Raw genomic sequence first — 286,438 nt, forward strand, 5'->3', positions numbered from 1 at the left:
AGTTTTTGTTCATAGCGATGTTTGTAATAAATTGATGTTGAACCAAGGTTTGGCATCGTTGTGGTGACAACTTGAGGTGGCATAGTTCAGGGTAAGTGCGCCTTTAAAATCCAGCGATACTGGTTACAGTGCATCTATAGTGCCCACCACAGACTTGCAGAATAAAAACAGAATCTGGCCCCAAATGACTCAATCACCAAGCTTAGAGATTTCTCAATGACTAGATTGAAGACTGCAGCTTTTACACTGCACTTGCAGCTCTGAGGTCTGCAGCTCGCTGGTGTTCACGCCACACTGACCTGGCGTGTTGTCCGGACGTCGTAAAACCCGACCCAGAAGCTGGAAAATAAAAAAAGACCCTGAAAATTGCTCACATAGAAACATAGAAGATAGGAGCAGGAGTAGGCCATTCGGCCCCTCGAGCCTGCTCTGCCATTTAATGAGATTATGGCTGATCATCCAAACTCAGTACCCTCGCCCTGCTTTCTCCCCATATCCCTTGATCCCTTTAGCCTTAAGAAATATATCTAACTCCTTCTTGAATATATTTAATGAATTGCCCTCAACTGCCTTGTGTGGTAGAGAATTCCACAGGTTCACCACTCTCAGGGTGAAGAAACTCCTCCTCATCTCAGTCCTAAATGGCTTACCCCTTATCCTTAGATTGTGACCCCTGGTTCTGGACTCTCCCGCCATCGGGAACATCCTTCCTGCATCTAGTCTGTCCAGGCCTGACAAAATTTTATAAGTTTCAATGAGATCCCCTCTCATTCTTCTAAACTCCAGCGAGTATAATTGACCCAATCTCTCCTCATACGTCATTCCTGCAATCCCAGGTATCAGTCTGGTGAATCTTCGCAGCACTCCCTCCATGGCAAGAACATCCTTCACAAGTACCTGTTAATAGACAGTTAATTGCCTTTAATCTGTTTCCCGCCGCTAGGTGTCGGGTCCATTCGCAAATCGGGGACTCGACACTTGGGAAGGTTATGTGGAGGTGGGATGACAGCGGATTCGGAACCCGCTGTCAATCAAAATGACTTTAACCTCTGGCCTGCCTCCAAACCCGCACTCTGAGCACCGGCAAAATCGCGGCCTAAGTGTTTGGAGTAAACTCTCTATCCACTGTCACCTCCTTGGAGCAAGCTCTCTCACCATTGACAGATTGCTTCTTTCTTCTCAACTTCAGCTGCCATCTATTCCAACAACATTGGTGCCCTTGAAAAAATCTCACCTTGGTCCTCTGAATCTCTCTATGATCAGTCCCAGCACCAACATCACCAGGCACACTAACATCACCAACAACAATACCAACCTTCGCTGCAATCACCTGATGCTGCACAGGACACAGGGCATCAGCACCTGACAACATTGCTGCCCGAGAGGCCAGCGATGGCATCACCATGGCCAGATTTACTTCACTTGATGCTGTACACCCTGGCTGCCATTTGATGCGCCAGGTCAACACCACCCCACACCATCACCATAAAGCATTCCTACAATGACCAAGCCATTCCTTTCACACTCATCACCATTGCGGGGATACCGTTATGACTCACCAGTCACTGCAACTCACTAAGACACTTCCAAAAGTGAGCACAGATCTGTACAATAAGGCAAATTGTTCAAAATAAAGATTTCAATGTTTGACAACACATTAACAGAAAATATACATGAACATTGCTTAAAACACCCAAGTGCCTACCCTTGTGTGTTGTTAGTTGGTATGATTGCACGAGGATGAGGATGAGTGTGAGGGGTGGCTAGTGAGATGGGGAAGTGATAATGGCCCAGATATTCCGATCCCTATGGGTGGGTACGTGCCGTGTACCCACCCGTAGGGACATCGGAAATGCCCGTTTCAGGCATGCACAGCGCATGTGCCGGAAACCGGCATTTCTGATCTGTCAAGAATGGTCTTGACAGATCCTCCGGCTGCCCTGGAGAAGGGCCTCTGCGGGCGGATAGTTCCGCTTTCTGGAGACCCTCTGCCCGCAGAAAACCCATACAATTCTTATGCCTGGTAAAAGCAGGCGTAAGGCCTGCTTTTACCAGGATAAGAGTTGAAAAAAGTTTTTAAAAAATTTTTTTCATTGATTTTTCTTTAAAAATACTTTAAAAAAAGGTACGTTTATTTTAAGCCCCGTAAAAAACTTTAATTATTCTTTCAAAAAATTAAACTTTTGTTTGAAATACTTAATTTATTGTAATTTCAAGTCATTTTAAAAATGTGACTTTAAAAAAAAATTTATTTAAAGTTTTACTATGTTTTTTCATTGATCTCCCTTCATATATTTGACAGGCGTTCCTGTCAAATGTATGAAAGGAGATTCCCTTCTGTGATTGGCTCCCTATGGCCCCGTGATCCCAGGGACGCTGCGAACTACATGCGCCCCTGGGATATGTGGGCCCTGCGCATTTGCAGTTTGGAGAGGCCCAGGAGCGGAGGTGTGTGCGTCCCGGGAGCCCTCAGGTAAGGGCACAGATTTTTCCAGATCGCAGGCCTCCGCCCGCGGAAGGCCTGCGATCGGAAAATACAGGCTAATGTAGATAGAGAAGGATGGGTGGAGGTGCAAGGTAAGTTGGTGTAAGGATGTGCAGGAGTAGGGTAGGGAAGGCAGAGTGATGGGGATATGATGAGTGGCACAGCAGGATGAAGTTGAGTGTGGCTTTGCAGTAACGTTTCATGGTCTGCTGAGATCATTGAAAGGTTTGCGCCACTGCAGCCTGGTCCTCCTGACGACATCCCTGCTTTTGCCCTCCTGTACAATGTGCAACCAGGCTGCGTTGGTGTCCTGGGGAGATCTCTTCCGCCCTTGGAAGGGAAGAGAACCTCCCTGCATGCTGTGACTCTCTCCATAAGCATATGGAGGGAGCCATGCGAGAGCCTGGGTGCAGCCGTGCACCTCTATGCAGTGCTTGTCAGTGTTTGCAGCACCTCAATGCTGTAGAACACTGACAGCACTGATGTGCCTCAATGAATCCGAGACTTGACGTTAACGGAGCAAAGCAAGGCTTTTATTAACTAAGAAAGTAATACACAGTGGAGAAGTGTCTCCCATCCAAAGATCTGCTGCACTGTCTGTGAGACAGTGCAGCCTGCTTAAGTAGTGGCCAGGTATGGGCGGAGCCCTACACACAATACAGTACCGGAGGGGAAATGAAACTGAAACTAAACTAAACACAGAGAATACAGTGCCTGAGAACACAGAGAATACAGTGCCTGATGAACGGCATATTTCATCACATTCACCCCTTCTATAGATTTAGTCTGTTCGGGGGTTTGATAGTCCTCTGTGACCGACGTGGTGCCGTGGGTGTCGGCTGGGTGTCCCCGGTGGCCTCCTGGGTCTCTGCCGGGGGCGCCGCCAGGGTTGTTGAAGGGGTAGTTGGTGGGGGCACCGTTGGTCGATGTTCTTCCGGGGGTGATGAAAGAGTAGTGGGTGGGTAAGAGTTGCTGTGATCGCTGTTGCTGCTGTTGTCATGGTTGTTGTCGTTACCGGCTGGGGCGACGTCTTTTATGGACACGGTGTCCTCCCTTCCGTCGGCGTGCCGGACATACGCGTATTGGGGGTTGGCGTGGAGTAGGTGCACTGACTCCACAAGAGGGTCCGTCTTGTGGCCCCTCACATGCCTTCGTACAAATACCGGACCTGGGGTGGAGAGCCATGACAGCATGGATACGCCTGAGGTGGATTTCCGGGGAAAGACAAACATTCGTTCATGAGGCGTGGCATTAGTGGCAGTACACAATAGCGACCGTATCAAATGGAGCACATCTGGGAGGACTTCCTGCCAGCGGGAGATAGGGAGGCCCTTGGTCCTTAGAGCTAGAGTGACTGCTTTCCATACTGTCCCGTTCTCTCGCTCCACCTGGCCGTTACCCTGGGGGTTGTAGCTGGTGGTACGGCTCGTGGCGATCCCCCTGGACAGCATGTACTGGCGTAGCTCTTCACTCATGAAGGACGCCCCCCTATCCGTGTGGATGTAGCTTGGCATACCGAGCAGGCAGAACAGGCTGTTGAGGCATTTAATGACCGTGGCGCTGGTCATGTCTGGGCAGGGGAAGGCGAATGGGAAACGGGAGTATTCGTCCACAATGTTCAGGAAGTAAACATTGCGGTCGACTGACGGGAGGGGGCCCTTGAAATCTAAGCTGAGCCGCTCAAAGGGCCGTGTAGCTTTGATTAAGTGGGCTCTATCTGGGCGGTAGAACCGAGGCTTGCACTCAGCGCAAGTGCGGCAGTTCCTGGTCAGAGACCGAACTTCCTCAATCGAGTAGGGTAAGTTGCGAGACTTTATGAAGTGGAACAGCCGTGTGACCCCTGGGTGGCAGAGGTCGTTGTGGAGGGTCTGTAGCCGATCCCCGGTGGCGCTGGCACACATCCCTCGTGAGAGGGCGTCGGGGGATTCGTTAAGGGCCCCTGGCCGGTAAATGATGTCATACTCGAAGGTGGAGAGCTTGATCAGCCACCTGAGAATCTTATCATTTTTAATCTTCCCCTTCTGTTTATTATTAAACATAAACGCTACCGACCGCTGGTCGGTAAGTAGGGTGAAGCGTTTGCCGGCTAGGTAGTGGCGCCAGTGGCGCACTGCCTCCACGATGGCTTGGGCCTCCTTTTCCACGGAGGAGTGTCTGATCTCGGGCCCTTGGAGGGTCCTCGAGAAGAAAGCTACGGGCCGCCCTGCCTGGTTGAGGGTGGCCGCCAAGGCAAAGTCAGACGCATCACTTTCCACTTGAAATGGAGTGTTCTCGTCCACTGCCTGTAGCGTGGCCCGCTCAATATCCTGCTTAATGCTTTTGAAGGCGGCGTGGGCCTCAGCAGAGAGCGGAAAAGAGGATGCTTTCAAGAGGGGGCGGGCTTTGTCGGAGTAGTTGGGGACCCATTGGGAATAATAAGAAAATAACCCCAGGCACCTTTTCAGGGCTTTGGGAGTGTTGGGCAGGGGCAGCTCCCGTAGGGGGCGCAATCGGTCGGGGTCTGGTCCGATTTCCCCATTCTCCACCACGCTGCCTAGTATGCAGAGGCGCGTGGTGTTGAAAACGCACTTGTCCTCGTTGTAAGTGAGGTTGAGTTTTTGTGCGGTTTTCAGGAACCTCTCGAGGTTCGAGTCGTGATCCTGCTGGTTGTGACCGCAGATGGTGACGTTGTCGAGGTAGGGGAAGGTTGCCTGCAAGTGGTGGTCATCGACCATGCGGTCCATCTCCCTCTGGAAGACCGAGACCCCATTCGTCACCCCAAAGGGGACTCTGAGGAATTGGTAGAGGCGTCCGTTCGCCTCGAAGGCGGTGTACGGGCGGTCATCTGGTCTGATAGGGAGCTGGTGGTACGCTGACTTGAGGTCGATGGTGGAGAACACCCGGTATTGGGCGATTTGGTTCACCATCTCGGATATGCGGGGTAGCGGGTAGGCGTCTAGCTGGGTGTATAGATTAACCGTCTGGCTATAATCTATCACCATACGCTTCTTCTCGCTACCCCTCACCACCACCACTTGGGCGCGCCACGGGCTGTTGCTGCGTTCGATAATGCGCTCCTTCAGGAGTCTGTCTACCTCGGTCGCGATAAACCGCCTGTCCTCCCAGCTGTACCTCCTGCTTTTGGTCGCTATTGGCCGGCAGTTGGGAGTAAGGTTCGCGAATAGCGAAGGCGGCTTTACCTTCAGGGTAGCCAGACCGCACACTGTGAGGGGCGGCTGGGACCCACCGTAATTGAGCGTGATGCTTTGGTGGTGGCACTGGAAATCCAGGCCCAAGATCACGCTCGCACATAGATTCTTCATGATTAACAATTTAAAATTATCGTATACAGTTCCGTTAACGGACAATTGTACCGCGCAGTAACCCATAACGGTCGATGTCTGGGTTTTATCAGCCATAGAGATGGTGCCCCGAGCAGGGACCACCGTTAGAGAGAGTTGTTGTGCTAGTTCAGGGTGGATAAAACTCTCCGTGCTTCCACTGTCAATTAAACATTTAACCCCGCACCCGTTTACCTCGATGTCCACCATTGATTTGGATAGCGGGTGCGGTCTGGTCTGGTCCACTGTGACCGATGCCACTGTAGGGCCCTGATCGAGACAAGATGGCGTCCACGCTGTCTGCTCACAAGATGGCGGACCCCACGAGGTCGGGCAAGATGGCGTCCAAGATGGCCGCTCCCACGGCGCACACGCGGCGGTGGCGGGTTTTCCAGCGGGGTTCCCTCTGCACACCTTCCCAAAGTGCCCCTTCTTACCGCACTTAAAGCAGGTGGTGCCTTTCGCCGGGCACAGGTTTCTGGTGTGCTTCGGCTGCCCGCAGAAGTAGCAGTTGGGGCCCCGACGCGTCGCGGCTGTCGTAGGGCTTCTGGGGGGAGAGTGGGGCCCCGACGGTGTCGGGCTGCCGGGCGGGGAAGATGCCTTCCAAGATGGCGGCACCCTTGGTGCACACGTGGCGGCGTGGGCGGCGCGGGCTGAAGAGTAGGCGTCCGAGTTTCTCTGGGCCACATCCAGAGATCGCGCTGTGTCCACAGCCTGTTTCAGGTCCAATCCCGTTTTTTCCAGTAGTCTCTGCCGGATGTAAGTGGAGCTGAGGCCTGTGATAAAGGCATCACGAACAAGCTCGTCAGTGTACACTGCGGCTTTTACATCTTGGCACTTGCAGTCTTTGCCAAGCGTTTTCAGGGTGACTAGGAACTCATCCAGCGATTCCCCAGGTCGCTGTGCGCGAGTAGCGAGCAGATGCCTAGCGTACACCTCATTCGTAGGCTGCTGGTAATGCGCCTTTAGGATGTCGCAGGCGGCCGGGTACGTGTCGGCGTCTTGGATGAGGGGGTAAACTCGGTGGCTTACCCAATTCCGCAGGATTCCGAGTTTCATACTTTCGGCGTCCGTAGCGCCTGTGACGGCTACGGAATTGTCCAGGAAGAATTCCATACACTTAAACCAGTGTCCGAAGCGTGCCGATGTGTCCGAAGCATGCTGGTCCAAATCCAAACGTTCGGGTTTCAAGAGTTGATCCACTGTGTTGAAAATTTAGTTAATAAAATTGATGTGCCTCAATGAATCCGAGACTCGACGTTAACGGAGCAAAGCAAGGCTTTTATTAACTAAGAAAGTAATACACAGTGGAGAAGTGTCTCCCATCCAAAGATCTGCTGCACTGTCTGTGAGACAGTGCAGCCTGCTTAAGTAGTGGCCAGGTATGGGCGGAGCCCTACACACAATACAGTACCGGAGGGGAAATGAAACTGAAACTAAACTAAACACAGAGAATACAGTGCCTGAGAACACAGAGAATACAGTGCCTGATGAACGGCATATTTCATCACAAGCACAACTGTCAAAATGAATGCGGCCATGGTTCCTTTAAGGAAACTGGCTGATGACGCGTCATCAAATGACGTCATCAGACCCACTTCCTTTTAATTGGCCGGGGACCCTGCAGGGCGGGCTTAACAAGCCCTATTAACGGAAAATCCTTTTTACAGAGCAGCTGCAGCCGGGAACGGGACCGGAATCCGCCAACCACCTTTCCTGCCGCGATCCCGCCTCTGCTGGCGAAATCGCAGCCAAAGCCAAGGTCTACCCCACTGACTTTTATTAACAGACTGCATGAAAACTTTCAGAAAACCAGAAGATGGCGATATTTACACATAACACGGGGATGGGCTTCACTGTATTTGAGGCACTTGACTGCAAATGTCTGAGATAATGTTTGCATATTATAATATATTAAAACGTGGAATTAAAGAAATGAATCCCAGTACTTCGCCTGGGGATAGTGGGGGAAAATAATAAGATCATTCACCTAAGAACATAACAAATTCCAGAGTCACTCAGCCCATATGCCTCTTCCACTCAGAGTCCATGTGTTATAGCGACAGGCGGGATGTCAGTATTGTGAGGAATGTATAGTGCAGGTTGTGGAGCATGGAAATTCAGGGGATACTCACACATGCACCGATTTCCACAGGGCTTTCTCCTTCTGCAAAGCTGTAAGATGTGGAACAATGTGGCCAAATCCTAGACTATGTCAACAACAACTTGCATTTATATAGCGCCTTTAATGTAGTAAAACATTTCGAGGCACTTCCCGCGGGTGTAAGCCCCCGACCTGCACTTACCTAGCGCGCCGGCCGTTGAGCTGTGGGCCCCCGTGGAATTCTGATCCTGGGCCTGCTCCAACTGTCGGCGCGCAGTGCTTGCGTATCCCAGGGGTGGTTAGTTTGAAGCGTCCCCTGGGATCATGTGGGCCATGAGGAGCCAATCGGAGCAGGGAAATGTCCATTCATAAGTTTGACAGGAAGAGCTGTCAAAACTTATAAATACTACGGGCCCAAAAACATCACTAAATCTTCAAATAAATTTTTTAAAAACATCACATTTTTAAATAAACTATAAATTACATGAAATAACTATTTTAAACAATAATTTAAATTTTTGAAATTTTTTTTTTTATTTTCTAACGGGGCTGAAAATAAACTTACCTTTCTTTAAAGTATTTAAAAATAATAAACCTGTGGAAAAAAGTTTTAATTTTAATTAATTCACCACTTACCCTGTAAAAAGCAGGCCTTACGCCTGCTTTTTAAATGTCTAACTCCTGCAGACTTAACCTCCCGGGAAAACTTGCAAAAAAAATGTAGGTTCGATGCGCACGCGCAGCCTCTCCTGCGCACGCGTTCCACCTCTTAACCCCTGCTTTCAGGGGAACGGAAGTGCCGGTTTCCCACGCATGCGCAGTGCATGCAGGAAACCGGCACTTCCATTGGGCCTACGGGTGAGTACCCCGTGCGTACTCACCCGTGGAGACCCGAAGTTCTGGGCCAATTTGACACCAAGATACATAAGGAGATATTAGGACAGATGACCAAAGCTTGATTAATGAGGTAGGTTTTAAGGGGCTTCTTAAAGGCGAGAGAGGTAGAGAAGCGGAGATGTTTAGGGAGGGAATTCCAGAGGTTAGGGCCCAGGCAGCTGAAGGCACGGCCACCAAGGGTGGAGAAATTAAAATCAGGGATGAGCAAGAGGCCAGATTTGGAGCAGCGCAGAGATCTTGGAGGGTTGTAGGGCTACAGGAGGTTACAGAGATAGGGAGGGGTGAGGTCATGGGCGGATTTTAAAACAAGGATGATAAATTTAAAATCGAGGCATTATCGGACAGGGAGCCAATGTAGGTCAGCGCACACAGGGGTGAACGGGACTTGGTTCGAGTTAGGATGCGGGCAGCAGAGTTTTGGATGAGCTCAAGTTTATGGAGGGTGGAAGATGGGAGGCCGGCCAGGAGAGTGTTGGAATAGTCAAGTCTAGAGGTAACAAAGGCATGGGTGAGGATTTCATCAGCGATGAGCTGAGGCAGGGGTGGATATGGGCAATGTTGCGGAGGTTGAAGTAGGCGGTCTTGGTGATGGAGCAGATACGGGGTCGGATGCTCCTCTCAGGGTTAAATATGACACCAAGGTTACAAACAGTTTGGTTGAGTCTTAGCCTGTGGCCAGGGGCCTGGAGGAGCGGATGCGGGCGGAAGGAATAACTGGGCGCTGCGGACGCGGGCGGGAGGAGTGACTGGGCGCTGCGGACGCGGGTGGGAGGAGTGACTGGGCGCTGCGGACGCGGGCGGAAGGAGTGACTGGGCGCTGCGGACGTGGGCGGGCGGGAAGAGTGACTGGGCGCTGCGGACATGGGCGGGCGGGAGAAGTGAATGGGCGCTGCGGACGCGGGTGGGAGGAGTGACTGGGTGCTGCGGACGTGGGCGGGCGGGAGGAGTGACTGGGCGCTGCGGACGTGGGCGGGCGGGAGGAGTGACTGGGCGCTGCGGATGCGGGTGGGAGGAGTGACAGGGCACTGTGGACGTGGGCGGGTGGGAGAAGTGACTGGGTGCTGCAGACGTGGGCGGGCGGGAGGAGTGACTGGGCGCTGCGGATGCGGGTGGGAGGAGTGACAGGACACTGTGGACGTGGGCGGGTGGGAGAAGTGACTGGGTGCTGCAGACGTGGGCGGGCGGGAGGAGTGACTGAGCACTGTGGACGTGGGTGGGAGGAGTGACTGGGCGCTGCAGGCGTGGGCGGGCGGGAGGAGTGACTGGGCACTGCAGACGTGGGCGGGCGGGAGGAGTGACTGAGCACTGCGGACGTGGGTGGGAGGAGTGACTGGGCGCTGCAGACGTGGGCGGGCGGGAGGAGTGACTGGGCGCTGCGGACGCGAGGAGTGACTGGACTCTGCGGACGTGGGCGGGAGGAGTGACTGGGCGCTGCTGACGCGAGGAGTGACTGGGTGCTGCGGACGTGGGTGGGCGGGAGGAGTGACTGGGTGCTGCGGACGTGGGCGAGAGGAGTGACTGGGCAGTGCGGACGCGGGCGGGAGGAGTGACTGGGCGCTGCGGACGCGAGGAGTGACTGGGCGGTGCGGCGCGGGCGGGAGGAGTGACTGGGTGGTGCGGACGCGAGCGGGAGGAGTGACTGGGCGGTGCAGATGCGGGCGAGAGGAGTGACTGGGCGGTGCGGACGTGGGTGGGCGGGAGGAGTGACTGGGCGGTGCGGACGCGAGGAGTGACTGGGTTCTGCGGACGCGGGTGGGCGGGAGGAGTGGCTGGGCGCTGCGGACGCGGGTGAGAGGAGTGACTGGGCGGTGTGGACACGGATGGGAGGAGTGACTGGGCGGTGCGGACACGGGCGGGAGGAGTGACTGGGCAGTGCGGACACGGGCGGGAGGAGTGACTGGGTGGTGCAGATGCGGGCGAGAGGAGTGACTGGGCGGTGCGGACGTGGGTGGGCGGGAGGAGTGACTGGGCGGTGCGGACGCGGGCGAGAGGAGTGACTGGGTGCTGCGGACGCGAGGAGTGACTGGGTTCTGCGGACGCGGGTGGGCGGGAGGAGTGGCTGGGCGCTGCGGACGCGGGCGAGAGGAGTGACTGGGCGGTGTGGACACGGATGGGAGGAGTGACTGGGCGGTGCGGACACGGGCGGGAGGAGTGACTGGGCAGTGCGGACACGGGCGGGAGGAGTGACTGGGTGGTGCAGATGCGGGCGAGAGGAGTGACTGGGCGGTGCGGACGTGGGTGGGCGGGAGGAGTGACTGGGCGGTGCGGACGCGGGCGAGAGGAGTGACTGGGTGCTGCGGACGCGAGGAGTGACTGGGTTCTGCGGACGCGGGTGGGCGGGAGGAGTGGCTGGGCGCTGCGGACGCGGGCGAGAGGAGTGACTGGGCGGTGTGGACACGGATGGGAGGAGTGACTGGGCGGTGCGGACACGGGCGGGAGGAGTGGCTGGGCGGTGCGGACGCGGGCGGGAGGAGTGACTGGGCGGTGCGGACGCGGATAGGCGGGAGGAGTGACTGGGCGGTGCTGACGCGGGTGGGCGGGAGGAGTGGCTGGGCGCTGCGGACGCGGGCGAGAGGAGTGACTGGGCGGTGTGGACACGGATGGGAGGAGTGACTGGGCGGTGCGGACACGGGCGGGAGGAGTGGCTGGGCGGTGCGGACGCGGGCGGGAGGAGTGACTGGGCGGTGCGGACGCGGATAGGCGGGAGGAGTGACTGGGCGGTGCTGACGCGGATGGGCGGGAGGAGTGACTGGGCGGTGCGGACGCGGATGGGCGGGAGGAGCCGGGCCTGTCCACTAGGCCGCGCTGTCGAGTTTGACATCTCTCGGTTTTCCCACATCCATGAGCCGGTGAGAGAGACGGAAGGCGGGTGGTAGCGGGTTTGCCGCCGGGTTTCTGACCCCCGATGGCGGAGACGAAGATAATTTACCACATGGATGAGGAGGAGACGCCGTACTTGGTGAAAGTGGCGGTGCCGCCGGACCGGGTCACTCTTGGCCACTTCAAGCAGGTTCTCAACAACAGGCCGAGCAGTAGCTTCAAATTCTTCTTCAAGTCCATGGACCTTGACTTCGGGTGAGTTCCGAGCCCGGGCCCGGCAAACCCTGCCCCCCGGGTCACGGTCGGCCGCTTGCCTCAGGCGGATTCGGAGTCCGGTGGGGGCCGCTTGTGTTGCCAGGGGGACGCGGACGGGCCGCGGCTTCCGCCCGGCTCCCTGCACCGCGCCCGGGGCTCCCAAGGATTGTAGCCCGGGGACTGGAGGGTGAAATGGGGGCGATTTGTTCAAAGCCAGGGCCGTGTGTGTGAATGCAACCGGTCTGTGTTCGGGGCGGTGCTCACTATTTGTTGTGAGGTGCTCACTATGATTACTCATTATTAGCTGTGAAGTGCTCACTACGGGTGTTCACTATTTATTTTGAAGTGCTCACTACGGTTGCTCACTTCGTTGTGAGGTGCTCAATATTTGTTGTAAGGTGCTCACTATGGGTGTTCACTATTTGTTGTGAGGCACTCACTATTTGTTGTGGGGTGCTCACTATTTGTTGTTCCCGATGGTGGGGGAGTCCAGAACCAGGGGTCACAGTCTAAGGATCAGGGGTAAACCATTTAGGACAGAGATGAGGAGAAATTTCTTCACCCAGAGAGTGGTGAACCTGTGGAATTCTCTACCACAGAAGGCAGTTGAGGCCAATTCATTCATTAAATATATTCAACAAGGAGTTAGATATATTTCTTAAGGCTAAAGGGATCAAGGGATATGGGGAGAAAGCAGGGACAGGGTACTGAGTTTGGATGATCAGCCATGATCTCATTGAATGGCGGAGCAGGCTCGAGGGGCCGAATGGCCTACTCCTATCTTCGATGTTTCTATTGGTCAGGACACCAAGGAGACTCCCCTGCTCTTCTTTGAAATAGTGCCACGGGATCTTTTACATCCACCTGAGAGAGCAGACAGGGCTTCGGTTTAACGTCTCATCCGAAATACGGCACCTCCAACAGTGCAGCACTCCTTCCATACTGCACTGGGAATGTCAGCCTGAATTATGGGGCTCGCGTCTATGGAATGGGACTTGAACCATCACTTCTGACTCAAAGGTGAGTGTGGTACCCACTGAGCCACAACCTTCTTTGTACGCTATCTATGGCATTAATGTCCTTTATATTATGGGGCCTCAAAACTGCACACACAGTCTCTAACTGTGGCCTAAGCAATGCTTCGTACAAATTTATAATTTCTTCTTTACTCTTATACACTCTGCCCCATTTTTAAAACCCATTTATAATACCTGCACACACACTTTCTGGGATTCTGTATTTAAACCCCAGGTCTCTCTGTTCGTCCACACCCTTCAGTGTCTTTCCATTGAGTGTTTACTTTCCTTCCTTGTTTTTCCTCCCAAAATGCTCTTTTCTGCATTAAATTACATCCTCCTCCTCCTGCCTGCCTAGTCCAATAAACTTCCTTTGTCCTTGCTGTTGGCCAATCTTGCTACTTTTGTCAGCAAACTTCAAAGTAATTCATTGTAGATGAGCTTTGTGAGGTTACTGAGAGGCAGGATTGCATCTTGACAGGTTTGGTAACCAACGCTATAGACTCTTAAATCACCTGGCTAGATACAAAATGATACCAGAATTGAGAGGTTATACCTATCGGGAAAGATTTAACAGGCTTGGGGCTCTTTTCTCTAGAAAAGAGTAGACTGAGGGATGACCTGATAGAGGTTTTCAAGATTATGAAAGGGTTTGAAAGGGTAGATGTAGAGAAAATGTTTCCACTTGTGGGTGAGACCAGAACTAGGGGTCATAAATATAAGATGGTCACTAATAAATCCAATAGGGAATTCAAGAGAAACTTCTTTGCCCAAAGAGTGGTGAGAATGTGGAACACTCTACCACGTGGAGTGGGTGAGGTGAATAGCATCGATGCATTCAAGGGGAAGCTAGATAAACACATGAGGGAGAAAGGAATAGAAGGATATGTTGCCAGCGCATTTCACACCTAATCTAGAGCCGTCTTTTGTCTCCACTAGTCCTATCACCATCTCGTCTCGTTTTGAATACCTCTTAATGTCTCTTCACTTCTCTTTTGTTCTCTCCCAGCCCCCATACTGGCCTTTTAATCTATTTCATTTCCTGTGCTTCTTCAGTCTTGATAAAGGGTTTACCCGAAACGTTGACTCTATTTTCTCTCCATGGATGTTGCCTGGCCTGCTGAGTTTTTCCAGCATTTTCTGTTGTTATTTCGGATTTCCAGCATCTGCAGTATTTTGCTATCATAGAAGGATATGTTGATCGGGTTAGATGAAGAGGGGTGGGAGGAGGGTCGTCTGGAGCATAAACACTGACATGGACCTGTTGGGCTGTAAATACTTTGTAACCATGTAATTTGCTAATATAATCAAGCAAACTTGGGAATAAGTAGCGACAGAGAGAGAGAAAATAGAAGATAGAAATAAGGAAATAATATGCAGGGTGTCTGGGATCAGGGTCTAGATTCGCTCGACCCCAATCCTTTTAAACAGTGCTGCTCTACATACAGCTGGTCTCAGGATGAGGTGTGGAATCAGATCAGGTGAAGAGACACTTTGTTCACTAGGAGTGATCATTATTGGATAATAATGGGAAATGCTCATCCAATCATAATCAAATGTAATATATTTACTGCTCCAACATGTTACACAAAGAAAATTCCGACTACAGTCAGAGTAGGTGTACTTAAATTGGGATCAAGTTAATCACTTGTTTGAATAACAGTACACTGTATGTTACTATAAATCAGAATTTACAGCACAGTAGAGGCCATTTGGCCCATCATGTCTGTGCTAATGCTTGATCTTCAACTATCTAATCCCATTTCATAGAATCATAGAATAGTACAGCAGAGAAGGAAGCCATTCGGCCATCGAGTCTGCTGGCTCTTTCGAAGAGCAATCCAGTTAGTCCCACTCCCCCACTCGTTCCTCATATCCCTGCAATTTTTTCTCCTTCAAGTATTTACTGCCCTTTCCTTGTATCCTTTTTATATTCTGCTTTCTCAAATACTTATCCAATTCCCTTTTTAAATGATGTTCGAGAATCTTCTATGACAGCCACTTGGAACCCTGCCTTTGACACGCCCTTTACTTCTAGCAGAAGTATTTAACCTTCACATTATTCATAGAGTCATAACGGCACAGAAGGAGGCTGTTCGGCCCATCGAGTCCATGCCGGCTCTCTGTAGAGCAACCCAATCAGTCCCATTACCCCGCTCTATCCCCGTGGCCCTGCAAGTTTATTTCCCTCAAGTGCCTATCCAGTCTCCCCTTGAAAATACTGAGTGTGTTCACTTCCACCACTTCCGTTGGCAGCGAATTCCAGGTCCTCATCACTCGCTGCGTAAATTTTTTTTTCTCACATCCCCCCTGTATCTCTTGCCCAAAACCTTAAATCTGTGTCCCCTAGTCCTCATACCATCAACTAGTGGGAACAGCCTTTCCCCGTCTAGCCTATCCAAACCCGTTATAGTCTTGTACACCTCTATCAAATCACCCCTCAACCTCCTTTGCTCTAATGAAAACAAATCCAGCTTCTCCAACCTGTCCTTGTAGCGAAGATCCCCCATCCCCGGAACCATTCTGGTAACCTATGCACATTAACTCCCAGGTCCCTCTGTCTCTGCACGCTCTTTAAAACTGTGCCATTAAGTGTATATTGCCTCTCCCTGTTCCTTCTGCCAAAATGCATCATCTCACACTTCTCTATTAAATTCCATCTGCCACTTGTCTGCCCATTTTGCTAGCCTTTCTATGTCTTGTTGCAGTCGATTGATATCATCATCACTGTTACCACACCCCCAAGTTTTGGTGTCATCGACAAATTTAGAAATTCTACTCTGTATTCCAATATCCAGGTAATTTTTATATATATAATCAAAAAAAGCAGTGGCCCCAGCACTGACCCTTGGGGAACACCACTGTCTATCATCCTCCAGTCTGAAAAACAACCATTTACCACAACTCATATAATAGCAAAATACTGCGGATGCTGGAAATCTGAAATAACAACAGAAAATGCTGGAAATACTCAGCAGGCCAGGCAGCATCCGTGGAGAGAGAAACAGAGTTAACGTTTCAGGTCTGGGACCCTTCATCAGAACTGGAAAAAGCTGGAGATGTAACCGATATTAAGCAGGTGCAGAGACAGGGGGGGTGGGTTTAGGAGGGGAGGAAGGAATAGAAAGAACACCCTGTACTTTTGTAAGAGGCAGGAAAGATAAAATGTTGCAAATGGGAATGGCAAAAATCATACTGCATGAAAAATGGGGGCAGGGATAATTACCTGAAATTGTTGAACTCTATGTTGAGTCCGGAAGGCTGTAAAGTGCCTAATCGAAAGATGAGGTGCTGTTCCTCGAGCTTACGTTGAGCTTCATTGGAACAATGCAAGTGGCCGAGGACAGAGAGATCAGAGTGGGAGTGAAGCAGTGAATTAAAGTGACAGGCGACCGGAAGCTCAGGGTCACCCTTACGGACTGAACGGAGGTGTTCCGCAAAGCGGTCGCCCAATCTGCGTTTGGTCTCCCCAATGTAGAGGAGACCACGTCGCGAGCAGCGAATACAGTATACTAGATTGCAAGAAGTACAAGTAAATCGCTGTTTCACCTGGAAGGGGTGTTTGGGGCCCTGGACAGTGGGAAAGGAGGAGGTAAAAGGGCATGTGTTGCATCTCCTGCGCTTGCACGGGAAGGTGCCAGGTGAAGGAGAAGGACTGTTGGGGGTGATTGAGGAGTATGATTTTTGGCCATTCCCATTTGCAACATTTTATCTTTCCTGCCTCTTACAAAAGTACAGGGTGTTCTTTCTATTCCTTCCTCCCCTCCTAAACCCACCCCCCCTGTCTCTGCACCTGCTTAATATCGGTTACATCTCCAGCTTTTTCCAGTTCTGATGAAGGGTCCCAGACCTGAAACGTTAACTCTGTTTCTCTCTCCACGGATGCTGCCTGGCCTGCTGAGTATTTCCAGCGTTTTCTGTTATTTACCACCACTCGCTGTTTTCTGTCCTTAAGCCAATTCCTTATCGAAGCTGCCACTGACCCACCTATTCCATGAGCCTCAATTTTGTTAACCAGCCTTCTATGTGGTACTTTGTCAAATGCTTTCTGAAAATCCATGTAGACAACATCCATTGCACTCCCTTCATCAATCCTCTGTTACTTCATCAAAAAATTCAATTAGATTAGTCAAACACGATTGGCCTTTTACAAACCCGTGTTGGCTCTCCTTAATTAGCCTAAACCTCCCAAAATGCCTGTTAATTTTTTCCTTGATTATTGTTTCTAAAACTTTACCCACCACTGATGTTAAACTGACATCTCATATTTAAATAGCTCATGCTGCTGGTCTGCTGTCTGATCTACCTTTCTTTTCCACATTATTGATCTGGACCAGGTCCCATTGGAATTGGCTGTTTTCCAGTCCCAACACCTTTTATCTGGGACTCCTCATCCTCTATCTGTTCTCAGTGTAACCCTTGTTGGAATATGGTCAATATTTCCCAAGTTCCTGCACCTTCAGGTCACTCACTGGTCCTGCTTCATTAACCAGAATTCACATTATGACCACAAATGTTGCCGTATCCCAGTCTACCCTAGGATTGTTCATACCCCGCCTTATTACACTTTTTTCAAACCTGCCAACAAATCGCATCCTCAATTTCTTTCCCATTGTTGGTCAGTCTACAATGTACTTTCAATCAATGTTTCCTATAAGCTGCGCTTTGTTCTGCACGGCCTGTTTCTTTTAATGCACGGTCCTTTAAATTTCTGCGCATGCGCAGTATTCACAATGTGAAAGCTGGAGTGTGGCCTGCGGGGGACCTTTCCCGTCACTGCGCGGCCTGCGGGGGACCTTTCCCGTCACTGCGCGGCCTGCGGGGGACCTTTCCCGTCACTGCGCGGCCTGCGGGGGACCTTTCCCGTCACTGCGCGGCCTGCGGGGGACCTTTCCCGTCACTGCGCGGCCTGCGGGGACCTTTCCCGTCACTGCGCGGCCTGCGGGGGACCTTTCCCGTCACTGCGCGGCCTGCGGGGGACCTTTCCCGTCACTGCGCGGCCTGCGGGGGACCTTTCCCGTCACTGCGCGGCCTGCGGGGGACCTTTCCCGTCACTGCGCGGCCGCGCAGCTCGGAGGGAACATTGCTCTCAATACAGTAACAGATCCAGCCAGACAGACTCTGTGTGACCACCACTATTAACAAACCCTTCCCTTCAAGGCTGTAATTAATGAATAAGACAACCCCTTCTCCAGTTTTCCTTCTCTGTCTCGCTTCGAGACGTTATAGCCAGGAATATTTCATTGCCAATCTTGTCCTGGCTGAAGCCAAGTTTCCTTCAAGACCCTACCATCATGTCCCTTCATTCTAATTAGTGCCTGTATTCACCAACGCAGCAACCCTGACCCATTCATACTCCTCCAATATCTTTTTACTTATTTATTTTTTTCCTTATACTGACTCCTTTTTCTTTTTCTGACTATCCATTTTCTTAATCTCATTCCTAATCACCCTACAGTATGTCTCTCCACAACCTTTTCTTTAGATGAATTTGCCCTTCCACTGTATTTATTCTTCTGAGTCCGATCCCAGCTGATCTGTTGTGCACATTGCAGTGGAGCAGGAGTGCTGGCTGATGTTTGCTCTTGGTATGATGAGGGGGAGCTGAGCCCAGACCGTCTTTAAACCTGGGACCTTTCCGTCTGTAGGGCTCAGTCACATTCTGTCTTTACCCCACTGAGGCATGGGTGGAAACGATATTCAGTGCTGTTAATGGAGAGCGCACACTCGCAGAAGGGCTGGGAACAGAGCCAGATTGCGTGAAGGCCGTTTCACACCATCAGCCACTCTTTGCTGGGTCTTAAATCTTTCAGTACGTAAGTCGTGGTCACTGACGCGATGGTGGCCAGGGCACCAGTAGAAGTTGGAGAAACTCACATGTCCTTACATGTCAGCAAGGATTGGGGGAAAAGATCAGCAGCAAGATTTGAGAAATCGGATGAAGTGTGAGCACCTGTCCTTTACACAGCTCGCCGGTGTTATTTAAGTTTCATTTCTCAAAGGTATTGGCTTTTAAAATTGTCCAATATTCTCATTGATATTTATAATAATATTTATTAATGTCCTAGTTGGTTTATTGAATAAAAGGAGTTTCCATTTGAAGATTGTTTCCAAATTTGAGAATCTTTTCTTTAACGGTATGTGGAAAGGTCTGCTGGGTTCTGTCCCTCTGAGCAGCCTTCAGAGTACATTGCATGGGACAAGTCTTCAACAACAGCACCTTGCATTTATATAGCGCCTTTAACATAGTAAAATGTCCCCAGGTACTTCACAAGAGCGTTATCGGACAACATTTTACACCGAGCCGCATGAGATATTAAGACAGATGACCGAAAGCTTGGTCAAAGCGATAGGCTTTACGGAGCATCTTAAAGGAGGGGAGAGAGACGTAGAGCGGCGGAGAGGTTTAAGGAGGGAATTCCCGAGCTTAGGGCCTAGGCAGCTGAAGGCTGCCAATGGTGGAACGATTCAAATCAGGGATGGACATGAGTCCAGAATTGGAGGACCACAGAGATGTTGGAGTGTTGTAGAGCTGGGGGAGGTTAGAGATGGGGAAGGGTGAGGCCATGTTGGGATTTGAACACAAGGATGAGAATTTAAAATTCGAGGTGTTGCTAGACCAGGAGCCAATGTAGGTCGGTGAGCACAGGGGTGATGGGGGAATGGGACTTGGTTCAAATCATAATTTGTCGAACTTTTGACACATACCTACAGCAACGATGGATTAAAAGGTGCCGTAATTTGGGGAAACAGCCCCCTGATACAAATGAAGCCATCCTGCCTCCTCTACCTCCCTCCCCACGATGAAGATCAGCCGTACAGTTGCTGACTTGTGCTGTCTGTTGCACAGTATGGGGCTGGCACCAGTGCTTGTGATTTATAATTTATAAGTTGAGAGTTTGCAGCGGCAGTGAGGGAGGCATCTGCAAGTTGTAAATAATATATAATTATATTCTTAGTTTGTCAGATAAAACATGGAGAGTAAGGTGGTGCCACAAATAGTGGCCGTTCCCATCGGGCTGCACGGGAAGCTCTAATTTGGTGCTTATTATCTGATGTCTTTGTCTCCAATCGGCAGTGCCATGTACCACATACCTCGCACTGCTCATTGGTTGCTTCAGTAACCATTCTTCATATGTGAGCCTAGTCAGTGTGTGTTGACAGGCTGGTGACTGTGGCGGGATCACGCCTGTGGGCAACACTCTGTGTGTTCTGTAGGAAACACTCTGTTGCCTGTGCATTATATTGTGATAAAGCTTTGGTCTGTGCATTGTTATCCTGTAGGCAACACCCTGTGTGCGGCCTGTGCATTATCTTAAGTATTGGCCTGTGTGTGCCCTGTATGTTATCTTGTGAGTAACACTCTGACCTATGTGATGTTATCCTGTGCGGTAACACCCTGTGTTTGGCCTGTGCGGTAACACCCTGGGCCAGAAATTCGGGTCCCCACGGGTGAGTACGCGCTGGGTACTCACGCGCAGGGCCAACGAAAGTGCCGGTTTATTGCATGCACTGCGCATGCGCTGGAAACCGGAACTTCCGTTCCCTTGAAGGAAGGGGTTCACAGGTCGAACGCGTGCACCGGAGAGGCAGCGTGTACGCCTGGAACTTCCTTTTTTTTTACAGGTTTCTCCGGGAGGGTAAGTCTCCAGCAGCTGCGCGTTTAAAAAGCAGTCGCAAGGCCTGCTTTTAACAAGGTAAGTGGTGAATTAAGTAAAATTAAAACATTTTTCCCACAGGTTTATTATTTTTAAATACTTTAAAGAAAGGTAAGTTTATTTTTAGCTCCATTAAAAACTGTAATTTTTTCAAAAATTTAAATTATTGTTTAAAATAGTTATTTTATGTAATTTATAGTTATTTTAAAAATGTGATGTTTTAAAAAAAAATTATTTGAAGTTTTAGTTTGGTTTTGGGGCCAATCTATTCATAGATTTGACAGGTCGTCCTGTCAAATCTATGAATAGAGATTCCCTGCTCTGATTGGCTCTCCATGGCCCACGTGATCCCAGGGGACGCTTCGAACTAACTGCGCCCCTGGGATACGCAAGCACTGCGCGCCGGCAGCTGGAGCAGGCCCAGGATCGGAATCCCACGCGGGCCCACAGCTCAACGGCAGGTGCGCAAGGTAAGTGCAGGTCGGGGGCTTGCACCCGCGGGAAGCCTCCGACCCGAATTTCTGGCCCCCTGTGTTTGGCCTGTGCAGTAACAACAACTTGTATTTATATACCGCCTTTAATGTAGTAAAATGTCCCAAGGCGCTGCACAGGAGTATTTTAAGACACAAAATTTGACACCGATCCACATAAGGATAAATTAGGGCAGGTGACCAAAAGCTTGGTCAAAGAGGTAGGTTTTAAGGAGCGTCTTAAAGGAGGATAGAGAGGCGGAGAGGTTTAGGCAGGGAATTCCAGAGCTTAGGGCCCTGGCAACAGAAGGCACGACCACCAAAGGTTGAGCGATTATAATCCGGGATGCTCAAGAGGGCAGAATTAGAGGAGCGCAGATATCTCGGGGTGGGGGGGTGGGGGGCAGAAGGAGATTACAGAGATAGGGAGGGGCGAGGCCATGGAAGGATTTGAAAACAAGGATGAGAATTTTGAAATCAAGGCGCTGCTTAACCGGGAGCCAATGTAGGTCAGCGAGCACAGGGGTGATGGGTGAACGGGACTTGGTGTGAGTTAGGACACGGGCAGCCAAGTTTTGGATCACCTCAAGTTTACTTAGGGTGGAATGTGGGGGGTCAGCCAGGAGTGCATTGGAATAGTCAAGTCTAGAGGTAACAAAGGCATGGATGAGGGTTTCAGCAGCGGAAGAGCTGAGGCAAGGACGGAGACGGGCGATGTTACGGGGGTGGAAGTAGGCGGTCTTTGTTATGCTGCGGATATGTGGTCGGAAGCTCATTTCAGGGTCAAATTTGACACCAAGGGTGCGATCAGTGTCGTTCGGCCTCAGACAGATGTTAGGGAGAGGGATGGAGTCCGTGGCTAGGGAACGGAGTTTGTGGCGGGGACTGAAAACAGTAGCTTCGATTTTCCCAATATTTAATTGGAGAAAATTTTTGCTCAACCAGAACTGTATGTCGGACAAGCAGTCTGACAATTTAGACACCGTGGAGGAGTCAAGAGAAGTGGTAGTGAGGAAGAGCTGGGCGTTGTCAGTGTACACGTGGAAGCTGAAGCTGTTTTTTCGGATGATGTCACCAAGGGGCAACATGTAGATGAGCAATAGAAGGGGGCCAAGGATAGATCCTTGGGGGACACCAGAGGTAACAGTGCGGGAGCGGGAAGAGAAGACATTGCAGGTGATTCTCTGGTTATGATTAGATAGATAAGAATGGAACCAGGCGAGTGCAGTCTCACTCAGCTGTGTTTGGCCTGTGTGGTAACTTGTGCAGATAAACATTTTCAAAAGAAGGTCACAGCGGGTACTGTAGACCTGGGCTGGTAATTGCACTCACTGACCCACCTCCAAACTAAAACCCCTCTTCAGCTCATGAGTAACATCAGATCCAGGGGCTTGTCTTTTCCTTGTCCTGTTGCAGTTTTCCCCAACTTTTCGCTCCAGGCTGGTACCTAGCTCTGTCTGGTTACTGGTGTTCAGTTGAAGAACTGTCCTATGGAGAATCCTCTCACTCCCTCAACGACAGCTTGCGTTTGTACAGCACCGTCCTGTAGGGCAACAGTTGGGGAGGACAACTGCAAGCATGGGTGAATGGGATGGTGGGGTACAGGACACCCGATCAAAGAGAGGGTTTTTAAAAGGCTTTGGAATGAAATGCAAAAGTTTCAGAGGTGGGGATTGGCCACTGATGGGGGGGGCACGGGGATTGGCTACTGATAGGGAGGGGGGGGGGGCGGGGATTGGCCACTGATGGGGTGGGGAGGGGATTGGCCACTGATTTGCCGGGGGGGGGGGGGTGGGGGGATTGGCCTCTGCCTCTGGTTGGTACCATGGATTAGTCACTGGTGGGAAAGGAGGGCATGAGCAGCAACAAATCGTCCGATTGGCTAGTGCAGTTGGAGCCAATTGGTCAGGTTGGAAGGTACAAGGCTGCCGTGTGACTTGAAATTGACTGCATGGGATAATGGGGGCAGTGAAGCTGCTCCATGGCGCTCTGGTGAGGGTATTGGGAGTGCCCAGAGGGCATCGGCTCCAAATTTTCGAGTAACTGAAGGGTGTGCAGGGTGTAGAGGGCAGGTCAGTGATGACAGCAATTGAGAAGTCTCAGTTGGTGAAGGCAGCATCTAACTGTCATACAGCCCAGGGTTGGTCATTGCTCCTTACTGTTTTCATGTTGTTTAAAACTGGAGGTGAAGAGGGCATGAATAGTTTCACAATGAAGCTGTGTTCTAATTGTTTCAGATTCATTTCCTCCAGTTAAAATTCAAGAACCAGCTTCCTGTGAATGAAAATCTAATTGATGGATCACACTGGGAAGGGCCGAGTGCTGGTGCAGGGGATGCGGAGTGGCCAGGGAGCCATTACATCAGCACACAAATGCATTCTGGTCACTGAAAATGGAGCATTTACAGCAGCTGTTGGGGGGGAAGTGGTGTTTCAGTGAGTGTAAGCACCAGAATCTATTCTAAATTAATGTATGCAGCAAAATGATATATGTGCACAAGAAAATAAGTCCTTTGTAACCATAACGATGGAGAAAAGCTTCCTGAAGAAAGATCTTGGCAGGGATCAGAATACTATGGCCACAGAATCAATTATAGATGATATTTAATGTAAAAAGAGTGCTGGCAGCAGCTGCCCAGACTGGAGGTTGGAGGGACAGCACTGTATTGATCTCTGCCTTCAATTTGCTATTCCACCTGGTCTTCTGCCTCCCCCTGGTCTTGCTTGTTTGTGTTGGGGTGTGTTTCATGATCCTGTCCTGGGTGAGGTTTGGGCGCACGGAATGTCGTGCTGGGCTTGGGGTTAGGTGGATGAATTTTCTCTCCTCTTCTGGCACTTGGCCCTAGTGGCCCTTCTTCACGTGTGAATCTAGATAGTGCGTCATCGGGCTATTCAACTGGGTAGGGCATCATACCCTGACTGGATTCAGCATTTTAAATACCCTCCTTAGCTCACAGGGAACCTTTAATTAGATTCCAGCCTCCTATTTTCCTATCAGATGATAGCCTGCTTGCCTTGACCTTCTCTCCACCTTTTCATTATTCTAAGGACCCACATAATGTGTTCTCCCTGCCTTCTGTTCTCCAACTCGCAATTGTCTGCCACTAACATTCTTACACATACCTTTGCAGCTCAGGTTATAAAAATACTCCCAATTAACAACAGAAAATGCTGGAAAAACTCAGCAGGTCAGGCAACATCCGTGGAGAGAAATTTGAGTTGACGTTTCGGGTCGAACCCTTCTTCAAAACTCCCAATGTTTGTTTTTAAAGATGCAAACCACACTTTCACTGACCACTCCTGTCCAATTGTACTCTCTGGTGCTCAGAAACAGCTCGTAAAGCTTACAGCGAAAGGAGTTGCAACCGCAGTTCAGATGGCTGAAACTTCATCCAACTTTTAAAAAAATGTTAGAGTAAACTCCCCCTCTTCCTTTTCTCCTTCGATCTCGTAGGACTGTGTAACTGAGAGAGCAACAACAACAATTTGCATTTACATAGCGCCTTCGATGGAGTAAAATGTTCCAAGGCGCTTCAAAGGAGCAATTATCATACACAATTTGACACCAAGCCACTTAGAGATATTAGGACAGGAAGCTTGGGCAAAGAAGTAGGTTTTAAGACGCGTCTTAAAGGAGGAAAGGCAGAAAGGTGTAGAGAGGGAATTCCAGAGCTTGGGGCCTCGGCAGCTGAAGGCACGGCCTCCAATGGTGGAGTGATGAAAATCGGAGATGCGCTGAGCTCTCGGTGGGTTGTAGAGCTGGAGGAGGTTACAGAGATAGGGAGGGGCGAGGCCATGGAGCGATTTGAAAACTAGGATGAGAATTTTAAATTCGAGGTGCTGCCGGACCGGGAGCCAACGTAGATCACCGAGCTCAGGGCAGGTGTCTGCCAGTCCCACTCGGAGACGTCCATCTGAAGGAGCATGAGTGGGGTGTGGAGACAACATGCAGAATTTCGAAGAATGAGAGGGGATCTCATTGAAACTTATAAAATTCTAACAGGACTGGACAGACTAGATGCAGGAAGGATGTTCCTGATGGTCGGGGAGTCCAGAATCAGGGGTCACAGTCTAAGGATAAGGGGCAAGCCATTTAGGACAGAGATGAGGAGGAATTTCTTCACCCAGAGAGTGGTGAACCTGTGGAATTCTCTACCACAGAAGGCAGTAGAGGCCAGTTCATTAAATATATTCAAGAAGGAGTTAGATATATTTCTTAAGACTAAAGGGATCAAGAGATATGGAGAGAAGGCAGGGACAGGGTACTGAATTTGGATGATCAGCCATGATCTCATTAAATGGCAGAACAGGCTCGAGGGGCCGAATGGCCTACTCCTGCTCCTATCTTCTATGTTTCTCCCTCGATGTGGCTGTCACTGGCCAACCTCGCACAGCAACATACATACTGAAAGTGAATGTACAGGTGCAGCAAGCCATTAGGAAGGCAAATGGTATGCTGGCCTTCATTACAAGAGGATTTGAGTACAGGAGTAAAGAAGTCTTACTCCAATTATATAAGGCCTTGGTGAGACCACACCTGAAGTATTGTGCACAATTTTGGTCTCCTTACCTAAGGAAGGATATACTTGCCATAGAGGGAGTGCAACGAAGGTTCACGAGATTGATTCCTAGGATGGCAGGACTGTCGTATGAGAAGAGGTTGAGTAAACTAGGCCTGTATTCTCTTGAATTCAGAAGAATGAGAGGGGATCTCATTGAAGCATACAGAATTATTACAGGGCTTGATAGGGTGGATGCTGGGAGAATGTTTCCCTTAGCTGGGGAGTCTAGAACCAGGGGCCTCAGGATAAGGGGTAGGCCATTCAGGACTGAGATGGGAAGAAATTTCTTCACACAGAGGGTGGTGAATCTTTGGAATTCTCTACCACAGAGGGCTGTGGAGGCTGAGTTATTGGGTATATTCAAAACAGAAGTCGATAGATTTCCGACTAGTAAAGGCATCAAGGGATATGGCGATAGGGCCGGTGAATGGAGTTGAGGCAGAAGATCAGCCATGATCTCATTGAATGGCGGAGCAGGCTCGAAGGGCCGAATGGCCTACTCCTGCTCCTATTTCTTATGTTCCTATGTAACACAATGGATCAGGTCCCCCTCAGAGCAGGGATCGATCCCACATTCCCAAACAGCAGGGCAGAATGCAAGTAAAGATGCAGAAACCCGAAATAAAAACAGCAAATTCTAGCAATACACAGCAGCTCTATCAGCATGTGGAAAGAGAAAAGGCCGGTTAATGTTTCAGGCCTGGCCTCTTCGGGCGGCTCGAGGAGAAGGCCCACCACCATCTGCTCGAGCAACTAGAGATGGCCAATAAATGCTGCCTTGTCCGCGACATCCAAATAAATAAATCCATTTTAAAACTGCGGCACAAAACTGAATTCCAGCGAGCCTCACACTGTTCTTTTAACAACAGTGTTTCGGCAAAGTGTAAATTGGTGATCTTCATGTGAAAGATTTAAAATGTGGAGACGGCAGAGATTGAGGAAAAAACTGCAGATTGGCCCGGATGATGTCAGCCGAGCTGGATCTGCATATTTGAAGAGGACCCTGCTGGCTTGGGGGCACATATCGTGCTGCCTGCAATGAAATTTGCAGTCTGTCAGATCAGATGGGGAAAGAAGTGGTCAGGTACAACTCCAACCATGGGAGGGTTTCCTTTCCATCTCCTTTAACTTCAGTTTTCCTAGGGTTCCTTGATGCCATACTTTGTCAAACACTCTCTTGATCGAGGGCAGCTACTCTCGCCTCTCCTCTGGCATTTAGCTCTTGCGCCCATGTGTGGATGAGGATACTTCTGCCACGTGGTACTGTCGTGAACGGCAAGGTCAGCTTGAGCTCAGTAACTTGGCCCCAGCTACCTCTCCGCATGCACTCAGCCCTCTGCCCGTCTAACTGTCCACATGCTGCCGGTTTGTACAGTGCACCTCCACCCTGTGCTGTGTTAAGACTGCATATATTGCCTTGTGTTGTATTACGTGCTGTGGGAGATTTGCAAGCTGGAAATGCCTAGAAGCTGTGGAGGGGCAGAACTGAATGGATCAGATGAAAATAGTGGTGTGTGACGGGAGCAGGTTGTGTGTCTCTTGTGTGTTGGTCCTTTACACAGAGCTGTTGTGACATACTGCCTATGTTGATGGTGATTGATTAAAGCTATAAAGGGAGTTCGCTGCAGATACTCCATAACACAATCTCTTTAAACCCATTACCAAGAATGAGTGATTGTGGTCTGTGTGCTCGCATTGATTTATCTTTTAAATGTTCTGTATGCATAACCTTGGCAATGGAGCCCATGTATTACCAGCAGCCTAACATGGGGAGGACGATGGAGTGCGGAAAAGGGGCTCCTGCAAAATGCGGCAGTAAATTTACCCAATCTATGGAGCCTGTCAGTATCTCACAAGCTCGTAACCAGCTCAATTTATGTGCTGTGTTGATGGATGGAGTGAGCAAGGGTGGAGGGGCTTGGAGACAAGCTCATGGAGCAGGAGGGGGAGATAGGTGGGGGTGGAAGGAGTGGCCAGCTAGATCCGGCCAGTTAGATCCCACCAGTGCATCAAGCAATCCATGCATCTACCATCACTATTCAATTGTCTGGAGCACAAGGGTCCCCAGCTTGCCTCACACCCTGCTTTAGAGGATATGAAAGATGCGACTTGCACCCCCCCCCCCCTCCCCCAACCGTTGCCCAGTGGCTGAAGTAAGAATTAAAAGGTGACCATCTGTGGAAGGCCAGGATGTCTTGCTTCCATCTACTGAGCTCTGCACTCAATACAGAGTGGGGGTGGAAAGGGAGCTCGCAGTGTCATTCTCGAGGGCTTTCACTTTCTTTTAAACTGGGTGTGTTCCCTGCGTGGTTACAGATTCACTGCAGTGCACAGCAGAGCCCATACACACACGCGCACAACCCTTCACACCATCTGTTGTGGCACTGAGCCACACACCAGGACAGTCCCACCTTGCATTCCTAGTCTGTGCTGAGTTAACTGATCTCAGCTGGGATTGTAATAAGGGCTACAATTGACCTCTGCCCTAGGTTAGGGAGGGGAATTAACCAGCCAGGGTTACTGCTCTTGATCACTGACCCTTGCCGGAAAGTGTGAGCATGTGATTGTCAAGTGCACGCAGACTGACCGCTCCAGGGGCAAACAGCCCACTATCCCTTACTGTCTAGACTCAGACCAAGAATGGCCATGTGGGTTAGTAATGGAGGCCGGCTGTACCCCAACAAGAATCAGCACCTTCAGGGGAGGAGGGGACCTGAACCCCAGTGAGAGTCAGCACTTTTAGGGGGGGAAGAGGAGGAAATAGTGTTTTCTTTTCTGATGGTGGTGCACTGGAACCCTCCGAGTGAGCACAACATTCCCTTTACACAGTCATTCCTGTTAAACAACTTGCAGCTAACCCTGGCATTGGAGCATGTGGGCAATGAGTCAGTGCCTGAGCAAACATTCCCTGTTAATACAAGCTTTTCCATGTACTGCCATGCACTAATGAGCAGAGTGGATTGGGCAGGGTCCAACCCTCTTGCTGCCTCAGACTGTTTGGTGGCCGATCCTTTCTTACTCTATAAATACAGCTCGGTGTATCTAAATGGATTTACACTTCTATCTCACACTTCCTGATCACAAACCTCATTCCTCACACATCCCCAATGTTGGCCGATCTGTGTTAACCTGTTTCTCCTCTTTACCACACTTATATACGTAGTTGAGGCGGACAGTGGCTTGAAGGACGCGTGTTATATCCAGGGAGATGGACAGTTTGCAGCATTAAGGGAGCGAGCTCTCCAGCTCCAAAGCTGCTGTGCTGTCACAGTATCCAGCACACTGTCTAACTAAAGCTCCACATTAACACTGACCCTGACCTGCTGTAACACATCACTCGCAAGCCAGTTATTTATGTTGCAGACTGAGGCGCATTCGCACACCATCACCTGCAAGTTCCCCTCCCAGTTACACATCATCTTGACTTGGAAATATATTGCCATTCCTTCATCGTCGCTGGGTCAAAATCCTGGAACTCGCTCCCTAACAGCACTATGGTAGTACCTTCGCCACACGGACTGCAGCAATTCAAGAAGGCGGCTCACCACCACCACCTTCTCGAGGGCAATTAGGGATGGGCAATAAATGCTGGCATTGCCAGCGACGCCCACGTCCCAGGAACGAACAGAGAGTGGGGATCCGAGGAGCGTCTTAAAGGAGGATAGAGAGGCGAGAGGTTTAGGGAGAGAATTCCAGAGCTTGGGGCCTTGACAACAGAAGGCATGGTCACCAATGGTTAAGTGATTATAATCAGGGATGCTTAAGCAGGCAGAATTAGAGGAGCGCCGATATCTTGGGGGTGGGGCTGGAGGAGATTACAGAGATAGGGAGCGGCGAGGCCTTGGAGGGATTTGAAAACAAGGATGAGAATTTTGAAATCGAGGCGTTGCTTAATTGGGAGCCAATGTAGGTCAGCGAGCACAGGAGATGGGCGAACGGGACTTGGTGCGAGTTAGGACACGGGCAGCTGAGTTTTGGATGACCCCAAGTTTACGAATGTGGGAGGCCAGCCAGGAGTGCGTTGGAATAGTTATGTCTAGAGGTAACAAAGGCATGGATGAGGGTTTCAGCAGTGGATGATCTGAGGTAGGGGCGGAGACGGCGATGTTACGGAGATGGAAATAGGTGATCTTAGTTATACCGCGGATATGTGGTTGGTAGCTCATTTCAGGGTCAAATATGACACCAAGGTTGCGAACAGTGTGGTTCAGCCTCAGACAGATGTTAGGGAGAGGGATGGAGTCCGTGGCTAGGGAACGGAGTTTGTGGTGGGGACCGAAAACAGTCTTCCCAATATTTAAATGGTCTAATTGTCAGAATTTGCAGATAATGGTAGGTTAACACTTTGGGCCCATTTGCTGAATAAAGTCCTTCCCCTCCAAACTAAGGATGATTTGTGCTGTGGGCCCGTCGCTAGACATTGCAGCAGATTTAATTCATGTAGGAACCCTGCCCAACAGAGAGACGACCGTGTCATGTATGTGGGTTGAATCGCACGGATTGAGAGGATAGTGCTATAACCCTCAGCTCCTGTGACTCGGTGTTTAACTGACTACCCTGCCTGAGCATTTTATGGGGTTGCATGTGTTTGACTTATTGTGATTATCAGCAGTCACCCCATTACAGTGGAGCTCATCTCCATACAACCCGGCCCAAGATCCTGCTGTGTTTCACGGGACTGCTGATAATTAGCAGCCGCAAACCTGAAGGGATTAGGAGAGCTGAACAAGGGCGAGGCGAAGAATGAGAGTTTATAGAAGCTGCTGGAAGTTCTGATTTTCCTGGGCTGACCTTTAGAGTTTGAATCAGTTCCCATTCGGAGGAAAGGTCAGTATTCTGACTGCAGACTTTTGTGAAGCAAACCATTTTTATAAAAAAAAATAGTTGCTTGGCTAATTATATCAACATGAAGCTACATCTTATTAGATTACTGTGTGTGCTTAACATGCATTCTCCCAGATTATGTGCACCCCGGGTTTCAGTTGAAAGCACAGACAGACCCCTACTGTCAGACAGGCAGCTTCAAAACAATTTCCCCTCCAGTTTTCTGTCCTCCTCCCATGGGTGGGGTTCGTAGCCGAAGCCTGGTTCTGTCCTCACCCAGGTTGCACTTTCCAGTGAGATCAGGAGCGACAACCATGCCTGAATTAATATTTAGCCCCTCCCGAGCCCAGGAGTACTGGGGCTGTCTATATTGCCCCCTTCTACTGCCCCACCTGCGATCTAAAAACTCAGCGCTCACTGCAAATCAAATCTGGGACTTTGTGGCCTGTCTAGCCCACTGCCTTGAGCTACTGAATCGGTGCAGTGTTCGCACTGTCTCATCTCTGCTGTAAAAGCAGTCATTCTGGGTTTCAGTGGAAGGTGTCCAGATACAGTAAACAAATCGCTACAAAGTTATCAAAAAGTTATTATGTTGGCCTTTATCGCAAAGGGGCTGGAATACAAAGGGGAGGAAGTGATGCTTCATGTACAGAGCCTTGGTCAGACCCCATCTGGAGCACTGCGTTCAGTTTTGGGCACCAAACCCCAATCACCAGAGATCCTTGAGGGTAACGGTGAGCAACAACAGTTCCCAAGCACGGTAAGTATTTTTACGTGCAGGAGTTAGGTGTTCCCTGTGGGTTTCAGTGAGCTGCTCAGTGGGTAACGCTGCCTTTAACTTGCTTAAGGAGGAAAACAAAAGACTGTTGTATTCTGGTCACAAAAGCTCAGCATGAAGCGCCCACATGCAAATTGTTTAAATTGTCAGTGTTCTGGACCGAGAGGAGAGTGTCAGAGCCCGTCCAACCCCGGCCCTGGGCAAATCTGCTGGACTGTAGAGAAAGGAATTAACGTGATGTTTGCAATGTGAATAGATCTGCCACAACTAAAACAAACTGCCCATTAAAATGCTGGACGGCAGGGGTGTGGCAGTATTTTTGGGAGGGGAGAGGGGGTGGAGGGGGAGAGAAGGGTGCATATGGCTTTCCAGCAAAAAAATGAGAGTTTAAAATTGTGCGGCTCTCAGTTGGCAGTTGGCTTCCTGTGCCGACGCTCTGGGTTCCTTTCAGAAGGGAGTGTGGTACATCTGTCTGCACCCTACCCCTCCGCACTGCCATGTCAGCCCGATAACTACAGAGATTTCAGCACAATTTTAATAAGCCCGATAAGTGACTTCCTGTTCTCAAGATGAAGCCTGCACCAGTGGGTGAGTCTATGAACACCGTACTGTCAAGTCACTGGGGTACCAGTGGAACCTAATGGGTGAGACTGTGAGCTCTGTACTGTCAGTCACTGGGGTACTGGGGAACCTAATGGGTGAGACGGAGAGCTCCGTACTGTCAGTCACTGGGGCACCAGAACATAAGAAATAGGAGTAGGCCATACGGCCCCTCGAGCCTGCTCCACCATTCAATAAGATCATGGCTGATCATCGACCTCCACTCCACTTTCCCGCCCGATTTCCATATCCCTTGATTCCCTTAGAGTCCAAAAATCTATCGATCTCAGCCTTAAATATACTCAATGACTGAGCATCCACAACCCTGAGAATTCCAAAGATTCATAACCCACTGAGTGAAGAAATTTCTCCTCATCTCAGTCCTAAATGGCCGACCCCTTATCCTGAGACTATGCTCCTAGTTCTAGACACTTCAGCCAAGGGAAACAGCCTCTCACCATCTATCCTGTCAAGCCTTCTCAGAATCTTATATGTTTCAATGAGATCACCTCTCATTCTTCTAAACTCGAGGGATAGGCTCATTTTACTCAATCTCTCCTCGTAGGACAACCCTCTCATCCCAGGAATCAATATAGTGAACCTTTGTTGCACCCTCTCTACGGCAAGTATATTCTTCCGTAGGTACGGAGACCAAAACTGTACACAGTACTCCAGATGGGGTCTCGCCAAGGCCCTGTACAATTGCAGCAAGACTCCCTTACTCTTACTCCAACCCCCTTGTAATAAAGGCCAACATGCCATTTGCCTTCCTAATTGCTTGCTGTACCTGAATGTTAACTTTCTGTGTTTCGTGTACAAGGACTCCCAAATCCCTCTGAACACCAACAATTAATAGTTTCTCACCATTTAAAAAATATTCTGTTTTTCTATTCCTCCTACCAAAGTGAATAACCACACATTTCCCCACATTACACTCCACCTGCCACCTTCTTGCCCACTCACTTAATCTGTCACTCTGCACAATGCTCCCAGCAGCCTTGCAGTTGAGGGTGTGAAATGTGCAGAGAGATGCGGGTTCTTGTGCCCAGAGCTGTGCGACACACACAGTACAGTACGGGCAGCTGCTTGCTGACAAATGACATGTGGAGCTAATTAGTACTGTTGCAGGCAAGGTATCTGGGCCCTTGTTGGAGTCCATCTCCAATCATCACCAGGAAGACACTGTTAATTGAATTAAGGAGTGGAATTGTAACACCCAACATTGATGCAACTGGGATCTACTTTTCAGCTGCCATCCCCTGGCCTCTGGCCTGCGTTATAAATGTAAGCGGTGCCCTGGTTAATGCTGCCATTACTTTCCATTGCAGGGTTGTGAAGGAAGAGATTTCAGATGACAATGCCAAGTTACCGTGCTTCAATGGGAGAGTGGTCTCATGGGTAAGTGATATCGATGAGGACACAGACCGTGGGATGGGGAGGGAGCGACGCATCCCTGGGTTTGAACTGTTACCCCAACGGAGGGTCCAAGTCACGTCCTGGACTCCTAATGTGCCTGAAGACGGTTTTATTAAAGTCAGAAACAAAAGAAGATGCTAGAAACACTCAGCAAGTCAGACAGCACCAGTGCTGAACAGAGCAGCTAATGTCTCGGGTGTGGGCCCTTAGTTTGAGAGGAGCAACAATGAAAAGACACTGATGGGTGTGGGCGAACAGAGAGATCTGGGGTTCGAATACAGAACCCGCGGAAAGTGTGCGTGCAGTTGGATAAAGCTACGAAAAGGACAGCACTTCTTTTGGGTTTTATGAATGGGGCATAGAGTACAAGAGTAAATAAGTAATAATTAGAGACTGTGCAGTTTTGGGCTCCCCATTATAGAAAGGACATTAAAGCTACAGAGCGTAGATTCTCCAGGATGATGCCCGGAATGGGAAACTATGGGGTCATTTTAACCTAACCGCCTGGCGGGAAACTGACCAGTTTGACTCCCCGCCTGGTTTTACTATGCTTGGAAAGTAAGATTGGGTGTAAAACAGGCGGCTGAATTGATTCTGCCAGTATCCCACTGGGTGGATTAGGTTCAAATTCCCCCACAAGTCATGAGGAGAGACTTCAGATACTGTAACTATTTCCACTGGAACAGAGAAGGGTAAGAAGAGATTTTAAATTGTGAAGGATTGCGATAGAATGATAACGGACAGACTGGTTGGGGTATCAGTGACAAAGGATCATCAATTTAGGGAGTGAGGAGAGACAGGTTTGGAGAAATTTCATGTTGTTGAGCATAGAATACTTTGCCCCAGGGTGAGGTTGAGGTAGAGACCATTGAGTCTTTTAAAGGAAAATAAAGCTTTGAGCGGAGGAAGATACAGAGCTATGGGGAGAGAGCAGGACTTCGTTTTGGATTGATGCAGTGCTATGGGACAAGAGTGAGGCAGTGGGATTAGTTTTGGATTGATGCTCGGTTATAGGGAGAGGGTGAGGCAGTGAGATTCATTTTGGATTGATACAGCACAGTAGGGAGAGAGTGGGGCAGTGGGATTTGTTTTGGTTGACGTGGGGCATCCCAGATATTTAGTGTAAGATACACTGTTGGGGAGGGTTTGCAGTATAAGATTTTTCTTAATAACAGAAAATGCTGGAAAAACTCAGCAGGTCAGGCAACATCCGTGGAGAGAAATTTGAGTTGACGTTTCGGGTCGAACCCTTCTTCAAAACTGGAAAGATTTTTCTTACGAGTTCCTGTATTTCTTGTTCTGTTTGAAGGAGGATGAGAGACTGTGTGCTAGGTAATAAGAGAGTTGGACAAGAAGGGGAGAAAATTGGGAAGGATCATTAGCGATGAGACATCTGTTTCACTGAAAGCACTCAATGCAGGTAGTGCCAATCATTAGTCTGTACGCACTAGAGGTTGACTTATGAGGAAAGGTTGAGTAGGTTGGGCCTCTACTCATTGGAATTCAGAAGAATGAGAGGCGATCTTATTGAAACATATAAGATTGTGAGGGGGCTTGATCGGGTGGATGTGGGGAGGATGTTTCCACTGATCGGTGAGACTAGAACTAGGGGGCATAATCTTAGAATAAGGGGCTGCCGTTTCAAAACTGAGATGAGGAGAAACTTCTTTACTCAGAGGGTAGTGAATCTATGGAATTTGCTACCTCAGAGAGCTGCGACATTAAATAAATTTAAAACGGAGATAGACAGTTTCCTAGCTGATAAGGGAATTAGGGGTTATGGGGAGCGGGCAGGGAAGTGGACATGAGTCTAGGTTCGGATCAGCCATGATTCTATTGAATGGCAGAGCAGGCCCGAGGGGCCGTGTGGCCTACTCCTGCTCCTCCTACTTATGTTCTTATGTAGAGCTGTTGAGCTCTTCAGTCCTCCTATCCTCTCCCTCCCACCACCCCAATCCAAAGAGACTGCCCTCATATATTAGCACTGGTTGGGGATTGAGCAGGGGTGGGGGTACTTCAATTGTATTGCTCTGACTGTATGTTAGAAAGCAGTAAAACTGACAGGATCTGTAACCAGTGTATTAATTTACTGTGTGTTAACTGCGTTAGCAGATTGGATGTGAGCTTTGCTGCTCCCCCGAGGCATCAGGATTGTTGCAGTAACGATCCCCACAGGAGTGGAGTGATATTGAGTGGGATTGGGCGCAGGCTCGTGTGGAGCATAAACGCTGGTTTAGAACACTTGGGCCGAATGGCCTATTTCTGTGCTGTAGACTCGATGTAATGTAATTACTCACACAGACTAACTGTGATAGAGGGCACTGAAGATCTTTGTGTGGTGAGCTTTGTGGAACATCAAACAAGGAAGTCTGTGTCTCCATTTACTATCACATCAAGAAGCATAGAATGGGAGGTAATGAGAGATGAGCTGTTTGCTCAAGACTTTGAGTAGTTTCAGAAACATAGAAGATAGGAGTAGGCCATTCGGCCCCTCGAGCCTATTCCACCATTTAATGAGATCATGGCTGATCATCCAAATTCAGTACCCTGTCCTTGCTTTCTCCCCATATTCCTTGATCCCTTTAGCCATAAGAAATATATCTAACTACTTCTTGAATATGTTTAATGAATTGGCCTCAACTGCCTTCTGTGGTAGATAATTCCACAGGTTCACCACTCTCTGGGTGAAGAAATTCCTCCTCATCTCTGTCCTAAATGGCTTACCCCTTATCCTTAGACTGTGACCCCTGGTTCTGGACTCCCCCGCCATCGGGAACAGCCTTCCTGCATCTAGTCTGTCTAGTCCTGTTAGAATTTTATAAATTTCAATGAGATCCCCTCTCATTCTTCTAAACTCTAGCAAATATAAGCCTAATCGACTCAATCTCTCTTCATACGTCATTCCTGCCATCCCAGGTATCAGAAGAAACCTGGCCTGAGAGAAATCCAGAGCAAAACCTCTGGTTTGCCTCAGAGCACTGCAACGGGGCAAAGCTAAGGGTCCAGACATTGATGCCTTGCAGAGTGGCTGATTTCTTTAGTTACTGCTTCACTAATGGCTCCTGGATAACTAGTTACTGCTTCATTAGTTGAACTAGTTTACCAGTGAAACAGTAGGTAATCATCCCAGTTCAGCTAGTGAAACGGTAACTAGTTGCACTGTGTGGTAAACCACTGTTGTTAGTATTGTTGTTCACCACTGTTGTTAGTACTGTTGTTCACTGTTATTCACTCTTGCATATTGTTGTACTTGTCTGTGCATGCCTCAGCTGACTCCGCCCCTGGCTCCACCCTCATGGCTGGGTATAAAGGTCGCTGCTCGGCAGCCCCCGGCCCTTTTGGATACCAGGCAACCACAAGAGGCATGCTCTGTTCTTTGGTAATAAAAGCCTGTTTATTACTTTCTCAACTTCCAGTCTTTTGTAGCAATTGATAGTGCATCAATTTTATTACCAAAGTTAAATGTTGGCTGCGAATGCTGATCAACCGATGGCGCAAAACGCTGAGCAGCAGGCGCTGCTGCGAGCCCTCAGACCAATATGCCTGGACCTAGACCCCCAAGAAGCGGGTTCGTCGACTAAATTCGCACAATGGCTGCGTTGCTTTGAGGCGTATCTGGAAGCCTCGACCGTGACTCTTGATGAAAATAAACTGAAAATCCTGGCCTCGAAGGTGAGCCACCAAGTCTATACTTTAATCCAAGATGCGACGACCTACACGGCGGCTATCGACCTACTGAAAGGGCAGTATGCACGCCCGGTTAACACGGTCTATGCCAGGCACCTTTTAAGATCTCGCAGACAGCAGCCCGGGGAATCGGTGGAGGCCTTCCTACGGGCACTGCGGGTACTCGGACGCGGCTGCGACTGCAAGGAAGTATCGGCCGCGGCACATGCGGAGGGACTGATACGAGACGCTTTCGTTGCGGGTCTAAGGTCCGACTACTCCCGGCAGAGGCTGCTGGAGAAGGGTGAAATAGACCTGACAAAGGCAGTGTCCCTCGCGCTCTCGCTCGACGCGGCCCACAGAAATATGGACGCTTTCTCCCCTAATCGCCCCGCGCCGTGGACGCCGCAATCTTGGGCCATGGGACCGCCACCTCCGACTGCTGCAGCGATGTCCAAGGCACAAAAATGCTATTTTTGTGGCCAAGCTAAACACCCTAGAGCACGCTGCCCCGCGAAGAATGCTACCTGCTCTGGCTGCGGGAAGAAAGGTCACTACGTTAGCGCCTGCAAAGGGAAGACCGCTAACGCCAGCAGCGCCGCGTGCGAACCGTGGGCGCAGCCATCTTGCCCGCCATCTTGGGCTCCCCCAGCCGCGTGGGGATCGGGACCGTGGGCGCCGCCATTTTGTCCGCCATCTTGGACGCCTCCGACTTCGGTTACGGGGGACCCGGACTCCACCACCGCCTCATCGGACGACCGCATCGATGCGCTTGAACATACGCTGGCTTCCGTGACGCTGGATCAATCTCTCCCGCATCAACTGTCCAGGTCCATGAGGGACATTACGGTAAACGGCCGCGCCACTACCTGCCTTTTTGACAGCGGGAGCACGGAGAGTTTTATACACCCCGACACGGTGCGCAGTTACTCTCTCCCGGTCCTGCCGACGCGTCATCGCATCTCTATGGCTTCCAAAGCCCAGTCAGCGGAAGTCGGTGGCTACTGTATGGTGACTCTTTCAGTGCGGGGTACTGAATACAAAAATTTTAAACTTCTGGTCCTGCCCGATCTCTGCGCTGCCGTCCTACTGGGGTTGGATTTTCAGTGCCACCTTAAGAGTGTCACTTTAGCGTACGGTGGACCCCGGACCCCTCCCCCCTCTCACGGTCTGCAGCCAGCAGTTTTTAAATCGCCCGCCGCGCGCCATTTGCAGCCTCTCCACCCTTAAAGTCTCCCCCCCCCCCCCCCCTTGTTCGCTAACCTCACCCGCGACTGTAAGCCCATCGCTACCAAAAGTAGGCGTTACAGTGCCGGGGATAGGGGTTTCATTAAATCCGAGGTAGCGAGACTCCTGAAGGAAGGGATTATCGAGAGCAGCAATAGCCCATGGCGAGCACAAGTGGTGGTGGTGAAGACTGGTGGAAAACAGCGCCTAGTTATTGACTACAGCCAGACGATCAATCGCTACACCCAGTTGGATGCATACCCACTCCCCCGCATATCTGACATGGTCAATCAGATAGCACAATACCAGGTGTTCTCGACGATTGATCTGAAGTCAGCATACCACCAGCTCCCCATCAGGGCTGAGGACCGCCAGTACACAGCTTTTGAAGCTGACGGTCGGCTCTATCACTTTCTCAGAGTTCCCTTCGGCATCACCAACGGAGTTTCTGTCTTCCAACGGGAGATGGACCGGATGGTTGACCAGAACGCGCTCCAGGCCACTTTCCCATATCTAGACAACGTCACCATCTGCGGCAACGACCAGCAGGACCACGACGTTAATCTAGGGAAATTCCTCCGGACGGCCCAGCGGCTGAATCTCACATACAACAAAGACAAATGTATGTTTCGTACTAAGCGCCTTGCTATTCTTGGCTGCGTAGTGGAGAACAGAGTCATCGGCCCAGACCCCGATAGAATGCGCCCTCTTATGGAGCTCCCCCTCCCCCACTGCCAGAAAGCACTGAAGAGATGCCTGGGGTTTTTCTCTTACTATGCTCAGTGGGTGCCCAACTATGCGGATAAAGCCCGACCCCTCATCAAGTCCGCCTCCTTCCCCCTGACAGCAGAGGCCTGTGCAGCCTTCACTCATAAAAAGCGATATTGCGAAGGCCACAATGCACGCTGTGGATGAGTCCCTCCCTTTTCAAGTGGAGAGCGACGCATCCGACTTTGCCCTAGCTGCAACCCTTAACCAGGCGGGGAGACCCGTGGCCTTTTTCTCAAGGACCCTCCAGGGCCCCGAGATTCGACACTCCTCTGTCGAAAAGGAGGCCCAGGCCATTGTGGAAGCCGTGCGACATTGGCGGCATTACCTGGCCGGAAAACGATTTACCCTGCTCACTGACCAGCGTTCAGTAGCTTTTATGTTTCATAATAAGCAGCGGGGCAAAATCAAGAATGACAAGATATTAAGGTGGAGAATCGAACTCTCCACCTACAATTACGATATCTTGTACCGGCCCGGGAAACTCAATGAGCCCCCAGATGCCCTATCACGTGGTACGTGCGCCAACGCGCAGGTTGATAGATTACAGACCCTCCACAATGACCTCTGCCACCCGGGGGTCACCAGGTTCTTCCATTTTATCAAATCCCGTAACCTGCCCTACTCCATCGAGGAGGTCAGGACCATGACCAGGAACTGCCAGATCTGTGCCGAGTGCAAGCCGCATTTTTATAGGCCAGACAGAGCGAGCCTGATCAAAGCCACGCGCCCCTTCGAGCGGCTGAGCATCGATTTTAAAGGGCCCCTCCCCTCCTCTGACCACAATGTGTACTTCCTCAATATAATTGATGAGTACTCCCGTTTCCCGTTTGCCATCCCTTGCTCGGACATGACCAGTACCACGGTCATTAAATGTCTGAATGACCTCTTCGCATTGTTCGGTTTCCCTAGCTATATCCATAGCGACAGGGGCTCATCTTTTATGAGCGACGAACTTCGGCAGTACCTGCTCGCGAGAGGCATTGCTACAAGCAGGACCACCAGCTACAACCCCCGGGGTAACGGCCAGGTGGAAAGGGAGAATGCGACAGTCTGGAAGGCAGTCCTTTTAAACTTAAAATCTAAGGGCCTTCCGACCTCCCGCTGGCAGGAGGTCCTCCCCGCGGCGCTCCATTCCATTCGGTTGCTGCTCTGTACACCCACCAATGCCACTCCTCACGAGAGAATGTTCTCCTTCCCCAGGAAGTCCACGTCGGGGATTTCGCTACCAACATGGCTGACTTCTCCAGGTCCCGTCCTACTGCGGAAGCACGTGAGGACCCATAAGGCGGACCCCCTGGTCGAGAGGGTGAGCCTCCTCCACGCCAACCCGCAGTATGCTTACGTGGTGTACCCGGACGGGCGGGAGGACACAGTCTCCATTCGAGACCTCGCACCTGCGGGTGCTCCTGAAACACCCTTTTCGCCACCCACCGCTACTCCTGCCTACCCCCAGGACACAGTCCCCGCACGAGACCTCGCACCTTCGGGTGCCTCTGAGAGACCACCATCGCTACCTCCCATTACCCATGCTCTGACCCCTGTAGACGGCATGCAGCAGCCCCAGGGTCCGCCACCTGCTACACCTCCTCTGAACGAGACACCGGGTTCAACGTTGGATGCTGCACCATCACCGCCGCTGCTGCGACGCTCAGGACGGCTTACAAGGCCTCCTGATAGACTTCAGTACATGAATTTTTAGTGCACTTCACCCTGCCGGACTCAATTCTAAACAAGGGGTGAATGTGGTAAACCACTGTTGTTAGTATTGTTGTTCACCACTGTTGTTAGTACTGTTGTTCACTGTTAGTACTGTTGTTCACTCTTGCATATTGTTGTACTTGTCTGTGCATGCCTCAGCTGACTCCGCCCCTGGCTCCACCCTCATGGCTGGGTATAAAGGTCGCTGCTCGGCAGCCCCCGGCCCTTTTGGATACCAGGCAACCACAAGAGGCATGCTCTGTTCTTTGGTAATAAAAGCCTGTTTATTACTTTCTCAACTTCCAGTCTTTTGTAGCAATTGATAGTGCATCACACTGTGCTGGAGCAATAGCTTCCTTCCCACCATCTCCAAATAGCGTGCGGCAAAAATGTACCTCCGATTACCTGAGGGCCCAGGAATGTGCATATCTGGCAGGGAATCACCAACTCTCCCATCACTTGTGGGCCTTTTCTGATGCTGCTATTGATCCCCTCTGGCTCTCCCTCCCCCCCTCTGGCTCTCCCTCCCCCCCTCTGGCTCTCCCTCCCCCCCCTCCCGCAAAGAGATGAGTGACTATTAAAGAGCAGTGGTCTTGCAATGACTGAAGTGCTTAAATAGCAGTGTCATTGGAGCAGCTTGCTCCAATCACCACTGCAAGCAGCCATTAGCTCATTCTGGGATTCAAACTCCAGGCTTCTGCCAATTGAAAATGGATCTTTCACTAGGTGCCTGGGTCAGTTGTTGCTCTGTGCTGAATTACCTGATCAGAGCAGGGCAGCTCCCCTGGGTTAGAGGGGGTGAAAATCAAATTGCTGCTCCAGATCACTGACTTCTTGCCGGAACTCTCATGGTTTCAGGTTGGGTAGGCAGTGTATAGAGTGATGCGCAAGGTATCACACTTTGCGTGGGAGAGGCTGGATGGATCTTTTTCTGGCCGTCATTATTTGTATGTAAATTGGGGCGTTGTGTCAGGACAGGACAAGATTGGGCTCAGCTGTGACCATCCCCACAGTTGAATAACCTGTTGAATCCCTGGACTGACACATGATGAATGGTCACTTGGGCAAGAACCTAGAGAGTGCCAACCTCAATAAGGAGTAGGATAGCAGTGAGAGGGAATATCCGGCATCACTCTGTGTCCCTCTGGTGTCCGAGAATATTTCAGATCATTCTCAATGAATCTCCACTCCTTGCTCTCCTCCACTGTGTTAACACAACTGGGACCTTATCTCAAGTGTGTTATTGTTTGGCCACTTCACTGGGAACCAGCGAGGCACTAACCAGGACCTCTATCTGAGCCCCTGCTACTCTTACAACTGCACATATCAAGCCAGTGATCAGATTGATATAAAGTCAGATGGGTGAATTAATATCAGATGTGCAGTATAAAATCACTTGGGAGATATAAAATCATACTCTCAAAAGAAAATCAGATGGGTGATATAAAATCATACTTTCAAATTAAATCCGACAGGTGATGTAAAATCATTCTTTCAATATAAAATCAGATGGGAGATATAAAATCCTATGGACAGTATAAAACAAGATGGAGATTCTGGTGCCAATAGAACCACAATGACGTCACCGGTTAAAACATTAAATTTTCTGAAAATAAAACTCCTTTCTGTAGTGGTTGTGGCTGCATTGTTGTGGTCACCTTATTTCTTCAGTAAGGCACCCAGCTCCAGCTCTTACTTCAAGCTCAGGGGCCTTAACTAAAGAGCAGAGCTCAGTCAATGTTCACAAACCTCCTTCATTGCACAATGAGTTTTTACCTAAACACCTGCCACAAGCTCTGAGCTCTCAAGTTGAGTTTCACAAGGAGTTGTCAGAGTTTGACTAGTTTGCATTGGGTTTCTGAATCCAAGTCATTGATGTAAATTGGGAACAGTAGAGGTCCCAATACTGAGCTGTGGGACACGTTACTCTACTTCCCCCACCCTATCGGTACCCCTCTAACCAGTGCCTGTTGCTTCCGACCCTTCAGCCAACTTCCTAGCCGTAGTTTTGCCCTGAATCCCCATAGCTTTGAGCTTAATTAGTGACCTTACGTGTGGAACTTTATCAAATGCCTTTTAGAAATCTAAATACACAACGTCCCCGCCACCAAATCCATCCCTCTCCCTGGCAACTGTCTGGGGCTGAACCAGACTGTTCGCAACCTTGGTGTTGTATTTGACCCTGAGATGAGCTTCTGACCACATAGCCGCTCTATCACCAAGACCTACTTCCACCTCTCTAACCCCGCATGACTTCGCCCCTGCCTCAGCTCATCTGCTGCTGAATCCCTTATCCGTGTCTTTGTTACCTCTGGACTTGACTATTCCAACTCACTCACGGCCGGCCTCCCACCTTCCACCCTATGTAAACTTGAGGTCATCCAAAACTCGCACCAAGTCTTGTTCACCCATCACCCCTGTGCACGCTGCCCTACATTGACTCCTGGTTAAGCAACGCCTCGATTTTAAAATTCTCATCTTATTTTCAAATTTCTCCATGGTCTCGCCTCTCCCTATCTCTGTAACCTTTTCTCCAGCCCTACAACCCTCCGAGATACCGGCGCTCCTCCAACTCTGGCCTCTTGCGCATCCCCAATTTTAATCGCTCCATCCTTGGCGGCCGTGCCATCAGTTGTCAAGTAAGCTCTGGAATTCTCTCCCTAAACCTCTCCACCTCTCTATCTCTTTCCTCCTTTAAGATGCTCCTTAAAACCTACCTCTTTGACTAAACCTTTGGTCATTTGCCCTAATATCTCCTTATGTGGTTCAGGATCAAATTTTGTTTGATAATCGCCCTCGTGAAGCACCTTGGGGTGTTTTACTACTTTAAAGGTGCTATATAAATACAAGTTGCTGCTGTTGTCATTGGGTGTAACGTAGGCACGCACACAGTTTGAGTGCGTTGTGTGTGTGACCTCGCAGTGTTGTAATTGCATTGCTGTAAAATTAGGTGCTGCAGTTCAGATATTGAAGTAGTAGATACTGTTGAAGGATTACTGAACAACAGACAGGTCAAGAGGAGCTGTTTGTATCGATCACCAAATGCTCTTAAAATTCAGTCGAGCAACGGTTATTGCTGAGTAGAAATACAAAAAACCCATGAATACTGGAACTCTGAAATACAAGCAGAACATGCTCCAAGCACACAGCTCAGCGAGCAGCCGAGTCAGGTTAATGTTTGGAATCTGCCCCTTTCGTGGGAACGGAAAGTCCTAATGTTCTTGAATTGACATGCAGTGATTCTGAAACACAGCCAGTGAGTGAGAGTGAAGTGTCTGACTGAATGTGCTGCTGTTCTAGGTTAGTGGGCCTCCTCTCTCTGTTTGCTTGGGCCTGTTACTGATTAACAGTGAGGTGACGCTTGCCTTAATCAGGAACCGGAGATTATAAAACTATACTGTACCAGGCAGGCATGCTTATGAACATTTAATACAGGGCAGTATTGTAGCCCAGTAGCTCACGACAAATTAATTGTCATTGTGCATCCTACATTGTACGTACAGCCAGTGTGTCTGGAGCACAGATTCTCATCGGTAACCCAAATTAGTGAAAAACCAAATCCAAACTGTACCGAGATTCCAAATATATATTGTGCAGACAGGCTGTGATATAGTTGGACAGGAGTGGGGTATGAGGTACAGTACCCTGAAACCAGTGAAGCTCTTGAGAGAAGCTGAATGCAATTGAAAGCAAGTCAGGAGCAGGCAATTTACTAAAAGAATTAAAAAGACTCCTGCAGCTTCCAGAGTTAGAAGTGGTGAGTGGTTCGGTGGGGATTAACCTGCTGTGTCTAGCATGTGTTGTGTGGATGCCACGTGCCAGTAGGGCTGGCCTGCTGGAGAAGCCGCAGTAAGCTGGCACTATCACTCCATCACTCTGCTGTAACATCACCCGTATCCACCCCTGCCTCAGCCCATCTGCTGCTGAAACCCTCGCCCATACCTTTGTTACCTCTAGGCTCGACTATCCCAACACACTCCTGGCTGGCCTCCCATCATCCACCCTCTGTAAACTTGAACTCATCCAGACTATGCTGCCCGTATCTGAATTTGCACCAAATCCGGTTCACCCGTCGTCCCTGTGCCCACTGACTTAAATTGGCTCCCAGTCCAGCAACGCCTCGATTTTAAAAATCGCATCTTTGTTTTCAAATCCCTCTGGCCTCGCCCCTCCCTATCTCTGTATCTTCCTCCAGCCCTACAACCCTCTGTGCTCCTCCAAGTCTGGCCTCTTGTGCATCCCTGATTTTAATTGCTCCACCATTGGCGTCCTTCAGCTGCCTAAGCCCTAAGCACTGGAATTCCCTCCCTAAACCTCTCTGTCTCTCCACCTCTCTCTCTTTTAAGACACTCCTTAAAACTTACCTCTTTGACCAAGCTTCTGGTCACCTGTTCTAATATCTCCTTATGTGGCTCGGTGTCGGATTTTGTCTGATAATCGCTCCTGTGAAGTGCCTTGGGACATTTTACTGTTAAAGGTGCGATATAAATGTAAGTTATTGTAAGTTATTATGTATAAAGCTAATTATATTTCATATACTATTATTCAACAATAACAATTTGCATTTATAAAGCGCTTTTAAAGTAGTAAAATGTCCCATGTCAACAGGATCGTTATTCAACAAAAATTGACACTGAGCCAAATGATCAGGACAGATGAAGCTTGGTAAATTCCACCTAAGGAGGGACTAGTGGGGGACTGTTGCACAAATGTTCAGGGATTCTATATCTCACCTGACCGGCCCCCATCCAGCCTGCCGGCTCGCGTGAGCAGTGAGGCTGATAACTGTGAACTGTGTCGTCGTCTCAACCATCCAGGCAGAAGAATCCCAAAAGGGGGAGATACTTTTTGTTGCACCAGTCACTGTTGTACAGTGTTAGTGGGATTATTTGGATTGCTTTATCAATGAGCTGGCACAGACATGATGGGCTGAATGGCTTCTTACTTTGTTCTAAACCTGTGTAGTAACAGTGACTTGGTGAATCATTAAACTCTGTAGAAAGTTATTTCCCTCAGTGTGTGAGAGACTCTGGACTGACCCCTATTGCTGCCCCCTAGTGTTACTGTATCTTCCCTACGGGCTGAGCGAAAGCTGCTTCTAGTTTTATACAGCAAGGTTCCTCAAACAGCATGGAGGTGACTGATTATTAATTTGTTTTTGGTGAGTTCATTAATGGATAAATATTGGCCAGGATGCCGGACAACTCTTCTGTTCTTCTTCAATCTTTTACATTAGCCTGAGAGGGCAAACATGGCCTCAGTTTAACATCTCATCTGAGAGATGGCCACACAAAGCAGGAGAGCACAGCCCGGTGTGGGACTGAGCCCCACGCAGACCAGGAGAGCGCAGCCCGGTGTGGGACTGAGCCCCACGCGGACCAGGAGACACTGCCCGGTGTGAGACTGAGCCCCACACGGACCAGGAGACACCACCCGGTGTGGTACTGAGCCCCACGCGGACCAGGAGAGCGCAGCCCGGTGTGGGACTGAGCCCCACACGGACCAGGAGAGCGCAGCCCGGTGTGGGACTGAGCCCCACGCGGACCAGGCGACACCGCCCGGTGTGGGACTGAGCCCCACGCGGACCAGGAGACACTGCCCGGTGTGGGACTGAGCCCCACGCGGACCAGGAGACACTGCCTGGTGTGGGACTGAGCCCCACGCGGACCAGGAGACACCACCCGGTGTGGTACTGAGCCCCACGCGGACCAGGAGACACCGCCCGGTGTGGGACTGAGCCCCACGCGGACCAGGAGACACTGCCCGGTGTGGGACTGAGCCCCACGCGGACCAGGAGACACTGCCCGGTGTGGGACTGAGCCCCACGCAGACCAGGAGACACCACCCGGTGTGGGACTGAGCCCCACGCAGACCAGGCGACACCGCCCGGTGTGGGACTGAGCCCCACACGGACCAGGAGACACCGCCCGGTGTGGGACTGAGCCCCACGCGGACCAGGAGACACTGCCTGGTGTGGGACTGAGCCCCACACGGACCAGGAGACACCACCCGGTGTGGGACTGAGCCCCACACGGACCAGGAGACACTGCCCGGTGTGGGACTGAGCCCCACACGGACCAGGAGACACCGCCCGGTGTGGGACTGAGCCCCACGCGGACCAGGAGACACCACCCGGTGTGGGACTGAGCCCCACGCAGACCAGGCGACACCGCCCGGTGTGGGACTGAGCCCCACACGGACCAGGAGACACCGCCCGGTGTGGGACTGAGCCCCACGCGGACCAGGAGACACTGCCTGGTGTGGGACTGAGCCCCACACGGACCAGGAGACACCACCCGGTGTGGGACTGAGCCCCACACGGACCAGGAGACACTGCCCGGTGTGGGACTGAGCCCCACACGGACCAGGAGACACCGCCCGGTGTGGGACTGAGCCCCACGCGGACCAGGAGACACCACCCGGTGTGGGACTGAGCCCCACGCAGACCAGGCGACACCGCCCGGTGTGGGACTGAGCCCCACACGGACCAGGAGACACCGCCCGGTGTGGGACTGAGCCCCACGCGGACCAGGAGACACTGCCTGGTGTGGGACTGAGCCCCACACGGACCAGGAGACACCACCCGGTGTGGGACTGAGCCCCACACGGACCAGGAGACACTGCCCGGTGTGGTACTGAGCCCCACACGGACCAGGAGACACCACCCGGTGTGGTACTGAGCCCCACGCAGACCAGGAGAGCGCAGCCCGGTGTGGGACTGAGCCCCACACGGACCAGGAGACACCACCCGGTGTGGTACTGAGCCCCACACGGACCAGGAGACACCACCCGGTGTGGTACTGAGCCCCACGCAGACCAGGAGAGCGCAGCCCGGTGTGGTACTGAGCCCCACGCGGACCAGGAGACACTGCCCGGTGTGGGACTGAGCCCCACGCAGACCAGGCGACACCGCCCGGTGTGGGACTGAGCCCCACGCGGACCAGGAGAGCGCAGCCCGGTGTGGTACTGAGCCCCACGCGGACCAGGAGACACTGCCCGGTGTGGGACTGAGGCCCACACGGACCAGGAGACACCACCCGGTGTGGGACTGAGCCCCACGCGGACCAGGAGAGCGCAGCCCGGTGTGGGACTGAGCCCCACGCGGACCAGGAGTCACTGCCCGGTGTGGGACTGAGCCCCACGCGGACCAGGAGTCACCGCCCGGTGTGGGAGTGAGCCCCATGCGGACCAGGAGTCACCGCCCGGTGTGGGACTGAGCCCCGCGCGGAGCAGGAGTCACTGCCCGGCGTGGGACTGAGCCCCGCGCGGAGCAGGAGTCACCGCCCGGCGTGGGACTGAGCCCCGCGCGGACCAGGAGAGCGCAGCCCGGTGTGGGACTGAGCCCCGCGCGGACCAGGAGTCACTGCCCGGTGTGGGACTGAGCCCCACGCGGACCAGGAGTCACCGCCCGGTGTGGGACTGAGCCCCACACGGACCAGGAGTCACCGCCCGGTGTGGGACTGAGCCCCGCGCGGAGCTGGAGTCACCGCCTGGTGTGGGACTGAGCCCCACACGGACCAGGAGTCACCGCCCGGTGTGGGACTGAGCCCCACGCGGACCAGGAGTCACCGCCCGGTGTGGGACTGAGCCCCATGCGGACCAGGAGTCACCGCCCGGTGTGGGACTGAGCCCCGCGCGGAGCAGGAGTCACCGCCCGGCGTGGGACTGAGCCCCGCGCGGAGCAGGAGTCACCGCCCGGCGTGGGACTGAGCCCCGCGCGGAGCAGGAGTCACCGCCCGGCGTGGGACTGAGCCCCGCGCGGAGCAGGAGTCACCGCCCGGCGTGGGACTGAGCCCCGCGCGGAGCAGGAGTCACCGCCCGGCGTGGGACTGAGCCCCACGCGGAGCAGGAGTGACCGCCCGGCGTGGGACTGAGCCCCGCGCGGAGCAGGAGTGACCGCCCGGCGTGGGACTGAGCCCCACACGGACCAGGAGAGCACCGCCCGGTGGTTTAGGGAGAGGGAAAATCAGCCAGGGTTCCTGCCCCTGATCACTGCCCAGTGACCCATCGGTTTTCAGGAGGGGGGAATCAGCCAGGGTTCCTGCTCCAATGTACCATGACCCCTGCTAGATCTGTGTGAACATGGGGTGTGGTCAGGATTGGGCCTAGGGCGACATCTACCCACTGACCACTGGGGCAGCTGGGAGTCTCTTGATTTCTTGCCCCTGATGTCGCATCAAATCCCGAAATTTCAGCAGGAAGCCGGAGAAAGCAAAATCAAATCAGCACGTTCCTCAGAGGCAGTTTATCATCTGGTCATGCTGTAAATCAGGGTGTGGCTGTGGGCCGGCAGCAATTAGCACTTTTACAGCAGAAAGATGGAATGAAAGATTTCAAAGTTCACGTTACATTACTCAAATATTCGAGACACGGCCTGGTTCCGCAGCTGTTACTGTATCTCCTCCCTACCCTGCCTCCCATTTCCTGTGGGGTAGTCTCGCTCTACCCCTCTATTTCCTATCAACCCCCACCCGCTGTGAGGTATCTCGCTGAGTCTTCAATTCACACGGTGTGCTTCTGCCATCCACCCTCTGTGCACCCCCCCCTCGCGGAGTGCCCCTCTTCTCTTCCCCGCCCCCTCACGGAGTGCCCCTCTTCTCTTCCCCCCCCCCCCGCCCCCTCGCGGAGTGCCCCCCTCCCCCCCACTCGCGGTGTGCCCCCCCCCTCTCGCGGAGTGCCCCCTCTGCCCCCTCGCTCGCGGAGTGCCCCTCCCCCGCCCCCCCCCCTCTTGTGGAGTGCCTCTCTTCTCCTTTCCCCCCCCTCGCGGAGTGCCCCCTCTCTTTCCCCCCTACCTCTCGCGGAGTGTCCCCCCTCTCTTTCCCCCCCCCCCCTCGCGGAGTGCCCCCTCTCTCTCTCCCCTCCCCCCCCCTCGCGGAGTGCCCCCTCTCTCTCTTTCCCCCCCCCCCTCTCGTGGAGTCCCCCCCCATCTCGCGGAGTGCCCCCACTCTCCCCCCCCATCTCACGGAGTGCCCCCTCCCCCCATCTCGCGGAGTGCCCCCTCTCTTCCCCCCCCCCCCCCCCAATCTCGCGGAGTGCCTCCTCTCTTTCCCCCCCCCCCAATCTCGCGGAGTGCCCCCTCTCTTCCCCCCCCATCTCGCGGAGTGCCCCCTCTCTTTCCCCCCCCCCCCCAAGCTCGCGGAGTGCCCCCTCTCTCCCCCCCCCAGCTCGCGGAGTGTCCCCTCTCTTTCCCCCCCCCCCCCAATCTCGCGGAGTGCCCCCTCTCTTTCCCCCCCCCCCCATCTCGCGGAGTGCCCCCTCTCTCCACCCCCCCCCCAATCTCGCGGAGTGCCCCCTCTCTCTCTCCCCCCCCCCCCCCCCCCCACTCTGGCGGAGTGCCCCCTCTCTTCTTTCCCCCCCCCCACTCTCGCGGAGTGCCCCCTCTCTCTCTCCTCCGTCCCCCCTCTCTCTCCCTCCGTCCCCCCTCTCGCCTCTCCTCTCCCTCCGCCCCTCTCTCTCCCTCCGTCCCCCCTCTCTCTCCCTCCGTCCCCCCTCTCTCTCCCTCCGTCCCCCCTCTCTCTCTTCCCCTCCGTCCCCCCTCTCTCTCTCCCTCCGTCCCCCCTCTCCCTCCCTCCGTCCCCCCTCTCCCTCCCTCCGTCCCCCCTCTCCCTCCCTCCGTCCCCCCTCTCCCTCCCTCCGTCCCCCCTCTCCCTCCCTCCGTCCCCCCTCTCCCTCCCTCCGTCCCCCCTCTCCCTCCCTCCGTCCCCCCTCTCCCTCCCTCCGTCCCCCCTCTCCCTCCCTCCGTCCCCCCTCTCCCTCCCTCCGTCCCCCCTCTCCCTCCCTCCGTCCCCCCTCTCCCTCCCTCCGTCCCCCCTCTCCCTCCCTCCGTCCCCCCTCTCCCTCCCTCCGTCCCCCCTCTCCCTCCCTCCGTCCCCCCTCTCCCTCCCTCCGTCCCCCCTCTCCCTCCCTCCGTCCCCCCTCTCCCTCCCTCCGTCCCCCCTCTCCCTCCCTCCGTCCCCCCTCTCCCTCCCTCCGTCCCCCCTCTCCCTCCCTCCGTCCCCCCTCTCCCTCCCTCCGTCCCCCCTCTCCCTCCCTCCGTCCCCCCTCTCCCTCCCTCCGTCCCCCCTCTCCCTCCTCCGTCCCCCCTCTCCCTCCCTCCGTCCCCCCTCTCCCTCCCTCCGTCCCCCCTCTCCCTCCCTCCGTCCCCACTCTCCCTCCCTCCGTCCCCACTCTCCCTCCCTCCGTCCCCACTCTCCCTCCCTCCGTCCCCACTCTCCCTCCCTCCGTCCCCACTCTCCCTCCCTCCGTCCCCACTCTCCCTCCCTCCGTCCCCACTCTCCCTCCCTCCGTCCCCACTCTCCCTCCCTCCGTCCCCACTCTCCCTCCCTCCGTCCCCACTCTCCCTCCCTCCGTCCCCACTCTCCCTCCCTCCGTCCCCACTCTCCCTCCCTCCGTCCCCACTCTCCCTCCCTCCGTCCCCACTCTCCCTCCCTCCGTCCCCACTCTCCCTCCCTCCGTCCCCACTCTCTCTCCCTCCGTCCCCACTCTCTCTCCCTCCGTCCCCACTCTCTCTCCCTCCGTCCCCACTCTCTCTCCCTCCGTCCCCACTCTCTCTCCCTCCGTCCCCACTCTCTCTCCCTCCGTCCCCACTCTCTCTCCCTCCGTCCCCACTCTCTCTCCCTCCGTCCCCACTCTCTCTCCCTCCGTCCCCACTCTCTCTCCCTCCGTCCCCACTCTCTCTCCCTCCGTCCCCACTCTCTCTCCCTCCGTCCCCACTCTCTCTCCCTCCGTCCCCCCTCTCTCTCCCTCCGTCCCCCCTCTCTCTCCCTCCGTCCCCCCTCTCTCTCCCTCCGTCCCCCCTCTCTCTCCCTCCGTCCCCCCTCTCTCTCCCTCCGTCCCCCCTCTCCCTCCCTCCGTCCCCCCTCTCCCTCCCTCCGTCCCCCCTCTCCCTCCCTCCGTCCCCCCTCTCCCTCCCTCCGTCCCCCCTCTCCCTCCCTCCGTCCCCCCTCTCCCTCCCTCCGTCCCCCCTCTCCCTCCCTCCGTCCCCCCCTCTCCCTCCCTCCGTCCCCCCTCTCCCTCCCTCCGTCCCCCCTCTCCCTCCCTCCGTCCCCCCCCTCTCTCTCCCTCCGTCCCTCCCCCCCAGGTCTGTTTGTATAATGGATGGTGAAGGATTTGGCCTCGCTGTTGCAAGGACTGTCGCAGACACAGCCCACTATCATTTTGGGTTTTGCCGTTTTGAGCCAGCCTGGAGGTGACCGGCTGCCCGTGTTCGTGGATATGGAATTCATCCCTGGTCCGAAACTCTGCTCGGATGCTTCTGCTTGCAATTTCTCACTCTGGGATCAATCTCACATTGGTTGCAGTAATGAGAGAATCTGAGAAGTTCAGGGGTGTGGCTAAACTGGGTCTCCAATTCCCCCCACCTGCTCCTGTGTACCTCATTGTGAGTGTCGGCAGGTATTCGACATTATGAAGCATCGTAACCAATCTTGTCCTCACCTGATGGGCCGCACTCATTTTCCCTCCTTAACCCATGGGCGCTGAAGTCAGTTGTACTCGTTCCTGCTGCCCTGGCTGTGATCAGCTGACCTGACCCGGAACAGTTTGGTCTGTGTGGCTCAGTACCGCACTGTGCAGCCCATTTACCCTTTGAGCCATGTGGGGAGCTGTGAGAGAGCCTTGCACCTCCTCCTGGTGATGCAGTGGGATGGTGGGAAGTCTAACTCCTGCCTTTATCTTTTCCCCCCCTTTATCTTTCCCCCCCCTTTATCTTCCCCCCCCTTTAATCTTCCCCCCCTTTAATCTTCCCCCCCCCCTTTATTCTTTCCCCCCCCTTTATTCTTTCCCCCCCTTTATTCTTTCCCCCCTTGGCTCAGTGATAACACTCGCTGCAGCGTCAGCTTGTGTTCGAGTCCCACTCCAGAGACTTGAGCCCATAATCATGGTTGACACTTCCAGTGCAGTACTGGCGGAGGTGCTGTCTTTCAGATGAGACGTTAAACTGAGGCCCTGTCTGCCCTCTCAGTTGGATGTAAAGGATCCCATGGCACTATTTGAAGAAGAGTAAGGCAGTTCTGCTGCTCATTTGATGATCTAGTCATTTATCTCATTGCTGTTTGTGGGAGCTTGCTGTGTGCAAATTAACTGCCATGTTTCCTACATTACAACAGTGCTTTGGGATGTACTGAGGACATGAAAGGCACAAATGAAATTTCTTTCTTTCTATCTTTTTTGTCTCTTTCTTTCTCTCTCACTTGCTCTCTTTCTCTCCCTCTCCCTCTCTTTTTCTTTCTCCTCCACTGTGTTTTTAACGGAGACTCACCTCCATCCCACCACAGAGCATGGCTGATTTTATACATGGAGCCTTTTCACTACTTGCAAAGAAAACAGTGAAAAAGAATAAACAGGATATGTTATAAAAATATCTGGGGACACTGGGGCAGAGGAGGAAATGTGTGATGTGCCCTCAGTACCACAAGGCAGTAATCTAATAACACAGAGCGGAAAGTGATACTGATCAGCTTGACACCCTTCATAAGGCGGTACAGGCAGGGCTTATTAATAAATGGAATTTAAAGTGCCCTATTCACGGAAATATCATGGTGACAGAGCAAGAGAGGAATACTCAGTGAGCTTGCAAGCACCAGCTTGTCATCAGTTTAGCAGTTTTTTATTGTTAACATAATGTTTGTGCAAATTCTTGGTCGATGGCATTACTAAAGGTTATGATGCAGGATGCAGAGTGTCAACCTGGCTTGTTTGGCAACGCTTTTATCCTCAAGTCAGATTATTGTAGGTTCAAGCCCTACTTCAGAACAAGAGCCTATAATCTGGGTGAGCACCCCAGTGCAGAACTGAGGGCGTGCTGCACTGTCGGAGGGGCAGTACTGAGGGAGTGCTGCACTGTCGGAGGGGCAGTACTGAGGGAGTGCTGTACTGTCGGAGGGGCAGTACTGAGGGAGTGCTGCACTGTCGGAGGGGCAGTACTGAGGCGGAGCGCTGCACTGTCAGAGGGTTAATACTGAGGGAGTGCTGCACTGCCGGAAGATCAGAACTGCGGAGGGTCAATACTGAGGGAGCACTGCACTATGAGGGGCCATCAGATGAGACGTTAAACATTGTCAGTCTGTCCTGGTGGGGCTGGTGGATGTTAATGATCCCACACCACTAGAATCTACTCTTAATTTGAATTATCTGATCATTTATATTTTTCTTAGCAATAAATTGTCACATTTGTATTATTTATGTTGCTTAATTCAAATGATTGGATAATTGTTAGTCCAAAAAATACCTTTGAATTATCAGTCGACTGTATTTGAAGAGAGCAGAGCGCTCCCCCGATGTGCACCAGGCAACATTCCTCCCTCAATCATGCACATTCCCGTGCTCAAACCCCAGCCTGAACCCCCAGTTCCCCTGACCACTTCCTCTTCTGCAGACCCTCTCTCTTCACCCCACCACTGGCGGCTCGGCCTTCACAGTCGAGCCTGTGCCCTTCCTCACCCGCCTTCATACCCGACCCGACAGGCTGCTTTCACCCCGCCCTCACTCGGGGTCGCAGGGCCCAATTGTCAGAGGGTTCGGGTTCAGTTAATTCAGCACGGACTGGGGAAAAGAGGCTGGGAGCTTCCCGGTGTGCGTGGCTCAGCAGCTCGCCAGACAGCCCATTCCCCTAGAGTAAAACGTGAGGAATTTGGTCTTGTAAAAGAAAGTTTGGTTGCCCCTATTTTCAGAGAGATGGAGGTGAACGGGTGCAGCATTGAGTGGATGTGTGAGCAGGGGTTTTTATGGGTGCCCTCGGTCCCCCTACTTGGTGCCTCTCCCTTCAGTCCACCACCCCCACCCTCAGGCTCATTCCCCCCCACCCCCTTCGGTCTCTCTTTTCCCCCCCCCCCCCCAGTCTCTTCCCCTCCTCCCCGTCCACCGGCCTCTCCCCTCCTCCCCCTCCCCCTTCCCCAGTTCCTCCCCCGGTCTCTCCCCTCCTCCCCCGGTCTCCCCTCCCCCCCGGTCTCTCCCCTCCTCTCCCTCCCCTGGTCTCTCCCCTCCCTTGGTCTCTCCCCCTCCTCAGTCTGTGTCTGTCTCTTTCCACAGCTGGTCCTGGCCGAAGGCTCGATGTCTGACGGGGGCTCACAGTGTGCGGACAGTCAGTCAGAGTTACCGCCCCCCATCGAGAGGACCGGAGGCATCGGCGACTCCAGGCCACCATCCTTCCAGTAAGAACTACTTTTCTTGTTCGAGTTCTAGAGTGGAGCTTCACTGAGTGGAGAGAAATATCAGATGATGTATGTCCTGACTCTGCTTTAATACATGTGAGTTCATCCAAGGGAGCGACGGTCATGGGGTCTGATACAGGTGAGAAGCGGCGGACTGAGTGACAGAATCTTCTGTTCTGCACTTTAGTCCTTTCCTCCATAGTTCCTGGTCTTCCCGGTTTCCCAATGGGTAAGTGTCTTGCAGTCAGAGCTCTGCCCATCTTACCATCCTCCTCACTCCTCTCCTGAAGGCACTGACTCTCACTGGGGTTCAGGTCCCCTCCTCCCCTGAAGGTGCTGACTCTCACTGGGGTTCAGGTCCCCTCCTCTCCTGAAGGTGCTGACTCTCACTGGGGTTCAGGTTCCCTCCTCTCCTGAAGGTGCTGACTCTCACTGGGGTTCAGGTCCCCTCCTCTCCTGAAGGTGCTGACTCTCACTGGGGTTCAGGTCCCCTCCTCCCCTGAAGGTGCTGACTCTCACTGGGGTTCAGGTCCCCTCCTCCCCTGAAGGTGCTGACTCTCACTGGGGTTCAGGTCCCCTCCTCTCCTGAAGGTGCTGACTCTCACTGGGGTTCAGGTCCCCTCCTCTCCTGAAGGTGCTGACTCTCACTGGGGTTCAGGTCCCCTCCTCTCCTGAAGGTGCTGACTCTCACTGGGGTTCAGGTCCCCTCCTCTCCTGAAGGTGCTGACTCTCACTGGGGTTCAGGTTCCCTCCTCTCCTGAAGGTGCTGACTCTCACTGGGGTTCAGGTCCCCTCCTCCCCTGAAGGTGCTGACTCTCACTGGGGTTCAGGTCCCCTCCTCCCCTGAAGGTGCTGACTCTCACTGGGGTTCAGGTCCCCTCCTCCCCTGAAGGTGCTGACTCTCACTGGGGTTCAGGTCCCCTCCTCCCCTGAAGGTGCTGACTCTCACTGGGGTTCAGGTCCCCTCCTCTCCTGAAGGTGCTGACTCTCACTGGGGTTCAGGTCCCCTCCTCTCCTGAAGGTGCTGACTCTCACTGGGGTTCAGGGTCCCTGCTCCCCTGAAGGTGCTGACTCTCACTGGGGTTCAGCTCCCCTCCTCTCCTGAAGGTGCTGACTCTCACTGGGGTTCAGGTCCCCTCCTCTCCTGAAGGTGCTGACTCTCACTGGGGTTCAGCTCCCCTCCTCTCCTGAAGGCACTGATGGGTACAGGTCTGTCATTGGATGGGAAGAATTCTGAGCTCACAGCAGCGCTACCTCAATATCATAGGGTATTAGTTTAATTGTGAGTTTTACCCTACAGTGGATAGGGATCAATTCTTTAACTAAACCACGTCACAATGAAGCACCATTACGCTTCTGCAGTGAAAGGATCAATAACTGGGTTAACAGCCGCTTCCTTACATCATCAGCTGTCGGGCTCCAGTCTTTTAACAATAATACTTTGAGCTAATTCATGTTGTTGCATGGGTGTGAGCAGGATACACATGGAACAGCAGGACTGAGTGTAGCCCACCCCTGATTAAGACCTTTAGAAGGGATGGGCTGGAGGTCTTGTGTCTCTGTGTAGTAAACTCTGTATCCTGTTGATCGTCGCTGTGTCAGCATTGTGCAGAATACCTGCTGCTTCTCTCTGTTTACTGTCTAAGAAAGGAAGACTTACATTTATACAGTGCCTTTCACGACCTCAGGGCATCCCAAATTGCTTTACAGTCAATGAAGTAATTTTGATGTGTCGGGGTTGTAATGTAGGGGGCCTAGGAGGAGCAGGACTCCATGTTCATACTGTCTCCCTAGGCTGTTACAGTACTGCCTGAATATCCACTCGCAGGACCATGCCCATTTAGTAACTGTACCGTGGGGAGAGGGAGGGCTGTCGGGGCCACTTGTCTGACTCTGGAATGAGATGTTCATACTTTTGGTGTGTTAGGAAACTTTAAAGCTAGTGGCTGCGGGGAAGAGAGGGGTGGATGGTGGGAGATCAGCCAGGGAGGATTCAGGGGACAGTATGTTTTTTATTGAAAGACCCAGGTGAAGGGCTGAGACCCAAAGCGTAGGTAGTGCCATGGTTACACAGAGGAGAGGTGCAGACGAAGTAAGGCAGGGAGCAGTGATTAGGTCGCCCCAAGCTTGGGTTGTAAGGTGACCCCAAGCTTGGGATTTCATAGCCTGTAGGTTGTAAGAGGAAGGAAAGGCTGAGGGAAGTGAGGAGCCCACAGCTTTGAAGTCCCTGGGAAAGAATATAAGAGTTGGAGACACTGATGGACAGGACTGGGAGTGCGCTCGTGGGGAGGAGCTGAGCATGAATCAGTCTGCAGGTCACTGGGACCAGCTGTTCTGTTCTTTGACCCTTGACCCACACAACAACTCCTCCCAGTGTTGCGCAATGACGGAGGAGGAGGAGAATTAACAGCCCTGCATACATGAACTGACCAATAGGTGTCGCGCGGGGACACGATTGGGTTCGGCTGTGATTTCCCCCCCCCCCCACCCCCGGTTGATTTCCCTGCTGGCACAGCTATCTGAGGTCACGTGAAGGGCATCTGGCACCTGTGGAATCGAGTATCAGGGTCAGTCGGTGGCTTTGGGGGTGGGAGGTGAGGTGTAAACTGGACCAAGACAAAAGCAGATGTCCCCTGTTCGTTTGACTAATTCCAGCCTGCGCCCCCCGGCACTGAAGGGGTTACAGACGGCGTGGGTCTGGAGGAAGCGCGGCCGTTCCCATTCCTTCCCCTGTGTGTAAAGCTTTGTGCTGGATTCAGACTGGGCAGCTGGCTCCCCCTGCTGTGTATCTGCAGGAACTGCAGCAAATTGTGTGTTCAGGATCCCGAGGGCACATGTTGTACCTGTGCAATGTTACCTCTGAGGGAGGATGGGAAACTAATCAATTTTAACAGACGCAGTATTACTGACCTGCTGACTTGCACCCAGTCCTGTTCACCCATCACCCCTGTGCTCGCTGACCTGTCCTCGATTTTTAAACACTCATCCTTGTGTTCAAATCCCTCCATGGCATCGCTCCTCCCTATCTCTGTAACCTCCTCCAGCTCTACAACCCTCCATAATCTCTGCACTCCTCCAATTCTGGCCTCTTGTGCATCCCCGATTTTTAATCGCTCCCTAAATCTCTCTGTCTCTCCGCTTTTAAGACGCTCCTTACAACCTACCTCTTTGACCAAGCTTTTGGTCACCTGTCCTAATATCTCCTTATGTGGCTCGGTGTCAAAGTTTGTTTGATAATCGCTCCTGTGAAGCACCTTGAGACATTTTACTACGTTAAAGGCGCTATATAAATGCAAGCTGTTGTTGTTTTGATCGCTGCCCTGTACAGCCTTTCACTTGTTTTTATATTTTTTATTTTGATTAAATTCGGGACTGGGTGCACATAATTTTTGTGGAGCGAAATCCTTCAGCTGTGCAGCAACTTTTTTTTAATGGTTTTCAAAGTTTGTAGCCACGACTTTTGCACGACATGCCCATTCTTGGCATTAAGTGCCCTTAAACTATCTTGATTCTCACTTCTTGTTAGATTTAATTTTGGTTGTCCTTTTTAAAGTGTGTAGTGAGCAATACAGCAACACTGCAGCTTATGGGTATGTTACAATATCTGAACACCTGAAGAATAATGCACAGTTTGCATAATCAGTTGCTGGCAAGTAATCCATGGTTTGTACCGTGTCACTGCTAGTCTGCTCTGTCGTATGTCACAGTAACTGCCACACCATTTACACAAAAACAAGAAATTTGGCCCAACAGGTCCATGCTCCACATGAGTCTCCTCTCACCCTATCAACATATTGTTCTATTCCTGTCTCCCTCATGTACTTATCTAGCTTCTCCTTAAATGCCCCTATTACTTTCCCTGTGGTGCTCATAACATAAGAACATAAGAAATAGGAGCTGGAGTCGGCCATTCGGCCCCTCGAGCCTGCTCCGCCGCTCAATAAGATCATGGCTGATCTTCTACCTCAATTACACTTTCCTGCACTATTTCCATATCCCTTGATTCTATTAATATCCAAAAATCTATCAATCTCTGTCTTGAATATACTCAATGATGGAGCCTCCACAGCCCTCTGGGGTAGAGAATTCCAAAGATTCACCACCCTCTGAGTGAAGAAATTTCTCCTCACCTCAGTCCTAAATGACCGACCCCTTATTCTGAGACTGTGACCCCTGGTTCTAGACTCCCCAGCCAGGGGAAACATCCTCCCTGCATCTACCCTGTCAAGCCCTGTAAGAATTTTGTATGTTTCAATGAGATCACCTCTCATTCTTCTAAACTCTAGAGAATATAGGCCTAGTCTACTCAATCTCTCCTCATAGGACAATCCCCCCATCCCAGGAATCAGTCTGGTGAGCCTTCGTTGCACTCCCTCTATGGCAGGTATATCCATACGGGAAAGATTAGGACAGGTGACTGAGAGTTCAGTCAAAGAGGTGGGACTTGAGGGGCTTTTTAAAGATGGAGAGAGAGGCGGTGTGACGGAGAGTTTAGGGAGGGAGTACCAGCAAGTGAGAGTGAAAGGAGCTGAAGAGTCGCCCACCAATGGTGGCGTGAAGCACAGAGGCTTGGGAAAGCTGGAGTTTATGGAGGGTGGAGAATGGGAGGCTGGTAAAAGCCTGGCGGAGGAGCCGAGCTATTTGCAGAACAAAAGAGAGGGATAGGCTGTGCGTTTCAGGAACGACCCTGTGTTGAAACCGTGTGCCTGTGTGACGCTAGCTGGTCTGGATCGCCGCTGATGGATTCCGCGCTCTCTCTTAGTTCTGTGTTTGCCACCCTGGAAGCTTCACAGTGAGTTTTTAGCTGTGTTTTCCAGCAGAGACGGGACACGGCATTCTGAGCAGAGGAGCTCTAAACGTCTGACAAATTATACACAATACCCTGAGCCCCAGGCTTTCTGCTGGTGGAGATCAGCTGCACTGAGAGCTGCTTCAGTCATTGCCTTCTAAATCCTCACCATTGCACTCTCGCTTTCTCTTCCCTTTTTTTGTGGGTTGCTACAGCAACCAGTGGGAGAATTGATTAGTGTTTTGAAAGCCTGGCTCTGAAATTCATCAGAGATTGCACTGAACACAGGCTGTTACACCCACTCAACCCCATCTCATTTACATCAGTAAAGGCACCTTTGCACCACGCTCACCTGCAGCACAGCCCAAAGCCTGGAACCCTGCAGACTGGAGCAGCCATGTTTCCAGTTTGGTCCCCTCTGATTCTCCCTGGGATTCCAGCAATGGTCAGTCCCCATCAGTTACCTCACCCCCAGTGACCATTCGAGACTCCGAGTGTTGGATACCGTGTCAAGCTTCTTTTTAAAGCAGTGCCCCGTGACTTCCCTGTCCAGGGAGTGAAAGTATCTGCCCTGTGAATGATGTGGAGTGTAAAGTAATTGATTGCCGTGTGCAGTAAGTGTTAGGGTCTCCATCTCGGGAGATCAGCTTCACTATTTCTGCTGGTTTAGGGTACCTCACTTCCAACGGGTCACTTCGACCTGCAGTGCTTGGCTCTTTTTCCAGGGAGCTGCTGGTCTCTGCTTCCTCCTGAGTTGCTGTGTCAGTTATTGCACACACTGATCTTCAGCAGTGCACCACTCATTGACGAGAAGCTTTCTCCACAGACAGACTGAAGTCCGTCTACTCGTCGTTTCGCCCGAGCTTTGTACTAACTCGGCTGCTGTTTTCCTATCTGATCAATTTCTTGTAAAATGCAGCGTGGTGCATCGGTTAAAGGGGCACTGACCCCATTGCTTGCCATGGGGAGGAGCAGAACCAGCTATGTACAGTTCGCACAATAACCATACCCACAACCCAGTGACACAGTGATGATTGAACACAATCTGTGGCTCAGTTTCAAACTGAAGTCCCCAGACTGTGGTAGTCTGTGACAGGATTTCCAAGGCTTTATCTTTCAGTATGTGGTTGACTTGCTCAACTCTGTTGCTGTGCACTCATTTAAAAAAAAAGATTCCATGGGTAGGTGATGTTGCCTTTCAGAAGTTAAGATAGGAGATTGCCCAGGTGTGTGTCAGTATTTACAGGGGATCCTTGGGGAGTGTGCCAGTATTTACAGGTGGTCCCTTGGACTGTGTCAACGTAGTGTTAACTGTGGTTCATTTGGTAAGTTTCTCACCTCTGGGTCAGAAGGTTGTGGGTTCAAGTCCCACTCCAGAGACTTGAGCACATAAAGCTAGGCTGACTCTCCAGTGCAGTGCTGAGGGAGTGCTGCACTGTCAGAGGTGCCGTCTTTCGGATGAGGCGTTAAACCGAGGCCCCGTGTGCTCTCTCAGGTGCACGTAAAAGATCCCATGGCACTATTTCGAAGAAGAGCAGGGGAGTTAACCCCAGTGTCCTGGCCAATATTTGCCCCTCAATCAACATAACAGAAACAGATTATCTGGTCATTATCACATTGCTGTTTGTGGGAGCTTGCTGTGGGCAATTGGCTGCCACGTTTCCTTCATTACAATGGTGACTACACTTCAAAAAGTACTGTAAAGAGTTTTGGGATGTCCTGAGGTCATGAAAGGCGCAATATAAATTCAAGTCTATTTTTCACTGTCGGAGGTGGCATCTTACGGATGGGACATTAAACTGAGGCCCCGTTTGCCCCCTCAGGTGGACATAAAAGATCCCATGGCACTATTTTGAAGAAGGGCAGGGATGTTCTCCCTGGTGTCCTGGCCAATATGTATCCCTCAATCAACATACCTCAAAACCACACAGCTGATGATTATTTCGTTGCTGTTTGTGGGATCTTGCTGAGTGCAGAGTGGCTTCCTACATTAAAACAGTGACTACACTTCCAAAGTATGTCATTGGCTGTAAAGCACTGTGGAATGCCCTGAAGTTGTGAAAGGCGCTATATGAATGCAAGTCTTTCTAGTTCAGTGTTAAAGACTGGGCGACATTGTTGTAAGGGGACAGTATCCCTTCGTGTAACATTGCGGAGTTTGGTTTATGTACGGGGAGGGTAGTAACTCAGTGTCGTATTGTGCAGCTACCGACAGTCAGCGGTTTGACTTGTACCCACAGGCATCTCTTTGCAGGATGTGAGAGAAAATCCCTTTAATTTTTGCCGCAATCTTTCACTGTACAAGTGATAACCTTAGGTACAACTGCAGCTTAAGTTGGAACAAGCCCCTGCCTCTGGCCCCAGCTGTTTCTGAGCTGTCAGTCAAATGTTGCTGTCATTCTCAGTTACCGTTGTGTGGTTAATCCTGTACCCGATGTAAAACTGTGGATAAAGGGAATTTCAGGTGAGACCATAGGAGGGCGATGTGGTACAACTCACCCCACAATAAAGAGCTTGAGACCGAGCTTCAGACACTGCGACACATCAGGGAGGGGGAGAAGTTCCTGGACTCTATGTTTCAGGAGGTGGTCACACCTATGAAATTAATTACTGCAGATGTAGTCCGTGGTCAGGGACAGGACGGTGTGACTACGAGTGAGGAAGGTACAGGGATCCAGGATGTAGTGTTGAAGGAGCCGCAGCCCTTGCTCTTGTCAAGCACGATTGAGGTTCTTACTCCCTGTGAGGGCAGGAGCGGGGACTGCAGGGAGGATGAGCAACCTGGCCACAGCACTGTGATGCAGGGGGCCATTCAAGTGGAGGGAGTAAAAAGAAATGTTGTAGTGGTAGGGGATAGTATCATTAGGGGGATAGATAGGGTTCTCTGCAGTCAAGAGCGGGAGTCCCGAAGGCTGTGTTGCCTGCCCGGTGCCAGGGTTAAGGACATCTCTTCTGGGCTAGAAAGAAACTTGGAGTGGGAGGGGGAGGATCCAGTTGTCGTGGTCCATGTTGGTACAAACGACGTAGATAGGACAAGGAAGAAGGTTCTGTTAAAGGAGTATGAGCAGCTAGGGGTCAAATTAAAAAACAGAACCTCAAGGGTAATAATCTCTGGGTTCTTACCTGAGCCACGAGCGAATTTGGCTAGGATAAATAAAATTAAAGAGTTAAATGCGTGGCTCAAAGATTGGTGTGGGAGAAATGGGTTTTGCTTCTTGGGACACTGGCACCAGTACTGGGACAGGAGGGAGCTGTTCCGTTGGGACGGACTCCACTTGGCCAGTGCTGGGACTAGAGTCCTGGCGAATCATATAACTAGGGCTGTAGAGAGGGCTTTAAACTAATTAGTGGGGGGGAGGTTTCTAGAGAGCAAATAACAGAAATGACAACGGAGAAGGTCATAGACTTAGGTAGCAGTGGGGAAATTAAAAAACAGAACGTGTCAGGAAGGGACAGAAGGTATGGAGTAAAGGGTAAAGTAGTAAAAGGGGAAAAAACAGGAACTATGTCACAAAACATATTTGAAAGTTCTTTATCTGAATGCACGTAGCATTCATAACAAAATGAATGCGTTAACGGCACAAATAACTACATATGGGTATGATCTTGTGGCCATTACAGAAACATGGCTGCAGGGTGACCATGACTGGGAATTAAACATACCAGGTTATTTAACAATCAGGAAGGACAGGCAGGAGGGGAGGTGGGGTGGCTATGTTAATAAAGGAAGGAATCACTATAATACAGAGAAATGATATTGGGTCAAAGGAGCAGGATAGTGAAACAGTTTGGGTAGAGATGAGGAATAATAAGGGGAAAAAAAACACTAGTGGGCGTAGACTATAGGCCTCCGAACAGTTGCAACTCTGTTGGACGGAGTATTAATCAGGAAACAGTTGAGGCTTGTAATAAGGGAACAGCTATAATTATGGGGGATTTTAACTATCATATTAACTGGACAAATCAAACTGGGCAGAGCAGCCTTGAGGATGAGTTCATTGAGTGTATTAGGGATGGGTTTCTTGAGCAGTATGTAACTGAACCAACCAGGGGGCAAGCAACCTTAGATTTGGTCCTGTGTAATGAGACAGGATTAATTAAAAATGTCCTAGTAAAGGATCCCCTTGGAATGAGTGACCATAACATGGTTGAATTCCAAATTCAAGTAGAGGGTGAGAAGTTGGATCTCAAACAAGCGTGCTGAGCTTGAATAAAGGAGACTATGAAGGTATGAGAGCGGAATTGAGTAGAGTGGATTGGGAAAATAGATTAAAGGGTAAGACGGTACATGATCAGTGGTGTACATTTAAGGAGTTATTTTACAACTTCCAAAAAAAATATATTCCACTGAGGAAAAAAGGGTGTAAAAGAAAAGAATAGCCATCCGTGGCTAAGTAAAGTAATTAAGGATAGTATCCGACTAAAAACAAGGGCATATAAGGTAGCCAAATCTAGTGGGAAGATAGAAGATTGGGAAGTCTTTAAAAGACAGCAAAAAATAACTCAAAGATTGATTAAGAAAGGGAAGATAGATTATGAAAGTAAATTAGCAAAAAATATAAAAACGGATAGCAAAAGTTTCTATAGTTATATAAAAAGAAAAAGGGTGGCTAAAGTAAATGTTGGTCCCTTAGAGGATGAGACTGGGAAATTAATGGTGGGAAACATGGAGATGGCAATAACGCTGAACAAATATTTTGTATCAGCCTTTACGGTAGAGGGCACTAAGAATATCCCAACACTGGACAAACAGGGGGCTCTAGGGGGAGAGGAGCTAAATACGATTAAAATCACTAAGGAAGTGGTACTTGGTAAAATAATGGGACTTAAGCCGGATAAATCCCCTGGACCTGATGGCTTACATCCTAGGGTCTTGAGGGAAGTGGCGGTAGGGATTGTGGATGCATTGGTAATAATTTTCCAAAACTCCCTGGACTCAGTAAAGGTCCCGGCAGATTGGTAAACTGCTAATGTAACACCCTTATTTAAAAAGGGTAGTAGGCAGAAGGCTGGAAACTATAGACCTGTTAGCCTAACATCTGTGGTTGGTAAAATGTTAGAGTCCATTATTAAGGAGACAGTAACGGGACATTTGGATAAACATAATTTAATAGGACAAACTCAGCATGGTTTCATGAAGGGGAAGTCATGTTTGACAAATTTGCTTGAGTTCTTTGAGGAAGTAACATACAGGGTGGATAAAGGAGAACCAGTGGACGTAGTGTATTTAGACTTCCAAAAGGCATTTGACAAGGTGCCACACAAAAGATTTATTGCTCAAGATAAAAAATCACGGGATTGGGGGTAATATTCTGGCGTGGGTGGAGAATTGGCTATCTAACAGAAAGCAGAGAGTTGGGATAAATGGTTCATTCTCAGACTGGCAATCAGTAACTAGTGGTGTTCCGCAGGGGTCAGTGCTGGATCCCCAACTCTTTACAATCTATATTAACGATTTGGAGGAGGGGACCGAGTGTAACATATCAAAGTTTGCAGATGATACAAAGATGGGAGGGAAAGTAGTGAGTGAGGAGGACATAAAAAACCTGCAAAGTGACATAGACAGGCTAAGTAAGTGGGCAGGGATTTGGCAGATGGAATACAATACTGGAAAGTGTGAGGCTATGCACTTTGGCAGGAAAAATCGTAGAGCAAGTTATTATCTTAATGGCAAGAAACTGGAAAGTACTGAAGTACAAGGGGATCTGGGGGTCCTGGTGCACGAAACTCAAAAAGTTAGTATGCAGGTGCAGCAAGTGATCAAGAAGGCCAATGGAATGTTGGCTTTTATTGCTAGGGGGATAGAATATAAATACAGGAAGGTATTGCTGCAGTTATACAAGGTATTGGTGAGACCGCACCTGGAATACTGCATACAGTTTTGGTGTCCATACTTAAGAAAAGACATACAGGAAACTTTGTGCTATCCGGCACCCATGGGACCGAGCTACTACCGTTTTTTAAAAAGCTCCGGATAGACCAGCGTCAATGTTATCAGATAGGAGCTTTTCATCGCAGTATCTGACCACAAACACTCTTGCTCAGCAACAGCTTGTAAACACTCGGCCCAGTAGCTTGGAAGCGTATCTGAAGCTGTTGCTAAGCGACAAAGACGCTTTCCAGAGCCTGCCTGTGAAAAGAATGCTAGGAGAGAAAAAAAACACCTAACCAAAACGGCTGCTGATTTCTGCCGTTAGATCAAAGTTGCCGGACATTCAACTTCCGGATAGCACAAAGTTTCCTGTACTTGCTCTCGAGTCAGTACAAAGAGGGTTCACTCGGTTAATCCCGGGAATGAGGGAGTGGTCATATGAGGAGAGGTTGAGTAGATTGGGACTCTACTCATTGGAGTTCAGAAGAATGAGAGGCGATCTTCTTGAAACATAAAAGATTGTGAAGGGGCTTGATCGGGTGGATGCGGTGAGGATGTTCCCAATGATGGGTGAAACTAGAACTAGGGGGCATAGTCTTAAAATAAGGGCTGCTCTTTCAAAACTGAGATGAGGAGAAACTTCTTCACTCAGAGGGTGGTAAGTTTGTGGAATTTGCTGCCCCAGAAAGCTGTGGAAGCTACATCATTAAATAAATTTAAAACAGAAATAGATAGTTTCCTAGAAGTAAAGGGAATTAAGGGTTATGGGGAGCGGGCAGGAAATTGGACATGAGTCTAGGTTCGGAATGGTCATGGCCCTGTCGGTAGTGGAGCGGGCCCAGGGGCCGTGTAGCCTGGTTCTGTTCCTACTTCTTGTGTTCTAATTCTATGTTAGATTTCAGGAGATGGTTTTATTCCTGTTCCTGGCTGGGGTGGAGATCGCCTTTACAGAAGGTAAGTACTGTAGAAAATATAGGGACAGAGTGGTGATCTGGAAGAGTTTCGATCGCCGAGATGGGTCGGAGAGGAATTTCCCAGATTTTTTTCTCCCAAATTGGCCATTGGGTTTTTTATCTTTTTTTGCCTCTCCTGGGAGATCACATGGGTTCGGGTGGGATAGAGAGTGATAGAAGATTTGAGGTTAGGATCAGATCAGCCATGATCTTATTGAATGGTGGAGCAGGCTCGAGGGGCCGATTGGCCTACTCCTGCTCCTATTTCTTATGTTCTTATGCACACTGCCTGACCTCCTGAGTGTTTCCAGCATTTACTGTTTTTATTAAAAAGGGGCACGTTCGAGTTTGAGTTTGTTTTATTTGAAACGTGTCAGCACTGTGCTCCTCACAGTTCAGTGCACTCGTTATAAAAGCCATGCAGGTGGGAAACCTGTGTTTCTGGGCAGTGAGAAAAGAAGACTCGCTTTTATAACACCTTATCACCTCTCTCCGACATATCTTAAGTGTGTCACACTCAATTAATTATTTAGGTGTATTGACTCAAATACAACTGTACACTGCAGATACATACTTGCTGTACACACACTAACATAGACAGATGCACAGACACACACCTGTCAATCACCAGCACCAGTATCCGCGGGCAGGAGAATCAGTCTGCGAACTCAGTGCCCTAGAAAGTCCACCCTGTGATTCCTCACGAGCAAGGAGTGTGAGCTTCAGCACTCATTACTCACATTACCCTACTCTCTTCACTTTTGTTTGTTTTAGAATTATTATTCATACTACATTTTCCACCCAAGCCCTCCATCTCCCCACCCCCGGCCACCATTTACTAATTTAAAGTCCTTGTAAAGATTATAAAGATCTCTTATCGCAGTGTAAATGTTAATCAATACTTCCAGGAGTGACTACCCAGCTGTCGAGTCCTGCGGGATTTCCTGTCACAGCTTCCGTGACAACTTTCAACCATGTTGGAGTACAGTTCAGGGAGGCAACTCTCTGTACATCCAGCACAACACCCCTGGGTTAGGCAGGAAGGTTCGCACTGATCACATCTTGGAAAGTACGTGCATGTGGACATCGGGCGAAGGCTGGCTAGGGCTCGACTGTGACTTCCACACCATAGTCGAATAACCTTCTAACACTGACTGTCTAGGTTCACACAGGAAGATTTGCCATGTGGATGAGACACCAGCTGCCGCCTGAACCTGGCTCCGCTTCATATCCACACGCTCACATTCCAGCAGGGATCACAGGGTAGTTGTACAATGGATGGCAATCATGGCTGATTTACCCCCGGTGTTGGGGTACTGAGGCCTGTTTAAGGACATCTACCACCCCCAGCTGTGACCCGCTAACTCGGCACAGACCAGCAGTCGAACCTGGGACCCTCCCAGTCTGTGAGGTTTAATACCATGCTGGATGGTGCATTTGCCACAGAGCCACGGAGTCTGTACTACCATGTGACAGTGCAGTGCTAGTTTACAGCACAAACAATAATAGCCTCTATGACACTGGACAGATATTGAGGCTTGCAACCCCGGCGTGAGCATAGTCCCACGCGGCCTGTTTGCTGCTGAGTTACTCATACAGTCTAGCTGTGATGTGCTGGTTGTCACATGGATAGGTTTTCTGGTGCTGTTCTCCTATCGCCATGGCTTAGATCATGCGGAGAGGGTCGGGTTGATGCATGCCAGCGTTGCCACGGTTACATGCTTGCTGTGCCTTGACTATAAATACATCGGAACAGACATTGTTCAATTTTTCAAAGCTCTGCATCAGCAACGAGAAGCCTGCTGACAGATTTTGGAGAATTTTAAATAAATCAAACCATTTTTCCATAAAGGAACATATCTGACTTCATGCAGGTACTTAAAGAGCACAGAGTGCCGGCAACAAATCTGGAGCAGTGTATATTGGTGCTGCAGCGCATTGTGCAGTAGGAAGCGTTGGAATCCGCTCTACATCCCCCATTCCCCCATCTGTCCAGCTCTCAGTGGTGTGGTGGAAAACGGGGAAAGGCACCAAGAGGGGCGGGGGACCACAGGGAAACTCGCATTGAGTCAACCCTGATTAAAAACAATAACTTATTATATAGCGCCTTAACGTAATAAAACATCCCAAGGTGCTTCACAGGAGTGTTATCAAAAAAACAAAATCTGACACTGAGCCATATAAGGAGATGTTAGGGCAGATGACCAAAAGCTTGGTTGAAGGGGTAGGTTTTAAGGAGTGTCTTAAAGGAGGAAAGAGAATTGGAGAGGCGGAGAGATTTAGGGAGGGAATTTCAGAGCTTAGGACCTAGGCAGCTGAAGGCACGACCGCCAATGGTGGCACAATTAAAATTGGGGATGTTCAAAAGGCCAGAATACGCGGGGGGGGGGGGTGGGGTGATTCTAGAACTGGAGGAGATTATAGAGATAAGGAGGGGCGAGGCCATGGAGGGATTTGAAAACAAGGATGAGAGATTTAAAATTGAGGCGTTGCTTAACTGGGAGCCAATGTAGGTCAGCAAGCACAGGGGAGATAAGTAAGTGGGACCTGGAGCGAGTTAGCACATGGACGGCAGAGTTTTGGATGACCTCCAGTTTATGGAGGGTAGAACTAGGGAAGCCAGCCACGAGTGCATTGGAATAGTCAAGTCTATAGGTGATCAAGGCATGGATGAGGGTTTTGTTGGCAGATAAGTTGAGGTAAGGGCGGATACAGGCGATATTACAAAGGTGGAAATGGGTGGTCTTAGTAATAGAACAGATACGAGGTAGGAAGCTCAATTCGTGATCAAATATGACACCAAGGTTGCGAACAGACTTGGTCAGCCTTAGACAGTTGCCAGGGAGAGAGATTGAATCAGTTGAAAGGGGACGGAGCTTGTGGCGTGAACCGAAGACTATGGCTTCGGTCTTCCCGATATTTCTACTCATCCAGTGCTGGATGTCGGACAAGCAGTCTGATAGTATAGAGACGGTGCTCTGGGACATGTCGAGCAGTGCAACTGTCTATCGGTCAGTCTGTCTGTCTGTCCACTCGGCTCAGCTGGGGAGATCAGAGAGAGCGCAATGAATTTCAAAATGTCTCACATGGTCTGGTGACGATGTAATTCGGAGTGATGCCATTTGAGCTGGCGATGTCACTGAGACTGGGATGATGGTGTCACTAAGGCTGGCAATGATGTCATGGGGTGATGATGTCACGTCCAACGTCTCTATATATCTGAAACCTATAAACAAATATTACGAAAGTCACAATTCTGTGGCTTAAAAAGTTCTGCATGAAGACGGGTGCAGGTTGCTGGTCGAATGGAGCCTGGTTTCCAGGAGCCAAGGTGCAGTGTTTTGGTGCCAACTGTTCTGGAAATTTATGCTCCTTAAAACACAGGCGGTCTCCTGATGCAGGGTGGAGCCTGAACTTACGTGGTCACTGCAGAGTTAGGAGGCACTTTTAACCCCCCCACCCCCTGCCCCCACAAATTACTTTCACTGCTACTGGTACAGTACTTTTCCTATAACTGGTGGAGGGACACTGACTGGAACCCTATTGGCAGGCATCAGCTCCCAATCTCTTGTGGTAAAACTTGTCATACTGATTTACCTGTACCTGCAGGTAGCAGGAGTCATTAGTGGAGCTTCAGCTTTTGATGTGTGTCAGTTTATACCCAGTAAATGCTCCTAACAGCTGCTATGGGAGTAATTTAATCCCATGGGATGTGCTGACAATGGATAGCTGGCTATTAATGCATCATTCAGTGCACATTGTTCAATCAACCATGGATCAGTGGTAGCACTCTCGCCTCTGAGGCAGAAGATCGTGGTTCAAGTCACGCTATAGAGATTAGAGCACAAAATCTAGGCTGACCCTCCAGCGCAGGATTGAGAGATTACTGCACAGTCGGAGGTACCATCTTTTGGATGAGACATTAAGCCGAGGCCCCGTCTGCCCTTTCACGTGGACGTAGAAGATCCCAGGGCATGATCTCAAAGAAGAGCAGGGGAGTTCTCTCCAGTGTACTGGGCAATATTTATCCCTCAACCAACATCTGGTCATTGTCACATTGATGTTTGTGGGATCTAGCTGTGTGCAAATTTGTAGCCACGTTTCCTACAGTACAACAGTGACTAACGCTTCAAAAGTTCTTCATTGGCTGTAAAGTGCTTTGGGACGCCCTGAGATCGTGAAAGGTGCTATATAAATGCAATTTCTTTCTTTTTTCTTTTCAAGAGAGTCTGTCGAACCAGTGCTCACTTCTGTCCCCTGCCCCTTGCCCTCCCCTCCCTTACACTCTCCATCCCTCCTGTAGGTGATGACACGTTGGTATACTTCTGGTCAGCAAGTGCCTGCCACCATCTGGTATCTTGCCAAGGTGCCCATACCTTACATGTGCGCTTAGTCAGCAGATATTATCAAGCAAAACACTTGTTCCTGGGAGGGAGCTGCAATTTAACTGAGGGATTAAATTATGGAGATGAATGTTTCATGATGATGAAGTCCCTGATTAGATTCCAGCCTGTAACTCACTCCTGGGTATCTGTTACTCTATTTTTAACCTCCCCCAACCCGACAATTCGATTCTAGCCTGTACCTCACTCCCAGGTATCTATTACTCTATGTAAACTCCCCAAACCCCTCAATTAGATTACAGCCTATAACTCCCCTCCGAGTATCTGTTTATTCTATATATAATGCTCCCAAACTGCTTGCTATGATTTGTGTATGTGCAACTGTGTTTCTTTGCTCCTCGGTGCACCCAGTCTGGTGTCTGTGCCTTCCCTGTGCTTGCTGTTGATATTTGGTATTTTGTGTTTATTACAGCGCGAACACTGCCGGCAGCCGGGACGGACTGGACAATGAAACGGGGACTGAATCGATCCTGAGCATCAGGCGGGAGCGGGACCGACATCGGCGAAGGAACAGAGAGCGAGAGGCACATGACGATGGTAAGTTAAACCCAACGGTTCAACCAGACACACTGGAGCAATAGAAACTTTACAGCAGGTAATGGTCTCCAGAGGATCGTCCTGGAATTAGGGACAGAGAAAGGCTGTCCTTGTCTGTGAGCCCTTGGTGCTGTGCTGACGGTGCAGCTTGTGCCCCTGATGATGAAGTCGTGTGATGTTTAGTGTAGAAATGAGATGTGGCACTGGTGCAGTCACTGTAGTAAAGGGCAGTTGCTCGTTGATGGATGGTGATGTCTTGTGACCTGACGGTATTTTAGCGTTGCAGAATTTGTCTGTCAGGAAGCTGCGCTCTCTCTCGGTGGATCGTGTCTGTGGCGTTCTCTCTCTCACTTGAATTAGGCTTGTAGAAAACTCTGGGAAATTGCAATCTGCTTTCCAATCAGACAGCTGCAGCTCAATGCGCCATTCAACCTTGTGAAAGGACAGTGCTGGGAGGTGGGATGGAGGTTCACACGTTGAGAGCACACAGATCAGCGATCCCTGTACTCACCCAGGACAGAGATCCAACTGGGGACCTTCCTGTCCTGTCCAGCTCATTATTACATTGGGTCGGCACTTGCTCACTGAGCCAGAGTAAGAGCCCGGAATTCTCGCATCATCGATACAGCAGTAAATTCATCTCGTTCCCGACGTCCCGAGGATGACTCATTGGAGAAAGTGCTGCAGCCACCGCCAACCTGTCACTTTCACTCGGTGCTGTTTGAGAAGCTCAGTTGCCACACCATAACCTGAGAGAGCTCGGAGCCCTGAATGAATTCGTGTTTTTTCTAGTCTGGTTAAAAGTAATTAATCGTGGCTGTGTGAGAATCCTGACAGCACTAATCAGTGAACAGAGAGCGAGAGAGAGAGAGAGCTGTCAACAACTGCAGCAGCCTGTTAGCTGTGTTATTACTGCTTGCGATGTTTACTTAGTGTATTCTCAGCCTGACACCCAGTGTACCTGATGGAAGACATGTGCTATTTACTTACTGTATTAACTCCTTGAAGACTGCCATTAGACATATTTCCCTATATAATCACAGAAATTTCAGCCTAGATGGAGGCTGGTGCCAGTGCTAGCTAGTCTATAATATTTAGCTGTTTAGTTATAAGTCTTGTGTCTAGCACACATCTGCCGTTTCACACCTCCAAAGCATCACGTATCCAAAGGCCATAACATTGTGATTGGTTCGAATAGCCACATAATGATTGACTGAACCTGAATGAGTTAATAGTATTAGATAGTATCTGTTAGTAACAAATGACTAGCAAATACGCAGCAATCCAATCTTTTTCTCTGAGCTCACATCCATATATACCAGTGAATGCTACACAACTGGCCCAACAAACTGCTGTAATAAGCTCTTCATACTGGTTTTCACTATCATTGTTCCTCTCTCAGGTCAGTTAGAAACTGTAACTGTCTAAGCTCACATGTGGAACTTGGGCACTTGGGTGAGGTACCCAAAAACTCTCAGCCTGTGGAACGGCACCTCAGAAACAGGTGAGCCCCTCGGGGTATTTCCCTGGTGTGTGACCCCCTTCGCTCTAGTTAGAAGATGTAAAAACAAGCAAAGTAAAAGATGGTGCATGACAGGACAGCAAGTAGAAGCTCGGACTAACACTGTTGCTGTAAAGCACCAGTTTCTGGTGTGATGCATTTTTCCAACACCCATGGGTGTCGCCTGTTCTTGGGGATGCAGAGGCCAGTGATTGAACACACAGAAAGGGTAAGTTACCCCACCAGGCCACCCACACTCACCCTAGCCCCCAAACGGTGTAGCCTCGAGGGCCACTGCTAATGCTAACTCCTGGAAGAGAGAAAACAAGAATTCAAATCTGCAGCTAGTTTCAGGCAAAATTCTGTAACTTTCCTCCCGAATCCGCAAGGCGATCGAGCACCTCCCAGGAGTTAGTGGTTACCCATTCATTACCTGATGAAATGATCGAAGCCCTGCTGACAAGCGGCATTGTACTTGGGGCTTCCTGCTCTAAACAATTCAGCCCTGATTGGGTGTTGCTTTTACCCACCAACCCATCGAGGGAGCTTTTAGTTGATGTTTGCCTGAGTTGGTAAAGAAAGACTTGTATTTATATAGCGCCTTTCGCAACCTCAGGACGTCCCATAGCGCTTTACAGCCAATGGAAGCACTTTTGAAGTGTAGTCACTGTTGTAATGTAAGAAATGCGGCAGCCATTTTGCGCACAGCAAGATCCCACAAACAGCAATGTGATGATGACCAGATATTCTGTTTTAGTGATGTTGGTTGATGGATTAATATTGGCCAGGACACCAGGGAGAACTCCCCTGCTCTTCTTCGAAATAGTGCCGTGGGATCTTTTACGTCCACCTAAGAGGACAGATAGGGCTTTGGTTTAACGTCTCATCCGAAAGATGACACCTCCGACTGTGCAGCACTCCCTCAGTGCTGCACTGGGAGTGTCAGCCTGGATTATGGGGCTCAAGTCTCTGATGTGAGACTTGGGCCCACGGCCATCTGACTCAGAGGCAAGAGTGCTACCCACTGAGCCATGGCTTACTTTGTACGCTATCTATGGCTTTAATATCCTATATATTGTGGGGTTCCAAAACTGTACAAATTCTCTGACTGTGGCCTGAGCAATGCTTTGTACAAATTTATCATTTCTTCTTTACTCTTATACACTCTGCCCCATTTTTAAAACCCATTTATAATATCTGCACTCTCACTTTCCAGGGTTCTGTATTTAAACCCCAGGTCTCTCTCTTCGTCCACTGTTCTTCACTGTCTCTCCTTTGAGTGTTTCCTTCCTTGTTTTTCCTCCCAAAATGCACTTTTCTGCATTAAATTGTATCCTCCTCCTGCCTGCCCAGTCCAATAAACGACCTTTATCCTGGCTTCTTTTACAGTCCTTGCTGTTGGCCAATCGTGCTACTTTTGTCACCAAACTTCGAAGTAATTCATTGTAGATGAGCTTTGAGAGTTTATTGAGATGCAGGATTGCATCTTGACAGGTTTGGTAACCGACGCTAGACTCTTAAATCACTTGGCTAGATACTAGAATTATACCAGAATTGAGAGGTGACCTCAGTTTGATGTCTCATCTGACAGTTCAGCACTCCCTCAGTACTGCACTAGAGTATCTGCTTAGATTTTGCACTCGAGCCTCTAGAGTGAGACTTGATCCTTCTGACTCAGGCGAGAGTGCTATCACTGATCCATGGCTGACATCCCCTTCATCACTAAGAGTGTAATACACAAACAAGGAGTGGAGTCCTTCCCTCTCCAGAAGCTGGTAAAGAAATGTTTCTGGTGTAGTATGCGGGTACACACCACTGGTGTACACCAGATACACGCTCGATAAATATAACCAGAGACCCTCGAATTTTGTGGCATCTCCAGCCCAGTTTCTGTAGCATAAGATTTTAGATTGTGTGGCAAGTCTGTCCAGGGTTTGGAAACACAGGATGAAACTGGGGATCACACTGGACGATGTGTTACACGAGGGGGAGGATCACATGGGACGGTGTTGCATAAGGAGGAGGGGATCACATGGGATGGTGCGTTACACAAGGGGGAGGGGATCACGTAGACTTGTCTCCATTCTTGTGATTACTTTTATTGAGCTGTTTATTAGTGGCTGGGAGGGATGTGGCTTTGAGTCTGAACCTTGATTGCTGATCATTAAATCTCATTGCTGATAACTCTGATAAACTAGATTCAGTCAGTTTGAGACGTAGAGCCTTACAACACAGCAGGAGGCCATTCACCCCATTAGGTCTGTGCCAGTTCTCTGAAAGAGCTACTTTTCAATCTGGAGTGAGGAGGAGTCATTTATTTACACTGCTAACCATTACTGCTAAGGTGGCATTTTGAAATGGTGTAGGCGTTTACCGAATGCAGCTTTTGTGAGGGAATCTACACACAGTATCTGACCTGCTCCCACTCACTGGCTGTTTAACAGGATAGAACATCAGACCAAAGGAAGAATAACAGTAGCTTGCATCAGTAAAGGGCTGCAGCCAAGTGGGGTACACCCCACTCTCCCCACCCCTACCCATGTACGCTCTCCCCCGCCTGGCGTCTCCGCTCCGCGCTCCCCCGCCTGGCGTCTCCGCTCCGCGCTCCCCCGCCTGGCGTCTCCGCTCCGCGCTCCCCCGCCTGGCGTCTCCGCTCCGCGCTCCCCCGCCTGGCGTCTCCGCTCCGCGCTCCCCCGCCTGGCGTCTCCGCTCCGCGCTCCCCCGCCTGGCGTCTCCGCTCCGCGCTCCCCCGCCTGGCGTCTCCGCTCCGCGCTCCCCCGCCTGGCGTCTCCGCTCCGCGCTCCCCCGCCTGGCGTCTCCGCTCCGCGCTCCCCCGCCTGGCGTCTCCGCTCCGCGCTCCCCCGCCTGGCGTCTCCGCTCCGCGCTCCCCCGCCTGGCGTCTCCGCTCCGCGCTCCCCCGCCTGGCGTCTCCGCTCCGCGCTCCCCCGCCTGGCGTCTCCGCTCCGCGCTCCCCCGCCTGGCGTCTCCGCTCCGCGCTCCCCCGCCTGGCGTCTCCGCTCCGCGCTCCCCCGCCTGGCGTCTGCGCTCCGCGCTCCCCCGCCTGGCGTCTCCGCTCCGCGCTCCCCCGCCTGGCGTCTCCGCTCCGCGCTCCCCCGCCTGGCGTCTGCGCTCCGCGCTCCCCCGCCTGGCGTCTCCGCTCCGCGCTCCCCCGCCTGGCGTCTCCGCTCCGCGCTCCCCCGCCTGGCGTCTCCGCTCCGCGCTCCCCCCGCCTGGCGTCTCCGCTCCGCGCTCCCCCCGCCTGGCGTCTCCGCTCCGCGCTCCCCCGCCTGGCGTCTCCGCTCCGCGCTCCCCCCGCCTGGCGTCTCCGCTCCGCGCTCCCCCGCCTGGCGTCTCCGCTCCGCGCTCCCCCGCCTGGCGTCTCCGCTCCGCGCTCCCCCGCCTGGCGTCTCCGCTCCGCGCTCCCCCGCCTGGCGTCTGCGCTCCGCGCTCCCCCGCCTGGCGTCTGCGCTCCGCGCTCCCCCGCCTGGCGTCTGCGCTCCGCGCTCCCCCGCCTGGCGTCTGCGCTCCGCGCTCCCCCGCCTGGCGTCTCCGCTCCGCGCTCCCCCGCCTGGCGTCTCCGCTCCGCGCTCCCCCGCCTGGCGTCTCCGCTCCGCGCTCCCCCGCCTGGCGTCTCCGCTCCGCGCTCCCCCGCCTGGCGTCTCCGCTCCGCGCTCCCCCGCCTGGCGTCTCCGCTCCGCGCTCCCCCGCCTGGCGTCTCCGCTCCGCGCTCCCCCGCCTGGCGTCTCCGCTCCGCGCTCCCCCGCCTGGCGTCTCCGCTCCGCGCTCCCCCGCCTGGCGTCTCCGCTCCGCGCTCCCCCGCCTGGCGTCTCCGCTCCGCGCTCCCCCGCCTGGCGTCTCCGCTCCGCGCTCCCCCGCCTGGCGTCTCCGCTCCGCGCTCCCCCGCCTGGCGTCTCCGCTCCGCGCTCCCCCGCCTGGCGTCTCCGCTCCGCGCTCCCCCGCCTGGCGTCTCCGCTCCGCGCTCCCCCGCCTGGCGTCTCCGCTCCGCGCTCCCCCGCCTGGCGTCTCCGCTCCGCGCTCCCCCGCCTGGCGTCTCCGCTCCGCGCTCCCCCGCCTGGCGTCTCCGCTCCGCGCTCCCCCGCCTGGCGTCTCCGCTCCGCGCTCCCCCGCCTGGCGTCTCCGCTCCGCGCTCCCCCGCCTGGCGTCTCCGCTCCGCGCTCCCCCGCCTGGCGTCTCCGCTCCGCGCTCCCCCGCCTGGCGTCTCCGCTCCGCGCTCCCCCGCCTGGCGTCTCCGCTCCGCGCTCCCCCGCCTGGCGTCTCCGCTCCGCGCTCCCCCGCCTGGCGTCTCCGCTCCGCGCTCCCCCGCCTGGCGTCTCCGCTCCGCGCTCCCCCGCCTGGCGTCTCCGCTCCGCGCTCCCCCGCCTGGCGTCTCCGCTCCGCGCTCCCCCGCCTGGCGTCTCCGCTCCGCGCTCCCCCGCCTGGCGTCTCCGCTCCGCGCTCCCCCGCCTGGCGTCTCCGCTCCGCGCTCCCCCGCCTGGCGTCTCCGCTCCGCGCTCCCCCGCCTGGCGTCTCCGCTCCGCGCTCCCCCGCCTGGCGTCTCCGCTCCGCGCTCCCCCGCCTGGCGTCTCCGCTCCGCGCTCCCCCGCCTGGCGTCTCCGCTCCGCGCTCCCCCGCCTGGCGTCTCCGCTCCGCGCTCCCCCGCCTGGCGTCTCCGCTCCGCGCTCCCCCGCCTGGCGTCTCCGCTCCGCGCTCCCCCGCCTGGCGTCTCCGCTCCGCGCTCCCCCGCCTGGCGACTCCGCTCCGCGCTCCCCCGCCTGGCGTCTCCGCTCCGCGCTCCCCCGCCTGGCGTCTCCGCTCCGCGCTCCCCCGCCTGGCGTCTGCGCTCCGCGCTCCCCCGCCTGGCGTCTGCGCTCCGCGCTCCCCCGCCTGGCGTCTCCGCTCCGCGCTCCCCCGCCTGGCGTCTCCGCTCCGCGCTCCCCCGCCTGGCGTCTCCGCTCCGCGCTCCCCCGCCTGGCGTCTCCGCTCCGCGCTCCCCCGCCTGGCGTCTCCGCTCCGCGCTCCCCCGCCTGCCAGTCTACAGTCCCTTGCTCTGTGCCTTTGACAGCCTCTGGATCCAAATGTTCGCGGATTCTGAGAGCTGGGGGAGCATGGTGCTAGGCGGTGGTGCAATCCAACTCTCACACCTCCTTACTACCAATATAAAAATACCTTCAGAGACGGCTGTAAGTGTGCTGGCATCTCCCTTTGCACCGTTGAGGTTTATCTGGCAGCGTAGATGAACAGATGGTGGCTGTCAAACCCATCCTGTTACACTCCCAGCACATGCTGTGCGCAGCTCACAAACACAGTGTAATGATCCAGAGCCCAGGGTCCTTGTCCAAACACAGTGTAATGATCCAGAGCCCAGGGTCCTTGTCCAAACACAGTGTAATGATCCAGAGCCCAGGGTCCTTGTCCAAACACAGGATAATGATCCAGAGCCCAGGGTCCCTGTCCAAACACAGTGTAATGATCCAGAGCCCAGGGTCCCCGTCCAAACACAGTGTAATGATCCAGAGCCCAGGGTCCTTGTCCAAACACAGTGTAATGATCCAGAGCCCAGGGTCCCTGTCCAAACACAGTGTAATGATCCAGAGCCCAGGGTCCCTGTCCAAACACAGTGTAATGATCCAGAGCCCAGGGTCCTTGTCCAAACACAGTGTAATGATCCAGAGCCCAGGGTCCCCGTCCAAACACAGTGTAATGATCCAGAGCCCAGGGTCCCTGTCCAAACACAGTGTAATGATCCAGAGCCCAGGGTCCCTGTCCAAACACAGTGTAATGATCCAGAGCCCAGGGTCCCTGTCCAAACACAGTGTAATGATCCAGAGCCCAGGGTCCCTGTCCAAACACAGTGTAATGATCCAGAGCCCAGGGTCCTTGTCCAAACACAGTGTAATGATCCAGAGCCCAGGGTTCTTGTCCAAACACAGTGTAATGATCCAGAGCCCAGGGTCCCTGTCCAAACACAGTGTAATGATCCAGAGCCCAGGGTCCCTGTCCAAACACAGTGTAATGATCCAGAGCCCAGGGTCCCCGTCCAAACACAGTGTAATGATCCAGAGCCCAGGGTCCCTGTCCAAACACAGGATAATGATCCAGAGCCCAGGGTTCTTGTCCAAACACAGTGTAATGATCCAGAGCCCAGGGTCCCTGTCCAAACACAGTGTAATGATCCAGAGCCCAGGGTCCCTGTCCAAACACAGTGTAATGATCCAGAGCCCAGGGTCCTTGTCCAAACACAGTGTAATGATCCAGAGCCCAGGGTCCCTGTCCAAACACAGTGTAATGATCCAGAGCCCAGGGTCCTTGTCCAAACACAGTGTAATGATCCAGAGCCCAGGGTCCCTGTCCAAACACAGTGTAATGATCCAGAGCCCAGGGTCCTTGTCCAAACACAGTGTAATGATCCAGAGCCCAGGGTCCTTGTCCAAACACAGTGTAATGATCCAGAGCCCAGGGTTCTTGTCCAAACACAGTGTAATGGTCCAGAGCCCAGGGTCCCTGTCCAAACACAGTGTAATGATCCAGAGCCCAGGGTCCCTGTCCAAACACAGTGTAATGATCCAGAGCCCAGGGTCCCTGTCCAAACACAGTGTAATGATCCAGAGCCCAGGGTCCCTGTCCAAACACAGTGTAATGATCCAGAGCCCAGGGTCCCTGTCCAAACACAGTGTAATGGTCCAGAGCCCAGGGTCCCTGTCCAAACACAGTGTAATGGTCCAGAGCCCAGGGTCCCTGTCCAAACACAGTGTAATGATCCAGAGCCCAGGGTCCCTGTCCAAACACAGTGTAATGATCCAGAGCCCAGGGTCCCTGTCCAAACACAGTGTAATGATCCAGAGCCCAGGGTCCCTGTCCAAACACAGTGTAATGGTCCAGAGCCCAGGGTCCTTGTCCAAACACAGTGTAATGATCCAGAGCCCAGGGTCCCTGTCCAAACACAGTGTAATGATCCAGAGCCCAGGGTCCCTGTCCAAACACAGTGTAATGATCCAGAGCCCAGGGTCCTTGTCCAAACACAGTGTAATGATCCAGAGCCCAGGGTCCTTGTCCAAACACAGTGTAATGATCCAGAGCCCAGGGTCCTTGTCCAAACACAGTGTAATGATCCAGAGCCCAGGGTCCCTGTCCAAACACAGTGTAATGATCCAGAGCCCAGGGTCCCTGTCCAAACACAGTGTAATGATCCAGAGCCCAGGGTCCCTGTCCAAACACAGGATAATGATCCAGAGCCCAGGGTCCCTGTCCAAACACAGTGTAATGATCCAGAGCCCAGGGTCCTTGTCCAAACACAGTGTAATGATCCAGAGCCCAGGGTCCCTGTCCAAACACAGTGTAATGATCCAGAGCCCAGGGTCCCTGTCCAAACACAGTGTAATGATCCAGAGCCCAGGGTCCCTGTCCAAACACAGTGTAATGATCCAGAGCCCAGGGTCCCTGTCCAAACACAGTGTAATGATCCAGAGCCCAGGGTCCCTGTCCAAACACAGTGTAATGATCCAGAGCCCAGGGTCCCTGTCCAAACACAGGATAATGATCCAGAGCCCAGGGTCCCTGTCCAAACACAGTGTAATGATCCAGAGCCCAGGGTCCTTGTCCAAACACAGTGTAATGATCCAGAGCCCAGGGTTCTTGTCCAAACACAGTGTAATGATCCAGAGCCCAGGGTCCTTGTCCAAACACAGTGTAATGATCCAGAGCCCAGGGTCCCTGTCCAAACACAGTGTAATGATCCAGAGCCCAGGGTCCCTGTCCAAACACAGTGTAATGATCCAGAGCCCAGGGTCCCTGTCCAAACACAGGATAATGATCCAGAGCCCAGGGTCCCCGTCCAAACACAGTGTAATGATCCAGAGCCCAGGGTCCCTGTCCAAACACAGTGTAATGGTCCAGAGCCCAGGGTCCTTGTCCAAACACAGTGTAATGATCCAGAGCCCAGGGTCCCTGTCCAAATACAATGTAATGATCCAGAGCCCAGGGTCCCCGTCCAAACAAAGTTTGGATCGTAACTCAGAAACAAATTAAAGGTGATGTATACAGTCAACAGCTGGCACTGGGTTACAGAACTATAGTTTAACCCCCCAGTTGCAGGCTGCAGTTTAACCCCCCCAGTTGCAGGCTGCAGTTTAACCCCCCAGTTGCAGGCTGCAGTTTAACCCCCCCAGTTGCAGGCTGCAGTTTAACCCCCCCAGTTGCAGGCTGCAGTTTAACCCCCCAGTTGCAGGCTGCAGTTTAACCCCCCCAGTTGCAGGCTGCAGTTTAACCCCCCCAGTTGCAGGCTGCAGTTTAACCCCCCAGTTGCAGGCTGCAGTTTAACCCCCCCAGTTGCAGGCTGCAGTTTAACCCCCCAGTTGCAGGCTGCAGTTTAACCCCCCCAGTTGCAGGCTGCAGTTTAACCCCCCCAGTTGCAGGCTGCAGTTTAACCCCCCAGTTGCAGGCTGCAGTTTAACCCCCTGTCACAGGGCTGACAAAACACTTGTGACTCACCTGTCGAAGGTGCAGATACTGACCATACATTGCTTATCCACCTGTGAAGTTGCTTCCTTCTTGTACCTCTCAGTGTTGTACTATGGTCAAACAGTACTCCTCTGGACTTTCCTTTATCATTCCCCTTTCCGCCTAAGCTCCCAATATCTGGTCCTACACACCCCTCTTCCTCCCTGCATCGGCACTGTGTTGAAATGAAGCTTTGTTGCTCCATCTCCTACTTAACATATTCTGTGCCAGGATCTCAAAACTGTGGAGCTTCTCCACTCCCTCTGTCTTCCCTTCCTCCAACATTTCGCGGGATTTTAACACCCAAGCTTGGCATCACGAAGTCATTACTTCCTGATTGATTGTTGTCTCCTCTGCCTTTTTAAACCCTGGTGGTGTTCTGTACTCTGGGTCATGGTTTCTCAAAGAAGACAAAATAATTGGTGACATTCCAAAAATGAAAAAGCAACATTTCCATATTGGCTTATCACATCTCTTAGAAACATCACTCAAACATCACACAGATTATCTTTGAAGTGCAGTCACTGTTGTTATGTAGGCAGACTCCCCTTCCTGTTCGAGTAAATGAAGATTCTTGGAATGGAACAGAAGCGTATTGTGGAGCGGGAAGTACTGAACAGCAAGTTTCTTTATTAAAAAGTGTGCCGGTGGGATTGGCTGTGTAGGAAAAACAGACCCGAGGAGCCTCATCACTGAGCAGAGAGGAGCACCTGCCAGGTTGGACTGAACCTGCGACGAGGCCCTTGTGTGGGATTGAAGAAAGCACAAAGAGCAACTGTATTCATACTGACTTCAAACTGAAACACCCAGGGAAAATTAATGTAGAGTAATGCTTGAAAGCAGCATTGTGTGTGCGTGTTTGAGAGGTGCGTGGGCGTGTTGGGGGGTGCGCGGGCGTGTTGGGGGGGCGCGGGCGTGTTGTGTGTGTCTGCACGGGTGTGTTGGTGTGTTCACCTGTGCTATCTACCTGCAGTACCAAATGTGAAGTGTCTTTCGAACTGAAGACAGCTGCAAACGTCAGTTTTTATGTGCATTTTGTAAAATATTAGCAAGAATCAAAAGTATCCTTCTGGGCTCCTCCCGTTCAGTTGAACAGATGCCTGGTGTGGACCGAGTTAGCTGATATTAGCCTCCGTGCTCCAGGGCTAGAGAAGTAGAAAAAAATCAACTCCGGTTCCCATTCCCGATCTGTGTCCAGTGACTCCTGTTGGACAGCGAGTGTGTGGACAGGATCAGGTTCGGCTGTGATGCCCACTCTGGTCAAGTAGTCTGCCGACATTCAATATGTAAGTTCCTGCATGAAGAATGATCACTTGAGTGAGGTACCAGAGAGTGTCGGGCACCCGTATCCCAGCCAGACTTGGACCTTTGGCAGGGAGCAGTTAGGATGGAAATGCATCCACCTACCCTGGCTCAGCGACATTCGGAACCTAGCTGCTATCGACTGACTCGTGCCCGAATGTTAATTCAGCCACCATAAGTACATATTGCTACTGAGCCATTTGTTGCCAAGGAGACTGAAAGTGTGGGTGAGATAGCTGACTGTTTAATGAATTAATTCATTAAGTGAAGATACCAGTTGGCAGAAATAATTGCCTGGTGAAGTACTGAGTCTTCCAATAATAAGACACATACCTGGGCCACTGACAGAGTGGGTGGGCACAGGTACACATGGTCACAGTCAGCACCGTTTGAGGGCGGTGCTGACCAGAGGCCGTGGTTGCCTTTAGGGGTGTGAGTGGGGGGTGAAAGGCAGTGGGGCGAATCTTGAGGCGCCTGTCTATTCTCTGGCAGTTGGTTCGAGCTAGTAATTGCAAGTACCCTTTTAACGATGTGATAACTGTTAATGACTGCCAATCAATGTCTCTGGCACTGAAAATTAACTATTATAAGTTGGAGTCTCATTTCCTCAGGTTGTGAATTGTTTTAGGAGAATTTAAAAATGTTAAATTTTACCTTTTTTTCTTACTTTTCCTTTGTGTCTTTTTTTTCTCTCTCTCTTAATGCAATCTCTCTCTCTTAATGCAATCTTTCTTTCCCTCTCTTTATTTCTCTTCCTGTACCGGATTTGATACTGAATTCACCCCCCTCCTCGGTCCTTCTGCTGTTTATTTCCAAGTCCTTAAATCACACTGGTTAAGGAGATACCCTGTTGGTTGCCTGGTTCACACTGGTCCCAGATGCCCTGTTTTTGTCACTGATGGCCTGCTGCAGCAAAATCTGGCCCAGTATTCTGCAAATACACAAGTTCCAACGTCTCTCTCAGCCTGTTCAATACCTTACCACCTTCCATTTAACTCGTATTGTGTTGCTTCTCTCTGTCTGTCTCTTTCTCACTGATAAATGCTACATACAATCACTGTGATGGTAGGTTAGAATATTTTGTGTGTGTCTCTCTCTCTTTAATTCTCTCTCTGTCTCTCCCCCTCTGCGTGTCTCTCTTTCTCACCTATGGACATCATATAAAATATTTTAACATCCACTCACGCTGTAACTCAGATTGCTTATTGCTCTTTCCTTATCCATCACCCGCTCTGTGGCCTTAAAACAGTTTTTTCTATTTAGATTCTAATCCTGATTTACAGACTATGCTTGTCCCTGGAACCACCCACTTCCTGCAGTCTGTGTGGGGCAGCAGAGCTCACCTCAACTATCTTACACAATGGATTCAGGCTAACTGTTCAAATCCCAGGGACACAAGTTAAACACAAAGAAGTTGGGGGGCAAGGAGGGAGGTCGGGGGGCAACGAGGAAGTCCGCGGCAACGAGGGAAGTTGGGGGGACCTTTAGAATCCAAAGGGGAACCAAGTTGTGGAATAAGTTACCAGGGAAGGACCTTGAAGTGGAGGTTTAAATGAGGTCAAACAGAATGAGGAGTGTTTCCAGAGAGAGAGAGAGAGAGACGGGATCGAGGGTCACGGTGAGACGGGATCGAGGGACACGGTGAGACGGGATCGAGGGACACGGTGAGACGGGATCGAGGGACACGGTGAGCCGGGATCGAGGGCCACGGTGAGCCGGGATCGAGGGCCACGGTGAGCCGGGATCGAGGGACACGGTGAGTTCCTACTGTCTGTTGCCATCTGATTATTGGCAGAGTTCCTGGTTTTTCCCCCCTTCATCTCGACGAAGCATGTTTTTATTTATATTATTTTGCTGTAGATGACTGAATGTTCTCGGTATTATCAGATGAGAGGCTGACACTGCAGCAGCTTGCCCTTCAAGTCTGATGAATACTGTGGTGAAGTACAGGGCGAGGATCTGAGGAATGTGAGAGGAGCCAGGTGAGACGATACAATCGGAGCTGCTATTCTTCTCTCTCAATGCGCTGTAGAAACCAGCAATTCCACTCTCACCCCTCTCAGTACTCCTATGAGAAGCGAATGCTTAAAATTAGTGAGGTCCTTAACCCTTTACTGGATGTCTTCCAGCTGTTCACTGCTGACTGCTCTGATAGCGCTTGATATTAATTCACCTGGTACTCAGTTTGTCTGCTTTATACTGCGGAGCAGATGCAGCCACGAGGGTGGCAGTTTGGCTCAGTTCGTAGCACTCTTGCCTCTGTGTCACCAGGTTATGGGTTCACACTCCACAGCGGTGCGGTGCGAAGAGAGTGCTGTATTATCAACACAGTAAATAACACCCGAGGACCAACGGAAGCTGCATGGAGACTGTGATAAGATGGTGGAATTGGGCAAAAAGATGGCAGATGGAATTCAATGCCTGTAAATGTGAGGTGGAACATGTTGGTTTAAAAAAATAAAAAATAAAAGTAATAATTATAGTTTGAATTGAGAAAGCTGGGTGATCTGAAAGAGCAGAAGGATTTGGAGGTTCCGGTTCACAAGACATTAAAAGCAGTACCTCAAGTGGATAAGGCCATTTAAAAAAAAAAAAAGCTAATGGAATACTGGGTTTTATGACGAGGTGCAGGATATAAAAGTCGAGTTGTAATGCTGAATCTATATAAAACCTTAGACCACAGCTGGAGACTGCAGTTTTGGGCTCCATCATATAGGACGGATGTTGAGGCTACAGAGAGGGGACAGCACAGATTCACTGGGATGCTGCCTGGTATGAGGAAATATAAATACAAAGAATGACATGGGAAATGGGGCAGTTTCATTAGAACGGAACAGATTAAGGTGTGATTTGATAGAGGTGTTTAAAATGAAGGGATAGCTGTCTTGACTGAGGCTTGAAGCGTGGGTTGTTGGGTGAGGTAAGTTTGGACACACAGCACCAGTGGAATTCCACCTTCAGGAGAATAGTGGTTTTTAAACAATCATTCAAGAACTGAGTCTAAAGAAAACCAGTAGGGAATGCAGAGCTAAAGCCAGAGGTGGGGAGAGCTAAAATCTGCTTCTGGCTGGGGGTGATATTCTTCAGGGAGCATTAATAAAACAACTGGGAACATTTTGTCTTTGGGATGAGGATTTTTGTCGGAATGTTATGCTTGGATCAGGGATTCTGTTTAATGAGGGTGACTGGGATGTGGTTTGGTCACTGGAAGTCTGCTGGGATCGGGTGCGTTAAGATTGCGAGCAGACTGAGCCTATTCATGAAGCCTGTTTTTTTTAGCATGTCTGTTTGGCGTTCTGTGTCCTCATGGAGCAAAGGTGAGGGTATGTGAGCAGCTCGTTCTCTGCTGAGGGTCTGTAATGGTGGGGTTTGAGGGGGTGGGGGTTCCTGCTGGTTAATTCTGCTCCTCCCCTCTCGACCATATCGCAGACTGAGGCATCAGAACTGAGCACAAATTGGAAATATTCCGTGTCACCTCGTCTTAATTAACAGCTTGCAAAAAAAAATTAAGCAAGTCACTTTTCCAGCAAGTGTTTAATTAAATAAAGTGAACTGAGTGCAGCAAGACAGCACTGAACATCCTGCTTCATTATCAGTTGAACAACCCTTCACAAAAGGCAGTGAAACTCTATTAGCGAGAAAACACAGCACAGGCTCCTAATTAAACGGCACAGAGAGCTGTGAGAGTCCACAGTCCGTCCTCCCTCCCCCGCAGACCCCACACTGCTGGGGTGGGGTGGGAGTCGGAAGCACTGAGTCATTCGCGAGGAGAAAGAAAGGAAACAGTGATGGGATAATTAGCGAGCACTCGATGGAGCTGTGTTTTCCCCACACCAGTGGGAATATTTGGTGCCTGAAGTCAGTCTGGCATCAACATAGAAATATAAAACATAGAAACATAGAAAAGTGAAACATAGAAAAGTAGGAGCAGGAGTAGGCCATTCGGCCCTTCGAGCCTGCTCCGCCATTCAATATGAACATGGCTGATCCTCTATCTCAATACCATATTCCCGCTCTCTCCCCATACCCCTTGATGCCTTTTGTGTGTAGAAATCTATCTCCTTCTTAAATATATTCAGTGACTTGGCCTCCGCAGCTGTCTGGTAGAGAATTCCACAGGTTCACCACCCTCTGAGTGAAGAAATTTCTCCTCATCTCAGTCCTAAATGTCCTACCCCGTATCCTGAGATTGTGACCCCTCGTTCTAGACCCCCCCAGCCAGGGGAAGCATCCTCCCTGCATCCATTCTGTCTAGCCCTGTCAGAATTTTATACGTTTCCACGAGATCCCCTCTCATTCTTCTAAACTTTAGTGAATATAGGCCTCGTCGACCCAATCTCTCCTCACACGACAGTCCTGCCATCCCAGGAATCAGTCTGGTGAACCTTTGCTGCACTCCCTCTAAGGCAAGTATATCCTTTCTTAGGTAAGGAGACAAAAACTGCGCACACTACTCCAGTTGTGGTCTCACTAAGGCCCTGTATAACACTAGTAAGACATCCTTGCTCCTGTACTCAAATCCTCTTGCAATGAAGGCCAACATACCATTTGCCTTCCTAACTGCTTGCTGCACCTGCATGTTTGCTTTCAGTGACTGGTGTACAAGGACACCCAGGTCCCTTTGTAACCAACATTTCCCAATCCCTCACCATTTAAATAATACTCTGCTTTTCCTACCGGTGGATAACTTCACATTTATCCACGTTGTACTGCATCTGTCATGTATTTGCCCACTCACTTAACTTATCTAAATCGCCTTGAAGCCTCTTTGCATCCTCCTCACAACTCACAATCCCACCTCGTTTCGTGTCGTCGGCAAACTTGGAAGTACTACATTTGGTTCCCTCATCCAAATCATTGATACATATATTGTGAATAGCTGGGGCCCAAGCACTGATCCCTGCGGCACCCCACTCGTCACCGCCTGCCACCCTGAAAAAGACCCATTTATTCCTACTCTGTCTCCTGTCTGTTAACCAATTTTCAATTCATGCCAGTATATTACCCCCAATCCCATGTGCTTTAATTTTGCACACTAATCTCTTATGTGGGACTTTATCAAAGGCCTTCTGAAAATCCAAATACACCACATCCACTGGTTCTCCCTTATCTGTTCTACCAGTTACATCCTCAAAAAAAACTCCAGTAGGTTTGTCAAACACGATTTCCCTTTCATAAATCCATGTTGACTTCGTCTAATCCTGTTGATATTTTCTAAGTGTCCTGTTATCACATCCTTTATTCTCTAGCATTTTCCCTACTACTGATGTTAGGCTAACCGGTCTGTAGTTCCCTGTTTTCTCTCTCCCTCCTTTTTTAAATAGTGGGGTTACATTTGCCACCCTCCAATCTGCAGGAACTGTTCCATAATCTATAGAATTTTGGAAGATGACAACCAGTGCATCCACTATTTCCATGGCTACCTCTTTTAGTACTCTGGGATGCAGATTATCAGGCCCTGGGGATTTATTGGCTTTCAGTCCCATTAATTTCTCCAGCACTTTTTTTACTAATACTAATTTCCTTTAATTCCCCCTTCTCACTAGACCGTTGGTTCCCTAGCATTTCTGGGAAGTTATTTGCGTCCTCTTCCGTGAAGACAGAACCAAAGTATTTGTTTAATCGCTATGCCATTTCCTTGTTCCCCATTATAAATTCTCACATTTCTGACTGTAAGGGACCTACATTTGTCTTCACTAATCTTTTTCTTTTTACATACTTGTAGAAGCTTTTACAATCTGCTTTTATGTTCCCTGCAAGTTTACTCTCATACTCTATTTTTCCCCTCTTAATCAATCTCTTGGTCCTTTTTTGCTGAACTCTGAACTGCTCCCAATCCTCAGGCTTGCCACTTTTTTTTGGCAACTTTATATGACTCCTCTTTGGATCTAATACTATCCTTAATTTCTTTTGTTAGCCATGGTTGGGCCGCTTTTCCTTTTGTGCTTTTTGCACCAGAAAAGAATGTTTAACAGTTGCAATTTATGCATTCATCCCTTAAATGTTAGCCATTGCCTATCCACCGTCATGCCTTTTAATGAAGCTCCCCAATCTATCATAGCCAACTCACTCCTCATACCTTCATAGTTTCCTTTGTTTAGATTTAGGACCCTAGTTTCAGATTGGACTTCGTCACTTTCCATCTTAATGAAGAATTCTATCATGTGATGGTCACTCTTCCCTACAAGATGAACGCTGGCTCCCACACCGATGTCACATGTTGCATGCTCTTGGTCAGACCTGCTGCTGACTGAAGGGAAACATTGAATGCTTCTCGCCGCCATCAAGCCGTGTGATTCATGTAGCTGATTCAGGCAGTGATCACAGTAGGCACACTGTCAGTGATCACAGTGGGCACAGTCAGTGATATAGCTGATTCACCCGTGATCACAGTGGGCACAGTCCGTGATATAGCTGATTCACCCGTGATCACAGTGGGCACAGTCAGTGATATAGCTGATTCACCCGTGATCACAGTGGGCACAGTCAGTGATATAGCTGATTCACCCGTGATCACAGTGGGCACAGTCAGTGATATACAGGAAACTTTCGATTTACCGGCACCTAAATAACCAGAAATCTCGGTTAACCAGCAAAATTCAGGAGTAGGTTCAGGTAAGTTTTACTTCATATTGTACTTGCCTTCCTCGATCTGTTGCTGTGCAAGGGTGTGGCTGCAGCTGTTGCTAAGCTACAGAGACGCTTGGAACTTATGGCCATTGTTCTGCACCTAAGCAACAGGGTTTGTTGCTTTATACGGAGCTCTCAGCTCTCCGTATCTTTTACTATAGCTCTCGGTTATCCGGAATTTTTGATGAACCGGCACCACGTCGGTCCCGTCGGTGCCGGATAAAAAAAAGTTTCCTGTAGCTGATTCACCAGTGATCACAGTCAGTGATATAGATGATTCACCAGTGATCACAGTGGGCACACTGTCACTGGAGGTGTGAATGCACAAACTTGTGAATATGTGTCTGCCACAAGGGGTCAGTCGATTACCCTGCACAATGTAGAACAAGTTTCTGACTGCCCTAAGGCTGAGGTTTTAATCGGTATATCATGTATTTGCATGGGGGGGGGGAACCCCCGTGGGGTGGGGGACCCCCGTGGGGTGGGGTGGGGGTCCCCGTGGGGTGGGGTGGGGGTCCCCGTGGAGTGGGGATCCCCGTGGGTTGGGGTTCCCTGTGCCTCAGTGCTCATGAAGTGCACAGGTTGGTGTGTGTTGATTAATATGTAATTAAAGCCACTGCTGTTAGCATGTGATGTAATGTGATGAGCAGTCACAGCTATATATTAAGTTGTGAAGTGTAATTAAGTGACCTGAGCAGGAAATGGTATTGTTTGTGATGAGTGAGTGAGGTTGGCTCTGCCCCTGTGGGCTGATGGTTCCCCACCATTTCAAACAAAACTCATTTGATCCCAATCTCTGAAGTGTTCCGGCCCCTTTGGCCGGTGACCTTGACCAGTGTTGGTGAAAGTGGGAGCATTGGAGGATCTCTGTGCGTTCTGAGAACATCCTTTCCCCGACGCTCAGAACAGCTTGAGGGTCTCTTTGTGAAGTGAGTGCAAAGGACCTGTGGGAGTTGACCTCTCCACTGACCCTGCACAAAGATTCGGGGGCTTGTGGTCAACAATTGGTCCTGAGCAGCTGCTGGAATGGGGCTGACATGGGGAGCGACTGTTAATGGGTTTTAAATGCTTATGAACAAAAATGATCTGGTTGCAAACATAGTGAATGAGAAGTGCTGGTGCAGTTAGATGGCACCAGGCTACAGCATTCTGTTTCTGTGACACTTCTGTACAGCAGTCCCTGTCTCAGCTTCTGAACAGAGCTAGTCCCTGCTAACCATTGGATGTCCATTTTATTCAAATCATTGTCTTATTTGGCCCCTTGGTTGGGGTGTCAGGCTCCCAGTACCTCATCGAAGTCAGACACTTGTACCTTTCTTTTTCTGGCTGGATAGGCTCTGGCAGCCCCAGTACACCAGCTGCCTCCAACTTGCAAGTTGCTAAAAGTGTCGACCAGTGTGCTGCTGACCGCAGTGTGCCCCGCAGGAGTCACCTCTTAGGGCCAGGCTGTGTGTCCTTCTCTTGCTCTGTAATTAGTGGCTCACTGTTGATATAGTGCTGCTGTCAGGGTCCCTGAGATAAAAAGGAAAGCTCGCTCAGAGGCTATTTATCTGTGAGGATAGCCAAGGTCAGCTTTTATCACGGGCATTAGTCTGAGGAGAACCTGAGTGGTGTTGTGTACAAACTAATGCAGTGTGATGGGTGGGGGGGCGGAGATGAGGCCTCTCCCAGCTCTCCGATCACTGATTGCCCTTCATGTGTCTCTAACTGGTTGGTTCCATGAAGAAACCTGCCCGTATCAGGAGCAGTGCTTCCCACTGTCACTGACTGATCTGTTGGGATAACTTGCTTTGAGAGCAACCAGATTTAAGATGGAAAACGTTTTTAAAGAAGAAGCAGAATGCAGTAACTTTATTCGCATACACAGAATCTATTAAAGGGCTATTGTATCCAACCTGTGAATGCTTTGCCCTCCTCCTACAATCCACAGGCTTTTAACAACAACATCTTGGATTTATATGGCGCCTTTAACATAGTAAAACATTTCAAACTGCTTCACCTGAGCTAATCAGACAAAATTTGACACCGAATCACATAAGATACTAGGACAAGTAACGAAAAGCTTGGTCAAAGAATTGGGTTTTAAGGAGCACCTTAACGGAGGAGAGAACATTGGGCTGAGCTCAGCTAACAGTATAGAGCAGGGATCGATCCCAGTCATTATAATACACTGGGTAGGGCATTTACCCACTGGACCATTGGGGAAAGCTTTTTTCATCTAAGACAGCAAGCAATGCACAGCTCTGCTTGTAGGTCGGAAGGAAAGTCCTGCAGTGGAGGGCAGTATACAGTGGAACTGAGAAGGAGTCATCAGGAATTCCGTGCAACATTTAATTAAGAATTCATTGAAAGAAGAAATGCATGTACCTGGGACGGTGGCAGAACCAGAGTACAAAGCCTGTTCAGCCTGATGACTGATCCCACAAGATCCACAGGGACAAGGAAACAGGTCTTCAGAATGTGACTCGCAATATTCCTGACAGTGTGTTGAAAACATTAGGGCAGGGAGCAAGTGTGCATGCTCAACCTAATCACCTACTGTCTAATGGTTATAAAATATGGATTTGATGTTGATTAAAGTGACAGCAACAGAGCCAGGACCGAGTTCATCGGCCGCACCACATTCATTTGCACAGTCCCTATGGTTCTGACCCTGGTATCAGCCGTGTTAACTCTGCAGCAGTTAGAGGGAGAGGAGAATCACCGGCACTTACAGTCCAGCTAATCGGTTCCTGCATCAGCCGTAAACAACGATCCTGACATTTTCAGTCATGGCCGCCGTGTCCCGAGTGAGACTCAGCACCACATCTTTCTAGTTCCTGGTATTCTTCTTCCTAATGTTCTCGCTTCCCCTCTTCGTTAGGATGTAGTTTCACGAGCACATGCTGCCTTCAGATACCTTGCCCACCATTCTTCACGTGAGCCCCCGATGTGGCGTGTCAGCTGCCTATTCAATTGTGACAGCATCACAGCTTCGACCTGATCCTGTCCTCACCCGATGTTCACAAGCACACTCTCCATCAGGAGTCACATTAGAAACAGGAGCAGGAGTCGGCCAATCGCCCCCTCGAGCCTGCTCCGCCATTCAATAAGATCATGGCTGATCCAACCTTGGCCTCAACACCACTTTCCCGCTCTCTCCCCAAACCCCTTGACTCCCCGTAGTTCAAATGTCTGTCAATCTCCGCCTTGAATATATTCAATGACTCCGCCTCCACAGCTCTCTGGGGTAGAGGATTCCAAAGATTCACGACCCTCTGAGAGAAGAAATTCCTCCTCATCTCCGTCTTAAATGGGTGCCCCCTTATTCTGAAACTATGCCCCCTAGCTCTAGATACCCCCACTAGGGGAAACATCCTCAGCATCCATCCTGTCAATCCCCCTCAGAATCTTATATGTTTCAATAAGATCACCTCTCATTCTTCTAAACTCCAATGAGTATAGGCCCAACTTGTTCAACCTTTCGTCATACGTCAACCCCTTCATCCCAGGAATCAACCTAGTGAACCTTCTCTGCACTGCCTCCAATGCAAGTATATCCCTCCTTAAATATGGAGACCACAACTGAACGCAGTACTCCAGGTGCAGCCTCACCAGCGCCCTGTAAAGTTGCATCAAAACTTCCCTACTTTTATACTTTATCCCCCTTGCAATAAAGGCCAACATTCCATTAGCCTTGCTAATTACTTGCTGTACCTGCATGCTAACTTTTTGTGTTTCATGTACTCGGACCCCCAGATCCCTTTGTACCGCAGCATTTTGTAGTCTCACTCCGTTTAAATAATAATTTGCTTTTTCATTCTTCATTCCAAAGTGGATAACCTCACATTTTCCCACATTATACTCCATCTGCCAGCTTCTTGCCCACTCACTTAGCCTGACTATATCCCTTTGCAGGCTCTTTGTGTCGGCCTCACAACTTGCTAACCCACCTATCTTTGTATCATCAGCAAATTTGGCTGCAGTACACTGGGTCCCTTCATCCAAGTCATTAATATAGATTGTAAATAGTTGAGGCCCCAGGACTGAGCCCTGTGGCACCCCACTAGTTACAGTTTGCCAACCGGAAAATGACCCATTTATCCCGACTCTCTGTTTTCTGTTAGTTAGCCAAGCCCCTATCCATGCCAATATATTACCCCCAACCCCATGCGCTCTTCTCTTGTGCAGTAACCTTTTATGTGGCACCTTATCGAATGCCTTGTGGAAATCCAAATACACTACATCTACTGGTTCCTCTTTATCCACCCTGTTTGTTACATCCTCAAAGAACTCTAGCAAATTTGTCAAACACAATTTCCCTTTCATAAAACCATGTTGACTTTGCTTGATTGTCTCATAATTTTCTAAATGTCCTGCTATTACCTCCTTTATAATGGATTCCAGCATTTACCCAATGACACATGTTAGGCTAACTGGCCTATAGTTTCCTGCTTTCTGTCTCCCTCCTTTCTTGAATAGTGGCGTTACATTTGCGGTTTTACAATCCGCTGGGACCTCTCCAGAATCCAGGGCATTTTGGTAGATTACAACCAACACATCCACTATCTCTGCAGCCACGTCTTTTAAGACCCTAGGATGCAGACCATCAGGTTCAGGGGACTTGTCGGCCTTTAGCCCCATTAGTTTGCCTAGTAATTTTTCCTCTAGTGATAGAGATTTTTTTAAGTTCCTCCCTCCCTATAGCCCCTTGATTATCTGTTATTATTGGGATGTTTTTAGTGTCTTCTACCGTGAAGACCAATCCAAAATAATTGTTTAGAGTCTCTGTCATTTCTCTATTTCCCATTATTAATTCCCCAGTGTCATCCTCTAAGGGACCAACATTTACTTTAGCTACTCTCTTCCTTTTTATATACCTGTAGAAGCTTTTGCTGTTTGTTTTTATATTATTTGCTAGTTTACTCTCATACTCTATCTTCTCCCTCTTTATAATTTTTTTGCCATCCTTTGCTGGTTTCTAAAAATTTCCCAATCCTCTGGCGTACCACTAATCTTTGCAACATTGTATGCCTTTTCTTTCAATTTGATACCATCCTTAACTTCAGTAGTTAGCCACGGATGGTGCATCCTTCTCGTAGAGCCTTTCTCACTGGAATATACCTTTGCTGAGATTTATGAAATATCTCCTTAAATGTCTGCCACTGCTGATCTACCGTCTTACCCTTTAATCTATTTTCCCAGTCCACTTTAGCCAACTCTGTCCTCATACCCTTGCAATTGTCTTTATTTAAGTTTAGGACACTAGTTTCAGACCCAAATTTCTCACCCTCAAACTGAATTTGAAATTCTACCATGCCATGATCACTCGTTCCAAGGGGATCCTTTACTATGAGATCATTAATTAATCCGGTCTCATTACACATTACCAGATCTAAAATAGCCTGCTCCCTGGTTGGTTCCTCAACGTATTGCTCTAAGAAACCATCCCGAATACACTCTATGAACTCGTCCTCAAGGCTACCTTTGCCAATTTGATTTGTCCAATCTATATGATGATTAAAATCGCCCATGATTATTGCAGTACCTTTCTTACAAGCCCCCATTATTTCTTGATTTATATGCTATCCTACAGTATAGCTAGTTAGGGGGCCTATATACTACTCCCACCAGTGACTTCTTATCCTTACTATTTCTTATCTCCACCCAAACTGATTCTACATCTTGAGCTTCTGCGCCAATATCATTCCTCACCTCCTTCTTCTTCTTCTTAGGCAGTCCCTCGGGAACCGAGGATGACTTGCTTCCACATTAAAAATGAGTTCGCAGGTGACTGATGAGTCCAATGCGGGACCTACAGTCTCTATCACAGGTGGGGCAGACGGTGGTTGAAGGGGTGGGTGGGTGGGATGCTTGGGTTGACGTGCACTTCATATGCTGCCTGCGCCTGCACTTGGCTTCCGCTTGCTCCCGGCGAAGAGACTCTGTGTTCGGCGCCTTCCCAGATGCTTCTCCTTCACTTTGTGCGGCCTTGGGCCAGGGATTCCCAGGTGTCGGTGGGGATGTTACACTTTTTCAAGGAGGCTTTGAGGGTGTCCTTGAAGTGTTTCCTCTGCCCACCTGGGGCTCTCTTGCCGTGTCGGAGCTCTGAGTAAAGCGCTTGTTTTGGGAGTCTCGTATCGGGCATGCGGACGATGTGACCCGTCCATCGGAGCTGATCGAGCATGGTCAAAGCTTCGATGCTGGGGATGTTGGCCTGAGCGAGAACACTGACGTTGGTGCGCCTATCCTGCCAATGGATTTGCAGGATCTTGCGGAGGCAGCATTGGTGGTACCTCTCCAGTGCTTTGAGGTGCCTGCTGTACATGGTCCATGTCTCTGAGGCATACAGCAGGGCGGGTATCACTGCTGCTCTGTGGACCATGAGCTTAGTGCCGGGTTTGAGGTCCTGGTCTTCAAACACTCTCTTCCTCAGGCGACCGAAGGCTGCACTGGCACACTGAAGGCGGCGTTGGACTTCGCCATCGACGTCTGCCCTTGTTGACAGTAGGCTCCCGAGGTATGGAAAATGGTCCACGTTGACCAAGGCCTTATCATGGATTTTGATAATCGGGGGGCAGTACTGTGTGGCGGGGGCAGATTGGTAGAGGACCTTTATCTTACAGATGTTTAGTGTAAGGCCCATGCTCTCGTACGCTTCGGTGAAGGTGTTGACGATGGTTTGGAGTTCGACCTCCGAGTGAGCGCAGACGCAAGCGTCGTCTGCATACTGTAATTCGACGACAGAGGATGGGATCACCTTGGATCACTGCAGTGATCTCATCCTTTATTCACAGAGCTACCCCACCTCCTTTTCCTTTCTGTCTATCCTTCCGAAATGTCACATTCCCCTGAATATTCAGTTCCCAGCCTTGGTCACCTTGCAACCATGTCTCTGTAATGGCTATCGGATCATACCCATTTATTTCTATTTGTGCCGTCAACTCATCTATCTTGTTATGAATGCTGCGTGCATTCGGACAAAGAGCCTTTAATTTTATCTTATCATTTTTCCTTACTCTGACTCTATTTTCTGGTGCACTCTTATGCTTGTACGCTCTGCCCCTTCCTGATAAATTCTGGTTATCGTTACCCCTGTCGTTGCCCTGTACTATTGCCTTCTCCTTTCTCATTGTCTTCCTAAAAATCCCTTCACCTGAACCCCAATCTTCTATTTCCAGCTTAACTTTTCTCCCTTCTGATTCTACCCTCAGGTTCCCATCCCCCTGCCAAGCTAGTTTAAACCCTCCCCAACAGCACGAGCAAAACCCCCCGCGAGGATATTGGTCCCAATCCCGTTGAGGTGCAACCCGTCTGGCTTGTAGAGGTCCCACCTCCCCCAGAAACGGTTCCAATTCCTCAGGAATCTAAAGCCCCCCCTCCTACACCATCTCTCCAGCCACGCATTCATCTGCTCTATCTTCCTATTTCTGAACTCACTAGCACATGGCACTGGTGAGGTCCTGCTTTTTAACCTCTTTCCTAACTCCCTAAACTCTGCCTGCAGGACCTCATCTCTCTTTCTACCTATGTCATTGGTACCGATATGAACCACGACCTCTGACTGTTCACCCTCCCCTCTCAGAATGCCCTGCAGACGTTCAGTGACATCCTTGACCCTGGAACCAGGGAGGCAACATACCATCCTGGAGTCACGTCTGTGGCTGCAGAAATGCCTGTCTGCTCCCCTAACTATTGAATCCCCGATCACTATTGCCCCCCCCCCCCCGCCCCCCCCGGCCATGCAGCTGAGCTTTCCATGGTGCTGTGGACTTGGCTCTGGCTGCACTCCCCAGAGGAACCATCGTCCTCACCAGTACTCGGCACCGAATACTGGTTGGTGAGCAAGATGGGCTCAGGGGACTCCTGTACTACCTGCCTGGTCCTCCTGTCTGGTCGTCACCCATTCACTCTCCGCCTGCACATTCTTAAGCTGCGGGGTGACCACCTCCCAAAACGTGCTATCCACGTATCTCTCAGCCTCACGGATGCACAGCAGTGACTGCAGCCGCTGTTCAAGCTCCGTAACCCGGTGCTCGAGCTGCCGTAGCTGATGACACTTCCTGCACATGTGGTCGTCCAGACCATGAGAGGTGGCCAGGACTTCCCACATGGCACAGGGTGTGCATTCCATGGGTGTGAGCTGCCCTGCCATACCTCTACTTTACTAACCTAGTTGGAATAAACGTAAAACTTTAAGAAAGTCAAGTAGAAGCACTTACCAGCTACTCGCCAATCAGCTCCCTCCCCTTGTGCCGACGTCACTCTTTGGCTTCTGACGTCACTGCTTCAAAATTCTGCTGGTGCTGATTTGGTACCGCCGCCGCCACCTTGCCACTCCTCCTAGGTCCGCTCTGCTGCTGCCGCTGCCTCGGGCTCCCTTTATATGCTGCCGCCGCCTCGCCACTCCTAGGTCCGCTCTGCCGCTGCTGGACTTGGCTCTGGCTGTACTCCCCAGAGAAACCACTGGGTAGTGTTCAGGAGCGCGGATGATATTTTTTGCTCTGAGGCCTATTATAGGCTGAGGTCAGGACTGTGACACCACGTAACGCACAGTGTATTATTCTGCTGTTAAAGTGGACGAGTTAATGTGGCTTGTCCATTTCAGGCTACAAAATAACAGCTGTGGATAGGCACATCCTGAGGTCAGAAGAAAATTACTTAAGACAATATTTGTTCATTGGTGGGTTCTGCACATGTTCACTTGTGATTTAATGCTGTTTTATGAATGATATTGAGCCAATCGGGTGCAAGTGTGACGCACGGTGGCTAGTTGACTTTAGTTGAAATTTCACATGGTTGCCATGACATCATTGCACAACAACTGCAGCTGGTGCAAAGCGTACTGCGCTAGTTATTATCGAGTTAAATGTTGCCCGTTTAGCGCTAGTTATTATTGAGTTAAATGTTGATCTGTTTAATGCTAGTTATCACCAAGTTGAATCATGCAGTTTAGCATTAGTTATTATTGAGTTAATGCTTCATAGTTTAATGCTAGTTATTATCAAGTTAAATCGTATGCAATTTAGCACTAGTTATTATCCAGTTAGATGCTGCCCAGTTTTGTGGTTATTTGAACCTTGTGATACTTTGAATGATTGCACTTTCAGAAATGTCCTGTCACAGTTCTCAGATGTTGAATATATATATTGTGGGAGAGATCAAAGTTCACACACACAAGGATCAGTCTGTGCCAGTCTGCGCTGATCAAACACCAGTGATCCATTGGCGTCTGTGCCACCCCCCCAAGGGGTGTGTTATTTATGAGCGCAGATCACAGTGGAAATGCTCTCACACGCACACACAGCTCGAGGGCACACTCACCGCTCCTAATGGCAGACACTTGCTTCTAAACTTCTCTTTTTGTTAGATGGGGGGTGGGGGCGGGGAGAGGTCATGGGGAGATGGTTGATCTGTCCACTGCAAGAACTCTTGTTTGTGGCAAACATGCTGAGAGGTGCGGAGCCCTGTAATAAACCAGTGCTTTAAGTATCGGCAGAAATCTGACGTTGGGATGAGGAATCTGGGTGAAATTGGATGGGGGTTGGGGAATCGGGGGGGGCAGAGGATGGGGAATCGGGGGATGGGGAATCGGGGGCGAGGGGGGATGGGGAATCGGGGGGGGGGCGGGGGGTGGGGAATCGGGGGGATGGGGAATCGGGCACGGGGGGGGGATGGGGAATCGGGGGCGGGGGGGATGGGGAATCGGGGGGGGCGGGGGGGATGGGGAATCGGGGGGATGGGGAATCGGGCGCGGGGGGGATGGGGAATCGGGGGGGGGCGGGATGGGGAATCGGGGGCGGGGGGGATGGGGAATCGGGGCGGGGGGGATGGGGAATCGGGGGCGGGGGGGATGGGGAAGCGGGGGGGATGGGGAAGCGGGGGGGGATGGGGAATCGGGGGGGATGGGGAATCGGGGCGGGGGGGATGGGGAATCGGGGGGGGGCGGGGGGTGGGGAATCGGGGGGATGGGGAATCGGGCGCGGGGGGGGATGGGGAATCGGGGGCGGGGGGGATGGGGAATCGGGCGCGGGGGGGATGGGGAATCGGGGGGGATGGGGAATCGGGGCGGGGGGGATGGGGAAGCGGGGGCGGGGGGGATGGGGAAGCGGGGGGGGATGGGGAAGCGGGGGGGGATGGGGAATCGGGGGGGATGGGGAAGCGGGGGCGGGGGGGGATGGGGAAGCGGGGGGGGATGGGGAATCGGGGGGGATGGGGAATCGGGGGCGGGGGGGATGGGGAATCGGGGGGGGAGGCGGGGGGCGAATCGGGGGGATGGGGAATCGGGGGCAGGGGGGATGGGGAATCGGGGGGATCGGGGGCGGGAGGCAGGGGTGGGGAATCGGGGGCGGGCGGTGGGGGAGCGGGGGATGGGGAATCGGGGGATGGGGAATCGGGGGGGCGGGGGGCGGGGAATCGGGGGCGGGGGTGGGGAATCGGGGGATGGGGGAGCGGGGGATGGGGGAGTGGGGGATGGGGAGCGGGGGATGGGGAATCGGGGGATGGGGAATCGGGGGCGGGCGGTGGGGAATCGGGGGATGGGGGAGCGGGGGATGGGGAATCGGGGGCGGGCGGTGGGGAATCGGGGGATGGGGGAGCGGGGGGGGGGCGGGGGGCGGGGAATCGGGGGCGGGGGTGGGGAATCGGGGGCGGGGGGTGGGGAATCGGGGGTGGGGAATCGGGGCGGGGGTGGGGAATCGGGGCGGGGGGGTGGGGAATGGGGGGGAGGGATGGGGAATCGGGGGCGAGGGATGGGGAATCGGGGGTGGGGAATCGGGGGGAGGGATGGGGAATCGGCGAGGGGTGGGGAATCGGGGGCGGGGGGTGGGGAATCGGGGGTGGGGAATCGGGGGCGAGGGGTGGGGAATCGGGGGCGAGGGGTGGGGAATCGGGGCGGGGGGTGGGGAATCGGGGCGAGGGGTGGGGAATCGGGGCGGGGGGTGGGGAATCGGGGCGGGGGGTGGGGAATCGGGGGTGGGGAATCGGGGCGGGGGATGGGGAATCGGGGGCGAGGGGTGGGGAATCGGGGCGGGGGGTGGGGAATCGGGGCGGGGGGTGGGGAATCGGGGGCGAGGGGTGGGGAATCGGGGCGGGGGGTGGGGAATCGGGGCGGGGGGTGGGGAATCGGGGGCGAGGGGTGGGGAATCGGGGCGGGGGGTGGGGAATCGGGGCGGGGGGTGGGGAATCGGGGGTGGGGAATCGGGGGGAGGGATGGGGAATCGGCGAGGGGTGGGGAATCGGGGGCGAGGGATGGGGAATCGGGGCGAGGGATGGGGAATCGGGGGCGAGGGGTGGGGAATCGGGGGCGAGGGGTGGGGAATCGGGGGCGAGGGGTGGGGAATCGGGGCGGGGGGTGGGGAATCGGGAGTGGGGAATCGGGGGGAGGGATGGGGAATCGGCGAGGGGTGGGGAATCGGGGCGAGGGATGGGGAATCGGGGGCGGGGAATCGGGGGCGAGGGGTGGGGAATCGGGGGCGGGGGGTGGGGAATCGGGGGGTGGGGAATCGGGGGGTGGGGAATCGGGGGGTGGGGGGGCGGGGGGTGGGGGATCGGGGCGGGGGATCGGGCGCGGGGGATCGGGGGCGGGGGGGGTTGGGGAATCGGGGGCGGGGGGGTTGGGGAATCGGGGGCGGGGAATCGGGGGCGGGGGGCGGGGAAGCAGCTGCCTGTTTTACACCCTCCGTTGATGTTGTTGCCCAAAACCAATTCCAGCCCCCAAGTGTCCAGTGAGTCAACGAGACCAAATGAGAATTGATGTGTATATTAAACTTGGAATCTAAGGGAGCTATTAATGTAAATCAGCTTTGTGAGCTGACACGGTGTAAAATGCAATGTTTATCCATTTGGATTTGGAGGGAGATGTTTTTGCTCTCCTGTGAACGGCCCAGGTGATTCTGCTGTCGTATGAGGAATGTGACGGGAGGTGTTCCGGTGTGAAATGTTTTAAAATGCAGAAAGAAAATCTGAGACCTAGGGAAAGAACTGAAGTTGGGGACTGGATGCACTGGTCATCCTGATATAAAGGGGCACTTGTGTTTAAGGAGAAGGAATGTGTGGGCGGGAGATTAAGTAAAGTTTCTCTTCATTTATAAAGTTGCAACTGAACAACTCTCCTGGCTGCACTGAGAAATATGAAAAGATTTAGCCTGGATTGGTGGATCTGGTGAGCTGCAACTGAACTCGTCAACTCCGCTTCTGCCTGGTGTACAGCGATGGATGGAGCGGGAAGAGGCTGGGGTAGGGCTGCTCTCCCAAAATCAACGCAGCAGTGCCCTGTGCCCACCCCCTTCCTGAGTGATGTGATAATCCAGGAATGTCGGAGGGGCAGTACTGAGCGAGCGCTGCACTGTCGGAGGTGCCGTCTTTCGGATGAGACGTTAAACCGAGGCCCCGTCTGCCCCCTCGGGTGGACGTAAAAGATCCCACGGCACTATTCGAAGAAGAGTAGGGCAGTTCTACCCGGTGTTCTGGCCAATATTTATCCCCCCCAACCAACATAATTAAAAATAGATTATCTCGTCATTATCACGTTGTTTGTGGGATCTTGCTGTGTGCAAATTGGCTGCTGTGTTTTCTACATTACAAGAGTGACCACACTTCAGAAAGTACTTCATTGAGGTTGTGAAAGGCACTATGTAAATGTAAGTCCTTTTGTTTTCTTTTGTTCTTAAATACACACTGAAGTGTGGTCTGATACTGGGCCATGCAGAACAGGAAGGTCCCAGGTCCCATTCCCAGTTTGTGCTGAGTTAGCCGATTGAAGCTGATACTCCTGCAATTGGCCTCAGCACCCCTGGGTGAGGAGGGAAAAAATCAGCCAGGGTTCCAGCTCCTCATTGGTGATTCTGCAGAAAAGTGTGTTGATGTAGAGATTGGTTGAGCAGAGGATCGGACTTGGGTGTGATGGCCCGATGGTTGAATGGTCTGCCTGTCTTCACCGTCTAGGCTTACACAGGGAAGTGTACTATTAGTGAGAGTCAGCACCTTCAGGAGAGGAGGGGACCTGAACCCCAGTGAGAGTCAGCACCTTCAGGGGAGGAGGGGACCTGAACTCCAGTGAGAGTCAGCACCTTCAGGAGAGGAGGAGACCTGGCAGGGAAGGGGTTAAACCCAAAGCTGGGCAGACCAGTACCTGTTGATACAAGACAGTGCCTGACACTACGCTGGAACTCATTCAGTCCTTCATCATCATAGCAGGGTGCTTGAGGCAGGCACTGATGCACGGGAGGGGGAGAGAGGAATGATTTGCATGTGCTGTTGCTATTGGATTCTCGTCAGATGATGCGACTGCCTCTCTCAGCCTGAAGAGCAGGAGATCTGTATCAGTGGAATATACTCATTGTGTCACAGGTACAGGAGCTGCACACACGGGCAGTTCTGTGGAATATCTGATGAGTGCAAATTGGCACGCTTACCTCTCACCCTCGCCTCTGGGAAGTTACCCTGCTTTTTCACAGTAAGTGATTTTTGATATACGTGATGTAGCAGACAGAGCAGGCTAGGCTGTTAGTCATTGGGCGCGTGTTTCAGTCACTCTTCCAGTGCAGTGTTTCTGTATTATTAGTGACTGGCTCATCGAGGTGTACACACCAGTGGGAACCTGTGCCCACCAACCTGTGTCACTTTCACTCTAACCGTACTAATCAGACATATTGTGTAAATCGGGTATCTCGCTATTAAACAGAATCCATTGCTCCCACAGAGAACAGGTTATGGTTTCTAGGCATAACTCGAGCAGAATCCTGCTCTTGAACAGTACAGTTTGTTGATTTACAGTATCCCTGGTGTTCCTGGGATTGGGCAGTGTGTGTTAAGGGTTAATGTTCTGCAGCACTGCTACAGATGTGGAAGGATTATTTTAAGTAGATTACTAGGTAACAAAGCTTTAGATGAGGTTCTGACTGGCGATGCCACCCTGCTCCTGTGCCAACCATCGCTTCTAGCTGAGGGTGCATGGCCTGAATGTTTAAGACTCTCTCGATTGGCCACCATTGTGTCCTGTAACTGAAGCAATGGGTTCTTTTATTTTGATGATGTAGCACCTCCAAACATTCTCCTCAAAACAAAAATCCGAGGGGGAAAGCGGGAGGAAAGCAGTGAATAATCGCAAACACCGAGCAGAGTGTCGTGCTGGGTTATATTTTGTACAATGAAGAAATAAGGGTTACCACAAATTCAACCAACCGATAATCACCAAATCCCTAATTACCTGGGATCACACCCTCCAGCATCGCCTGTACCAAGTATCCCAGCCTTGTTATCTGTCTGTAGTAATAGAGGTTAATTGTCATATCAGTTAGCTGCTGTCAGCTGCAGGTATGTAAAAATAACTTAGTGACGATCACACCCAGTAATTCTTTTATAAAGAGCAGTATGTTCCCTTTCCTGGAGGCTGGGTTATTCAAACCCTTTTGACAACAAACCTGGATGTTCGGAAGCATTGGTACAGTGTGACTCGCAGGCTTCCTCTGTACTTGTGAGCAGCTGGGGCACGGAGGGGGTGACGAGCACCTGGGCCATTTCCTTTACATCTTCAGCCTCCGTCGCTCGACTGATTTCGAAGCTGCTGTCGGTGAGGAGCTGCCCCCCATCAGCCCCAAACCACGCCGTTCCGTTTTCAGCTCCCTTCTCCTTGTGGACCATTCGACGCTGCGTGTTGGTTGGTCTGCCTGGCACTGTGTGGAGTGTGCTGTTGGAGCTGCCTCCCAAAGGCTTGGTGGGTAATCGCCCCACTCAGTCTGGTACTGCGCCACTCAGACCTGCAGACCTAATTCTCAGGCAGTGCTGAGTCACAGAACCTCAGCCAGAGCAGCAGTCTTGATGCTACAATTGGTCTCAGTGCCCCTGGAGAAAAACAGCTGGGGTTCTTGCTCCCGATCACGACCCCAGCCTGCGAGCACGGAATGTCTTTGCGAGAGCCCTGGTTTGGTGCGCAGTACCATCCATCAGTACAGGGGTGTAAGAAAGGAGGGTGGCAGTGGCAGAGCATGTAAATGATGTTGTCACTTTCCTACAGATTGTGTCTGTCACCGTTCAGGAACCTGCGTACAGCTACAGCGCAACAAGTGATGCCCAGCGGAATCTGTGGAAGGAACAGCGGATTTAACACTGTGCCCTGAAATAGCCTTGGAGTTGCCACGGATCTGTTGTGCCTTCTGCCCCAGTAAAACATTTCTGTACCGTGTGTGTGGGATTAGAGGTGACCTGCCCTCGCAGGGATTACACAGCATTTGGAATCGGCGACGGACTGTAGCTACCTTGTGTGCTCAGCACAGGAAGGTGTTGTGACATCAGCAATGGTTACATCTGGGCTCTGGCAGTGCTTTGGAAGGAATAGGCAGAGACCGGGGTCTGCACAACACCCGTCTCAACCGAATCGAGGCCTCCAGTCCGCCCGCTCCCTCCTGAGACCACTACAGCCGGTGCGATGCTTTCCCGAAGCACCACCTCGGGTTTATCAGTGTAGGTATAAACTAGCTGAAGAAACACGTGGCATCGACCGTCACACTCTACAGACAGGACTCTTTCCGAAGGGTACAAGAATGAGCCAGCTGTTGGCGCCCGGCACAAGGCGGGATGGATCGGTCCACTACTGTCTGAGGAGCATTCCTTTATTATACAAAGTATTGCCAAAAGCAAAGCTGTATTTAGTTTTCAACAATTTGCGACCAGTCTGTCCTGTGCTAAGGAAGTGGTATCAAGTCACTTAGAAAATCATAACATGATTAGGCAGAGTCAACATGGTTTTATGAAAGGGAAATCGTGTTTGACAAATTTATTAGTTTTTTGAGGATGTAACTAGCAGGGTAGATAAAGGGGAACCAGTGGATGTAGTATATTTGGATTTCCAAAAGGCATTCGATAAGGTGCCACATAAAAGGTTATTACACAAGATAAGGGCTCATGGGGTTGGGGGTAATATAGCAACATGGATAGAGGATTGGTTAACGGACAGAAAACAGAGAGTAGGGATAAACGGATCTTTTTCAGGTTGGCAGGCTGTAACTAGTGGGGTGCCGCAAGGATCAGTGTTGGGGCCTCAGCTATTTACAATCTATATTAATGACCTAGATGAAGGGACCGAGTGTAATGTATCCAAGTTTGCTGATGATACAAAGCTAGGTGGGAAAATAAGCTGTGAGGAGAACACAGAGTCTGCAAAGGGATATAGATAAACTAAGTGAGTGGGCAGTAAGGTGGCAGATGGAATATATTGTAGGGAAATGTGAGGTTATTCACTTTGGTAGGAAGAATAGAAAAACAGAACATTTTTTAAATGGTGAGAAACTTTCAAATGTTGGTGTTCAGAGAGATTTGGGTGTCCTCGTGCAAGAAACACAGAAAGCTAGCATGCAGGTACAGCAAGCAATAAATAAGGCAAATGGCATGTTGGCCTTTATTGCAAGGGGGTTGGAGTATAAGAGTAAAGAAGTCATGCTACAATTGTACAGGGCCTTGATGAGACCACACCTGGAGTACTGTGCACCGTTTTGGTCTCCTTATCTAAGGAAGGATATATTTGCCTTGGAGGCGGTGCAACGAAGGTTCACTAGATTGATTCCTATGATGAGAGATTGTGTAGAATGGGCCTATACTCTCTGGAGTTTAGAAGAATGAGAGGCGATCTCATTGAAACATACAAGATTCTGAAGGGGATTGACAGGGTAGATGCTGAGAGGCTGTTTCCCCTGGCTGGAGTGTCTAGAACTAGGGGGCATAGTCTCAGGATAAGGGGTAGGCCATTTAAGACAGATGAGGAAGAATTTCTTCACTCAGGGTTGTGAATCTTTGGAATTCTTTGCCCCATAGTGCTGTGAATGCTGAGTCTTTGAGTATACTCCAGGCTGAGATCGATAGATTTTTGGACTCGAGGGGAATCGAGGGATATGGAGATCGGGCGGGAAAGTGGAGTTGAGGTCAATGGTCAGCCATGAACTTAATTAATGGTGGAGCAGGCTCGAGGGGCCGTATGGCCTACTCCTGCTCTTATGTTCTTAATCCAACCTCCAGCGAACACAAGGTGTCAATCTCCACCCCTAGCTCCTCCCTGACCCCCACCCATACCTCACCCCCACCCATACCTCACCCCCACCCCCACCCATACCTCACCCCCACCCTTGGCCCCCGGCTCCACCCTTGGCCTATCCCTCCCCTCCTTATTCCTACCTTCACCCAAGCCTCATCCTTACCCTACCTCACCCACACCCCAAGTCCCACGGTTAATGTATCCCAGCCCCCTCCCTCGTCACTAACTCGCCTGGCTGCTGCAGCCTGGCCTGGATTTCCTGTTCCTGTTGCCTGCTCTGATCTCCCGCTCTCCTGCAGGCGCTGACTCACTGGGTACAGCTTCATGGGCTCCACCTACCGTACCTACCTCACCCTCTGGCCATTCCTCATGTGCCAGTCTATGCAGTGGTGTGTTGGCGGGCTATTGAATCAGGGGGGCCATCACAGCCGAGACGGACCCTGTCCCCCCTCATGCTCTTTCCACCAGTTCATGTTAGGAGCAGAAATCCAGGCTGATTGCTCTCCCCACCCCGCCTAACCCAGGGATGCTGAGCTCAATTCTAACCCCTACTGCCACCCTGGCTGGGTTCAGCTAACTTGGTGCAAACTGGGGATGGAACCTGGGATCTTGTGGTCTGTCCGTCTCAGCAACTGAGTCATCAGGGAGCCGAGAAACCTGTGACTTAACTACCAACACTTGACTCTAGCATCAGCACACAGTACACATAGGAGTCCCTTATACGTTAAATATCCATGTCCTTTCCTTCATAAATGAGGGGTGTTACAGTGCAGCAGTCACTGAATCATCAGCTTAAACCAGGTGGCAGCACAGTGATGTATACATTAGCGAGGGAGCGGGAATCAGTGTGAGTCACACCAGGGCCATTCACTCAGGTTCATTCTCGCCTGCAGTTTATAAATTGCAATGGGCAGACAGTGTGAAACTTGGGAGTGTTCTTTCCATTTGTTGCAAAAACTGAACTAGGACATTAGCAGGATTGACAGGTTGGTCCTGTGTTAAGGAGGCAGTCTTTTTATATATTGTTAGTATCAGTCATTATTTGCCTCTCCAGGTGTCTTATCTCACTGGTAATTTCACTCTCTGCCTGCAATAGGCTGGTGAGAATGTGGAACACACTACCACAAGGAGTAGTTGAGGCGAATAGCTTAGATGCATTTACGGGGAAACTAGATAAAAACATGAGGGAGAAAGGAATAGAAGGATATGCTGATAGGGTTGGACCTAGAGCAGTGGGAGGAGGCGCGTGTGGAGCATAAACACCGGCATAGACCAGTTGGGCTGAATGGCCTGTTTCTGTGCTGTAAATTCTATGTAATAGGTGATGGTCTTTAGATCATCACGAGGCAGAAACACTGTCAGTGACACCTGTTCTCAGACAAATCATCCTTATCGCCCTTAGCACACAGGCTACGGTGATAACTGAGGGAATGATGGATTCATGTCTAGGTACACTTGGACTGATGCTTGTGAGAGTGATGTATTCTGGTGTGGCTGCACCGGGAGTGATGTATTCTGGTGTGGCTGCACCGGGAGTGATGTATTCTGGTGTGGCTGCACCGGGAGTGATGTATTCTGGTGTGGCTGCACCGGGAGTGATATATTCTGGTGTGGCTACACCGGGAGTGATGTATTCTGGTGTGGCTACACCGGGAGTGATGTATTCTGGTGTGGCTACACCGGGAGTGATGTATTCTGGTGTGGCTACACCGGGAGTGATGTATTCTGGTGTGGCTACACCGGGAGTGATGTATTCTGGTGTGGCTGCACCGGGAGTGATGTATTCTGGTGTGGCTACACCGGGAGTGATGTATTCTGGTGTGGCTACACCGGGAGTGATGTATTCTGGTGTGGCTACACCGGAAGTGATGTATTCTGGTGTGGCTACACCGGGAGTGATGTATTCTGGTGTGGCTACACCGGGAGTGATGTATTCTGGTGTGGCTACACCGGGAGTGATGTATTCTGGTGTGGCTACACCGGAAGTGATGTATTCTGGTGTGGCTACACCGGGAGTGATGTATTCTGGTGTGGCTACACCGGGAGTGATGTATTCTGGTGTGGCTACACCGGGAGTGATGTATTCTGGTGTGGCTACACCGGGAGTGATGTATTCTGGTGTGGCTACACCGGGAGTGATGTATTCTGGTGTGGCTGCACCGGGAGTGATGTATTCTGGTGTGGCTGCACCAGGAGTGATGTATTCTGGTGTGGCTGCACCGGGAGTGATGTATTCTGGTGTGGCTACACCGGGAGTGATGTATTCTGGTGTGGCTGCACCGGGAGTGATGTATTCTGGTGTGGCTGCACCGGGAGTGATGTATTCTGGTGTGGCTGCACCAGGAGTGATGTATTCTGGTGTGGCTGCACTGGTAGTGATGTATTTGTGTGTGGGTGCACTGGGTGTGATAACTGGTGTTGATGTGATAATGCTTTGAGTGGGTGTGCCCTGCCTGGAGGGGTACTGAGCCCCACAGCGCTGACAGACCGCGCGTATCACAGGGAATCTGTGCTGTTGCTCAGCAACCTTCTGTCACACAGTTAGCAACAGCAGAATTCAGCGAGAGGTAGAGGTGATTGCCAAACAGAAACAAATGGCCTTTCATTCGTTGGCTGAGTGATGGTATAGGGAGAGGAGAGGGAGCTGAGCTGCGCTGCCTGTGCTTTCTAAAGCTTCATCAGGTTAATTTGAGGTAGCGCCCTGAGTTACCAAAGTCCCTCGGGTCCCCATCTACGAAAGCCTTTCTATTCTAAAGAGTACGAGAGATTCTTGGGACCACATTTTCCGTCCTTCAGGTCCTTTTGCAGCACTGTACGAGATCGGGCTTCCAGCGGGTCTTAAGACCCACCGCCAGAAATACTCCAGCCCGAGTGAGGTCCTACTGGCGCACCAGAGGAGACTGTGACAATCACACAAGTAGGAAACATGGACAGCCAGGCATTAATTACCAACTGTGAGCAAAATCCTGGTGAAAAGGGAGGAGGGATCTGTGGAGTTTATTGCTCTCACGCAGATTCTTCCCATTACACTCCTCCTCTGTGCAGCTCCCCCGTTACTCCCCTTCCCCCTTTCTCTACTGCTCCTCTTACCCCTGTTCCTGTTGCTCCCCCTCCCACTGCTCCCACATTTATTCAGAGTGCGGTTGACCCTTCACAGCTCTCTGAAGTGCATCTAGGATTGGGCAATAAATGCCAGCCTTGCCTGCGACGCCCACATCTCAAGATTGAATTCGTAAAAATTCAAAGTGGATGTAATGCGCTAGCTGGGTTAAATTGTGGATACGCAGCAGCAAGTCTATCAGTGCAGGATCAATCCCACACAGCAAAAAACAGGGAAATCATGTTCATCGCTCAATTATTCATAGTTTATTCCATTTATTACACACAGGTGTAAATGTAGAATATCAGATACCCAGTAGTGAGTTGCAGGCTGGAATCTAATCGGGGAGTTCAGACACGGGTAGAATTAAGGAAATTAGATGAAAATACTTCTCATGCATCCACAGAACAAGCACTGATTGATTTGAAACCAGAGATGAGGGGGTTGACTTATGAGGAAAGGTTGAGCAGGCTGGGCTCGACAAGGTAGATGCAGAGAGGATGTTTCCCCTCATGGGGAAATCTAGAACGCGGGGGCACAGTTTCAGAATAAAGGGTCGCCCTTTTAGAACTGAGATGAGGAGGAATTTCTTCTCTGAGGGTCGTAAATCTGTGTAATTCTCTGCCCAGAGAGCTGTGGAGGCTGGGTCATTAAATACATTTAAGGTGGAGATAGACAGATTTTTGCAAGATAAGGGAGTGAAGTGTTATGGGGAGCGGACGGGGAAGTGGCTTTGAGCCCAAGATCAGCCATGATCCTATTGAATGGCGGAGCAGGCTCGAGGGGCCAAGTGGCCTATTCCTGCTCCTATTTCTTATGTGCTGTGAAGGGTTGCAGTGGGTTGGGACCTCCCAGGGAGTTCTGTCGTTGTAATAAATAAGAAAGTAGATGTTAGAATAACCGCTAAACTTGTCATTTTTTGATTTGACATACATTAACCATCAGGCTCTGTCTGCAAAGCCAAGACTCCTGTGGAAGGCCTGGAGCTGGTGACGGGCTGGATCTTGCTAATTGGGTCTTGCTGTGCTGCGGGGGCTTTGAGCAGTCTCGTGCCAGAGGCCAAGCTTTCACCCTCACTCAGGCGTGTAGGTGTCATTCCGTAAAACATACAAAAAGAAAAGAAAACTGGATTGGAGTGTGTTGAGTAATACTGCAGGACACCATCTCCTGAGCCACACTCGAGTAGTATGGGTTGTTTTCCAGCGATTGTTTCAAGGTACAGCTGCCAGCAGCCTCAGTCATGCGTGCTGCTTGAGAGAATGTGAAATCAGTGTTTATTCTGCACATTTTAGAAGCAGCAAGTGAAGCAGGAATGTGACTGTCCGATCTGAATGATGCTGATTATGGCAGGAAGCAGGAGGTTGACCTGGGCTGGGTCAGTTTTACGCAATTTAAATTTTAACCACACACCTAATTCAGTTTAAATGATCTCGGGGGCTGTTGCTCAGAGGCATGTGTACCGTAGGTTATGATATTCAAGCGTGGGGCCGTTACCTAATGTGACTGTTACTGTACGCCCCTGCTGCCTGCTAGGAGACCCAGGGCCACCTCGTGATGCGGTTGTGCCAATCTCTGGAGAAGGCAGCAGTATGTGAGCAGCCTCTGTGGCACCAGCACCATTCTGTCTGGACACAGCCGAGCCAATCCGGTCCCCACCTGACACTCGCACGGGGGGAGGGGGATCACTGGCTCGTGAGCAGGAGCAGGAGGAGGAGGCCTGGCTCCGTTTTCTTCCCCTTTGCCTGAACGAGGGGCACTTGGGTATGAATTAATCTCGGGCAGAGCGCAAAACTCGCTGCCGATTCGCTATCACCCAAGGTGAATTTCTACACCACTGAGCCCAGTTGGAGCCCCGGATGTCGTCTTGGCTGAGACCAGCTAACTCAGCACAGACTGAGACTGGACCCCGGGTGTTTACACATTGCGCTGGTGGAGAACCTGTGAAGATTTTCTTTCTGATAATTTTGAATATCTCTCGTCGTGTAGTTGTGGACTTTCCTTTTAAGGTGTCTGTTTATTTAGGCTTGTGTACAGTAGATTATGATATTCAAGCATGGGGCCATTACCTGTTGTGACTGTTACCGTATGCACATATCTTCAGAGAAACACCAGGACATACAGAAAGAGGCTAAACTGATGAAGTGACTCTGCCAGGAGCAGTGCCTGCCCTCCGTGGAGCTCCTCCTCTCACGAGCTGTCACTGGAAGCCCGTTCTTCATCAAGTGACCAATCACAATTTGATCAATAGCCAACTCACGTGGGCGAAGATTTCCTCTGTGTAATTATTGTGTCACAATAATAAACCCCTTCTTTATAAAGATGTGGGTGATTGCATTGCACATGGCAACATCGTAAACCTCCCCCTAGCCTGCCGTTTGGAGGTGTGGTACACTCTGACCTTTAATCTCACAACCCAAAAGCTCTTTTTTTTATTTGTTCCTGGGATGTGGGCGTCACTGGCAAGGCCAGCATTTATTGCATACCTTGTTTCTCAATTGTATCTGGGAAATGGTGGTGTCAATTTCTCCGTCTTCCTGTATTTAAGTGGTAAAAATCACGTGTGTGTTTAGTGTGCACTTCTCTCCATGTGTGTACTTAGTGTGCACTTCTCCTTTCATCTGTATGCTTAATGTGGACATCTCTCCATGTATGGGTGCAGCACTGCCAGGGCCCTGGGGCAGCTCTGTTTAACTCCTTTGGTCAATAGCAGATTGTCTTCACATGGCTCAGAGCTGGTGATGGGGCAGATATTCAATGCTGATCAGGGGTCTACTTCTCCTCTGGCTGGACCTTTTGTATTTCATCTCCGTGTACGCTTGCGTCTCTCCTAGAATAAGTGGAAATTAATTATGAACATCCTTGAGCGTCATCTAATGGCACTGTACTTCTCCCACAGTTCCACGAGTAAATGGACACACAAAACCAGATCGGCATCGCAATGCAGGCGGCTACGAGAGTGCCTCCACAGTGATGAGCAGTGAGCTGGACTCGAGCAGCTTCATCGACTCCGATGATGACAACACTAGCAGGTAGGAGCAAAGGTGATGTATCATCCAGATAGTAGTACAGATGATGGATGGTACACATAGTAGTACAGGTGATGTACAGTACAGGTAGTAGTACAGGTGATGTATGGTACACATAGTAGTACAGGTGATGTACGGTACAGGTAGTAGGACAGGTGATGTATGATACAGTTAGTAGGACAGGTGATGTATGGTACAGGTGGTAGGACAGGTGATGTATGGTACAAGTAGGACAGGTGATGTATGGTACAAGTAGTAGGACAGGTGATGTATGATACAGGTAGTAGGACAGGTGATGTATGGTACAGGTAGTAGGACAGGTGATGTATGGTACAGGTAGTAGGACAGGTGATGTATGGCACAGGTAGGACAGGTGATGTATGGTACAAGTAGTAGGACAGGTGATGTATGGCACAGGTAGTAGGACAGGTGATATATGGTACAAGTAGTAGGACAGGTGATGTATGGCACAGGTAGTAGGACAGGTGATGTATGGTACAAGTAGGACAGGTGATGTATGGTACAAGTAGTAGGACAGGTGATGTATGGTACAGGTAGTAGGACAGGTGATGTATGGTACAAGTAGGACAGGTGATGTATGGTACAAGTAGTAGGACAGGTGATGTATGGTACAAGTAGTAGGACAGGTGATGTATGGTACAGGTAGTAGGACAGGTGATGTATGGTACAAGTAGTAGGACAAGTGATGTATGGTACAGGTGGTAAGACAGGATGTATGATACAGGTAGTAGGATGGTGATGTACGGTACAGGTAGTAGGGCAACAAACAAATGACATCCTCTAGGACTGTAACCGTGATGGATTATCCTTCCTGGCCCCTCTACACCCAAACGTCATCCTTGCTAAAGCATTTCACCTCCGTTGTGTCGCTCGCTGGGACTGTTCTTGTTTGTTCCACACTTACCTAACCGATTGTAGTCAGAGCCTCTCCAACAATGGCTTCTTTTCACATCCGCTGCACCTTTATCTCCAGCTGACTCTCACTGGGGTTTAGGCCCCCTCCTCTTTCCTGAAGGTGCTAACTCTCACTGGGGCTCAGGTCCCCTCCCCTCCTGAATTCTTCGTGTGTGAGTGTAGACAGTGAGTGTCAGCAGGATAGTCAGGCCTGGGGCCATTACAGCGAGCCTGATCCTGTCCCCAGAAGGAATCACTAAACAGCAATCAGGACAGACAGTGTGGCTGATTTATTTTTCCCTTCACTAGCTCAGTGACACTGAGAGGATTGGTAGCCCGAGCTGTGACCAGCTAACTCTGCACAGATCTCGAACTGAAACTGGGTCCATGCTGGTTTCATGGCTCATGGAATTTTACAGTACAGAGTTAGGCCGTTCTGCCCATCGACCCTGTTCTGGCTCTCTGAACAAACTCTCCATTTCGTCCCATTCCACTACCCTTTCCTTATTCAGCCCTTCATCCCTGGGCTGGCTCTCTGAAAGAGATATACATTTATCATACCCTTTTCAATTTAGTTTTTTCAAATACTTATCCACTTCTCTTTTAAAAACTATACTGGATGTTGCCTCATTCACTGTTTTTGGTCAAGCATTAATTGTCCTAAAATCCCTCTGCATAAAGAAATTCTCCCATCCTCTCTCTCAATTCTCCTGGTGATGATTATGTCCTCTAGTCACTGACTCACCGACCAGTGGAAATAGCTTTTCCTGATTTGCTTTACAAAAACCTTCCATAATCTTGAACACTTCTCCCAGCCTCCTTAATCTCCTCTCTTTTAATGAAAAGAGCCCCAATTTCTCTTGTCTGTCTCTCATTTCTAGGACCACTCACCCTGGTATTGCTTCAGTGAATCTCCTGCACACTTTCCCTGACTCAGTACCGTACCACACATTTGGTGTTTTAATGGCTGAGGCAAGCAATATAGAGAAGGGGAGGGGTGTCCAATAAGTCAGAGTAATTACCAGCGGTGGAACACAAACTTTGCCGTAATTCCTTCTAACCCAGCTTGTCTGAGGCAAGGAATAATGGCGAACAGTCTCCTCGCTACTCATCTTCACTTTGCCATAGAAAACAAACCAGTTTGGAGCGAGGCGATTGGAAGGCGATTAATTGATCTGTTTGTTTATTGCTTCAGTTGCTGGCCATAAACCTCGCAGTCTGGACTGACATAGACCCAGCAATTTAAGCCTCAAACCTGAAACGTTCGTTAGCTGCATCTCGAAGCTCGTTAATCTTGCTCCTGGCAGAAATGTGAGCTGATTTTACAAGCCGAGTAGCCAACTTGTTAAACTAGAAGCTGAAAAATGTGAGTCACGTTAGTTATGTTACAAGAAAGAAAGCCTTATTAAAACATCCTCTCACTGTGCAGAATCCGAGCAGAGTCTGTGCCGGTTGGGAGACAATCCTCCCAAAGTGCCAACTTTGGCTCTGTTGTAGAACTCTCCTCTCTGAATCAGATGATTGAGTTCGAGCCTCACTACAGGACTTGAGCCTGTAATCTGGGCCGACACTCCAGCACAGTGCTGAGGAATGCTTCACTGTCGAAGGGGCCGTCTTTCGGATGAGACATTAAGCTGAGGTGGATGTTAAAGTGCCCATGTCACTATTGGATGAAGAACAGGGATTCCGTGTCCGAACCAACATTCCTCCCTCGACCAACACCACCAAATGCAGATTAACGGGGCATTCATCTCATTTCTGTTTGTGGGAACTTGCTATGACTAAACTTGAAAAGTAATTAATTGACCATGAAGCACTTTGGGGTGTCCTGAGGGTGTGAGAGGCTCTTTAGAAATTCTTCCTTGTTGAATAGAATCCAAACATAATTTTACAATTGCAGAGGAGAATTTTATAGAACTTGCTCGGGGCAACAGCTTGGGTTTATAATATGGTGTGTGAAGTGGGGGGTGGGGGTGTCCGTAATCTGTCCCCCTCACCACAGATTTGTATTTTATTTTATGTGTCAAATTCTTTATAGAATCAAATAAAGTAATCACAGCCTTTTAAAAAAAATCTTATTTCCATTTTAGCCCTCCTCTCCTGAAGGTGCTGACTCTCACTGGGGTTCAGGTCCCCTCCTCTCCTGAAGGTGCTGACTCTCACTGGGGTTCAGGTCCCCTCCTCTCCTGAAGGTGCTGACTCTCACTGGGGTTCAGGTCCCCTCCTCTCCTGAAGGTGCTGACTCTCACTGGGGTTCAGGCCCCCTCCTCTCCTGAAGGTGCTGACTTTCACTGGGGTTCAGGTCCCCTCCTCTCCTGAAGGTGCTGACTCTCACTGGGGTTCAGGTCCCCTCCTCTCCTGAAGGTGCTGACTCTCACTGGGGTTCAGGTCCCCTCCTCACCTGAAGGTGCTGACTCTCACTGGGGTTCAGGTCCCCTCCTCTCCTGAAGGTGCTGACTCTCACTGGGGTTCAGGTCCCCTCCTCTCCTGAAGGTGCTGACTCTCACTGGGGTTCAGGTCCCCTCCTCACCTGAAGGTGCTGACTCTCACTGGGGTTCAGGCCCCCTCCTCTCCTGAAGGTGCTGACTCTCACTGGGGTTCAGGCCCCCTCTTCTTTTCTGAAGGTGCTGACTCTCACTGGGGTTCAGGTCCCCTCCTCTCCTGAAGGTGCCGACTCTCACTGGGGTTCAGGTCCCCATCACTTCTGAAGGTGCTGACTCCTTGCTGGGGTTTGGTTGCAGGGGAGCCAGTAGCCCTGCAGTACCTCATCCAAGTGAAAGCTGAGACAGTGAATTTTAGTAAGCTATTGAACTACGGGGGAATCACAGCTATATGCTGATCCTGTCTCCCAGTGTCCACACTCGCACACTTTGCAAAAAGAGTCACTGGGTAGTGATCAGGCACAGGAGCCCGGGCTGTTTACTCCTCCCTAGCTGAGGGGCACTGAAGCCAATTGCCTGCAAGCTTCAGAACCAACTGAGCCACTGGGACTGAGGTTGTGACACTTTAATGCTGTAAGGAGGAAATATGAGTGTTGTGTAGTTAAGAAGACGATGCTTGGCTACCTGCTCAATCCAGTCACTCACTGCTCTTGGGGCTGATTCTAATGATTTTGGAAGTGGCGTTTGTCCTTCCTAATTTTATTTTAACTTACTTTAGCTATAAAATCTTTTTCTGATTATTTTGAGCTCTGTTGAAGTGAGTATGCGATAGGCAGCTGGTTTGCACCAAGTGAAACTTTGATCGTTCAGCCACAGCCCATCCCCAACACAGCAGAAACCAGAAGAATTTCTATGTTCGAGTTGAACACTAAGACCTTTTCAAAGGCAGTGAGTGAGAGGATCTACGTTTGATGTTGGGAGTGTACAACTGAGGCTGGATTTAGAGTCTGTGTGTGTTACTGGTTCTGTTCTATAACATAGAATCATAGAATGATACAGCATAGAGGGAGGCCATTTGGCCCATCGTGCCTGTGCCAGCTCTTTGAAAGAGTTATCCAATTAGTCCCACTCCACTGCCCTTTCCCCATAGCCCTGCACATTTTTCCAATTCCTTTTGAAAGTTACTATTGAATCTGGTTCATCCAACCTTTCAGGCAGTGCATTCCAGATCATCATAGCTCGTTGCATAAAAAGATTCTCCTCATCTCCCTCCTGGTTCTTTTGCCAATTCTCTTTACATAGGATTACATAGGATATATGGCACAGAAACAGGCCATTCGGTCCATGCTGGTGTTTATGTTCCACACGAGCCTCCTCCCGTCTTTCCTCATCTAAATCTATCAGCATAACCCTCTAGTCCCTTTTCCCTCATCTGCTTGTCCAGCCTCCCCTTAAATGCATCTATACTATTCGCTTCAACCACTCCCTGTGGTAGCGAGTTCCACATTCTCACCACTCTCTGGGTAAAGAAGTTTCTTCTGAATTCCCGATTGGATTTCTTGGTGACTATCTTATATTGATGGCCTCTAGTTATGCTCTTCCCCACAAGTGGAAACATTATCCACTCTATCAAAGTTTTTCATAATTTTAAAGACCTCTATTAGGTCACCCCTCAGCCTTTTTTCAAGAGAAAAGAGACCCAGCCTGTTCATTCTTTCCTGATATGTATACCCTCGCATTTCTGGTATCATCCTTACACCCTCTCCAGTGCCTCTATATCCTTTTAATAATATGTCGACCAGAACTGTACGCAGTAACTCCAAGTGTGGTCTAACCAAGGTTCGATACAGGTTTAGCATAACTTCCTGACTTTTCAATTCTATTGCTCTAGAAGTAAACCCTAGTACAGTACTTGGTTTGCTTTTTTTATGGCCTCGTTAACCTGTGTCGCAACTTTTAAGTGATTTGTGTATTTGTACTCCTGAGCCCTTTGTTCCTCTACCCCACTTAGACTCGCACCCTCCAAGTGATAAGTGACCTCGCTATTCTTCCTACCAAAATGTAATACCTCACATTTATCTGTGTTGAACTTCATTTGCCAATTATATGCCCATTCTGCAAGTTTATTAATGTCCTCCTGTGATTTGTTGCAGTTCTCCTCAGTATTGACTATCCCCCCCCAATTTGGTGTCATCTGCAAATTTAGAAATTGTGTTTTTAATTCCCAAGTCTAAATCGTTAATGTAAATTGTGAACCGCATAAGTCCCAGCACTGATCCTTGTAGAACACCACTACCCACCTTCTGCCACTGTGAATAGCTACCCTTTACTCCCACTCTCTGCTTTCTGTCCTGAAGCCAGCCAGCAATCCATTCTGCTACTTGTCCCCTAACTCCACATTCTCTGACCTTGTTCATCAGTCTATTATGCGGTACCTTATCGAAGGCCTTTTGAAAATCCAGATAAATTACATCTACTGCATTACCATTGTCTACTCTCTTTGTTACCTCTTTAAAAATTCAATAAGGTTGGTCAAGCAAGACTTTCCCTTTTGAAATCCATGTTGACTATTCATTATTATATTTTTGGTTTCTAGATGTTCTTCTATTTTCTCCTTTAGTAGGGATTCCATTATTTTTCCTACCACCGATGTTAAGCTGACTGGTCTATAATTCCCTTAATAATCTTAAATCCATATCCTCTGGTTTCTGCCCCTCCTGCCAATGGAAATGATTTCTCCTTATCTACTCTATCTAAACCCTTCATGATTTTGAGTACCTCCATCAAATCTGCTCTAAGGAGAATAATCTCAGCTTCTCTAGTCTTTCCACGTAACTGAAGCCACTCATCCCTGGTACCATTCTAGTAAATCTCCTCTGCACTCTCCAAGGCCTTGACATCCTTTCTAAAGTGTGGTGACCAGAATTGTACACAATACTCTAGCTGAGGCCTAACCAGCAATTTATAATGTGTGTGTGTGTGTGTAGCTGCCCCTGTTCCCTCTGTCTCCTCACTGAGACTTGGCTAATACCAGCCCAGGTTTAGACGTGCCTCATGCAGGAGCTTTGTGAGGCTTGATTCCATTATGTTTTTTCCCCCAGTTTGCCTCCTCCACTCCTGAAGGCTTCGACTCTCTATGGGGTTTAGTTCCACAGATGCTGTTGCCACTCTGATACCAAATCCTAATGGCCACTGTTCATGCGTGAACCTGGACACTTAGGGTGTGAAATTGGTCTTTAACGGTAGTACAAGATGGCCGACAGTGATTTGGTGGGGGGGGGGGGGGTGTAAATCGGGCAGGGTGTATATTGGGCGGGGTGTAAAGAGGGTGTTTTAGGCTTTTTGTGTATTAGAGACAGAGGCGCAAACACTCCATTAATCAGCCCAGGAAGTACTGCACTGATGTGTACAATTACAGTATACATTGGCCTAGAGTTTACGCAGGTTATATCGGCGCAATCCAGCTGAAATTGACCAAACCAGCACAAAAGATTGCGGAATTTTAAACACAAGTTACATCAAGTGTTAATTGAGTTGCCATGATCTTTAACGCTGGTTTAAAAAACATCGCGGTGGACGCCAGCCCCGCCCACAAAACTGGCGGCACCCCCAGATTGAAATACCGAGCATGGCTAGTTTCCACCGATTATGGCTCGTTCGAGGAAGCTCTTCAAATTGAGCTGTTTTCTTCGGCGCACAGGCACTAGTCGGCACATTCTAAAAGTTTTTACATATTAAGAAACTGACTAGTAGTGTACAGCAATGAAACTAGTACTGTACATGGTTCAGTTTATTTTTTTTGTCATTTTCAGTGATTTAAAATCAGGTTACTCACAGGTGGAGGACTAAATATTCTTACTCAAAATGTTTATTTTTTGTGATAAACCCATTTTCAGCTGTATTAATAACATTGCACCTGGTTACACCTCTTAAATACATCAAGGAATATTTTTTAATGCAAAGAAAAAAGAAGAAACGATGAAATTCTATTGCTCAGCCCGATTGCGCTGGTTCATTGAAGATTTTACGTTTGTGATTATGCAAATGTGTTTGGGCGGAAACTTGAACTATAACTTCACTTCAGAAAAACAGCGCACTTTTAAGCACAATTGGCAGCCAGTTTCCCAATTGCATCCAAAGCAGAAACTCTACCTCATTGTGTTTTTTCTCTACACAAATGCTGTCTGACCTGCTGAGTGTTTCCAGCATTTTGTTTTTATTTCAGATTTCCAGCATCTGCAGTATTTTTACTTTTGTACAGTGAGTCCTTGACCCTGCAGTAGGTTTATAGTTCTGTCAGCTTGTAGAAAAGAATGTTGTCCTGACTGATGAAAGGATTATCGAGTGTGCTCGGAGCTCGCAGTACATGTAGAAAGTCCTACAAGAGAGGGGGCGGTACTGGACCTAATTCTAGGGAATGTGGCCAGCCAAGTGGAAAAAGTGCTAGTAGGTGAGCACTTTGGTGATCGTGACCATAATATGGTAAGATTTAAGGTGGTCATGGAAAAGGACAGGGATGGGCCGGAAATAAAGGTTCTAAATTGGGGGAAGGCCGATTTTAATAGGATAAGGCAGGATCTGGCCAAAATGGACTGGGATCAGCTACTTGTAGGAAACTCCACATCGGAGCAATGGGAGGCTTTCAGAAGGGAGATTGAGATCGTACAATGGCAACATGTTCCCGTAAAGGTCAAGAGTGGTTCCAAAAACCACAGGGAACCGTGGATGTCAGGGGATATACGAGAATGGATTAGGAAAAAAAGGAGGGCTTTTGGTAGATACAGAAGGCTAAAGACGGAGGAAGCCCTGGAGGAGTATAAAAAGTGCAGGGGGATACTTAAAAAAGAAATTAGGAGATCAAGGAGGGGCCATGAAATAACACTGGCGAGCAAAATAAAGGAAAATCCGAAGATGTTTTATAAGTATATTAAGGGTAAGAGGATAACTAGGGAAAAAATAGGGCCCATTAGGGACAAAAGTGGCAATCTGTGTGTGGAGCCGGAAGATGTAGGAGGGGGTCTAAATGAATTTTTTGCATCTGTTTTCACTATGGAGAAGGACGATGTAGACATAGAAATAGGGCGGGGGGACTGTGATATGCTCGAACATATTAACATCGAGAGGGAGGAGGTATTGGCGGTTTTAGCTGGCCTAAAAATGGATAAATCCCCAGGCCCGGATGAAATGTATCCCAGGCTGCTGTGTGAGGCAAAGGAGGAGATTGCGGGGGCTCTAACACATATATTCAGGACCTCTCTGGCCACAGGGGATGTGCCAGAGGACTGGAGAACCGCTAATGTAGTACCATTATTCAAGAAGGGTAGTAGGGAAAAACCGGGGAACTACAGGCCAGTGAGCCTAACATCAGTGGTAGGAAAATTATTGGAAAAAATCCTGAGGGACAAAATTTGTCTCCACTTGGAGAGGCAAGGATTAATCAGGGATAGTCAACATGGCTTTGTCAAGGGAAGATCATGTCTGACTAATTTGATTGAATTTTTTGAGGGGGTGACTAGGTGTGTGGATGAGGGTAACGCAGTGGATGTGGTATACATGGATTTCAGTAAGGCCTTCGATAAAGTCCCACACAGGAGACTGGTCAAGAAGGTAAGAGCCCATGGAATCCAGGGTGCCTTGGCACATTGGATACAAAACTGGCTTAGTGGCAGAAGGCAGAGGGTGATGGTCGAAGGTTGTTTTTGTGACTGGAAGCCTGTGGCCAGTGGGGTACCACAGGGATCGGTGCTGGGTCCCTTGCTGTTTGTGGTCTACATTAATGACTTGGATATGAATGTAAAGGGTATGATCAGTAAGTTCGCGGATGATACAAAAATTGGTAGGGTGGTAAATAGCGAGGAGGGTAGCCTCAGTCTGCAGGACGATATAGATGGGTTGGTCAGATGGGCGGAACAGTGGCAAATGGAATTTAACCCGGAAAAGTGCGAGGTGATGCACTTTGGGGGGACTAACAAGGCAAGGGAATACACAATGAATGGAAAGACCCTAGGCAAGACGGAGGGTCAGAGGGATCTGGGTGTGCAAGTACACAGATCCCTGAAGGCGGCGGAACAGGCGGATAAGGTGGTAAAAAAGGCATATGGGATACTTGCCTTCATTAGCCGAGGCATTGAATATAAGAGCAAGGAGGTTATGATGGAGCTGTATAAAACACTGGTTAGGCCACAGCTGGAATACTGTGTGCAGTTCTGGTCGCCACACTACAGGAAGGATGTGATCGCGTTAGAGAGGGTGCAGAGGAGGTTCACCAGGATGTTACCAGGGCTGGAGCGCTTCAGCTATGAAGAGAGACTGGGCAGATTGGGTTTGTTTTCCTTGGAGCAGAGGAGGCTGAGGGGGGACATGATTGAGGTGTACAAAATTATGAGGGGCATAGATAGGATGGATGCTGAGGAGCTTTTTCCCTTAGTAGAGGGGTCGATAACTAGGGGGCATAGATTCAAGGTAAAGGGCGGGAGGTTTAGAGGGGATTTGAGAAAGAACTTTTTCACCCAGAGGGTGGTTGGAGTCTGGAACTCACTGCCTGAAAGGGTTGTGGAGGCAGAAACCCTCACAACATTTAAGAAGCATTTGGATGAGCACTTGAAATGCCATAGCATACAAGGCTACGGGCCAAATGCTGGAATATGGGATTAGATTAGACAGGGCTTGATGGCCGGCGTGGACACGATGGGCCGAAGGGCCTCTATCCGTGCTGTATTACTCTATGACTCTATGACATGGATTCCTTGTCCTTTCTAGGAGAGGCAGCCGGTATCTTGCACATAATTTACAGGAGAGAGCAGTCGGGGATTGTTCACAGGCATGTTATATTCATGCAAGGACAAGAGAATCCAAACCAAATTCTTACCGGCTGCATGAGCTGTTTAAACAAGAACAGAACTTCCTAGAGCTGCCGAGCAGTTTGTTGTGATGGGGAAGCTGAGCCCTGTTCGTGTACAGAAGCACCGCAACTCTGCTGTCAGGATTGAGAGAATGCAAGTCAGGTCAGAGCAGTGTAAACGGTGCGAAGTCGAGCAGACACCTGGAAGGAGAGTCTCTCCGTCTTACCCAAGTAAACACTGAAGATAGGGAAAAGACAGAATTCCAACTGCATTTTATTCCACAAAATGAGAAATAGACAGCAGACCTACCAGGATCTAAAGGGGTTAGAGGCAGATTTATGTTCAGCTGGGACCTTGACTTGACGAGGATCTCGCACAGACCTGCTGTGTAGCTCCAGAATTAGCAATTATTATTTTAAACAACTGTAATTCTGGAGGAGCTGGATTGAACACCGAGAAAAAGATTCACCGAGCATTCCTCAGTACAATTAGTCACCTTTAAAGAGAAGCGCTCTCAACCAGCACACAGTGTCGGAGGTACGGTTGAACTGAACCACTGCAACTGTCGAGAAGAAGGGAGGAACCCAGCATAAAGAAACCCAAATGTATATGCAAGAAAATATCCATGTGTGTAAGTGTGGTGGTCTTAGTCCTGTAGAGAGTGTGATACTGATACCGTTCTGGGCCCCAGTCCCAGTCCTGTGCAGAGTGCTGACTGGACTTTCTTTGGTTCTTCAGGTTAAGCAGCTCGATGGAGCAGAGCGCTTCCTCTCGACTCATGAGGAGACACAAACGCAGGAGGCGGAGGCATCGCATGAGACAGATGGACAGGGTGAGATTGGAAACAGCACCTGACATAGCAGAGGGTGGGCTGGGAGGGGGAGAGCTGCCAACAACCCAAAACACACAGATGTATGATCGTACTAACAGGGTAACAAATTCAATCATTTGTTTTCTGTTTTTTTTTCCTTCACCATTCAAAGTTGCTCAGCAAGTTCATAGAGAGGGCAAACTTGTGGAATGAACGGAATACTTCATAACTATTATTGTAAGAAGAATTTTGCTGCTCAGCCGGCTAACTCTGACAGCCAGGCCCTGAGTGAACAGAATGGGAGTTATCTAGAACTTGAGGCTATGTAAACCTTTAGGTGCAGGAAAAGGTCATTAAGAACAACAACTTGCATATATATAGCGCCTTTAACATAGTAAAACGTCCCAAGGTGCTTCACAGGAGCGTTATCGGAACAAAATTTGACACCGAGCCACATAAGGAGATATTGGGACAGATGACCAAAAGCTTGGTCAAAGAGGTCGATTTTAAGGAGTGTCTTAATGGAGAAAAGAGAGGCGGAGAGGTTTAGGGAGGGAATTCCACAGCTTAGGGCCTAGACCGCTGAAGCCACGGCCACCAGTGATGGAGCGAAGGGAGTTGGGGGTTGGAGACTGTTTCATATAAATGTCACCCAAACTTACTGTACTGTTTCCGAAGGAAAGAGGCCAGAATTAGCCCCTTTGTTATTGAACAACCCCACCTTTTCACCATGTCCCTCAACCCCACCTTCTCACCATATCCTTCAACCCCACCTTCTCACCATATCCTTCAACCCCACCTTTTCACCATGTCCCTCAACCCCACCTTCTCACCATGTCCCTCAACCCCACCTTTTCACCATGTCCCTCAACCCCACCTTCTCACCATGTCCCTCAACCCCACCTTCTCACCATATCCTTCAACCCCACCTTCTCACCATATCCTTCAACCCCACCTTTTCACCATGTCCCTCAACCCCACCTTCTCACCATGTCCCTCAACCCCACCTTCTCACCATGTCCCTCAACCCCACCTTCTCACCATATCCTTCAACCCCACCTTCTCACCATATCCTTCAACCCCACCTTCTCACCATGTCCCTCAACCCCACCTACCTAACTTCTCCCCAGTGTCCTGGTCAATATTTATGTCTCAGCTATCATCTCTAAAACAGATAATCTGGTCATTATCACATTGCAGTTTGTGGGAGCTTGCTGTGCACATTTTTGGCTGCCGCGTTTCCCACATTTCAACAGTGATTACACTTCAGAAGTACTTCATTGACTGTAAAGCGCTTTTAGGCGTCCTGAGGTTGTGAAAGGTGCTATATAAGTGCAAGTCTTGCTTCATCAGAAATATCTGAAGAAACAAAAGGAATCAAAACGTTTAGTTTATCTTAATTTCTGTTAAACAACCAAACAAATGTTTTCTTTCATACAGTCCTCGTCATTGAGCAGCATCACAGATTCCACCATGTCCCTCAATATTATCACTGTGACACTCAACATGGGTGAGTGGCTCGTCCTTTTCTTTAACTATGTCTAGGCAAAGCTAAAGTTTCAGTGTGTGTTTATGGTAGTGTGAAGGTGAGTGTGAATTAATGGCGGTGTGAGTGGGGAATGCGTGTGTAAAAGCAGCTTGAGGGTGTAGTAAGTATTAACGGCAGAATGAGGGTTATTGTTTATTGAGCACTGTGAGGTTGGATGCTTTTGTTGGGGTTAGTTGGAGTGTGTTTATTGGGGTTAGTTGGAGTGTGTTTATTGAGCGCTGTGTGAGGCTGAGTGCTAGTGTTGTGTGTACAATAACCAAGACAGCCAAAGAGATTTTTTTTTTAAGTTCTATTTTAATGAATGTGGGTTAATTTCAATGTAGCAAATTGATCTTTATTGATATTGATTAAAAATGGAAAGCACATGTTCTATTCATGTGCAAATCTGTGAGTGGACAGGGAATTTGTTGCACCTTGGGAGGGCAGCAGATAACGTGCTCTTCCCTCAATTGCCCATGTATATGTAGACGCAAAATATCCTACAGAAGACCAGGGTCCAAAAGCACAGACACCCAATGACCTGCTTGGTTTGTAAATGTGAATAAAATAGAGTTTACTCACAACAATGAAAACAAGTTCATCATCTCTGAAAGGTCTCTGCATTTGTCATTTGGGACCTGCAGCATAAATTCTATGGGGCCTTTCTGGGCACTTGCTGACTACCCGCCTCCCTATCCAGGCGCCCAGTTTTATCCGCTGTTACCTCACCAAGTAGTATCACCGAGTCAGGGTCTTTATCACCGATACACGCTTTAACCAAGTCTAACTTCTTTTCCTTCTTCATTTCAGAGAAGTACAATTTCCTGGGGATCAGTATCGTGGGTCAGAGTAATGACCGGGGAGATGGCGGGATATACATTGGGTCAATAATGAAGGGGGGAGCAGTGGCAGCTGATGGCAGAATCGAGCCCGGTGACATGCTTCTGCAGGTCAGTGCCCACACCTCAGCATCATTCCAAGTAATACCTTTGACTAGGAGTGAGTCATCTGAAGCTGAAGTATACAAGCTCCAGCCCATGGAGCCATGTTAATTACCACTTCGCCCATGGTAACCATATCAATCCTGTTGGAAGTAGAGGGTTGGTTGCCGATGTTATGCCAGTTTTATGCTGTCTCCTGGTCTGTGGAATTTCCCTGAGTGCGATCCCTTTGATGACCAGTCAGGTCCTGGCAGAGGCCGCAGTGATTATGGTCGGGACTCTCGGAGCGACGCACCACAGGGAGACATTGTTAAACAAAATCCTTCAGGTTGACGGAAAAAAATTAAAACTTTTAATGCCTGATGTCTAGGTCCTTTCCCTCCTGCGCTGTGGCCCACCCCAGTGATGTTCTGCACCGTGGACCCTGGTGATATCCTGCATTGTGGACCCTGGCGTTCCCCTGGTGATGTCCTGCACTGTGGGCCTCGGCCCTCCCCTGGTGCTGTCCATCATAGAATGGTTACAGCACGGGGAAAGGCCATTCGGCCCGTCGGGCCCGTCGAGCCCGTGCCAACCCTCAGCTAGTCCCACTCCCCTGCCCTTTCCCCGTAGCCCTGCAAATTATTTTCCTTCAGATACTTATCCAACTCCCTTTTGAAAGGTAAGATTGAGTCTGCCTCCACCGCCCTTTCAGGCAGTGCATTCCGGATCTTAACCACTCGCTGCGTAAAAAAGTTTTTTCTTGCGTCGCCTTTGGTTCTTTTGCCAATCACCTTAAATCTGTCCCCTCTGGTTCTCGACCCTTCTGCCAATGGGAACAGTTTCTCTCTATCTGCTCTGTCCAGACCCCTCATGATTTTGAACACCTTTGTCAAATCTCCTCTCAATCTTCTCTGCTCCAACGAGGATAACCCCAGTTTCTCCAGTCGATCAACATAACTGAAGTGCCTCATTCCTGGAATCATTCTCGTAAATCTTTTCTGCGCCTTCTCTAAGGCCATTCTCATCCACCCTAAAGTGTGGTGCCCAGAATTGGACACAGTACTCCAGTTGGGGCCGAACCAGTGTTTTAAACAGGTTCATCATAATTGCCACACTTTTGTACTCTATACCTCTATTTATGAAGCCCAGGATCCTGTAATCCTTTTTAACTGCTTTCTCAACCTGCCCTGCCACCGTCAACAATTTGTGCACACATACCCCTGGGTCTCTCTGTTCGTGCACCCCCTGTAGGATTGTACCATTTAATTTATATGTCCGCTCCTCATTCCTTCTACCAAAATGTATCACTTCGCACTTTTCTGCGTTAAATTTCATCTGCCACGTGTCCGCCCATTTCACCAGCCTGTTTATGCCTTCCTAAAGTCTATCACTCTCCTCCTCACTGTTCACTATACTTCCAAGTGTCATCTACAAATTTTGAAATTGTGCCCTGTACACCCACGTCCAAATCATTAATATATGTCAAGAAAAGCAGTGGTCCTAGAACCAACCCCTGGGGAACACCACTGTGTACCTTCCTCCAGTCTGAAAAAGAACTGTTCACCACTACTCTCTGTTTCCTGTCACTTAGCCAATTTCGTTTCCATGCTGCTACTGCCCCTTTTATTCCATGGGCTTCGACTTTGCTGGCAAGCCTATTATGTGGCACTTTGTTGAATGCCTTTTGGAAATCCATGTACACTACATCAACCGCATTACCCTCATCAACACTATTTGCATTAAACAAATCTGTGCTGGCTTTCCTTAATTAATCCATACCTATCCAAGTAACTGTTAATTTTGTCCCTGATTACGGTTTCTAAAAGCTTCCCCACTACCAAGGTTAAACTGACTGACCTGTAGTTGCTGGGTTTATCTTTACACCCTTTTTCGAACAATGATGTAACATTTGCAATTCTCCAGTCCTCTGGCACCACCCCAGTACCTATGGAGGATTGGAATATTATGGCCAGTACCTCCGTGATTTCTGCCCTCAATTCCCTCAGCATCCTAGGATGCATCCCATCCACTCCTTGTGATTTATCTACTTTAAGTACAGCCAGCCTTTCTAATACCACTTCTTTATCAATTTTTATCCTATCAAGTGTCTCCACTACCACCTCCTTTACTATGTCTATGGCAGCATCCTCTTGGTGAAGACAGATGCAAAATACTCATTTAGTACCTCAGCCATACCCTCTGCCTCCATGCATAGGTCTCCTTTTTGGTCCCTAATTGGCCCCACCCCTCCTCTTACTACCCGTTTGTTATTTATATGCCTGTATTGGATTCCCTTTTATGTTGGTTGCCATTCTATTCTCATATCCTCTCTTTGGCCCTCTTATTTTCTCTTTCACTTCTCCTCTGACCTTTCTATATATAGCCTCATTCTCGGATGTATTTACAACCTGACATCTGTCATATGCGCTCTTTTTCTGCTTCATCATATTCTCCAACTGTTTCGTCATCCAGGGAGCTCTGACTTTAGTTGCTCTGTCTTTCCCCCTCGTGGGAATGCACTGAGAGCCTCGGCCCTCCCCTGGTGATGTCCTGCACTGTATGCCTGGGCCCGTCCTGTGACGGTGTCTTGCATGGTGGGCCTCAGCTCTTCACTTGGTTCTGTCTTGAACTGTGAACCTTGACCCTTCCCCTTATGCTGTCCTGACCTTGGGACTTGTCTCTCCCCTGGTGTCCTGCACTGTGAACCTTGAAGCTTCCCCTGGTAGTGTCCTAACCTTGGCTCTTGACCCTTGCCCTGGTAGTGTCCTGTACTGTGGGCCTTGACCTGTGCCCTGGAAATGTCCTGCCCTTGACCTGGTAGTATGTTGCACTGTGGGCCTTGACCCTTGCCCTGGTAGTGTCCTGGCTGTGATCTAGTAGTGTCCTGGCCTTGACCCTTGCCCTGGTAGTGTCCTGCTCTGTGGGCCTTGACCCTCCTGATAGTGTCCTGCATTTGGACTTTCACTATTGTTTCTTTGTTTAAAGAGACAAGAGCTTTTATGGTGAAATTTCTAGGGTATGTGTTTTTATGTTTTTGGGAGGTTTACTTGCAATATCTTTCTTGGTTTGGTATCTCAAGACACTCCAGTAGCCGAGCCCTCACTCCCTTTGACCCAGACTGCCTTTACATGCCCAATATGTAGGAAAATTGTAACGAGCCCAGGGTTTGAACAGAAAACCCTCATCACCATATTTTGTCTACTAGATACAACACATGCCCTTGCACGGCCTTCCTAGCCTTTGGAAACTGGTAGAATAAACACTTCACCAGAACGCGGCTTAGGATCTTAACTGGCAAACAGATTTAATAACCAGTAAGTGGATAGTGAACAGAAGCAATGACACAATGATTTACAGTAGTTACAGGCTTAACTATCCCTTCTCAGAATGATAGAAAATAACAGTCGCATCTGCTGCGCTAAACTTCAGTGTGACCTGACCTTGACCTTGCATGGCAGTTCACTGCTTACCTGAGTCTCTCGGGTTTATCGGTATCTTCTTGCTGGCTTCAGCTGATCTACTCATTTGAAACAAGACAGGCTGAGATGCACATTTAAAATTTGACTCGGACAAAGACATTTGTAATAACAACAGAAAATGCTGGAAAAACTCAGCAGGTCAGGCAACATCCGTGGAGAGAAATTTGAGTTGACGTTTCGGGTCGAACCCTTCTTCAAAACTGGAAAGAAAAGAAGATAGATCGAAGGCAGGGCTGCGATCGGACAAAAGAATAAAAGAAACAAAAGAAGTAAAAGAGACAATAAAAGGTATTAGAAGCTAGACGAGATGGTAATAGGCTGAGATTAGGTGTAAAGTGTACTGGCAGGGCAAGAGATAGCTGCCAGGTGTGAGAGAGAAACAAAAGGAAAGGGGGGGGGGAAAGGAGTTGAAAAATTACAAGAAAAAATGAAATAGGGGCCGAGGTTATGATCTGAAATTGTTGAACTCGATATTGAGTCCGGAAGGCTGCACAGTGCCTAATCGGAAGATGAGGTGCTGTTCCTCGAGTTTACGTTGAGCTTCCGTGGAACAATACAAGAGGCCGAGGACGGTGAGGTCCGAGTGGGAGTGGAGTGGAGAATTAAAGTGACGGGCGACCGGAAGTTCGGGGTCACCCTTACGGACTGAACGGAGGTGTTCCGCAAAGCGGTCACCCAATCTGCGTTTGGTCTCCCCAATGTAGAGGAGACCGCATCGTGAGCAGCGAATACAGTATACTAGATTGCGAGAAGTACAAGTAAATCGCTGTTTCACCTGGAAGGGGTGTTTGGGGCCCTGGACAGTGGGAAGGGGGAGGTATAGGGGCAGGTGTTACATCTCCTCCGCTTGCACGGGAAGGTGCCAGGCGAAGGGGAAGGGCTGTTTGGGGTGATAGAGGAGTGGACTAGGGTGTCTCGGAGGGAGCGGTCCCTGCGGAATGCTGAAAGGGCAGGGGAGGGGAAGATACGTTTGGTGGTGGGATCACTTTGGAGGTAGCGGAAATGCCGGAGGATGATCCGTTGAATGTGGAGGCTGGTGGGGTGAAAGGTGAGGACAAGGGGAACCCTATGTATCTCAAACTCGCATAGAGCTGCCAATCAAGCATATATTCAAAGCAAACCCACGGGATGTTTGTATTTTAACTGAATGGAATGGGCCCTCCCTCAAGAGACCTATCATAGACATAAAGTCTATTCTAGGACTATTGTATATCATAACAAGTTGGGCCAATTGCTCTGAGTGAATGTGTTGACAATGGCACAGTCACTAATTCTTCACTGTAGTTGTGACGGGTCAGTGGCATGGAGTGTGGCCTCTGCCATTGGTTGCCTTGCTGCCAATCACTGCCCATAAAAATCTCAATATGCTGAGGTGTAACAGTATGGGGCAGTGACTTCAAGGCAATGATCATATCTCAGGATTCAGCCAATCGATTTAAAACCTCTTTGCGATGTTATCTGAAAACTGCCTGCCACACGATGGCGCTACTGTCTCCCAGTCCATCGTAGCAGTCCCTGTTCCCTTTTCTGGCTCAGAGACTCCAGCCTGTCCCCTGATCTGAGCCTTCGCTCTGCTCTTCTACACTCTAGGTCAATGACGTCAACTTTGAAAACATGAGCAACGATGATGCTGTGAGGATTCTCCGGGAAATTGTCTCGAAACCTGGGTAAGTGGCACATTACACCAACTCATGTCACATGGGATAAAAAGAAGAACTGTTTGCATTTATACAACGAAAGACTTGCATTTATTTATATGACCTCAGGACGTCCCAAAGCGCTTTACAGCAAATGAAGTACTTTTGAACTTTAGTCACTGTTGTAATATAGGAAATGCTGCAGCCAATTTACACACATCAAGATCCCACAAACAGCAATGTGATAACGACCAGATCATCTGTTTGAGATGTTGGTTGAGGGATAAATATTAGCTAAGACACCAGGAGAACTCCACTGCTCTTACTCGAATAGTTCCACAGGATCTTTAATGTCCAACTGAACGGGCAAATGGGACTTCGGTTTAATGTCTCCCCTGAAGGGTACCCCTCCAGCAGTGCAACACTCCCTCAGTACTGCCCCTCCGTCAGTGCAGCACTCCTTCAGTACTGTCCTTCCGACAGTGCAGCCCTCCCTCAGTACTGCCCCTCCAACAGTGCAGCACTCCCTCAGTAGTAACCCTCCGACAGTGCAACATTGCCTCAGTTCTGCTCCTCCGACAGTGCAGCACTCCCTCAGTACTAACCCCCTGAGTGCAGCACTTCCTCAATACTGCCCCTACGACAGTGCAACACTCCCTCAGTACTAACCCTCCAACAGGGCAGCTCCTTCAGTACTGCACTTCAGTGTCCGCCCAGACTACGAGCTCCTGCGGTGGGCTTGAACCCAAAACCCTGTGACACAGATACACCAACTGAGCGAAGCTGATGTGTTAACTCCATGCTTCGTCTCCAGCCAAATAGTAATAAACTGGATCGATTTTGTTTTGAGATGTTTAGTCCCTGTGTGATACCCCATGACACAGCCCTGGATGGCAGACAAGTGACCAGCTCCCAGTCCTCTGCACGTGCCACCGTGAAGCCAGGCACCAAGACATGTCCCTTTCTCCCTGTCTGGATTCTGACCTGGGATGTGGTTCGGGACTTGGAATGTGGGGAATTGTAGGTGCAAAGCTCCCTGGCACAGTGGGTTTCTGTGCTTGATACTGTGCAGTAATCAGGAGAGGCTGCACATCATATAGCCAGCAAGTCTTGTGATTGGGTTGGAGAAAGAATGATGAGCTTCTATCAGTGAAGGTGTGACTAAAGCTTGCTCCAGGGCTCGGTGGGTGAAAACACCAAGTGGTGCAGACCAGATGGGCCCAGGTTTAATCATGGCTCTGTGCTGAGTTAGCTGATCTGAGGCGTCCAGGAATAAGGGCTACAGTTGACCTCTATGCCCATTGTAAAAATCAGCTAGGTATCTGGCTCCAGATCGATATCCAGTGACCCCTGCTGGAAGGTGTGTGTGTGCGCGTGTCTGTCTGTGTCTGACTGTGTGTGCGCGCCTGTGTGAAAGAGATACGGAAAAGCCAGCTGTGTGAGCCTAGACAGTGAGGGCCAGATGTTCCTCTGCTACTCCACTAGGACTAAGCAGAATCAGGCGGTGAGGCCAATTGCCACGTCCTCACCTCAAGCTCAATTTCTTCTCCCCTGTGCCACCAGCTGCTGCCCCCTGTACATGTAAATACCGACGGGGAGACTGGGCCTAGCGAGCCGCCCCATTTTCTTGCTGCACTGTCTTCACAGACTCCAGGGACTTCCAGGGGACGGGTGAGAATCGTCCCTGAACAGCAGCAATAAGCACCTGACCGCTGTACGGAGGGTGAGGGCCCAGTAGTGTAAGCACCTGACCGCTCACTGAGGATGAGGGCCCAGTAGTGTAAGCACCTGACCGCTCACGGAGGGTGAGGGCCCAGTAGTGTAAGCACCTGACCGCTGTACGGAGGGTGAGGGCCCAGTAGTGTAAGCACCTGACCGCTGTACGGAGGGTGAGGGCCCAGTAGTGTAAGCACCTGACCGCTCACGGAGGGTGAGGGCCCAGTAGTGTAAGCACCTGACCGCTCACGGAGGGTGAGGGCCCAGTAGTGTAAGCACCTGACCGCTGCATGGAGGATGAGGGCCTGGTAGTGGGCTTTTCCCCTGAAGGCCAAGGCCTAAAACCATCTCCACCTTTCCTCCTCGGGGGTTTGTCCTCCTGCTGCAGTACCCCCCGGATTTACTAGCCCTGCAGCAGCCACCTCCCCCTTGGGGACGGTAATCACACCGGGATCCCGTCCTGCATAACTAATGACCGAGGAAAATGAGTTGGAGCTACAACAGGGTCACAGCCCCAACGCTGCCCCCAACAGATGTCACCTGCCTATTCGACTGTAGCAGGCATCTCAGCCCAATCCTGTGCTCACCCGAGTCCATGCAGGTGCCTGTGACCAGCCTGGTCTGTGCACTCAGTTCCTCACACACTGTTCTGTCTGCACCCTGAACCATAAGGGCCTTTGCGCTCATTTCCCCATGGTTCCTCGGCCAATGTTGCTTATCTCTTGTTTGTCTAATCTTGGCAGCGCCTGGTAACTGTTCCACTATGTTTGCTTCTCCAGACCCATCAGCTTAACAGTAGCCAAGTGCTGGGACCCCACCCCCAGGAGCTATTTCACCATTCCCAGGAGTAAGTACCCCCTTCATCATTTTAAATGCAGTAGTTTATGAGGAGTGAGTGTTGACCTGAGTAGTGTTGTAAGTTACACACTGTCCTTCCATCTCTCAGATCTGGGTTTGAATCCAGCTCCTCTGTGGCTGTGACAGTCCTACCTACAGAGTGGGTTTAGCTTCCAATTTCTATTTTTATTCATTCTAATATCAAATTTTAATGTTTGTTTCAATTTTATAGAAATTCTAGTTTTTATTAAAATTCTGTTTAGTTTCGATCCTCTCTTTCTGGCTCTCCCTTTCTCTGTATGTTTATTTGTCAGTCTGTGTCTATCTCTGTCTCTATGTGTGTGTGTGTCTCTCTCTCTCTCTCTCTCTCTCTCTGTCTAATTATGCCTCTCCATCTACTTTCCCTCCATATCTCCCTCTCGGTCTCTATCTTTGTGTAGATGTCTCTGTTCTCTCAGTCTCTATCTTTGTGTCTGTGTCTCTCATCTCTCGCTCTCTTATCAACTGGTTCAACACCCTACTCAGTTACATTAATTTTCAACTTTTACACGCTCCCCATGCCACTGATTCCAGGCTCTGCTAATCAAGCATGTAACAAAATGGAGACCCATCCAGAGTTTCATTGAGATCAAGAAACTTGTTGCATTGTATTATTCGCCGCCAAACCAGTCATAACTGGAACATTATTCCTTCCCACTCCTAGCCGGGTGTGTAAATGTGATTGGGACTATGTGTTCGTGTGGAGGGGAACCACTGACATGGACTGGTTGGGCCGAAAGGCCTGTTTCCATGTAACTTCAATGGCCGTATTTTCCGATCGGAAGCTTCCCGTGTGCAGAAGCCTCCGATCTGGAAAAAGTCTAGGCCCTTTCCCGAGGTGCGTATAGTTCCGATGCTGGGCCTCTCCAACTCCAAGTGCGCAGGGCCTACGTATCCCAGGGGCGCAGGCGGTTCGCAAGCGTCCCTGAGATCACGGCCACAGGGAACCAATCAAAGAAGGGAATCTCCCTTCATACACTTGACAGATAGACCTGTCAAATATATGAATGGAGATCACCCCAAAAATACTTTAAAACATTTTTTTTTTAAATCACATTTTTAAAATTAGTTGAAATTACAATAAATTAAATATTTTAAACAAAAATTTAATTTTTTTGGAAAAAAAAGTTAATTTTTTACGGGTCTAAAAATAAACTTTTTTTTAAAAAGTATTTTTAAATGATAAATGAGTGAAAAAACCTTTTTTAAAAACTTTTTTCAACTCTTATCCTGGTAAAAGCAGGCCCTTATGACTGCTTTACCAGGCGTAAGAATTCTAAGGGTTTTCTGCGGGCGGAGGATCTCCAGAAAGCGGAACTATCTGCCCGCAGAGGCCCTTCTTGAGTGCAGACGTCCGATCTGTCGAGCATTCTTGACGGATCGGAAATGCCGGTTTTCAGCGCATGTGCTGTGCATGCCTGAAACCGGCATTTTCGATGTCCCTATGGCCTGCACGGGACCTCCAGACTGCTGCACAACCATGCAGCTTAACGGGAACATTGTTTCTATGGTGGTGAAGAAAAAAGATGGATTGCTTACAACAACAACGTGCATTTATATAGCACCTTTAACGTAATAAAGTGTTCCAAGGCGCTTTACAGGAGCGTTATCAAACAAAATTCGACACTGGTTTCCCCAGAGCCCATCAAACTGGGCTCTGCTCCTACAGTATGTGGCAGAGGCACACCATTCAAGGAATGAAGGGTGCCCCATCTAATGAACAGCCCAACTGCTGCCCTCTGGAGCTGAAACCATGCAGGTGCAATTGTACTTGCAGCATAATGCTGGGGTGTGATTTGAACCCCAGACCGTGGACAGCCATGAAGTATCATTAGAAAAGGATATTTCAAGCTCTGCCGAGTTTCCCTGCACCCGCTTGTGTTCCGGGTGACTATGCTGAACTCAGTATTTTGACTAATCATAGTCACCTGCTAACTTGTACTTCCCTGCATTTTCTCTGCTATATACAATCCTGCACATTGTACAAATGATGGCTGAAGACTGTGGAAAATGTCTTGTCACTACTAGTCCTTTCTGCTTTCATCAACTAAAGACAGAGATTGCTGGAAATATGTCATAGGTCAGTCAGCACCTGAAAGAGAAAAGCCAGACTAACGTTTGAAGAGGGCCCAGGGTTAACCTGCCTTCCCCTCGCTCAGCTGCTGCTGGACTTGCAGGGAACACTCGGTGTTCATTTCACATTTACAGCTCTCGAGGTGTTTCTTTTTGTCGCTCTTCTCTTTCTCTCCCACTTGGATTGATTCCAGCCCTTTGTCTAATCTTCCCTCTGTCCATCTGTGTTGCAGCAGAACCAGTGAGACCCATCGACCCAGCGGCCTGGATCTCTCATACCACCGCCATGACGGGAACATTCCCTCGCTACGGTATGAGCCCCACCACCAGTGCCATCACCTCCACCAGCTCCTCACTAACCAGCTCCATCCCAGACTCAGAAAGTAAGTCACGCTTTGACCAGCATCAGGACCCTTCATGCTTGGGCTGGCCGGGTGGGGGGTTACGAGGCCCTGGGGTGTGAGGGGGTTGGGGGGGGTGGGGGAAGAGATAATGAGGCCATGTTGGGTGTGAGGCCATCAGGCCTTCTCATCCTGTTCTCCCCTGTGTAATATTTAAATCCTTATTTTAACCCGAGGGGGTGAGTTCAGGCGAGGGGGAAACCCCCTCGGGCTGCTCGACCTGAGGCCCTAGCCATTTTAACTCCCTGGTCTGCACTGTCTCCTGCCCAAGGCTGGTGGGAATGCTGTAAGAGTCGACAGGCGAGAGCAGGAAATCGGGCAGGAGGCCAACCCCACCCCCCACCCCTGCTCCGGGGACCCAAGGGAACGGTCCCCAGCATAAGGTTAGTGCTGGGAGGGGGAAGGTCTGTGAGGAAGCTCGGGGCTATGGAGGCCCAAAGACTCCTGGTGGGGTCTGGAGGAGCTGCTGACCCACAAGGAATCCTCACAGAAATTTAAAGGATCTTGGCCTCTGCCTCCTGCCGGATTGGCTCTGTGCGGCCTGCCCCAGATTTCACATTAAAGTGGGGTCATGGCACCGATGATGTCAGGCCTTGACTTTTCCATGTACAGTAACCCTTCTGAGGTCAGTTATCGTAAGAAGCAAGGCGGGTGGATGGAGTTAAGATACAGATCAGCCATGATCTAATTGAATGGAGGAACAGGTTTGAGGGGCTGAATGGCCTCCTCCTGTTCCTATGGTGGGGAGTGCAGATACGTGTTGTGACTCCCTGTCATCTTAACCCTCTGAGCACCCCCCGCTCCTATTGTTCCTACCAGACAGGCAGGGTTAGAATAGGCTCTTTGGTGTTTTGATAATTCTCTGTGAAGATCAAATCCTTTATTTTTCCTGTTAATTCGTGCAGAGTATGAAGATTGTCCACTAACGGTTAAGAGTGACATGCCCGTCATCGTCAAGGCCATGCAGTTGTCTGACTCGGGTCTGGAGATCCGTAACAGACTGTGGCTGAAGATCACCATTTCAAACGCTGTCATCGGTGAGTATCTGCCTTTCAGACTTTCCGCCTGTTGGTCTTAGAGGACAACCCCAATCAGTGACACCCACTTCGTCCTAGAAACTGAGCAAAATTGGCATTCCAAAGCCGGCACTCAGCCTCCCCTACATACCCTGGGAACAGGTCCCACAGGGTTCCGCCTCACCAAAGCTCCGGAGTCTCTGTGTAACCTCACATCCTGTAACACGGCTGGCCCTGGGAGAATCGCTAGCTGGTGTTTGCTGTTCGCTGTTCACATGGTTTCCATGCTTGGGAGGCACAAAGTTAATTGTGCCTGATTTCACTATTGTGATTTAAGTTCTGGTTCATGTTTGCTCTCATTCCCAAAATGTCTTGATTTCACCAGTCATCTCTGGAGGGGCGGGGCAGGGGCAGGGGGGGCTGTGCAGCTTCTTCCCATTTGGACTGGGCTTTCCACAGTCCCAAGAGTTTGCTTGTCTGATCAGAATGGTACATCCTCTAAAGCCCCTTCAGGATCGGGGCCCTTCCTCACCCTGACATAAAGGGAACCATCCTGTTCCAGATGGCATTCCACCCTCTCTAACCCTCCTAACCTTCATTCATTCCAGCCCAGTATTACAGGGGTGCGGTAATGCAGTGGTTAAGTTTCTAGACTAGTAATCCTGTAATAATAATCCAGAGAGTTCAAATCCCACCATGACAGTTGAGAATTTCAATTGAGTAAAAGTGAAGCTGTCAGATTGTCATGAATATTCACTGTTTCATTAATATCCTTTAGGGAAGGAAACCTGCCGTCTTTACCAGTCTGGGCCTTAACTCTTAACTGCCTCCTGAAGTGGCCTAGTAAACCACCACCACCACTACCACGGGGCAACTGCCTCCTGAAGTGGCCGAGTAAACCACCACCACCACTACCACGGGGCAACTGCCTCCTGAAGTGGCCTAGTAAACCACCACCACCACGGGGCAACTACCTCCTGAAGTGGCCTAGTAAACCACCACCACCATGGGGCAACTACCTCCTGAAGTGGCCTAGTAAACCACCACCACCACGGGGCAACTACCTCCTGAAGTGGCCTAGTAAACCACCACCACCACTACCACGGGGCAACTGCCTCCTGAAGTGGCCTAGTAAACCACCACCACCACCACGGGGCAACTACCTCCTGAAGTGGCCTAGTAAACCACCACCACCACGGGGCAACTACCTCCTGAAGTGGCCTAGTAAACCACCACCACCACCATGGGGCAACTACCTCCTGAAGTGGCCTAGTAAACCACCACCACCACGGGGCAACTGCCTCCTGAAGTGGCCTAGTAAACCACCACCACCACGGGGCAACTGCCTCCTGAAGTGGCCTAGTAAACCACCACCACCACGGGGCAACTGCCTCCTGAAGTGGCCTAGTAAACCACCACCACCACCATGGGGCAACTGCCTCCTGAAGTGGCCTAGTAAACCACCACCACCACCACAGGGCAACTGCCTCCTGAAGTGGCCTAGTAAACCACCACCACCACGGGGCAACTACCTCCTGAAGTGGCCTAGTAAACCACCACCACGGGGCAACTACCTCCTGAAGTGGCCTAGTAAACCACCACCACCACGGGGCAACTGCCTCCTGAAGTGGCCTAGTAAACCACCACCACCACCACGGGGCAACTACCTCCTGAAGTGGCCTAGTAAACCACCACCACCACGGGGCAACTACCTCCTGAAGTGGCCTAGTAAACCACCACCACCACCATGGGGCAACTACCTCCTGAAGTGGCCTAGTAAACCACCACCACCACCACCACGGGGCAACTGCCTCCTGAAGTGGCCTAGTAAACCACCACCACCACGGGGCAACTGCCTCCTGAAGTGGCCTAGTAAACCACCACCACCATGGGGCAACTGCCTCCTGAAGTGGCCTAGTAAACCACCACCACCACGGGGCAACTGCCTCCTGAAGTGGCCTAGTAAACCACCACCACCACCACAGGGCAACTACCTCCTGAAGTGGCCTAGTAAACCACCACCACCACCACCACCACGGGGCAACTGCCTCCTGAAGTGGCCTAGTAAACCACCACCACCACCACCACGGGGCAACTACCTCCTGAAGTGGCCTAGTAAACAACCACCACCACGGGGCAACTGCCTCCTGAAGTGGCCTAGTAAACCACCACCACCATGGGGCAACTGCCTCCTGAAGTGGCCTAGTAAACCACCACCACCACGGGGCAACTGCCTCCTGAAGTGGCCTAGTAAACCACCACCACCACCACAGGGCAACTACCTCCTGAAGTGGCCTAGTAAACCACCACCACCACCACCACCACGGGGCAACTGCCTCCTGAAGTGGCCTAGTAAACCACCACCACCACCACCACGGGGCAACTACCTCCTGAAGTGGCCTAGTAAACAACCACCACCACGGGGCAACTGCCTCCTGAAGTGGCCTAGTAAACCACCACCACCACGGGGCAACTGCCTCCTGAAGTGGCCTAGTAAACCACCACCACCACCACAGGGCAACTACCTCCTGAAGTGGCCTAGTAAACCACCACCACCACCACCACCACAGGGCAACTGCCTCCTGAAGTGGCCTAGTAAACCACCACCACCACCACCACGGGGCAACTGCCTCCTGAAGTGGCCTAGTAAACCACCACCACCACCACCACGGGGCAACTACCTCCTGAAGTGGCCTAGTAAACCACCACCACCACTGGGCAACTGCCTCCTGAAGTGGCCTAGTAAACCACCACCACCACGGGGCAACTACCTCCTGAAGTGGCCTAGTAAACCACCACCACCACGGGGCAACTGCCTCCTGAAGTGGCCTAGTAAACCACCACCACCACCACCACGGGGCAACTGCCTCCTGAAGTGGCCTAGTAAACCACCACCACCACCATGGGGCAACTACCTCCTGAAGTGGCCTAGTAAACCACCACCACCATGGGGCAACTACCTCCTGAAGTGGCCTAGTAAACCACCACCACCACCACGGGGCAACTACCTCCTGAAGTGGCCTAGTAAACCACCACCACCACCACGGGGCAACTGCCTCCTGAAGTGGCCTAGTAAACCACCACCACCATGGGGCAACTGCCTCCTGAAGTGGCCTAGTAAACCACCACCACCACGGGGCAACTGCCTCCTGAAGTGGCCTAGTAAACCACCACCACCACCACGGGGCAACTACCTCCTGAAGTGGCCTAGTAAACCACCACCACCACCACCACGGGGCAACTGCCTCCTGAAGTGGCCTAGTAAACCACCACCACGGGGCAACTACCTCCTGAAGTGGCCTAGTAAACCATCACCACCACCACCACGGGGCAACTACCTCCTGAAGTGGCCTAGTAAACCACCACCACCACCCACCATGGGGCAACTGCCTCCTGAAGTGGCCTAGTAAACCACCACCACCACCACCATGGGGCAACTGCCTCCTGAAGTGGCCTAGTAAACCACCACCACCACCACGGGGCAACTACCTCCTGAAGTGGCCTAGTAAACCACCACCACCACGGGGCAACTACCTCCTGAAGTGGCCTAGTAAACCACCACCACCACGGGGCAACTGCCTCCTGAAGTGGCCTAGTAAACCACCACCACCACCACCATGGGGCAACTGCCTCCTGAAGTGGCCTAGTAAACCACCACCACCTCGGGGCAACTACCTCCTGAAGTGGCCTAGTAAACCACCACCACCACCACCACCACGGGGCAACTAGTGATGGGCAATAAATGCCAGTCTTGGCAGCGACACCCACATCCCGAGAATTTAATTTTAAACAAGTTGCCTTTTGCATCCTCAGGATGTCCCAAAGTGCTTCACCATCAATGAAAGATTTTTGAGGTGCAGTCAGTGTTGTTTTAGTTGTTTGTGATGCTGGGCTGGTTTCGGGTGAGCTGTGCTGTACTGGGCTCCGAGCCCCACTCTCCTCACTTTACCCTTTCATCTGGCCAATCCAGCTCCCACCCCCACGAGAGAAGCTTGGCCGCTTATAGTAATAACCACAGCCAGCAGCAAGAGGACAGGGCGTGTGTAGTCCACCCGCAGTCTTAGAGCATCATAGAGCCTTTAGAGGTTAAATGGAGCAGGTAGAGTTCATGATGAAGAGGATTGTATATAGGCAGAGTGGGCAGTGCACGGCCCGAGTGGGCGGTGCGCGGCCTGAGTGGATGGGGTGGTTTTGATGGGGGGAATGCCTTTTTCCAATTTTAGTCTTTCTTTGTTTCTGGTTAAAGGGCACAGTTGCTCGATGATTTGATAATCCGGTTGATTCCAGGAGTTGTGTATTTGATGGCAGCTACTTTATAAATAACTGCTGATAAAATGCCTATAAAGGATGGGTGAAATTTGTGAACTGAGTCCCTAGGCTTCAAGTCATGGCCGGGTTTGATCTGACACTGGGAGCAACTGGTCCTGTGAGGCCCTGACCGAGGTGGGTGGGGGGTGGCAAGTGGTTCCTGTGAGGCTCTGACCAGAGGGGGGCTTCCTGCAAGGCCCTGATCGAGGGGTAGGGGTCCTGCGAGGCTCTGACCAGAAGGGGGCTTCCTGCAAGGCCCTGATCGAGGGGGGTAGGGGTCCTGCGAGGCTCTGACCAGAGGGGGGCTTCCTGCAAGGCCCTGATCGAGGGGGGAGGGGTCCTGCGAGGCTCTGACCAGAGGGGGGCTTCCTGCAAGGCCCTGATCGAGGTGGGTAGGGGTCCTGTGAGGCTCTGACCAGAGGGGGGCTTCCTGCAAGGCCCTGATCGAGGGGGGGGGAAGGGTCCTGCGAGGCTCTGACCAGAGGGGGGCTTCCTGCAAGGCCCTGATCGAGGGGGGTAGGGGTCCTGCGAGGCTCTGACCAGAGGGGGGGGCTTCCTGCAAGGCCCTGATCGAGGGGGGTAGGGGTCCTGCGAGGCTCTGACCAGAGGGGGGGGCTTCCTGCAAGGCCCTGATAGAGGGGGGTAGGGGTCCTGCGAGGCTCTGACTGAGGCGGGGTCTTGTCGGTTGGCCGGATCTGTATCCTCACAGAGTTGGCCCTTGTTTCCCTACAGGAGCGGATGTGGTCGACTGGCTTTTCTCGCATGTGCAGGGTTTTAAAGACCGTCGTGAGGCAAGGAAGTACGCCAGCAGCTTACTGAAGCACGGCTACCTCAGGCACACAGTCAACAAGATCACCTTCTCTGAGCAGTGTTACTACATATTCGGGGACCTCTGTACCAGTAAGTTCACTCTGTCTCCTTAATGTTTGGCAAATCTGGTGCTCATAAACCTGAGGGATATTGGTGCCAGGGACTGAAGCACTGTCCCATCAAACACTCCCAGGACAGGTACAGCACAGGTTAGATACAGAGTAAAGCTCCCTCCATACGGTCCCATCAAACACCCCCAGGGCAGGTACAGCATAGGTTAGATACTGAGTAAAACTCCCTCTACACTGTCCCATCAAACACTTCCAGGGCAGGTACAGCACAGGTTAGATACAGAGTAAAGCTCCCTCTACACTGTCCCATCAAACACTCCCAGGGCAGGTACAGTACGGGTTAGATACAGAGTAAAACTCCCTCTACACTATCCCATCAAACACTCCCGGGGCAGGTACAGCACGGGTTAGATACAGAGTAAAACTCCCTCTACACTATCCCATTAATGAGCCTTAATCTTAACCTCAGAACAACACCCTCTGCAGTATTAGTCTGGAGAAGAGGAAGATCACTGTGTATTGCTGTTTATCATGTTCTTTCCACAGGCATTTAGTTGGGTCGACTGAGTTCAGCAGAGGTGGCACTAGGGGCTGCAACTAGCCTCGATATCCCATGGACTAGGGAGAAGGGGAAAAATCAGCCAGGGATTTACTTCTGGTCGCTATCCATTAAATGTGTGTGTTTGAAGATCAGATGTGATCGTGGTCGCTTGGGGGTACTGGATGCTCAGCACCCTTTGACCTGGACCCCAGCAGGCGCTTAGTACCTTGACTAGGGTAGGGGATAACTTGAAAATCAGGATGATAAGGAATCACAAAATAAAGAGAAAATGCTGGAAGCACTCAGCAAGACAGGTAGCATCTGTGGAGAGAGAAAGAGGGTTAATGTTTCAGGTCAATGACCTTTCATCGGAACTAGGAAAAGTTAGAAATTGAACAGTTTATAAACAAGTACAGAGGCAACGAAAGGGGGGAGGAAGAGACAACAAAATGATAGGGTGGAAGGCAGGAGAGGGTAAATAACAAAAGGGATGATGGTGCAAGGTAAAAGGGGATGGTAATAGGACAAGTAAAGAAACAAAAGATGGGTCCAGAGGAGGTGTAAATGGCAACAGCAGAACCATTACCAGCGCCTGCTGTCTGAGGAAGTGGGCGCAGTGGTTATGATCTGAAATTGTTGAACTCGTTGTTGAGGCCAGAAGGCTGTAAAGTGCCTAATCGAAGGAACCGCATCTAATTTCTGTGTAACCCTTTCCGTTGCTGGTAGACTTGGCTGGCCTGAGCTTAAATGAAGGTTCCAGTGGGACATCGGAGCATGACATCCTCGCACCTCTCCCACATCCAGCCTGCCCCTGGCCGCTGGCTCAGGGCTTTCCGTATCAGTATCCACTGCCTCATCCGTATTATCCGCCCACTTGCCAGGATCCCACCTTGAACTATGGAAATGGCAGCGCTGGGAGCCAGCAGAGTGAAGGTAAGATTCGAGAGGGAATGTTAACTAAGGAATGACCACAAACTGGGCTCCACTGTCACCAGGGACTGTGCTGAGCATCATTGCGCTAGAAAGTTTCAGGACTGTTATTCCATGAATGTCTCCCTGCCTTTAGTGACTGCTGGTTGTGTCTTTCTGTGTGTTGCATCTAATGCTCATAATTTGAGTGTTTTGAACTGATCAGACACGCAGCCTCCCGATCCAGTAACATTAGCCTAAGGTGGGAGGAGTGAGAGATCCCGAGGGGCTCGTCCAATTTGTCAGAGCTCCTGCGTGTAGCGGCTGTCAGCGTTCCCTGTCCAAAACCACTCGGGGAGGGGTGCAGGGGAGTCGGGGAGCGAAGAGGGGGCGGGGGAGGGTGAAGGGGGATCTCACTGTCCAGGCAGCAGTAAAGTTGGTTCCTGGGGCAATCATTAGCTTTGTTTTTAACAATTTGCAGGCGATGATTTCGCAGTCAAGTGAGATTGTGTGAACAAAGTGGCTTCAGCAAGAGGTTTTAATAAAATATTTAATAACTCCACAATGCATAAAGGAAAACCCAGTTGTTAAGCAGGTTTCCAAGTGTTTGTGCGATTAGTGGAGTTATCATTTTGTTTCTGTCAAATTTGCAAATAGTTCATTATAAAAGATCCTGATCCCAGCACCAACCCTGTGTCGTGGCTGGACATTCCTTCACAAACTCGATGCAGGTAAATGCATCCTAGCTCCATTGAACATGCTCAGGAAGTAACAAGAGTGATCCAGCACCCTGACAGAGCCATTGGAAGAATAAGAGTTCATTTCAAAATAAAGAAGAAAGATTCATGGGTTAACCTTTATAAAATGTTTCAGCCGGGTTCAGTAGCTCCTCAGAAACCCAGTCATTACTGACCAAAGTAAACCAGCAACTTTAATTGCTGTCTGTATTGCTGCACTAGTTGTTAAGTTTATTGGACCTTTCCTTTTCCACGTTACTCTCAATGCAGCAGCAGGAGGGGAGTGAGTGCGATGGGGTTTAACCGCTTTATACCAGGGCCATTCGGCAATCCAGGGACAGTAGCACCGGCTGGTCACCTCTTTACTTGCAGATGTTTCATTATGGTGAGTTTTATGGAGTGAAGTGACTGGTGTCTTGTGTTGCCTGCTGTCTGTACAGGGAGCAAGAGCAGTGGATCCAATCGGAGCATGGGCGAGAGGAGGGGCTCAGCGGGGAAGGAAAAGGAGCAGAAAGCAGACTCCAAGTCGGTGGGTAACGGAAGCGAGCCGGACCGCACCACCGGGAACAGTGTGCACAGCGAGCGACCAGCGAGCCAGCTCAGTCACCACAGCCACTGCTCTCACGGACCCCTGGGGGTCCCGCCCGTCTACCAGCTGCCCATGGCCCTAGTAACGAGTGGGCCTCCCGGAGCTCCTCCTGTCCGGGATCTTGCAGCAGTCCCCCCCGAGCTGATGGGCAGCCGACAGTCCTTCCAAAAGGCCATGGGTAACCCCTGCGAGTTCTTCATCGACATCATGTGACAACACCTGCCTTCTCGCACTAAACAACACACGTCTTTGCACACAACACTGCTTGTGTCTCACCCCTGGTGTCGCAGGAACCTCAGGCTTCTAATTCTAACCATGGTTCTATTTATCATCTGTCCTCCGTTAATAAGAACTTCGAATGTGTTGGTTTTGGTAAATATTGGTGCCAAGGACAGCTTTGTGTAAGTGTAATCTCGTTTCAGTGCAATCATCACCTTCTCTGTACACTTTAAAGGGTTGTTGAAGTGCTTTTGATCTGGTTGGATGTTTATCCCTGATAGGACCATTTTGGCACCTCCCACACACAGGTCCTCTCACCACCAACTCATCTGCTGTTGTGACAGGCACTCCATGTTAAAGTGCACCCTGGTTTTTGAATGTGGTTTGTCTAACCCTTTTAGCAAGCACCTTTTCGTTATAAAGAGACAGCTCAACACAGATGAGTGTGATTCTGTTTCCAGCTCAGTGACGCACAAGTTAATTCACTTTATCATCTTAACAAGTTAGCAGCCTTTCAAGAAGTGTTTTTTTTTTTGAAGCATTTGAGAAAGTTTAAGCTGCATCTCCAAACATTTAAACAGCTTTTGCACTCTCTGGCCTTGTCCCCTGCACAAGTGAAGAGGCTGGATGACACACCTTGTGCACATGCCGTGTTTTGGACATGTGTAGGTGGCTTCGGGCTCTTTGGTTCATGGTTACTGCTGAGTGATGTGATTGAATCATTCACAGTCTTGTTGTCAATCAATTTCTGAACGGTTTTCAGTCTGTCTGGAACAGCTGCTTATAAATGTTACTTTTCCTTGGCTGTGCCCCGCTCCCAGTAGAGAGACTGTCTGTATCCAGACTGCAAATGTATTGGATTGTGTTTTTCCCAATTTTCACTCCTCTCCTGAAGGTGCTGACTCTCACTGGGGTTCAGGTCCCCTCCTCTCCTGAAGGTGCTGACTCTCACTGGGGTATGTGTTTCATGGACTCCAGCTGCCCTATAACCTTGTCCAAGTGGCCATCCTTCATGTGCAGTAAGTGTCAGCAGACTATTCAAATGAAGGGAGCATCATAGCTGAGCATGCCCTGCTCTCCTGGTCTGTGGGGCTCAGTCCCACACCGTGCGGTGCTCTCCTGGTCTGTGGGGCTCAATCCCACACCGGGCCCTGCTCTCCTGGTCTGTGAGGCTCCGTCCCACACTGGGCGGTGCTCTCCTGGTCTGTGGGGCTCAGTCCCACACCGGGCCCTGCTCTCCTGGTCTGTGAGGCTCCGTCCCACACCGGGCGGTGCTCTCCTGGTCTGTGGGGCTCAGTCCCACACCGGGCGGTGCTCTCCTGGTCTGTGGGGCTCAGTCCCACACCGGGTGGTGCTCTCCTGGTCTGTGGGGCTCCGTCCCACACCGGGTGGTGCTCTCCTGGTCTGTGGGGCTCCGTCCCACACTGGGCGGTGCTCTCCTGGTCTGTGGGGCTCCGTCCCACACTGGGCGGTGCTCTCCTGGCCTGTGGGGCTCAGTCCCACACCGGGCCCTGCTCTCCTGGTCTGTGAGGCTCCGTCCCACACCGGGCGGTGCTCTCCTGGTCTGTGGGGCTCAGTCCCACACCAGGCGGTGCTCTCCTGGTCTGTGGGGCTCAGTCCCACACCGGGTGGTGCTCTCCTGGTCTGTGGGGCTCCGTCCCACACCGGGTGGTGCTCTCCTGGTCTGTGGGGCTCCGTCCCACACTGGGCGGTGCTCTCCTGGTCTGTGGGGCTCCGTCCCACACTGGGCGGTGCTCTCCTGGTCTGTGGGGCTCAGTCCCACACCGGGTGGTGCTCTCCTGGTCTGTGGGGCTCCGTCCCACACTGGGCGGTGCTCTCCTGGTCTGTGGGGCTCCGTCCCACACTGGGCGGTGCTCTCCTGGCCTGTGGGGCTCAGTCCCACACCGGGCCCTGCTCTCCTGGTCTGTGAGGCTCCGTCCCACACCGGGCGGTGCTCTCCTGGTCTGTGGGGCTCAGTCCCACACCGGGCGGTGCTCTCCTGGTCTGTGGGGCTCCGTCCCACACCGGGTGGTGCTCTCCTGGTCTGTGGGGCTCCGTCCCACACTGGGCGGTGCTCTCCTGGTCTGTGGGGCTCAGTCCCACACCGGGCCCTGCTCTCCTGGTCTGTGGGGCTCCGTCCCACACTGGGCGGTGCTCTCCTGGTCTGTGGGGCTCAGTCCCACACCGGGCCCTGCTCTCCTGGTCTGTGGGGCTCAGTCCCACACCGGGCCCTGCTCTCCTGGTCTGTGAGGCTCAGTTCCACACCAGTTGTGTGGTCCGGCTCACTGCCATTACCCACCGACTTGGGAGTCTGCTTTCTGCTCCTTTTCCTTCCCGGTGGAGTCTCGTTAATAAATGCAAATTGAGGTTCCGTGATGTCCATGAGACCCTGATTGCAGTTTACCCCCCTCAAGCTAGGTTAGCGAGTTAAGTTTCAGAACTTTTCCCAGTGAGGCCAGGAGAAGCGAAAGCATTTCATGCCCCACAAGGACCACCGAGCCTCGGCTGGCCCTGGCTCCCCTCCCATTAACCAGCCGTGATACCATCGCAACACACCCACCCCATACATACCCCAGATATCCCAATGCCCTTTGTCCCAGGCGATGGGATACTCTCCACAGGGCTGGACAGATGCAGCTTTAACTCTGACGTTCGAGAGACCCGAGAGCTGGAACTAAACACAATGAGTGGTAAGCCTGAGAGAGCAGACGCAGACTGTCGGAGGTCCTGTGCCGAGTGACGATTTCATTTTATTCAGAATGAGGAAATGGTGCAGTGTAGAGAATCGGATTTGATTCCACTAGGCCTAAATGCAGCCCTCAGTCAGAGCACAGGAGTGAGCAGGACACTGGACTCTGTGTGTGGCTCTAATCCTTGACACACACCTGTACACAGGAGTGTGCCTCGGGACAGTGAGTGTGAATGCTGTTATATTTGCACAAGTACCAACATTCCAGGGCTCTAACATTATTTGAAGTAAAGAAAAACGTCAAAGCTCGTTCAGTAAGGACTTTCAATTTTAGCCTTTAGTCAAACAAAGGCAGCTTCAAAATGGCTTCATCTAGGGCCATCTCGTGGACACCCAGGAGCGAGAGCTCGGAGGAATAACAGGCATTGCGCGAGGTCGGCATTGAGCAAAGCTCACTCTTTGAACGTTGGCACATGTAGGTCCAACACTTGAACTGTGCTCAGCTGGACTGTAATAATAAAACTGACGGAGATTTATCGGAAAGTTCAAGAATGCTAATCAGAATTAACGAGAAAATGTAAAAAGAAATGTACAGTAGGAGATTAAATTTTATTAAATTAATTATTATAACTATTCTGTAGATCGAACTCACTGAAAGAAGTTCAGTCCAGACTGCAGATCAGTTGGCAGCTGGGAGCTGTCGGTGTGTGTACCAGTGTTGTAGATATTGTATTCAGATCCTGTGTCACTATAGTTAATATATCGCTGCCTCAGTGTAAAAGCTATTTTAAACACTAAAAAATTGACATTTTTTCCTGCCTTATTTTGTTTATATTTTCCTTTTTCTGCTCGCTGTATCTTTGTCAGTTTTATTTTGTTTACACAGATCTTATGGAAAGACCATTTGATAAAGACCATGAGGGTCCAGCGGGGTGAGATTGAGACCAACCTCGTCAACTCAAAGGGTTGGGCCCACACCAACCACCGTCCGTCTCGCTCTCTCAGCCACGGTGTAGAGGGATGGCTGGTCATGGAGGAATTGCTTTGCATTGACACGTGTACAGCATGCGTTACATACAGAGTAAAGCTCCCTCTACACTGTCCCATCAAACATCCCCTGGGCAGGTACAGCACGTTAGATACAGAGTAAAGCTCCCTCTACACTGTCCCATCAAACATCCCCTGGGCAGGTACAACATGAGTTAGATACAGAGTAAAGCTCCCTCTACACTGTCCCAACAAACAGTCCCAGGGCAGGTACAGCACGTTAGATACAGAGTAAAGCTCCCTCTACACTGTCCCATCAAACATCCCCTGGGCAGGTACAACATGAGTTAGATACAGAGTAAAGCTCCCTCTACACTGTCCCATCAAACATTCCCTGGGCAGGTACAACATGAGTTAGATACAGAGTAAAGCTCCCTCTACACTGTCCCATCAAACATCCCCTGGGCAGGTACAACATGAGTTAGATACAGAGTAAAGCTCCCTCTACACTGTCCCATCAAACATCCCCTGGGCAGGTACAACATGAGTTAGATACAGAGTAAAGCTCCCTCTACACTGTCCCATCAAACATCCCCTGGGCAGGTACAACATGAGTTAGATACAGAGTAAAGCTCCCTCTACACTGTCCCATCAAACACTCCCAGGGCAGGTACAGCACGTTAGATACAGAGTAAAGCTCCCTCTACACTGTCCCATCAAACATTCCCTGGGCAGGTACAGCACGTTAGATACAGAGTAAAGCTCCCTCTACACCAGGAGTTCTCAACCCTTTTGCTTCCGAGGCCTCCCTCCCGTGGTATAGAAGTTCCACAGACCCCCTGTAACACAACACAAGTATTTTTTCTGTATTAAAAATCAGTTTTGTAAAGAATTTAATAAGTCTTAAATTTACATAAGCAAAATACTGCAGATGCTGGTAATCTGAAATAAAAACTGAAAATGCTGGAAATACTCAGCAGATCATACAGCATCTGTGGAGAGAGAAACGGAGTTAACGTTTCGGGTCTGACGAAAGGTCATCGACGTGAAACGTTAACTCTGGTTTTTCTCTCCACAGATGCCACCTGAGCTGCTGAGTACTTCCAGCATTTTCTGTTTTTATCCGAAATTTACATTGTGTCCATTTGCTGCCCAAGGTTTGCTCCCCCCGCCTTCAACTATTTGTTTAACAGGAAATGAACCAGGAGCAACAAGCGCAGCGCTCACTACAAGCTCGTTTTGTGCACACTCGGTCTGACTGGACTAAAAGTGGAGGTCCACGCCCTCCATTTCGGAAACAGAACTTCCCTCTTATTTCAACACCAAACGCTGACAGAGCGGTGAAAGCCAGCAACTTGAATTAACAGCACCAGTAAGGGCGGAGGCAGATGGCACAGGAGAAATAAACATGGCCCGGAGCGGCTCTAAATCCTTCAGTGAGAAAGGCAGCCCCCCCCCCTCTTTCCTCCTTCCCCCAACCCTTTCACAAATAGCCGGCGGTATTTCAAAGGACACGAGCACCCTGCCGAGGCCTATCCGTCTATCAGGGAATCACATCGCCATGAATAAAGCTCCCGAGTCTGAGATACCAGGAAAATCGTCATAACGCCTTCAGCTCTTTTATTAACTCGGGCTGAAGACCTTGAAGGAGAGAGTCACACTTGATCCCGATTATTATGGTCTTGCCGCAGGCCCAGAGGTTGGAAAGTCTCTTTCCTTCCTCCCTCCCACAAAGCCACGAGGTGCGTGCACTCCCTACATTGACGGCGGCCCCTCCCTGTCTCAAACTCCAGTTTAATCAGCAAAAAAAACCACGGCCCGTATTTTCCGACCCCCGCGGGTGCGTACGAGCTGTGTACACACCTGTAGGGGACTTGCAAGTGCCGGTTTCAGGTATGAGAAGCGCATGCGCTGAAAACCGGCACCTGCGATCTGTCAAGAATTATTTTGACAGATCATCCGCCTGCCCTGGAGAAGGGCCTCTGCGGGTGGAGAGTTTCGCTTTCTGCAGAAACTTCGCCCGCTGAAAACCTTTAAAAATCTTACGCCTGGTAAGGCCTGCTTTTACCAGCAAAAGAGTTTAAAAATGTAAAAAAATTCACTCATTTATAATTTAAAAATACTTTTAAAAAAGGTAAGTTTATTTTTAGCCCCGTAAAAAACTTTAATTATTTTTTTCAAAAAATTAAATTTTTGTTTAAAATATTTTAAATGTGATTTAAAAAAAATGTATTTAATGTTTTAGTGTGTTTTTTGAGTGATCCCCATTCATACTTTTGACAGGTCTATCCGGAGAGATCCTGAATTGACTGCATATGCACACTTTGTATTGCTGAGACTATTCCACTCATCTCAGTATACAGGGGAGACAACTGATGTGTATGCCATAAACACCAGTAGTCTCCCCTGTATATTGCTGGGACAACCCAACTAGCGGACTTCCTGAAATCTTCTCGCAACCCCTAGGGGCTCACGGTACTCCGGTTGAGAATCCCTGCTCTACACTGTTCCATCAAACACTCCCAGGGCAGGTACAGCCCGGGTTAGATACAGAGTAAAGCTCCCTCTACACTGTCCCATCAAACACTCCCAGGGCAGGTACAGCATGGGTTAGATACAGAGTAAAGCTCCCTCTACACTGTCCCATCAACACTCCCAGGGCAGGTACAGCATGGGTTAGATACAGAGTAAAGCTACCTCTACACTGTCCCATCAAACACTCCCAGGGCAGGTACAGCATGGGTTAGATACAGAGTAAAGCTACCTCTACACTGTCCCATCAAACACTCCCAGGGCAGATACAGCACGGGTTAGATACAGAGTAAAGCTCCCTCTACACTGTCCCATCAAACACTCCCAGGGCAGGTACAGCATGGGTTAGATACAGAGTAAAGCTACCTCTACACTGTCCCATCAAACACTCCCAGGGCAGATACAGCACGGGTTAGATACAGAGTAAAGCTCCCTCTACACTGTCCCATCAAACACTCCCAGGGCAGGTACAGCATGGGTTAGATACAGAGTAAAGCTACCTCTACACTGTCCCATCAAACACTCCCAGGGCAGGTACAGCATGGGTTAGATACAGAGTAAAGCTACCTCTACACTGTCCCATCAAACACTCCCAGGGCAGATACAGCACGGGTTAGATACAGAGTAAAGCTCCCTCTACACTGTCCCATCAAACACTCCCAGGGCAGGTACAGCATGGGTTAGATACAGAGTAAAGCTACCTCTACACTGTCCCATCAAACACTCCCAGGGCAGATACAGCACGGGTTAGATACAGAGTAAAGCTCCCTCTACACTGTCCCATCAAACACTCCCAGGGCAGGTACAGCATGGGTTAGATACAGAGTAAAGCTCCCTCTACACTGTCCTATCAAACACTCCCAGGGCAGGTATAGCGTGGGTTAGATACAGAGTAAAGCTTCATTTACACTGTCCCATCAAGCCGGTTGGAGGAGCTTTGTGCAGGTCACACTGGGACATTTCCATAGCTTTGGCTGATAGGTTTGAATATGATTTGCATTGTAAACTAATGTCACTGTCTGTTCATCCTGTTTTTTAATTTAAACTTCACGCTCACTGATCTGCACATCACCTGGAACATAATTCTACTTTATGCATTGGAGCATGTGAACTTGGATGTGTCATGTGCTATATTTAATTAGAAATAAACCACCCACAACTCTAATAGAATAATCTGGCAGCCTGGTTAGTGTCTGTGGGAGTGAGAATCGTTCTTGTGCTAATGCCATGAGCCTCCTGCCACAGCTATTGTTGGAGCAAAGTCGATGGGATTGGGTTTCTAGCCTGTTCTTTACCTGGGCGGGTGGGGGAGAACATTTTTTAAAACAGGCTGCCAGTCAACCCAAGGCCGAATAGCCAGAATCTAAATCCTTCTGGGCTCCGATCCGTACCTGTTTACACCAGTCATGGGTTGGAGATGATCGCTCAGCTGCTGTTTTTGTGTCAGTAAAGACAGAGGACGCCCTCTTGTTCCAGCAACTCCATTTATTTGGAAGTACACACAGACTCTGACATTAATAGCAACACCGGTCTATTACATGGCAAGCTGACATACATGTGATTGATGTGGGCACCATCCTGTTCAACAGACCACACACCATGACTTCTATTTACCTTAAGTTTATTTGAAAAATACAAAGCTGAGTAAACATCATCTTGATTTTTCTATTGAATCAGGAAAGGTGAGTAGCAGGAAGACTGGGCTCCAGAGGATCAAGAGGAAGACTAGCATCTGAGCCCGAACCCCAGAGGTGAGTTTCCATGTTATGATTCACCATCTGTCCCCTGAGACAGCGCATGCTCTGCTCTGGTTCTGAAGTAGCTAAGACTTGTTAAAACCTAATCAAACTAGTTTGCAGTAATCCTTTATAAATATATTACTTAATGGGCTGGGGTGAGGTTAGTAAGACAGGGTGAAGTGAGGCTGGGGCCAACTTATTGGAGTTAGCAGGGCGAGATCAGTGGGCTGAGATTGACAGAGATGAGGTGAGCGGAGAGGGGTTGAGGTCCGTGGGGTTGGGGGGGCTAGGATGGTGGGGGTGAGCTAGGCATGGTGGGCTGAGAGTGTGCTGGGGTCAGTGAGGGTGATGTAGGTGGGGATGAGGTTGTGGTTGGCGGGGTTGAGTTTGGGAAGGTTGAGGGTTGGCGGAAATGAGGTTGGCAGCGTTGAGGCTGGGAGCATTGATGGGCTTGAGGTGTGTGGGTTGAGGTTGCCGGAATTGAGGTTGGCAGGGTTGAGATTGGCGAGGTTGGGGTTGGAGGGACTGAGGTTGGTGGGGTTGCGGTTGGCGAGGTTGGGATTGGAGGGGTTGAGGGTGAGATTCGGGGGTTGGCAAGGTTGAGATTGGTGGGTGTGGAGTTCTTCAGACTGAAACACTGTGATCTTGAAACCAGACTGCAGAATCCGTAGGTTGATGCTGCAGGCAGCTTGCGGGCCAGCACGGCCCGGATTGGCTGTTGGAGCTTCACCGACATTTCGAATCTTTCCATCTTTGCTTTGGTTAAAACCAAGAGTGAGGCAGCATGGCGCTACAGCTGCCCTCAGTAATCCTGGGCTCAGGAGGGGAATAGTAGCCAGATTTCCCACCCTAATCCCTATCCAGCGACCATCTGTGGACAGCGAGAGGGAGGAGACATCAACTTCCAATCCATTGCAAACACTGTTGGGGCTCAGGTGAAGAATAGGCATTTGGGCGAGGGATCTGAGGTGGCTGTTGAACTGGCGGGATGGGGACCTATTGGGGGCAGTAATAGATAAGTAGAGTTAATGATTGGGGTTGAGGGTGAGATTCGGGGGTTGGCAAGGTTGAGATTGGTGGGTGTGGAGTTCTTCAGACTGAAACACTGCGATCTTGAAACCAGACTGCAGAATCCGTAGGTTGATGCTGCAGGCAGCTTGCGGGCCAGCACGGCCCGGATTGGCTGTTGGAGCTTCACCGACATTTCGAATCTTTCCATCTTTGCTTTGGTTAAAACCAAGAGTGAGGCAGCATGGCGCTACAGCTGCCCTCAGTAATCCTGGGCTCAGGAGGGGAATAGTAGCCAGATTTCCCACCCTAATCCCTATCCAGCGACCATCTGTGGACAGCGAGAGGGAAGAGACATCAACTTCCAATCCATTGCAAACACTAGTACGATAGCAAAATACTGCAGATGTTGGAAATCCGAAATAACAACAGAAAATGCTGGAAAAACTCAGCAAGTCAGGCAAACACTGTTGGGGCTCAGGTGAAGAATAGGCACTTGGGTGAGGGATCTGAGGTGGCTGTTGAACTGGCGGGATGGGGACCTATTGGGGGCAGTAATAGATAAGTAGAGTTAATGATTGGTGTCACTATGGGTTCCCAGCAGTGAGAGGGGATGACTTGTCACTGGGATTCGGTGATGGACGGAGGATTCTCTACAAGGCTCTGACAGTAAGACTGGGTGTTGTACTCGGGTTTAAGGAGGATGATATAGCATTTGGGCAGGAAGTAGGCTGTGATGATTCCATACACGCTTACAAGACCCGCAAACAGCTGCATAGACGAGACAAACTTGCCCTTGACGGTGGCATAGGCCGGGATGAAGAAGACCCAGGCGATGAGGTAGATGAGCATAGCGAATGTGATGTGCCGGGCCAGGTTGTAGGTTTTGGGTGAGCTTTGGCACATGAAAGTGCACAGGAAGCACACTAGAGCAAGCAAGCCATTGTAGCCCAGCAGTAGCCCAAAGCCAGTCACAAAGGCCTCATCACACTCCATGACTATTTCTTTGACGGAAATGTTGTAATTTGCAAAGACAGAGGGAGGGGTCGTGGACTGCCAGACTGAACACAGAGCGACCTGAAGGAGGAGGAGAGAACAGACCACCAGATACCTGCCATTGTGCCTCAGAAACCCGGGGCACCATCGTGGGATGTAGAACAGGCCACTCACTTGGAAGGACTTCACCAGCATGGCCGACAGACAGCCGGCCAGACCAATTGTGAAAATGGGCTGCCTGATGGTGCAGAGCAACCAGTTTGGTTTCCCCATGAAGCAGTAAAGGCTGCAGCAGGAGATGGCCATGGAGACCAGCATCACCAAGCAGGTTGTCCCTCCGGCCAGCTGGACCATGGGGGTGTTCAGATTGAGCATGAAAATACCGGTTATTGCTGCTATGATGAGGAGACCCACGGCAGTCAGTGTGGCCAGCAGGATGGCCAGTGTGTCTGTCCACCGCATGAACTCAATCGTTTTGTTCTGGCATTTCATGCTCCGCAGCGACGACCATTCATTCTTCTGGCACGGAACGCAATGGTTGCCTATGGGAGAGGGGAAGGTTGTTACTGTATCAGCGGGATTTCTGCATCTATCAGTTCACCCCCACCCCCTCAGTTCAGGACCTTGCTATCGGCTCCTCACTCCCGAGCCTCCTCAGCCTAGAGAAACTCACTGGGTTTGGGCGGTCAGACCGTTGATGATCAATCTCTGAATGGCCAGGCCCTGGATGATCAGGCTCTGAATGGCCAGGCCCTGGATGATCAGGCTCTGAATGGCCAGGCCCTGGATGATCAGGCTCTGAATGGCCAGGCCCTGGATGATCAGGCTCTGAATGGCCAGGCCCTGGATGATCAATCTCTGAATGGCCAGGCCCTGGATGATCAGGCTCTGAATGGCCAGGCCCTGGATGATCAGGCTCTGAATGGCCAGGCCCTGGATGATCAGGCTCTGAATGGCCAGGCCCTGGATGATCAGGCTCTGAATGGCCAGGCCCTGGATGATCAATCTCTGAATGGCCAGGCCCTGGATGATCAGGCTCTGAATGGCTAGGCCTTGGATGATCAGGCTCTGAATGGCCAGGCCCTGGATGATCAATCTCTGAATGGCCAGGCCCTGGATGATCAGGCTCTGAATGGCCAGGCCTTGGATGATCAGGCTCTGAATGGCCAGGCCTTGGATGATCAGGCTCTGAATGGCCAGGCCCTGGATGATCAATCTCTGAATGGCCAGGCCTTGGATGATCAGGCTCTGAATGGCCAGGCCCTGGATGGTCAGGCTCTGAATGGCCAGGCCCTGGATGATCAGGCTCTGAATGGCCAGGCCCTGGATGGTCAGGCTGCCTGTGCTGCTCGGTGACTCCGCAGGGGCGGGCACTGGACGCACTCCTCCAATCATAGGGCATGTTCGCATCAGTTTTTGCTCCTCCCCGGCACACCAAAACCAATCAAACTCAGTCCAGTTGCCCTGCCGACTCTGCCCGTTCTCTTCCTATCCCTCAGTGCATCCTGCCCTCGAGTTGGGGACTGGGGGCAGGCAGTCTGATGTTTAATTTATCTCTCGTGTTGAACACGGAGAGATCTGGAGGCGTTTGTTCGGCAGTTAATCTGTGACTTGATTAACTGAGTTCACAACAGTGGCTGGAAGTGCAGGCAGCTTTTGGGTCTCACCTGACCGTGAGGTGCAGACTAAGTGTCTGCATCTGGGACTCCCCTGCGATGGACACTGCGTGCCTGTATCTGGGGCTCCCCTGTGATGGACACTGAGTGCCTGTATCTGGGATATGCTGTGATAGACACTGAGTGCCTGTATCTGGGATACGCTGTGATGGACACTCAGTGTCTGTATCTGGGACTCCCTTGCATTGCAGATTGGAGTAAGAGAAAATGCCTGGACTTACCGTCACTCTGAAACGTTCCTGCTGGACAATCCTCACACTCGTAGCAGCAGGAATGATATCCTTTCACCATCTTAATCTGTCCAGGTTCACAGGTAGTTGAGCAGTTGGAGCCAGGAATCTGACAGTAAGAGGAAAAGGAACTTTACATTTTAAGGGTAAATCTCCTCCATTAGTGATGAAGTCAGTGCTAGGATCGGTAGGTTAATTCCCGAGATTTGTTGCCTCTCCCTCCTCTATACGGAATCCCCTGTGCCCAGTGCTCCTGATCTCTTTAATCTCTGCTGGCTCCCTGTTTTCCAATGTATCAACTTCAAAATCCTTGTCCTCATCTTCAAGTCCCTCCATGCCCTCAGTACAGTGGACTCTTCACCAGCTCCATGTCCCCGCACACATTCCCTACACATCCAACTTGGGGCTTCTGTGTGTGTGTGTGACTGTGTCTGCATGAGTGTGAATGTGTGTTTGTGAGTGTGTCCCTTCATCTTCAAAACTCTGCTCAAACCCACCTCTAACCTCACCATTGCTCACCTCTCTAACTCCTCTGCCACTTCTTGATCCTCCTGTAATGAGCCTTTGAATGTTAGTTACATAATAGACTTTCTAAAATAAAGCCACAGAGAGCATTCACTGGGATGATGCCAGGGATGGGAAACTACAGTAATGAGGCAAGACTCGAGATACAGGGACTATTCCCACTGCAGCAAAGAACGGCAAAAGGAGATTTAAAAGGTACATCGAAATTAGGAGAGATTCCATTACACAGAGGGTTGTTGCAGTGTGGAATGCTTTGCCACAGGGAGTGGTTGAGGCACAGACCACTGCATCTTTTAAGAGAATATTGGGGGGAGGAGAGGTGATGGGCTTAGAGAGATGAGGGGAGGGGGATGGGACGGGATGAGGGGAAGGGGCAGGATGGGGAGAAGGGGAGGGATGGGGTGTTGGTGTTGGAGAGATGAGGGGAGGGGATGGGGAGGGATGAGGGGAAGGGGAGGGATGAGGAGAAGGGGAGGGATGGGGAGAAGGAGAGGTGAGAGGGAGAAGGGGCAGGGATGGGGAGAAGGGGCAGGGATGGGGAGAAGGGGCAGGGGTGGGGAGAAGAGGGAGGGATGGGGAGAAAGGGAAGGGATGAGGAGAGGCCCTTTACCTTGTTATGCAGAGAGTTCCAGTGGATCAGGGGTGTATTAATTAGAAGCTCCTTGCCCTGTGCTCTGTATTCTCCAATCATTCTGAACTCCGGAATCAGATTCCCACCTTTCCATTGCCAATTAATAATGTCATATCCTGTGGGTGGGTCTCCATGTCTATTGAAGAAAATGGATCTGCTGTGGAGAGTGAAGTTAACTTGTGCGAGTTTTTTGAGGAGCTGGAAGGAAATCAAGCGTTTTAATCAGTGAGGAAAATGTCTAGACATTATTTACAAGAAAAAAATGGTGTCTGTCTGAGAAACGCTCACTCTCCAGACTCGCACATGAAGAATGGCCACTAGTGTGAGCTATCGGAGGTTAGCTGACATTAATGGAACTCGTACTCCAGCAAGAGGAGGGAACCTGAACCCTAGTGAGAGTCAGCACCTTCAGGAGAGGAGGGGACCTGAACCCCAGTGAGAGTCGGCACCTTCAAGAGAGGAGGGGACCTGAACCCCAGTGAGAGTCAGCACCTTCAGGAGAGGAGGGGACCTGAACCCCAGTGAGAGTCAGCACCTTCAGGAGAGGAGGGGACCTGAACCCCAGTGAGAGTCAGCACCTTCAGGAGAGGAGGGGACCTGAACCCCAGTGAGAGTCAGCACCTTCAGGAGAGGAGGGGACCTGAACCCCAGTGAGAGTCAGCACCTTCAGGAGAGGGGGGACCTGAACCCCAGTGAGAGTCAGCACCTTCAGGAGAGGAGGGAACCTGAACCCCAGTGAGAGTCAGTGCCTTCTGGAGAGGAGGGAACCTGAATCCCAGTGAGAGTCAGCACCTTCAGGGGAGGAGGGAACCTGAACCCCAGTGAGAGTCAGCACCTTCAGGAGAGGAGGGGAGCTGAACCCCAGTGAGAGTCAGCACCTTCAGGAGAGGAGGGGAGCTGAACCCCAGTGAGAGTCAGCACCTTCAGGAGAGGAGGGAACCTGAACCCCAGTGAGAGTCAGCACCTTCAGGGGAGGAGGGGATCTGAACCCCAGTGAGAGTCAGCACCTTCAGGAGAGGAGGGAACCTGAACCCCAGTGAGAGTCAGCACCTTCAGGAGAGGAGGGGACCTAAACCCCAGTGAGAGTCAGCACCTTCAGGAGAGGAGGGAACCTGAACCCCAGTGAGAGTCAGCACCTTCAGGAGAGGAGGGGACCTAAACCCCAGTGAGAGTCAGTGCCTTCAGGAGAGGAGGGGACCTGAACCCCAGTGAGAGTCAGCACCTTCAGGAAGGGATTCAGCACCCTTCAGGAAGGGATTCAGCAAGTTGTGGGTTCATGTCCCACTCCAGAGACTTGAGCACATAATCCAGGCTGACACTTCCGTGCAGTACTGAGAGAGTGCTGCACTGTTGGAGGTGCCATCTTTCAAATGAGACCTTGTTTACCTGTTCAGGTGGATGTTCAAGATCCCATGGCACAATTTGATGAACAGCAGGGGCGCTCTCTCCGTTCTCCTGGGCAACAATTATCCCTCCACCAACAGCACAAGAAACAGATGAATTGGTCATTACTGCAGTATGGCTGACTCATTCAGATATAACAACATTCCCTATACAGACTATTTAACAGTGTATTGAACACTTTGAGATATTTCTCAGAGACAGTGTTAGAAATGTAAGTCTTTCTTTTCTAGTTAATTACTTTCCTTGGTCTTTAGTCTGGATCCTGTCGCCTTGAGACCTGATCCCATAGGATGTCCCCCTGAGATCCCTGCACTGCCCAGCTCTCACCTGCCATGGGTAAATGGTGCTCCTGGTGCAGGTTCCTAAGTCACAGCGGAGCAGGCGGTGGAGTGCGTGAGCCACGGTGTAGACTGCAGAGTAGACGTTAAACGAAATGCGCTGCAGGTCTTGACCAACAATCGCAGCAGCTTCATCGACAGACAGTGTTGAACAATTGTTGCACTCTTCCTCTTCCAGGAATTTCTCATCACTGCCACACCTTTGAGGCTTCAGATTGGGCAAGTGGCTGAGGGCCAGTGCGGCGGATATATAGCACTCAAACCCAGGGATATGGCCACTTTTAACGGCTATGCCCAAAATGGTCCCAATGCTTGAGATGTTTGGGAAGCTGGCGACTGTTTCAGAGGTGGCCCAGGCCTCGCTGGCAATCCACACCTTGCCTGTCACATTCTGCTCAAACATTATCCTCATCAATGCCTTGGCGTAATGCACATCAGCGAACACAGCCGTGACGTTAACCCGTGAGCGGACAATGCTCGTGATGACTGCCACCATTTTCCTCTGAAATTTGGAGCCTGATAGATTCACGGGAATCAGTTCCTCATACGCAATACAAATCCCTTTTTTGGAGGCGAGTTTTGTGAAGTATTCCATTCCCCGTCGGCCGTACATGTTGTCTGTCCCAATCACCGCCATCCAGTTCCACTGAAACATCTCGACAAGTGAGACCATGGCTGCGGCCTGGACTTCATCCGTGGGAATCGTCCGGAAAAATGATGGGAAATACATTCTATCACTAAACAAATTGCTCGAAGCACCATAACTAATCTGCAACAAAAAAAAAACATCCACATTGGTACATACGAGGGAACTGGGTTAACATCAGTAGAGACACAGTCAGTAACATGGTGCTGGAGGAAGGGGTCACTGAGTGGCAGTGTGAGGGAGCTGGATTAATATTGGTAGAGATACAGTCAGTGGTGCAGCTACAAGGCACAACTCAGGAGTGTGATGGAATACTCTCCACTTGCCTGGATGAGTGCAGCTCCATCAACACTCAAGAAGCTTAACACCATCCAGGACAAAGCAGCCTGCTTTATTGGCACCCCATCCACCACCTTAAACATTCACTCCCTCCACCACCGGCGCACAGTGGCTACAGTGTGTACCATCTACAAGATGCACTGCAGCAACTCGCAGGCTAAAAATCCTGGAACTCCCTCCCTAACAGCACTATGGGAGTACCTTCACCACATGGACTGCAGCGGTTCAAGAAGGTGGCTCACCACCACCTTCTCAAGGGCAATTAAGGATGGGCAATAAATGCTGGCCTTGCCAGCGATGTCCACATCCAGGAATGAATTTTTTTTAAAGTTTCAATAATTTCCCCAATGTGGTTCAGTAATTTGCCCCAACCAGTCTCCCTGTTAAAAGCAGTCTCTGATTAAACTAAAATATTTGTCGTAAAAAAACTGAAAGGTATGAAAATTTTAGGAATCAAGAAATTCCCCATTCCCAGTTTCCACCTGTTCCATGGGAGGTATTGTCTATCACTGGTCAACCAAGTCACAGGCACTTTGCACTTTGCACTTCCCCATGTGACTGTTCTTGGTGCAAGAGCTTAGACGGTGAGTGTCATCAGGCTATTTGATCATGGGGAGCATCAGAGCTGGGCCCAATCCTGTCCTCACCCAACGAAAGAATCAGTGAGGAGATGAGAGGTATTTTTACACAGCGAGTTGTTATGATCTGGAGCGGTGGAAGCAGATTCAATACTGTAATAGCTTTCAAAAGGGAATTGGATAAATACTTAAAAAAGAAAAATTTGCAGGGCTATGGGGAAAGAGCAAAGGAGTGGGACTAATTGGATAGCTCTTTCAAAGAGCCGGCACAGGCACGATGGGCCGATTGGCCTCCTTCTGTGCTGTATTCAATGATTCTAACATCCACACACACTTTCCAGCAAAGATCAGCAGATAGTTATCAGGAGCAGGGGCCCTGGCTGATGCTCTCTTCCCTAACCCGTCACTGAGGCTAATTGTAGACCCCATACTTTCCCCCCCACTGGGATCAGTTAGCGCAGCACAGACTGGGATTATCCATGATGGCCTCCTCTGTGCCTCCGCACTGCACTGCCTGATAGTTAGGAAGAGATACTGGCAGTGACACTAGGGGGAATATTTTGGGATAGGGATGTGTGGAGTGTTGTGTTTTAAACCGATGTATTGATTCCCAAGAATGACAGTGACCCTCACGCCAGTGACTGGTTCCTCCATCGTACCTGTGGAATGAGGAGGAAGCTGAAGAGTTGACCGATCACCCTGGAGAGCTCGGAGGTATAGGGGCCGATAACGGCCAGCACTCGTGCACTGTAGTCCGAGTAATCACACTTCACTTCAAACCCCTCTCCACCCTTTGCGGCCAAGAAGGAAACGGCTGATTGCATTGCGACCGCGGACTTGAGGCAGGTGTCCTGGATGTCGTATCCCAGCGTCACATCTGGCAGGAGAGTGCTCGAGTTATTGATCTCTTCAATGGCAAACTTCATCGCCTGAAGCCAGCGGAAACCATCAAGGTTGAATCTACGTCAAGGAGCGTTAGAGTATGGGTCAAGAAATATCCACTGGCTAAATCGTAAGAGCAGGAAATTCTCCCTCCGCAAAAAAGGATTCAATTCACAAACTACATTCCCTTCAATGAAAGGAGATTACTGAGTGACAGTGTGAGGGATTATCATCAGTAGAGATTACAGTCAGTGGCACTGGGGTGAGGGGTTACTATTCCTAACGTAAATGATTTACAGGCAGTGTGGCGAACTCTTCATTCTGTACAAGTAGAATTCTATCTTAGTTCACCAACTCTGCTGCCCTTTAATTCTTAAAGTGTGAGCCACGATTAGCAGGATACTTGCTCCTGATTTATCACAGTAGCTCCTGATCATTTCCTGCTCTTGCACCAACACACACACGCACATTCCAGCAAGGGGCCAGATCACTGGCTAATTTTGCCTCTCCATAACCCGAAGGTACCTTCTTTTAGCCCCTTCCATTGCCACAAATGAGATGATCATCCAAAACTTGCATCCTAACTCACACCAAGTCCCAGTCAACCCTGTGCTCGTTGACCCACATTGGCTCCCGGTCTAACAATGCCTCAATTTTAAAATTCTTATCCTCGTGTTCAAATCCCTCAATGGCCTCGCCCCATCCTATCTCTGTAATCTCCTCTGGCCCTACAACCCTCAGAGATATCTGCGCTCCACTAATTCTGCCTTCTTGAGGATCCCTGATTATAATCGCTCAGCCATTGGTGGCCGTGCCTTCTGTTGTCTGGGCCCTAAGCTCTGGAATTCCCTGCCTAAACCTCTCCACCTCGCTACCTCTCCTCCTTTAAGATGCTCCTTAAAACCTTCCTCTTTGACCAAGCTTTTGGTCACCTGTCCTAATATGTGGCTCAGTGTCAAATTTTGTCTGATAATTGTTCCTGTGAAGCGCCTTGGGACATTTTACTACATTAAAGGCGCTTTATAAATACAAGTGGTTGTTGAACTAACTAGGGAATAGGGTTTGAAACATGCACTGTACGGGTTTATATGTGTCAGTCCCACATCAGGCTGCTAATGGAATCAGATTACAATCCGGGACAAACAGCACGCCTTACCTTTCACACTTTGCAGATTCTGACTCTGTTTCGCCGGTCCAGTTCATGTCGGTGAGATAAAGGGGAACGAGCCCTCCGAGGATGTAATCCCCGGCAGCCTGGAACCGGCCGGGCGGCTCTCTGTGGGCTCCGGACCCTGCCACACCACACCGCCCACCTGGAATGAGACAGAAAACCATCCAGCAACGAAGGTGAAACATGTTAAAGAGCGGACAAGGAGCTGGAACAAATGAGATGAGTGTGCGAGTGCAGCACTTTCTGTGCCAATGTCGCCGGCACTGGTCACAGATTTCACTGACTCACTATTTGCATCAGAAGTCACCAACATTGTGTACACATTGCGGCTGCACATCCGACTCTCAGTGTCTCCACCCAAACCTGAACCTTTTCCCTTTTCAGACCTTGTCACACCCGCTGTGTATGGACATCCTGTTTGTTCTCTTGCGTTATTTGTGAGTGAGGAGTGTTGTTAGTCTACAGATACTTGTGGCCTGAATAGCCCAGAGACATTGTTTTCCAAAGGCTGGTTTGCTCTCCCAATCTTCCCATCCCCATCCCCTCCATCCCCTTCCCCCACCTCCATCCCCATCCCCCACCCCTCCATCCTCATCCCCCACCCCTCCATCCCCATCCTCCACCTCCATCCCTCATCTTTCGAGGATGGTTCCGTATCCAGCCGTAAAATCGTGACCTGTGACCTTCAAATAATGGCACAAAACTTGAACATATGGGCTTTACTTGGGAAAGTGCCAGTGACGGGCACAGATCAGTCTGGCTTTAGGTTTTATCACAAGAGGTAGCGGATATGCAAGTTGAGGTGTAATGGTGAATCTATATAAAACTGTTGGAGACTGTGTGCAGATTTGGGCTCCACACTATAGGGAAGGATATTGAGGCAACAGACAGGGGGACAACACAGATTCACTGGGATTCTGCCTGATATCAGGAAATACAAATGTGAAGAAAGACTTGAAAAATTGGGGTGTTTTTTGTTAGAACAGAGGCGCCTGTTTCCAGTAGTTGAGGGTCTAGAACGAGGGGCCCGAGATACAAAATTAAGGGGTGAAAAGTTTGGGGCGATAACTTTTGCAGTCTCCATAAGTTGTACCCATGCTCCCTGTGAGCAGGAACTGCCAGTTTAACCAGGCATTGAATAGCAGTGGTGTGCTTCAGGATTACACACCAGAAATTATATGGGATACCTGCCTTACATTGTTGACCATTTTCACAAATGTCAGCAGTAACTCAGTGGGTAGCACTCTCACCTCTGAGTTAGAAGGTTGTGGGTTCAAGTCCCACTCTAGAGATTTGAGCCCATAATCCAGACTGACACTTCAGGGCAATACAGAAGGAGTGTTGCATTGTTGGAGGTGCTGTCTTTTGGTCAGACCGAGGCCCTGTCTGCCCTCTCAGATGGACTTAAAAGATCCCAAACCACTATTTTGAAGAAGAGCAGGGGAGTTCGCCCCAGTGTCCTGGCTAATATTTATCCCTCCGCCAGCATCACTGAAACAATTTATGTGGTCATTTATCTCTTTGCTGTATGTGGGATCCTGCTGTGTGCAAATTGGCTACCGCATTTCATTACAACAGTGACTATTCTCAGGGTGGGCAACAGATTGGCCTAGAAATTGGCCTCCTTAGCGCCTCCCATTAACGCCTCTAAGTACTTACCGACCGGGCGCGACGATTAGATTGACTGCCGCTATATTCAGCAGGAGGTTTGCAGCGGTGGTATGATGTTGCGCCCCGACCTCCTTCGCCCGGAGATCGTGACATCATTGGCGTGCGCATCGCACTGGTAGCGCCCCGGACCCGAACTTCGGTTGCGCCCCTGCAGTATCGCCGGGCGAAAACACCGGCAGCTGCAGGAAGCGTTCATCGGGAGGCCGGGCGCTTCGGAGGCGATACTTAAAAGTGAGTTGGTTGAGGTAAGTGAAAAAAATTTTGAAGTGCTCTTTATTTTTTTTTCATTTGTCTTCACCAGCGATCGATCAGCCCGTCACTCGGCTGCAGTGCATCGGGCTGATCGGGCAGGATCGCGGCTGCTGTCGGGGACCAGGTAAGTTTTGCCCTTGCAAAGCCTGCAGCGATGGCCCTTCCCTTTAAGGGAGGGAAGGAGCATTCCAACGCGGCAGTGCTGCACGGCCCAGTGTGCAGCTTGCTCACCTACAGTCCCGCCTGCTGCGTTTGATTTAGCGCTCCACTTCCTTCCTGGAGCGCAAATCCCAAATTTTTTTAAAGTTGAAAAACATTAGCACCTGGTGCTAATTTTTTCAACTTTTAAAAGTTAGCGCCCCAAACAGGCTGTTACCGAATTTTTCCCCCATTTTCTTTAAAATTTTGGGGGTGAAATTGGTCTTCACCAGTACTGCAAAATGGGCTGACAACAAAGCAATGGCCTGTTTTACACTGTGCCCCGCTTTATTTTCCATTGAGGTCAATTGAACCCGTTTTTGCACTACTGGCATAACAACAACAACAAATTGTATTTATATAGTGTCGTTAACGTAGTTAAACATCCTAAGACGCTTCACAGGAGTATTATAAGACAAGAAATTTGACACTGACCTGTAATGTATATACCTTTAAGGGGGGAACTACGTTTTACAGCTCATGTATACTGTAGTACCGGCAGTGACCACACCTGTAATAATAATAATAATAATTCAACTTTATTGTCATTGCACAAGTACATGAACAACGAAATGTGATCTTGCAAGCTCCCATGACTGGGAGAAGCAAAGCCGCTGCGTCGGTGCGCGCCGCCATTCCATTTCCACCATTCCTCCTGTCCGACAATCTTCAGCCCAACGCCCGGGCCTGCTCACCAGCCGCTCCTCCTTCCGTGACCTTCTCACCAACCGCCCCTCCTCGGGGCTCCTTCAGTAGTAATCTGTACAGTTCAGTTCCAGAGTGAGCCACGTTGAGTAAACACCTGTTGTACCGTTCTCCTGCAGTCTGTGTCTTACTACTGACGGACACAACATGACCCACACAAGGAGAAATTAGGGCAGATGGCCAAAAGCTTGGTCAAAGAGGTAGGTTTTAAAGAGCATCTTAAAGGAGGAAAGAGAGGTAGTGAGACGGAAAGGTTTAGGCAGGGAATTCCAGAGCTTAGGGCCTAGGCAACAGAAGGCATGGCCGCCAATGGTTGAATGATTATAATCAGGATGCTCAAGAGAGCAGAATTAGAGGAGCGCAGAGGAGACAATGGGAGTTGTGGGGCTGGAGGAGATTACAGAGATAGGGAGGGGCGAGGCCATGGAGGGATTTGAAAACAAGGATGAGAATTTTGAAATCGAGGCGTTGCTTAACTGGGAGCCAATGTAGGTCAGTGAGCTCTGGGGTGATGGGTGAACAGGACTTGGTGCAAGTTAGGACACGGACAGCCGAGTTTTGGATGACCTCAAGTTTACGTAGGCATAAATCAATTTTTGAAATTTATTTTTTTGTCCGTTTTTATGGGATGTGGGCGTTGCTGGCAAGGCCAACATTTATTGCCCATCCCTAATTGCCCCTGAGAAGGTGGTGGTGAGCCGCCGCCTTAAACCGCTGCAGTCCGTGTGGTGAAGGTACTCTCACAGTGCTGTTAGGTAGGGAGTTCCAGGATTTTGACCCAGAGACGATGAAGGATCGGCGATATACTTCTAAGTCAGGATGGTGTGTGACTTGGAGGGGAACTTGGAGGTGGTGGTGCTCCCATGCGTCTGCTGCCCTTGTCCTAGCTGGAAGAGGTCACGGGTTTGGGAGGTGCTGCCGAAGAAGTCTTGGCGAGTTGCTGCAGTGCATCTTGTAGATGGTACACGCTGCAGCCATGGTACCCCGGTGGTGGAGGGAGTGAATGTTAAAGGTGGTAGAGGGGGTGCTTTGTCCTGGATGGTGTCGAGCTTCTTGAGTGCTGTTGGAGCTGCACTCATCCAGGCAAGTGAAGAGTATTCCATCACACTCCTTACTTGTGCCTTGTAGATGGCAGAAAGGCTTTGGGGAGTCAGGAGGTGAGACACTCGCCGCAAAATACCTAGCCTCTGACCTTCTCTTGTTGCCACAGTATTTATGTGGCTGGTCCAATTAAGTTTCTGGTCAATGGTGACCCCCAGGATGGTGGGGGATGCGGTGAATGTCAAGGGGCGGTGTTTAGACTCTCGCTTGTTGGAGATAGTCATTGCCTGGCACTTCTGTGGCGTGAATGTTACCTGCCACTTATCAGCCCAAGCCTGAATGTTGTCCGGGTCTTGTTGCATGCAGGCATGGACTGCTTCATTATCTGAGGAGTTGTGAATGGCACTGAACACTGTGCAGTCACCAGCGAACATCCCCATTTCTGACCTTATGTTGGAGGGAAGGTCATTGATGAAGCAGCTGAAGATTTCACCCCCATTGCCTCGGTTTTTCACAGTTGGGGTCTCTTAATAGCAGCCACTGCAGTCCAGCAGACTCATGGACCTTTCTGAGCCTATCTGCCATTTATCAGTGCTGTACTGTAACTGCTTGATGGAGAGTGCAAAGGGAACATCTAACTCTGGTTGTACTTGCCCTGGGAGTGTTTGATGGGATTCTTCTCTTCTTAGGCAGTCCCTCGGCCAACATGATGGGATAGTGTAGAGGGAGCTTTACACTGTATCTAACCCATGATGTACCAGCGCTAGGAGTGTTTGATGGGACAATGTAGAGGGAGCTTTATTCTGTATCTAACCCATGAAGTACCTGCTCTAGGAGTGTTTGATGGGACAATGTAGAGGGAGCTTTATTCTGTATCTAACCCATGAAGTACCTGCTCTAGGAGTGTTTGATGGGACAATGTAGAGGGAGCTTTATTCTGTATCTAACCCATGATGTACCAGCTCTAGGAGTGTTTGATGGGACAATGTAGAGGGAGCTTTATTCTGTATCTAACCCATGAAGTACCTGCTCTAGGAGTGTTTGATGGGACAATGTAGAGGGAGCTTTATTCTGTATCTAACCCATGATGTACCTGCTCTAGGAGTGGTTGATGGGACAATGTAGAGGGAGCTTTACTCTGTATCTAACCCTGTCTTCACAAAGGAGGACACAAATAACCTCCCAGAGATGTCGGGGAACATAGGGTCTAATGAGAGGGAGGAATTGAAAGAAATCAGTATTTGCAGGGAAATGGTGTTAGGGAAATTGATGGGATTGAAGGCCGATAAATCCCCAGGGCCTGATAATCTACATCCTAGGGTACTTAAGGAAGTGGCCCTAGAAATAGTAGATGCATTGCTGGCCATCTTCCAAAATTCTATAGACTCTGGAACAGTACCCATGGATTGGAGGGTAGCTAATGTTACCCCACTATTCAAAAAAGGTGGTAGAGAGAAAACGAGGAATTATAGACCGGTAAGCCTGACATCGGTAGTGGGGAAAATGCTAGAGTCCATTATAAAAGATGTAATAGCAGAGCACTTGGAAAACAGTGACGGGATCGGACAAAGTCAACATGGATTTACAAAAGGTGAATCGTGCTTGACTAATCTACTGGAATTTTTTGAGGATCTAACTGGTAAAATAGATAAGGGAGAACCAGTGGATGTGGTGTATTTGGACTTTCAGAAGGCTTTCGATAAGGTCCTGCATAAGAGATTAGCGTGCAAAATTAAGGCACATGGGATTGGGGGCAAGGTATTGACTTGGATAGAGAACTGGTTGGCAGACAGAAAGCAAATAGTTGGAATAAACGGGTCTTTTTCCGAGTGGCAGGCAGTGACTAGTGGGGTACCGCAGGGATCGGTCCTAGGACCCCAGCTATTCATAATATATATTAATGATCTAGACAAGGGAACTAGATGTAATATCTCCAAGTTTGCAGACGACACAAAGCTGGGTGGGCGTGTGTGCTGTGAGGAGGATGCCGAGAAACTCCAGTATGATTTGGACAGGTTGGGTGATTGGGCAGAAGCATGGCAGATGCAATATAACGTGGATAAATGCGAGGTTATCCACTTTGGTGTCAAAAACAGGAAGGCAGATTATTATCTGAATGGCAATAGATTGGGAGAAGGGGAAGTGCAACGAGACCTGGGTGTCCTTGTGCACCAGTCGCTGAAGGTAAGCATGCAGGTGCAGCAGGTGGTTAAGAAGGCAAATGGTATGTTGGCCTTCATAGCGAGAGGGTTTAAGTACAGAAACAAGGATGTCTTGCTGCAGTTGTACAGGGCCTTGGTGAGACCACACCTTGAGTACTGTGTGCAATTTTGGTCGCCTTATCTGAGGAAGGATGTTCTTGCCATGGAGGGAGTGCAGTGATGATTCACCAGGCTGCTACCTAGGATGGCAGGAATGACGTATGAGGAGAGATTGGGTCGATTGGGCTTATACTCGCTGGAGTTTAGAAGAATGAGAGGGGATCTCATTGAAACTTATAAAATTCTAACAGGACTAGACAGACTAGATGCAGGAAGGATGTTCCCGATGGCCGGGGAGTCCAGAACCAGGGGTCACAGTCTAAGGATAATGGGTAAGCCATTTAGGACTGAGATGACGAGGAATTTCTTCACCCAGAGTGGTGAACCTGTGGAATTCTCTACCACAGAAGGCAGTAGAGGCCAATTCATTAAATATATTCAAGAAGGAGTTAGATATATTTCTTAAGGCTAAAGGGATCAAGGGATATGGAGAGAAGGCAGGGACAGGGTACTGAATTTGGATGATCAGCCATGATCTCATTGAATGGCGGAGCAGGCTCGAGGGGCCGAATGGCCTACTCCTGCTCCTGTCTTCTATGTTAACCCATGATGTACCTGCTCTAGGAGTGTTTGATGGGGACAGTGTAGAGGGAGCTTTACTCTGTATCTAACCCGTGCTGTACCTGACCTAGGAATGTTTGATGGGACAGTGTACATAGGAACAGGAGTAGGCCATTCAACACCTTGAGGCTGTTCTGCCATTCATCTAGATCATGACTGATCTGTACCTCAACTTCATTTACCTGCTATTGCTCGATATCCCTTGATACCCTTACCTATCACCGTTAGACCAGCCCTCATCCTTCTAAACTCAAGGGAACACTGTCTAAATTTATGCAATCTGTCTTCATAATATAATCTCTTTGGCCCAGTATCATTCTGGTGAATCTATGCTGCACTCCCCCCAAGGGCAATATATCCTTCCTGAAGTTCGGTGCCCACAACTGAACACATACTCCAGATGGGGTCTGACCCAGGCTCTGTACAACTGAAAAATCACTTCCTCCCCTTGTATCCCAACCCCCTGAGATAAAGACCAACATTCCATTAGTCTAGAGGGAGCGTTACTCCATACAAATTGTTATGAAGAGGAACCTTGTTGTCAGGCCTAGCACATTTCAATGAACCATGAAGTAACAAAAGTCAAGTTTATTTTGAACACCTGTGAGTATCGTTCCTGCACCAAGTTGCTCCATTTGCATGTCCTGTCCTGTTTGCATGCGAGCTGCTGGACTGTGTAAACGCATTCAGACACTCGGCACCTCAGATTAACCTTGCCCTGCCCTCTGTTCAGCCATATATACCCAGTTCAATCTTACTCTTTGTGATTTATTTTGTCGCTCTTTAGGTTATTCCGACCACCATGGCAAATCCCAATCTCTGTTCCAGAATGTACGTCACTAACCTTCCACCAACCACATTCTTGAGCTGCCCAGTGGGAAGTGCTGGTTCTCTCTGGAACAAATATCTCACCTTCGCTTGGCAGCTGATGGAAGCTGTCACGCTGGGAATCGCAGTCCGATCCCACAATCTTCAATCGTAATGTAGGAAAGACCCCTCACTGGACTAACTAACATACACATGACTTGGTTGTTCATGAGCTCACCCAGTGAGGAGATTAAAATCCCATTTTTAAAGGAGATACCAAGGCCTAGAAAAATAGTAGCGCCCCGCTTGGGGCGCCAGCCTCGCCAGGGCACTAAAAGTAGCGCCCCGGAAGTAGTCGCGGCCGCCCGCCGGAAATTCACTTTGTGCGCCCCAGAGGGAAGCGCGGCGCTACTCGAGGCACCCCGCATCCCTCTTGGGGTGCTGCAGCTGAAGATCGCTGCGCAACGTGGCGCTGCGGTACTGCAGGCCTTCCTCCGCTTCTTAAAGGGGAGGGGCCTTGTGCAACGCGATCGGGGATCGTGAGTGCCGGCAAAAGAGCCCAGCACCGAGAAGAAGTGCCGGGCTCTTGGCACGCAGTCGGCACTCCGTGGGGGGGGGGGGGCTCAGGAGGCCGGGGACGGCAGCGTGGAGAGGTGCTGGCAGGCGTCCAGCAAAAAAAATGGCCGCCCCGCACCTCCTTTAATTAGCGCCTCCACCGCCGCAGGTAGGCCCCCTGAACCGTTCGCAAATAGTGTCCGGCGTTAAAGCAGGGGGCGCAACTAAATATCACGATCGGGGCGGTAGCGGGGCACTGCGCACACCGATGACATCATCGGTAGCGGCACAGCGCTAACGGCTAGCGCCGCCATTAGCGTCCCACTAAATTTAGCGGGAGGCGTGGCCAGTGGCTTCTGACCCACTTAGCGCCCTCTTAAGGCGCTAACGGGTGGCGCAGCCCACTGAATTTCTAGGCCCAAGTATTTTTTGAAACAGTTTGAGAAGGTAAATAGTGAAAGATTATTACCGCCGCTTGGTAAATTTAAGATTATTCATTCTCGGGATGTGAGCACTACTGGCAAGGCCTTCATTTGTTGCCCATCCATGGTCACTCTGAGAAGGTGGTAGTGAGCCTTGCTTGCTAGGCCACTTCAGAAGGCAACCCATATACAGGTGAACCTTTTTCACTTGCTATCCATTACACCCCGTTACCCATTGAGTATCCTATATATACACCCTAGTTAAAAACAGTGGCGGTCCAAAGAGACTTGGGGGTCCAAGTACATAGATCATTAAAATGTCATAAACAGGTATAGAAATTAATCAAAATTGTGAATGGAATGTTGGTCTTTATATCTAGAGGATCAGAATAAAAGGGGGCATAAGTTATGCTACAGCTATACAAAGCCCTGGTTAGACCACACCTGGAGCACTGTGAGCAGTTCTGGGCACCACACCTTAGGAAGGATATATTGGCCTTGGAGGGAGTGCAGCGTAGGTTTACCAGAATGATACCCAGACTCCAGCATTCAAATGAGGAGGCGAGATTACACAAATTAGGGTTGTATTCTCTAGAATTTAGAAGGTTAAGGGGTGATCTGATTGAAGTTTTCAAGGTATTAAGGGGAACAGATAGGGTAGATAGACTATTTCCGCTGGTTGGGTAGTCTAGGATTAGGGAGCATAGTCCAAAATTTAGAGCCAGATCTTTCAGGAGTGAAATTAGGAAACACTTCTACACTCAAAGGGTGGTAGAAGTTTGTAACTCTCTTCCGCAAATGACAATTGGTGCTTGATCAATTGTTAATTTTAAAGCTGAGATTGATAGATTGTTGTTAACCCAAGGTATTAAGGGATATGGGGCAAAGGTGGGTATATGGAGTTAGGTTACAGATCAGCCATGATATCATTGAATGGGGCGGAACAGGCTCGAGGGGCTAAATGACATACTCCTGTTCCTATGTTCCTAGTTACCTATTGAGGATCCTGACCAAGATACAGTGGGGCTTCATGGAAAGGTATGTAGATGTCAATAAAGGACAGGACAGGCTCCCCAGTGAGTCCACCCACCCATCTGTCAATCAAGGACAGGACAGGCTCCCCAGTGAGTCCACCCACCCATCTGTCAATCAATGTCAAAGCCCTTTGATCAGGCTCAGACTAGAAGAGCAATATGACCTTCTCATGGGAACCACAGCCAGTGACACTATCTTCGAGATAAGAAGTAGATAGCAAAGAAAACTGGAGGCAAAATAACTCACATAGTTTAATGATTGCTCAACCCTAGGAATGCCTTGGCTTCTACAATATAATCGGATAGTCACCACAACGTACGTTATACATCGCACGGTACAAATGGGATCCACTTATGATCTCTAGACCTACAGCCTGCAGTAGGATGGGGTCCCGAGCCCCTCCCATGTCAGAATGTTCTCATCCCACATCCTTCCTTGTTGAAGTCTGCAGATTGTAAATGTGAAAATATTCGGTGGTGTTGTACTGCGGCTTAAACCAAATAACAGAACATTTGGGGATGAAATAGGCACCGAGGATTGCGAAGGAACTGAGGAGGGTGGCAAAAATCTGGATGGCGGGTGCATGTTTCTTGTTTACAGCTGGGTAGATTGGGATGAAGCAAATCCAGATGGTGAGATAGAAGAGCATGGAAACACTGATTTCTCGGGCCAGGTTGTAGGTTTGAGCCGGGGTCTGGATCAGAAAGGTACACATGAAGCAAGCCAGTGCCTGTAGGCCGCTGTACCCCAACATCAGCCAGAACATCACCTCCAAATCACTCTTACAGAAGAGGACAAGGGCATCTTCAGAATCACCTGTGGTCTTCATCAGAAAGTCACCGGGCGTGTTCAGCCAAAAATAGCAAATGGCGCCTTGCCCCCCGAGGCTGGTGCAGATGGTGAGGTACCAGCCACTGCGTTTGTATCTGTGCAGGAAAGACTTGGTGAAGCTGGTGAGCTCAGTGGTGAGCAGGATCTGCACCGAGTTGACGAGGAGAGTTGAGATGCAGATGGTGAGGCTGAAGTCAGTGACCGGCTGGCGTAATTTGCAGGTGAGTTCGGTGGGTTCTCCGAGGTACAGCAACGTGCCGCAGCACAGGAGAGCCAGTGAGGTTAGGGTGACCATGTTCATCTTCCCTCCGGTACCTTCCACGATTGGAGCGCTAGAATTCACCAGAAAGATCACCATGACAGCCAATATCAGAGTGAGCTCGAGCACCATGAACAGGAGCACAGTCACACCGACAGGTGAGACCCAGGACAGGTACTGCAGGGTTCTCTTAAAGCAGGAAGTGCTGTTTGGTGGGGACCACTCATCGGGTTGGCAATAATTGCACGAAAAGCCATCTGTAGCAGCAAAATTAAACAGTCACTTACAAAACATGAAATAATGCTCTACAGGTAGATGGATGACAGAGAAATTCTTTACATCTTACGCCCAGTGATAATCCTACCCGAACCCCTCGATTAGATTCCAGCCTGTAACTCTCCTGGGTATCCATTACTCTCTATATAAGCCCCCGATCCCTCTATACATGGGCTTCTTGCTGTAATTAAAGTGTTACAGAGAACGATCTGTTCCAATTCCTTTACTCTGATCTAGTCCACTGCAGGTCGGAAGGTAAGTAATCAGGCTCACCAGTCGAATTCTGGAAGGTTCCCCCTGGACAATCTTCGCATTGAAAGCAGCAGGAGTAAAGGCTGATGACAATCTTCTTCTGCCCCAGGCCACAGCTCTTGGAACAGTGGGATGGAGGTACCTGCCGGCACAGGAAGCATGCTTGTTAGTTCCTTACTCTTGGTGTACTACAGATCCTTGTAAACATTGGGAAGCTCCAGGGCTAATGGGTTCTCTGTGGACGGGGCACTTGAGGATGAACTCGAACTGGCTAATTCTGGTTGAGGCACGGAGGCACTGACTAAAATCAGTCATCTATTACCTATGCTGATTTGGAAAATCTGGGTCACAGAGCCTAACACTAGTTAAAAGGATTGAAGAGATCAGCTCAGAGACCGGAACGAGTCTTTGGCCCAGAGGGAACATTCTCACCTCGGAGTCAGGGTGCAGGGTTCAAACCCCGCTCCAGACAGTCCTAGAGAAACCACCCAAACCCCTCAATTGGATACAAAAGTAAAATACTGTGGATGCTGGAAATCTGAAATAAAAACAGAAAATGCTGGAAATACTCAGCAGGCCAGGCAGCATCTGTGGAGAGAGAAACAGAGTTAACGTTTCAGGTCGATGACCCTTTGTCAGAACTGGAAAAAGTTGGAGATATAACAGGTTTTTAAGCAAGATTAGAATCTAATCAAGGGGTTCAGGTGGTTTATATATAGAATAACAGATACCCAGGAGTGAGTTACAGGCTGGAATCTAATGTTAAGTAACAAATATGTTTAAACTCCATATCAAAGAGCTTTCAATACTAATGTTCTAGAATTCAAGAAATGTTTTCAAATAAAACCTGAAGCAAAGAGTCACTGAGCTCTGGCTCGGAATTCTGGGGTAACATCCAGCGGGATAATCACATTTGATGGGTGTGGGTGGCCCCCCTCATCGTACGGGTTGTGTGGGAGCCCATAAAACACCCCCCACCCCTGTATAGGACTAAGCCCCCTATCAGCTGGTATAAAGATAGTCACTGCCATGGAAGGAGCGTTCACGCCGCAGCCTGCCAGACTGCTAATCAGCTCGTGAATCCTCCCATTACTTGGAAAAGTGATACGACTGATGCAACCACATCTTGCATTACATAGCATCTTTTATGTAGAAAAGCATGCCAAGGCGCTTCACAGAAGTGTTATCAGACAAAAAATGGATAAGGTGAGCTCGGAGAGGACATTAGGGGAGATAAGAGAGAAAGATGCGAGTTCAGGGCTAGGGAAGGGGGAAACCTTAGGGGAGGTTTGGCTTGGTGGGCATGGGGAAGAGCAGGAAGCAGCTGAGGCAGCTGACTGAATGGTCTCAATCTTAGTGACAAAGAAGTCCATGAGCTCCTCGCATTTGTTGTTGGAGGTGAGGGTGGAGGGGGCTGGGGAGAGGGGTTTAAGGAATTTGAATGGTAGTGCATTCCAGGTTGATCCTGGAATAGTGAGCAGTTTTGACAGAGGAGAGCAGGACCCGATATGGTCCAGCCAGATCGGGCGATGAATGGCCAAACCAGTTGTCCACCATAAACGTTCAAATCTGTGTCTCTCGGACTTAAGGGAGTGAAGATGGGGACCAAGGGAAACAACCAGGATGGGAGAGAGAATAACAACAAGAGCTTGCACTTACACATAGCACATTTAACATAGTAAAACATCCCAAGGCGCTTCACAGGAGCATAATGAGACAAAAATTTGACACCGAGCCAAAGAAGGGCAGCACGGTGGCATAGTGGTTAGCACTGTTGCCTCACAGCGCCAGAGACCCGGGTTTGAATCCGGCCTCGGGCGACTGTCTGTGTGGAGTTTGCACATTCTCCCCGTGTTTGCGTGGGTTTTCTCCGGGTGCTCCGGTTTCCTCCCACAGTCCAAAGATGTGCGGGTTAGGTTGATTGGCTATGATAAAATTGACCCTTAGTGTTAGGGGGATTAAATATGTGGGGTTACAGGGATAGGGTGGGATATGTGTTGGTGTAGGGGTTACGGGGATCGGGTGGGATATGTGTCGGTGCAGGCTCGATGGGCCGAAATGGCCTCTATCTGCACTGTGGGGTTTCTGTGAAGGAGGTATTAGGACAGGTGACCAAAAACTTGGCCTAAGAGGTAGGTATTAAGGAGGGTCTTAAAGGAGGAGGGAGAGGTGGCGAGGCAGAGAGTTTTAGGGAGGGAATTCCACAGCTTAGGGTCCAGACAGCTGAAGGCATGGCCACCAATGATGGAGCAAAGGGAGTGGGGGGATGGATACTGTTTCATATAAATGTCGCCCTAACTTACCATATTGTCATCGGTTTGCCACTGAATCTGGGAGGTGTGGATGGTCAGGTGATCTTTGTAGTTGCCGATCACTGGTAGCTTGAGCTGCCCCTCGTGCTGGGTCCAGGTTACGATGTCGTAACCTGTACGTGGGTTTCCAGCAGCATCATAGTGAATGGTGGTGTTACTGATGCTGAAATTAACTCTCTTCAACTCTTCCAGCAACTGATAAAAAAAAGTCAAAGTACCGATCATTTCAGGACTTGTTGGCCCAGAAATCCGATCGCTCCTGAAAACAGGCACACTGCACTAGGCACGTAATATTCGTGCTGCCCACTGATTATATGGTGGGAGGCGCACTTCTGGCCAGAATTGTGCACATTTCCTTCCCGCCGTAGTGGGAGCTCAGGAGGTGGGTTGGTGCCCGAAAAATGGGCAATGCGCAGCCGAATATTTAGGCCATTATTCACAGAATCGCAGAAACAGAATCACAGAAACCCCACAGTGCAGATAGAGGCCATTTCGGCCCATCGAGTCTGCACCGACACATATCCCACCCGATTCCCGTAACCCCTACACCAACACATATCCCACCCTATCCCCGTAACCCCATGTATTTAATCCCCCTAACACTAAGGGTCAATTTATCATAGCCAATCAACCTAACCCGCACATCTTTGGACTGTGGGAGGAAACCGGAGCACCCGGAGGAAACCCACGCAAACACGGGGAGAATGTGCAAACTCCACACAGACAGTCACCCGAGGCCGGATTCGAACCCGGGTCCCTGGCGCTGTGAGGCAACAGTGCTAACCACTATGCCACCGTGCTGCCCGTAAATCCAGGGCGTTTGTATGTTTCAGGACTGGAGAACTCCAAATTCGTCACTGCAAGAAATAGGTGACCAAGGACATTCAGTGGTTAAAGAGTGGCTGGGGAGGAGGGAGCAAGGTACTTGGGGCCTGGGTTTAAATCCAGCTCAGATGTGTGGCAGTGTTTAAAGTGGGATTTGTTAAGAAGGTGTACCCACCTCGCCCTGCACTCTTTGACCTTTGCCACTGAACCTTTGATCCCACCCCTACATTTCTTTATTCTCACAGAAAATAGAACCATTTTGTGGACATGTTTCAAACATACCCACTCAAAACCTGAAATTCCCTCATTAACGCGTACACACATCTGTTTGAAAGCAGCACTCTGCCGAGCCCCACAAGGACCGTCGTGACTTCCTCTGCCCCAGACTGCCACCCGCGAGACATTCCTGAAACTCTCTCCCCATCCGCGACTTACCTGCTGGCGGGCGAGCCTTCCCTCAATGCAAGCCTGAGGTCTTCAGCCGCCTGAACTACCTGCTGGCCCATCACGCTTTCTGTCTATTTTGTGCGGGCAGCTGACTGGCGACATGTAGATGAAGCCCGGGAGTTAAAATACTTCGGGCCTCGCTTGGGGTTAGAATTGACCGCAGTGGCCCGAACTGCCCTGACCCACACCAGACCCGAACTGATGGGGACAGTCTCCTCTCTCTATACACTGTCACAATCCACGTGAAATGAGTTTGGCCAGTCTCAACCCACTTTCTAGTGGGCACAAAACCAACCACTGGCAACCTAACATTTAACAGGGCCGTGGGGCTTTTGTTGTTAGAGACGAATATGCCAGTGAGGAACCCTGTGGTCAGAGGGTGTGGTCACTACTGAGGAACCCTGTGGCCAGAGGGTGTGGTCACTACTGAGGAACCCTGTGGCCAGAGGGTGTGGTCACTACTGAGGAACCCTGTGGCCAGAGGGTGTGGTCACTACTGAGGTCCCTTGTGGTCAGACCTTATGGTCAGATGGTGCACACATTAGAATTGTAATAGGCCTGATCACATTATAAAGGCGCAATTTCAGGGCCGTCATGATTCCCAAGGGGCCTCGGACCCTGAGCACAAACAGTAAGGCATTCCTATACCTGCCAGTTGTACCATCTGGGTATGTTTTGGCATCTTCCTGTGTGGCACTTGAGTAGGGCATGCAGTGCGTGTGCGATGCTGTACACTGCCGTGTACACACAGAATGTTTCCCGTCTCACTGGCTGATCCAACACCACGGATATGTTATCGGGGGACAGGTGCTGAATGGCACTGAGCAGCTGACCAGAAGGTTCTGTGGGGTATGGCCAAAAAGGAAAGGGCTGATTGCCACCGTGTTCTGCACTGAGGTTCCATTCCCTCGCATCCCTGATATTAGTGAGATGGTTTAAAACGTAACCCTCGAAACCTGGCATGCTCCCACTGTTAATGACTGTACCGATCACAGTGCCAATGTGCCCAATGCCTGGTGTTAAAATAACAAGTTCCGACTTGATCCAAGCCTCGCTTGCAATCCAGACCTTCCTGGTGATGTTCATCTTAACTGCCTGTTTCAGCAGTTCCTGAGCAGGTGCTTCGCTGGCGAAGAGGATGATAACATTGACATTCATCTGACTGATATGACCCACAATCTCAGAGATTTTTTGCTTACTGCTGGGCAGGTTGACGTAGTTGGGGATCATCTCAATGGAGCTTACACAGATACCTTGGAGCGACGCATATTTCTGAACCAGTTCGATTCCCTGCCGCCCATACTCATCGTCACTGCCGATTCCAGCAATCCAATTCCAGCTGAACTTCCTGACTATGGAGACAATGGCCATGGCTTGGTTACTGTCGCTTGGCACTGTCCGCAGGAACGATGGGAAGATCTTCTTGTTGCTCAGTTTCTCACTGGTGCTTCCGTAACTAATCTGAAAAATGAAGAGAATCCACGATTGTATCATTACACGTTACAGTCTCCCCATCCCAACCGGTCTTGTCTCTCTCTCTGTCCAATCAATACAACTATGGCCAGTGCTCCTCTGAACTTAGCTCCCTTGTTCCTTTTAAGATCCTACACACCTCTCCTCTCTCTACGTCTTTATGATGTTGATGTTGTAACGTTTTATCACATGGTTTATCACATGGTTTAGAATGAGCATGCTGAGTTCGCTCTGGCCTAATAAAGCAAGCACATGGATTAGCAACTCAATGTCTTTGTCCTTCATTTGTTCTACCCACATATATTACACTTTGGCGATGAGGATGGGATTTCAAAGCCATTTTTGGGGATCATGGAAGGACAGTGTTCAGTCTTCGATGGACAAGTTTAAATGAATTTGTGACATCTAAACTGAATTTTTATGATGTTTTACTGTTAATGCTCATGCAGAATTGTCTGTGCTGCGCCTTCATGTGTACAGAGCAACAGCGGCGTTGATTCTCACAGGTACACAGGTAGTGTGCTGAGTCTCTGTTAGACGGCATTGGGACAAGCATGGTTGCACCTACGGGATTCATCAGAAGCCTCGGCATGTATGACCGAGCTCGCGAACCATTCAGTTCTTACATTGAGCGGATGGAGATGTTTTTTTAGGGCCAATAGCATTATTGAGACCGAAGGTGCAGATGAGAATGTTCAAGCTCAAAATAAAGTAATTTGTGAACGGAGAAAAGCAATTTTTCAGGCCAGATGTCTATGGAATGTTGACAAACCTACTCGCGCCAGGGAAAGTGAAGAATGCATCGTTTGAAGGCATTGTCAAGAAACTCGAGGACCATTTCGATCCAAAGCCATTAGAAATAGCAGCGAGCTATAAGTTTGCTGGCAGAAACCATAAAAAAGTGAAACCGTCAGTGAGTACATTGTAGCTCTTAAGAACCTGTCTTTGCATTGTAACTTTGACACATTTTTGGATCGTGCACTGGGAGATAAGTTTGGTGTGTGGACTGGTGGATAAGCGCACAGGCCAAGTTACTGAACACTCCAAAGCTCACATTTGACATAGCATGCAAAATTGCCCTATCTATGGAGATGGCATCTAAGAATGCTAGGGAGCTCCGTCCAACTCAAGTGACGAGTGCAGCTGAGGTCTAAAGTCACAAAGCCACCGTCAAACCTAAAGCTGTGAGATTGGGTCAAAAGCATGTCGGTGAGAGCAGTTCAGTGAATTGTTATGGCTGCAATAGAAATCACTCACCACAGTCCTGCCAATACAGAAATGCGAAGTGTTTTCACTGCCAGAAGAGAGGCCATATTTCAGCAGCTTGCAGAGCTAGATCTAAAGCAGGAAGTAAGAACCATTCTAGTGGCAATGCAAAGCAGTGACAACAAAAGGGAGGAATTCACAATATTGAAGTGAACACACCTGATATTGAAGAACTAGGCATCTACAGTATCTATGCCACTAGCGGCAATGCTAGTAGTCGTGAGAAAGACTTCCATAGTTAGCCTAACATCTGTCATTGGGAAAATGCTGGAATCCATTATTAAGGAAGTAGGAGCAGAACATTTAGAAAATCATAAGACAATCAAGCAGAGTCAGCATAGTTTTATGAAAGGGAAATCGTGTTTGACAAATTTATTAAAATTCTTTGAGGATATAATGAACAGGGTGGATAAAGGGGAACCAGTAGATGTAGTGTATTTGGATTTCCAAAAGGCATTCAATAAGGTGCCACATAAAAGACTACCACACAAGAGCTCATGGTGTTGGGGGTAATATATTGGCATGGATAGAGGATTGGCTAACTAACAGAAAACAGAGTGTAGGGATAAATGGGTCATTTTCAGGTTGGCAAACAGTAACTAGTGGGGTGCCACAGGGATCAGTGCTGGGGCCTCAACTATTTACAATCTATATTAATGACTTGGATGAAGGGACTGAGTGTACTGTAGCCAAATTTGCTGATGATACAAAGAGAGGTGAGAAAGCAAGTTGTGAGGAGGACACAAAGGGCTAGATTTTGTCAAAGGGAAGCTTTTGGAGGCGGGAATGCTGCTTATCGGCTTCCAATCCCGCCTCCATCAGCTTCTGGCCAACCAGTGGGATTTTCCCCTGATTGACCTTGTTAAGCCCGCCCAGCGGGTTTAGCAGGCCAATTAGGGGGAAGTCACTGACAGAGCACGTCAACATCTGACGTGCCATCTGTCAAGATTTCTTGAAAGAAGAAATGTCAGCATTTGACAGCTCTGTGAAGCTGTCAAACACTGACATTCTGTGTAGTTTGATGAGGCCTTGTGTTCAGGATTCATCAAACCTTTCAACTTTGCAGAAATCACCTGGCTGTTGTTTTGGAGGATCCAACAGCCAGTCTGTGAAATCTACAATGAAGATGTTGGGACTCCGGATCCACAGCGGCTGAAGGCTGTAGGCAGAAACAAAGGTAAGTGAACATTTTATAACACTTAACACTCACCTTACATATGTACCACTCCACACTTGCACCCATCACTCACCTCTCCATCTCACTTTCAGACCCCTCCGACCCCCGCAGACTTCCTTCTTGTCTCCTGCCCCTGGTGGGGTTCTTCAAAGTCGGGAAGCCTGCACTTCGGAGCTAAAAATAGGGATAATCCTTTTTTCTGCCTGTTAACAGGCAGTTAATAGGATTTAATCCCTTTCCCGCCTCGAGGAGTCAGGACCGACTTCCCGCATGAAAAAGGGCACGGAGACAGGTTGGGGGTGGGTTTGCCATCCACCCCCAAATCCTGCAACTTTACCGGCAGTCCCACCTCCATACCCGCCTCCCCAAGGCTGACAAAATCCAGCCTAGAGAGTCTGCAAAGGGATATAGATAGGTTAAGTGAATGGGCAAAAAATTGGCAGATGGAGTATAATGTGAGAAAATGTGAGGTTATCCACTTTGGTAGGAAGAATAGAAAAGCAAAATATTATTTAAATGGAGAGAGACTACATAATGCTGCGGTACAGAGGGATCTGGGTGTCCCGTACATGAAACACAAGAAGTCAGCATGCAGGTACAGCAAGTAATTAGGAAGGCAAATGGAATATTGGCCTTTATTGCAAGGGGGATGGAGTATAAAAGTAGCTAAATCTTGCTACAACTGTACAGGGTGTTGGTGAGACCACACCTGGAGTACTGCGTACAGTTTTGGTCTCCTTATTTAAGGAGGGATATACTTGCATTGGAGGCAGTTCAAAGAAGGTTCACGAGGTTGATTCCGGAGATGAAGGGGTTGTCTTATGAAGAAAGGTTGAGCAGGTTGGGCCTATACTCATTGGAGTTTAGAAGAATGAGAGGTGATCTTATTGAAACATAAGATTCTGAGGGGGATTGACAGGGTGGATGCTGAGAGGATGTTTCCCCTCGTGGGGGAATCTAGAACTAGGGGGCATAGTTTCAGAATAAGGGGTCGCCCATTTAAAATGGAGATGAGGAGGAATTTCATCTCAGAGGGTCGTGAATCTTTGGAATTCTCTACCCCAGAGAACTGCGGAAGCCGAGTCATTGAATATATTCATGGCTGAGATAGACAGATTTTTGGACTACAGGGGAGTCAAGGGTTACGGGGAATAGGCAGAAAAGTGGAGTTGAGGCCAAGATCAGATCAGCCATGATCTTACTGAATGGTGGAGCAGGCTCGAGGGGCCGAATGGCCTTCTCTTTCTTATGGGCCAACACCTGGTTTCTCAATTTAAAATAATTTAATGTATCTTGGTGATTAACTGGCTCTGTGTAGGATCAGCTTCCTTCATGGTTCTCCCCAAGCTGTTGACTGCCTCATGGGATTGTGGGTCCACTCCACCCTCCAGTACCTCACACAAGGGACCACCTCCATGTGTGGAGCTCAGCAGTCAGACTGATCTTCCTGGCCCTTGTTCCCAGGGAACATTTAGTTCCCCAGTGCAGAAGACAAAAAAAAAGTGGTGAAGACCAAGTTTGCTGGGTCTCCACCCCTTTGCCCTGTGATTTCCAGGGGCTTTGCTACTGACGGATTTGTTCTAATGAGGCATGAGGGGGAAATCCTAGTCTTCTCCCCGACCTCATTGGCCTGTCCTAATGTCAGTTGGGCAAGGGTGCTGGGAAAACATGGCACTATGGCCTGTCTCAGGGTGACTGGAGGGACTTCAAGGGTATAGGGGGCAGGTTGAAGACTTGCAGGTGACCACTGTCATCACTAACCTTAAATGCGCCCCCAGAATCTTAACCTTCAAATCAGGACCTTGTTGATCAAGGCTAGGGATATTCCTGCTGCTACCACTGGCACGAGGTCTTGCCTGCTTCAGCCCAGGACAGGATACCCCAGGACACTTTAGTGTGCTGCTCCTGTCTAACACTAGGGTGAGGCAAAATTTTCCATAATGAGTTTTTTGATGCGACCTCACAGGCGACTCTGATCCTGTGCTCATCCAATGTCCACAATCACACACACTTTTCAGTAGGAGTCACTGGGCTGTGATCAGGAGCAGGAACCCTGGCTGATTTCCCCTCTCTCTACCCCGGAGTTACTGGGCAGTGATCAGGAGCAGGAACCCTGGCTGATTTCCCCTCTCTCTACCCCGGAGTTACTGGGCAGTGATCAGGAGCAGGAACCCTGGCTGATTTCCCCACTCTCTAACCCAGGGGTCAGTGAACAGTGATTAGGAGCAGGAACCCTGGACTGAGGCTAACTAACTGTAGCCCTGACTGTCACTCGGCTGAGATTAGCTGACACAGCACAAGCCAGGACTGAACCTGGGACCTATTTGGTTAGCATGAGATAGAGGGATAGAAATTGAGCTTGGGTGGTAGCGCAAAATGGGCGATAGCAGATCGGCAACACGAGTTGATATCCTAGCTGATATCTGTATGCCACTAATCTCTAGTTTAACCCCGCCCGATTTTCTTTTCCCTTGACTTCAATGGTGTGTAAAACTTGCTGCCGATTCGCTATCGCCCGTTTTGCGCTACCTCCCAGGATGAATTTCTACCCCGAAAACTTTAACTCCGAGTTGTTCCGATGTGAGAGCAGTTTGTTTAGCAAACCATGAATGACACCAACTTACATGTGGAATTAAAAATAAGCTGAATAATTTGGCTGCGACGATCGCTTGTTCCGATGCCCAGGGTCCAATCAGCGCTATCACACGGTTCCTGTACTCTGTGTAATTGCAGAGCACTTCAATCTCATTCCCCTTGTCTTTTGATAATAAAAGAAGGCTGGTCAGGAGGGAGACCAGAGTCTCAAAACATTCACCATAGATTTCATAACCCAGCTGCACGCCCGGCAGAAGGGAGGTGGAGTTATTTATTTCATCGATCGCAAACGTCATCGCCAGAAACATCCCATAACTGTAGGGGTAAAAGCTTAAATGGAGATAAAGTAGAGATTAGTGGCATACAGATATCAGCTAGGAACAGACAGCTCTGAAAACCAGAGGGAGACAGTAACAGAGAGAGGGGGAGAGAGAGAATAACAGAGAGACAGTGACAGAGGGAGAGAGAGACAGGAATAGAGAGAGAAAGAGAGAGACAGTAATAAAGAGGGAGAAAGATAGCAACAGACAACGTGACAGCAACAAAGAGGGAGAGGGAGAAAAAGAGGGGATGGCAGAGAGGGAGTTAACAGAGAGGGAGCAAGAGAAACAGAGGGGGAGGGAAAGAGACAGACAGAAAGAGAAAGAGGTGTGCTGGTCTGGGGTGATCCTGTCCCAGGGACATATTGGAGGTGAATTTTGCTGAATACTTTAGGTGCTGAAGAGGTGGCCAAGATGGGGTATTAAGCTGAAGCTCTAGTTTAGCCCACATTTAGCGCAAGACGCTTGGTAAAGGAGTTGAAGCCAGCGCTAGGAACGGCTGCCTGGAGGCTTGTTAAACAGTTGATTGCCAGTTAAAATGCCTGCTTGCGCTCATTAAAGTGGCTGCACGGCATTTTGGTGGCTCGCGCTTCAACTAACGCCCTTTCTGAACAGCGACCAGCTGTTTGGCAGTGAGCACTGCGTTAGTGTCGATTTCAAGCTCTACTTAAAGGGATACTCACCATTTCATGGTCATTGCTACTGGAGCTGTGAAGAGGACCTCAAACACATTGGGAGACTTTCTGGGACACTGTCAAGACTTCACCAACTCTCGAGCAACATTTATTCTGGAAATTCTCTGAGGACTTCACCTATAAAGAGTAGGTGCTCTGCTACTCCACCTTATGAGTCACCAGGCGAAAGGAAGTGCTTGGTCTGGGCATCTTGCTAAGGGTCCCCCCCTTGGTCTGGACGAGGAATGGGAAGAAGACATGAGGCCAGGCCGAGCAGCACCAGCTGCTGCAGGAGAGAGGGAGAGGAGGGCGAGGTGGCATCCTTCCCTCCCTGCAGGCACAGGACATCCTCCTCCTCTAGACCTCCTCCACCAGGACCTCCAGTGCCGAATCTGAGAACCTGTGCGCCCTCTCCCTCAGTCCCTAAGCCATCCTGCAACATGCTGCTGTGTGCCAACCAAAGCACTCCACACCTTCAGTGAAAGTGGGTGCGAGGAGCCCACATATACTGCTCCATGAAAATTGTGTCTAAGCAGCATTAGAGTGCTAAACCTGTAGGTTTCTGGTCAGCATCTGCAGGCACGTTCAAATCATGACAATCATCAATTAGACCGATAATTGTGTGCTGAATCTTGAATTTCAAACAGGCGTTTCTTAATGGCACAGCACCCATTTAGAGCCTGTTTTCACCCTTTGGACAAAATAACCCCCATTAACTCCAGATAATCAGGTGCAGACTGACTGAACCATAGAGAAATGCAGCACTGTGCTGTCCCCTGGTGGGTTCCATTACCTATGCCTGGCGCACATCACCCAGAATAAGGAATAATCAACTACAGAATAAGGAAAACATATATTTTTGGGTATAATGGTAAACACAAAATATTAAAGTCAGGCATGTAATGTATATACCTTTATTAAGGGGGGAACGATCTTTTACAGCTCATGTATACTGCAGTACCAGCAGTGACCACACCTGTATATAGCACTGAGTAGTAATCTGTACAGATCAGTTCCAGTGTGAGCCACGTTTAGTAAACACCTGTTGTACCGTTCTCCTGCAGTCTGTGTCTTATTATACACGGACACAACAAGGCAAACTGTGGGATTTTTGGTAGTTTTGGTAGTTGATGGTTGTTGGTGGTGTTCTTATCACTGGCCCTGGCTCACTGGTCCTGGATTTGGAACTATATGCAGTCGTCGTATCGCCCTCGTAATCTGCTCTCATTCCTACCACTGGACAAATATTGGGAAGTGACTATGATCAGTGTGAGAGAGCAGAACATCAACCTTGCCGATGAGTCTCTGCTTAACAAAACATGTCCTGGGATGGGGGGATTGTCCTATGAGGAGAGATTGAGTAGACTAGGCCTATATTCTCCAGAGTTTAGAAGAATGAAAGGTGATCTCATTGAAACATACAGAATTCTTACAGGGCTTGACAGGGTAGATGCAGGGAGGATGTTTCCCCTGGCTGGGGAGTCTAGAACCAGGGGTCACAGTCTCAGAATAAGGGGTCGGCCATTTAGGACTGAGATGAGGAGAAATTTCTTCACTCAGAGGGTGGTGAATCTTTGGAATTCTCTACCCCAGAGGGCTGTGGAGGCTCAGTCGTTGAGTATATTCAAGACCGAGATCGATAGATTTTTGGATATTAAAGGAATCAAGGGATATGGGGATAGTGCAGGAAAGTGGAGTTGAGGTCGAAGATCAGCCATGATTGTATTGAATCATGTTTTGTTAAGCAGGCTCGAGAGGCTGAATGGCCTACTCCTGCTCTTATTTCTTATGTTCTTATAAATGTGCCCGCCCATATATGGGCTCGGTATCTTAATACCCACTACCACTTCCAGCAGTAAATCCCAGGAATGATGGCAAATGACAAGGATCAGCACTGCCTGCACCCCTGGTTAACCATGGAAGGCATCACAGCTGAGCCCAAACCTGTAACAGCCGCTAACAGACACTCACACACTGCCAGCAGGAGTCTCTGGATGTGATATGGAGCAGGAGCCCTGAAATTACAAATACTGCTTGCCAATACTGACAAGTTTTGTTAAGCAGAGACTCATCGGCAAGTTGATTTTCCTCTCTCTCACACTGATCATAGTCCCTTCCTGATATCTGTCCAATATTTGGAATGAGAGCAGATTTTGAGGGCAATACGAGCGACTGCATATAGTTCCACATCCAGGACCAGTGATATATCCAAGTCTGGTGAACCTTCGTTGCACTCCCTCTATGGCAAGTACATCCTTTCTTAGGTAAGGAGATTAAAACTGTACACAATACTCCAGGTGTGGTCTCACCAGGACCCTATATAATTGCAGTAAGATATCATTGGGGGTGAAGTTGGGTGCCTTTGCACCTCCCGTTAGTGCCCCCTTCTTGGAACACAAACGGCAAATTTTTCAAAAGTTTGAAATAGTTAGCACTCTTATACTCAAATCCTCTTGTAATAAAGGCCAACATACCATTTGCTTTCCTAATTGCTTGCTGTACCTGCATGTTAACTTTCAGTGATTCATGTACAAGGACACCCAGGTCCCTCTGAACACCAACATTTCCCAATCTCTCTCCGTTTAAAAATCTGCTTTTCTATTTTTCCTACCAAAGTGAATAACTTCACATTTCTCCACATTATATTCCATTTGCCATGTTCTTGCCCACTCACTTAGCCTGTCTATATCCCCTTGAAGCCTCTTTGCATCCTCCTCACAACTTACATTCCCACCTAGCTTTGTATCATCATGTATAATACTGTGCGCTAAGTGGGGAGGGATGTCACACATCACATTTTTCAATACATATATTTAAAAACCTTGCTGTGGAGCGAGGAGGAGCAGGAGTGCTCACCACCACCCCCCCCAACCTCACAGTCGTCATGATCACCTCCCACCTGTCCATTTCCTTCTCCAAACACCTTCCCCTGTGGGTCGCTGCTGTTGAGGCAAGTGGTCTGACATTTGTCCTCTTCAAACGCACGAGTTGCCCCGTGGATTCGGCCTGCAGGGTATAGATTGGCTTTGGAGTGGGTGCAGCACAGATTCACCAGAATGATACCAGGGCTTAGGGGGTTATATTATGAGGACAGGCTGCATAGACTAGGCTTGTACTCCCTTGAGAATAGAATTTGAGGGGTGATCTAATTGAGGTGTTTAAAATGATAAAGGGATTCAATAGGATCGATACAGAGAAACTATTTCCTCTGATGAGAGAATGCAGAACAAGGGGACATGGTCTTCAAATTAGAACCAGGACATTTAGGAGTGAAATCAGGAAGCACCTGGGTACTGGAAATACACAAAGGGTACTGGAAATCTGGGACTCTCACCCCAAAAGTCAGTGGATGTTGGGACAATTGGAGCTTACAAGACAGATCAATAGATTTTTGTTAGCTACGGGTATCAAGGGATTTGGAACAAAGGTGGGGTAAATGGAGTTGGGATGCAGATCAGCCATGATCTAAATGAATGCAGGAACAGGCTTGAGGGGTAAATGGCCTACTCCTGTTCCTATGTTCCGCGGGAGCACTAAGTACTCCCTCACTATCTGGACTCTACGCTCACAGGAAAAATGGCCACTTAGGTGAGGTACGAGAGACTTGAACCCCAATGAGAGTCAACGCTTTCAGCACAGCAGGGGACCTGAACCCCAGTGAGAGTCAGCACCTTCAGGAGAGGAGGGGACCTGAACCCCAGTGGGAGTCAGCACCTTCAGGAGAGGAGGGGACCTGAACCCCAGTGAGAGTCAGCACCTTCAGGAGAGGAGGGGAGCTGAACCCCAGTGAGAGTCCGCACCTTCAGGGGAGGAGGGGACCTGAACCCCAGTGAGAGTCAGCACCTTCAGGAGAGGAGGGGACCTGAACCCGTGAGAGTCAGCACCTTCAGGAGAGGAGGGGACCTGAACCCCAGTGAGAGTCAGCACCTTCAGGAGAGGAGGGGAGCTGAACCCCAGTGAGAGTCAGCACCTTCAGGAGAGGAGGGGACCTGAACCCGTGAGAGTCAGCACCTTCAGGAGAGGAGGGGACCTGAACCCCAGTGAGAGTCAGCACCTTCAGGAGAGGAGGGGAGCTGAACCCCAGTGAGAGTCAGCACCTTCAGGAGAGGAGGGGAGCTGAACCCCAGTGAGAGTCGGCACCTTCAGGAGAGGAGGGGACTTGAACCCCAGTGAGAGTCGGCACCTTCAGGAGAGGAGGGGACCTGAACCCCAGTGAGAGTCAGCACCTTCAGGAGAGGAGGGGACTTGAACCCCAGTGAGAGTCAGCGCCTTCAGGAGAGGAGAGAAATTAAAGTTGACCCATTAGATTACAATTCCTTACCTGTCACATGTCACCATCTCGGGTTTCGAACGATGACTGAGCCCAATAGGAGTCTCATGAAAATTGAACTGGGCTCCTATGATGTAGTCTCCGGGCAGCGTGTACAGTGCATCAATTCCGTGAAGCCCCTGAGTTTCAGTCACAGAACACTCGCCCATCACTAAATAGAAAACCAACTGCAAGAGACAGTGAATCATTTCAAACTGCAACAAATATCTCCACATTAATGGGATTTTTCTTCTGTGCAAACAGAAAACTTGTCGATTTTATTTGTGAACATTTAGTCTGTGTTCTTTTTAAACAAATAATCACGTCACCTCATTTGAGGGGTATTTGCATTTCTTGCACGTGCTGAACAACATCCAAAACCGAACCGGCAATGGAACGGTAACTCTAGTTAAAAATAAGCCAAGGTCAGGCTTTTTTGTGAGCCTAGGTCACATAAAGGGAAAGGCTGGAAAGGCCAAATACTGTGATGCCAAATTCATATCATAGTCCTGCATTTGATAAGGACGTGGGGACAGAAGAAGGCTATTAGGTGTTTTTTGCATAGATTAACCCCACCCACCCACCCACTTTCTCACCAAATCCCTCAACCCCACCTACCCACCAAATCCCTCAACCCCACCTACCCACCTTTCACCAAATCCCTCAACCCCACCTACCCACCTTTCACCAAATCCCTCAACCCCACCTACCCACCAAATCCCTCAACCCCACCTACCCAACTCTCACCAAATCTCACAACCCCACCTACCCACCTCTCACCAAATCCCTCAACCCCACCTACCCAACTCTCACAACCCCACCTACCCACCTCTCACCAAATCCCTCAACCTCACCTACCCACCTTTCACCAAATCCCTCAACCCCACCTACCTACCTTTCACCAAATCCCTCAACCCCACCTACCCATCTTTCACCAAATCTCTCAACCCCACCTCTCACCAAATCCCTCAACCCCACCTACCTACCTTTCACCAAATCCCTCAACCCCACCTACCCACCAAATCCCTCAACCCCACCTACCCACCTCTCACCAAACCCCTCAACCCCACCTACCCACCTTTCACCAAATCCCTCAACCCCACCTACCCACCTTTCACCAAACCCCTCAACCCTACCTACCCACCTTTCACCAAATCCCTCAACCCCACCTACCCACCTTTCACCAAATCCCTCAACCCCACCTACCCACCTCTCACCATTTCTCTCAACCACACCTAACCACCATATTCTTCCAAATTTATCCCTCAACCAACATCACGCAAACAGATTATCTGGTCATTATCACTTTGCTGTTTGTGGGAGCTTGCTGTGTGCAAATAGGCTGTTGCGTTTCCTGCAGCACAACAGTGACTACACTTTATTGGCTTTAAAGGCTTTGGTGCGTCCTGAGGTTGTGAAAGGCTCTATATAAATCCAAGTTTGTTTGTTCATTCATTCTCGCTCTGTTTGTGTCTAACTCTCTCTCTCTTGGTCTCTACTGTCTCTTTTTCTGTGTCTCTCTCTACTCTGTCTCTCTGACTTTCTCCGCCCCCACCCACCCCTTCCTTTCATAGCAATGCCGAGCTCACAAACATTGTGTGTGGGAGATTTTCAGTTGTGAGTTTTATACCTGGGATATTGGTGACTCAAAAACAACTATGGCTACAAGTGTGAAACTGAACCTAATAATAATTCTTTCATTTTCTCTTTTCTTCTTTCTTATTGTGGTATCTTGAGGTGGCCATAGATGGAGACGGACACCGGTTAACTCCGTAACATGGTTTAATCAACACTTGCACATAAAAGCTTCTGCCATGAGGCAGCAAAAACAAAGAATACAACCAGTACAGATCAGACTTAACTCAGGAGACCAATTGCCACAGCACCACCTGGTGGATCAGGTTACTCATAACCTCCCAGGTTACTACACTCCTCCCCCCTTAAGATTGCCGTATGCAATTCTTAAACAATAACCCTTACTAGGTACTACATTTTAATTAACCAGTATGCTCTAACCATGGTTAACCCCTGACTAATTTAACAGGTTTGTATAAGTCTTTCTGGTTGCTTGCGAATCCTTTGTGAATGTCTTAATTCCACTTGTGGTGGATTCTCAGATTCATTTGCACTTGATATTGGAGTAGTCTCTGATGTTGGTTTTACTCTGTCCTGCTGTGGCCTGGCAGTGCCAGTGTCCACTGGCACCTTATAAGCCGTGCTGGGTCCTGGAACAGCCTCCTCTACTGCCCTTTGTTCCATCTGAGGCAGTTCCCCCTGCTGCCGGCTGAAAAGCTGATCCACATGCCGACAAACCCCTCGACCATCCCCTAGTAACACAGAGTACGACACAGGTCCTGTAATGTCCTGGATTAGTCCTGGTATCCATTTAGGTCCATAGCCGAAGTTCCGGGTGTACACAGAGTCCCCTATGGCGAAATGGCGAGCTTTAGTATATTTGTCATGGTACGCTTTTTGGCTTGTTTGTTTTGTCTCAACCTTGCTTTTGAGATCTGGGTGTATCAGGTCTAACGTGCATCGCAACTTTCTCCCCATCATCAACTCAGCCGGAGAAAGCCCCGTGGTAGCTTGGGGTGTTATACGATAACTAAACAAGGCTCTATTGAGCTTGGTCTCCATGGTGTCACCTGAGCTCTTCCTCATGAGCTCCTTAAAAGTCTGCACGGCTCGCTCGGCTAACCCATTTGAGGCTGGGTGATATGGAGCCGAGGTGACATGTGTGATTCCATTCCTTACCATGAATTCTTTGCTCCCTTCACTAACAAAACACTGTGCATTGTCGGATACAATCATTTCTGGAATACCATGCGTGCTGAAGCTGTTCCTGAGACAATTCAGTGTGGCATCAGTCGTTGCAGAGCTCACTGGATAAACGTCGATCCACTTTGAGTGAGCGTCTACCAGCACCAAAAACATTTTGCCCCTAAAAGGTCTCGCATAGTCTATGTGAATTCTCCTCCAGGGTTTGCTGGGCCACTCCCAGGGATGGAGTGGTGCCCCGGCAGGTGCTTTCCTCTGTTCCTGACATATAGTGCATGACTTTACCTTTGACTCAATTTCAGCATCCAAGTTAGGCCACCACAGGTAGCTCCTAGCCAGCCCTTTCATTCTAGTCATTCCTGGGTGCGATTGATGCAACTGTTCCATCAAAGTAGAGCGTCCCCGCTCTGGGACTATGATGCGTGCTCCCCATAGCACACATCCATCTTGGACACTGAGCTCGTGCTGTCTCTGTCTGTACGGCGCGAACTCCGGTCCCTCACGGTGATCTGGCCAGCCTTTCAACACATACTCACGGACCCTTGACAGAACGGGGTCCTTGGCTGTCCAGCCCTGTATTTGCGCTGAAGTCATCAGGGGACTGATCTCCTGATCCAGCATCAGGACGTGCTCCTCAGGGGAAGTACTGCGAGGAGATTTTGAGAGGGGCAGGCGGCTGAGAGCATCCGCGTTCTTGTTTTCCTTGCCGGCTCTGTACGTGATCACGTATTCATAGGCTCTTAGTATTACTGCCCATCTCATTATTCTCTGTGATGCCATTTGTGGCACCGCTTTCATCTCATTCAGTAAGCTAATAAGAGGCTTGTGGTCAGTACTGATTACAAACTTCCTCCCATATATGTACTTATGGAATTTCTTTACTCCAAATATAATGGCTAACCCCTCTTTATCAAGCTGCGAATAGTTCTTTTCCGCAGCTGTGAGCGTGCGTGAAACAAACCCGATGGGCCTTTCCGCTCCATCTGGCATGCGGTGGGCCAACACTGCCCCCACTCCATAGGGTGATGCATCGCAGGACATTATCAGCTCCTTCTTCTCATCGTAATGCACCAACACCCTGCTGGACTGAAGTAGCTCCTTTGACTGCTGAAACGCTTTCGCTTGCTCTGGCCCCCAACGCCATGGCTCTTCCTTTCTCAGCAGTTTGTGCAGGGGTGCCAGCAGCATCGATAAGTTTGGAAGAAACCGGTTATAATAATTCAGGAGCCCTAGATAGGCTTTCAGTTCAGACACTGAGGTGGGTGCAGGTGCATCCTGCACTGCCCGCACTTTCCCTGGTAATGGATGGAGGCCTGTGGCATCCACCCGATGTCCCAGGAATGTAACTTCCTTCTCCATGAAACTACACTTACTCCGTTTCAGGCGTAGCCCCGCCTCTTCCAGCCGCTGTAGCACTTTGTCCAGTGTTTTTAAGTGATCCTGATCGTCACTTCCTGTTAGCAGAATATCATCTAAGTACACGGCCACCTTTGGAATGCCCTGCAGAATGCCCTCCATAGTCCGTTGGAATATTGCTGGGCTAGAACTGACACCAAATGGTAACCTGGCATACATGAACAGCCCCTTGTGCGTGTTCACCGTGACAAACTTTTTTGATTCTTCATCTCGCAATATCTGCTGATACGCATGACTCATGTCCAGTTTGCTGAATCTTTCTCCCCCAGTGAGCGATGTTAACATGTCCTCCATTCTCGGAATGGGGTACTGTTCCAGTGATGATACTCTGTTCACTGTTAACTTATAGTCACCACACACCCTTATGTTACCGTCGGGCTTCAATACCGGGACTATTGGTGCCGCCCAGTCTGAAAATTTCACTGGTTCTATTACTTTGTCCCTTAGCAGGCGATCTAGTTCCGCCTCAACCTTGGTTTTCATTGCAAAAGGTACCGACCTTGGTTTAAAGAAACGAGGCGTGGCATCACTGGCTACATGAATCTTGGCTGTGGCTCCCCTTAAGGTGCCCAGTTCGTCCTTGAACACTAACTCATGCTTCATCAGCACTTCTTGCAGTGCCTCTGTACTGTCCTCCATTTTATTCATTGCCTGCCAGTACACACTCAACTCACTGATCCACCCTCGCCCTAACAGGTTTGGCCCTGACCCTGCTACCACTACCACCGTAAGCTCTTTGGTGACTCCTTTGTGTTCCACTTGTACTTCGGCCGCCCCCAAAATGTCCACCTTCTGTCCTGTGTAGGTTTTGAGACTAATGGGGCATGTACCTAGCTCTGGTACTTTTGCTTCCCCCCATAGCTTGGTGTACTCAGTCTGCGACATTATGGTTACACTACATCCGGTGTCAATCTCAAACTTTACTTGACCTCCGTTCACTATCAAATACTGAGTGAGAGGGAGTACGTTGGGCCTTGAAGTGTCTATACTGTATACAGTGAAAACCTCCTCACTAGACTCTTCCTCCTCTTGTATGTAATTTGCCCGCGTTGTGTACTTCTCCCTCCCCCCTTTTGCATGCTTTGCCCCTTTAGCACTGCTCTCACTCACTGCCCTTTTACAGACTTTCTTTAAGTGCCCTATTTTTCCACAATTGTGGCACTTTGCCTTTGCAAACCTGCAGTCCTTTGCATAATGGCTCATCCCGCCACATCGGTAGCAATCCCCAACCCCGACTGGTGGACTTTTCGCGCCAGCTTCCATCTTGAAAACAGCTCCTCCCACTGGTTTACTCCATTTCTCCTTGCTCATGCTGTTTAAGTCCTTAATGTCCTTGTTAGCCGTCTCCATGGCTTGTGCTTTTTTAAGTGCCGTCTCAAACGTTAATCCTTCTGACAGCAACCTTTGCTGTATACTGTCGTCGTTAACTCCGCATACTAGTCTGTCCCTTAACATGACTGTGAGCGCATTTCCAAAATTACAGTCCTGTGCGAGCTTCCGAAGCTCCTCCACATACTCAGTAACGCTTTCTTCCGGCCTCCTAATCCTCGAATTGAATTTCCATCTCTGTACTATTTCACTAGGTTTCAGATTGAAATGATTCTTTAGTAGACTCACCAACTCGTCAAAAGATTTTTCTTCTGGCCGCTCCGGGCTCAGCAGATTCCTCATCCGTGTATAGGTTTGCGCTCCCACACAACTCAGTAAAATGGCCCTTTTCTTTTCAGCACTGTCCACCTCGTTTGCCATAAAGAAATGGCTCAGTATTTCAATATACTCCTCCCAAGACTGCGACTTGCTGTCAAAAGGTGCCACGGAGCCTACCATTCCTGCCATCCTTGGAGTCCGGTCACTTCAGCCAAAAAATCAAACTCCGTTTCGACTCCTGCGGCCCAGCCTCGTGCTTTTCCGACTAGTTTGCTAACCAACCCGAGCACCTCTTCCGAATACTCCCTAACTATGACTGATCCACCAAAACTTTTCTGTCCTTTATCCTCGTCGCCATATGTGGTATCTTGAGGTGGCCATAGATGGAGACGGACACCGGTTAACTCCGTAACATGGTTTAATCAACACTTGCACATAAAAGCTTCTGCCATGAGGCAGCAAAAACAAAGAATACAACCAGTACAGATCAGACTTAACTCAGGAGACCAATTGCCACAGCACCACCTGGTGGATCAGGTTACTCATAACCTCCCAGGTTACTACACTTATTTTGATTCTCATTTGTGTATTTCTTTTCACGGTGCCTCTGTCTGCAGGATTCCATGTATATTCTCGTGCTTTTTCTGCAAGGATAGCAAGGGAAAGCTATAAATGGAGAACTATCCCAGAATTCCTAGCAGTATTGAAAGCCCGCTATTAAAATTACAGAAAAGCTGAGAGATGGTGCGATTCGTGGTACAGTGCACATATACAGGGCGTCCTGAGGTAAAGGGTGGAAGGTCGTGACCTCTTATGGGAAGTGCTAACCCCGGGTGGGAGAATTGGCGTGCTTAAACAGTCCCTCACTCTCACCTACAGCCACCCCATGAGGTTAAGAAAATGCATATGATATAAAGTGTCTTTTCTGACATATAAAATTAGGCTTATATATGTTTCCATAGTAACAGCTCTTCTAAATCCTCTCCGTCACTGACCTTGATTTACTCTGAAAGCCTTGGAGACTGAACTGACACAAACAGAAGCCAAGGATTCAATGGCCATGCAGCCCCCTCCAGTGGTTCCTTGTTGGATTTAATTCTCTCTTTAGTCAGAGAGATTCGGGGAAATGTTGTAAATGTTCATCTCTTGCCTATCATAACTAGGCCTTGATTTACAATCGCTGAGATTCATTTGTCACTTGCTGTTAAATTGTTACTCTGTCTTTATCCAAAAATAATTAATTCTAAATTGAACCAAATAACCTCTGAGCATCGGGACAGTGATTTAATGAGTCAGATCTAACAGCAAAGCAGAGGAAGACACAATAAAAAGAATAAAAGCCAGATGGGCCCAGCTTCTCAATAATTAATTACAGGTAGAGTGATGGATACACTGAGGGACTAGAGATGGAAGGATAAACAGTGAGCGATTGCAGATAGAGGGATAGACATAGTGAAGGACTGGAGGTCATAGAATCTTACAGCATAGAAGAAGGCCATTTGGTCCATCATTCCTGTGCCAGCTCTTTGAAAGAGCTCTCCAATTAGTCCAACTGCCCTGCTCTTTCCCCATAGCTCTGCAAATTTCTTCTTTTCAATTATGTATCCAATTCTCTTTTGAATGTTACTATTGAATCTGCTTTCACCACCCTTTCAGACAGTGCATTACAGTTCATAACAACTCGCTGTGTAATTTTTCCCCCTCATCTCCCCCTCTGGTTCTTTTGCCAATCATGTTAAATCTGTGTCCTCTGGTTATAGACCCTCCTGCCAGTGGAAACAGTTTCTACCTATCTATGCTAACAAAACCCACTCATAATTGTGAACACCTCTACTAAATCTCCCCATAACCTTCTCTGCTCTAAGATGAATAAAAACCTGTTTCTCTAGCCTCTCCACATAATTGAAGTCCCTCGTCCCTAGTACCATTCTAGTAAATCTCCTCTGCATCCTCCAAGGCCTTGACATCCTTCCTAAAGTCTGGTGCCGATAATTTGACACAATACTTCAGCTGAGGCCTAACCAGTGATTTATAAAGGTAAAGCACAACTTGCTTGCTTTTGTACTCTATGCCTCTGTTTATAAAGCCCAGGATCTCGTATGCTTTTTTAACAGCTTTATCAACTTGTCCTCTCACATTTCAAAGACTTGTGTACATGCACCCCCCAGGTCCCTTTAAAATTGTACCATGTAGTTTATATTGCCTCTCCTCACGCTTCCTCCCAAAATACATCACTTCACACTTCTCTGCATTAAATTTCATCAGCCACGTGTTGGCCCATTTCACCATTCTGTCTATGAAATTTGCTGCTCCCCCACAGTGGCTACACTTCAAAAGTACTTCATTGCCAGTAAAGCACTTTGCGACATCTTGAGGTCATGAAAGGTGCTATATAAATGCAAGTCTTTTTGTTTTCTTTTACTATCCCCCCTCACTGTTTACTACATTTCTAAGTTGTGTATCATCTCCAAACTTTGAAATTTTACCTCCAGACCATTGATATATATCAAAAAGAGCAGTGGACCTAATACCCCTGAGCGACACCACTGTATGCTTCCCTCCAGTTTGATAAACAACTGTACACTACTACTCTCTGCTTTCTGTCTCTTAGCCAATTTTGTATCCACGCTGCCACTGTCCCTTTACTCCCATGGGCTTCAATTGAAGGAGAGAAACACTGAAGGACTGGAGCTGGAGAGATAAGCGCATTGAGGGATGGAGAGATAGAGAAACTGAGGGATTGGGGTTAGAGGGAGAGACACACTGATGGATTGGAGATGCTGGGATAGACACACTGGGGCTGGAGATGGAGGGAGAGACATGCTGAGGCATTGAAGATGGAGAGATACACCAATGGGTTGGAAGTGGAGGGATAGGCACAAGGACTGGATGGAGATGGCAAGAGACACTTAGGGATTGGAGATGGTGTAATAGAGAGACTGTCAGTTTGGAGATGGAGGGATAGACACAAGCCCTTATTTGAAATGTTAATGTATTCCAATCTGCTGGCTGGGGGAATCAAAGGGTTCATTTTCTTTGATGGCTGAACCATCAAGAGGAATTTCTGAGAGGTTATTTATGGGTTATTTTCTAAGCCTTGCCCACTGGCTACACAGATTAGTGATTTACCGTCAGACTATCAGTGACCCGTGATTTTCTGTTCATTAATAATAGATGCAACATGTGATATTCAGATCCCCGAGACAGTGAGTGAGGCTTCCCATCAGCAGCATCAATTTGGAAAACCAATTTTTAATATCTGACTGCTAATACCCCATTACAAGTTGTGGTGCCTGTGGAACAGATAGGCTGCTTCCTAAACCTCTTCGCCTCTCTCTCCTCCTTTAAGATGCTCCTTAAAACATACCTCTTTGACGAAGTTTTTGGTCACCTGCCCTGATATCTCCTTATGTGATTTGTGTTAAATTATGCTGTATAACTCTCCTGTGAAGTGCCTTGGGATGTTTTACTACCTTAATGATGCTATATAAATGCATGTTGTTGTTTGATCTTCAAAGAGTGGCCATGCAGATGGTGGAAAGGCTTTGGAGAGTCAGGAGGTGAGTTTCTTGCCGCAGAGTATTGAGTCCCTGACCTGCTCTTGAAGCCACTGTATTCATGTTGCTGGTCCAGTTAAGGTTCTGGTCAATGATGACCCCCAGGATGTTGATGGTGGGGGATTCGATGATGGTAATCCGGTTAAATGTCAAGGGGAGGTGGTTAGACTCTCTCTTGTTGGAGATGGTCATTGCCTGGCACTTGTGTGGCGTTGTCACTTACCAGCCCAAGCCTAAATGTTGTCCAGATCTTGCTGCATGTGGGCACAGACTGCTACATTATCTGAGGGGTTGTGAATGGAATTGAACACTGTGTAACCATCAGTGAAGTTCCCCACTTCTGACCTTATGTTAGAGGGAAGGTAATTGATGAAGCAGCTGAAGATGGTTGGGTGCAGGACACTGCCCTGAGGAATTCCTGCACTGATGTCCTGGGCTTTGATGATTGGCCTCCAACAACCACAAACATCTTCCTTTGTGCTAGGTATGACTCCAGCCAGTGGAGAGTTTTCCTCCTGATTCCCATTGACTTCAATTTTAGTAGGGTTCCTTGATGCCACACTCGGTCAAATATTGGCTTGATGTCAAGGCAAGTCACTCTCACCTCACCTCTAGAGTTCATCACTTTTATCTATTTTTGGACCAAGGCTGTAATTGGGATTAGCACTCTCTGGGCAGGGGGAGGAGGGCTGGGGGTCTACTCCCTGACCAGCAATGGCCCCTTTGGCTGACCATTAGGAGGCATGGGTCATCATCCCAGACTACGCCATCTGATTTCCCCTCTGTCCTGCTGGGAGACGCTGCATCCTCTGCTTGGGGGCCAGGTGGAGCGAGGGTTCAAACCTGCATACTCATAGTGTGACAGCCCTCAGCAGCACTGAACTGTGGGGCCAGGGGACATATCTGTATCACAGCCCGAAAACTTAAATAAACAGTGATTATTATACAAATCCATGCAAACAATCTTCCAGCTCTCCAGCCATCCCACACACTGCACACTTTAAAAGAAGTTGAAATGGCAAACATCAGCTTCATTCACACACGGAGAGCTCCCTCTCACTCACCTCAGAAAAATGTGGCTCCTCCTGTCCCTTTTCGTCTACTCTACATCACGGGGGGATATCGGTGGCATTCACGAAAGTTGCTTAGCGACATTCACCTCACCAGGAGAGTATGTGATTGGGGGCTTGTTTCCAATTCACTTGACCCCAGTTGAAGATGTTGATCGATTGAAGCCTGTTATCCCAAACTGTAAGAAGTAAGTAACAGCTGAAGAGATTCATGTCTTAACCTGTAATTAATCCCTGAAGGGATATTATACCAGTCACAGTGTGAGCACAGGCACAGGCTCTGTGTATAGTCACAGTGTGAGTACAGGTACAGGCACTGTGTATAGTCACAGTGTGAGTACAGGTACAGGCACTGTGTGTACCAGTCACAGTGTGAGTACAGGCACAGGCTCTGTGTATCGTCACAGTGTGAGTACAGGTACAGGCACTGTGTGTATCAGTCACAGTGTGAGTACAGCTACAGGCACTGTGTATAGTCACAGTGTGAGTACAGGTACAGGCACTGCGTATAGTCACAGTGTGAGTACAGTTACAGGCACTGTGTGTATCCGTCACAGTGTGAGTACAGGTACAGGCTCTGTGTATAGTCACAGTGTGAGTACAGGTACAGGCACTGTGTATAGTCACAGTGTGAGTACAGGTACAGGCACTGTGTATAGTCACAGTGTGAGTACAGGTAACGGCTCTGTGTATAGTCACAGTGTGAGTACAGGTACAGGCACTGTGTGTATCAGTCACAGTGTGAGCACAAGTACAGGCACTGTGTGTATCCATCACAGTGTGAGTACAGGTACAGGCTCTGTGTATAGTCACAGTGTGAGTACAGGTACAGGCACTGTGTGTATCAGTCACAGTGTGAGTACAGATACAGGCACTGTGTATCAGCCACAGTGTGAGTACAGGTACAGGCACTGTGTATCAGTCACAGTGTGAGTACAGGTACAGGCACTGTGTATAGTCAGTGTGAGTACAGGCACAGTCACTGTGTGTACTAGACACAGTGTGAGTACAGGTAAAGGCTCTGTGTGAGTACAGGTACAGGTTCTGTGTGAGTATAGGTATAGGCACGGTGTATACCAGTCACAGTGTGAGTATAGGTACAGGTTCTGTATGAGTATAGGTATAGGCACGATTTATACCAGTCACAGTGTGAGTACAGGTACAAGCACAGTATGGGTACGGGCACAGGGTTTGTGTATAGCAGTCACAGTGTGAGTACAGGTATAGGCTCTGTGTATACCAGTCATAAATACAAGGGCCTAGAAATTCGGTGGGCTTTGCGCCCAGTTACAGCCCAAAGAGGGCTTCTGCGCCAGTAGGGGTGGTAGCGCTGATTTTGAGGGCCGCGGTAATGGCGGCAGTAGCCGGTAGCGCTGCGCCGGCACCGATGACGTCATCGGTGTGCGCAGTGCCCCGGTTACGCCCCGCTACCGCCACGACCCCCATCTTCAGTAGCGGCCGCCTCTTCTGTGGCGGCCGCTAACAACATCGGGAGACCGGGTCCTTACTGCAGCCTTAGCGGGGCGCTTTAAGGTGGAGGTGCGGCCAGCCGCTTTTTCGGCGGCCGCCTGCCCGCACCTCCTTCCCCGGCCTCCTCCACCCCCCCCCCCCGCGGCATTGCCGGCTGGTTTCCGTGGAGCCCGGCACTTCTCCGTTGTGCCGGGCTCTTTTGCCGGCACTCGCGATCGGGGCTCCGGCCGTTGCAGGCACCTCCTCCTTAAGAGGAGGAGGCCTGCAGTACAGCAGCCTACCGCACCGCATCGGGTGGCGCAGTGGCACCGGGAGCGCTGAAATTCACTTTCAGCGCCCCAAGCGGGGGCGGGCACACCCTGGAACAGCGCCCGGTTCCGCCTTGGGGCGCTAAAAGTGAACATGGGACGGGCGCAACTGGCTCCGCGGCCAGCGCAAAATTTTCAGCGCAAACGAGCTGGCGGGGCTATACCCAATTTCTAGGCCCAGTTGTTTATTGTTGTCACAGTGGGAGTACCAAATTCAGACTGATTGGAATTCAGCCAATTCCAATTCTCCTGTTTGAGATCAAGTAAGGTTCTGTCTCTCACTATTTGGTGAGTTTCAGACCGTCTCTGAATTGCAATTTTCAAGACTGAGATCGATAGATTTTTGTTAGGTGGGGGTATCAAGGGAAATGGAACAATGGAAAAAATTACTTCATTAGCTGTAAAGCGCTTTGTGATGTCTGGTGGTTGTGAAAGGCGCTATATAAATGCAAGTCTTTCTACTTTTATTTTTAAATAGAGTTGAGCCATGAACTAACAGAATGGCAGAACAGGCTTGAGGGGCTGAATTGTTCCTCCTGTTCCTATGTTCAGGTGTTGACTCTCACTGGGGTTCAGGACCCAAACTCTCCTAAAGGCACTGACTCTCACTGTGGTTCAGCTCCCTTCCTCTCCTGAAGGTGCTGACTCTCACTGGGGTTCAGGTCCTCTCCTCTCCTGAAGGTGCTGACTCTCACTGGGGTTCAGGTCCCCTCCTCTCCTGAAGGTGCTGACTCTCACTGGGGTTCAGGTCCCCTCCTCTCCTGAAGGTGCTGACTCTCACTGGGGTTCGGGTTCCCTCCACTCCTGAAGGTGCTGACTCTCACTGGGGTTCAGGTCCCCTCCTCCCCTGAAGGTGCTGACTCTCACTGGGGTTCAGGTCCCCTCCTCTCCTGAAGGTGCTGACTCTCACTGGGGTATTTGAACAGACATTATATAAAATGAGAGATACCTGGGAGTGAGTTACAGGCTGGAATCTAATCAAGGGGTTCAGGTGGTTTATATATAGAAATAACAGATACTCAGGAGTGAGTTACAGGCTGGAATCTAATCAAGGGGTTTGGGTGGCTTATATGCAGAATAACAGATAACTAGGTGTGAGTTACAGGCTGGAATCTAATCGAAGGGTTTGTATGGTTTATATATTGCTGCAGGAGTTCCTCAGGGCAGTGTCCTCAGCCCAACCATCTTCAGTTGCTTCATCAATGACCTTCCCTCCATCATAAGGTCAGAAGTGGGGATGTTCGCTGATGATTGCAGTGTTCAGTTTCATTCGCAGTTCCTCCGATAATGAAGCAGTCCATGTCCACACGCAGTAAAACCTGGACAACGTCCAAGCTTGGGATGATAAGTGGCAAGTAACATTCATGGCACACAAGTGCCAGGCAAAGACCATCTCCAATAAGAGAGAATCTAACCACCTCCCCTTGATATTCAATGGTATTATCATCGTCAAATCCCCCACCATCAATATCCTGGGGGGGTCACCATTGACCTGAAACTTAACTGGACCAGCCACATAAATACATGGCTACAAGAGCAGGTCAGAGGCTGGGTATTGTGTGGCAAGAGACTCACCTCTTGACTCCCCAAAGCCTTTCCACCACTTACAAGGCACAAGTCAAGAGTGTGATGGAATATTCTCCACTTGCCTTGATGAGTGCAGCTCCAACTACACTTAAGAACCTCGATACCAAACAGGACAAAGCAGTCCACTTGATCGGCACCTCATCCACCTTCTTAAATATTCACTCCCTCCACCACTGGTGCACTGTGGCTTCAGTGTGTACTATCTACTAGATGCACTGCAGTAACTTGCCAAGGCTTCTTCGACAGCACCTCCCAAATCTGCGTCAACTACCATCTAGAACGACAAGGACAGAAGGCGCATGGGAACACCACCACCTCCAAGTTCCCCTCCAAGTCACACGCCATCATGACTTGGAAATATATTGCTGTTCCTTCATCGTCACTGGGTAAAAATTCTGCAACTCCCTCCCTAACAGCACTGTGGGAGTACCTTCACCATACGGTCTGCAGTGGTTCAAGAAGGCAGCTCACCACTACCTTCTTAAGGGCAATTAGGGATGGGCAATAAATGCTGGCCTTGCCAGTGACACATCCCATGAATGAATAAATACAGAAATATATAGAATTACAGAAAACCGGGAGTGAATTACAGGCTGGACTCTAATCAGTGGATTCAGGTGGTTTATATATAGAATAACAGATACCCGAGAGTGAGTTACACGCTGGAATCGATTCTATTGTCTTTCTCGAGTGATAGTGGTATTACTGGGGACCGGCCGATAAATTGCAAGTTGCAAGCTACAGTCTTGTACTGTCATTGGTCCAGCTGTTGCTGACTCCAATGGTAATAATGGATTCCAGCGCTTGAAGGGTTAATCTGGATATGCTTTTTTTTTGCCCCCTTTGGTTTGGTGTCCGCTGAAGCTCCTTCCTCTGTATCCACACTGCCTGAACTTTGCATCAGATTTACACAGCGAGCTGAGGAGCCTAGCCGGAGATGGGATGTTTTGATTGCAGCTGAGATTTTAGGAGTGTTTTGACAGCGTTGGTTAGGACTCTTCAGAGTTGAACATTCCCTCGCCAGGTGTCAGCCTCACAGCCCAGTCTGTTCGCTTGGGGTCAGTGATCGCAACAGCTGCAGTCCATTTGAAGCACTGTTGTTTCATGCAGCTGAGCACAGCCTTGAGTCCATGCTGTGTGATCTCACTGAGTTTTGGGCCATTACTATCCAACTGCTGGAAGTGTGGATGTCAAGTGAAGACAGGATCAGATTTGGCTATGAAGCCCCTCATGGTCAAATAATCTGGTGACACTCACTGTTTGGGCAGACTCAGGAGAATGCTTGGTAGGAACAGCTAACTTTGGAACTAAGGTTCCTAAAGCTCTTCACCACTGAGTTTTTCCTCACCTCATGTCTGGGTCTGTTGTAGACTCATGGGGCTGGATTTTATCAATGGGGGCGCGTTGGGGGTGAGACTGATGGTTGTCAGGTTTCAGTCCCGCCCCCAACGACGTCTGGCCAACCCACACTATTTTCCCTTGATTGACCTTGTTAAGCCTGCCCTGTGGGCTTAGCCGGCCAATTAAGGGCAAGCCGGTGACAGAGGACTTCAGCGTATGACGTTTCATCTGTCGAAAATTTTTGACAGATGAATTGTCAGCATTTGACAGCTTTGAGAAGCTGTCAAACACTGACAATCTCTGTTCTAAGGTGAGTCCTTGTACTCAATTATTTTCTTGCCAGTAACACTTTAACTGAGATAAATTACATTTTTTTAGGTCAGACTTCAACACAAATATGTTCACCGTGTTCCAAGCAATGAGATTCGCTGTTGAGGAAATTAACAACTTGACTGAGCTGTTGCCGGGCGTCACTCTGGGCTATGACATCGCTGACAGTTGCTTTGAGGTCGTGGACATCCAGGCCATGTTCAGGTTCCTGTCACACAGGCAAGGAGCAGAGGTGGAGATATTAAACAATTACACGGCCTACCAGCCCAGGGTAATCGCTGTCATTGGACCACCATCAACAGATGTAGCCATTACCATTGCTAGAGTGTTAGCCCTCTTCCTTGTTCCTCAGGTGAGTTTATTCATGTCTCTCATTGACATCTGAACTGCAGAGGCCACAGATTGCCCAGATGTGCTCTATTGCCTCGATTGCCATGTGTCTGGATGTGCTGTGTTGTCCACTGTCTTTTTTTAAATCACATTGTTCAGTTTTTTCTCCTCCCCTCCTCTCCTGAAGGTGCTGACTCTCACTGAAGTTCAGGCCCCCTCTTCTCCTGAAGATGCCCAAGCCCTCTGGAACCTCCACCAAATGGCCATTAATTCTGTGAGAGCAATTAGGCAGTGAGTGTTGGCAGGATATACAACTGTTAGGGGTATCACAGCTGAGCCTGATCCTGTCCTCGCCTGATGTCCATGATCATGTATTTCCAGCAGGGGTCACTGGAGAGTGATCAGGACCAGAAACTGAGGTTAACTTTCCTCTCGCTAATGCCATTTGTAGTCCCACTCACTGCCCCGGTCAAGATCAGTGAACTCAGCACAGACCAGGAATGGAACACGCTGCGCCTTGGCGATGTCTTCCGCAGACATGGAGTCAGCTTCCACATGCACGATGATGTACCTTTCCACCACCTCCCTCAACCCCTCCACGACCTTTGTGCTGCCAAACTGCTTTTCTGACATCCAGTCTTGGATGAGCCGCAAATCCTTCTAGCTAAATATTGGGAAGACTGAAGCTATTGTCTTCGGCCACCAATACAAGCTTCATACCCTCACCACTGACTATCTCTTTCCATGGCCACTGTCTCAGGCCGAACCAGAGTGTTCAAAATCTCAGCATCCTATTTGACGCCAGGTTGAGCTTCTAATCCGATATCCTCTCCATCACAAAGACTACCTACTTTCAGCTGTTTCTATCTCAGCTAAAGCCCTTGTCCATACCTTTATCACCTCCAGACTCGACTATTCCAACGCTCTCCTGACCGGCTCCCTACCCTCCACCCTCCATAAACTTTAGCACATCCAAAACTCCACCGCTTATATCCTATCCTGCAACAAGTCCTACTTATTCATCATCCCTGTTCTTGATGACCTACATTTGCTCATGGTCCCTCCCAACACTCCAATTTAAAATTCTCATCCTTGTGTTTAAATCCCTTTAAAGCCTTGCCCCTCCTGTCAGCTGTGACTCAGTTGGTAGCACACTCACCTCTGAATCAGAAGGTTGTGGGTTCTAGTCCCACTCCAGGGGCTTGTGCACATTAAAAGCTAGGCTGACACTGCACTGCAGTGCTGAGGGAGTGCTGCACTGTCAGAGGTGCCGTCTTTTGGATGAGACGTTAAACCGAGCCCCGTCTGCCCTCTCAAGTGGATGTAAAAGATCCCACGGCACTATTTCGAAGAAGAGCAGGGGAGTTATCCCCGGTGTCCTGGCCAATATTTATCCCTCAATCCGCATAACAAAAACCGATTATCTGGTCATTATCACATTGCTGTTTGTGGGACCTTGCTGTGCGCAAATTGGCTGCTGCGTTTCACACATTACAACAGTGACTACACTTCAAAAGTACTTAATTGGCTGTAAAGCACTTTGAAACGTCCGATGGTCGTGAAAGACGCTATATAAATGCAAGTCTTTCTTTCTTTTCTCCCTACCTCTGTAATCTACTCCAGCCCTACTATGCCCCCTCCCCCTACCTCACTTGAACCCTCTGTTCCTCTGACTCGGGCCTCTAATGCATTGCCCTCCCTTCACCACACCATTGGCAGCTGAGTCTTCTGCTACCCAGGCCCCAGCTCTGGAACTCCCTCCCTAAACCTCGACCTCTCTCTCTTCCTTTCAGACCTTCCTTAAAACCCAAGCTTTTGGACACCCCTACTAATATCTCCTTCTTTGGCTTGGCGTCCATTGTTCTGATTATGCAATGTTTTTCTATGTTAAAGGCGCTATAAAAATGCAGGTTGTTGTTGTTGGAAGAGGAAGAAGAACCTGGTTTCACCAGGCAGTGCATTCACCCACCGAGCCACAGGGAGCTGGAAATCCCAACTCATTTGCTTCAAATCAGAAAGCACCAAATTACACTTCGGTGGGAACGACTCGAGGGAAGGTAACATAACCTAAGGTGGAGCTCATTGCTCAGTGGTAGTACTCTCACCTCTGAGTCAGTAGATTGTGTATTCAAGCCCCACTCAATTTGAGCACAAAAATCCAAACTAACACTCCAGTGCAGTGCTGAAGGAGTGCTGCACCGACAGAGGTGCTGTCTTTTGGATGAGACATTAAACCAAGGCCCTGTCTGCTCTCTCAGGTGTACGTAAAAGATCCCATGGCACTATTCGAAGAACAGTAGGGAAGTTCTCCCTGGTGTTCTGGCTAATATTTACCCCACAAATAACATCACTAAAACAAATGATCTGGTGATTTATCTCATTAATGTTTGTGGCAGCTTGCTGTGCACAAATTGATTGCCACACTTCCTACATGACAACAGGTAACTACACTTCAAAACTACTTCATTGGCTGCAAAGCGCTTTAGGACGTCCTGAGGCTGTGAACAGTGCTATATAAGTGCAAGTTTCTTTCTTTCTGCTTCTGCAGATCAGCCACCTGGCGTCTGGTGAGATCCTGAGTGATAAAATGCGTTTTCCATCATTTTTCCGGACCATTCCAAGTGACAAGAACCAAGCAGAGGCGATGACGCTACTGATACAGGAATTCCATTGGAACTGGGTCGCCGTTGTCGGGAGTGACGATGAATATGGGCGCAAAGGGGTCAACAAAGTGGTGGAACTGGCCTCGGCAGCGGGGACCTGCATCGCGTATCAGGGTATTATCTCCACCTCCCCCGAGGATGTCATCCAAGTAGTCAACAAAATCAGCAGCACCGTCAACACCACCGTCATCTTTTCCAATGTGTTTGTGGCGCAAATATTTTTCAGTCTTGTCGTGGCACAAAACCTCACCGCCAAAGTATGGATCTTAAGTGAAGCTATTTCCTTATCCCAGGGGATAACAAATATACCAAAAATTGAGAGTATCGGGACGGTTATAGGCATAGCAATCAAAGAAGGGCAGATGGCACACTTTAAGGAGTTCCTAGACAAACCGCTGAGCCCCACTAATCCAGGGATCATGCCAGACTCGGGGCTGGGAGAGAGTACCGACATCAGAAACAGCTGGGATCAGACATGCAGCCAATGCAATTGGCTGAGCACCAAGCGTTTGAACTCTTCATTATACAGGCTGGAGAAGCGGGTCTCATACAACGTGTACTCGGCTGTGTACGCTGTCGCCCATGCGTTACACATACTTCTCCAGTGCAATGCAGTACAATGTGATAAAACACGCCGCATCCTCCCCTGGCAGGTAGGTGTGTGTCCGTCCGGTGTGATTCTCCTTTACACAACAGTATCAGAGCATAGGGATTGTTAGAAACGGGAAATTTCCATTAGGCCCAACAAACCTGTTCCCTTTTTAACACATCAACCTCACCATATCCCTCAACCATACCTTCTTATCATATCCCTCAACCCCACCTACCCACCATATCCCTCAACCCCACCTACCCACCATATCCCTCAACCCCACCTACCCACCATATCCCTCAACCCCACCTTCTCACCATATCCCTCAATCCCACCATATCCCTCAACTCACCTTCTCCCCATATCCCTCAACTCCACCTTCTCACCATATCCCTCAACCCCACCTACTCACCATATCCCTCAATCCCACCATATCCCTCAACCCACCTTCTCCCCATATCCCTCAACTCCAACTTCTCACCATATCCCTCAACCCAAACCTACTCACCATTATTATATCCGTGTATAATTGAGACACGGACTGCAGGAGTTGATTATAGCAAGTCTTTACTGAATGGAGACAACCTGGAAACTGAAACTACAGAAGCCTGCTAGGGCCTTTTATACAGGGGTGGTCACTGCCGGTACTGCAGTCTGAGACCAGTTATTCCCTTAAAGGTACATACACAACAATTCCTCCCCTTTTAGATAAACAGTACATAACATTCATTTAACAACTAAATAATAACTAATTACAATTACAATTACGGTTGCTAGATACATTGGTTGAAGTTAAGCAATTATAAGTTCAGTCTTTGAGGAGGCTTCCTGATTCTGTCTGGATAACGCCTCTTTGGGATATCAGGTTCTTCTGGCAAGGTTGAGTCGGGATCAATGTCGTTGTTTGGTTCGTCTGCTTCCAATATCACCGATTCTGCGGTAGATGCAATTGGTACTTCGGTTTCATCGCCAGGTGTATCAGATCGTGGTGTGGAGTTGACGTTTTCCAGTGACTCTAGAATCTGGTCAGCATGGCGTCTTACAATGCTCTCTCCAACATCCACGGTATACATTAGAGGTCCTTGCCATGTACAGATCGTTCCTGGCTGCCATTTCTCTGTGCGGTAGTCCCGGGCCAAAACTGGTTGACCTATCTTAAAACTCCTGGTCGGCCTTTCATTCATATTCTGAAACTGCCTGTTCTCCACATCTCTTCTGACGTTTGGCTTAACCAAATCCAAGCGGCATCGTAGTCTTCGATTGAAGAACATCATGGCTGGAGTTTGGTTGGTAACCGCATGTGTCGCATTCCGGTAGGCAAACAAGAAGTTATCCACCTTGTGTTGTAGGGGTATATCTTCATTACACATTGCCTTGATAGCCTTCTTGAATGTTTGAACAAACCTCTCGGCCAATCCATTAGTGGCTGGATGATATGGGGCGGATGTGTAATGCTTAACACCATTGTTCTTTAAGAACCTCCGGAACTCTTCAGACACAAACTGTGGTCCATTGTCAGAGCAAATCTGTTCAGGCAGCCCATTCCTGGCGAATATGGTTCGTAAGACTGTGATAGTTTTTCTGTGGTGGTTGAGGACATTTTTATTACCTCTGGCCACTTTGAATGTGCATCCACCGCAATTAAAAACATTGAGTCCATAAAGGGACCAGCAAAATCAATGTGCACCCTTTGCCATGGAGATGAGGGCCACTCCCATGGATGTAGAGGGGCTTGTGGTGGGGCGTTTTGGACCTTCTGGCATCCTGTACAGCTCTTGGTCATCTCTTCGATTTCTCTATCGATTCCCGGCCACCACACAAACGCTCTGGCTAAGTTCTTCATTTTTACCCCTCCCAGATGACCCTCATGAAGCTCATTGAACACTCTGTCCTTCAATTTGGGTGGAATTACTACTCTGGATCCACACATCAAGGTTCCTCTGCACACTGACAGCTGTTCTCTTCTCGGCGAGAATGCTGGCAGCAGTGGTTCGCCATGTGCTGGCCATCCCTTCACCGTTAAATCATAGACCCAGGAGCGTGTCGGGTCATTTTGTGTTTCCTTTTCTATGTTTGCATTCGTCACAGGGAGACATTCGACTATAGTCGAGTGGAATAACTCCACTGGATCCACTGCCAGTTCTTCTTCCACCGTCGGCAACGGTAGGCGCGACAATCCATCAGCATTCCCATGCTGTTTAGTTCCTTTGTACTCGATGTCATATTGGTGTGCCCCTAGGAAAAGGGACCACCTCTGTAGCCGTTGTGCCGTCATTATCGGTACGCCCTTCTGAGGGTTGAAAATGGAGACGAGAGGTTGATGATCAGTTAGTAGAGTAAATTTCTGACCGTGCAGGTAGTGATTGAACTTCTTCACCCCCCACACCAGGCTGAGGGCCTCTCTGTCAATCTGGGCGTAGTTACGCTCGGCTGAAGTTAACGAGCGTGACGCAAAAGCTATCGGCCTCTCTGAACCATCAAGGAATTTATGTGACAGTACCGCCCCAATGCCGTAGGGAGACACATCACACGCCAGTCTTATCGGTAGTGATGGGTTGTAGTGAGCCAATACTTCTCTTGAAGTGATTAGGTCCTTACTCTTCTGAAAGGCCCGCTTACATTCATCGCTCCATTTCCATGCTACTCCCGTTCGTAGTAGGGCGTTCAGTGGATGCAGAATTGTGGACAAATTCGGCAAAAACTTATGGTAGTAATTCACCAATCCGAGGAATGACCTCAGTTGCGACACATTTTCAGGCGCTGGAGCCTTAACTACCGCTTCAATTTTGTCAGGGGACTTATGCAACCCCTCTTCATCAATCACGTGGCCACAATACGATATCTGTTTCTTAAAAAACTCGCACTTGGGGCGATTGGCTCGTAGCCCATGTTCACGTAGTCTAGTGAGCACCTGCTCTAGGTTGGCAAGGTGTTCACTGTCATCTTCACCTGTCACTAGGATGTCGTCCAAGTAACATTGAGTCCCCGGAATCCCTTGCAGGACTTGTTCCATTGCTCTTTGCCATATCGCCGGAGCTGATGCTACTCCGAATACCAGTCGATTATACTGGTAAAGACCTTTGTGAGTGTTTATCGTGAGATACTTCCTAGAGGATTCTTCAACCTCCATCTGCAAATATGCTTGTGCTAGGTCAATTTTTGTTAAACGCTTCCCTCCAGATAGTGAGGCGAAGATATCTTCTATCCTTGGAAGAGGATATTGTACTGTGTGAAGGACTGGGTTCACCGTCACCTTGAAGTCCCCACAGATGCAAACCTTCCTTGGCTCCTCAGACTCATTGTTTAATGTTTTCTTCATGACAGGAACGATGGGTGTCGCCCACTCGCTCCAGTCTACCTTAGATAACACGCCTGCATTCTCCAGATTCTCCAGCTCTGCCTCGACAGCTGGGCGAATTGCATATGGTACCGGTCTTGCTTTGAAAACTTGAGAATTGCATTCTCCTCTATTTTTATCGAGGCGGTTACGCCTTTAACAGTGCCCAGTTCTTGTTGAAATACCTCTTTGGCGTCAGCTAAGATTGTTGACAATCGTCCAGGAGTGACGTCGTCATCCTTTTTACCAGCCACCGTCAGTGCCTGAATGGAGTGCCAGTCTAAACTTATCTTTCTGATCCATTCACGTCCCAATAACGGTGGTCCACCATCTTGCAGAATGTAGAGATACAATTTCCGTATTTTCTTGCCGTTGTATTCGACAGGCACCCTTATTTTTCCTCTGGGGTATACTTTTTGCCCCGTATACGTCCTCAAGACAATGGATGTCTCCCTCAAGGGTATGTGTGAGAATAGCCGCTCGTAGTCTCGTCAATTCATGATAGTTAGAGCTGATCCTGTATCCAATTCCATTTTGACTTGGGACCCTGCTATCGTGAGGGTGACCCAAATGGTTCGGTGATCCTCTTTTGCGATTACATTGTGAAGTTTGAGACAGCTTAGTCTCTTGTTCCCGGATTCACTATCGCTCATCTGGTCTTCGGAACTACTGTCCGTCATCTTTTGTACTTTCCTGTACGGTTCCTTAGTAGCCTTTTTGTTGTCGTTGGTCTTCTTCCCAGACCTGCAAACTCGTGCAATGTGTCCCATCTTTCCGCATTGCCTGCATATTTTGTCCTTGGACCAGCAGTCCTTCTGGTCATGGTTTGTTCTGCCGCAGCGATAACATTTTGCAAATCCCCGTGTCATTTTGTGGGTGCCGTATTCCTGTGGCTTTTGTTGTATTTCTGCAGCTCCCCTTGCTGCTGCTTCGTACGATACTGCCACGCTGAAAGCCTTATCTAGCGTCAGCTCTTTCTCTGAGAGTAACCTCTTCTGGGTTCCTTCACTCAGGAGTCCACAGACAAATTTGTCCCGTAAGGTATCTGCCAGTCCTGCTCCGAACTGGCAGTGCTTTGATAGCTTGCGTAGTTCCGTAAGGTAATCAGCATTGCTCTCATTTTTATGCTGATTTCTCCTGTGGAATTTAAATCTTTCTGCTATCAGCAGCAGTGTAGGATTTAGGTGTTCCTGTAGGATAGCAACAATTTCGTTAAAACTCTTCGCCTTCGGTTTGGCTGGAGTAATCAGGTCCCGCAATAGGCCGTACGTTCTTGCGCCCATTAAATTTAGCAATACCGATGCCTTTTTCTCATCGGCTATTTCGTTTGCCTCGCAATATACCTCGACTCTTTCCATATACATGGTCCAGTCTTCTATTGCATTATTGAAGGCAGTGATATCGCCAGTCTTTGGCATCTTGAAAATCTAAGATGGCGCCTCCCGCGCTTTGCCTTTGTCTCCGATGGATCAAAATGGCGCCTCCCGCGCTTTTCCTTCTTCCCCGCAGAGTTAAGATGGCGCCGCCCGCGCTTTCCTGCCGCTGCTCTCCGCGGTATTTTTATTTTTCTATCGCGCTTCAATATTTGCTCCGTTAATTGAAGAACTGTTCCCGTCGTGGAGCGGACCCTCTGGGACACTTCCCTCCCTCTTCTTAGGTCCGAACGCTGCCCGGCTTCGAAGCACCAGCCGCGCCCTGTGTGCTCCACCCTCTCTCTCTCTCCTTGCTTCCCGACTCGCTGCCCGGCCCCGTTGCAGAGCCACCCGATCGAGCCCCAGCCCGCCGCAGCCCAGGAAGAATCAGTGCACTACTTGCCACCAGCCCAACCAGCTGGGAAACCACAGACTGGAGAACCAAGCCTGGCTCTCGACAGTCTCTCCTGCACTCCCCAACTCGATGATTTGGAGGGCGGTTGCCCATGGTCAACGCCCGTTTCTCGAGTTTCTTTGGATTATTATTTTTTTTCTTTCTTCTGGCTTCGACCTTCAATAACGTCGTCTGAGGTGCTGCCGAGTTGCAGGCAAGTTCGTTTCTTACTCGTCGCCAGTATTATGTCCGTGTATAATTGAGACACGGACTGCAGGAGTTGATTATAACAAGTCTTTACTGAATGGAGACAACCTGGAAACTGAAACTACAGAAGCCTGCTAGGGCCTTTTATACAGGGGTGGTCACTGCCGGTACTGCAGTCTGAGACCAGTTATTCCCTTAAAGGTACATACACAACAACCATATCCCTAAATCCCACCCTATCCCTCAACCCACCTTCTCCCCATATCCCTCAACTCCACCTTTTCACCATATGCTTCAAACTCATCTTCTCACCATATACCTGAACCTCACCTTTCCATAGCCCCCAACCCCACCTACTCACTATATCCCTCAACACCACCTTCTCACAATATTCCTCAGAGACCCCACCTACCCACCATATCACTCAATCCCAACTACCCACTATCTCACCATAGCCTTCAATCCCATCTTCTCCCCATATCCCTCGGCCCCACCCACTCCCAATATCCCTCAACCCCACCTACCCACCATATCCCTCAACCTCACCTCACCATATCTCAATCGCTTCTCTCTCCAGATACACAGTTAACTGTCACTTGAACCCATTCATACTGCCCGTTTCAATGTCCGTCCCCAGGTAACTTCTCACAACTCCATTGGCTTTTACAGTGCCCTCATCCAACTTAAGAGTAGTTTGTGTGCTCCCTCCTCTGCTGACTCTTGCTGGGGTATGAGTTCTATAGACAACAGCAGTCATCCCATCTCACTGAAATGCCTGTTCTTCATATATGAATCTACAGTGATTTTTGGTAGGATATTGAACAGTGGGAGGAACACGTTGTGCCCAATCCTGTCTGACATCACATACGCATCTCCAGAGGAGTTCATCAGACAATGATCAGGATTACAGAATCTGACTGTGTTTATTCTACTTTATAGCCAAGGGGAGATGAAGCAATCTGTATCCTCTTCTGCTGCCATTTTAACTCAGCACAGAGCAGGGATGCAAATTATATACTAGCAGGTGCAGTAACTCACTGAGCTATTGAGTGACACTGATATACATTTCTATATCAATTGTTTATTTTATATATTGATTCCATACACTGTTGTGGGATTTTGTAGTAACCATAACACTAAAACTGACTCCAACATTTACCTAAACCCAAACCCTTATCCTAACACTAACTCTAATCCCCAGCTCTAACCATCACCCCCACCCTAATCCTAACCCAACAATAACCCTGAGCTTCACCCAACTCTCACTTCAACCCTAACCTATTCCTAACCCTGACCTATCCTTAACCAAAACCTATCCTTCCCCAAAACCTATCCTTCCCCAAACCTAACCCTAACCTTTATCACAGCCCGAACTCAAATTATAAACTTCACTCAAGATGTAGCTCTACCCCTATTAATCCTACCCTAGATCAGAAAGAAAGAAACTGGATTGCAAAACTGGAAACTCTATCACCAAATGTCTTAAATCAGGATTAAATTAAAATTAAAAAATGGACATCCCTAACCAAAAAACCAAAGGACAAAACCCCGTGACTTCAACACAAGTCCAAACTCTAACCCTAAAACAGTCCGTAATACTAATACTAAAAAGGGCCCTAACAGTCATATAAACCACAATGCTCCAATCATAAAACCCTATACCACTAATACAAAATCTTAAACCCTAACTATAATCCCTAAATATAATGACTGAACCTGACCCTCGCCCAGACACCTGACCCCAACTAAACCAACCCCTTCCTTTCAGGGGCTAACCCAAACCCCCAAAATGTCCTAATGTTAAATCCTAACACAGGCCCAACCCTAAGGTCAAACCCTGAACTCTAACATAGGAGCTGATCCTAATCCCTAAAACCTAACCCAAGTCCTAAATCTAAATGCTAACCCTAAACCCTAGCACAGGGGTTAACCCTAACCCCATAGGCCAAAACCTAAACCTGAACCCCTAAATTCTATTCCTAAACCTGAACCTTAAAGATTAACCCTGAGCCCTAACACAGTAGCTGACCTTAAGACCTAGGGGGAGAAATTGGGTGAGTAGCGCCACCTGTTAGCGCCTAAAGAGGCAGTCAGTGGCTGTAGCGCCACTGGCTGCATCTCCCGCGATATTCAGTAGGGGCGCTAATGGTGGCGTTAGGCATTTGCGCTGCGCCGCCGCCGATGACATCATCGGTGTGCGCAGCGCCCCATTCGTGCCCCATTCGCAATGTTCGCTACCCGCGCCCGGTTCACGGGGCCTTACTGTGCCGGCAGCGGCGCAAGTTAAGGTGGAGGTGCGGGGCAGCCGCTTTTTCGGCGGCCGCCTGCCAGCACCTCCGTCCCCGGCCTCCTAACCCCCACCCCCCCCCCCCCCCGCGGCATTGCCGGCTGTTTCCCGAGAGCCCGGCACTTCTCCTTGGTGCCGGGCTCATTTGCCGGCACTCGCAAGCGGGGATCGCGCTGTTGCAGGCACCTCCCCCTTAACAGTGGGAGGAAGGCCTGCAGTACCGCAGCGTGCCGTGCCGCAGTGTGTGGCGCTGCGGCACGTTGCGCAGCGATAATCAGTTTCAGCGCCCTAAGAGGGACGCGGAGCGCCTCGAGCCTCGCCCCATGTCCCTCGAGCGGCACTGAAACTGAATTTCTGGCGATCGGTATTACTCCGATCGCTGCGCTAAATCCTGCGCTCAGGCGACTTTTGCGCCACTTTGGCGCCCCAACCCAATTTCTAGGTCCTAAGGTCTGACCCATAAGACCTGACCCCTAAATCCAAACCACTCAACCTATCCCTTTCCCTGACCTGGAACATGCCCCTAACCCCAACTCCTAATGAGAAAACCTAATCCCAATAGGAGTTAACCTAACTCCCAAAACCCAGAGGCTGTCAACAAATAACTCTAACATAGGGAGCAGTAACCCTATGAGAACCGTGACCCCAGCTGGGATTAAAAAATTCAGATATTGGCAAGAAAAACTGGGCAAGAAGGATTAAAAAATGTGAGCCAAATAGAAGTGGCAATAGAAACTCCAGCAATGGATGAGAGCATAAACACAAGAAGGGGCAACTACCCTCCTACTCGAACCTCCCAACCTAAGTCAACCAAAATCCAACCCTATTATACCAGCCCGAACTCTAACCTGATTTATTGCTGTCAATCATGTTAAACCTGTATCTCAGTTACTCAACAGCTTGAAGACGGTGAAATTTAATCTTCATGATCACACTCTTTACTTCGATGAGAATGGAGACCCACCCACTGGCTATGACATTGTTTCATGGGATTGGACGAGGGTTGGAGTCTATTTTAAGACTATTGGTTCTTACTTGCCGACTGCCGGACAGATGAACATCGATCCATCCTTGATCCACTGGGATTGGGGAGATAACCTGGTGAGAATTCAGTCATAGCTTCTTTCTTTTAGGCTGGTCAGAAAGGCTTGCATTTATCTATATATATAAAGCGGCTCTTCTGTCTGTCTGTCTGTCTGTCTGTCTGTCCGCCTGGTCTCTATACGTTTGGAAGTTACAGAGTGTACCGACGCGCGCGTTGCCTCAAAAGAAAGCTTGCGATTCCGGACCAGTCATCGGCGTATTTACGTTTCGGCCGGACAAAAATCCCGCCCGCGGTATCCCAAAAACGTTCAGCGTTCCGCTCATTAGCATCTCATTAGCGACCGTGTGACGTCGAGGTCTTCCTACAGTTGAGTGTCGAGTGACTCGACGATTGACCAATCCTATGCTTCGGTGACCTGACCGGTCGACCAATCGGTGCGTGTGTGGGCGGGCCTTATCCTTCTGAACCGAGGTGAGTGGCCGCCATCTTGATTTTCCACGATTTCTTCCCCCACACTTTCTGTGTGTTAGGGAACTAAGGTAAATATTTCAATTATGTGTTAGGCAATTAATTAACAATTTATTTGAGTTTTATATTGTGTTTAGCAACCCCCCCCCCTCCTCCTCACCCTCGCGCAAGGGGGACTCGGGGCCTGAAGCTGAAAAAATTTCTCTCTCTCTCTCTTTCTTCCCTCTCTCTCTCTCCTTCTCCTCTTCCCTCTCTCTCCTTCTCCTCTTCCCTCTCTCCTCTTCCCTCTCTCTCCTTCTCCTCTTCCCTCTCTGTCTCTCTCTACTTCCCCCTCTCAGGTGTCGCGGACGGAGCGCGGGCGCGCCGCCCGAAGTTTCCCGCTCGCTAACGGCCTTGCCGGCTCCCGTGGGCCGCTCGCACTGACCGCGCATGCGCCGCCCGCACTCACCGCGCATGCGCCGCCCACACTCACCGCGCATGCGCTGCCCGCCCGCAGCGGCCGTCCATCAGCCGCGCGATACGCGGGGGACCTCAGCAACGGCACCGGACCTCAGCCGCTAGGCAGGGGGAGGGGCCGGAGAGAGGGACAGAGGGGAGTGGGGGAGCGGGGGAAGAGGGGAGTGGGGGAGCGGGGGAGGGGAGCGGGGGAGGGGAGGAGGGGAGCGGAGGAGGGGAGCGGGGGAGGGGAGGAGGGGAGCGGGGGAGGGGAGGAGGGGAGCGGGGGAGGAGGGGGGGAGGAGGGGAGCGGGGGGGAGCGGGGGAGGGGAGAGGGAGGGGAGGGGAGGGAGGGAAGGGAAGGGAGGGGAGGAGGGGAGGAAGGGAGGGAGGGAAGGGAGGGAGAGAGGGGAGGGATAGGACAGGGAGAGGACATGACAGGGAGAGGGGGGACACACAGGGGCAGGGCGGCCAAACGCCCCAAAATTGCCCTCGCGCCCCAAAATTGCCCTCGCAACGCGGCGCTAGGCAGGGGGAGGGGCCGGAGAGAGGGACAGAGGGGAGTGGGGGGGAGGGGAGGGGAGGGAGGGAGGGAGAGAGGGGAGGGGAGGGAGGGAGAGAGGGGAGGGGAGGGAGGGAGAGAGGGGAGGGGAGGGAGAGAGGGGAGGGAGGGAGGGGAGGGGAGGGAGGGATAGGACAGGGAGAGGACATGACAGGGAGAGGGGGGACACACAGGGGCAGGGAGACCAAACGCCCCAAAATTGCCCTCGCGCCCCAAAATTGCCCTCGCAACGCGGGGCTCGCTAGGCAGGGGGAGGGGCCGGAGAGAGGGACAGAAGGGAGTGGGGGAGTGGGGGAGGGGTGGGGGGGAGGGAGGGGAGGGAGAGGGGAGGGGAGGGAGGGAGAGAGGGGAGGGAGGGAGAGAGGGGAGGGAGGGATAGGACAGGGAGAGGACATGACAGGGAGAGGGGGGACACACGGGCAGGGAGACCAAACGCCCCAAAATTGCCCTCGCGCCCCAAAATTGCCCTCGCAACGCGGGGCTCGCTAGGCAGGAGGAGGGGCCGGAGAGAGGGACAGAGGGGAGTGGGGGAGCGGGGGAGTGGGGGGGGAGGGAGGGGAGGGAGAAAGGGGAGGGGAGGGAGGGAGAGAGGGGAGGGGAGGGAGAGAGGGGAGGGAGGGATAGGACAGGGAGAGGACATGACAGGGAGAGGGGGGACACACAGGGGCAGGGAGACCAAACGCCCCAAAATTGCCCTCGCGCCCCAAAATTGCCCTCGCAACGCGGGGCTCCCCAGCTAGTATATTAATAAAGTGCCTTGACCCAGCTTCAGCCTTGGCTCAGTAGTATCATTCTTGCCTCGGAATCAGAAGGTAGTGGGCTCAAGCCCCATTCCAACATTTTTGAGTATATAATCCAGGCTGATACTGCAGTGCAATACTGAGGGAGTGCTGCACAGTTGGAGGTGCAATTTTTTGAATGAGATCCTAAAGTGAGGTTCTGCCTGCCCTCTCAGGTGGATCCCATGGCACTATTGGAAGAAGTGCAGGGGAGTTGCTGTGTCCTTCAGCCAACAACAGTAAAACAGATGATCTGGTCATTTATCTCACTGCTTGTTTGTGGGACCTTGTGTGCCCAAATTGGCTGCTGTGTTTTCTACATTACAAGTGATTATACTTCAAAAGAACTTAATTGGCTGTAAAGCACTTTGGAACATCCTTTAGTTGTGAAAGGAGCTATATAAATGCAAGCTCTTTCTTATTATCACTAGGAAACATCACAAAATGATTCACATACAATGAAATAGCTTCAAGTGCAGTGACTGTTGTAATTTAGGCAAATATAGCAGCTAGATCCAGCAAACACCAACAAAATGAAGAACCAGTTAATCTATATTTGAGAGTTGAGGGAGAAATATTGAGCAGGACACCTTCTTCAAAGAGAGCCATTAGATCTTTAAGGATCAACAGGTGGACAGGCTCTTGATTTAACATCTTAAATGTAGGATGGTGTCTCTGACAACACAGGACTCCCATTGACACCACATGCTGTGGTGAACATAAGAACTTAAGAAATAGGAGCAGGAGTCGGCCATTCTGCCCCTCAAGCCTGCACTGCCATTCAATGAATCATGGCTGATCTTTTACCTCAACTCCACTTTCCTGCACCACCCCCATATCCCTTGATTCCCTTAATATTCAACAATCTATCGATCTCTGTCTTGGATATACTCAACGACTGAGCCTCCACAGCCCTCTGGGGTAGAGAATTCCAAAGATTCACCACCCTTTGAGTGAAGAAATTTCTCCTCATCTCAGACCTAAATGGCCGACCCCTTATTCTGAGACTGTGACCCCTGTTTCTTGACTCCCCTACCAGGGGAAACATCCTCCCTGCATCTATCCTGTCAAGCCCTGTAAGAATTTTGTATGTTTCAATGAGATCACCCCTCATTCTTCTAAACTCTAGAGAATGTAGGCCTAGTCTACTCAATCTGTCCTCATAGGACAATCCCCCCATCCCAGGAACCTTCGTTGCACTCCCTCTATGGCAAGTATATCCTTCCTTAGGTAAGGAGACCAAAACTGTACACAATACTCCAGGTGTGGTCTCACCAAGGCCCTACATAATTGCAGTAAGATGTCTTTACTCTTATACTCAAATCCTCTTGTAATAAAGGCCAACATACCATTTGCTTTCCTAATTGCTTGCTGTACCTGCATGTTAACTTTCAGTGATTCGTGTACAAGGACACCCAGATCCCTCTGAACACGAACATTTCTCAATCTCTCACCATTAAAAAAATCCCCATCTTTTCTATTTTTCTGACCAAAGTGGATAACTTCACATTTCTCCACATTATATTCTATTTGCCATGTTCTTGCCCACTCACTTAGCTTGTCTATATCCCCTTGAAGCCTCACTGCATTATCCTCATAACTTACATACCCACCCAGCTTTGTATCATTAGCAAACTTGGATATATTACATTTGGTCCCCTCATCCAAATCATTGATATAGATTGTGAATAGCTGAGGCCCAAGCACTGATCCTTGCAGTACCCCACTAGTTATAGCCTGCCAAACTGATTCCTAATCTCTGTTTTCTGTCAGTTAACCAATCCTCAATCCAAGCTAGCATATTACCCCCAATCCCATGAGCCCTAATTTTATATAGAAACATAGAAGATAGGAGCAGGAGTAAGCCATTCGGCCCCTCGAGCCTGCTCCGCCATTCAATGCAATCATGGCTGATCATCCAAATTCAGTACCCGGTCCCTGCTTTCTTCCCACACCCCTTGATCCCTTTAGCCTTAAGAAATATATCCAACTCCTTCTTGAATATATTTAATGAACTGGCCTCCACCGCCTTCTGTGGTAGAGAGTTCCACAGGTTCACCACTCTCTGGGTGAAGAAATTCCTCCTCATTTCTGTCCTAAATGGCCTACCCTTTATCCTTAGACTGTGTCCCCTGGTTCTGGATCCCCGACCATCGGGAACATCCTTCCTGCATCTAGTCTGTCCAGTCCTGTCAGAATTTTATAAGTTTTAATGAGATCACCTCTCATTCTTTTAAACTCCAGTGAGTACAAGCCCAATCGACCCAATCTCTCCTCATACGTCATCCCTGCCATCCCAGGTATCAGCCTGGTGAATCTTCGCTGAACTCCTTCCATGGCAAGAACAACCTTCCTCAGATAAGGTGACCAAAACTGCACACAATACTCGAGATGTGGTCTCACCAAGGCCCTGTATAACTGCAGCAAGACATCCTTGTTCCTGTACTCAAACCCTCTCGCTACGAAGGCTAACATACCATTTGCCTTATTAACCGCCTGCTGCACCTGCATGCTTACCTTCAGCGACTGGTGCACAAGGACACCCAGGTCTCGTTGCACTTCCCCTTCTCCCAATCTATTGCCATTAAGGTAATAATCTGCCTTCCTGTTTTTGCCACCAAAGTGGACAACCTCACATTTATCCACGTTATATTGCATCTGCCATGTTTCTGCCCAATCACCCAACATGTCCAAATCAACCTGGAGTTTCTCGACATCCTCCGCACAGCACACACGCCCACCCAGCTTTGTGTCGTCTGCAAATTTGGAGATATTACATCTAGTTCCCTTGTCTAGATCATTAATATATATTGTGAATAGCTGGGGTCCGAGGACCGATCCCTGCGATACCCCACTAGTCACTGCCTGCCACTTTGAAAAGGACCCGTTTATTCCAACTCTTTGCTTTCTGTCTGCCAACCAGTTCTCTATCCAAGTCAATACCTTGCCCCCAATCCCATGTGCCTTAACTTTACACGTTAATCTCTTATGCAGGATCTTATCGAAGGCCTTCTGAAAGTCCAGATACACCACATCCACTGGTTCTCCCTTATCTATTTTACCAGTTACATCCTCAAAAAATTCCAGTAGATTAGTCAAGCACGATTTACCTTTTGTGAATCCATGTTGACTTTGTCCGATCCTGTCACTGTTTTCCAAGTGCTCTGTTATTACATCTTTTATAATGGACTCTAGCATTTTCCCCACTACCGATGTCAGGCTTACCAGTCTGTAATTCCCCGTTTTCTCTCTACCACCTTTTTTGAATAGTGGAGTAACATTAGCTACCTCCCAATCCATGGGTACTGTTCCAGATTCCATCGAATGTTGGAAGATGATTAGCAATGCATCTACTATTTCTAGGGCCACTTCCTTAAGTACCCTAGGATGTAGATTATCAGGCCCTGGGGATTTATCGGCCTTCAATCCCATCAATTTCCCTAACACCATTTCCCTACAAATACTGATTTCTTTCAGTTCCTCCCTTTCATCAGACCCTATGTTCCCCGGCATCTCTGGGAGGTTATTTGTGTCCTCCTTTGTGAAGACAGGACCAAAATATGTATTTAGTTGGTCAGCCATTTCTTTGTTCCCCATTATAAATTCCCCTGATTCTGACTGCATGGGACCTACGCTTGACTTCATCAATCTTTTTCTCTTCACATATCTATAAAAGCTTTTTCAGTCAGTTTTTATGTTCCCTGCAAGCTTACTCTCATATTCTATTTTCCCCTTCTTAATTAATCCCTTTGTCCTCCTTTGTTGAATCCTAAATTGCTCCCAATCCTCAGGATTATTGCTTTTTCTGGCCAATTTATATGTCCTTTCCTTGGATCTGATGCTATCCCTAATTTCCCTTGTTAGCCACGGTTGAGTCACCTTTTTTGTTTTATTTTTGTGCCAAACTGGGATGAACAAATTCTGTAGTTCATCCATGCGGTCTTTGAATGTTTGCCATTGCCTATCCACCGTCAACCCTTTGAGTGACATTCCCCAATCAATCCTACCCAACTCGCGCCTCAGACCATCGTAGTTTCCTTTATTTAAATTTAGGACCCTAGTCTCTTGAGTCAACTACTTCATTCTCCATCTTAATGAAGAATTCGATCATATTATGATCGCTCCGACCCAAGGGGCCTCGTACAACAAGATTGCTAATTAATCCTTTCTCATTACATAATACCCAGTCTAAGATGACCTGATCTCTGGTTGATTCCTCGACATATTGGTCCAGGAAACCATCCCGTAAACACTCCAGGAATTCCTCCTCCACAGTATTGTTACTAATTTGGTTAGCCCAATCTATATGTAGATTAAAGTCACCCATGATGACTGCTGTGCCCTTATTGCACGCTTCATTAATTTCCATTTTAATGCCATCCCCAACCTCCGCCTTGCTGTTTGGAGGTCTATATACCACTCCCACTAACATTTTCTGCCCCTTGGTATTTCTCAATTCTACCCATACAGATTCCACATCATCAGAGCTAATATCCTTCCTTACAATTGTGATAATCCCTTCTTTAACCAGTAATGCTACCCCATCTCCCTTTCCTTTTTGCCCAGCTTTCCTGAATATCGAATACCCCTGGATGTTGAGTTCCCAGCCTTGGCCATCCTTGAGCCATGTTTCCGTAATCCCAACCAAATCATATTTGTTTACCTCTATTTGCGCAGCCAATTCATCAACCTTATTACGAATGCTCCTCGCATTAAGACACAAAGCCTTCAGGCTTATTTTTTTAACGCTCTTAGACCGATTAGAATTATTATTTACGATGGCCATGTTTGATTTGAACCGTTGATTTCTCTGACTGCCACTTTCGTTTTTCTCTTTCCTTTCTTTTGCTTTTATCCTTGTTTCCCTTTCCTCTGTCTCCCTGCTCAGGTTCCCAACCCCCTGCCATCTTAGTTTAAACCCTCCCCCAGAGCACTAGCAAACACACCCCCTAGGACATCGGTTCCAGCCCTGCCCAGGTGCAAACCGCCCGGTTTGAACTGGTCCCACCTCCCCCAGAGCCGGTTCCAATGTCCCAGGAACTTGAATCCCTCCCCCGGCACCATTCCTCTAGCCACGTATTCATCTGAAATAGCCTTCTATTTCTACTCTGACTAGCACATGGCACTGGTAGCAATCCTGAGATTACTACCTTTGAGGTCCTATTTTTTAATTTACCTCCTAACTCCCTATATTCAGCTTTTAGGGCCTCATCCCGGTTTTTACCTATATCGTTGGTACCTATATGCACCACGACAACTGGCTGTTCACCCTCCCCTTCCAAAATGTTCTGCAGCCGCTCTGAGACATCCTTGACCCTTGCACCAGGGAGGCAACACACCATCCTGGAGTCTCGTTTGTGGCCGCAGAAACGCCTATCTATTCCCCTTACAATAGAATCCCCTATTACTATAGCTCTACCCCTCTTTTTCCTCCCATCCTGTGCAGCAGAGCCACCCCTGGTGCCAGGAAGTTGGCTGCTGCTGCCTTCCTCTGATAAGCCATCCCCCAACAGTACTCAAAGTGGTGTATCTGTTTGAGAGGGGGATGTCCACAGGGGACCCCTGCACTACCTGCCTGCGCCTAGTACTCTGCCTGCTGGTCATCCGTTCCCTTTTTGCCTGTCCAACCTCTACCTGCGGTGTGTCCAACTCGCTAAACGTGCTATTCACGACGTCCTCAGCATCGTGAACACTCCAGTATGCATCCAATCGCAGCTCCAGCGCCGTAATGCGGTCTGTCAGTAGCTGCAGCTGGATACACTTCCTGCACACATAGTTGTCAGGGACACAGGAAGTGTCCCTGAGTTCCCACATAGTGCAGGAGGAGCATACCACGTGGCCGGGCTGTCCTGCCATGACTTACCCTTTAATTAATTGAAATTAAATTAAATCAAATCAATCCCACCAATTACACTACAGTTAAATGGCTTACCAACAGTCCCCGCTACACCAGAGAGACCTTAGTAACTATAAACCACAGAGTTAAAGTTTAAAAAGAGAGAAATACTCACCAACCAATCACTTACCTGCTTTCTGGTGACGTCACACTTTGAGTACTTTTTGCTTCTCTCCCTCCATCTGAGCCCGGAGACTGGTATGCCTACCTGGTCTCGGAGCTGTTTTTCACTGCCGCCGCCTTGGTCGCCTCATCCCTCGCAGGTCCGCCCGCCTGCCGCCGCTGCTCTGAGGCCTACCTGGTCTCGGAGCTGCTTTTCACTGCCGCCGCCTCGGTCGCCTCGTCTCTCGCAGGTCCGCCCACCTGCCGCCGCTGCTCTGAGGCCTACCTGGTCTCGGAGCTGCTTTTCACTGCCGCCGCCTCGGTCGCCTTGTCCCTCACAGGTCCGCCCGCCTGCTGCCGCTGCTCTGAGGCCTACCTGGTCTCGGAGCTGCTTTTCACTGCCGCCGCCTTGGTCACCATGTCCCTCGCAGGTCCGCCCGCCTGCCGCCGCCGCCGATTTTGTTTAATAACCTCTTGTGTGGCACCTTATCGAATGCCTTCTGAAAATCCAAGTACACCACATCCACTGGTTCCACCTTATCTATTCTGCTCGTTACAACCTCAAAAAACTCAAACAGATTCATCAAACACGATTTTCCTTTCATAAATCCGTGTTGACTCTGCCCAATCTTATTATTATTTTCTAAGTGTGCTGTTACCACGTCCTTAATAATAGATGCTAGCATTTTCCCTACTACTGATGTCAGGCTAACTGGTCTGTAGTTCCCCATTTTCTCTCTCCTTCCTTTCTTAAATAGTGGGGTTACATTTACTACCTTCCAATCCGCAGGAACCGTTCTAGAATCTATGGAATTTTGGAAGATGACAACCAGTGCATCCACTATCTCTATAGCCACCTCTTTTAAAACCCTAGGATGTAGGCCATCAGGTCCGGGGGATTTATTGGCTTTCAGTCCCATTAATTTCTCCAGTACTATTTTTTACTAATACTAATTTCTTTCAGTTCCTCATTCTTGCTAGACCCTTGGTTCTCCACTATTTCCGGGAGGTTTTTTGCGTCTTCTTCCACAAAGACAGACACAAAGGGGGCGATTTTGTTAATGGGGGCGTGTTGGAGGTGGGACTGCTGCTTGTCGGACCAATGTCCCGCCTCCATCGATTTGTGGCCAACCCACGCTATTTTCCCTTGATTGACCCTGTTAAGCCCGCCCAGCGGGCTTAGCAGGCCAATTAAGAGAAAGCCGATTGCAGAGAACTGTGAAGCTGTCAGTGACATTCTCTGTAGTTTGATGAGGTCTTGAATTCAAGACCTCATCAAACTTCTTTCTTTTACAGAAATGAGATGGTTGTTGCACCTGAGAATGCAACAGCCATCTGTCATCTGCAACGCGGAGGTCCGAGACTCTCCGCATACATACCGACTGAAACCTGCAGGAAGAAACAAAGGTAAGTACACTTTTACTAACACTTTGCATTTACCTCAGATACTCACCTCTACACACTTGCACTCATCACTTACCGTCACAGCACTTTTTCACCCCCCCCCCCGACCCCCGCAGACCCAGTACTCGCCTCGCTGACCTGGCGGGTTTTGGAGCCTCCAGGAAGCCCGCACTTGTGAGGGCAAAAAGGGGATAATCCTATTTTCTGCCTGTTAACTAACTGTTAACAGACAGTTAATAGGCTTTAATCCCTTCCCGCCTCCAAGGAGACGGGACCCGGCGCGGGATGGCTACCCACCTCCTAGAAAGATGGCATGGAGGCAGGTTGGGCACCCGCCCCTTGGGCACCCGCCCCCAAATTCTGCCATTTTCCCGGCAGTCCCGCCTCCCCAGTGCTGGCAAAATCACCCCTAAAGTATTTGTTTAATCTCTCTGCTATTTCCTTATTCCTCATTATAATTTTTCCTGTCTCAGCCTGTAAGTGACCCATGTTTACTTTCATTAATCTTGTCCTTTTTACATAACTATAGAAGCTTTTACAATCTGTTTTTATGTCTCTCGCTAGTTTACTCTCATTCTATTTTCCCTTTCTTTATCAATTTCTTGGTCCTCCTTTGCTGAATTCTAAAATCCTCCCAATCCTCATGATTACTACCCTTTTTGGCAACATTATAAGCCTCTTCCTTTAATCTAATACTATCTTTAATTTCTCGTTAGCCATGGTTGGACCATTTTCCCCGTGGTGTTTTTATTCTTTCAAGAAATGTATATTCGTTACAAAATATGAATTATTTCTTTAAATGTTTGCCATTGCTTTTCTACTGTCATATCTTTTAATCTAGTTTCCCAACCTACCTTAGCCAACTTGCCTCTCATACCTACGTAGATTGCTTTGTTCAGGTTTAGCACCCTAGTTTCGGACTTAACTAAATTACTCTCAAACTCAACATAAAAATCTATCATATTATGATCACTGCTCCCCAAAGGCCCCTTTACTACAAGGTTATTAATTAACCTGTCTCATTGCACAGTACTAGATCTAAAATAGCCAATTCCCTCATAGGTTCCTTGACATACTGATCTAGAAAACTATCTTGAATGCATTCCATGAACTCTTCCTCTGCACTATTTCTGCATATTTGGTTTGCCCAGTCTATATGAAAGTTAAATTCCCCCATGATTACTGTATCACCCTTGTTACATGTATCTCTAATTTCCTGATTTATACTCTGCCCGACACTACAACCACTGTTAGGGGGCCTATAGACTACTCCCACTAGTGTTTTCTGCCCCTTGTTGTTTCTTGGCTCCACCCAAACTGATTCTACATTTTGTTTTTCTGAGCCAAGATCCTTTCTCTCTACTGTCTTTATTCCCTCGTTTATTATCAGGGCTACCCCTCCTCCTTTTTTAGTCTGCCCGTCTCTTCTAAAAGTCAAATATCCTGGAATATTTAGTTCCCAAACTTGGTCACTCTGCAACCACGTCTCCGTAATGGCTATTAAATCAAACCCATTTATTTCTATCTGCGCTATTAATTAATCTATTTTGTCACGAATGCTTCATGCATTCAGATATAGTACCTTTAACTTTAACTTTTTTCTATTCCCTGATGTTACTTCAGTCACTAATGCCCTATTACCTTTATTAATCTTTCTGTCCCTTCCTGACCCACACTGCTTATCTTTACCCAGATCACAACGCTGCTCTACAGCCTTGACATTTCTCTTAATGCTTTTAAATTTACCCTTTCCTGAATCTTCCCAACCCCCCCTCATTAGTTTAAAGCCCTATCTACCGCCCTAGTTATTCAATTCGCCAGGACACTGATCCCAGCCGGTTTAAGTGGAGCCCGTCCCCATGGAACAGCTCCCTCTTTCCCCAGTACTGGTGCCAGTGCCCCATAAATTGAAACCCCTGCCTCCCACACTACTCTTTGAGCCACACATTTAACCTTCAAGTCATAGAATCATAGAAATTTACAGCACGGAAGGAGGCCATTTCGGCCCATCGTGTCCGCACCGGCCAACAAAGAGCTATCCAGCCTAATCCCACTTTCCAGCTCTTGGTCCGTAGCCCTGCAGGTTACGGTACTTCATGTGCACATCCAAGCACTTTTTAAATGTGGTGAGGCCTTCTGCCTCCACCACCCTTTCAGGCAGTGAGTTCCAGACCCCCACCACCCTCTGGGTGAAGAAATTTCCCCTCAAATCCCCTCTCAACAATTACTTTAAATCTATGCCCCCTGGTTGGTGACCCCCCTGTTAAGGGAAATAGGTCCTTCCTATCGACTTTATCTAGGCCCCTCATAATTTTATACACCTCAATAATGTCTCCTCTCAGCCTCCTCTGTTCCAAAGAAAAAAACCCAGCCTATCCAATCTTTCCTCATAGCTAAAATTCCCCAGTCCAGGCAACATCCTGGTAAATCTCCTCTGTACCCTCTCTAGTGCAATCACATCTTTCCTGTAATGTGGTGACCAGAACTACACGCAGTACTTTAGCTGTGGCCTAACTGTTTGCCCCTATGCCAATTTGTGTGTGGCTCAGGTAACAATCAAAAGATTATTACCTGTGGGGTTCTGCATTTTAATTTTGACCCTAGCTCCTCAAACTCTCTCAGCAGAACCTCATTCCTAGTTCTACCTATGTCTATCTACATGGACCATGACAACTGGGTCCTCCCCCTCCAAGTTATTCTCCAGCCGCAAGGAGACATCCTTTACCCTGGCACCAGGCAGGCAACACAAGCTTCGGAACTCCCGGTCGTGGCTGCAGAGAACAGTATCTATCCCTCTGACTATACTGTCCCCTACCACTACCACATTCCTTTTCACTCCCCCCCACTTGAATGGCCTCCTGCACCATGGTGCCATGGTCAGTTTGCTCATCCACCCTGCAGTCCTTGTTCTCATTCCCACAGGTAACAAGTATCTCATACCTGTTGGTCAACGTCAAGGGCCGAGGCTCCTCCATCACTATATCCTGGGTCCCCATACCTTCCTGACTTGCGGTCACACCTGCCTGTCCCTGACCATTGACGAACTCTAAAGTACTACTTAATCTAAGGGGTGTGACTGCCTCCTGGAACAAAGTGTCATGGTAACTCTCCTCCTCCCTGATGCCCCGCAATGTCTGCACCTCAGACTCTAGCTCAGCAACTTTGAGCCGAAGTTCCTCGAGCTGCAGACACTTACCGCAGATGTGGTTGCTCGGGATCTCGCAGGTCTTCGCAAACTCCCACATGCTGCAGTTATGGCACACCACCTGCACTGCCACGTCTATCTAAGCTTCTTTATTTATTTGATTAGCTAATTAATTATTATTATTATTTTTTCAATCAATTATTTTAGTTTTATTAACTAACTGGTTTATCTAGTTTAAGTTACTAATTCAGGAAAGTAATAGCAAGTTAGTTTCCGAGCTCTGAGTTTAACCCACTTCCCTAGCTTAGAGGCTAAAAAAATACTGTAATACTCACCAACCAATCACCTACCTGCTGCCCTGTGATGTCACTCCTTGATTTTTTTTCTGTTTTGAAGATTCCTCGCGCTGCTGCCGCTGCTCTCACCATTTTATCCCAGGTCCGCGCCTCTCACCACCACTGAGGTCACCAGCAGGGGTCACTGGCAGGCACAATCGGCAGAAATTGCCAAGATCGTGGTCTGAGGCATTTCGGGGCCTCTGTGACTGATCTAAAAGATGTTGGTACTTGTTCTTTCACATTCTGGGACAGTGCGTCACACACTGCCCTTTCACACTCTGGGACTGGGTGAGACAGTCGGTCAGCCACTGTCCTTTCACACTCTGGGACTGGGTGGGACAGTGTGTCCTTTCACACTCTGGGACTGGGTGGGACAGACACTGTCCTTTCACACTCTGGGACTGGGTGGGACAGTGTGTCCTTTCACACTCTGGGACTGGGTGAAACAGTGGGTCAGCCACTGTCCTTTCACACTCTGGGACTGGGTGGGACAGACACTGTCCTTTCACACTCTGGGACTGGGTGGGACAGACACTGTCCTTTCACACTCTGGGACTGGGTGGGACAGTGTGTCCTTTCACACTCTGGGACTGGGTGGGACAGACACTGTCCTTTCACACTCTGGGACTGGGTGGGACAGTGTGTCCTTTCACACTCTGGGACTGGGTGAAACAGTGGGTCAGCCACTGTCCTTTCACACTCTGGGACTGGGTGGGACAGACACTGTCCTTTCACACTCTGGGACTGGGTGGGACAGACACTGTCCTTTCACACTCTGGGACTGGGTGAGACAGTCGGTCAGCCACTGTCCTTTCACACTCTGGGACTGGGTGGGACAGACACTGTCCTTTCACACTCTGGGACTGGGTGGGACAGTGTGTCCTTTCACACTCTGGGACTGGGTGGGACAGACACTGTCCTTTCACACTCTGGGACTGGGTGGGACAGTGTGTCCTTTCACACTCTGGGACTGGGTGGGACAGACACTGTCCTTTCACACTCTGGGACTGGGTGGGACAGTGGGTCAGCCACTGCCCTTTCACACTCTGGGACTGGGTGAAACAGTGGGTCAGACACTGTCCTTTCACACTCTGGGACTGGGTGGGACAGTGGGTCAGCCACTGTCCTTTCACACTCTGGGACTGGGTGGGACAGTGGGTCAGCCACTGTCATTTCACACTCTGGGACTGGGTGGGACAGACACTGTCCTTTCACACTCTGGGACTGGGTGGGACAGTGTGTCCTTTCACACTCTGGGACTGGGTGAAACAGTGGGTCAGCCACTGTCCTTTCACACTCTGGGACTGGGTGAGACAGTCGGTCAGCCACTGTCCTTTCACACTCTGGGACTGGGTGGGACAGACACTGTCCTTTCACACTCTGGGACTGGGTGGGACAGACACTGTCCTTTCACACTCTGGGACTGGGTGGGACAGACACTGTCCTTTCACACTCTGGGACTGGGTGGGACAGACACTGTCCTTTCACACTCTGGGACTGGGTGGGACAGTGGGTCAGCCACTGTCCTTTCACACTCTGGGACTGGGTGGGACAGTGGGTCAGCCACTGTCCTTTCACACTCTGGGACTGGGTGGGACAGTGGGTCAGACACTGTCCTTTCACACTCTGGGACTGGGTGGGACAGTGGGTCAGCCACTGTCCTTTCACACTCTGGGACTGGGTGGGACAGTGGGTCAGCCACTGTCATTTCACACTCTGGGACTGGGTGGGACAGACACTGTCCTTTCACACTCTGGGACTGGGTGGGACAGTGTGTCCTTTCACACTCTGGGACTGGGTGGGACAGACACTGTCCTTTCACACTCTGGGACTGGGTGGGACAGTGTGTCCTTTCACACTCTGGGACTGGGTGAAACAGTGGGTCAGCCACTGTCCTTTCACACTCTGGGACTGGGTGGGACAGACACTGTCCTTTCACACTCTGGGACTGGGTGGGACAGACACTGTCCTTTCACACTCTGGGACTGGGTGGGACAGTGTGTCCTTTCACACTCTGGGACTGGGTGGGACAGACACTGTCCTTTCACACTCTGGGACTGGGTGGGACAGTGTGTCCTTTCACACTCTGGGACTGGGTGAAACAGTGGGTCAGCCACTGTCCTTTCACACTCTGGGACTGGGTGGGACAGACACTGTCCTTTCACACTCTGGGACTGGGTGAGACAGTCGGTCAGCCACTGTCCTTTCACACTCTGGGACTGGGTGGGACAGACACTGTCCTTTCACACTCTGGGACTGGGTGGGACAGTGTGTCCTTTCACACTCTGGGACTGGGTGGGACAGACACTGTCCTTTCACACTCTGGGACTGGGTGGGACAGTGTGTCCTTTCACACTCTGGGACTGGGTGGGACAGACACTGTCCTTTCACACTCTGGGACTGGGTGGGACAGTGGGTCAGCCACTGCCCTTTCACACTCTGGGACTGGGTGAAACAGTGGGTCAGACACTGTCCTTTCACACTCTGGGACTGGGTGGGACAGTGGGTCAGCCACTGTCCTTTCACACTCTGGGACTGGGTGGGACAGTGGGTCAGCCACTGTCATTTCACACTCTGGGACTGGGTGGGACAGACACTGTCCTTTCACACTCTGGGACTGGGTGGGACAGTGTGTCCTTTCACACTCTGGGACTGGGTGAAACAGTGGGTCAGCCACTGTCCTTTCACACTCTGGGACTGGGTGAGACAGTCGGTCAGCCACTGTCCTTTCACACTCTGGGACTGGGTGGGACAGACACTGTCCTTTCACACTCTGGGACTGGGTGGGACAGACACTGTCCTTTCACACTCTGGGACTGGGTGGGACAGACACTGTCCTTTCACACTCTGGGACTGGGTGGGACAGACACTGTCCTTTCACACTCTGGGACTGGGTGGGACAGACACTGTCCTTTCACACTCTGGGACTGGGTGGGACAGACACTGTCCTTTCACACTCTGGGACTGGGTGGGACAGTGGGTCAGACACTGTCCTTTCACACTCTGGGACTGGGTGGGACAGTGGGTCAGCCACTGTCCTTTCACACTCTGGGACTGGGTGGGACAGTGGGTCAGCCACTGTCATTTCACACTCTGGGACTGGGTGGGACAGTGAGTCAGACACTGTCCTTTCACACTCTGGGACTGGGTGGGACAGACACTGTCCTTTCACACTCTGGGACTGGGTGGGACAGACACTGTCCTTTCACACTCTGGGACTGGGTGGGACAGTGGGTCAGCCACTGTCCTTTCACACTCTGGGACTGGGTGAAACAGTGGGTCAGCCACTGTCCTTTCACACTCTGGGACTGGGTGAGACAGTCGGTCAGCCACTGTCCTTTCACACTCTGGGACTGGGTGGGACAGACACTGTCCTTTCACACTCTGGGACTGGGTGGGACAGACACTGTCCTTTCACACTCTGGGACTGGGTGGGACAGACACTGTCCTTTCACACTCTGGGACTGGGTGGGACAGTGCGTCAGACACTGTCCTTTCACACTCTGGGACTGGGTGGGACAGTGGGTCAGCCACTGTCCTTTCACACTCTGGGACTGGGTGAGACAGTGGGTCAGACACTGTCCTTTCACACTCTGGGACTGGGTGGGACAGTGGGTCAGCCACTGTCCTTTCACACTCTGGGACTGGGTGAAACAGTGGGTCAGACACTGTCCTTTCACACTCTGGGACAGGGTGTGACAGTGCATCAGACACTCTCAGCAGGCAGCTACCGTCTAGCTTCAGGAATGAAGAATGTTGATTTGGGTAGATTTCTGGTGGGTCCACAGCTGTCATCGAGCAATGCCTCTGTCAGCGACGTGAGGAAAGATCTGAGGGGAGAAAACTATAATGGGGAAAAATTTGTTTGGTTTCCCCATAAAAGGGCGCTAATGGGGCACAAAACAACTAGCGCCCGGGCACAGTGATGTTTGCGCTGCTCACGAAATTGACCAGACATTTTGCGGCGGCGCTAAACACTACCACCATGATCTCCTGCGCCTGCAGATCGTGACGTCAGTCAAGCGTGCAACGCCCCGGACCAGATATTGAGTGGCGCCCCCTGCTGTACCGCCTAACACTAGCAACGACAGGTTGAGGGGAGCGTTTTGCAGTCGGGAAGGGACTGGGGGAGCGCTATTTAAAGGTGACCGCTTCCTGCCTTTTTTTGTCGGCGACATTTTTGCACCACGCATTCTGAGAGAGACTTCTGGAGAGATTCAATGCTGTGTGAAGGAGTTTTGGGTACTGAGCAGCACTTTGCAGGTTCATTTTGATTTGACCTTCCTTGCATTGATTTAGAAGAGAATATGGGGGTTCCAATCTGAGCTCTTTCCCTGGGCCTCTCCATTGTTCTTTCAAGCAGATTTGATGTACAGGTCTCTCCAGGCCGAGATTCAAGGCTGCAATGAGCAGGATGTGGATGGAGAGCAAGATCGACCCACCCCTTTAAAAACTGGCCGGCGCCAGTGTGTCTGTGTTCCATTGCTGACTGACATCACATGAGCTTCGCCAGCACTAGAGTCATAGAGTCATAGAGTAATACAGCACGGAGAGAGGCCCTTCGGCCCATCGTGTCCACGCCGGCCATCAAGCCCTGTCTAATCTAATCCCATATTCCAGCATTTGGCCCGTAGCCTTGTATGCTATGGCATTTCAAGTGCACATCCAAATGCTTCTTAAATGTTGTGAGGGTTTCTGCCTCCACAACCCTTTCAGGCAGTGAGTTCCAGACTCCAACCACCCTCTGGGTGAAAAAGTTCTTTCTCAAATCCCCTCTAAACCTCCGGCCCTTTACCTTGAATCTATGCCCCCTAGTTATTGACCCCTCTACTAAGGGAAAAAGCTCCTCAGCATCCATCCTATCTATGCCCCTCATAATTTTGTACACCTCAATCATGTCCCCCCTCAGCCTCCTCTGCTCCAAGGAAAACAAACCCAATCTGCCCAGTCTCTCTTCATAGCTGAAGCGCTCCAGCCCTGGTAACATCCTGGTGAACCTCCTCTGCACCCTCTCTAACGCGATCACATCCTTCCTGTAGTGTGGCGACCAGAACTGCACACAGTATTCCAGCTGTGGCCTAACCAGTGTTCTATACAGCTCCATCATAACCTCCTTGCTCTTATATTCAATGCCTCGGCTAATGAAGGCAAGTATCCCATATGCCTTTTTTACCACCTTATCCACCTGTTCCGCCGCCTTCAGGGATCTGTGTACTTGCACACCCAGATCCCTCTGACCCTCCGTCTTGCCTAGGGTCTTTCCATTCATTGTGTATTCCTTTGCCTTGTTAGTCCCCCCAAAGTGCATCACCTCGCACTTTTCCGGGTTAAAATCCATTTGCCACTGTTCCGCCCATCTGACCAACCCATCTATATCGTCCTGCAGACTGAGGCTACCCTCCTCGCTATTTACCACCCTACCAATTTTTGTATCATCCGCGAACTTACTGATCATACCCTTTACACTCTGAGGTAACGCCTCGCTCCTCGGCATTAGCACCTTAAGAAACGTGTGTAGCGCCTGGTTTAGCGCTCCAATCACCTCCAGGGGCAATAGAAGCCAAGTTTGCAGTCGGAGGCGATAATTAGTGCCAGGCGCTAAACTTTGTGCCCGGACGATAATTGTGCCCCAAACGGGGTGATACCGAATTTCTCCCCCTAAGTCTAAATGGGGGTGAATTTCCGAGGGTTCTCCCATTTGTCTGCTGAAATTTTGGGGAAGTGCACAGAAACTCCAGGAAAATAGCATAAAATTTACGTCATTTCTTCTGGAGTCTCAGCGGTTCTTCAGGAGACCCCGCAACCCCCCCACCTGCAGAAATTCAGCCCCAATGTTACCAACTGGGTCCTGCCGAGATCCTTAGAATGTGTTCTTGTGTTTTTCCACCCAGATCCCGGTATCTAATTGTTCAGCGATGTGTGATCCAGGACAGAAGAAAATCCCAAGGGGGATCCATCCTTGCTGCTTCGACTGTGAAGACTGCCCTTCTGGAACGTTCCAGAATCAAAGTGGTTAGTAAGCTGCTTTCCTGGTGTTCCTCATCCCATTTTTGGTTTATTTTTCTCTTACCCTCTTTGGATCGTGACGTATCTCACTGTGCATCTCTTCACCTCTAACAGAAATAAAATCCTTTCAGTTAAAAACCCATTCTTTTTCCTTCCTCGTCCTGCTAGACGCAGTCAACTAGAGAGGTCTGGGGTTTGGCTCAGCCAGGATCCCATCTCTTCCTGCAAAAGGCCAGCCCTGGCTGCCTCCACTGGAGGTGATGTTGGATATTAAAAAGTCAGAATAATTACTGTTGGCCAATACAGGTTCTGATCTAAAATGTGTTACCAAAACTCTTCAGGAAAGAGAGCTGAGTGAGAAACACTCTAGTGCTGGGTGGGCAGTGGGTCCTTTCACACTCTGGGACTGGGTGGGACAGTGAGTTAAACACTAACCTGTTTTACTCAGAGGCCCACAAATTGGGCCATGTTGCGCCTGTTTTTCAGATGCTTAGCAGCCTACTAAGTTTGGACTCTAGGGGAATCAAGGGATATGGAGATCGGGCGGGAAAGTGGAGTTGAGGTCGATGATCAGCCATGATCTTATTGAATGGTGGAGCAGGCTTGATGGGCCGTATGGCCTACTCCTGCTCTTACTACTTATGTTCTTATGTAAGTCCCCAAAATGGCAGGCAGGACATGCATGCACTTTCGGTGGGAACTGCACAGCCCGCCATATTGGGTAAGGGCAAGCAAGAGGCGTCCTTTACCCACATCTGAAGAGGTCTGGGGTTTGGTTCAGCCAGGATCCCATCTCTTCCTGCAAAAGGCCAGCCCTGGCTGCCTCCACTGGAGAGGATGTTGGATATTAAAAAGTCAGAATAATTACTTTGCATATAAAAGGCCTAACGCCTGCTTGAGGTCCCCTTTGGCAAGTTTGGTTTGGCGAGTGTCTTTGTGCGGATGCACACAGGGAAACCAGCCATAGGAATCACCTGCAACAAAGATGAACGTGGAGCCATCCCGGCTCAACATTTAATCCCCTCCCAATTGCTGCCGCTCCACCCTCGATCCTCCCCCCTCCCCTGATCCTCTCCCAAGTGGAGCCCTCCCCAAACCTCCTCCTCCCCACCTGCCCCCCGGGAGTGTTTAATGGGACAGTGTAGAGGGAGCTTTACTCTGTAGTATGTAACCTGTGCTGTACCTGCCCTGGGTGTGTTTGATGCTGACAATGAGGGCCTGAAATGGAAAGTGCTCCATTCTCCACCACTAGCATTCCTTATCTGAATTAGCACAAGACTCAAAAAAAGCTCTTCAGACAAGATTACTGAGAACATTCCGAGAGATCCCCTGGCACTGCAATGTTTGATGTGCACCGTTCGGTTCCTGTCCTATTGCCAGTCTTGCTCTCCTTGCGGTTTAATAACATTGGGATTTTTGCAGATCCCTACCGTTGCACGGATTGCCTCTGGCAACAGTGGTCACCTCCTAAGAGTCAACGCTGCCTGGAACGGGACCTCAACTATCTGGAATGGGACAACGCCTTCTCCATCTTCCTGTTAATCTTGGTGAATGGTGGACTTGTGCTGACCGTCACCATAGTAATCATCTTCACACTCAATTACAACACTCCGATTGTCAAGTCCGCTGGTGGCAGAATGTGTTTTCTCATGCTTGTGTCCATGCTCTGTAGCTTTTCTTGTGTGTATTTCTACATCGGTAAACCAAGCAAAATGCTCTGCCAAATAAGGCAGCCATTCTTCACGGTGAGCTTCACCATCTGCCTGTCCTGTATCCTGGTGAGGTCATTCCAAATTGTCTGCATATTCAAAATGGCCACCAAACTGCCTAAGGCCCATGACTATTGGGTTAAATACAATGGGCAGTACCTGTTCATCTTTCTGAGCACCTTCATCCAAATCGTCATTTGTACTGCGTGGCTGATTACAGACCCACCCAGCCCCAATGGTTACATCACTGAGAAGGCAATCATTCTGGACTGCAACACTGGTAACGTGATTGCCTTCTCTCTCAGTTTCCTTTACACTGTTTTTCTGACAGTGGCATGTTTCCTTTTTGCTTACATGGGAAGGGATCTTCCAAAAAACTACAACGAGGCCAAGTTCATTGCCTTCAGTATGATGACCTGCTTCGTGTATTACATTCTGTACATGATGTCGATGGTCACCACTAATCAGGAGAGGTACGCCTCATCCATACAGACCTTTCTGACAGTCTCCAGCACCTTCAGTATCGCCCTGGGCTACTTTCTTCCGAAATGTTACATCATTTTGTTTATGCCACAGAACAACACCATGGCTCATTTCCAATCCTGCATTCAGGATTACACAAAGAAACAGAACGAGGCAAATTAGATTTCATAAGCCCCTTCCTCACCTGATCCCTTAGCTTTTTGTGTTTTTGCAATGTGATAGGTGATTATTTTCCTTTATTTGTGAATGTTAGGAGTTTGCCTCCCTTATAATCATATACTGGCTGTTTCACAAATTATCAAATGGAGTAACATATCCCATAATAGTAAAAAAAATCCCTCGATGGCCTCACCCCTCCATAGCTCTCTAACCTCCTCCAGTCCTACAATCCTTCAAGAACTCTGCACTCCTCTAATGCCTCCTGTGCATCAACCACTACCTTCGCCCCACCATTGGCGGCCGTGCTTCAGTCATCTAGGGTCCAAACTCTGGAACTCCTGTCCTAAGCGTCTCCACCTCTGCACCTCTCTCTTCTTTAAGACTTTCCTTAAAACCTACCTCTTTAACCAAGCTTTTGGTCACCTGTCCTAATAGCTCCTTCTTTGGCTCAGTGTCAATTTTTGTCTGGTAACATACCTGTGAGGCGCCCTGGGACTTTTTACTACATTAAAGGCGCTACAGTAGTTGTTGTTGTAATAGGCAAGGGAAAGGATTCCCCATAATGTAGAGACCTAACTTAAACGATTCCTCCCTTCCCAGGTTCAGAAATGTTTACTTACACAGAGAGAAAGCAGGAGGACTGGCAATTCAGTGGATCCTTTAATCTCAGCGATCGCACTTCCAGCCCAGGCTGACGGGATGAGAGTCTCCGAACTATGCTGGCTGCGAGGGTTCTATGTAAAATGAGTTTGGAGAGTATGAACCCAGTTTCTAGTGGACAATGGCCTGCAGGACAAAACTAAACTAAATTTGACAATAAACTGGCATTTCACAGGGTGGCTGGTGCAGAAGGGCAGGTTCTTCCTAGGCTGGGGTATATTGGAGAACTTTAATCAGTGGGGACAGGGGAATTGTGGCTGATGTTGACACTGATTCCCCATAATGGCAAGTGCTGCATTGCATTGCCCACAGCTACTTACTGAGCCGAAAATTCACAGCCAAAATCATCGTTCAGGAAATGAATCCCAGTCTGCAGCAGTAGTCTGAGATCTGGCCTCAACCCCCAATCCGCGTTGTGCTACCCAGGGAGCATGCATCACCTTGATACCCTGGTGACATCTATACGTAAATCACGTTGCCAGGATTATCCTTTGCTAAAATGACAGTGTTGCCTGATTTCACTTCTTCTCACTGCCATTGATTATTTCAGCCTTTTAGCTTGTGTTGGTCATGTCTGCCGAGTATGGAGAGTGTACTCCAATAAATAAAACTAGATACATCATGTGCAGTTTGTGTTATGCTTTCTTTTCATTTTAAAGGGGCTAACTCCTTGCTGGAGTACAGAACCCCAAGGTGCAGCCCCACAGGGTACAGTCCCATGGGCTACAGTCCCACAGGGTACTGTTCCATGGGGTAGTATTATATTGTACAGTCTCAAGGGGAACAGTCCCAGGGGGTAAAGTGTCACAGGGTCCACTGCCATGGGGTAGTCTCACAGGGTACAGTCTCATGTGGAACAGCCCCACAGGGTACTGTTACACAGGGTACAGTTTGATGGGGTACAGTTCCATGGGGTACAGACTCACAGGGCTGGATTTTAACAATGGAGGCGTGTAGGAGGCGGGACTACAACTTTCAGGGTTGTAGTCCCGTCTCCATCGAGTTGTGGCCAACCCACTTGATTTTCACTTGATTGACTTTGTTGAGCCCGCCCAGCGGGCTCAGCAGGCCAATTAAGGGCCACCCGGCAACAGGTGACATCACAGATTGACATTTCATTTATCAAGAGCTTTTGACAGATGAAATATCAGCGTTTGACAGCTCTTTGAAGCTGTCAAACACTGACAATCTGTACACTAAGTTAATTCCTTCCTCTCAGGCTGATTTAGAGATCTCTCCAGAACAGAAAGCTGAATGCTGCAACTTTTGACAGCTCGCGGCCATTCTGCTTTCTGTGCCGGTGAGATGAGGGACTCCCGAGACCTAAAGGAAGGAAGGCTGTAAAGGTAAGAAAAGGTAAGTAAAACTTATTTAAACACTTTACACACACCAAACACACTTACCTCTGCACTCATGCACCCATCACTCACCTGAACACTGGACATCTTGAACCCTCCAAGCTCGGCGGTCCGCTTCACTAACTTGGCGTGGTTTGGAGCCGTCGGGAATCCCACACTTCAGGAATAAAAATAGGGATTAGGCCAAAAACTGCCTGTTAACTACCTGTTAACAGGCAGTTAATTGGCACTAATCCTCTTCCCGCCTCGGGGAGGCGGCTCCCAGCACAGGTCGGGTACTTGCCACCTGGGAAACGGGCATGGAGACGTGTTGGGGGCGGGATGGGTTCGTGCCCCCCGATTTTGAGATTTTAACCCCCCACACGCCTCCAATCCCGCCTCCACGGCCCAATGAAAATCCTGCCCACAGTGTACAGTCCCATGAGCTACAGTCCCACAGGTAACAGTCCCATGTGCTACAGTCCCACAGGGTACAGTCCCATGGAGTACTGTTCCACAGGGCACAGTCCCATGGGGTACAGTCTCATAGGGTACAGTCCCATGGGCTAGAGTCTCACAGGGTACAATCTCATGGGGAACAGTCCCAGGTGGTACAGTCCCACGATGTACAGGACCATGGGGGTATAGTCTCACGGGGTACAGTCTTGCAGGGTACAGTCCCATGATGTACAGGCCCATGGGGTACAGGCCCACAATGTACAGGCCCAGGGAATACAGTCTCATGGGATACAGTGCCATAGGGTACAGTCCCACAGTGCACAGGTCCATTGGGTACAGTCTCACGGGGTATAATCTCACAGGATACAGTCTCAGGGGATACAGTCCCATGATGTACAGGCCCATGGGGTACAGTCCCACAATGTACCGGCCCATGGAGTACAGTTCAACAGGGTACAAACCCACAATGTACCGGCCCAATGCCTGCCTCAGTCATGGGGTGTCCAATTTGTGAAATGGTTACTTTAACAGGCATTAGCTTCCTAATTTCCACATTAAAGGGGTCTAACTCCTGGGCCCCAGGAATTTGGCACTGGAACCAACACCTCCATAAATTGGCCGTGGAGTGTCCTACTGTTAAATCAGGCACAACTCATACCAATTTCTACCCAGTGATATTCCTGATTGGCGGAAGCAAGCCACCAAGCACAGCTGACCGAGGAGGAGGAAGGTATCGATGGCCGAGATTGGAGACATGCAGTTCAGGGGTCATTAATGTGAGCCCAACACCCCCCTATTTCTCATCTACATGTTGTCCCTTGGTGACATCATCCGAAAACACAGCGTCAGTTTCCACATGTACGTTGACGACACCCAGCTCTACCTCGCTACCTCTTCTCTCGACCCCGCCACGGTCTCTCAATTAGTTCTGGATGAGCAGAAATTTCTCCAATTAAATATTGGGAAGGCCGAAGCCGTTGTTTTCGGTCCCCGCCACAAACTCCATTCCCGAGCCACTGACTCCATCGCTCTCCCTAACATCTGTCTGAGGCTGAACCACACTATTCGCAACCTTGGTGTCATATTTGACCCTGAAATGAGCTTCCGACCACACATCCGCAGCATAACAAAGACCGCCTATTTCCACCTCCGTAACATCGCCCGTCTCTGCCATTGCCTCAGCTCATCCGCTGCTGAAACCCTCATCCATGCCTTTGTTACCTCTAGACTTGAGATTCCAACGCACCACTGGCTGGCCTCCCACATTCTACCCTATGTAAACTTGAGGTCATCCAAAACTCGGCTGCCCGTGTCCTAACTCGCACCAAGTCCCGTTCGCCCATCACCCTTGTGCTTGCTGACCTACATTGGCTCCCGGTTAAGCAACGCCTTGATTTCAAAATTCTCATCCTTGTTTTCAAATCCCTCCATGGCCTCGCCCCTTCCTATCTCTGTAATCTCCTTCCGCCCCACAACCCCCCTGAGATATCTGCACTCCTCTAATTCTGCCCTCTTGAGCATCCCTGATTATAATCGCTCAACCATTGGTGGCCGTGCCTTCTGTTGCCTAGGCCCTAAGCTCTGGAATTCCCTGCCTAAACCTCTCTGCCTCTCTTTCCTCCTTTAAGATGCTCCATAAAACCTACCTCTTTGACCAAGCTTTTGGTCACCAGCCCTAATTTATCCTTATGGGGCTCGGTGTCAAAATGTTTGTCTTATAATACTCCTGTGCAGCGCCTTGGGACATTTTACTACATTTAAGGCGCTATAATAAATACAATGTTGTTGTTGTTATCACATGGGACAGGGGAATCTGATGAGCCTGACCCCCCTCCCCACTCCATCACACAGGGTCATGGGTCACTAATGAGCCCCCCATCAAACAGAGTCAGGGGTCACTGATGAGCCCCACATCACACAGGGCCTGGGGTTATTAATGATCCCCTCATCACATGGGGTTGGAGGCCACTAGTGAGTCCACCCCCTCCCATCACATGGGGTTGGGATTTACTAATGAACCCTCCTCACTCCATCACACAGGGCAAGGGGCCCCTCTCCCACCTTACGATGCCTCACCCAAGGGGGCACTGGTCATGTGTGAGCTTAGACGGTGAGATTCACCAGGCGGGATCAGCATGGGGGCTTCATGGCTGAACCCGATCCTGTTCTCCCGTCATATCCACGCACTTGGGCTTCCCAGCGGGTGTCACCGAACAGGGTCAGGATTGGGAATTCCAACTGATTTTCCTCTCTGTAGTCCAGGGATACTGAGGCCAATGATAGTCCCCTACTGGTCCTTTCATAGAATCATCGTATCTTACAGTACAGAACAAGGTTGATCGGCCCATCGTGCCTGTGCCGGCACTTTGAAAGAGCTATCCAATTAGTCCCACTATCCTGCTCTTTCCCCATAGCCCTGCAAATATTTCCTTTCCCTTTTCAAATATTTATCCAATTCCCTCTGAAAGTTACTATTGAATTTAGTGCCTTCCAGATCATAACAATTCACTATGGAAAAAATTATCTCCTTATCTTCCCCTTGGTTCTTTAGCCAATTAATCTCAATCTGTGTCCTTTGGTTACTGACCCTCCTGCCACCAAAAGGTAAATCGTGCTTGACTAATCTACTGGAATTTTTTGAGGATGTAACTGGTAAAATAGATAAGGGAGAACCAGTGGATGTGGTGTATCTGGACTTTCAGAAGGCTTTCGATAAGGTCCCGCATAAGAGATTAGCGTGTAAAGTTAAGGCACATGGGATTGGGGGCAAGGTATTGACTTGGATAGAGAACTGGTTCGCAGACAGAAAGCAAAGAGTTGGAATAAACGGGTCTTTTTCCGAGTGGCAGGCAGTGACTAGTGGGGTACCACAGGGATCGGTCCTAGGACCCCAGCTATTCACAATATATATTAATGATCTAGACAAGGGAACTAGATGTAATATCTCCAAGTTTGCAGACGACACAAAGCTGGGTGGGCGTGTGTGCTGTGAGGAGGATGCCGAGAAACTACAGGATGATTTGGACAGGTTGGGTGATTGGGCAGAAACATGGCAGATGCAATATAATGTGGATAAATGTGAGGTTACCCACTTTGGTGGCAAAAACAGGAAGGCAGATTATTATCTGAATGGCAATAGATTGGGAGAAGGGGACGTGCAACGAGACCTGGGTGTCCTTGTGCACCAGTCGCTGAAGGTAAGCATGCAGGTGCAGCAGGCGGTTAAGAAGGCAAATGGTATGTTGGCCTTCATAGCGAGAGGGTTTGAGTAGAGGAACAAGGATGTCTTGCTCCAGTTGTACAGGGCCTTGGTGAGACCACATCTTGAGTATTGTGTGCAGTTTTGGTCGCCTTACCTGAGGAAGGATGTTCTTGCCATGGAAGGAGTTCAGCGAAGATTCACCAGGCTGATACCTGGGATGGCAAGAATGACGTATGAGGAGAGATTGGGTCGATTGGGCTTATACTCGCTGGAGTTTAGAAGAATGAGAGGGGATCTCATTGAAACTTATAAAATTCTGACAGGACTGGACAGACTAGATGCAGGAAGGATATTCCCGATGGTCGGGGAGTCCAGAACCAGGGGTCACAGTCTAAGGATAAGGGGTAAGTCATTTAGGACAGAAATAAGGAGGAATTTCTTCACCCAGAGAGTGGTGAACCTGTGGAATTCTCTACCACAGAAGGCAGTAGAGGCCAATTCAATAAATATATTCAAGAAGGAGTTGGATATATTTCTTAAGGCTAAAGGGATCAAGGGGTATTGGGAGAAAGCAGGGACAGGGTACTGAATTTGGATGATCAGCCATGATCGCATTGAATGGCGGAGCAGGCTTGAGGGGCCGAATGGCCTACTCTTGCTCCTATCTTCTATGTTTCTATGAAACAGTTTGTCCTTATTTACCACTTTAACTGTGATGTTTGTTTATTGTAGTCTGCAGTTTATAAGCCTCACAGTGTGAATCACCCTACACAGGCGGCACTCCCATCAATCTATACTCTTAAATAGTTTATGAGAAAGGTTTAATTTATAGAGGTCGAAGGTTAATTGCACACAGAGCCAAGAGAATGAATTGACGTCATTTATTTGTGATGTACTTGGCATTAATGAACTTACCAGCACCTGTGACAAAATGGAGCAGCTTGGGCTTTACTTTAAGTGTGGACAGTGAGCTCTAATCCACTCCAGGTCACTGGCCCTTCCTTAGGAATGTGAGTTGAGACACAGGAGGATGTGTGTGTGTCAAAACTCACAGGGACTGACGACTGTTTCCAGCAATACAACCTTCAGCAGGGACCTTGTGGTGACATTGCCACTGGGCCACTCACTACTTTATAATCTACCTACATACCTGTTTACCTACCTACCTACTTGTTTGTCTGCCTTCTTTAAACCCATCCAAATAATCAGTAAGAACAAGGTAACTGTCGCGTACAACAACAACAACTTGTATTTATATAGCGCCTTTAGCATAGTAAAATGTCCCAAGGCGCTTCACAGGAGTATTATAAGACAACAAATTTGACACCGAGCCACTTAAGGAGAAATTAGGGCAGAGGACCAAAAGCTTGGTCAAAGAGTTAGGTTTTAAGGAGCGTCTTAAAGGTGGAAAGAGAGGCGGAGAGGTTTAGGCAGGGAATTCCAAAGCTTAGGGCCGAGGCAATAGAAGGCACGGCCACCAAAGGTGGAGCGATTATAATTAGGGATGCTCAAGAGGGCAGAATTAGAGGAGCCTAGATATCTCTGGGGGTTGTGGGGCTGGAGGAGGTTAGAGATAGGGAGGGGCGAGGCCATGGAGGTATTTGAAAACAAGGATGAGAATTTTGAAATCGAGCCGTTGCTTAACCGGGAGCCAATGTAGATCAGCGAGCACAGGGGTGATGGATGAACAGGACTTGGTGCGAATTAGGACACGGGCAGCCAAATAGAGGGAGCTTTACTCTGTATCTAACCCGTGCTGTACCTGCCCTGGTAGTGTTTGATGGAATGGTGTAGAGCAGGGATTCTCAACAGTGTAGAGAGATCTGTGCTCTGTATCTAACTCAGCCTTCCTTCACTACCTAGACTTCACACAAGAATATAGGTGAGATATACTGGAGAATGGCCAGATCCTGTGGAACCCATACCCAGTGAGAGTCAGCGCCTTCAGGAGAGGAGGGGACCTGAACCCCAGTGAGAGTCAGCACCTTCAGGAAAGGAGGGGGCCTGAACCCCAGTGAGAGTCAGCACCTTCGGGAAAGGAGGGGGCCTGAACCCCAGTGAGAATCAGCACCTTCGGGAGAGGAGGGGACCTGAACCCCAGTGAGAGTCAGCACCTTCAGGAAAGGAGGGGGCCTGAACCCCAGTGAGAGTCAGCACCTTCGGGAAAGGAGGGGGCCTGAACCCCAGTGAGAATCAGCACCTTCGGGAGAGGAGGGGACCTGAACCCCAGTGAGAGTCAGCACCTTCAGGAGAGGAGGGGACCTGAACCCCAGTGAGAGTCAGCACCTTCAGGAGAGGAGGGGACCTGAACCCCAGTGAGAGTCAGCACCTTCAGGAGAGGAGGGGACCTGAACCCCAGTGAGAGTCAGCACCTTCAGGAGAGGAGGGGACCTGAACCCCAGTGAGAGTCAGCACCTTCAGGAGAGGAGGGGACCTGAACCCCAGTGAGAGTCAGCACCTTCAGGAGAGGAGGGGACCTGAACCCCAGTGAGAGTCAGCACCTTCAGGAGAGGAGCGGACCTGAACCCCAGTGAGAGTCAGCACCTTCAGGAGAGGAGGGGACCTGAACCCCAGTGAGAGTCAGCACCTTCAGGAGAGGAGGGGACCTGAACCCCAGTGAGAGTCAGCACCTTCGGGAGAGGAGGGGACCTGAACCCCAGTGAGAGTCAGCACCTTCAGGAGAGGAGGGGGGCTGAACCCCAGTGAGAGTCAGCACCTTCAGGAGAGGAGGGGACTGAACCTCATTTTCATTGGGACTGAGGTTTGACCTTTCACACTGGGCTGAGATGCAATATAAGATGTGGGAGTTTATTTATAGCACTGGAGATGTGTTTGGCCTTGTTTACTCAGTGGTTAATTAGTATCTATAACATGTGCAATATGTTAATGTGTTTACAATTCTGCCCCAGCTCTGTTTCCCAGGTATCAGTCACTAGGATTGGGCCTTAATACATCTGCATGTTAGGCTGTTGTATCCAGGGGCTGGTTATTATCAGAACAGGACTATTGCAGGGAAAAGAAAGAGTATATCATTTAAAAGGAGACATAGTGAGAACAAGAATGTGATAACGACAATAAGAATGAGAAAGAGTGAGCATGAGAATAAGAATGAGAGAGTGACAGGGAGAATAAGAACGAGAGAGAATAATGAGGAAGAATGAGGGTCAGAGATTAAGAGTAATGCAGTTTTATTAGATAAACTGGAGGCAAGATTATCTCAGTAAAAGCAAAATACTGCGGATGCTGGAAATCTGAAATAAAAACAGAAAATGCTGGAAATACTCAGCAGTTCAGGCAGCATCTGTGGAGAGAGAAACAGAGTTAACGTTTCAGGTCGATGACCCTTCGTCAGGACTGACTTAGCACTTATCTCAGCACTTGACTTCAACCTATTTTTTAACACCCAGTCTTTATTTTATCTATACTATTATGACTATGGGAAATGGATGTAACATCAGTGTCCATGGAACTTGTACCTGAGCACGTGTCAGCGCCTTCAGGTGAAGGGGGGAAACTGGATAAAAGATAAAGGGCTAGAAATTGTGTAGCGCCCCATTTGGGACGATAACTTTTGCGGGAGAGCAAATGAATCGCCGGGTTAAAAATAGTTGAGTCTGCCGGGAACTTCTGCATTAGCAGCAGAGTGCTGCACAATGTTCCACGCAGCGCTGCTGGTTTTACAGGCTCCTTCCCTCCCTTAAAGGGACGGGCCAATGCTGTGTTGAAGGAATCCTTAGGCTGTGTCCGTCAGGGGACGGCACCTGCGATATGCACATTGCAGCCCCAAGCACTCTAAGAGAGTGCAGGGCTAAGCCAAAATGGGAACATAAATAAATGTCGGCCTACCTGACCACAACTGCCTTTAATTAGCGCTCCCCGAGTGGCCAGCTGAGGTGACAACGCCTCCTGCAGCTGCCGTTGTTGACGCCCGGCGATGCTGCAGTTCCCGCGATATTTAGCTGGGGCGCTAATGGCGACGTTAGCCTGTTGCACTGAGCCGCCACCGATGACGTCATTGGTGTGCACAGCACCCCGATCGCGATATTTGGCAGCGACCGCCTCTGTAGCGCCACTCGCTAATCGCGCCCGGTTCACGGGGCCTACCTGTGGCGGCAGTGGTGCAAATTAAGGTGGAGGTGCGGGGCGGCCGTTTTTTTCAGCAGCCGCCTGCCAGCACCTCCGTCCCCGGCCTCCTTTTCTGCCCCAGCGGCATTGCCAGCTGTTTTCCGAGAGCCCGGCACTTCTCCTCGGTGCCGGGCTCTTTTGCCGGCACTCGCGATCACTCATCGCGCTGGTGCAGGCCCCTCCCCCTTAAGAATGGAAAGGCCTGCAGTACCGCAGCGTGTGGCGCTGCGGCACGTTGCGCTGCGATATTCAGTTTCAGCGCCCTAAGAGGGACGCGGAGCGCCTCGAGCCTCGCCCCGTGTCCATCTTGGGGCGCTCAAGCTGAATTTCCGGCGATCGCCGCTGCTCCGATCGCAGCGCAAAATCTGGCGCCCAGGCGAGCTTGGCGCCCCGTTTGCGGCTCCACCCAATTTCTCCCCGGTATGGGGGAGAAATTGGCATGGTTTGCGCCTCCTGTTCGCTCCTGTGGGGGGGGCGGGGTGGTAATAGGGCGCTAAAGGCTTACCGACCGGGCACTATGAGATCACCGACGCCCATGAACTTCCCTGGCGGATAAGCGCTGATGCTAAAACTTACCATAGGATATTATTAGGTGGCATTACCTCACGGAGCAGATAATGGACACTGGGAGACACTACAATGTCACGGTGAGAACTCAGGGGTATCAGATGGTCGGGGTACCCGGTCTGGCCCCAAAGAATCCCCTCACAGGCGGATTGGCTATCAAAATTTGCAGCGCTCTGTCTAAAGCTGGTCCGCCCCGGGCTCCCTGCGAGCACTCGCAGCTCCTCCAATCACAGCCTCCCCTTCTCCCGCCTCTCGCGCTCTGGCGGTTGGGGTTTGAGCTCCGCTCGTGCGCGCGCTTCAACCGCCTGCAGCGAGCGGATTGCACACCTCTGCTCTGGGGTTAGATACAGTGTAAAATCAGATATATCTGATAGTATAAAGTGTCCCACGGGGACAGGACCAGCTTCACCCCGCATTAAAAGGGGCAAAACACGAAGGCTGAAAAAAAAAGAGCTGAGAGAAAGACGAAACCAGTCATCCCCTGGTTCTTTCCATCTGAGCAGGCGCCAATCTGCAGACTTCATGTCCATCTCCATCCTTTAGTGCCACAGCCAAGAGTCAGTGGCCTAGAAATTCAGTCTGGACACTTTTGGGGCGCTAAAGTCGGGCGTTCGCTAAAGTTAGCGCCCGCCGGAAAGTGTAGGCCACATCGCCGAAATTCAGTAGAGTTGGCCAAGAGTTTGGCCGAGCGCTGAAACTGGCGTTGCACTGCTATCTTCAGGCGCTAAGCCGGCGATGCGGACTGATAACGCCGAGGCCGGGCGCAGCGCAGGTGCGGTCATGTTTTGATTGACAGCAGACACCCTGACGCCGGCCAGCTCTTAAAGGGGGAAGGGTCGACTTTGACTGCTGCCACGCCCTGCATACTGGAGCCCTGCAGCTAGGCCTCAACACTGCTGGTGGGCCAAAATAGCGCCTGGAGCCATGGAGAGGGCCCGTGAACGAGCGCAGCACTTCTCAGAGCATGCTCTGAGGGTGCTGATTAATGGTGTCGAAAACAAAAGAGAGATCTTGTGCCCGGACAGTGGCAAGAAGGCTCCCAGGAGCCAGTACAGGAAAGCCTGGAGGAAAATCGCCCGCAGGGTGTCATCCACCTGCGATGTCCCCAGGAGTGCGGACCAATGCCGCAAGAAGTACAACGACCTCACTCGGATGGTGAAGGTGAGTACCCTTTCCAGTGTCCTCCTCATCCTTGCATGTGCACCTCACATTATGGGCAAAGGGACCTCAAAGGACTAATGGGCAGCCCTCCTCCCGCAGCAATGGCACTGGCATGATCATCAATAGCACTTTCTGCACTTACCACACTGGCCAAGCTATTCGACCATGGGAGGCAGCGCACACAGCAACAGGGCACCACACTGGCCAAGCTATTCGACCATGGGAGGCAGTGCACACAGCAACAGGGCACCACACTGGCCAAGCTATTCGACCATGGGAGGCAGTGCACACAGCAACAGGGCACCACACTGGCCAAGCTATTCGACCATGGGAGGCAGTGCACACAGCAACAGGGCACCACACTGGCCAAGCTATTCGACCATGGGAGGCAGTGCACACAGCAACAGGGCACCACACTGGCCAAGCTATTCGACCATGGGAGGCAGTGCACACAGCAACAGGGCACCACACTGTACTTAGAGGCCGTCCTTTCTCTTGCAGGCCAAGCTGGCGCGGAATTTGAGGAGCCAGTCTGCCACCGGGGGAGGCCGTCCCCAGTACCAGCCGCTCAGTGAGCTGGAGGAGAGCGTGGCTCGACTCATGCGTGCCTGGGTGACTGGCCCTGTTGCGATCGGAGATGCGGACCCTGTACTGGGACCCACTGGTAAGGACATGACTGGTTGGACCTCGGTCGTTGCCCTTGCGCTTCAGATCTACATCCTTTCGCACTGACCGACAAATGCGCATAATGCCACCACTCAGGCCTCCCTCGCTGATGCCCTGTCCTCACTCTAAAGCTACTCTTGTGCCTTCCTGCTTTCAGCTGGTGAGGAGGAGGTGGTCCCTGAAGCTCAGAGTGCCAGGCCCTTGGAGGGGGAGGACGACGAGGACCAGGAGGAAGGCAGCACATCGGGGGAACCCTCATCCGCGCCAGGGGATGGCAATGGAGGGGAGACGTCTGGCCTGCAGGAGAGCCAGGGGGAAGTGTTGCAGGGGAGGGCAGATCCTGGGCCCAGTGGGCTCGAGGCACGCGGGAAGGGTCCGGCAGCACGCCGGCCTTCTCCCCAGAGGGGGGAGGTGTTGCAGGGGAGGGCAGATCCTGGGTCCAGTGGGCTCGAGGCACGCGGGAAGGGTCGGCCAGCTCGGCGGCCTTCTCCCCAGAGGGAGAGTCCGCCCTCCAGTCCGGAGACGGTCCTCGCCCAGGAGGTGCGCCTCCTCGATGAGATGTCGGCGGCGTCTGAGCGGCGCCACCAGGAGTTCATGGGGGTTGTGCAACAGATGCCTCAGGCCATTGAGTCCCTGGCTCATAGTGTGGTCGCTTTCGGGGACTCACAGGCCAGGGGGGTCGAACAACTCACGGCAGCGCACGACAGGGGTGTCCAGCAACTCGCGGCAGCCCAGGACGCGACTCGCGAGATGAGTGGTGCCGTCCAGACACTGGCAGAGCTGATGCGGGCACATACCAGGGCAGTTCGGGCACTCACCTTTGCCACACTCGCTGTGGCGCAGAAGCATCGCCAGGGGACCCGCCGCCCTGCTGCAGCACAGCGGTCTGGCCTCCACCAGATTGCTGCGCTTGCTGCACTGCCAGCCCGGCCGAGTGCCAGTGTCTCTGGCGAGCAGCGCGCGCCTGCCATCAGCCAGCTTGCCCCCATTGGTGCAGCCGACACTGCCACTCCCCCAGCCAAGGTGCGACGAGCTGCTGCTGAGACTGATGCTGGCCAGCCACAGCTGCAGCAGTCAGCAGCCGGCCCCTCCCGGGCCGGGCCTCGTCTAGGCCGACCCCCAAGGGCATCTGCCGACACGCATTGTGGCCCTCATGAGCCTTCCCCCAGCCTTGCCACATGCGCAGGGCCCAGGTTGAGGCGGAGCAGCAGGTCGGGCAGGGGCCAGAGAAGCCTGTCTAAGGACTCGCCCTCTCGGCACACCCATTAGAGTGTGGTGATAGCGGTTTTTTTTATATTGGGGGGCTTGTGTTCTGGGGGGGCATTATTTTGGTAAGGCCGAGGATCAAGGCATTTTTTGTTTTTAGGGGGGTGTTTGTGTTGTGGAGGGGGGGGCTTATTTTTGTAAGGCCGATGATGAAGGCCATTTGGATGGGCAAGTTTTGTTAGTCCTCCCCAGGTTTTGGGAGTGACAGATGTTTTTGACTGTTTTTTGGGGGTCTTGTCTGTTTTTCTGTTTCATGTGGGAAGGGCCCTGAGTTTGTGAAATAAAGCTTTTTATTTATTCAGCATGTCCACGTCTCAGGTTTCAAGTGGTTGTTGCGTTAACCGGCTGAGGGCTTGCGGTGCGGCTGCCTTCAGGTGCGTTCATTGCCACAGCCCTTTCCCTGACAGGGGGCCTAGAAGTGTCGATCAATAAGCCCCCGGCGGACGGCCCTTGGACCTTGTGGCTCCCTCCTGGGCTGGTACTCCTCCTCCTCCTCCTCCTCCTCATGGTCCTCCTGCTTGTCCTCCTGAGGTGGTGGTGCAATGTCAGGTGGCAGTGCCTGAGTCCTGCGGATAGCCAGGTTGTGCAGCATGCAGCACACGACGACGAACTGGGAGACTCTATCTGGCGAATACTGTAGAGATCCGCCGGAACGACCCAGGTAGCGGAACCGTTGCTTGAGGACGCCTATCGTTTGCTCTATGATGTTCCTTGTGGCTTGATGGCTTTCGTTGTATGCCTCCTCCGCTGGGGTCCTGGGCGCGCGGAGCGGGGCCATGAGCCATGTACACAAAGGGTAGCCCTTGTCCCCGATAAGCCATCCCCTTGGTGGAGGCTGTGCCTCGAACATGTCAGCCACAGTAGTCTGGCGCAGGATAAATGCATCGTGGCTGCTTCCTGGGAAGCGGGCATTGACAGCTAGGATGCGCTGCCTGTGGTCACACACCAGCTGTACATTTAGGGAATGGTAGCCCTTCCGGTTGCGGTAATCCTCGGCATTGTGGATAGGTGCCCGCATAGCCACATGCGTGCAGTCAATGGCGCCCTGCACCATGGGGAAGCGCGCGATCCTGGCAAATCCGACTGCACGCTGCTCCTGCCTCTGTCGGGTCATGGGGAAGGAGATGAATTGGTGTCTCCTCGCGAAAAGTGCATCGGTGACCTGCCGGATGCAGCGATGCGCGGCGAACTGGGAGATGTTCGCTATGTCCCCAGCAGCGGCTTGGAAGGAGCCGTTTGCATAAAAGTTCAGAGCCACCGTGACCTTCACTTCCACCGAGAGAGACGTCCTGCACATCAGCTGTGGACGCAGATCTCTGTGAAGCAGCTGGCAGATCTCTGCAACCACCTCCCTTCTGAAGCGCAGCCTCTTAACACAATGCGCCGCAGTCATGGTGAGATAGGACACCTGCTGCTGGTATTGCCTGAGTGGGTAAGGCCTACGTTGCCGATGCCTGATGGCCCATCTGTGTCTAGGCATGGCTGGCCCTCTCTCACAGCGTCTGCGAGCCCTTCGCACATAATGCTGCAACTGAGGGTTGGACCCCCATACAGCCCCCATAATAAAGTTGAAAACAGTGAAATCAAATGAATCAAATGTCAAAGCACTGGCCAGAAGCCAAAAATACCTCTCCTATGTTGTCCCAAATCAGTAAGCTCTGTCCCTTGGTCTCTGTCCAGAAATCCAAAGCAGTAAAGTCATTGCAGCAAAATGGCTGGGCTTTATAGGTCAGTGTAAGTGCCCTTTAATTAGCGCTCCCCGAGGCCCGCAGGGCCTCTGTTGTGTTCCACTTCACAGTTCTTAGCAGCGCCACGCCCACATTGGGCGGGCGCCACTGAATTTCCGGTTTGGGGTGCACAAACAGCGTTGCACGACAAAATGACGTCATAAGCTGCGCGCGCAGCTGAGCGGGCACAAACACTTTGCGCCGGCGCTAAATGTCAACTGAATTTGGGCGTTGGCGCAGATCGGTCTGCACCCGGGCGCTAAGTGCCTAGCGCTGGAAATATACCCCTCTTATGGCGTTACCGGCTGGCGCAACCAACTGAATTTCTAGGCCAGTAAGTTTTCGGATGGGGAATTTCAGTCGAAGGCGGTATTGTAATTCGTTTCCTCCTGGGCTTCCCAGTTTTGTTTGATCTCATTGAACGTTATTGGCATCAGTAAAAGGGGCTTTTTCATTAATTCAGTTAACTTCTCCATTTTAAACAAGTGTCTGATCGATAGATAATTCCACTTTACCAAAGTACCAGTATCTATAAATCTTTAATATTGTCTTTCTGTAAAGGAAAGGTTTTGAAGTTGTTTTGTGATTAGCACATTTTATAATTAATAGAAATCAGTTGTTAGTTGTTCCTAACAGCAGCAATGTTTATAATACAGTTTAGTGGTTGACCAAAAGCACACTTCACCCTAATTAACTCTTTAAGTGCTCATTGAGTGTGGTTTCCCTCAACAGTAAGGAGTGTCTCCCATTATCAGACCTTCCAACCTGAGAGATGTTTTGAGGGTGCAGACTCTTGCCAACTGCTCAAAGCATAAGATGTAGCTAAATTGTCTGAGATTTAAGAATTGCTTTAGGCTTCCTTAAAATGTTGGTATTCAAAAACACTTTATTTATTCTGTTTAATACAACATACTCCATGAAACTAATTGAGGGAAATAAAGTACATGCAGGTAACTCTTCAGAAATCAGTGTGTTACTCATGAAATGCAGATAATTAGAAAAGTCTGTTAATTACTTTTTTTAAACTCAAATTATTGATTGGCTTTGGTAGGAGAAAAAAGTACACTCCTCCATCCCCATCATGTACAATTTGAGATGAGTACAAGTACATGATCTGCAGCAATGCCTATCCTGTTCAAAATTTGTATTTCTTTTGCAGAGTAAATGAAACATCATTCCTGTTGAGTCTGTGCTTTCAAATGTAGTTATGCTGAATAACTGGACACAGACTACAGAAATACTTAAACAGGTCTTTAGTAACTGACGGTCCTCTTTTTATTTGAACCCAAAAAAACCAATTCGACTGTAAATAAACAAAAGTTCAACTAAATCTTAGCAAATCAAATTAAAATTTGGTGTTCCGAATTGATGATGCACTCCAGTCCCCGTGGCGCCCAACGGTCGCGGAAATACTCAAGCGTACCGGCGGACACCGCGTGCTCCATCTCCAGGGCCACCCGGGCGCGAACATGGCCGCGGAAGAGAGGCAGGCAATCCGGCTGGACGACCCCCTCGACCGCCCGCTGCCTGGACCAATTGATTGCTCTTTTAGCCAGGCCCAGGAGCAGGCCCACAAGGAGGTCCTCCAGCCTGTCCGCTCCCCTCCGCACCGGGTGACCGTAGATCAAGAGCGTGGGACTGAAGTGCAACCAAAAATCGAGGAGCAGCCCCTTCAAGTAGTGAAAGGGGGGCTGCAACCTCTCTCACTCTATATAAACGTGAAACACGGACTCCTCCAGGCCGCAAAAAACGCAGGCGGCCTGGGAGTCCGTGAACCTACTTAAAACTTTATTGCACGGGACCGCTCCGTGCAACACCCTCCAGGCCAAGTCCCCGATGGAACAAGGGAGGACTCCCGCGTAGAGAGCCCTCCATTGGGGACCTCTGCCACCGCCAGTCGGCAAGACGCCACGCCAAGGCGTGTCCGGACGGCAGACGAAGATGGCAAAGTGGAGAGTGTGCAGGAGCAGCCCGTACAGGAAACCCCTCCGCGCGGAATGAAAAGGCACGGAGGGTATTTCCTCGAGACGGCTCAAGTTGTGAGGCGCCGGCTCCCGAGGGGTGTTTCGGGGCCGGGCGCCGATGAGGAATTTCGTCCGGACGGGGGTAAGCTCGGACGGGATCGCCCCACGTGCTTGAGCCGCCTCGATACACCTAGTGGAGTCAGGGCCCAGTGCCGCTTTCACCGACTCGATGGCTTCGGCCGCGAGCCGGACGTTGGCCCAGGACAGGCGCCACGCCAGCTCCTCCGGCACCATCCAGCCCGCTCCTCCGACATCGAGCAGGTCCCCGACTCTGGTCACATTGCCAGTCACAGCCCTGCCCTCCGCCAGCCGCCCGAACCCGCGTTCGTGGAGGTGCGGATTCCTGAGCAGCGGCTCCCGAAGGAGAGCCGCCGCTCCTGACGGGGGAGAGCTCCGCCTGGAAGCGACTTAGTTTCAAACCCATAGTAGTTCCTGGTAGAAGACAGGCAGCTCCTGCAGGTCGGCACGCCTACCGCCCACTTTCACAAACAGGAGTTGCGTGTCGTAATTGAGGCCGTGCAGCTGGCGGAAGAAAAACGTCGCCAGCGCACACCATCTCGGAGGAATCTCAACGTACAGGTTTCTCTGCAGCGTCTGAAGACGGAAAGTCGCAGCCTGGGTGCAAAGGCACACCAGCGCCTGACCGCCCTCCCTAAGCGGGAGACACAGAACCGCGGCAGAGACCCAGTGCTTCCTTTTGTCCCAGAAGAAGTCGACGAGCTTCTTCTGCATCTTGGCGACAAACGCAGGGGGAGGGATCAAAGTGACCAACCGGTACCACAACATGGCGGCCACCAGCTGGTTTATGACCAGCGCTCGACCCCTGTAGGACAACACTCGGAGCAGTCCTGTCCAGCGTCCAAGGCGAGCGGTGACTTTGGCCTCCAGCTCTTGCCAGTTCGCCGGCCAGGCGTCCTCGGCAGGGCTAAGGTAGACTCCCAAATAGAGGAGGTGCGTGGTGCTCCAGGCGAAAGGCCTGAACTCCTCCGGCAGGGAGTCCACCCGCCACTGACCCACCAGGAGTCCGGAACATTTCTCCCAGTTGATCCTGGCAGAGGATGCGTCCGAGTAAATCTGCTGGCATTCCCGCATCCTCCGCAAGTCAGCGGGATCCGTGACCGTGAGGAGCACGTCATCGGCGTAAGGCGAGAGGACCACCTCCACGCCCGGCCCTTGCAGAGCCAGTCCTGTCAACCTCTTCCGCAAGAGGCGCAGGAATGGCTCCACGCAAATGGTGTATAACTGACCGGACATGGGGCATCCCTGACGCACCCCCCTCCTGAAGCGAAGGGGCGCCATCAAGGACCCGTTAACTTTAATCAGACACTCTGCGGCGGCGTACAGAAGTCGGGTCCGGGCGACGAAATGCGTCCCGAACCCGAATGCGCGCAGAGTCCCGAAGAGATACTCGTGATCCACCCTGTCGAACACCTTCTCCTGATCCAGGGAGAGGAAGGCGACCGACAGACCAGCCCTCTGGGAGTGGTGGACCAGGTCCCGGACCAGATGGATGTTATCGTTGATGGTCCGGCCCGGGACCGTGTAGGACTGGTCGGGGTGGATCGTGTGGGCCAGCACGGTGCCAAGGCGAGCAGACATGGCCCTGGCAAAGATTTTATAGTCCGTGCTGAGGAGGGAGACCGGGCGCCAGTTCTTAAGGAGGCGGAGATCGCCCTTCTTAGGCAGCAGGACAATGACCGCCCTGCGCCAAGAGAGGGGCATCTCCCCGGTCGCCAAACTTTCCCCCAGGACCCGCGCGTAGTCGCCCCACAAGACGTCCCAGAACGTCCTGTGGAACTCCACGGTCAGCCCGTCCAGCCCCGGGGACTTTCCCCTAGAGAGCTGGCGGAGGGCGCCGGTCAGCTCCGCCAGGCTTAGCGGCGCGTCCAATTTTTCGGCGCCCTCCGGACTGACCTTCGGCAGGTCCTCCCACTAAACTCTGCGCGCATCCTCGCTGGACGGATCCGGAGAGAACAGAGCCCCGTAGTAGGCGCGGGTCTCCGCGCTGATTCCCTCCGGATCCGAGACCAGAGATCCGTCGTCGGCCAGCAGCCCCAAGAGCTGCTTACGGACCCCTCGTCTTTTTTCCAGCGAGTAGAAGGGGGAGCCGCGGTCCAGGTCCCGCAGGAGCTGGATCCACGACCTCACGTACGCGCCTCGGGACCCGACGAGCTGCAGGTCCTTCAGCGCGCCCTTCTTCTCTTCGTACACCTTCCGCAGGGCCGAGTCCCCGACGACTTGACTGAGACGGGACTCCAGGTCGAGCACCTCCTTCTCCAACCGCCCGACCCGGGCCTCCCGCCTCTTGGTCGACCCCTTCGCGTACTCCTGACAGAAGAGACGCACGTGAGCCTTGCCCACGTCCCACCACAGCCTCAAGGAGGGGAAGCCCCCCTGCTTCCTTCTCCAGTCGGCCCAGAAACGACAAAACGAATCCCGGAACCGCGCGTCCTCCAGCAGCAGGTTGTTAAAGTGCCAGTACGCGGACCCCCCCCGCCGTGCGCGCAGCGGAACGAGCTCCGCCCACACCAGGTGGTGGTCCGTGCATGGCACCGGCCGCATGGAAGCCGCCGGAACGCAGGAGACGTACGCCCGGGAAATGTAGAGGCGGTCGATTCTGGACCCTCCTCCTCCAGACCTCACGCTAGTGAAGGCACTGGAGTCGGGATGAAGATTTCGCCAGACATCCACCAAGTCGAAAGACCCGACCAGGTCCCTCAACTTCTCCATTGCCGGCGGGCATCGCAGGGGACCCGGGCGGTCCCTCGCCTCGAGGGTGCAGTTAAAATCCCCCCTGAGGATGACTCACTCGCCCACGTCAATGGAGCCCAGAAGAGCGGACACTTCTTCAAAGAAGCGCACTTGCTGCACACCGGCCTGAGGGGCATACACATTCACTAGATGGAGCGGCACGCCCCCCAGGCGAACAGTGACCTGGAGCAAGCGGCCCGGCACGTGCTCCTTGACCCCCAAGATCTCCGGCTGAAAATGCGGGGCCAGCAAGATAGCCACCCCGCTGGAATTATTGGAGAGGTGACTCATGCTGACCCCTCCTTGCCACTCCAGGAGCCACGTGGCTTCATCTCCCGGAACAGTGTGGGTTTCTTGCGCAGTGAACGGCTCGGCCGCACCAGCCAGCCCCGCCTCTGCCCGGACCCCACCCCCAGGATCGGTGGCAAAGGATTTCTCCCTGGGCTCCTCTAGGGGTGCTGGGCCAGAAGACGGCGGTGGTTCAGAGCTCCCCTCCGCCCCAGACGCCGGAACGACCGGAGAAACCGGGGAGAGAACAATTCCCAGCTCCTCCAGTACGTCCGGCACCAGAGACGTAGCCAGGGGGCCATCCTCCTCCCCGTCGCCAACCTCCGACCCAGCGGATGGGGTGTTCTGAATAAAATCCTCAACCAGGTCGAGCAGCCCCTGGGAGATGTCCGGGTCGCATTGGGCGAGCTCATTATCCCCGAGCTCGCCCGACCCAGACCCCAGGCCGCCCGACCCGGTGAGGGGTAACGGCACCGATAGAACATCAATTTTGTTTTCCGCCGCGGGTTGTTCCGCGACCCCCCCCCCACGGGCAGGGTCTCGTCCCCATCCCCGGGAGGCACGCGCTGGACAGACACATCTGCCTCAGCCTCCCGAGGGACAGGTGACCCCTGCCGATCGCTGGTGATGACGACAGCGGGGGGGGGAGGGCACAGTACCCGCGGCGGGCGACGACTCCCCCTGCTCGGAGGGACCATCCTCCTCCCAGTCCTCCTCCTCTTCCAGGGGGTCGCGCCTTCTTTTTAGCACGGAGGGAGCGAGGGAGACCTCCATGCCTGCAAAGGCCTCCTCCTCAACTCCCTCCGGCAGAGCAGGTTTGTCGGGTTCCTCGGGCCCGAGCCCGGCCGCAGGTATTGGCGTTACCGCTGCGGCGGTTGCGGCCACAGGCTCGGGCACGAGGCCCCTCCCGCTCGCGTCTGCCCTGATCAACTCCGCGAGGAGCGCGGGTGTAAGGGGCTCAAGGGGCAAGGGCTGGCCATCCACGGGGGGACCCGCCCTAAGGTGTTTCTTTTTTCCCCGCGCCTTCCTTCCGGCCGGACACGCTCCCTCCCCCCCCGCCGGAGGCCTTGGTGGCATCGGCCCCCGACGACAACCACGCATCAGACGTTCTTGACGCGCGGGCAGACCCGGGGGGAGGAGCGGCGGCGGCGCCAGCCTCGGCCGCATGAGATGATCCGGCGGCTTTGGAGGCGGGGCAGTTCTTCCTGATGTGCCCCACCTCCTTGCAGGCGTGGCACCGCACACCGTCCGACGTCCAAAAGACGCGATAGGCGGTCCCCTCGTGGAGGACGACGAACGCCCCGTCAGTGTCCTCCCCCCGCGCCAGCTGGATAAACAGCTGGCGCCGGAAGGAGAAGACGTGGCGAAGGCTGGCCTCCCGGAAGCCAAGCGGGATGGGTGTGATCCCCGACCTCACCTCCCCAAGTTGATGCAAATGGGGAAGGAGGAGCTCACCAGGAACATAGGGCGGGACGTTGGAAATGACAATCCTCTGCGCGGTGGCCTTGAGAGGATCCACCGGCAGGAAGGTCCCGCCCACGGTGAGCCCCTTGGTGACAGCCAGGGACGCCGCCCGCTCCGGCCCCAGGAAGAACACAGCCTTCCCATACATTTTTGAGGCCGCGACGATGGCTGAGGGGCCGACAACCCCAGCCATGGTTCTGACGCAGGCCTCAATGGTCATAGTGGGGTGAGTGTAGCTCTTCACCCCAAGCTTTTTCGTTATTAATCTAAATGGTGACAGGGCAGCAGAAACGGCGGGAGCAGCTGTGGCTGTGGCTGCCACTCCCGCATAAGTCCTGGCTGGCCCCGCCACCGGCGAAGATGCAGTCGCCATTTTGGGGTGCTTTTATAAGGGCTACACTCACCCCAAGTCACAGGCCTGAAGGTTTTAATGGCCTCGGGTATATATATTTTTTGGTCCTCTATTGAGCAGAGGGAGCTGGTTAAAATGAGGACACACCTCTCCCCTTACTGGTTGAAATTGGGAGAGGGGCCTTCTCCCCTCTGCTCAATAGGCAATTAATAAAAAAGAGATGAAACTGAGGTGCCTTAGAGAAACAGGCAGAGAGAGACAAAAGGAGAGAGAGAGGGGGGTGGGAAGGAGGGAGGCCGCAAGGGCAGTGTTGCCACTCAGGATGGTGGGTGGGTGTTGGCAGGGGTGCACTCTCCGATGAGACTTAGAAGTCTGTGGTGGTGGTCTTCTGGCGGGGGGAGAAGTTGCCTTCACCTGGGAAAGCTGGAGATGCCCAGGCTTAGTCCTGCAGCAGGTCTTAACGATGCAATTAATTAAATTAAAGACTTCACCTGGGCAGCTCCAGCTCTCCCAGGCCAGGCAATAGAAGGGATGCTAATTAGTGGTGTGCGTGGCCTAGCTTTTGACACGAGACACACACACACACACACACACACTACACCCCTTGATGATCCGGCCTTGCTTCTTCTTTTCTCCCCCCACCTAAAATACAAAGTCTTTGGGAGAGTGCCCCAAATAACACCCACCTGTAGATGTTCGGAACGATGTTTCTTCCCTCCTTCCAAACAGTTGGTTGTTTTCTGCTGATGTTTCTCTCCCCTCTCTCCCTCTTCTGAAGTGGAGGCCAATTTGGGGAGGCAGTGATAGAAAAGGCCTCTCCCCTGGTTGGTGTTGATGCTGGCCTCCTTTCTCCTTCTCCTCCTCTGTCCTATCTCTCCCGGCACCCCAGTTGCTGTGATGATGTTGGAGGAGGTGGAGGTGGTGGTCTATCGTTCTCCTCCACTTCCTGGTCGGGAGACCACCACTTTCCACTCTCCACTCTCTTGGTTTGGCTGCTCCTTCTCCTCCTGCTGATTGAAGCAGCTGCACAGCCAGAAATGCACTGAGGTCTTTAGTAACTGAGGCTCAGGGCTGAACTGGAATACACTTTGCTCCACAGGGTTTATATACCGGTGTGGTCACCACCGGTACTACAATGTACAGGAGCCATCAAAAAGTAGTCCATCACCTTAAGGTATCCTCTTAAGGTGGTACAGGTTACATACACTACAATTCCTCCCCTTTTAGCTTAACAGTGTACACCCCAATTTAAACATTACATGGATAACATATATACAACTTTCACACAAAACTGTTCAAAGATTCAGTCTCTGAGGAGGCCTCCTGATCCGGGCCGGATAACGCCTTTCAGGGGTCTCTGGTTCTCGTTGCTGGGGTGACTCATCCATTTGATCTCCTATGGATTGAACATCATCATGTACGTTCGAGTCTGAGGTAGATGCTACAGGCTCAATAACTTCTTCAACTGGTGTCTCTGCCGTAGACATGGGGTCGACCCTTGTTCTCGATTCCACAAGTTGGTCAGCATGATGTCGTATTACGTTCTCTCCAACGTCTACCGTGTACATCAAGGGTCCTTGTCGGGCACGAATTGTTCCGGATTGCCATTTATCATTCCTATAGTCCCTGGCCAACACTGGTTGTCCTATTTCGAAACTCCGAGTGGCCTTGTTATTTACGTGCTGGAATTGCTTGTTTTCGACTTCCCTACGCACATTGGGTTTTAACAAATCCAACCAGGACCGCAACCTCCTGTTATAGAACATTATGGCAGGGCTTTGATTTGTCACTGCATGCGTGGCGTTTCGATATGCCATCAGGAAATTGTCCACCTTGTGTTGTAGTGGAATATGGTCTTCGCTCATGGCCTTTATCGCCTTTTTGAATGTTTGTACAAATCTCTCGGCCAACCCATTGGTAGCCGGATGATATGGGGCAGATGTATAGTGTTTCACCCCATTCTTTTTCATGAATTTCTGGAATTCTTCTGACACGAACTGTGGTCTGTTGTCTGAACATATTTGTTCCGGCAACCCATTCCTTGCAAATATGGTTCTTAGAACTGCGATCGTCTTTTCAGAGGTAGTGGTCGACATCTTAATCACTTCTGGCCATTTAGAATGTGCGTCTACCGCTATCAAAAACATGGAATCCATGAATGGACCTGCAAAGTCGATATGCACACGTTGCCATGGGGTTGAAGGCCATTCCCACGGATGCAGCGGTGCAATTGGAGGTGCGTTTTGAACTTTTTGGCACCCTGAGCAGCTTTTAGTCAGATCCTCTATTTGTTTGTCGATACCTGGCCACCACACATAAGCCCTAGCAAGGCTTTTCATCTTGACCCCCCCCAGATGACCTTCATGCAGTTCCTTCAGAACTCTCTCCCTTAATTTAGGAGGAATAATCACCCTTGTTCCATACATCAATGTTCCTTGACAGACGGACAGCTGTTCTCGTCTGGCTGAGAATGCTGGTAACAGTGGGTTGCCATGTGCTGGCCATCTCTTCACTGTCAAATCGTAGACCCGAGACAGTGTCGGGTCGTTTCGGGTCTCTCTCTCAATACTCGCATTGGTGACTGGTAAGCATTCGATGATGGTCGAGTGAAATATCTCGACAGGGTCAACTGCCGGTGCCTCTTCCGCTGTAGGTAGTGGCAGGCGTGACAGCCCATCAGCATTACCATGTTGCTTTGTACCTTTGAATTCGATATCATATTGATGTGCCCCTAGGAAAAGGGACCATCTCTGAAGCCTCTGCGCCGTCATAACCGGAACACCCTTCTTAGGGTTAAAAATGGAAACCAACGGCTGGTGATCTGTCAGCAGCGTAAACTTTTGGCCTTGCAGGTAATGGTTAAATTTCTTAACTCCCCACACGAGGCTGAGAGCCTCCCTATCTATCTGAGCATAGTTGCGCTCTGCGGAGGTCAATGATCTGGATGCGAACGCGACTGGCCTTTCCAAGCCATTTGGCAACTTATGTGAGAGCACTGCCCCGATACCATATGGAGAAGCATCACAAGCTAAGCGAATAGGCAGCGTTGGGTTAAAGTGAGCCAACACTTCCTTAGAGGTGATCAGTGCCTTGCTTTTTTGAAAAGCCCGCTTACAATCCTCGCTCCACTTCCATGGTACTCCCATTTGCAAAAGAGTGTTCAGCGGGTGTAACACCGTGGATAAATTTGGAAGAAACTTGTGGTAATAGTTAACTAACCCAAGGAACGACCTCAACTGGGATACATTTTCCGGAGCGGGAGCTTTCACAACCGCTTCGATCTTGTCAGGTGACTTATGGAGCCCTCCTGGTCAATGACGTGGCCGCAGTACGAGATTCGCTTTTGAAAGAACTCACATTTCTGGCGATTAACTCTGAGTCCATATTCTTTCAATCTGGTGAGCACCTGCTCCAAATTCGCGAGGTGCTCCTTATCATCATCTCCTGTAATCAGAATGTCGTCCAGGTAGCATTGTGTGCCTGGAATTCCCTGCAATACCTGCTCCATGGCCCTTTGCCAAATCGCTGGAGCCGATGCCACTCCAAAAACCAGTCTATTATACCGATTATAAGCCCTTATGTGTGTTGATCGTGAGATACTGGCGTAACGCTTCATCAACTTCCATCTGTAGGTACGCCTGCGCCAGGTCTATCTTGGTGAAGTGTTTCCCGCCAGACAGCGAAGTGAAGATATCTTCAATCCGCGGAAGCGGATATTGCACCGTGTGAAGAACCGGATTAACAGTGATCTTGAAATCGCCACAGATGCGAACCTTCCCAGGTTCCCCCGGCTTGTTGCTCAACGAACGCTTCATGACGGGAACAATGGGTGTGGCCCATTCGCTCCAGTCCACCTTTGACAGTACTCCTGAACGTTCTAGCCCTTCTAGCTCTGCTTCCACAGCAGGTCGTATCGCATAAGGTACCGGTCTGGCTTTGAAAAATTTTGGGTTTGCATGTTCTTCAACCTTGATGTTTGCCGTAATTCCTTTCAGTGTTCCCAGTCCCTGTTGGAACACCTCCTTAGCATCGTCCAATATTTTGGACAGTCGTTTAGGTTTGACGTCATCCTCTTTACAGGAATCTACAGTTAGTGCTTGTATGGAATGCCAGTCCACATTTATTCTCCGGATCCATTCCCGTCCCAGTAGTGGCGGACCTCCATCAGGTAACACATACAAGTCCATTTCCTGACTTTCTTTACCATTGTAGACCACATTTACCTTTATCTTTCCGATGGGGTATACTCTTTGCCCCGTGTATGTTTTCAATACAATCTCCGTATCCCTCAGGGGAATGTGTGAGAATAACCTTTTGTAATCTTGCTTATTCATGACCGTCAATGCCGATCCAGTGTCCAATTCCATCTTCACTTGGACTCCTGCTATCCGAAGCATGACCCAGATAGTTTGGTGGTCTGCTGTGTTACCCACATTATGTATTTTTAGACAACCCAGTTCCTTACTGCTGGAGTCTGAATCCGTCTTCTGTTCACCCGAACTGTTCTCTGTCACCTTGTGTACTTTTTTGTACTTCTCCTGCGGTGACTTTTTGCTGCTGGTCTTCTTTCCTGACCAGCATACTCTCGCTATGTGACCAAGTTTGCCACATTGCCTGCATTCTTTATCTTTGAACCAGCACTGGTTCTGGTCATGCGTTGTCCTTCCGCAACGATAGCACTTTACTGCGCCCAATGCCATTTCATTGGTGCTGAATTCCAATGGCCTTTGCTGCATTTCTGCAGTGCCTCGTGCTGCTGCCTCGTGCGATGCTGCAATGCTGAAAGCTTTGTCCAGCGTAAGATCCTTTTCCTCTAGCAGTCGCTTCTGGGTTCCTTCCCTTAGGAGCCCGCACACAAACTTATCTCTCAGTGCGTCTGCTAGTCCTGTACCGAACTGACAGTACTTTGATAACTTGCGCAGTTCGATTAAGAATTCAGCGTTGCTTTCCTCTTTAAGTTGAATTCTTTTGTAGAATTTAAATCGTTCCGCTATCAGCAGCGGCGTGGGGTTTAAATGCTATGCTCTTGCAGGATAGTAACAATATCCGCGAAACTCTTTCCTACCGGTTTATCTGGTGTTACAAGGTTCCTTAATAACCCGTACGTCTTCGCACCCATCGAGTTTAATAGGGTTAGTGCTTTCTTATCCACCGGTACCTCATTCGCTGTACAGTAAACTTCAACGCGTTCCACATAAGTGGCCCAATCTTCCACATCGCTATCAAAAGCAGTGATGTTACCCGTTTTTGGCATCCTTGTTGAGTTTCTTTTCCTTCGGATTATGATTATTATTTTATTTTATTTTTCAAAATGGCGGCTTCCCGCGCTTTGCGGCTTTTCCCGCGCTTGTCTTCTTCCCCCGCCGACTAAAAATGGCGATTACTGCACTGTTACCGTTCTCGCCTCCCAGCGGTCCTTTATTTTCCCCGACGCTGCTGCTCTTGTTCCCCGCCGCTCCCGCGGTCCTTGTGGACATAAACGCTTTTCTGGCTGCTGCGCGTCTCTGCCCCGATTGCAGTCCGGCCCCTGACACCGGCTGCGGTCATGTTCTCCGCCCTTTTCGTCGTTTCCCTCCCCTTCTCTTACTGACAACTCGGCCGACTTCCCCCCCGTGCCGCTCGATCGGGCTTACCTGCCGCTGTTGTCGAAGGGATGTTCACTGATGTTAGGCTTCGTGGCCAGAACCCAACACGGGTTCCCGATTGCCTCCCGTGCTATGCAGTGCCCAGCAGGATGTTGAGGGTGGATGTCCTTGATCGACGCCCGTTTCAGAGGCGAAGCTTCCTTTAATGCAACTGCCGCTAGATAAGATCAGACTCGTCACCACTGTTGAGTCTGTGCTTTCAAATGTAGTTATGCTGAATAACTGGACACAGACTACAGAAATACTTAAACAGGTCTTTAGTAACTGAGGGTCAGGGCTGAACTGGAAGACACTTTGCTCCACAGGGTTTATATACCGGTGTGGTCACCACCGGTACTACAATGTACAGGAGCCATCAAAAAGTAGTCCATCACCTTAAGGTATCCTCTTAAGGTGGTACAGGTTACATACACTACAATTCCATTATTTTTTTTTTACTGAGAAACTGAGGTCATAGTGCAGGGCACCCCAAGATTGAACAGAGTAGGAAGGAAGATGAGGTAAGCTTGGCTGTTCACCTTTAGATTATCAGAAAGGGTACGATTTTGGGGACTCCATGGCATTCAGGTCCTGGCAAAGAGGGGTTTATAACCATGAAGGATTTAGATAGAGTAAATAAAGAGGAACCTTTTCCACTGGCTGAAGGGTCGATAACCAGAGAGAACACATTGAAGGTGATTGGGAAAAGAACCAGAGGAGACATGAGGAAAATCCTTTTTACGTAACGAGTGTTTAGGATTTGGAATGCACTGCATGATAGGGCGGTGGATACAGATTCACTGGTAGCCTTCAAAAAGGAAATTTGATAAATACTTGAAGGAGAAAAAAATTGCAGGGATCTGGGGAAAGAGCAGGGGAGTGGGACTAACTGCATTGCTCTTTGAAAGAGCCGACACAGACTCGATGGGCCGAATGGCCTCCTTCTGTGCTGTACTATTCTATGAAAAGCCGGTGAGTGAAGCGGGCTGCGATGGGAAGGCGGTGACAGCGAGTTTCCTCTTATAGACCAAATCCAGGGACAACTTCCATCGTGAGACCAAATCCAGGGACCACTTACACCGTGAGACCAAATCCAGGGGCCACTTACACCGTGAGACCAAATCTAGGGGTCACGTACACTGAGAGACCAAATTCAGTGACTACTTACACCGTGAGACCAAATCCAGTGACCACTTACACAGAGAAGACCAAATCCAGGGACAACTTCCATCGTGAGACCAAATCCAGGGACCACTTACACCGTGAGACCAAATCCAGTGACCACTTACACAGAGAAGACCAAATCCAGGGGCCACTTACACCGTGAGACCAAATCTAGGGGTCACGTACATTGAGAGACCAAATTCAGTGACTACTTACACTGTGAGACCAAATCCAGGGGCCACTTACACTGAAAAATGTAGAGCTGTGAAAGCAGGGAGGAAATCAGGCTCGGGTCAGAAAGAAGATTCCTTGAATGAACAATTCATGAGCCTATTCTGTGACTCCTCTGCATGAGGTAAAAACAGAAAATGAAAAAGAACAACAACAACTTTTATTTATATAGCACTTTTAATGTAGCAAAATGTCCCAAGGCGCTTCACAGGAGTGTAATAAGACAAAAGATTGACACCAAGCCACACAAGAAATGAGGGCAGATGACCAAAAGCTTAGTCAAAAAGTTAGGTTTTAAGGAGCGTCATAAAGGAGGAAAGCGAGGTGGAGAGGTTTAGGGAGGGAGTTCCAGAGCTTAGGGCCTAGGCAGCTGAAGGCATGGCCGCCAATGGTTGAGCAATTATAATCAGGGATGCTCAAGAGGGCAGAATTTGAGGAGCACAGATATCTCGTGGGGGGGGGGGGTGGTTGTGGGGCTAAAGGAGATTACAGAGATAGGGAGGGGGCTAGGCCCTGGAGGGATTTGAAAACAAGGATGAGAATTTTGAAATTGAGGTGCTGCTTAACTGGGAGCCAATGTAGGTCAGTGAGCACAGGGGGTGATGGGCGAACAGGACTTGGCGTGAGTTAGGACATGGGCAGCCGAGTTTTGGACGACCTCAAATTTACGTAGGGTGGAATGTGGGAGGCCAGCCAGGAGTGCATTGGAATAGTCAAGTCTAGTGGTAACAAAGGCATGGATGAGGGTTTCAGCAGCAGATGAGCTGAGGCAAGGGCGGAGACGGGCGATGTTATGGAGGTGGAAGCAGGCGGTCTTTGTTATGCTGCGGATATGTGGTCGGAAGCTCATTTCAGGGTCAAATATGACACCGAGGTTGTGAACAGTGAGCCTCAGACAGATGTTAGGGAGAGGGATGGAGTCAGTGGCTAGGGAACGGAGTTTGTGGCGGGGACTGAAAACAGTGGCTTCGGTTTTCCCAATATTTAATTGGAGAAAATTTTTGCTCATCCAGAACTGTGTGTCGGACAAGCAGTCTGACAATTTAGACACCATGGAGGGGTTGATAGAAGTAGTGAGGTAGAGCTGGGTGTTGTCAGCGTACATGTGGAAACTGACGCTGTGTTTTCGGATGATGTCGCCAAGGGGCGACATGTAGATGAGAAACATGAGGGGGCCAAGGATAGATCCTTGGGGGACACCAGAGGTAACGATGCGGGAGCGGGAAGAGAAGCCGTTGCAGCTGATTCTCTGGTTACGATTAGATAGATAAGAATGGAACCAGGCGAGTGCAGTCCCACCCAGCTGGACGACGGTGGAGAGGCGTTGGAGAAGGATGGAGTGGTCAACCATGTCAAAGGCTGCAGACAAGTCAAGAAGGATGAGGAGGGATAGTTTACCTTTGCCACAGTCACAAAGGATGTCATTTGTGACTTTGATGGTACTGTGACAAGAGAGGAAACCTGATTGGAGGGTTTCAAACATGGAGTTCCAGGAAAGATGGGCACGGATTTGTGAGGCAACAACACGTTCAAGGACTTAAGAATACAAGTGAGAAACAGGCTGAATATAGAAAGTTCAGAGGGGAAGTGAAAAATGAAATAAGAGGGGCAAAGAGAGAGTATGGGAATAGACTGACAGCTAACATAAAAAGGAATCCAAAAGTCTTCTATAGGCATATAAATAATAAACAGATAGTAAGAGGAGGGGTGGGGCTGATTAGGGACCAAAAAGAAGACCTACGTATGGAGGCAGAGGGTATGGCTGAGTTATTAAATGAGTACTTTGTATCTGTCTTTACCAAGGGAGAAGATGCTGCCAAAGTTTAATTGAAAGAGGAGGTAGTTGAGATACTGGATGGGATAAAAATTGATAAAGAGGAGGTACTAGAAAGGCTGGCTGTACTTAAAATAGATAAGTCACCAGAAACGGATGGGATGCATCCTAGGATGCTGAAGGAGGTAAGGGTGGAAATTGCGAAGGTACTGGCCATAATCTTCAAATCGGGGGTGGTGCCAGACAACTGGAGAATTGCAAATGTTACACCCTTGTTCAAAAATGGGTGTAAGGATAAACCAGCAACTACAGGCCAGTTAGTTTAACCTCGGTGGTGGGGAAGCTTTTAGAAATCAATAATCCGTGACAAAATTAACAGTCACTTGGACAAGTGTGGATTAATTAAGGAAAGCCAGCATGGATTTGTTAAAGGCAAATCGTGTTTAACTAACTTGATTGCTGGGTGGGAGGGTAAGCTGTGAGGAGGATGTCGAGAAACTCCAGTACGATTTGGACAGATTGGGTGATTGGGCAGAAACATGGCAAATGCACTATAATGTGGATAAATGTGAGGTTATCCACTTTGGTGGCAAAAACAGGAAGGCAGATTATTATTTGAATGGCAATAGATTGGGAGAAGGGGAAGTGCAAAGAGACCTGGGTGTTCTTGTGCACCAGTCGCTGAAGGTAAGCATGCAGGTGCAGCAGGCGGTTAAGAAGGCAAATGGTATGTTGGCCTTCGTAGCAAGAGGGTTCGAGTACAGGAACAAGGGTGTCTTGCCACAGTTGTACAGGGCCTTGGTGAGACCGCACCTTGAGTATTGTGTGCAGTTTTGGTCGCCTTACCTGAGGAAGGATGTTCTTGCCATGGAAGGAGTGCAGCGAAGATTCACCAGGCTGATACCTGGGATGGCAGGAATGACGTATGAGGAGAGATTGTGTCGATTGGGCTTATACTCACTGGAGTTTAGAAGATTGAGAGGGGATCTCATCGAAACCTATAAAATTCTGTCAGGCCTGGACAAACTAGATGCAGGAAGGATGTTTATGATGGCCGGGGAGTCCAGAACCAGGGGTCAAAGTCTAAGGATAAGGGGTAAGCCATTTAGGACTGAAATGAGGAGGAATTTCTTCACCCAGAGAGTGGTGAACCTGTGGAATTCTCTGCCACAGAGGGCGGTGGAGGCCAGTTCATTAAATATATTCAAAAAGGAGTTGGATATATTTCTTAAGGCTAAAGGGATCAAGTGATATGGGGAGAAGGCAGGGACAGGGTACTGAATTTGGATGATCAGCCATGATCTCATTGAATGGCGGAGCAGGCTCGAAGGGCCGAATGGCCTACTCCTGCTCCTATCTTCTATGTTTCTATGTAACAGAGAGGGTTGATGAGGGCAATGCGGTTGATGTGGTGTACCTGGACTTCCAAAAGGCGTTTGATAAAGTGCCACATAATAGGCTTGCCAGCAAAGTTGAAGCCCATGGAATAAAAGGGACAGTGACAGCATGGAGACAAAATTGGCTAAGTGACAGGAAACAGAGAGTAGTGGTGAACGGATGTTTTTCAGACTGGCGGAAGGCATACAGTGGTGTTCCCCAGGGGTCGGTACTAGGACCACTGCTTTTTTTGATATATATTAATGACTTGGACTTGGGTGTACAGGGCACAGTATCAAAATTTGCAGATGACACAAAACTTGGAAGTATAGTGAACAATGAGGAGAATAGTGATAGACATCGAGACGACATAGACAGGCTGGTGAAATGGGCGGACACGTGGCAGATGAAATTTAACGCAGAAATTTGCAAAGTTATACATTTTGGTCGGAAGAAGGAGGAGAGGCAATATAAACTAAAGGGTACAATTCTAAAGGGCGTGCATGAACAGAGAGACCTGGGGGTATATGTGCACAAATCATTGAAGGTGGCAGGGCAGGTTGAGAAAGCAGTTAAAAAAGCATACAGGATCCTGGACTTCATCAACAGAGGCATAGAGTACAAAAGCAAGGAAGTTACGATGAACCTTTATAAAACACTGGTTTGGCCTCAACAGGACTATTGTGTCCAATTCTGGGCACCGCACTTAAGGAAGGATGTGAAGGCCTTAGAGAGGGTGCAGAAAAGATTTACGAGAATGATTCCAGGGATGAGGGACTTCAGTTACGTGGATAGACTAGAGAAGCTGGGGTTGTTCTCCTTGGAGCAGAGAAGGTTGAGAGGAAATTTGATAGAGGTATTCAAAATCATGAGGGGTCCAGACAGAGTAGATAGAAATAAATTGTTCCCATTGGCAGAAGGGTCGAGAATCAGAGGACACAGATTTAAGGTGATTGGCAGAAGAACCAAAGGCAACATGAGGAAAAGCTTTTTTTACGCAGCGAGTGGTTATGATCTGGAATGCACTGCCTGAAAGGGCGGTGGAGGCAGATTCAATCGTGGCTTTCAAAAGGTCATTAGATAAGTACCTGAAGGAAAAAAAATTTGCAGAGCTACAAGGAAAGGACAGGGGAGTGGGACTAACTGAATTGCTCTTTCAGAAAGTCGGCACAGGCTTGACGGGCCGAAGGCCTCCTGTGTTGTAACCGTTCTATGATTCTATGGGATGGGGTAGACAGAAGCAGGCAGTTTCCAGTGGTTGAGGGGTCAAGATGAGGAGTTATAGATACAAGATTAAATGTAAGAGATTTAGGGGGAAAAATTCGGTTGCCATGGCCCCCAAAAAATTAGCGCCCCTCCACCTGAAATTCAGTTGTAGCGCCCCGAGCAGGAGGTGGAGTGCTACTGGAAGCACTCCACTGCCTTCTTGGGGTGCTACAACTGAATATCGCGCTGCTACGTGCAACAGCGCGTCGGCACGTATCGACGCGTCATTGCAGGCCTCCCTCCACTGATTAAAGGGGAGGGGTCTAGCGCTGCGTGCACTGGGGCCCTGCTAGATCACCGGGGAGCGGGGTGCCGTGAAAACAGCCCAGCACTCAAAAGGAGTGCCGGGCTGAGCGATCGCGGCTGGCACCCCGAAGAAAAAAGGGAAAGGAGGCAGGTGCTGGCAGTCGGCCAAAAAAAAAGGCCAGCCGACACCTGCCCTTTAAGTGGTGCCGCCGCGGCTGCAAAAATGCCCCCCTGACCCTGTCGTGCATATCGTCCAGCGATAGGTCAGGGGGCGCAACCCAAGTTTGTGGCCAGGGCCCAAGCGGGGCGCTGCGCACGGTGATGATGTCATCGCTGGTGGCGCAGCGCCATGGGGCGCTACCGGCAACCTCCGCCGCCACTAACCTCCCGCTGAATTTCACAGGAGATGTTAGCGGTGCCACGCCCGGGCGCTAGGGATTTACCCCTGGGGGCGCTAACGAGAGGCGCAAATTAACCCAAATTTTCCCCCTTAGAACAGTGATCAAGAGAAACTTCTTTATACAGAATTGTGAGGCTGTGGAATTCACTTCCAGGCTTAGTGGTCAGGCACAAAGTTCTGCAGTGACAAGTGGTCCTCAGGTTTTTATGCAAGACAGGCCTCAGCCCAGTCATTTGCTCCAAATGTTGATGTTATGGTTCATGCTAAGAGGTGCCAGGTATAGGGGGCAGCAGTAGCACTCAATAAAATCTAAATGTAAGTAAGTACCAATATTTTATCTTCATCTATTTCTAGTTTAATAACTTTTGCCGAATGTGACCCACGCCAAGTTGTAGAAAATCTGATCAGGCCCCCCATATAAAATCGGTTTGACACCCAACAACAACAACAACTTGTATTTATATTGTGCCTTTAAGGTAGTAAAACATCCCAAGGCGCTTCACGGGAGTGTTATAACACATAATTTGACACCAAGCCACATAAGTAGAAATTAGGGCAGATGGCCAAAAGCTTTGTCAAACAGTTTTAAGGAGTGTCTTAAAGGAGGAAAGAGAGAGAGAGGGAATTCCAGAGCTAAGGGCCTAGGCAGCTGAAGGCACACCCACCAATGATTCAGCGATTAAAATCGGTGATGCCCATAAGGCCAGAATTATGGACACTAGGGGACACTGCAATATCAGGGTATAAATAATGGACACTAGGGAACACTACAATGTCAGCATATAGATAATAGACACTAGGGGATACTACGATGTCTGGGTATGGATAATGGACACTAGGGGATACTACGATGTCTGGGTATGGATAATGGACACTAGGGGATACTACGATGTCCAGGCACTACGGGACGCTACGATGTCATGGTGCTGATAATGGACAATATGTTCGGAATTCCCTCCCTAAACCTCTCTGCCCCTCCATTTCATTTTCCTTCTTTAAGACTCACGTCTTTAACCAAGACTTTGGTCACAGGGAAATGGTGTTAGGGAAATTGACGGGATTGAAGGCCGATAAATCCCCAGGGCCTGATAATCTACATCCTAGGGTACTTAAGGAAGTGGCCCTAGAAATAGTAGATGCATTGCTGGTCATCTTCCAAAATTCTATAGACTCTGGAACAGTTCCCCATGGATTGGCAGGTAGCTAATTTAAAAAGGGTGGTAGAGAGAAAACGGGGAATTATAGACCAGTAAGCCTGACATTGGTAGTGGGGAAAATGCTAGAGTCCATTATAAAAGATGTAATAGCAGAGCACTTGGAAAACAGTGACAGGATCGGAAAAAGTCAACATGGATTTACAAAAGGTAAATCATGCTTGACTAATTACTGGAATTTTTTGAGGATGTAACTGGTAGAATAGATAAGGGAGAATCAGTGGCTGTGTTGTATTTGGACTTTCAGAAGGCTTTCGATAAGGTCCCGCATAAGAGATTAGCATGTAAAGTTAAAGCACATGGGATTGGAGGTAAGGTACTGTCTTGGATAGAGAACTGGTTGGCAGACAGGAAGCAAAGAGTTGGAATAAACGGCTCTTTTTCCGAGTGGCAGGCAATGACTAGTGGGGTACCGCAGGGATCGGTGCTAGGACCCCAGCTATTCACAATATATATAAAAGATCTAGACGAGGGAACTAGATATAAGATCTCCAAGTTTGCAGATGACACAAAGCTGGGTGGGCGTGTGAGCTGTGAGGAGGATGCAGAGAAACTCCAGTACGATTTGGACAGGTTGGGTGATTGGGCAGATGCATGGCAAATGCAGTATAATGTGGATAAATGTGAGGTTATCCACTTTGGTGGCAAAAACAGGAAGACAGATTATTATCTGAACGGCAATAGATTGGGAAAAGGGGAAGTGCAACGAGACCTGGGTGTCCTTGTGCACCAGTCGCTGAAGGTAAGCATGCAGATGCAGCAGGCAGTTAAGAAGGCAAATGGTATGTTGGCCTTCATAGCGAGAGGGCTCGAGTACAGGAGCAAGGATGTCTTGCTGCAGTTGTACAGGGCCTTGGTGAGACCACACCTTGAGTATTGTATGCAGTTTTGGTCGCCTTATCTGAGGAAGGATGTCCTTGCCATGGAGAGAGTGCAGCGAAGATTCACCAGACTGATACCTGGGATGGCAGGAATGACGTATGAGGAGAGATTGGGTCGATTAGGCTTATATTCGCTAGAGTTTAGAAGAATGAGAGGGGACCTCATTGAAACTTATAAAATTCTAACAGGACTAGACAGACTAGATGCAGGAAGGATGTTCCCGATGGCGGGGGAGTCCAGAACCAGGGGTCACAGTCTAAGGATAAGGGGTAAGCCATTTAGGACTGAGATGAGGAGGAATTTCTTCACCCAGAGAGTGGTGAACCTGTGGAATTCTCTGCCACACAGGGCAGTTGAGGCCAATTCATTAAATACATTCAAGAAGGAGTTGGATATATTTCTTGAGGCTAAAGGGATCAAGGGATATGGGGAGAAAGCAGGGACAGGGTACTGAATTTGGACGATCAGCCATGATCTCATTAAATGGCAGAGCGGGCTCAAGGGACCGAATGGCCTACTCCTGCTCCTATCTTCTATGTTTCTAATATCCATTTTTGGCTCGGCATCCATTTTTGTCTGGTTATACTTCTGTGTAGTGGCTAAGGTCATTTTGTAATGTTAAATGTGCTTCAGAGATGCAAGTTGTTATTCTGCAATAATAAATACTAGGTGATGTCATGATGTAGATAATGGACACTAGGTGATGCTACGATGTCACGGTGCAGATAATGGACACTAGGTGATATTTCGATGTTATGGTGCAGATAATGGACACTAGGTGATATTTCGATGAAGTAACCGAGGATTGATGAAGGGAATGCAATGGATGTTGTCTGCATGGATTTTCGGAAGGCGTTTGACAAAGTACCACATAGAAGGCTGGTTAACAAAATTGAGGCTCATGGAATAGGTGGGTCAGTGGCAGCTTGGATAAGGAATTGGCTTAAGGACAGAAAACAGCGAGTTGTGGTAAATGGCTGTTTTTCAGACTGGAAGATGGTAGACAGTGGAGTTCCCCAAGGGTCAGTGCTGGGGCCACTGCTTTTTTTGATATATATAAATGACCTGGATATTGGAATACAGAGTAGAATTTCTAAATTTGCCGATGACACCAAATTTGGGGGTGTGGCAAACAGTGAAGATGATATCAATCGACTGCAACAGGACATAGAAAGGCTAGCAGAATGGGCAGAGAAGTGGCAGATGGAATTTAATACAGAGAAGTGTGAGGTGATGCATTTTGGCAGAAGGAACAGGGTGAGGCAATATACACTTAATGGCACAGTTTTAAAGAGTGTGCAGGGACAGAGGGACCTGGGAGTTAATGTGCATAGGTCCCTGAAGGTGGCAGGACATATTGAGAGAGTGGTTAGCAAAGCATATGGGATCTTAGGCCTCATAAATAGAGACATTGAGTACAAAAGTAGAGAAGTTATGCTGAACCTTTATAAAGCGCCGGTTAGGCCACAACTGGAGTACTGCGTCCAGTTCTGGTCACCACACTTTAGGAAGGATGTGAAGGCCCTCGAGAGGGTGCAGAGGAGATTTACCAGACTGGTTCTGGGGATGGGGGATCTTAGCTACAATGACAGGTTGGAGAAGCTGGATTTGTTTTCATTAGAGCAAAGGAGGTTGAGAGGTGATTTGATAGCGGTGTACAAGATTGTGATGGGTTTGGATAGGCTAGACGGAGAAAGGCTGTTCCCACTAGTTGATGGTATAGTGGTTAGCACTGTTGCCTCACAGCGCCAGGGACCTGGGTTCGAATCTGGCCTCGGGCGACTGTCTGTGTGGAGTTTGCACATTCTTCCCGTGTTTGCGTGGGTTTTCTCCGGGTGCTCCAGTTTTCTCCCACAGTCCAAAAATGTGCGGGTTAGGTTGATTGGTTATGATAAATTGACCCTTAGTGTTAGGGGGATTAAATACGTGGGGTTACGGGGGTGGGATGTGTGTTGGTGTAGGGGTTACGGGGATCAGGTGGGATATGTGTCGGTGCAGGCTCGATGGGCTGAAATGGCCTCTATCTGCACTGTGGGGTTTCTGTGATTCTGTGACTAGGGGACACAGATTCATGGTTTTGGGCAAGAGATACAGGGGGGACATGAGGAAAAACTATTTTATGCAGCGAGTGATGATGACCTGGAATTCGCTGCCAACGGAAGTGGTGGTTGCGAAGATACTTAATGTTTTCAAAGGGTGACTGGATAGGTACTTGAGGGAAATAAACTTGCAGGGCTACGGGGATAGAGCTGGGGAATGGGACTGACTAGATTGCTCTACAGAGAGCCGGCACGGGCTCGATGGGCCGAATGGCCTCCTTCTGTGCCGTTATGACTCTGTGACTATGATGTCAGGATGCAAGATAATGGATACCAGGTGATGCTACGATGTCACGATGCTGATAATGGACACCAGGTGATGTTATGATGTCACGATGCAGATAATAGACACGAGGTGATGCTACGGTGTCAGGGTGCTGATAACAGACACTAGGGGGAGCTACAATCTCATGGTGCCCATAATGGACACTAGGGGGAGCTACAATGTTACGGTACAGATAATGGATGCTAGGTAATGCCACAATGTCACGGTGCCGATAATGGACACCAGGTGATGCCACGATGTCAGGGTGCAGATAGTGGATACTAGCTAATGCTACAATGTAGATAATGGACAAGGCACTTGGGAATTCCCTCCCCAAACCCCACCCCTTTCCCCCCCCTCATTTTCCTTCTTTAAGACTCATCTCTTTAACTAAACTTTTGGTCACCCCTCCTAATATCCCTTTTTGGCTCAGTGTTCATTTTTGTCTAGTTACGCTTTTATGTAGTACCTAGAGTCCTTTTCTTATTTTATATATGTTCAGAGATGTAAGTTGCTCTGCAATAATAAATACTAGGTGATGTTACAATGTAAATAGTGGACACGAGGTGATTTACAATGTTATGATGCTGATAATGGACGCTAGGTGATGTTAGGGTGTTATGGTGCAGTTAATGGACATGAGGTGATGTTAGGGTGTTATGGTGCAGTTAATGGACACTGATGCGCCATCAATTACTCAAAAGACTGAGGTTAAGCGAGTAACAACCAGGCTTTTATTAACTAAAGAATGAAGGTCTAGTCTCGAGTGGTCGACCCGTCCAGAATACTAAGGGACTGGGAGTGTTCTGCCCTCGCAACGCGATTCTATGCAGAGCTAGACAGATAGCGAACAACTCGATATCTTCCAATAAAATCACAAGGCTTGACTTTTCTTGTAACACTTTACTGAACGATTCTAATTGTAAAACTGAAATACAACACAGAAATGGAAGCACACATTAGTATACAGGCGCATAACTGATATGTATACACAGATTTAGGTACGCCTGAGCAACACAGTACATTTAGTAAACTGGGAGGCATTCTCTTTAAATTAGCCCTGTACATAGTGTGTGAAAATACAGCTACTAGTTAATCAGCTAGACAGAGAAAAGTTACAACTAAACATTTTCTACAACATACAGTGCACATTAATCATCCATAGCATTCTAAAATACTTACAGACAAACAATTTCCAAGACTCAAGCATGGGGACAATACAACTGCCCGGAGCCTGTGCTGCTGTAGGAGCACCGTGGTGTAGGTCTGTGTCCCAGCGAGGACTCCACGAGGACTACGTAGCAGTCCTGTGGGGAGCGTGATGACCTCATCACGCTCGGTAGCGTTGTCCGCACTTGGGGCGTCACGTGATGCGCGTGGTCGCGTTTCTGGCCTTGTGGAGGCCGAAGTCGGGAGCGGGAGCTGGAGGCCAGGCTGAGCCGATGCTTGCCGCGGGAGCGGAAGATCGCGTCGCTCCCGGCGGCTGGTAGATGCGGCCGAAGACGCTAGGCCGGGCTGTGCCGGCAGCCTTTTTGGAAGGCCGAGTCGGGCCGGCAGCCGCCTCACGCACGTCACGTCGTACGTGCCGTGACGTCAGCACGCTACGTTGTACGTGACGTGACGTCAGCACGCTAAGGCGCGTCTTAAAGGGGCAATGGCCCTAAAAGGTAAGTTAAAGGGGCAACGGCCCCAACAGGTAGGTTATACATATATAAGTAAGTTAAATACATACAGTGAGGTTAAGTTAGAGGGAGAGGCAGCACACTCCCCGCTTGGTACAATTCCATTGTACCACTACAGATACAAAATAAACCTGAAGAAAACGTCCTTTGGCTGCAACATACTCAGAGTCCGTTCTCTAGGTTACTTCAGAAAGGAGGATCTCTGAGACTGGCCTCAGAAACACTTTGATAGGCCCCTCCTTGACAATCTTCACCTCCACCTTGCGGACCCTCTTGTCCCTGGTCGGCAGAGTTTTGACAACCAGGCCCACTGGCCATTCATTTCTGCGTGCTTGGCTGTCTTTCAGCAAGACAACGTCTCTCACTTTGACGTTTGGCTTGTCTTCTGTCCATTTCCTACGGCTCTGTAGGGTGGACAAATACTCTCCTCTTTGCTTGGGGAATGTCTGTCCCTCTTCAAGACATTTGAATTCCTCCTTGAAGACATCATGCTGGACAGAGCGAATGATCACACCTTTGGCTTGTGAAGGCTCACTTGTGCTGGATACTTCTTTAGAACATTTCCATCCTTTGCATTCTATGTTGTCCGAATTCCCCTTGAAGGATGCTGCTACATGAATGAGTCGGGCTGTGGTTCGGCAGAGTGTTCTCCAGCTTGAGAATCGCTCGAAGCTTTGTGAGCCCAATTGAGATTCTGAGGCTTTGGTGACCAGGGTCATAACTTCAGGCCGAATCTCAGTATCAGCTTCAGGCTCCACAAGGGTGGAGGGATTGGACTCAGGAGTCTCCTCTGTGTTGACATTAGACAGGAAAGAGGGGCCCGAGAACCAACTGCTTTGCTGTAGGTGTGCTGCTGGTATAGACCTGGTAGCATGGTCTGCAGGGTTCAGGTCTGTGGAGACGTAGCACCACTGGTCAGGGTGAGTGGATCGTCTGATACGAGTCACCCGGTTGGAAACATACACGTAAAACCTTCTTGTGGAGTTGTGGATGTAACCAAGTACAATCTTGCTGTCCGTGAAGAACTTGACGGCGCCCACATCGATGTCAATCTTGTCTCTGATCAACTGTAGGTTCCATTTTGCTTCTTTTTCTGGGAGGAGTGGAGCATCCCACTCACTCTGATCCGATGAGAGTTCCCGTACTAATGCTTTTCCTTGCATTGTTATGGGAGCTACGAACCCCAAAGGGTCGTACAAACTGTTGACTGTGGACAGGATGTCTCTCCGTGTGAATGGCCTTTCTTCACGGGACACCAGGAATGTGACGCTGTCTGTTTCCAGGTTCCAGGAGAGCCCCAGGCTCCGTTGAAGAGGGGGAGGATCCACTCCAAGGTGCAAATCCTTCAGAGCCTTGGCACGGTCCTCTGCAGGGAAGGCTTCCATCACCAGTCCACTGTTCGATGCTACCTTGTGTAGTCTCGGGTTGGACTCTTTCCATGGCCAACAACTTTCAGGACGGCCATCTAACTCCAGAAGGCCCGAACTCAACAACTCTCGGCGGATAAGGCACCCAGCGAGGTCCTGTGTACCCTGTGGCTCGGGTGAGGACTGCTTGGCTGGATTGGCCGAGTGCTGTGGAGGTCTCTGTAGGTAAGTCTTGCTTGTTTCTTCTCCTTTAAGCTCAGTGTCTCCAAAAACAGGCTGTTTGCTACTGTGTTGAGTAGCTGGTTCTGCGTTGAGATAGTTGGATGTTTCCTTGGAGAACAATTTGGAGTGTTGTTGGACACACTCACTTGTACGTTGCACTGGACTGAGGGGCTGTCCCAGAACATATGTTTCCTGGCTGGGCTCCCCGCCTTCGTTCTCCTCACCTTCTTCATAAGCTGCGGCTTTAGCTTTAGCGGCAGTGGCAGCTCTCTGGCTTTGGAGAATGTGGAGACTGGCAGCGAGGTCAGCTCTCTGCTTCATAACCCTAGCTTCTTTTTCAGCAAGGGCCAATTGAGCCTGGGCAGCTTTTGCCTTGGCACGTGCTTTGGCGGCTGCAGAAGCTGTCGATGGCGACGGTCTGCTGGACTGCCGAGATGATCTAGTGGATACTTTAGAGGACTGTGCTGTCTGCTTCATCACACTAGCGTCGAGGTCAGCTCTCTGCTTCATCACACTAGCGTCGAGGTCGGCTCTCTGCTTCATAAGGTCAGCTTTCTGCTTCATCATACTAGCTTCGAGGTCGGCTCTCTGCTTCATAAGGTCAGCTTCTTTTTCAGCGAAGGACAATTGAGCCTGGGCAGCTTTTGCCTTGGCACGTGCTTTGGCGGCTGCAGAAGCTGTCGATGACGACGGTCTGCCGGACCGCCGAGATGACCTAGGGGATACTTTAGAGGGCTGTGACTTGGCATCGTTTGCTAGGAGAGGCTCATGCTTCTCGCTTGACTGGTCGACGTCCTCTAGGGTATATTGTTTTCCTGAGCGTAGACTCATGGTAGCTGAGTGGTATCTTCCTGCGCTTGAGCCCGCTGTGCTGTTGTCTTTTTACTGTTCTGCCCTCGCAACGCGATTCTATGCAGAGCTAGACAGATAGCGAACAACTCGATATCTTCCAATAAAATCACAAGGCTTGACTTTTCTTGTAACACTTTACTGAACGATTCTAATTGTAAAACTGAAATACAACACAGAAATGGAAGCACACATTAGTATACAGGCGCATAACTGATATGTATACACAGATTTAGGTACGCCTGAGCAACACAGTACATTTAGTAAACTGGGAGGCATTCTCTTTAAATTAGCCCTGTACATAGTGTGTGAAAATACAGCTACTAGTTAATCAGCTAGACAGAGAAAAGTTACAACTAAACATTTTCTACAACATACAGTGCACATTAATCATCCATAGCATTCTAAAATACTTACAGACAAACAATTTCCAAGACTCAAGCATGGGGACAATACAACTGCCCGGAGCCTGTGCTGCTGTAGGAGCACCGTGGTGTAGGTCTGTGTCCCAGCGAGGACTCCACGAGGACTACGTAGCAGTCCTGTGGGGAGCGTGATGACCTCATCACGCTCGGTAGCGTTGTCCGCACTTGGGGCGTCACGTGATGCGCGTGGTCGCGTTTCTGGCCTTGTGGAGGCCGAAGTCGGGAGCGGGAGCTGGAGGCCAGGCTGAGCCGATGCTTGCCGCGGGAGCGGAAGATCGCGTCGCTCCCGGCGGCTGGTAGATGCGGCCGAAGACGCTAGGCCGGGCTGTGCCGGCAGCCTTTTTGGAAGGCCGAGTCGGGCCGGCAGCCGCCTCACGCACGTCACGTCGTACGTGCCGTGACGTCAGCACGCTACGTTGTACGTGACGTGACGTCAGCACGCTAAGGCGTGTCTTAAAGGGGCAATGGCCCTAAAAGGTAAGTTAAAGGGGCAACGGCCCCAACAGGTAGGTTATACATATATAAGTAAGTTAAATACATACAGTGAGGTTAAGTTAGAGGGAGAGGCAGCACAGGGAGGTAGTCACTTATATTCCTGGAATAGTGGGAGGTGTCAGCCGAGGCATGTCCAGACCTGTACCTAGTGGAATACACATACACATACAGACAGGTATGACAGTGGTTTACCACATTCACCCCTTGTTTAAAAATGAGTCCGGCGGGGTGAAGTGTATTTAAAAGTTTGTGTATTGGAGTCTCTCCGGAGGTCTTGTCTGCCGCTGTGATCGACGTGGCGACGGCAGGGGTGGTGTAGCTTCCGGTGTCGCGTCCCGTGTAGGCTGGGGCACTGGAGTGTAGTCCTCGTGGGTGACGGTCCAAGGCGAGCCGGCTGCTGGGGTTGGATATTGGGTCGTGGGGGGGGGGGGGTGGTAATGGGTAGTGGGTTACAGCGGTCCCCGAGGGTGTCGTGGGGGGGGGGGTGGTAATGGGTAGTGGGTTACAGCGGTCCCCGAGGGTGCGAGGTCTCGTATGGAGACTGTGTCCTCCCGCCCGTCCGGGTACGCAATGTAAGCGTACTGGGGGTTGGCGTGGAGGAGGTCGACCCTCTCGACCAGGGGGTCCGTTTTATTGGTCCTCACGTGTCTTCTCAGTAGTACCGGCCCTGGGGACGTCAGCCATGGCGGTAACGCTGTCCCCGATGTGGACTTCCTTGGGAAGACAAACATTTTCTCGTGAGGGGTGGCATTGGTGGCAGTGCAGAGCAGTGACCGAATCGAGTGGAGCGCATCGGGGAGCACCTCCTGCCAGCGGGAGGTCGGAAGGCCCCTAGACTTTAAGGCTAGTAGGGCGTCCTTCCAAACTGTTGCATTCTCTCTTTCCACCTGTCCGTTCCCCCGGGGGTTGTAACTGGTGGTCCTGCTTGTGGCTATACCCCTAGCGAGCAGGTACTGGCGGAGTTCGTCGCTCATAAACGATGAGCCCCGGTCGCTATGGATATAGCTGGGGAAGCCGAACAGGGTGAAGAGGCTGTTCAGACATTTAATGACCGTGGCACTGGTCATGTCCGGGCAGGGGATAGCGAACGGGAAACGGGAGTACTCGTCAATGATGTTGAGGAAGTACACGTTGCGGTCGGAGGAGGGGAGAGGCCCTTTAAAATCGACGCTCAGGCGTTCGAAAGGGCGAGTGGCTTTTATCAGGTGGGCTCTGTCTGGTCTATAAAAGTGCGGTTTGCACTCAGCGCAGACTTGGCAGTTCTTGGTCATGGTCCTGACCTCCTCAATGGAGTAAGGCAGGTTGCGGGCCTTGATGAAGTGGAAGAACCTGGTGACCCCCGGGTGGCAGAGGTCATTGTGGAGGGCCCTCAGCCTATTGATCTGCGCGCTGGCGCAGGTGCCACGCGATAGGGTATCTGGGGGTTCATTGAGCTTCCCAGGCCGGTACAAGATCTCGTAATTGTAGGTGGAAAGTTCGATTCTCCACCTCAAGATCTTGTCATTTTTGATTTTGCCCCTCTGCTTGTTGTTGAACATAAAAGCAACTGAACACTGGTCAGTGAGCAGGGTAAATCGTTTTCCGGCCAGGTAGTGCCTCCAATGACGCACAGCCTCCACAATAGCCTGGGCCTCCTTCTCGACCGCGGAGTGTCTGGTCTCCGGGCCCTGGAGGGTTCGTGAGAAGAATGCCACAGGCCTCCCCGCCTGATTAAGGGTGGCGGCCAGAGCGAAGTCGGACGCATCGCTTTCCACCTGGAAGGGGATGGATTCTTCCACTGCGTGCATGGTGGCTTTGGCAATGTCCTCCTTGATACGGTGGAAGGCCGAGTGGGCCTCTGCCATCAGGGGAAAAGAGGTGGATTTGATCAGCGGACGGGCTTTGTCTGCATAGTAGGGGATCCACTGGGCGTAGTAGGAAAAAAACCCTAGGCACCTCTTCAGAGCTTTTAGGCAGTGGGGCAGTGGGAGTTCCATAAGGGGACGCATCCGGTCCAGGTCGGGACCGATGACCCCGTGTTCCACAACACAGCCAAGGATGGCGAGGCGGTCTGTGCGGAATATGCACTTCTCCTTGTTATATGTCAGGTTCAGGAGTTGGGCGGTGCGGAGGAATTTCTCGAGGTTTGCGTCATGGTCCTGCAAGTCATGGCCGCAGATGGTCACATTGTCTAGGTAAGGGAAAGTGGCCTGCAGCGCGTTTTGATCGACCATCCGGTCCATCTCCCTTTGGAAGACGGAGACCCCGTTGGTAATGCCAAAGAGAACCCTAAGGAAGTGATAGAGGCGGCCGTTTGCCTCAAAAGCAGTATACTGGCGGTCTTCGGGGCGGATGGGGAGCTGGTGGTACGCTGATTTCAGGTCAATGGTCGAAAAGACGCGGTACTGCGTGATCTGGTTGACCATGTCAGCTATGCGGGGGAGTGGGTAGGCGTCCAGCAGGGTGTAGCGGTTTATTGTTTGGCTGTAGTCGATGACCAGGCGTTGTTTCTCGCCGGTCTTAACGACCACAACCTGGGCTCGCCAGGGGCTGGAGCTGCCCTCAATAATCCCCTCCTTCAGGAGCCGCTCCACTTCGGTTTTGATGAAAACCCTGTCCCCGGCACTGTATCGCCTGCTCTTTGTGGCGATGGGCTTACAGTCGGGGGTGAGGTTAGCAAACAGTGGGGGGGGTGGGACTCTGAGTGTGGAGAGGTTGCATCTGGTGCGCGGCGGGCAATTTGGAGGCTGCTGGCTGCGGACTGTGAGTGGGGGGAGGGGGCCACCGTACGCCATCGTAACGCTTTTGAGGTGGCACTGGAAATCCAACCCCAGTAGAACGGCAGCGCAAAGTTGGGGCAGGACAAGGAGTTTAAAATTATTGAACACAGTCCCGTCTACTACTAGTGTCACCACGCAGTAGCCGCCAATGTCCGCTGACTGGGACTCGGCGGCCATAGAAATCCGCTGGTGCGCAGGCAGGACTGGGAGAGAGCAACGCCGCACCGTGTCGGGGTGGATGAAGCTCTCTGTGCTCCCGGAGTCAAAAAGGCAGTTTATTGCATGGCCGTTTACCTTAACGTCCATTTTGGACCGAGCTAGTTGGTGCGGTCTCGTTTGGTCCAGCGTAACAGAGGCCAGCGTAGGGGTCGGTGTGTCGCTGCGGGTATCGGATGGGGGGGGGGTTGGCGGCCTGCTGCGTCCCGGCTGGTGTCCAAGATGGCGGCGTCCATGATTCCCATGTGGCTGGAGTCGTCCAAGATGGCTGCTGCTGCGGTGGTTCGCACATGGCTGGGGAGGCCCAAGATGGCGGCCCGCACGGCCCACACGTGGCGCTGTTGGGGGCCCAAGATGGCGGCTCGCACGGCCCACACGCGGCGCTGCTGGTGTTCGGGGTGGCTTTGGCCTTGCAGACGTTAGCGTAGTGTCCCTTTTTCCCGCAGCCCGAGCAGGTCGCATTCTTCGCCGGGCAGCGTGCTCTGGGGTGTTTGGCCTGGCCACAGAA

At 50.3% G+C, this 286,438-nt stretch overlaps 5 protein-coding genes across 8 annotated transcripts; 3 read left to right on the forward strand and 2 right to left on the reverse strand.

The window, feature by feature from the left end:
- Positions 1 to 11,573: 11,573 nt before the first annotated feature.
- On the forward strand, positions 11,574 to 150,887 carry LOC147100674 (segment polarity protein dishevelled homolog DVL-1-like). 4 transcript variants are annotated; one of them, XM_085967179.1, is made up of 15 exons: positions 11,574 to 11,881; positions 33,117 to 33,186; positions 54,595 to 54,716; positions 71,146 to 71,270; positions 112,201 to 112,333; positions 123,207 to 123,300; positions 124,720 to 124,789; positions 125,618 to 125,757; positions 130,800 to 130,876; positions 133,342 to 133,409; positions 135,745 to 135,894; positions 136,818 to 136,949; positions 141,969 to 142,136; positions 143,385 to 143,591; positions 148,688 to 150,887. In XM_085967179.1, the coding sequence occupies exons 1-15, from the start codon at positions 11,712 to 11,714 to the stop codon at positions 148,735 to 148,737; spliced, it is 1,776 nt and encodes a 591-aa protein (XP_085823305.1). In that variant the 5' UTR covers positions 11,574 to 11,711; the 3' UTR covers positions 148,738 to 150,887. The 4 variants fall into 4 exon arrangements, with proteins under 4 accessions (XP_085823305.1, XP_085823303.1, XP_085823302.1 ...); XM_085967176.1 differs by lacking the exon at positions 148,688 to 150,887 and adding an exon at positions 144,745 to 148,614 and having other exon boundaries at positions 11,575 to 11,881; XM_085967177.1 differs by lacking the exons at positions 143,385 to 143,591; positions 148,688 to 150,887 and adding an exon at positions 144,745 to 148,614.
- A 1,908-nt stretch (positions 150,888 to 152,795) lies between these two features.
- Positions 152,796 to 162,395, reverse strand: LOC147100675 (taste receptor type 1 member 3-like; the record flags this gene model as incomplete). The annotated part of the gene is made up of 5 exons (XM_085967553.1): positions 152,796 to 155,605; positions 156,961 to 157,078; positions 158,105 to 158,323; positions 159,767 to 160,636; positions 162,090 to 162,395. Coding segments are annotated over 5 exons (2,430 nt in total), but the record flags the coding sequence as incomplete, so codon positions are not given.
- A 10,889-nt stretch (positions 162,396 to 173,284) lies between these two features.
- On the reverse strand, positions 173,285 to 185,082 carry LOC147100676 (taste receptor type 1 member 3-like). Its single transcript, XM_085967180.1, has 5 exons — positions 184,794 to 185,082; positions 178,902 to 179,714; positions 176,973 to 177,176; positions 174,691 to 174,811; positions 173,285 to 174,398 (listed from the first exon to the last, which is right to left on the reverse strand). Exons 1-5 carry the CDS (start codon positions 185,070 to 185,072, stop codon positions 173,470 to 173,472), a joined length of 2,346 nt encoding a protein of 781 aa, XP_085823306.1. The 5' UTR covers positions 185,073 to 185,082; the 3' UTR covers positions 173,285 to 173,469.
- A 15,456-nt stretch (positions 185,083 to 200,538) lies between these two features.
- On the forward strand, positions 200,539 to 215,423 carry LOC147100677 (taste receptor type 1 member 1-like). The gene is made up of 4 exons (XM_085967555.1): positions 200,539 to 200,723; positions 205,620 to 205,923; positions 208,450 to 209,217; positions 215,385 to 215,423. The coding sequence occupies exons 1-4, from the start codon at positions 200,539 to 200,541 to the stop codon at positions 215,421 to 215,423; spliced, it is 1,296 nt and encodes a 431-aa protein (XP_085823681.1).
- A 2,043-nt stretch (positions 215,424 to 217,466) lies between these two features.
- On the forward strand, positions 217,467 to 240,585 carry LOC147100678 (taste receptor type 1 member 2-like). The gene is made up of 3 exons (XM_085967181.1): positions 217,467 to 217,894; positions 236,859 to 236,979; positions 238,396 to 240,585. The coding sequence occupies exons 1-3, from the start codon at positions 217,847 to 217,849 to the stop codon at positions 239,325 to 239,327; spliced, it is 1,101 nt and encodes a 366-aa protein (XP_085823307.1). The 5' UTR covers positions 217,467 to 217,846; the 3' UTR covers positions 239,328 to 240,585.
- Positions 240,586 to 286,438: the final 45,853 nt, after the last annotated feature.

The sequence above is a fragment of the Somniosus microcephalus genome, chromosome 25 (genome assembly GCF_052327205.1).
Source record: "Somniosus microcephalus isolate GS21.2 chromosome 25, FLI_Smic_1.0, whole genome shotgun sequence".
NCBI lineage: Eukaryota > Metazoa > Chordata > Chondrichthyes > Squaliformes > Somniosidae > Somniosus > Somniosus microcephalus.

Coding starts and splice junctions, on each gene's coding strand:
- LOC147100678 (XM_085967181.1), top strand. CDS start 217,847: ATGAACATCGATCCATCCTTGATCCACTGGGATTGGGGAGATAACCTG. Junction 217,895..236,858: donor GGGATTGGGGAGATAACCTG/GTGAGAATTCAG, acceptor TTTTCCACCCAG/ATCCCGGTATCTAATTGTTC. Junction 236,980..238,395: donor AACGTTCCAGAATCAAAGTG/GTTAGTAAGCTG, acceptor GGATTTTTGCAG/ATCCCTACCGTTGCACGGAT.
- LOC147100676 (XM_085967180.1), bottom strand. CDS start 185,072: ATGTTTCTGGCGATGACGTTTGCGATCGATGAAATAAATAACTCCACC. Junction 177,177..178,901: donor CCAGATGGTACAACTGGCAG/GTATAGGAATGC, acceptor TTTTTTTATCAG/TTGCTGGAAGAGTTGAAGAG. Junction 174,812..176,972: donor GGCAAACCGATGACAATATG/GTAAGTTAGGGC, acceptor CTGTGCCGGCAG/GTACCTCCATCCCACTGTTC.
- LOC147100674 (XM_085967176.1), top strand. CDS start 11,712: ATGGCGGAGACGAAGATAATTTACCACATGGATGAGGAGGAGACGCCG. Junction 133,410..135,744: donor CTATTTCACCATTCCCAGGA/GTAAGTACCCCC, acceptor TCTGTGTTGCAG/CAGAACCAGTGAGACCCATC. Junction 142,137..143,384: donor ATTCGGGGACCTCTGTACCA/GTAAGTTCACTC, acceptor CGTTGCTGGTAG/ACTTGGCTGGCCTGAGCTTA.
- LOC147100677 (XM_085967555.1), top strand. CDS start 200,539: ATGTGGCTCCTCCTGTCCCTTTTCGTCTACTCTACATCACGGGGGGAT. Junction 205,924..208,449: donor CCCTCTTCCTTGTTCCTCAG/GTGAGTTTATTC, acceptor CTGCTTCTGCAG/ATCAGCCACCTGGCGTCTGG. Junction 209,218..215,384: donor GCCGCATCCTCCCCTGGCAG/GTAGGTGTGTGT, acceptor ACGCATCTCCAG/AGGAGTTCATCAGACAATGA.